The 288,358-nt window shown below is 41.1% G+C and overlaps 3 protein-coding genes across 7 annotated transcripts; all 3 read left to right on the top strand.

Moving 5' to 3' along the window:
• The first annotated feature begins 7,065 nt into the window (after nucleotides 1–7,065).
• On the top strand, nucleotides 7,066–50,591 carry ITGB6 (integrin subunit beta 6). Of its 3 annotated transcripts, XM_077829733.1 has the most exons (15): nucleotides 7,066–7,126; nucleotides 7,843–7,922; nucleotides 10,911–11,115; nucleotides 12,448–12,694; nucleotides 13,799–13,964; nucleotides 14,663–14,824; nucleotides 15,709–15,804; nucleotides 25,943–26,032; nucleotides 32,927–33,061; nucleotides 33,297–33,714; nucleotides 34,824–35,046; nucleotides 37,616–37,713; nucleotides 42,090–42,209; nucleotides 46,969–47,135; nucleotides 50,482–50,591. In XM_077829733.1, exons 1-15 carry the CDS (start codon nucleotides 7,066–7,068, stop codon nucleotides 50,581–50,583), a joined length of 2,370 nt encoding a protein of 789 aa, XP_077685859.1. In that variant the 3' UTR covers nucleotides 50,584–50,591. The 3 variants fall into 3 exon arrangements, with proteins under 3 accessions (XP_077685859.1, XP_077685860.1, XP_077685861.1); XM_077829734.1 differs by lacking the exons at nucleotides 7,843–7,922; nucleotides 10,911–11,115; XM_077829735.1 differs by lacking the exons at nucleotides 34,824–35,046; nucleotides 37,616–37,713.
• An 18,287-nt stretch (nucleotides 50,592–68,878) lies between these two features.
• Nucleotides 68,879–140,422, top strand: PLA2R1 (phospholipase A2 receptor 1). The gene is made up of 30 exons (XM_077829755.1): nucleotides 68,879–68,987; nucleotides 73,208–73,591; nucleotides 76,767–76,934; nucleotides 78,612–78,776; nucleotides 87,912–88,025; nucleotides 88,564–88,707; nucleotides 88,967–89,155; nucleotides 91,764–91,921; nucleotides 93,457–93,564; nucleotides 104,162–104,274; nucleotides 108,385–108,554; nucleotides 109,430–109,632; nucleotides 109,974–110,119; nucleotides 111,181–111,265; nucleotides 112,011–112,143; nucleotides 112,620–112,655; nucleotides 113,515–113,672; nucleotides 120,090–120,154; nucleotides 120,552–120,655; nucleotides 123,232–123,374; nucleotides 124,678–124,795; nucleotides 125,960–126,090; nucleotides 126,701–126,845; nucleotides 130,673–130,911; nucleotides 131,909–132,077; nucleotides 134,209–134,349; nucleotides 135,256–135,372; nucleotides 136,099–136,275; nucleotides 138,414–138,443; nucleotides 138,575–140,422. The coding sequence occupies exons 1-30, from the start codon at nucleotides 68,879–68,881 to the stop codon at nucleotides 138,790–138,792; spliced, it is 4,380 nt and encodes a 1,459-aa protein (XP_077685881.1). The 3' UTR covers nucleotides 138,793–140,422.
• A 22,151-nt stretch (nucleotides 140,423–162,573) lies between these two features.
• LY75 (lymphocyte antigen 75) lies at nucleotides 162,574–286,581 on the top strand. 3 transcript variants are annotated; one of them, XM_077830422.1, is made up of 39 exons: nucleotides 162,575–162,740; nucleotides 166,510–166,881; nucleotides 171,450–171,623; nucleotides 171,925–172,089; nucleotides 172,797–172,907; nucleotides 176,553–176,696; nucleotides 178,636–178,824; nucleotides 179,587–179,744; nucleotides 183,233–183,340; nucleotides 184,396–184,484; nucleotides 184,952–185,124; nucleotides 185,283–185,479; nucleotides 186,985–187,127; nucleotides 196,452–196,533; nucleotides 198,806–198,874; nucleotides 200,112–200,235; nucleotides 201,450–201,485; nucleotides 201,736–201,911; nucleotides 204,636–204,700; nucleotides 210,125–210,201; nucleotides 211,105–211,241; nucleotides 212,107–212,212; nucleotides 214,318–214,478; nucleotides 216,075–216,204; nucleotides 218,885–219,111; nucleotides 221,239–221,407; nucleotides 221,911–222,075; nucleotides 222,844–222,966; nucleotides 224,655–224,849; nucleotides 226,318–226,538; nucleotides 227,493–227,667; nucleotides 228,794–228,961; nucleotides 230,314–230,436; nucleotides 232,773–232,940; nucleotides 269,175–269,288; nucleotides 271,741–271,863; nucleotides 274,610–274,783; nucleotides 281,827–281,853; nucleotides 285,317–286,581. In XM_077830422.1, exons 1-39 carry the CDS (start codon nucleotides 162,653–162,655, stop codon nucleotides 285,514–285,516), a joined length of 5,646 nt encoding a protein of 1,881 aa, XP_077686548.1. In that variant the 5' UTR covers nucleotides 162,575–162,652; the 3' UTR covers nucleotides 285,517–286,581. The 3 variants fall into 3 exon arrangements, with proteins under 3 accessions (XP_077686546.1, XP_077686547.1, XP_077686548.1); XM_077830420.1 differs by lacking the exons at nucleotides 269,175–269,288; nucleotides 271,741–271,863; nucleotides 274,610–274,783; nucleotides 281,827–281,853; nucleotides 285,317–286,581 and adding exons at nucleotides 182,151–182,198; nucleotides 244,243–247,286 and having other exon boundaries at nucleotides 162,574–162,740; XM_077830421.1 differs by lacking the exons at nucleotides 269,175–269,288; nucleotides 271,741–271,863; nucleotides 274,610–274,783; nucleotides 281,827–281,853; nucleotides 285,317–286,581 and adding an exon at nucleotides 244,243–247,286 and having other exon boundaries at nucleotides 162,574–162,740.
• Nucleotides 286,582–288,358: the final 1,777 nt, after the last annotated feature.

Below are 288,358 nucleotides of genomic sequence, written 5' to 3'. Positions count from 1 at the left end.
TTGAGTTTGAAAAAACATATTAACATTAATAGCCTGAGAAATATTCAGCAAAGAAGCTGAATCAATATTATGTAAGGTTCTTAAATATATAGTTTGGTTGAACATCGCTAGAGGCAGAGCGGTAATATAGTACCTGCACTGCATATAAACTCCCAAATAATATATTTTAAAGTCCCACTATAGAGAGAACATTGTTTCTCGAGCACAGAACAGTAAAGTCCCCAGAAGATGGCAGCACTTTGTGTGAAGAGCTTTTGAAAACCCAAGTATGAGACTTTTCCCTGAAATAACAGATCTGAGTGAATCCATTCACAGGTCTAAAGGGTTTGAACATGTTGTTACTGTAAATGGAGCCAATGTAGACAAGATTCAAAATGACATATAGGAACCTTACCATTCTAGTGTGTTTTGTTTGTTGCTTGAACCCACTGTCTCAGTTCTGATAAGCCATTTGGCACTGACCAGAATATAGTTACCAATTTCAGTGACTCTCCCAATACTAGCCACATTCAAGCTGTATTTCAGCAAAGAATCAGCCTGCCATATATGTAGCTTCAGCAAGATGTTTATAGTTCTAGTAGGAATTATGATGACAGTCCTCGGGAGGAATCCTTGGTGCGGACTGGTGAAAGGGATTGCTCCCACTAGAGTCTTTAAATGTTACCTGTTTGTGGTAAGAAACTGACTGGTGGCAAAAGAGAATCACACAGGGTGCGCAAATCCATTTTCCCTTTTTCAGAGGTAGAATTGTCTGAACTTTATATGTTAACGGGTTCACATTGTGCTTGAGAGCTGAGGTAAGGAGAGGCAGAGAGGGGAAAATCCAATGACAAATGTGGATCTGACATAGCAGAGGGCTGGCAAAGTGAGAAGCCCCTTTTCCATGCTCACTTTTCCCTATCGTGGCACCTTTCTTGGCTGAGGATGAATGGACGTGACTTGCTGGGAGAGTTCCTGACAGCTTCTGGAGGTTTAAACAGAATAGGGCCTAGCCCCCCAGATGAACTAACCTGCACTCCCCACAAGCCCAACCTCCATTATACCCCAGATACACCTCTCCAGACACGGCCGCTGGTCCCTGTCCTCTCACCCCCCACTTAGTGCTGCGCTTCCTCATGTCTCTCAGTGCTGTCCTGACGGATTTCAGCTGGGAATCCCTCACCTGTCCATAGGGCAGGAGGGGAGCTTTCTCATCCCGGAAGGAGTTGGGGGTTGCTCTGGGGGTTGCTCTGGGGGTCAGAGAGGAGGGGATGGAGAACTAGCTGTGGAGCAAAGAACAAGGTGTTTCAGGCATGATCATGGCTGAGTGGAGAAGGAAGCCCCTCCATGTGTCCTCCATGCATTTGAGGGAGAAGGAAGCCCCTCAGCAATTGAAGTTGTGAGATATTGAAAGGTAGCCAGGCAGAGAGTTTTCCCCGTGGACCTGAAGAGGAGCAGAAATGGTACTAAGTTGTACCATACAGTAAAATGACCTCCCTAGAAGTGGAGAAAACTTTTACAATGTAACCAAAAAGGTAAAACCCAAACTCAGGCCGGAGTCATGCAGCTGTCTGGCTCTCTGGCAAGCTGGGCCACCTTTGAACAATGTCGGACGGAAGCCTCATCGCTTTGCAGTGTTTCCACCTGAGTCTGGGAGAAGTTTGGCAGATTTATTTTGCTTTGAGTTTGTCCACATCTGAAAATCAAACAAATCTCTAGAAGTGTTTACCCATGCAAAGCAAATGCAGAACATGCGTGCGCGCACACACCCCCTGAACTGAAGCCACCAAGTCCTGACTTCTGGCTGAGGTACATATAAATTACAAAACTACTCGTAGTGAACGGTTTACTTTTCTTTTCAGCATTTGTAAGCACTTTGGCTCTTTCTCTTTAGATCTGTTTTAGAGCTAGATTATGTCTCTACCTGAGTTCGGGGGAGCCTGGAGAATGAATCATAACTCACTGAGTCATAGTTCTTCAACCCCCTCCAGGCCTCCATTTCACTTTGCTCAGGGGTGGGTGGGGGAGGAAATGACTTCCCTCTGTGTAACCAGCTAGTTACAGTGACTAAGGAACAGAGGACTGGTGCCAAAGCTCCTCCCATTTTGTCTGTTTCTCCCACGGGGGAGCACTGAGCAAACAGCTCAATGTGCCTGCAGTCACAGTCTGAGCAGTGGGGCATTAGTGCTCCTTACTCTCTTGTATAACCAAGTAAGGGCTGAGGAGCTAGCCCTGAGTGTTTACAGCTGTTTCTTTGTATCTGGGACATTTTCTGTTGCAGTGGTATCATCCATCTCCACCTGTGCTAATGAACAAAGGGAGCAAGAGGCAGCAAGCAACATTAACTGACATTAAAGCATATGAGTTCAGACTAGTTTTATTTATTTTGTGAATTGCTCCATTCGGTGACATAATTAAATACCAAGAGGGTTCCATACACACAAAAATTTAAAAAAATTAAAAATCCCACCTGGCTGTGTATTATGAGTTTCTCTATTATATAAATTTGCCAGAGGCATTACTTCTTCCAGCAGGCATTGAGGTACTACTGCCAGCAGTACCTCCCCATACAGCCAGGAATAATGCTGTAGTGGACAGGCACGACACTGTCTCCTACATCAATACTGTTACTGTGGGTAGTTGTTTTATGTATTCCTGACCATTCCATGTTTACAACTATTCAAATCTCCATGGGGTGACTTGAATCAGCTGTAGTCCAGAAGGGCTAATGTAAGCTCTGAGGTTTTAGACCTTTTTTCAGGGAACCTTGTTTGGGTAGTTGATATGCAGCCTTTGAAGAATCTCTGTTATAGATGCTTTTTGGAACCAGGTGTTTCCAGTTGACAGGAATATCTTTCTGGTCAGTCACCCAATCCAGAGAAAATGAGTCTCCGTGTCTGCTGTCCTACAGAAAGCCTCTAGCTCCTTGGCTCAACAGCTATAAAGGTAACATGTTATTTAGAAGGAAAGTGTCTCTATTAAGTGACCAAGCACTGCTGACTACTGACTGAGCACCCTGCAATGGGTCCATTCTCAGGGACAGAGTTTGCAACTCCACCCACCCAGTCGCCGTACGCAGCAAGTAGGTTCTTGGGAATGAGTGAGAGTCAGGTAGGAAACCATTTAAGAGGTTTTTCTTGGGAATTACTTGTCTGACAGATCTGTTCTGGAGGCCAGACGGGGAAAGGATGAACTAGCCACGTGACCCAAATGTAAAGCCACCTCCTTCCAGCCCTGAGAGCACCGGGGGGGGGGAGGGAGGGGCTAAATGATTACCCTTCTGATTAGGCATTTTACACCCACATTGTAGAGGTGTAAATGACTAAGCTGCAGAGAATTGAGAATCTGGCCCACTGCATCCACTTTCCACTCCATTCTCCAACAACAGGGGAGTATTTTAGAAAATCTCTGCCTGTAGACGCCAAGCCCTTGAATTCCCCAACAATGACCATCCAAGGGAAATACTATAAATTTTCAGCTGTAATAACTCCCACACGCTGCATGGTTTTATGGGGGTGGGGGTAGTAAGCAGTCCCCAGAATCAGAAGTTCTGTAACATATGAAGTAGTGAGATCATGTGCATGGATTTTTCTTTTTGGTGGGTAGCTCTCCAATTCCCAGTTACTGAGATGAGTTTTTCTTTGCCTTCAGGCATTTGTGTGTCCCACTGACCTTTTTTCCTGGATAGATCAGTCTTCTGTGGAGCCAGCATTCCCTCTCTTCCAGAGCTTTCCTAGTTTGGAAAGAACCCATAGATGTTTTGTCTGGGACTGGGCTCCTAAAGTGTAACTGGCATATCTAATATATCAATTCCTAACTTACTAGCTACAAAGTTTGGCTTTTTTCAAAGGGAGAGTGTTTATTCAGATGAAGATGCATGAACTATTTGGCATTCTTTTGTATGCATACATTTTCTGGTTTAGACTCTTTACACAATCTTTATTTCTGGCCACCACACTTCCATTTGGATTTAGCTCAATGAGTGAAACAAGATCTTGCTTGTCAGGAAAGCGACACATTAGCTGTAGAGAGAAAATACTTTTTTTTTTTTTAAACATTCCTTTAGAATATATTTTAGTTTAGCTTCATATGTGCCTAAGATACCTCTTCCCTGGTTTTGTACTTTTTCTCAAAGCTTTTTCACTACCAGATTTCTGAGATTATTCAGCAGGCAGATAAAATATCTTTTTGTGCTATCTTTAATGTACTATAAACGGTAGGAATAAGAGAAAGACTGCACGTACACTCTGAGACCACTGAAATCTTATTCACAGGACAGAATCTTTTGAAAAGTCCCAGGTTCCATGATCACAAAAAGCTTAAATTTTTAGTGTTGCCAATCTTTTAAAACAATGAGCCAAATTCTACTGTGTTACATTGGTGTAACTGAGAGCAGAATTTGGCATAATAGGAATATGCAAGGGGCCCAGAGCTGAGAGAAATCAATATAACAGTGTTCTGAGTGCTGATGCTCCGAAGTGGCCATGAAAAAAGAAGATGGATGAAAGGATAAATAGGGAGAAAAGGACTTGGTGCTGGAAACAGCAAATCTAGTCTATGGGGAGAGATTGCAGGTACAGGTAGAAAAATTGGGTCATTATGATAAGTGAAAGATGTGCAGTGTTTGGGGAGGAGAAAAGGAAATAATGTTTTTCGGGAAGTGGAAAGCTCATCCTTAAAAAGATATGTATATATGTTTGAAGGATCCAACCTTAGAAGATACATTAAGGTCAAAGGCAGTGTGACTAGTGCATGTGGATTTTTATTTAGTTAGTTTGTAAATATGCTGGAATTTTTAGAAATGAAAAAAGTTGTCTGTTTTGTTTTAAACATCATCCATCCAAGGGACAAAAAAATAGCATATTTGTTCACATAAACTATTTGGTGAATACTTATGAACAGCAAATACATTAGCTGAAATTGGAATCAGTTTGTGAAGAGTAGAAAGGGCAAAATTTAGTTAAAATAAATCTGCAAGACTTGTGAGATCTAACCTCAGGGATAACTTTGGGTCCCTGTAAATCCTAGTGCAATGAACTGGCTCGGACATACTGAAACGATCAAAGAGGAATGACATATATATTTGTAAGTTTTATTTTGGTACACAGGTTATTATTAGCATTACTTATAATTTATACAGTAGAGTCTAATGTTTGACATGTTCTGTTACAAACACATTATGAAGAGAGAGTCCCAGTCCCAAACAATTTATATGCTAAAAAGGACAAATGGATAAAAGGTGGGGGGAAATAAAACAACATATAAACCAAGGGTTTTTGTTATTTTTAGATTTCCTTTCATAATATTAGTATGAACTTATATTTAACCTTTCCTCCAAGGAGTTAAATGTGTCTTAAAATCCACCTCACAACATCTTAAAGATTGTGACTTTCCCAAGGCTATACTGTGAGTCAGTGGCACAGTTGGGAATCTGAGCCCTGGTCTACACTAGGACTTTAGGTCGAATTTAGCAGCGTTAAATCGATGTAAACCTGCACCCGTCCACATGATGAAGCCCTTTTTTTTGACTTAAAGGGCTCTTAAAATCGATTTCCTTACTCCACCCCTGACAAGTGGATTAGCGCTTAAATCGGCCTTGCCGGGTCGAATTTGGGGTACTGTGGGAGCTATCCCAGAGTGCTTCATTGTGACTGCTCTGGACAGCACTCTCAACTCAGATGCACTGGCCAGGTAGACAGGAAAAGAACCGCGAAAAAAGAAAAAAGGCGCGAAACGATTGCTGCTGCTTTCACGGAGGGAGGGAGGGAACGGGGGCCTGACGATATGTACCCAGAACCACCCGCGACAATGTTTTAGCCCCATCAGGCATTGGGATCTCAACCCAGAATTCCAATGGGCAGCAGAGACTGCGGGAACTGTGGGATAGCTACCCACAGTGCAACACTCTGGAAGTCGACGCTTGCCTCAGTACTGTGGAAGCACTCCGCTGAGTTAATGCACTTAATGCACTTAGAGCATTTTCTGTGGGGACACACACACTCGAATATATAAAACCGATTTCTAAAAAACAGACTTCTATAAATTCGACCTAATTTCGTAGTGTAGACATACCCTAAGCCTGGTGCTCAAGCCACCATTCCCCTTCTCTAACCATGCTTTCTTTTCTTTCATCTTGTACTCACTATTATTGCTTCACTGTTATGAAGGCTGGGTGAGGTTTTTTTGGTTCCCCAAATGCTTTAAAATGCAATGAAAGCCTCTTTCTAGTCATTGTTACCTGAATGTATTAATAGCTGCAGAGGAAATTATCTTGAATTCCATCACAGAAGACACTCTCTATTGGGGTAGTAACATGCAGATAACCACACCTGTACAATAGTAACTGCATTTCACAATAATGTAGGTTTGATTTATTTCTTTTTCACTTTATAATGCTAATAAAATATATATAAACTCTACACAGTAAAACAAAAGACATTTTGTATTCCTAAAATGGTTTTCCATTATAATGTTATAATAAGTTATGGTGATTTGTTGTTGTTTTTTTCACAGCTGCTTTTAGAAGGTTCATTCCACAACATGAAACTTGAAAAAATGGGATTTATACATCTCTCCAGGTATATTCACCTCACTATTTGTATGGCTTGCCAGCATTTTGAACTCGGTCAGAAAACAGTCAAAGGAGTGGCAGTATTTTAGAGTTATTGTACACTTGATAAAGTTCTCCTGGACAGATTTCTCTAGGACCCAGAGAGACTGCGAGTGTTGACAAAAAAAAAAAATCAGCACCTGAATCAATTCCCCCACCTTCTTATGATTGTGTACCTGTTTTCCTTATAAGGAAAATAAGGAAGTAAGATAAAGAACAGTGTTAAGTTCCATAACCATGTTGAAGTTGCTTTTATGCACAGCTCGTCGTCTTTACCTATTCAGGTAGCTTTTGTTTTCTTTGTATTAATGTTCTGCCCTAGTAGTTTGGAAATTCTCTTCAAACCAGTGTAAGTATCATCTTAGAATATACACTTCAGGAATCTATGACTTTTACAACATTCCATATTAATCATTTTACCCTGAAGGTAATTATTCTTTTATACTTTTAATTCACACAGCCAGAACTGAAAACGAATGGGGATTGTATTGCTTTTCCTGTTCTTTCTATTTCTGCAAAGAAATAACAATGTACAAGGTAAGGCTTACAATTACTGAACTCTGCTTCTTTAAAAGCATATTTTGCATTGTCTTTTGTTTAACAACTTTCTATTAACTAGCTTCCCATGTTGTCTGTTCAGTCATTCCTTTCCACTTAATGAATGTTTTTGACAGAGTGTAGTATTACTACGTAGCCAATAAATGTAATTAGAGTACATCTGTTCATAATATAGAACTACCTGCGCCAAACACACAGGCTTTTGAGCCATTTTAATTATACACATCAGAGTTTGATCCATCATGAAATTTCACAGTGCATCTGTGACTCTGGAGGTGCCTATGGAACCTGGCATAATTTTAACTCCCAGAGTAAGTACATTGGAAAGCAGACTGAAACAACTGTAATGTGTACAATGTACACATATCTATTTCGCTAAAAATTCTAGTTATGGTTAAACAAATTTAACAATTATGAAATGCATTTCAGAAAACAAATAGTGTGCATATTTTTCATAGATGAGTGACCTTCAGGTCCCCACATTTTTTATTAATTGCCAGTAATAGTGTAATTATTGATCAAGTTAAATATAAACTAATATAAATATTTTAATGATGGAATGTTATCAATAATCTTAAGTATGTCCAAATGTGTCACTATTTTTTATCTCCAATATTTTTAACTAAGTGGGGCATTTTATAAAAAGAATAATTAAACCCATTATTAATCTCTTCTCTTCCTGGGTTTAAATATAGGAAATTGTTCTCCAGGGAGTGCAGTGACTTGTGAAGATTGTTTGTTTTCTGGACAACAGTGTGCTTGGTGTTCTCAAGAGGTAAAGTAAATTATCTTAAAAATTTCAAAGCCGTACAATCTGAGTGTTTGCAGTGGCTATGAGTGATGGAATTATTGAATTAACTGGGTCAACCGGTGCTTTTGTAATGCATGAAGAATTTAGAGAGAGAAAATTGCCTGTGTAATTTTCTCTGGGAATTAAAAGTGGTACATCTGGAAATTATGGTTTATTGTTCATCGTTCTCTGTTTCTTTAAAAAAAAATCCCCAGCTTTTAGCACCTTTGTTTCTACCTATCAGAGGAGCTGTACTCATCATTTTGGAAGTGACTATGGTGAGATTGTACAGCTCCTGTGATACAGGATAGAGCACCTAAGATATGGAGGTCTTATGACTGAAGTATGGGTCTGGGAAACAGATATGGATCTGGTTCCCAGATATGTCACTGACTTCCTGAGTGACCCCAGGCAAGTCACTTAACTTATCTGTGGTTCAGTTCTTAATGTGTAAAATGTGAATAGGAATACCTCCTGGCCCCACAGCAGGTGTTCTGAGCTTCACTTTGTTAGTGTTTGTGAAGCAGTTGGCTACTGCGATTAAAGGCTCAATAGAAATGGCTATAAATAAATAAAATAAGCAGGGTCCAAATGAGAGCCACATGCCCTTCTCCCTTTTAAAGCAGAAGGTGAACTGTTAGGTGCTCAGCACTTTTGAAAATCTGGCTGCTTGTTCAGGAGCCTAAATATGATTTTTAGAAGCCTAACTTTAGATTTTGGAAATCTTGGCTCTTATAAATACAGATAGACAAACACAGGGTTTTGTGAATCCTTTTCAGCCAACAGCTAGCCAGTCAAGTGCTAGTTAGTTTTTGAATTATTGATCAGCTAGGTATGTACTGCAAAATTTCTTAAAATAATGTCTTAGTCAACTGGATTGTGTTTGATATTTCTGTCGTGCTGAGCACCCTTAATAGCCATTGGCTTCAGTGGCAATTGAGGGTGCTAAGCACTTCAAAGGATCAGGTCCAAAGCATGTAATAAATATATAAACACAATACATAGATCAGATATGAGAGAGAAACAGAATGTGTGTTAAAATACTTTATTGTGGTGGTTTACTGTTCATACCTCTACAGCTCTCTTTTAAGGGACTCTTTAAATAATTTATAAACACTTCCCTTAGGGGGTTTTAGTTGAACAGTAAAAATACCATCTTGGATGAAACTGACATACCGTTCTTTTTTAATCCAGTTTTTACTAAAAGCAATTTAGCAATTTGCAAGATATAACACTAGGAAAGTCTCCGGTCCCCCCCAAAAAGTGTTTTTTCTATGCTTTTTTTAAAAAGAGTTCAAAACATTTCATAATATGAAATTTTCATAACATAATATGAAATTTTCCATGTTATTAGGTACATAATTAGGCCAATTGCCATTGTGTGTTTTCATAAAATACAAAAAGAAAACAACTAAGTTCTTGAGTCTGGAAGTACTATGTATAGATCATGTGCACTTATTGGAAATGTCAGTGGAATAAATATAATGTTTGCCCATGGATTTATTTGCTACACTCATGTGATGTGGGGCAGGCAAAGACTCTGTATATTTAAAATCTGTATATTTATTTTAGTGTCAGGCTACACTCAATAAAAGGAGCCATCATAGTCTATTGGATAAAAATACACATTCTGACTAGCCCTGAACCATGTGTTTACCTGATAATGAATTGTTTTGAGAAGCCAGAAAATTCAGTGTTAGCTACTGCAGCCGGTATGCTCTGTTTTCCAAGGGTTTCATAATAATAGGTGATTTTTATATACATTGGGTTTGATCCTGTAGTCAATGGGTGTTTTATCTGAGTAGACATCAGAAGTGGCCCAAGTACAGAAAGGCAGATTTTTCCCTCCTATGTTTCCACTGAAATCAGTGAGACACACATATATCCATGAACAGAATTTGACTCCCAGTTGGAAGTGAAAAGCAGAGTCTTAGCATTAACTGAATTTCTGGGCTTTTGTGGATTTAAAGTAACTTTGCTGTAACTTTAACAGAGTGTTTCTCAGTGACAAAATTCAGGGACATTTGCAGGTTAAGGGACAAAGTTTAAATTCCTTCTACAGGCACAAGAGAAGAATATGGACCAGTGGTATGGGCACAGGATTGAAAACCAGGAATTTCCAAATTCGAATCCCAGCTTTGACATGGGCTCCCTCTGTGGCCTTGGTCAAATCACTTAGACTCTCTGCCAAAGTTTTCACACAGCAATGATGATAATACCTTACAACAATGTTGTGAAAATTAATGTGAGTATATTGCTTTGAAGAGGAATATATAATCATAAAACTCCCATTCCAGTTGGTGGGAGTTTTGCTTGAGTAGGAATGCAGGGCCCGATCCAAAGACTATTGAAGTCAGTGGAAAGTCTCCTGTTGACTTCAGTGGGCTTTAGATCAGATCCTAAGTGCAGGAGAAGGCCAAACAGCACACAGGGCTGAATTAAAGGAAATAAATACAAGTGCCACGTGTATCTCTGGGCTAAATTCATGGTCATGAAAATATGGTGTTAGTTAAACATCAGGTGTAAGATGGTCAGAAAACAGGTGTAAGTTATAGAGTATTGATTTACCATTCATAAGTGTCCAAAATTAGTATTGACGGAGAAGGGTGCAGCAGGAAAAACAAGATAAGACTCAACATACACTTTAACTTATGTGTCACCATCCCCAAATCTCTTAGGGCCAAATAAATACCAGGCATAAGTGACACAATTCCCATACACCAATGATACAACTGGTCCCGCTAAGATACCAAACAAATGTATGCTCCGTTAATTTTGCTATGAAAAGCCTGATAGATGCAAATTTAGACTGTTATGCCACCTACACCCATTTCTTTGCCAGCTTACACCCTGTGTGTAACTTACACCACAATGTCTGTCACCTCTGCATTTGGCCCACCATGCATAAATAATTTATTTTCCATTGTTCAATAATAAATTTAGCTCTTCCCTTCCTTCTGCTGATTGTTTCAGAATTATACTGACTCATCTGGAATTCATGGAAGGTGTGATACTCCAGCAAATCTTTTGTCAAAAGGATGTCAGTCGAACTTTATTGAATTTCCAATTTCTAAAGTAGAAATTCACAAAAATAAGCCCCTTAGCATAGGAATCCAGAAGAATAACTCTGATGTCACACAGATTTCCCCTCAAAAGTTAACTTTTAGACTGCGACCAGGTAAGTTATTCAGTTCATAACTGTGATTCTTTCCTGTTGATGCTGTCTTTCCAGGTTTCTCAGACTAAATTGTTAATGATCTAAAAAACAGAATGTATTTACTGTATTTAAATAATTTGTATTAACAAATTCGAAATTAAGCATTATTTGTAATCAAATAAGACCTAGTGAATATTTATCATGTGTTAATCTGATGGATAGATCTAAAATGTACACTATTTAAATTCCCCCCAAAGTATTTTGCATTTATGTAAAAGGAGATTAATCTCCCTGCTCTGTTCTCTTCATGGCTCGGGGCAGCACAAAGGGAATGGAAATGTCACACATCTATCAGGCTGGGAATTCCCCCCGCGGGTGTAGAGCGGGACGAGCTAGTTCCTATACCGTTCCTCTTGTGCCCCTGATGCGGGAGGTGTATTGAGGGTGGAAATGAAGGGGCCGTGGCCATAGCCATAGCACAGTAGGCGAGCTATCCCATGGGATGTAGCCAGCTGGTATTGGTTAGAGGAGTCTGAAGGCCAGGGATGCTGGAGCAGTTTTTATAGTGGGTTTGCTTAGAGCCATTGAAGCAAACTGTAAACCTTGTCCACTTCAAGCCAGGGGGCACGGCAGCAGCACCCCCAGTTCCAGCACCTATTCCGGAGACTTCTCTAAACTGCACCCAGGCCATGGCAGAGATGAGGAGAGAATTGGGAAACTGCAACCATAGCCAGCTCCCCAGTGTCTCACCTCTTCATTGCTACCCTGAGAAAATCTCAGCTGCAGTAGAGAATCTGCCATATAGTGTTTTTATCGGAGGATATCAACATGATTTGCAAGATCCCCTGAGGTCTATGGCGTTACTGTGGATTTATACCAATATAACATAGATCAGAATTTGTCCTAGGGAAAATGAGGTGCAGAGAGATTTAAATAACACACAGTATGTTAGTACTAGAACCAGGAATAGAACCCAGGCGCACTTGTAATCCACTCTCCCAGTCCCATGCTCAGACCATTAACCCTTGCACTCGCTCCTACAAGTACTAACTTCTGTTTCATAATAGAACATTTTAAAGCTGCACTCTGACGTTTGTTTTTTCTAACACACTAGATCCACAGGAATCAAATAGTCCTAAACCTAAAGTTAGTACTTAACTTTTACCGTACCACTCAAGTAATACTTACTTAAGGTCTTTCAGATTTTCTATTTGGAATTTTTATTTACGCTTTTATACATTTCTATTAATTCCACCAATGGCACAGAATAAACAGACAGCATCATTGATATATTGCCCATAACATTGTCTACATGTGTTAATTTGTTCTCCATTTCCCCTATGGCTTTACTAGGAAATGAAGAAACAATAGAGATCAAAGTTCGCCAGACTGAAGATTATCCGGTTGATCTCTATTACCTCATGGACCTTTCTGCTTCCATGGATGATGATCTGAATACAATAAAGGAATTAGGCTCAACTCTTTCCAAAGAAATGTCAAAACTAACCAGCAACTTTAGACTGGGCTTTGGGTCTTTTGTTGAAAAACCAGTTTCACCATTCATCAAAACCACAGCTGAAGAAATAAACAACCCTTGCAGGTAGGCAAAGAAAGCACCTATGTATGTTTGTTATTTAATATAGGAACACAGATAAGATTGATCATTGGGGGCAAAATCCTGCTCACTGCCCTCACTGCAGCCTTTCCACCTTACTCACTTGCAGTTGAGTGAATAAAGCAAATGGGACTTGGCTCTTGGTTCATACTCTGGTCATTTTCTATACCCCATTGGGTTGTTGGGAAGAGGGGGTGTTTAGGGGGGAAGAGGTTTACCTTTTTGCTTGCTGTTTAGATTTTCCTGCTAATTACAAGTGTGTGTGACTGATTAGCACATTGATAACTTGATAACTCAAGTTATATGTCTCTTTAATTTGCTTGAAATATATATTCTTTATTAAAATCCTGGATTATTCATGTGACAGCTGTAAAGGCTCACAATACTTTTGGGTACTCAAAAATACCAAAAAACAACAGTTCAGTATATTTATTAATGTTCTTATTATTTATTTGCTTTAAAGAACCAGGAACAGTCCCTTCTGCCCTATGCTGCATGAGTCCTGCCCGGATCACAACTCTGGGGTGCTTGTGGAGAGTGGGGGCTGCATGCCTGATACTCTCCTCCTCTCAGAGCAAGTGGGGAGGAGCCCAGTGGGCCTATCTGGATGTGATGGTGGGAGTATACTGTGCTCTGTAAGGAGCTGGAGCAGATTAAAAGAGGAGCATAGGAGGAGTATGCCACTTCAGGGTATCACTGGGGCACAGTGCCTCCCAGGGCTACTCCTGGGGAAGTGCAGTTTACACACCATTCTTTAGCCACAGAGTATCTAAATGCACAGTTCCACTTTAAAATTAACTGAGTGCCATGTTATGTTTTAACCTTGAAGTTTTTTCACTTGGTCTGTCTAACTGAACTGTAAAGGTACTACTTTCAGCAATGATATTAATAAAACAAGGTACACAGAGGAGATGTGCACCTGAAAACTACGCTAGATAGAGTTACAAAGCAACTACAGTGTGTGCATCCTATCTCTGCATTGGCCGTAAGATATATCATCAAGATATATCATTTATATATCAGATATATATATATATCATTTATGCTATATATCATTTATATTATTAAGATATATCATTTATTTTATAGCAGTGTTCCACGTAATTGCTTACCCACCTTTGGATACAAACATGTTTTGCCATTAACAAATGATGCTGAAAGGTTCAATGAAATTGTGAAAGAACAGAAAATCTCAGCTAATATAGATACTCCAGAGGGAGGATTTGATGCAATTATGCAGGCAGCGGTTTGCAAGGTAATGAAACCTCTAGGTGTAATATTTATTAGTCCACATTTTAATATTAATAGATTTTTATGGTATTTTTAAAAAAATAAGCAGCTCTTGTTTTCTCAAAATGTAGACTCTGACCCTGATCTGACTCCACTAAAATCAATGGAAGGACCCCCACTGATTTCAGTGGGTATTTGGTCAGACTGTAAAGGTATATTCAAATGATCTCTTTTTTCATTAGAAAAGTGTATATAATCAAGTTAAATACGCACATTGAAAAATGACAGTTTTGTAGTTTCCATCAATAAAAGCACTGATCGTGTAATAATCGGGTGTATATGGGGAATGAAAAGCAATAAAATTGCCACATAATCATCATATTTTCTTCAATTTTTTCTCTTTAAATATTTTAATGATTAACAATATTAACAATATTTGACATAGATGACAAGCAGCTATACACACTCAGCACAACAATGGGAAGAGGAGATATGTTGGTCAGAGGCAATGGAGTGAACTCTGTTAAATAATTGTCATGGTATCTTTTGATGTCCCTTCTGACCTAAATATCTATGAATCTATGATGTCTGCTTAAAGCAGAGAGGACACTACTTTTTAAAGCTGTCTTTGAAAGACCCCTTCTTCTGCCTTCTACCCTATCATCCTGTATTGTTTCTTTCAATATAATCAGTCTATACTAAACCATTACATTTTAATTACAGGAAAAGATTGGGTGGAGAAATGACTCTCTACATCTGCTGGTGTTTGTGAGTGATGCTGATTCCCATTTTGGGATGGACAGTAAACTGGCAGGGATTGTTATTCCAAACGATGGACATTGTCACTTGGACCACAATAATGAATATTCCATGTCAACAGTTTTGGTAATGTGCTTCGTACAATTCTTTCATTGTGGAATTTTGAAGTACGGGAAAGATGAATTGGAATATTAATGATTGTGTTCAGTGGTATGCAGTAGGAGTTTGGAAATCCAGTCATTTGATGTCATCCATTTTAATTTTAATCACATATTTTCATAAAATCAAAACTAAGAACACAGCATATTGACATAAGTGATCTCAGAACATGTTATGATTAGAAAAAGTGATACCTCTTACTCCCAATAACTGTTACCATGGGTAACATGTGGAACAGGACCTATTGGCATCCTCTCCTGAGAGGAGGGCAAAAATATGCTTTCATCACATTGTCTTAAAGGAAGTGAATTAAGGAGTGGTTCAGGAATGTGTAGGACACTGCTGAGGTCAGAAAAACATTTCAAACTAAGATTCAAGTGCTCAAACTAATACTGTTATTTAATAGTTCTATTATGGGGATGTTTAGAGGCCCCTGTTAGGATGTGCGCTGTATTGTGCTAGTTGCCTTGCAAACACAAAGGTAAGTAGTGTCCTTGCCTCAATGAGTTAGTTTTCTCACCTTCTTAAAGTCTAAATTCAAGAATTAAGAGGTTTAAAGAGGATTCCAAAGGCCTGTGTTCCTGTGTGGACTAAAACCTCCTGACCCCAGGCACTGAAGCATGACATACAGGTAGATCACTCAGGGTAACGTGAGCACCAGAAGGAAAGGCTCTATGTACACATACACACTTACTCAGCACACATGTATAATTACATGTTTATATTACACTGAGCACAGTATGAATGTATGTTCATTAAAGATAACATGCAATGTTTTTCATCACTATTTTTTAACTCCTTGGTCCTTTTGTAAAACAGGGATTGATTTGGCTCTCTATATTTGTTTTCAGGAGTATCCAACAATTGGACAACTAACAGACAAGCTTGTGCAAAATAACGTTTTATTAATTTTTGCTGTAACAAAGGAACAAGTTTACTTATATGAGGTGAGGTAACTAAAATTTGTAACTCTCCAGTGTTTTGCTTTAATGTTCCTTTTAATAATGTTTATGTATGAGCTCTTTCATTTTCAGTTTAAACCGATTTTTACTGAAAATTTCCCGGGTTTTACAAAAAGTATTATTCAGTTTATTTCCAATTTTCACCCTATTTTTGTATCATTCAAATATGTAAAAAATAACTTGTTTTTTCAGGAAAATACAATACATTGCATGAGATATGTATTATGATAATACTTTAGTCTGTGTGTATATGCAAAGCCGCCTGTATTAGTCTAGAAGATACACACAAATAAATAGGCACGCATGCAAGCTCTGAATTGTGTGCGCATCTGAACACTGATGAATCTCATGCCACCATGTCCACATTTCAAGCTGTTAGCAGATAATGGTTTAAAGATTTAACTAAAATGGGAAGAAAATGAAAATCTGTATCAAAATACATTTCAGAACATGAGTTTTAAAAAAAAGTTTTCAAAAAAATAGGAGAAAAGGATGAAGTTGAGTGTATGCACTGCAAATGGTTTGGCCCAATTATTAAATGTAAATATTAATTGTCTAATAGTTCTAAGTCTACAACAGTAAACTTTTTATTCAAATGAAAAGTTTTATTTGGGGATTAGAGATATATTTTTTCTTAAACTCTGAGGTGGCATTGTGTTTTGAGTTCTGCAGCAAATCACACTGATGAACAGAATTCAAATCATTAATCTAAGAATACTTTTTTCCTCTGTCTTTCCGTCCACTAAAATAAACCCTGATATTTACCCAGAAAAATTAATAGATTTTTGCACTGATTTTTACCTGATATTTTTTTTGTTGTTGTTTGTTTGTTGTCTGATAAATTCCCAGGAAAAATTAAATATAATAAAAATTGAAAATGAAGGGCCCTATTTATACAGTACCACTTGAGAAGACTAGCATTGAGGATTCAACCCTGCAAGGTGCATATTTAATTAAAAATATAGCTAGAAAATTAGATACCTGATTTAAAACATCTAAAAACTCAGTTACTTTGAAAGCACCTCACTCATCATGTATTGATTTTATGGTTCTTTATGTAATTGTAAATTGGGTTTTATGTTGAATCACACTGTGAATAACTACTTTTTGAGTCATAGTAGATAAGGATGTTCAACCCTGAAGCTTATCTAAATTGCTCAGCATAATCACTAGCATTAGACAGTTATATCTTAAGATGCTGCGTACTAATACTTGAGGCTGTTTTTTTCTCCTGTGAGACAGGGACACCCCTTGAAACAAAATGTCCTCATGAACTTTTGTTCATCTCTCAGAAAATGTGTTCTCACCTGATCTGAGAGTTTGCTTCCTTCTCTTCAGTCTAAAACTTCTTTTCAGTGAGATAAGTTGGAAGGTAGCAGGAAATATAAAGTACAAAATGACAAAATAGAAGGGAGAATTTCTCCCCTCCCCCTCACATCTAACTGCCTGTATGCACTGAAGGGAGAAAAAACACGTAGCATTGTTTGAAGTGAAGAATACAAGTCTCAGTTACATGAAGACTCTTTTGTTTAAAAAGTCATTGCATGGCAAATGGGAGCAGAGAGTGGAGAGGAGATTAGTCATTTTATTGCAAATGGAACTGGGGCAAGGAGGGGAAAAGATACTTTGCACCACCGTTGTGCATCTGTTCAGGGTTTGGCCAGAGGTAGTTCCATCCCTCAGCAAAACTAAAGCAGCCATAACTTGTGTTTGGCATGCACATCCAGGTATCCCCAGTTTGTCCCCTAGACTGGATCTACTTGGGGATTCACCTATAGCTGGGGAATTTCCCAGTGACCAGAACCAGTGTATGGAATGATAGGACAGCCCTGGAGTGGGCCCACAACACTTCAAATTCCTATTTAAAATGATGAGTAAAAATAAGTAGAAGATGGGAGAGAAAAAAGCCTATCTGTTTCCCGTCTGCAGTAAAACCACAAAAAAGTAATCTGACAGTTCTGTGCTTGATAAGCCCTTTCCCCTCCATTATGAGTTGTTTGTGTCACTGTGGAGCATGGGTGGTGGGTAGAGCCCCACTTTGGGGAGGCTAGCCCCCGGCTCAACCCTTCTGCCCGCTCCCCCCCTCCGGAGTCCCGAGACCCCCTGCACTCCCCGCCCATGGCCAGAGGAGCCCCGGGCCAGCCAGAACCCTGAGCACCCCCCTCCAACCTGCCCAGAGAAGCCCTGATCCCCTGCACACTAACCCCATAGCCAGAGGAGCCCTGGGCCATGCAGAGCCCTGAGCCACGCCACGCCCCCCCCCCCCACACTGTCTGGAGGAGCCTTCAAACGCTCTTCTCTTCTTCTCTCTTCGGGAAGAGGAACCTGAGCTTTTGATATGCACCATGCAGGTTCCAGGGTGACTGAGGGGGTAGTATGTCTTACTCAGCTTCCGGGGTTCATCAATAATCTCTCTGGAGTCCAGAGGAAGCTGAGTAGCACATACCACCTCCTCAGCTACCCAGAACTTGCATGCGGCATAATAAAAAGCAAAAATTTCCCCCATCAAACCCACAACCAGGTTCCAGCAGCAGTGGCTACGCTAGGAGAGGCTGAGCCTCCCCTGGCCTATTATACCCGCTGCCCATGCTGTAGAGGGGACATGGTAAAAATCTTCTAAACTTTAAATGGCTAAGGAGCCTATGTTGCACTAAAAGTCAGTGGGATTCAGGCTCGTTAAACACTTTTGAAAATTGTACCCAGACCCTTATAACATTAGATCTGGAGGATCCATAGAGAAGACAGGCTGTAGTCTCACCTATCCCAGATTACACATGAAGACCTAACCACCCGTGCAGTCCCTGGTTTCAGCCTCCCTGGCAACATGTCTCTCTGATGAGCCATGCTATTGTTGGCCTTTTTCCCTGTGTCCTCTATCCAACTCTGACAGAACTGGGGTAGAAGTGAAGTCACAGCACAAGTGGGTTAAGGAGAGAGTTAGAAGTGTAGTGTCTTTGGGGATTTTTACAGGGAGCTCTTCCCGCACATAAGGGGCCTTTTCCTCTCTTCTGTTTCACTCTGAGCTGTGCAGTGGGTAGGCACAGAGCCCTCACTAAGAGAACTGTCAGTATCTATCTTATTTTATCATGTATATTTTTGCCCAGATGGGCTGTTGTGAAGAAATTTGTAGTGTCTAAAAATAAATCCTAGATCAGAATTCAGTGTTTGCAGTCTTATAATCTTGATGTATATTGTCATATTATGTTTTCTTTATAATCATAAGCATGGGAGAATCAGACTTCTAGGTCAATATTCTGAGTTTGATTGACACAGATGGAAAATGTGACAATACAGTCCCATTGTTTTAGATATGCCCTTTGATGTTTGTGAAGGCCAGCAGTAAAAGTCTGATATTTTTATTTTGTTTATTATTTTATATTTGCTTTGACTAACTGTCCATCTAACCCGCAGGTTAGTGAGGCTATGTGCAAGGAAAAATAACAGCAGATACTCAGTTAAGTGACAGAATGCCACATGCAAAAGATGAAAGTGGTAGATAGAATATGTTTAAAAGAATTGCTACATTCTATACAAGACAGAAAATGGTGTCACTTTATTTTTCTGACAAAGTAGAGAACAAAAAGTAATAGATGGATTAACAATGGCTCACATTTTTTGTTAGTTGTAAATCTTAGTATAGAGTTCCCAGAGAACAAAGCATGCCACTTGATAACTTTGATAATGGTATAAAACTGACACAGAGATACTGAAACAGAAAACCTTTGATAAGAATGGTGTTGGCCAGCGCAGACCATGACCACTGGAAAATTCCAAAGGAAACCTTCATGCACTCAGGGAGGGATGCATCTTTTTGGTGCAATAAGACGGTAGATTAAAGAGGAGATGGATAGCTCCAAATTTAGGTGTAGGACCTAATCCAAGGGCCAATTAAAATCAGTGGAAATATTGCATTGGCCATAGGATCAGGCCCCTAGCCAGCAAACCTTAGGTAATGATAGAATTTTAATACCTGCTCTGTGGATGCTAAAAGTATTTAGCTAGTTCTACCCTTTGATTATGTAGCTATTTGTTGCAGTGTGATTATACTTGAGTGACTTCTACTAGTTCCTTATCTGTTGCATTCAGAATGCACTATTTCCACTGAGCATGGTGATTGGACTTACCTTAAAAATGTGTATTTTGATTTTTTTTTTTTTGCTTTAATATCTTTTTCTGCAGCCAGAACCTGGGGCTTACTCCTCAAGTGCACCAGAGCAGTCCTTAGTGCACTAAAGCAATGGGAGCAAAATTTGCTTCCACTTTCCCCCTTAACCATGGGTGTAGTCAGAGGCCAATTCAGCAGGCAGCATACCTGAGCTAGCTTTAACCTAGCTATCCCACACAGGTGTCTGCATGGGCTAGCCATCCAGGGTCAGGGTTCCAGACAGGCTTGAGAAGTCTGCACTGAAATCCATGCTGCTGCAGACTCACTCCAATACCCAAGATAGCTAGATTAAAGCTAGCATAGGTGTGTCCACATGAGCTGCAGTCACACCCTGTGACTGCAGCATAGACACACCCCCTTACAGGTATCAAGGAGAAAGAATAGCAAAGTTTAGATAGCTGGGACGTGAGGACCTAAAGAGATGTCATAGAATCATAGAATATCAGGGTTGGAAGGGACCTCAGGAGGTCATCTAGTCTAACCCCCTGCTCAAAGCAGGACCAATCCCCAATTTTTTGCCACAGATCCCTAAATGGCCCCCTTAAGGATTGAACTCACAACCCTGGGTTTAGCAGGCCAATGCTCAAACCACTGAGCTATCCCTCCCCTCCGACTCAAAGATGACACCCAGGACAGACAGGATGGCAGTGTCACTCAGAGTGACCAAGAAAGGATGCAACCAAGAGGGATTGAGGCCAACCATTTAAAGCCCTGTTTTAGCCATGTTGAACTTGAGCTGATGGCTAGACACCCAGGAGGGTGATGTTAGAGAGGCAGGCCAAGATTTTAGTTTGGACAGAAGGAGACAGGTCTGGAGTGGCGAGAGAGAGAGAGAGATCTGTGAGTCCTTAGCATAGAGATGGTAGTTGAACTTGTGTTTGCAGATGGGATTACCCAGAAATGAGGTATAGAAGGAAAAGATAAGGGGACCAAGGACAGAGCCCTGTGAAATTCCCACAGAAACCTGGTGTATGTGCGGGGGGGAAAGAAGGAAGATCCTCCAAAGGATGTGAAGTAGGAGCAATTAGAAGGGTAGCAGGGGAATAAGAAGAGGACAGAGTGCCAGAAGACAAGGGAGGACAGGGACTTGCTTAAGGACTTGATCCTGGTCCACTGAAGTCCATTGGAATTTTATCATTGACTTCCCTGGGAGCAGGATCAAGCTGCAAGTGTGCATTTTGGCTCCAATTCAGGAAAACACTTAAGCATGTTCTTAACTTTAAGCAAGTGCTTACGCCCCACTGAAGTCAATGAGACTTTAAAATGCATAACCTCTTAGTCTTTCCACAGGTGGTGTATTATCTATTGTTGACAAAGGATGAACTGAAATCCAAGAGTCAAGAAACTAACCATGATCTTTTTCATGAGATCATTTTTTATATGAGTTGTGCAAGGGAAATGTTCCATTGTTGTATGGAAGGAGCGGGCACAGGGGGAGGAAACTAAAGAAGGAATCTGAACTATTTTGAGGAAAATGGATGATTTTGGTTCCAGAAACAAGAGTAGGCTAAGGAATGGAAGTCTATTGTGCTTATACAGTCAGAGCTAAGGATTTCTCATTGAACAAAGAGCTCATTATTTAATAAGATACAATAGCAGATGCAGCTGAACCCAAATCATCACTCAGTATATGTAGATGTACTCATCCATAACACCAACAATACCTGTGTGCACTGCTCTGGGCCACTTTATGTAATGACAAAACTTAACTCCACCTGTGAAAGATCAGTTTTCGGCACATCTGGAAATAGGATCAGCCAACCAGTGCTGCCAAGAAACAGGGCACTTCTGACTTCAGTTGGGAGCCTAGTTTCAGAATGTGAAGGACCCCTATGCTCAAAGGTTCATGTCTTTAGTCAAACATTTTGGTGGCACCTTTACAGACAGTAAAAAGAAAAGGAGGACTTGTGGCACCTTAGAGACTAACCAATTTATTTGAGCATAAGCTTTCATGAGCCACTGTAGCTCACGAAAGCTTATGCTCAAATAAATTGGTTAGTCTCTAAGGTGCCACAAGTACTTCTTTTCTTTTTGCGAATACAGACTAACACGGCTGCTACTCTGAAACCTTTACAGACAACGCCTTACTCAGGCAAAAAACGTCAGTTGAAACCACTATAATTAAGCCTAATGGAGCTTTCCCTAAATTACATTAGCTCTGCAGGATCAGGCCCAGAAACTTGCAACTGTATTTTATTGTACCAAAAAACATAATTGAACTTGACAGATGATAATTCAGTTTCTAAGGAGGGCAAACACTACACTAGAATTTATCCAGAAGCTCCTTAAATAGTTTGGATAGATAGCATTAGTCTAAAATAAATGTAGTAGTCAAATAATTAAATGTACCTTTATATTTCTAGCTATTTATAATCCCCCTTTAGTTTAGCATGGCATATGTCAGTCATTTATTCATTTAATATTCCAAATCCGCTTCAGATCCAATGTAGGCTCAGACCTACCTCCCACATAGGTGTGTATATTGTTATCTAAAACATGTATTTTATGTCACCAAATACAGGATGTATGTGCTTATAATATTGCATTCTTGCCATGAATATGGCCAGACATGTCAGTTCCCCTAATTTTAAAATAGCAGTTGTCATGTTGCATGGGAGAATCAAAACTAAAACAGCAAAGTATTACATGACCACAGATGCTTTTAAAGTAGCATTGAACTAGTGGATTTAAATTAAACATTTGCCAAGATTGCTCAAAAGGTAAAACCTGAGGGGCATGGGTGCATGAGGGAGAAGGAAGTTGTTGACAAATGAGGCATGTCAGTTTAAATAGTTTATAAAAAAAGAAAAGTTCAGGAAAACAAACAAAAAATCCTTCCTCTGGAATATATTCACATATGGCTGACCAAATAATATATCATTATTCTTAGCTGAAAGCTGTTTATAACAGAGTAAGAAATTTATTTCTTTTTAAAAGCTGTTGATTTGAAAATTATTTTTATGAGTATTGTGATGACAGTGAAAGTTTGACAGACTATGTGTATCACATTTAGGGTAGGGGAATCCAATGGTGTTTTAAGTTTTCATGTTTCAGAGTAGCAGCCGTGTTAGTCTGTATTCGCAGAAAGAAAAGGAGTACTAGTGGCACCTTAGAGACTAACCAATTTATTTGAGCATAAGCTTTTCGTGAGCTCACTTCATCGGATGCATTCAGTGGAAAATACAGTGAGGAGATTTATATACACACAGAACATGAAAAAATGGGTGTTATCATACACACTGTAAGGAGAGGTTTCAGAGTAGGAAATAGTTTTACTTTGTGTAATGACACATCCACTCCCAGTCTCTATTCAAGCCTAATATTAGAACAAAAAGACTTCAAAAACAGACTCCAACAAGAGACTGCTGAATTGGAATTAATTTGCAAACTGGATACAATTAACTTAGGCTTGAATAGAGACTGGGAGTGGATGTGTCATTACACAAAGTAAAACTATTTCCCCATGTTTATTTCCCCCACCCCCTCACTGCTCCTCAGACGTTCCTGTTAACTGCTGGAAATGGCCCAACTTGATTATCACTACAAAAGGTTTTCTCCCCTCCCACCCCCGCTCTTCTGCTGGTAATAGCTCATCTTAAGTGATCACTCTCCTTACAGTGTGTATGATAACACCCATTTTTTCATGTTGTGTGTGTATATAAATCTCCTCACAGTATTTTCCACTGAATGCATCTGATGAAGTGAGCTGTAGCTCACGAAAGCTTATGTTCAAATAAATTGGTTAGTCTCTAAGGTGCCACTAGTACTCCTTTTCTTTTTAAGTTTTCATGAAACTGCTAATTTTGTCTAAAGCTTTGGGTTTCTTCTAATCTTTTTGGAGGTTTGCAAAACAGTTTTTCCTTAAATGAAATAATTTATTTTCAAGGAAAATTATGTTAAAAATCATTCTAATTAAAGCTGAGGAAAAAACAACAAAACTGTCTTTCTAACTAAATGGAATCCTCTGCCATGCAAACAAAAATATTCTTGTGAAGCAATTCTTCTTCTGCTGCTAGACAAAGAGAATACAGTTTAAAAATGAGCTGTTCAAAACTGTCATTTCAACAAAGCCAAATGGCACTAGAAGTTCTCAAGGCTTAAGATCTGTTCAAAAAAATATCACCTGGGTCTTCTAAATTTGGCATAGTACTCTTCCACCCTAGGTCATGTCACAAGCTCTGCTCTCATTTACACTGGTGCAAATCATGTGTAACTCCACTGACCTCCATGGAGCAATTTCAAATTAACTCCACTGAGAATGAGTGAGAGCAGATATATCTGTAGATAAAATAAGTCAACTTTTTAGTAAATGCATGCTAAAAAGTTGGAAGGTCTATTTGTGTCACACTAGCACTAAAAAGACAACCTGCCGTAACTGGTTAACAGTATTAGCCATGCGATCCAAAGCAATCACTCCACACTCAAATGCTTAAATAAATTGGTTAGTCTCTAAGGTGCCACAAGTCCTCCTTTTCTTTTTGCGGATACAGACTAACACGGCTGCTACTCTGAAACACTACACTGGTAAATCAGCTCAGAAACTTTATATGGAAAAACATTAAAATATATGCTCAAAGATGGAAACTTTCCTTAAAATCAATCCATAGTCTGCACCTGTGCCTTCCATGGAACTCACACTGTCATCCATGGCATTTTTGTGCACAGAGGAACGGTAGACTGTGGCCCTAAGCCTAGTGTGCGCCTACTGTTTATTTTGCATGCCCCAGATAAAAGGCAGTGATATTTTAGATTCCAAACTCTCTAACTCTCATTTATAACCAGTCTGCATAATGCCCATGTTTACAAAATGCACAGTTCTATATTCTAAGAACAATCTTTCAAAGACAGAGTGCTATAATTCACAGGAGTCAGGCATGCCAAATCACCTGTTGTAACATCAAATGTGTTTAATCCTGCTGATTTACAATAGCACTTTAGTAATGTAATGAATGATAGGTATTTCATACATAATATTTAAAGTAATCATAATACTGGTGGAAGTGCAAAGTATAAAAGGGATGTAAGGGAATCAAATTGTCCATCTTCATTGATTTTTTGAATGTTTTTAATGTTTAAAAAATCAGCATTAGAACAGCAGCTTTCTTCTGCAGAGTTTATCATGTTACCAATTTTCTCTTTTAACTGCCCTTTTCATTATCTCCAAGTAGTCCCATTGACTTCAATAAGCATTGGTTCAAGCCCTAAATGCAATGTAGTAACCACCAGATGAGATTAATATTAGCTACTAGTTCTAAGAACTAGCTGTGAGTGTCATGCTACAATGACAGCACTGAGGTGAGACTGGACATTAAATGACGACAATTTTCTTAACACAAACCCAGCATGTAATCAGGGCACTAGGCAGATAATTCTTCCTGAATTATAACTAACCATTGATTAACATGTGGTATTTGTATTCCAGTCATATAACAGCAGCAAATAGTTCAGAGCCTATGTTCCAGGCTCGCCAATCTCATTCTTATTGAGGCCTTATGTCCCCTTCATCCCTGAGCCCTTGTGCACAGTACACTATATGCTAGTTAACATGTACCGGCCTCAGAAAAGTACAGTTTCTAAAACAAATGTATATCGGGCCGATGGGAACAACATTACAATAGTAGTAAGAGTAGCAGAATCAGGCTCTGATTATTTTTATTAAAAACAAATAGAACTGTTGAGAGGATATTTTCATTTTAATTGGAGAACACTATAGGGTGAAATTTTCAAAAACTCCTAAGTGACTTGTGCTCCTCCATTGATTTTCAACAGGACTTGTGCTCACTCTGAAGTCACTTAGGTGCTTTTGAAAATCCTACTTATAATTCTTTAGATTGGTAGTTATGGGTTTGGGGGGTGAGGGAGGTTGCCAGCAAGATGGACCATACCACCTATTACGAATTTATGCTTTCAAATTATTGTTAACAGCTCAAGCCTATATTTTGTACTTGCTCTTTACAGAATTATGCCAAACTTATTCCTGGAGCTACTGTTGGACAACTTCAGAAAGATTCTGGAAATATTCTCCAATTGATCATTGATGCATATAAGGTATGTTTATAACATACTTCTCCTTTTGCGTGTCTGCTATTCTCAGATATTAAATTGTGATTTGGTGAAAACAAATCCCGTTGTTTACAATAAGCACAGTTGTGCACAGATGCCCAGCATTACAGAAACTTTCCGTCGGTCCTGAAAAAAAGAACACACACGTTCAAATGTTTGAGCATATATATCACACTGTTTTGCAGTGATATTAGAAAACAATGCACTAAGAATGCTATTCTCTGCTTTAGCTATGTGATGGTGTCGCTGTGAGGTTGTTCTAATGTTTTTAAAGGAGGGAATATAGTCACGAAATAAAATTGAATGTGTTTAAGATTATGTGGGGAAATACAAATAGGGACATAAACCTGATGCTGCCTTTCTCATATTGAGAAAGAGGGGCGATCAGCGGGTTATCTCAACTACCTATACACAAATGCACGAAACCTGGGAAACAAGCAGGGAGAACTGGAAGTCCTGGCAAAGTCAAGGAATTATGATGTGACTGGAATAACAGAGACTTGGTGGGATAACTCACATGACTGGAGTACTGTCATGAATGGATATAAGCTGTTCAGGAAGGACAGGCAGGGCAGAAAAGGTGGGGGAGTTGCACTGTATGTAAGAGAGCAGTATGACTGCTCAGAGCTCAAGTATGAAACTGCAGAAAAACCTGAGAGTCTCTGGATTAAGTTTAGAAGTGTGAGCAACAAGGGTGATGTCGTGGTTGGAGTCTACTATAGACCACAGGACCAGGGGGATGAGGTAGACAAGGCTTTCTTCTGGCAACTCGCAGAAGTTACTAGATCGCACACCCTGGTTCTCATGGGAGACTTCAATCACCCTGATATCTGCTGGGAGAGCAATACAGCGGTGCACAGACAATCCAGGAAGTTTTTGGAAAACGTAGGGGACAATTTCCTGGTGCAAGTGCTGGAGGAACCAACTAGGTGCAGAGCTCTTCTTGACCTGCTGCTCACAAACCGGGAAGAATTAGTAGGGGAAGCAAAAGTGGATGGGAACCTGGGAGGTAGTGACCATGAGATGGTCAAGTTCAGGATCCTGACACAAGGAAGAAAGGAAAGCAGCAGAATACGGACCCTGGACTTCAGAAAAGCAGACTTTGACTCCCTCAGGGAGCTGATGGGCAAGATCCCCTGGGAGAATAACATGAGCGGAAAAGGAGTCCAGGAGAGCTGGCTGTATTTTAAAGAATCCTTATTGAGGGTACAGGGACAAACCATCCCGATCTGTAGAAAGAATAGTAAATATGGCAGGCGACCAGCTTGGCTTAACAGTGAATCCTTGCTCATCTTAAATACGAAAAAGAAGCTTACAAGAAGTGGAAGACTGGACAAATGACCAGGGATGAGTATAAAAATATTGCTCAGGCATGCAGGAGTGAAATCAGGAAGGCCAAATCACTCCTGGAGTTGCAGCTAGCAAGAGATGTTAAGAGTAACAGGAAGGGTTTCTTCAGGTATGTTAGCAACAAGAAGAAAGTCAAGGAAAGTGTGGGCCCCTTACTGAATGAGGGAGGCAACCTAGTGACAGAGGATGTGGAAAAAGCTAATGTACTCAATGCTTTTTTTGCCTCTGTCTTCACGAACAAGGTCAGCTCCCAGATTACTGCACTGGGCAGCACAGCATGAGGAGGAGGTGACCAGCCCTCTGTGGAGAAAGAAGTGGTTCGGGACTATTTAGAAAAGCTGGACGTGCACAAGTCCATGGGGCCGGATGCGTTGCATCCGAGAGTGCTAAAGGAATTGGCGGATGTGATTGCAGAGCCATTGGCCATTATCTTTGAAATCTCATGGCGATCAGGGGAGGTCCTAGATGACTGGAAAAAGGCTAATGTAGTGCCCATCTTTAAAAAAGGGAAGAAGGAGGATCCTGGGAACTACAGGCCAGTCAGCCTCACCTCAGGCCCTGGAAAAATCATGGAGCAGGTCCTCAAGGAATCCATTCTGAAGCACTTAGAGGAGAGGAAAGTAATCAGGAACAGTCAGCATGGATTCACCAAGGGCAAGTCATGCCTGACTAATCTAATTGCCTTCTATGACAAGGTAACTGGCTCTGTGGATGAAGGGAAAGCAGTGGACGTGTTGTTCCTTGACTTTAGCAAAGCTTCTGAAACGGTCTCCCACAGTATTCTTGCCAGCAAGTTAAAGTAGTATGGGCTGGATGAATGGACTATAAGGTGGATAGAAAGCTGGCTAGATTGTCGGTCTTAACGGGTAGTGATCAATGGCTCTAAGTCTAGTTGGCAGCTGGTATCAAGTGGAGTGCCCCAAGGGTCGGTCCTGGGGCCAGTTTTGTTCAATATCTTCATAAATGATCTGGAAGATGGTGTGGATTGCACCCTCAGCAAGTTTGCAGATGACACTAAACTGGGAGGAGAGGTAGATACACTGGAGGGTAGGGATAGTATACAGAGGGACCTAGACAAATTGGAGGATTGGGCCAACAGAAATCTGATGAAGTTCAACAAGGACAAGTGCAGAGTCCTGCACTTAGGACAGAAGAATCCAATGCACCGCTACAGACTAGGGACTGAATGGCTCAGCAGCAGTTCTGCAGAAAAGTATGTAGGGGTTACAGTGGACGAGAAGCTGGATGTGAGTCAACAGTGTGCTCTTGTTGCCAAGAAGGCCAATGGCATTTTGGGATGTATAACTAGGGGCATTGCCAGCAGATCGAGGGACATGATCGTTCCCCTCTATTCGACACTGGTGAGGCCTCATCTGGAGTACTGTGTCCAGTTTTGGGCCCCACACTACAAGAAGGATATGGAAAAACTGGAATCCCTCTGGGTACATTTATAGTAATATATTGAGGGTGTTAGTCCCTGTTCTGTTTTGTTTTTCTTTACTTCGCTTTTCTTTATTACAAGCATGTACTTTAACAATTACTACCTTTAAAAAAAACCCTCTTTGTAATTATCATTTCCTGTGCTTTTTTATTCTCGCATCCTTTATTTGTATCATATCTCTAATATGTTCTACAAAATTATTTTGATTTGCAGGACAAAGAAAAAAGTAGCACAAATTATGAAATCTTTTATAATTAATTGTAATAGCTTTTTATACTATGAGTTTCTAATAAACACCAACAGATTTTCTGTAATGTAAAAAAATAAATATGACAATGCATTTTAAAATCAATCAATCAAGGACTACTATTGTAACAGACCTGCAGTGAAATCCTGGCCCCATTGAGGTCAATGGTAAAACGTCCAGTGGAGCCAGGATTTCACCTCTGGAGTTTAATTTAGGACTAAGGGTAAATGCCTTCTGTTAGGATTAATTGAGGATGGAATTTTAGGACATAGATACTGTTACCCCACCTTTAATGGATGAAACGCCACTTTTACTTACTATCTGCAAGGGAAGTGAAGCTGGAAAATGGATCCTGGCCGCTCCCACATTGCTCAGCACTCCACAAAGAGTGGGTAGTTTGAAAAGTACAGGGTTCCTCTGATCAGGGCAGAGAGTGAGTGGAGTGCCAATGAGAGCCTCCTGTAGATACCTGTGGTGCCTTATATTAATCAAGGCCTCCTGGCTGAGAGACTTTCAGAATTTATTTGTGCCCATTTTATTAATGTTAAAGGTTAATTATTCCATTAGTTTGAAACTCTTTTAAGCACAAAAAGCAAGTTAACACAAACACTAAGAAAATCCTCCTCCCCACCTCCTTGAGGGTAATATTTATTTTGCAGAATATTTTTAATAAAAATGAAGTGATGCCTCACTGAATGAAACACCATTTCCTTATATTTGGTGGGAGCCTAGAAAAGCTGAAATTGTGGTGGGAATAAAGGTGGACTTGTTGCAAATCACATGATTGGGACTTAGAAATTCTAGGTTCTAGTTCCAGCTCTGCCACACTTCTGTGTCACCTTGCAGTCTCTCTCTCTGCCTCAGTTTCCCCATCTGTAAAATAGAAATAATAATAATTACCTACCTCAGAAGGGTGGTGTTAGGTCAATCTGTGAATGTTTCTAAAATGCTTTGTTCTTTATATGAAATGCACTATATAAACTCAAGTTATTAATATCACTCAGATATATTGGCCTCTAAAATCTTCAGTGGGAGTAAGCAAATTAGGAAACTATGAGCTGTCAAAATATTTGTTGTATAATGTTCTCATGTTCCCCGCCTCCTGCCGCTCCAGTGTGATTCATAGTCTCCAGTAAGCATGTCACTACTTGCTTTGACAAAGGTTAAATTCTGTATTAGCTTTGTGTCTTCAAAGCACTCATTCAAGTTGCATAATATCTGAAATCAAGCCTGTTGATCCCCAAGTTATTCCAGCATTCTTAAAAATACAAAGAATTCTGTTCTCTCCAGCACCCACGTCCCTTTTGGCTTACAGGGTAAGAAAGATTGAAGGAATAATATTTTAAACAGACCAGGGACCAGTTTTGATCGAGGGAGCTGCTGGCAAAGGCTCAAGTTTGTAACACTGCTGATGTCTGTTTCATTCAGGAATTCTTTTGAGTTAAAAGTGTTTCTGCAGGAACGTTTTAATGCTCTCTGTACTTGGGAGCCAGATTCTGATCCCAGTTATGCCCATGTAACCCACTAGATGTGAGTCTTCTCTTAAAGTCATGGAGGTGAATACAGGGTGGAGTTTGACCCCATATTTCCATTCATTTTCAGCTGAAGGTGATACATATTTTTAATTTAAAAAAACATTTCACAAATAGAAAATGGAGACATGGTGATAAAGATCCATCCCATCCATCTGACCAAAAGGATAATGGGCTAATGCACAGCAGCATTTAATTTGTACTTACAATTACAATTTCACTTTTAAATAGTTTTGCCGTGCTGCACCTCAGTTTCAGCCCTGGACCTCCAATCTAGCTGATGGAGTGAGGAGTTGAAAATAAGCCTATTGTGTGGTACATCTTATAAAGTCTGCATTGCCAACTCTCCTTATTTTAGCATCATTCTTATGGTAGCTGAGGCTTTTGTTAGAGCCCCGGCTGCTGGAATCTGTTACTGTCTGAGAATCTTTGATTGGGGCGGGGGGGGGTTGTTTGTTTTTAAGGAATTTTCTTGCCTTCATGGCTGCAGAGTAAAGCTTCACCATGTGACCCTAAACATCCCCACACCAGATGGCAAATCAAAAGAACACAAAATTTATTATTTTTAATCTCATGATTTTTAAGCAAATCTCATGATTTTCCGGGGCTGGACTCATAATTTTTGAATGCTTGGAGTTGGCAATAATATAACTTGCACTAAGGGTTACCGTAAGTCCCTGTCCCCTCCCTATATGTGCACACAAGACCTTGCTGGCAGCAGAAACTATATAGTTCCACTGCCTGGAGAGGGCAGAATTTGGGGATGCCACACACGGATTGCACAGAACCTGCCAGCTGAATTAGAGCCCTCTGAGGAGGTTCGTTTGTGCTTCCAAACAGAGAAGGCTGGGGAACAGCAGAGCGAGAGGATGTGCCAATCTTCCTGCTTCAGAGGGAGATGCAGGCAGCACAGAAGCTACTTCAGCCTTGGGCTGGAGTAGCAGCAAGGAGAGAGAGATTGCATCCAATGCAGTTCCCCAACTTGATCCTCACTGCACAGCCTTGTTGCTCAAGCTGTGTGCTGTAGAGTGGATTTGGAGCTAAAGGAATATATTAAACATCTTGCTTAACAAATGTGCTGCTATCCTTTATCTTATTAAAATAATACCTCAGTGAGGTTTTTCAGATGGAAAGATATAATTAAAATGAGGTAGATAAACAGACAATGTAGAGAATCCAAAGCTTATACAAATGAGACAGTTATGCAAATTTATACATATTCCACTTGAAGTTTCAGCTAATGCCCATTGCACCTAGTCCTGCAAACCTGTACTCAAGTGAGTGGTCCCATTCATTAGGATGACTCACCTGACAGTCTCCAGGGAATTTAAGAAAAAGTGGACATTTTCAAAAGCATCTAAGGAACTTAAGAACACAAATCCCATTGGAAGTCAGTGGGGCTTGTGCTCCTAAATCCCTTAAGCGCTTTTGAAAATTTCCCATCAAACGGATTATGTAATCTGAGGTTTAGTCTGATGCACGCTATTGATTGAATTAGAAATCCCATTAAAGTCCACAGGAGTCCATCTTGCCACCGTCTTCAGTGATCTTTGGATTAAGTCTCAGTATATTTTCAAAAGTGTAATACAAAAACATTTAAGAATGAAAACCAGAAAGCAGAGTTTGAGGGAGCGCAGGGAGCAGCATGAAGAGTCTCTCTTCCTAAAGCAACAGTAGCATAATTTCTGGCATTACTGAATCCATTTTGAAATCCAAGCAAAAGCTCATAAACTGAAAGAGTTTCCACCTGGGGAACAGACGAAAACAGGAAGAAGAAGAAACTTAGATTTACACAAGGGAGTGAGCCAGAGCCAAAGGATTAGGGCTGGCTTTGGTACTGGAAAGATAGGGCCAAATCCTGGAGTCTTTTCTCTGGCTATTCTCAGACAAAACTGGGTGTCATGCCTGAGCAAAGACTGCAAGGTTACATGCTAAATAAGGAAAGCTACAGTGTTAGCATAGTGATCATATAAATTCCTCAATAAGGCTAGGGCTAAATTAAAACCTACAGAAGGGAGCAAAGTACTTAGAAATGAAAGAAGACTTATTAGAGCATTAAGTACATTCCCCTACAAGTGCAGGATATGGTCATTCTGGTATCAGATATTCAGCTGATATGGCAGTCGACTTTGGCCTAAAGGCCAATACTTTGTTCATTTTCCATTTTTCTTGTAAGAAAGAAGTATGTAAATAAAGTATCAAAATCCGGAATTCTTTACTGCACAGATACGGTTGTGTTTTTCCAATATACGTCACAAAGACGTGGAGCATTAGCAACCATTGCATCCAACGTGTTCCTTTTCTTTCAGGAGCTGCGATCTGAAGTGGAGCTGGAGGTGTTAGGAGACACAGAAGGACTCAATCTCTCTTTCACGGCAATCTGTAACAATGGTACTATTTTTCCGCGCCAGAGGAAATGTTCCCATATAAAAGTGGGAGACACAGTAAGTAGATAACAGATTCTCAAATGACGTTCATTCCTGTAAAACTGAGAGAGATTTTTAGAACACCAAGGCAGAAATCTTGCTTCCTTTATTTAATAAATCTCTTCCAAACAAATTGAGAGTTATTAGGCAATACCTAATAAATTCTTGTTCTTGGCTGTGCATTATATTTCCAGAGTATTCTTTGCATTTAGTATGCTGCAGCCATGAATGGTTAATATATTTTCTTTTCCAGGTCTCTTTCAACATGACAGTAAGCCTACCTTCCTGTGAGAAAAGGCGGAGGCAGATTGTAATAAAGCCTGTCGGCCTGAGTGATGCCCTGGAAATTGATATTCAGCTAGAATGCAGCTGTAACTGTCAGAAAGAGGCTGAGATGAACAGTTCCAAATGCAGCAAAGGAAAGGGCTCTTTTGAGTGTGGAGTGTGTGCCTGCAACCCTGGCTACATGGGTCCTTATTGTGAATGTAATGAAAACTCCCTGAGCACAAATTCCTGTAAAAGGTCTCCAGAGCAGAGCTCCTGCAGCGGGAGAGGTGACTGTTACTGCGGGCAGTGTATTTGCCATTTCTCTGTGTACGGAAATATTTATGGGCCATACTGCGAATGTGACAATTTCTCTTGTGTGAGATTTAAAGGAGTGCAATGTGGAGGTATGTCCCCCTTAAACTATTTTTAAAATCTATAACCTTTTATGTAGATGTAACCCTCATTATAGGAGTATTTCCAGATGTGAGCTAATTTCATGGTTTTGACATTTGTTTTCATTCCACATCAGCATGAAATCAGGACCTTTCAAAAATTTCTGCAAAAAAATGAGAGAGAGAGAGAGAGATCCCTTCCCACCCCAGAATACCCCACAGCCCAGTGGTTATGGCACTCACCTGGCATATGGGAGTCCCAGCTCATGGGTCTTCCATATGCCAGGTGAGTGCCCTAATTGTGATGCTATAGCAGCAGTGTCTCAATCTTTCCTGTTGGAGCTCTTCCATTTTCTACAAATAAATAATTAAATATTAATTGGACCAGAGAGAATGAGGGACTGTACCCCAGTGGTTAGGACAAGTTCCTGTGTCTCCCACATCCCAGGTGAGTGCCTTAACCGCGAGGCTATTGTCAACTCCAGAGTGTGTGTGTCTCATTTTGTTATTTCCAGATCTGTCCCCAAAACTGTAACATTTCTCTTTTTGATAATTATCCAAGTATGCCCTCCTGTATTTAATCCCTTTCAGCCTGATTCAGATTTCTCACTGATTTTATACCAGTAATGCCAATGATATAAGTGGAATTGCTCTTGATTTACACCAGCGTCAGTGAAGTAAGAATCAGGCTCTTTATATTTCTTTTCTTCTTCTGGACTGAATTCTATCTGCTACTGTGTTGTAATCCAGAACAAGTCCATTAAAAACAATGGGAATAGAGTTAAACTGGCATCTCTCTGAAGTAGCACAGTAGTGAATCAGATAGGTTGGAGTTATCCCAGTGTCAATGAAAAGACAATTTGGAGGATCGAGTCTTATCTCCCACCCACATATATCAGGAGTGACTCCATTAAAGTGAATAGAGTTGCACTAGTTTAAGTGAGATGCGAATCAGGCCTTTTATGTTTAACTATACATTGAAAAGGGTGGGTTTTTTTTTAAATATGAGAGGTGCTGGTAGTAATGAAAATGTGCATTCTGAAATAGAATGCTTGTAATGATTTCTTCTGTCACTTTTAAATGAAAACACTAACCTGGCAGGATAACCTTTACTTTTCTAGGTAATGGTGATTGTGACTGTGGTGAATGTGTATGCCACAGGGGATGGACTGGTGAATATTGTAACTGCACAACTGACATTAACTCCTGTGTTTCTGAGGATGGAATACTGTGTAGTGGAAGAGGTGAATGCATTTGTGGAACATGTGTTTGCACAAATCCCGGGGCCTCGGGTAGCACATGTGAAAGATGCCCTACATGTGGTGATCCTTGTAGTTCCAAACGGTAAGGTACTGTTTTTACCATGTTTGTATTTTCTGCTTCATTCAGACGTGTACAGTATATTAATAGCTCTGGGATGCTATTCCCACCACATTTTTCTTGGGTGTTGGTCCTAGAACCTAAGAGCTTCTCTGCTTCTTCTGTGCAATCTAATCATAATGCAGAAACCAAACATTTCTCAGCATTGATCCGCTAGATCTCAAAATGAACTTTAGGAAAAATACTTCCCCTAGTTTCAGCTGGCACAGAGCACCATGTCACATTTCCACTTCTGCTACTTGGTTGTACAAAGAAGCCCCACGATGAATTCAGCTGAGCAATACTGACATCTGTTCATGGAACAGAACAACAACACCGCAGCATAACCAATATCACAGAAAGGAAAACAGACAGGGAAGGAACATATAATAAAGTTTGCAACATGACTGTTAATTTATTTATGTCTATGGATTCATTAGGCTAAGTTCTGCTCTCAGAAGCTACACCAGCTTTACACATATATAGCAACTCAAATACCAAATTCAGCTAAATGCTGCGTGGATTAAGCAGGTCCAGCTGCTACAGGTGTGTCTGGATGAGTTCAGTGGAGATAAAAGCAGTGGTGTAAGTTATGCATCAGGTATAAGCCGACCTGAGACTGATTGTAAGTGGCAAAGAGGCACTGATTTCGCCTTCATTGAGATATGCAAAAGATATTGCATGTGAGGGTATATCAGTAAAAGCATCTAAAAAGAGGGTAAGAAAAGCAGAGCCTCTAAACACACACATTCATATGCCTGCACTATCGCCAAATCTTCCAAGGATAAATTCAGCCTTGATTTAAGTAGGCATAACTGCCCAATTAGGCAAGGTGCTTGAATTGCTCCCCATAGAATACCGTAGTGGTGCGAAGTACATTTGCACGTTCATGGAGTGCTGAATCAGTGCAAGTTACATTAAAGTATCGCTACTCTGCTACTTACATTGGTTTATACCTGAGGCCTGCTTCTTCTCCAACAATGTCTTTACCCCTTTGGAATTCCATTGCCTTATTCTCAATATAGCATTGTAAATGAGAAAGGAACCAGTTCCATGATGTGTAACGTACACCACCATGGCTCTGTACAACTAGTGGATCAGGTCCCAAAAGGGTAATACAGTTTGCTCAAGACTCGCATGCATGGGCTAGGTGCATAATATTTTGAGTAAACATAGCCCTTGAGTATAAGTATGTTATGCAGTAAATATATCAATCTGTTTATACTCTAATTCAGCAGACTAATAGGAGATATATAGTTATCTGATGGGCATTTAGTTAGTATATTAAAAATATATTCCACATCATCCATTTGTCAGAACTTTTTCATCTTTCCTCTTTCTCTGTCACTGCCATGACAGCTGAAACATATGGCTGGAAAAGCCAAGAGAGAGAAGATGTGGAAGACATGGCTAAGTTAAGAGACCAGGTCAGAGGGGACTGAGACATGGTTAGGCAGCTGAGAAAGTAAGGGCAGTAGTTTGAGAAACATGGCAAATATGACCAAAACACCAGCAACACTGAATGTATCTACATTTGATAGCGACTATCCCCTTACCCACTCATGTAGTCTATTCACTGCTTCACTTGTGCGTGATAAGGTCACCCCATCCCATGAAAAGAATCACAGAACTCTCAGCATTATTCTCATGGAGGTATGTAATTCAATGCAACAATTGTGATGGCCAGTTTCTTTTTAGATAGTTAGTCCTACAGAGTTGTTCTTCTCAGAGTCTCAGCCTCTGAATCCAGTCAATGCTTTAAACCTAGAATTGTTCCAATATACTTTGCAACAACAATTTTCTTATGTGAACTTCATTTATGTATTTTCTTTATTCCGCTAGTAGACTCTAGACCCACTCCAGGTCCCATTGAATCACTGGGAGACTTTCTATTGACTTCAGCAGGAGTTGGATCAGACCCCGAGTTTGTTTTTAAATATTCCAGTCATTGTACAAGTAAATAAAATAAATAAGATATTTTGAAGTTACTTTTGCCAATAACTTGCATCAGCTTAATTAGTATCTATGTTAGTAGCTCCTGAGACAAGTGAATCATATTTGAGAGACATCTGTTAAGATACCTAAACATGTTTTTAGTCACTTGGTAAATATAACACGTTACTTAAGAGATTTTTAAACATAGGGAGATTTATATTAGGTTCCCAGCCTCCTCACATATTAGTCCATTTGGTAGACATTCTTCTGACAAGTATTTAGTGAAGGCTTAATTCAGAACCTTTATCTTTAAAAATGAATGCTATGTATGAGTAACCCCATTTCTTTAGCAGACATACATGAATAATGTTGCCTGGGGTTCTGTCTGGTAACTAACAAGAGCTTAGCAAGAAAAAGGGCAAAAGAGTACTTAACTACAGTACCTTTATTCAGGGGTTTTCTTGAGGCAATACATATCACATTTCTGAGAACTACTGTATCTCTAGCACAAGACCTTTTGTTGGCTTCTTTTTAAAAAGTAGACAGCATATGTATTCCTCTTTATATTTGTGCTTTGCAACAGACGGCGATTGATGAGCTTTTGAATTATTTTTCACAGGAGCTGCATAGAGTGTCATTTGGCTTCTGATGTCCAGTCACAGGCAGAATGCAGTGAAAAATGTAGATTAGTTGATGCAACTGTCAACAGTGCAGAAGGTTTGTACATCTTTTATTTAACTGCCTTTTGTTGTCTGCCTTGTTAATTGTAGCTTCATTTTTCATTAGTTTTACATAAAGGTATAGACAGTATCTGAAAATTACTGCAGTACATACATAGTTTTTTTCCATGGGATTGGCTCCAAAAATTATACTGGTTATTTGATCCTATCACTATCTATCAACATATACAGTACTGCACTGAAAAGATCCTTATTAATAGCAGTCAGAACTATCTATTTATCCCTTCAGATTAATTAACTCACCACTATACACCTAGTTTCCTAACAAACTTTTGAAAACTATAATCCACCTATGGCTGAATTTTAGTCTTATGTGCCCTAATACAAACTCCCAATGAAAGTAGTATCCTGACAAAAGCATCTAGGTGTAAAATTATACCCAACCCATAAGTTTCATTGTGATTTCGGCCCTCAGATGCATATGCAGTGATCCCATTGAAGTCCATGAGAACTTCCAGGACAGAAATTGACCTTGAATAAAATATTACCCTCATAGACAAAGAAATAAAACTTTAAACAAGACCGCTAAGCAATATCATTGCTTTTTCTAAACATAAATACACACAAATACACATACATGGTTTTGTCTGTTTCTTCAGATTGCCTGCTTTGTGCCCTTGGCAGTGCTCTATGCAGAGTCCGTTTCACTTCCTACTGTTTAAGCACTAGCGTCACGTTTATAAGTGCTGTGCGGGAAGCTCACTGGAGTGTTCTTGTCCCTACACTCCAACAGGGCGTCAATATAACACAACAATTGGTGGAGGTGCTGAAGTTTCTGAGTTTATATAGGTGCTACTTTATGCTACTGTTTTTCATGGATGAAGAGAAATTGTCAAATTAATGTTAAGTATTAAAAATTGTAAATATCTAAAAATGCTGAGGTAGTCGCAAAAATCTGTATGTCCCACAGGAGCCAGAGAAGGAAACTGAGGAAAGGTCAAGAAGGCATGTGTCCCTCCATGTAGCTAGGTATGGAGCTACAAGTCAGGGAGCAGGGTTAGGAGGAACATACTCACCCAGTTTATGGAGTCAGGCAGAGAAGAGGATCAGGGAAATGAGCTGCAGATTGGGGAGAGGGCCCGGCACTTGCTATGAGCTGCATCCCTAAGGCACATGCACAGCCAGGGTTCAGTGTGTTCTCATACTTCTCCCCTAACTGTGCTCCGCACACACATCCTATCAGGTCTATACATGTTCCCTTATTCTTTGTATGAGTCACAATAAAGCAATTTTAAAAGCCCAGGACAGTATGATTAGAAAAGAACTCAAAGGAGTATAAGCGGCAGATCTATTTGCAATTTTGTCCCACTTTGGCATAAATTAAGAACATTTAAGAGGAGGCACCCCTTTAAAGGTGTCAGCTTCCCATCTCAGTGCAACGTAAACCTAAGGCACTAATCCTATAGTCCTGCTGCCTAGGGTGAACCTTGCATGCTACCTGACCCAGTACAATGCTGAAACACTTCAGAAGGAATTAAACTGGTGCAGCTGGAACAGTTTTCGTAGCGGGGATGCTGAAAGCCATTGAACAAAACTGTAAAACCTGTGTATGATGGAAACTACTTCAAGCCAGCGAGTGCTGCCACACCCCTAGCGTCCCTAGTTCCAGCACCCCTGAACTGATGTGTACATTTTTTATCCTTATTCTTCAGATAAATTTGTTTTTAAAATCAGCTCCTTACTGTTATTTTATTTAAATTCTTGTTTCTTTTTTGAGATGGGGAGTAGTAGGGATACCTTTTTAAAAAGACAAACAAGAAATTTTCCAGATGACCTGATAAATGCTGCATTCTAAAACTCTTTTTGCATCCACTAGCATGTCCAGGAACCCACTGAGGTTTAACTGAGTTTTGTGTGTTCTCAGGGCCAGTTCTCCACTGTGTTATTGCAGTTTTATACTGGTGTAACTCCATTGATTTCAAACTCTGCTGAAATCAATGGTGGTATGCTGGTATAAAACTGGAGTAATGTAGTGGATCATGGCCACAGATACCATAATTAGTGCAAATTACAAATGTCTACTAAACATATTTTTGTGTTGTCTTGTTGTTAAAAGCTCAGTGTGCACTACAGTGGGCTGTATTGTGATACAGGAGGGCCAGGGAGCAGTGGGAGAGTGCTAGATATATAAACTTAAGGCTAATTAAGGTGTGGTTCTCTGTAGACTAGGGAAGGTGGCTGCAGGTTAATTGGAGCACCTGCAGTCAATTTTATTAGGCCCTGTTAGGAACCTAATAAAACCCCCTGCATCAGGCAGACAGAGGAGGAGGAAGGAGAAAGGACTGGAGCTTGGAGGTATGTTCAGAGATTTGGAAGACCTGAGAATTGGAGTAAGGGAGACCCTGCCCAGCAGGACAGAGAGACTCCCTCCCTCCCACATCTAAGGACGGAGGGTAACCCCCACCTAAGGGGGATGAGGGTAAGAAACCAACAGGGGTTGAGAGAGGCTGGGACTCAGAGCGAGGAGCAAACCCGGACCCCTCCCCCCGCTTCCCTCCTCTATCACCTTCCTGGGCTAGTAGCGGGGCCCTTGGCACCCAAGAGCAGGGGCAAAGGGTGGCATCTTAACTCCCCACCAAGAAAAGCGCAGGACCCACCAAACTAAAATCAGCCATCTTGCTACAGTACGAATTTTTTAAAAACCTAGATAATACCTAGTGTTAATGATCTCATATACTAAAACAGTGGGACACCTTGGAGGAGGAATGAATATATTCAGTGTAAGTAAAATTTAAGAAATTAAAGCAGTGTTGTCAAAACTCTGGAGTCAAGCCCTGAAAAATCCTGAGCTTAGTTTGAGTTATGGCATTTTTAAAAAGTAATAAATTTGGGGTTCCTTTTATTTGCCTTCTGGTTCTTGAGCCTTTTTGAATGCACTTGGGTCACATTTTTCAAGCTTTTCTTTACTGTACTGAGAACTAGAAACTTACTTTTTTTTTTTAAATGAAAAGTGAGATTCTCTTGTAATCACTTGACTATGTGGCCATGTTGCATCCCTATGTCTGATATAAATAAAGGCCAAATTATATGAAAGTATGTGATACGTAGTAAATGAAAGTTGACATTTTGTATGTACAATAGCTTCCTTTAAAATTCCATTATTGTAAGCCAAATTCATTCTTTCTTTGTTTCCTTTTTTGTGATTTGGATGTTTGAGAGGTTTAGGTTGATCTATTTGGCACTCCTTACTCAGCCAAACTCCCAGGGGTTTTGTCTGAAGGAGTGGTGAATAGAGCCTTAAACACCAATAACATTTCATTTTTAAAAATCCATTTGACAAACTTCTAGTTTTCTCACATCTATCTAAAAATAACAAAGACCGACAGGCTTCTTTTAAAAATTCATTAAAAGTAAAAGCTAATTTTTAGAGCTGAGTTATAGTGTACATGTCGTGAAACTGTAGTTTATAACAGAAGCAACAACAGATGTTCAGCTATAGAGGAGTTAGCAGGCGTTGCTAAAAATGAAGGGTATTTTCTAAATATAAAGATATTATATAATGTTAGAATTGGAATTGTGGCACTTCTGGAATTGGATATACAGTCTCAGATTCCAATCATTTTACTTCTTATTTGCTGTCTGCCACAACTATTCATTCCCACCCCTCACCTCTTGAATGAACTCACCATGAAAGGTTCCCTACTTCAGAAAGGTTTGAAAAAAACCTGGATTAAGTTTTCCCACACAAATACATTAAGTGAAGGGGCAAGTAAAGCTGGGCAGATTGTCATAATGGATTACTTTTGTATCTGCCTTCCTCTGAATCACATTACAATGATCCCACAACTACAGTTTTCTGTTATTAATTTATATTTTATTATTGTCACGATACATGCCACAGTATTCTTTAGGAATTGCATTGTGGAAGGAATAAATGGTAGTCCTTTTAAAGGTATCAGTATCTGTTTGAAATGTGACTATCTACTTCTGAAACGTAATCTAGACATACTACCAGTAGCTCTAAGCCAAAGAGAACATATTGTTTACTTTGTACTAGAATCAGGGCTATTCTATTCCCTAGACAAATGGTGGAAAGTGTCTTGGAAGTATTTGCAATTCACTGAAATTCACACTGCAGCAGATTGATAGGTGCACTTGATGGTCAGTGCAGATTGACAACACCTGGACCTACTCTTCTGAAACATACGTGGAAAATCTAAAACCAAAACAAAAAGCCATTTAGAGTGGAAGAAAAAGTTGTTAAATATAGCGGACATTCTTAGGATATTTCTGCAGTTCTCTTCCTGTCTTTACTATATGGTGAAAAGGCCATGACACATATTAATCCATAGTCTCTCTTTTTATTACATGTTAAATTGCACTTGACCTACTGGGTGGCTTTTTTTTCCACAGATTTCTCAAAGGATAAATCTATTCCCTGCTCGTTACAAGGGGAAAATGAATGTGTTACTACATTTCTAATGGCTACAGATGAACAGGGAAGGACAATCATTCATAGCATAAAGCAGAAAGGTGAGTTGTTAATATCACGTTTTTAATATATACACATTGTGAATTAAAAGTACAGCTGGGAGAATCAAGCCATACATATTGGAAGATTAGCAAACTGAGATGTTACGTACAGTACTGTGTTTTCTTGTGTTAATAGTATTTCTCTACCTAACCAAAAAAAAGCACCTTCTAAAATATTTCTTTCATATGATGTTGAAATGAGACATGACTGTTCTTGCAATACTAGCAGTATGGACTAGTGGACTGAGCACAAGGCTAGGAGCGAGACATTGCTGATCTAAATCCAGCTCTGACTCCCTCTGTGGCCTTGAGGCAAGTCACTCTATCTCTGTTTCAATTTTCTTATCTGTAGAGTTTGGATAACATTTAATTCTCTACAACACAGAAGTGATGTGAGGATAAGTTAGTTAGTTTTTTCAAAAGTACTATGGGAGTACTAAACATTATGAAAACGATGATGATACCAAATACCATCACATTACATGACAAATTACCTGTAAAATCTTATTCATAGAGATACAAAAAATTTTTTAATAGATTAACAAGTATCCATAATAGCTACACTAGACATGATGAAGCAAATATTTTATATGATGTGCAAATATTTTTAAAATCATGCCTAGCCCACATAATTACATTTAACACAGCACTATTACCAAGTTTTGAATGATTTTCACAAAGTTACCCTAGATATTGAACAGTTATTTTTAATAAGGTATGTCCTTTCATTTAAAAATATTTCTTTATCTATTGTTATTTGTCTTGTCTTGTCTTTCATTTAAAGATCCTAATTATGTGGGACATGAGAGAACACACTCTTCTTCTCAATTACTAGACAGGCTATTTCCAGGCAGACAAATACATTTTTGGACACACCTAGGGTTGCCAACTTTCTAATGGCACAAAACCAAACACCTCTTCCCTCTGTCGCTCCCTCTCCCCCACCCTCTCTCACTTTCAAAGGGCTGGGTCAGGGGGTTGAGGTGTTGGTGCGGTGTGAGGGCTCTAGCTGGGGGTATGGGCTCTGGGGTGGGGCCAGGAATGATGGGTTTGGGGTGAAGGAGAGGGCTCTGGGCTGGGGTAGGGGGTTCGGATGTGGGGGGTCTGGGTTCTGGGCTAGGGGTGGGGCCAGACATTAGGGGTTCAAGTTATGGGAGAGAGGTCCCAGTTGGGACAGGGAGTTGGGATGTTGGGAGGGTGCAGGGTGAGGGCTCCAGGAGGGAGTTTGGGCTTGGGACAGGACTCTGGGCAGGGGGTTGGAGTAGGGTCCCAGTGGTGCTTACTGCGGCTCCCAGGAAGTGACCGCCAAGTCCCTGGGTGCTTGGGTCGCCAGGGAGGCTCTGTGCGCAGCCCTCGTGCCCACAGGTGACGCCCCTGCAGCTCCCATTGGTTGTGGTTCCCAGTCAATGGGAGCTGTGGAGCTGGCAGTTGGCGCATGGGCAGCACGTGGAGCCTCCCTGGTCACCCATGCACCAGGGAACACAAAGACATAGTGGCTGCTTCTGGGAGCTGCGCAGACCTAGAGCAGGCAGGGAGCCTGCTTTAGCCCCAGGCCCCCGCTGTGCCGCCAACTGGATTTTTAACAGCCAGAGCTAACTGGAGCTGCCAGGGTCCCTTTTCAACTGGGCAGTCCAGTCGAAAACCAGATGCCTGCCAACCCTAGACACACCCAGTGTCTCACTTCTAAAAGTTAGTTACATCATTAAGGAAAGCACTGCACATGCTTGCTTTCCTTCTGGCAGTATAACCTGAGGTTTGGAAAAGTTCTCCAGCCATTCATCTTCTTTATTAATTCTGCGTGCAGTGTTTCTGCAGTATCTGTCTCAGGAATTAAAGTGATTGCACTGGAAATAATCAGCTACTTCTGTAAGAATATTATTGTTTAATAATAGTAGTGCCATTATATACAGTAGCTTTATACCAAAGAATGTTGCAACAAAGCTTTACAAAAAAGATGGAAGGTATACACGTGTAAACTGCACTCGCCAGATTCAAGATCATAAAATATTTTCATAGCTGTAGGATAGTCTCTTTATTAAATATATTTACTGTGTTTATTTAAAAAGGATTGATAGAAATAGCTTAACACAGGCACACTGCATGCAAATGCTTTGGAGCATTCCCCACAGAATTCTGACAATAAACCTAAATTCTAATCTGTTCCACTTCTGAGCCTGTCTCATGCAGAGGAACAATTATGCTGTGGTTTTGTGATGTATGCAAATGTGAAATAAGATGAGAACACCATGAACACTCCAAAGCTCATTTTCACTTGTGGATCTGAAGTTCAGTCTGTACGAACAGCTAATGCCTTCCTTCAGTGTTCAAACTAGACCTCTCAAAATGAGTTGCGTAATGACATCAATCAAAATAGTCATGCAAAATAAAATGTGTGTAAATTATGCCAAACTGAAATGAATTCTAAATGTCATCAGACCATGGTTCAGAAGAAAATTTCATAAAATAGTAATTTACTTTTATGAGTAATACTGGTTAATATTAAAATGATCCTTTAATTGAGAGCTGACAAAAAGAACATGCCCTCTTGGCTTTACAAGCCTATTATTATGTTGAGTTCTAGAAAAAAAATCTATCCCAGAATAATACTGATTTTCTATTCTAAAATGCCCATGTTTGATCTAGGATTGCTAGCTAGCATTTATAGAACAACAACAAAATGAAGCCATTTAAAAAGTGGTATTGAACTTCTAGCATGGTAACAACTTACATTCACCATGGAAATGAAAGTGAAACATTTCCAAAAATGAGGTGTCTAGAATACTTCTGTCTGGTTCAAAGATGTTAGTTCCTGTTTTTAAACACAGGCACCCTAACAACTTTACAAATCCCACACCTGAACCCTTGTAATTAGCACCCAGATGTGTATAATGAACATATATGCACTGAAGTACCAAACTGAGCAATCAAATGTGTTATTCTGAGTCCTACTTAGGTGCTTTTGTTTGAAAATTGGGCATCTGATTTTATGCAGTATCTCCTTATCCAATACTTCAGCTTACCTTCACTCCATCTTTACTCATGAGGTTTGGTCACTGAATGAAAAGGACATGACCATTTCAGATAGGGCTGACAATGACATCTGTTCAGAACTCAGTGGATTCACGTGGGCAAAACCATGTCTGTATTTTTATAAGTATATTCAAATCAATGGAGCCCAAGACAAAGCAACTTCAGTTTAGTTTCTAGGGGTCTGATCTGCCCAACTGAAGTCAATGAGAGTTTTGTCATGGACTCTAGTGGGAGCTAGGTTAGCAATACTGTTTACATTATGGCAGTGGACATAAGAAAACAGCAGAAGTCTTTCTATATCTCATTTAGACCTGTGTGAAAAATGGAAATTCTGTTTTGCAGAGAATTTTGATTCAAAATTTGGGTTCACTCTGAATCAGAACAAAACCTGAACATTTCAAAATGCTCCATGAAGGAAAATTCCAGAAAAATAATCATTTTGGATCAGTCGGAACATTTTGTTTGGACAAAATCAAGATGTTTCACTGATATTATGATTTTTAAAAAAATGTTACATTATATATTGTAATATAAAGGAATCATACAGGGTTTTAAAAATTCCAAAGTTGTTTCAATATAAAAAATTGAAATATTTCATCCTGAAAATGTTGAAATGAGACATTTCAACATTGTCTGAACTTTTCCCCTTGTTTTTTCTCCTAAATGAACTTCCTGCAAAATTGACATGATTTCCCAGTGTTTCGATTTTCGACAGAACTGCATTCTTTGATGGAAAATGGTTCTGTTGTAACTTTATCCGAGCAACTCTAATCTTATTTATTTGAGTCAAATCCCAGTCCCACATCTGAGGCATCTGAAGGGGAATATTGGATTTTCTTGCTTTTCTTTATTTTTGAGATGCCATTTCCCCCAAGCTTCTCCATTTCACCAATGCTGTTTCCCTGTGTTAGTAAAAAGAAAAGGAGGACTTGTGGCACCTTAGAGACTAACAAATTTATTAGAGCATAAGTTTTAGTAGTCATCCACTAAAAAGCCGACAATCTAATCAGCATCTTTCCCTCTGCAATATGCCTGAGTGCCGTAAATCCAAGAAGTGAGACTATTGTGAGACTTCATGCTACCACTAAGCCAACCACTTTTCTCATTTATTTTGGAAAAATCACTTTTTTTTTTTTTTTTGGTGTTCCAAATTTACTCCAGAGAATCTGTATCTAGTTAATTTTGTATTAGAGCTATGGGAAACCTCCGTAGTGAATACTTTTTACCCTTGCAGTATAATCCTTCTGGGCCAGTTTCTCAAACCTTTTCCTAAACCTGGTTTGAATTTCATGGAAATCGGAGCTAAATGGTGGCTTCAGGTAATAGCTCACCTTAAGTGATCACTCTGGTTACAGTGTGTATGGTAACACCCATTGTTTCATGTTCTCTATGTATATAAATCTCCCCACTGTATTTTCCACTGAATGCATCCGATGAAGTGAACTGTAGCTCACGAAAGCTTATGCTCAAATAAATTGGTTAGTCTCTAAGGTGCCACAAGTACTCCTTTTCTTTTTGCGAATACAGACTAACACAGCTGCTACTCTGAAATATTTCAGCTGAGTTTCACTTTGAATTCTTGGGTTTGTATTCAGGGACTGCAAACGTACATGAACTTGAAAGAAAAGGCACATGCAACACCCAGCAAGGAAAACAAGCAGGTTCCTCTCAGCTGTTTTTAATTAGCTATACTTGTAAATAACACTCATACCTTGCTTTGTTTCCACAGATTGCCCACAGCCTCCAAACATTCCAATGATAATGCTGGGTGTTTCTCTTGCTATCCTTCTGATGGGCACTGTTCTACTTTGTATATGGAAATTGCTAGTTTCTTTTCAAGACCGAAAAGAGGTTGCCAAGTTTGAAGCAGAAAGATCAAAGGCCAAATGGCAAACGGTATGTACTTGCATTAATTTTATATAAGTCTCTGTGATTTGGCTCAATGGTTCTCAAATAATAAAGGAATTGGACAGATTTCCCAAACCATGCTCTTGTGTCGGTAGATTTTTCACTATATAGCATGCTATAAATTAAAATTGTAATGGGTTTTTAGGAATGAATGAAAAATAGATGGATTTTAATATTCTTCATTTTATTTCTTCCACGCACAAATATGATGCACTGAGATGTCAGTTTTTTAACTGACAAGGGCATCTAATGAATCATTTTATATACATCTGTCAGTGAATAGCTTGATTAATATTAGAGGCACAGTCTTGTTCCCGTAAATATCACATGTTCCTTTTCCCCTGTTCCTTCTGCCTGGAACTTTTGCTTTTTTGCAATAGTATTATGATGAATTAAATAGTGATTCATTGACTAAGGCAAAGAAACACTGAGCAGAGTAGCATCATGATTGACACACTTCAGCAGGACCAGTCACTACATTATTCTCCAGCATCTGAGAAAGAAAAATAGGTACAATTTAACTCCAAGAATTTTTCCATAATGCCTTTGGTTAGCCAACGCTGGTAAGATGTAGGTGAAGAAATAGGAGGGAAAATAAAGGTGCTTTTGAAGGGAAAATCAGTGAGGCCAGACAAAGGGCACTGGAAACCAGCATTAACATACCTAGTGTTAGCCCTGAAAATCCCTGGGGTTTCCCTAATTAACCATGTGGTACAGTCTGAAGTGTCTGACTACAATAGAGCTGAATAGAATTCTGACAGCATATGTCTTCCACTGCCACCTCTCTTGCTGAAAGTGGGAGAGAAGGTATTTCCAAGGCCTGTTAGCTTCCCATAGTGACACTGGTAGGAGATGGGGAAGCCACTGCTATGCCCCAAAAAGACTGACAACAGATAAATGAAAGATCACAGGCCTGTGGTGGGAGGAGACCTTCTGGGGAAGTGGGAGGCCACTTAAGCATTCTGAGGTTTACATGCATCTCAGGATCCTGAACCTCGGCTAAAAGTTTGTGTAAAAGATAAAGAAGCCTCGTTTTCATCCAAAGCTTGGAACCACAGAGGTTTTCTGCATTGTTTCAGGTTTTGTTCTGAAAGGAGTGCATAGCTTTGGAGTTGACATATTGTTATATTAAAAATCCCAGGGGAGCTGTTCTATATATTGAGCATTCTCTGATCTCCCCCTGTAGCCAGAGCCACACTCTGAACAGCTCTTACTCCCCCTTAGTTCTCTGCATGGCCAAATAATGGTAATGTCAATGTTGCTATACAACAAACACTTTAACTGCCTCATTAGTACTACTTGCATATAAAAGCAGCATTTTGCGAGAACATTTTTATTCAAAGAGAAAACTGTTACGTGACATTTCACTGTGTTGGTAGCAGTAAAACTGGGTTAACCAGCAGACCTGAAAAGACATGCAATATCAACTGCAGATTAGTGAGTTGCTACAACTTTGTTTAAACATGATTAAAAGAAGCAATGAACACATTTATGTAAATATACATTACATATACTAATTGGCACAAATTTATGTTTTTATAGAAAAAAAACAGGCTTGACAAATGAGTAATATCTTTAAAATTAATGGAGCAGTTTAATGGTGAATCATTCCCCCCCATCCCCAAAGTGACTACAGAACATTTTATCTAGGATTGGCACATAACTGAAATTAAGGTGCAAACTTTGTGGTTAAAAAAAATCTAAAACAGAAAATAACACATTGCGCATTTACATGGGTTGGTAATTAATTAAAGCTGGAACTGATATGCATTACCTAATACTTATCTAGCACCTTTCATTTTCAAAGCACTTCTCCATCATCATCTAACTAATCCTCAGGTAGGAAAGTAGTATTAGCACCATTTTGCACACAGACAACTGAGGTAGTTAAGGCACTTGCTAGAGACCACAGAGGGAATCCGTACGAGAGCCAGGACACCTCGCCTCCAGTAGCTGCATCTGACCATAACATTGACAAGCTGCTGAGAAAGCTGCAACCAGCCAGTTTCTGTGGGTCTAGGGTGAGCATTGGGGATTCACCTGAAGATTGTTAGAATGAGGGAAAAGTGGAAGAAGAATGGAGAGAATTTGCCTAAAAATCCCCTAAAAATAATTCAGGAAATTGTACTGCAAAATATAATTCGACCATCTGTGTAATTAGACACACTCTGCTTGAAGGATTCGGCGATGTGATGGGGAACTTTGAGGAGAGACATTTCAGTGTCAATGTTGAAAGCAGAAATGCCATCTGGAGGCAACTTTTAAGTGCCTACGTAAGGAAGGTGGTTCAGTGAGGGACTGGCCTCAAGGGGAGAAGGAGTGCTCAAGCTCATTGTGGGTGGTAAATGACTGTGTGTTAAGAACTTGGACAGCTTTGTAATCCTCAAGGCAAGGAGATCTGTAGTTTCAGATAGCACAAAACCGCTGATACCACTGGAAGGGATCTTATTCCACAGGTGCAGGCCAGCAAAGCACACTTGCCTGAAGGGGGATTGATGCATGACTTCTCCTATATATAAAGTTTTTAATTCTGTAATAAGTGTACACAGTGTTCTTACTATCATTTTAAAACGCATCTATTGCTGTTTTTTACTTGGCCCATAGTTCTGAGTGCTAGAAATAATAAATCTATTATTTGATTATTCATAGTTATATGTGATTAAAACTGGGAAGTTTTAGACTGATCTGCCACTCTGTTACATCTACTATCAAGGGACCAGGGAAACAACCCTTTCATCTGAGTAGCCTGCAGAGATCAAGTAGGGGAATGGTGGCAGCATAAACAATTTAAATGACCCTTTACAGAAAACACTTTTTATAGTCTTTTCCTTCTAGAATGATCCAGTCATGATGCTCTGCATGAAAATAATCTAAGACACATGGTTAACTACATCTTTGACAACATACTGTTTCACTAGATTTGTTTTTTTAACCTGGGAGGCAGGTTTGTTTGTTGTTACATTTTTCCTAGTTCTGGATTGATTTTTTATGCTCTGTGTAGCCTGATCATAATTATGCCATATTACGATCTTCAGAGGATCCGCACATGACAAGTTTACTTGCTATATTCTGTAATGCAGCAATAAGCACATTACTTGCACATATAAGGAATGAAAGATATTACTGAGTTTGTGTGTGGTTTGCATCACCAGACTGAATCAGGTCAGGAATCATTTACATGATGATGACCCACACTGCTGTAAAGCTAAAGAGGTAGCATTAAAGTTAATGGATTGCACCTACATACATATGCAAATGAGTCAATGGTCAAATGGCAGATTTAAGAAAAATTATATTTAACTTACTAGCTTTTTTCTTTTGTTGTTGTTTTTAGGGAACAAATCCCCTGTACAGAGGCTCAACAACTACATTTAAAAATGTAACTTACAAGCACCAAGAAAAGCAAAAAGTGGACATTACTGCAGATTTCTATTAGCACTTCAGACACTGGAAAATTAGTTTTAATGACAAGAAATATAAAAGCACTATTTTGTTTTTATTTCTTTATAACTGATTACATGGATGTTTGTTAGCACATCTTAGTGATATAATTCAGCTAGAGCAAATATATTTTGTGTGTATTGAAGGTATTGTAGATAACTGCTGTATGACTAAAAATTAAGAGGAACATTACAAAGAAACACATTTAACATTCAGACCCACAAATTAGTCTTAAAGAAAAAAGCACTGACGATTTCTGTGGAATTTGCTCCACAAATAGAATAAAAATTCATCATCAGTAAGCACATTTTGGTAAGTCTAACTTGTATTTGCTATTTATGGTGAATTTTACTTCACGTTGTTCACACTACAATGCCCAACACATGGTGCATACCCAAACACAATCAGTCTACGCTGTTGGCTTACATAAAATAAAAAATTTAATGCCAGCAGGGCTAGGGGGTCCTGATGCCAAACTATGGGCCTGGATCAGGACCACCTAGTGATTTCATCAGAAACAACTGAATTTATAGCCTAGCTTACATGGATCCAAAACTCACACAAATATCTCCTCAACCTCTTTGCCTTTCCCTCTTTCTTTGCCTGTCTCCTTCCCTGCCCCTGAATCTTCTCCCTTTGATGTTCTAACTTTTTCTTTAAGGACCCATCCTAAGGCACTGCCAAAAGTGAATCCTGTTTAAACACAGCCAGATCTCTTCCTCCTCTTTCCTCTGAGTTCTACTGGAGAGGTTCTAGTACAAAATAGAAATGCATGTCATCGTTCAGAAAACTCAATAGAGCAGCTTTAAACCTGAAGATGACCCTGAGGGTTTTGAAAAATTTACCTCCTGTGCAGAGATCCCACACAAGGCCTATACACCACTTAATCCTAATTAGACTTGCAAGATATGCCTAGGAGCTGCACAGGCTATTGTGCAAGCCCTTTGAATAGAAGAGAATTTCATACATAAGGCATGGATGTAATTATCAGACCTATAGTTTTGTGGATATCACACAAACAAATGATGAGATTTTTCCATAGCAGCAGCATATTTTAACCTGCCAGTCCATTTATTCTAGTACAAGAGAATATATTTGACCCTTTTTCGCAGTTTTTCAAAATAAGCAGTTATTAATTACTAATTCCCCTTGCTATTCATGGCAGTGACTTTAATAAGGACCTTAAAAACTGAGTTTTTAACTAGAGTTGCTAACTACTTGCCATAGACCCTTTGTCAAAAATGCATGCATAGTACTGAAAAAACAGCTAATGTGATAACATGCAAATAACAGTATCAAGATTTTTTTTAGAGAGAAAAAATACTGTATTGACCTATTTCAGAGTAACAGCCGTGTTAGTCTGTATTCGCAAAAAGAAAAGGAGTACTTGTGGCCCTTAGAGACTAACCAATTTATTTGAGCATAAGCTTTTGTAGCTCACGAAAGCTTATGCTCAAATAAATTGGTTAGTCTCTAAGGTGCCACAAGTACTCCTTTTCTTTTTGTATTGACCTAGATATTAGTTTCTTCTTAAATGTTTTAACCTTCTGGTTCATGATAAAGAGATTCAGAGTGCAGACTATTTTTATAACAGATACATATGCCATCTGAAAATATTTTTTAAGAAACAACATGTTAACCTATTGACAGACTAACAAAAACTATATTTTTCTCTGCATTAAACCAAAATTTTGATCTAAAAATCCTTGAAGGTGGCCATTTTGAAATAAATCATTATTCCAACAGCCTGTTTAACTTCAAGCTTTTATGTCCATACATTGCAAATACAGGATGTGCTGTGAATTGATTTATTATGTAGATCTGACTCAGACCTGTTTTTCTGGGTCTGATCCAAAATCTACTGAAGTCAATTGGTAAGGCTGGATGAGCCCTTAATGTCTGGAGATACATCAAAACAGATGTCCATTGTTCTGCGGTCATCACCTCTCTCTATTTGAATTGCAGAATATCTTTTAAGCAGCTTGAAATCAGTTCAAGTTGTTCTACCTCAGTAACCAGACTTCAGATTAAATTCCAGCACATCAGAATGATGTATATATTGCTCTGAAACTTACAGCACAAGTATTTGATTTTATTTGTTAAAATCTCAGCTCTTTCCCCAAAATAGTGAAAATAGAACCTTGGGTATTAGTTAATGGAACATTTTTTTGTTCAGATAGAAGCTGATTAACACTATTCATTAGTGATTGGGACCTATGATATATATTTGTGTTCAAAGAAACTTTAAAACATCTTTAGAAATAAAGTGAGACAATATAACAGCATGTGAAATAATTGCAGTGTGAAAGGCTTACTGTAAATCTAATCACTAGAACTGGAATAAGTTAATTAGGCATCTGTACTTTTCACTATTCTTTCACAACTCATAGTGGAAGCTATGCATATGCAGAGGGGCCAGATCTGCAGTCCTTCCATTCCCTTAACTCATACTGAAGTCAGTGAAAGTTACAAATAGCATGAAATCCTGCTTCCTTAACCACATGAATAGTCTCACTGAGCAAAATCATGGTTCCACTGAAGTCAGTGGGAGTTTCAATGGGGTCAGGCTTTTACCCACTGACTTCAGTAGGATTATTGCACAAGTAAGGATAGTGGAATTTGGACCATGGAAAGAATGTAAAGGTAAAATAGCTATTACTTCTGTGTTTGGTTTTAAAGTAAAAGTATCAAATGGGAATCATTTTTAAGAGATTAAAAAGCATCTTCCATTTGGTATCTCAGTCTAAAGTAACCAAATGCCTATTGTTTTATTAAACACCTTTTAAGTTGTATTTCCGAATGGCTGACTCAATGGATCAGTAATAGCAAGCAGAGCCTTTCATCGTTAGGTCACCAGTTTATATATAGAACAGCTCTGTAGTGTTTGAATGTTGTTTCTCTCTGAACACTGTTCAGTATTTCCTAATGCAAAGAATTCATTCATCCCCTGGCAGGGAGCCCTGTCAAGCCTGAAGCACATTGGCAACTCAGTGTGGTGAAGTGGACTGCTTGTGCTGTACCAGTTCTGGGCATAGAGGTCTTCGGGGCTCTCAGTTGGGCACTTTTTGCCAGAATGAAAATCAATCAACTACTTTTTATAGTAAGAATTCATCAGAACAGAGAAAATAGCCAGACTTATGGCTTATTTACTGTTATAATTAATCATGTTTATTACAGTAGTCTACAGATCAATCAAGAAGAGGCCCTATTGTGTAAGTCACTATACGAGAGTCCCTGCCTTGAAGAGCTTATATAGGAGACCTCTCAAATACAGATCACGCTGAAAGCTATTTTTAATTACAATATGTGCTGCAAGCTTCCCAGAGGTCATACAGCATATTATAAGATGTTGATCAGAGACCAGTGGCATTTTCTCCAACTCCAAGAGTGGGGTTTATCCTTTTAGTTGGATGACAGATACTTTTAACAAACTTTTACAACCCTCTTTTTCCTTTTTCAAACTCTGAGTGTCCGTGTGGTGTGGGAGTGGGGGGCGGAGAGGATGGAAAAGTCCTTTTTTTTTGCTGTTGTCATGGATGATGTTTTGACCTAAGGCTGGACCTGGGCAAAACATTGTTAATAGATGTACTTCTGTTCACTGAAGAGTTAAACTAAGTAAATAAAAGAATGTTGAGAACATTTTTTTTTGTATTTGTGTATCTGACATACATTAAAAATGTAATTTAAGTCATTTGTCTTGCATGGATAATTGTCATTTTGATTTACAAAAATGTATATATGTACTCGCAAAAAGAAAAGGAGTACTTGTGGCACCTTAGAGACTAACCAATTTATTTGAGCATAAGCTTTCGTGAGCTAAAAGAAAAGGAGTACTTGTGGCACCTTAGAGACTAACCAATTTATCTGAGCATAAGCTTTCGTGAGCTACAGCTGCTGGAAATGGCCTAACCTGAAGATTACTTTAGATAAGCTATTACCAGCAGGACAGTGGGGTGGGAGGAGGTATTGTTTCATATTCTCTGTGTATATATAAAGTCTGCTGCAGTTTCCACGGTATGCATCTGATGAAGTGAGCTGTAGCTCACGAAAGCTCATGCTCAAATAAATTGGTTAGTCTCTAAGGTGCCACAAGTACTCCTTTTCTTTTTGCGAATACAGACTAACACGGCTGTTACTCTGAAACCAGAAAATAGGTAATGAATCCAGGAGTCGAATGTCAGGGCAGTACTCTTTGTGTATTGTGTATAGTAATACAGAGGGCCAAATCCTGCCTCTTCCTCTCTGGCTATGGAGTGCCCTGACCCACCTAAGTCAGACCAGTTCTCTCAGAGGAGAAAAGGAGGGCAGGATTTGGGGATACAGAGGGTCCACACTTCCTACAGGCTATGAAGCTGTATTCTGATATATCTCACTGACTCCCAGCATGCAGGATAAATCAGGAGAGGGCTAATGGATCCACAAGTATATAGATCCAGTCAGCCATTTTCCCCTATAGAAGGGAGGATGGTAAGGGAGCCCAATGGCAGTCTGGGCTGCTGTAGTCTTGAGGTTGTAGTAGCAGTTGTGGTGGACTCTGTGGCTTCAAGTGAGAGGATTCCTGCCCTCCAACACCCTGAGGAAATACCCAGTGTACAGCCAGGCTACTCTGACTGTAAGCTAGTTCCAGGAATTGGGCTATGAGTTTTACCTGCTAAAAATCCGTGATATTCATCATATGTTTCTGGAGGCAAATCTCACACTGACACCAGTGAGAACTGAGGTAGGACTAGGGACCAAGCATCAAGGAGCTGAAATATCTGCAAGTATCCTTAGACTGGGAAAAGATTTGCAGAAACAACACTATCCACCTCTCCCTGAAGTCCCTCACAGACTTACAGCTCCATGGTTTCAGAGGGATTGGTGGGACAGGGTGGGTGGATGAAGCTGGGAGGAGTAGCTGTTCTACAAAGCATCCTCCTCAAAACTCATAGAGATTTATCTCATAAAATAATGCCAATCCTTATCTTACATAGAAACCCCCTCTGTGATGAGAAACCTGCTGTTGGAGTGTTTGGAGTCAGCCACACAATGTGATCCAAAAAGTGCAGTGCGAGGTGAATTTTTTTCCTTAATGCTGCACAGCTCTGCATATTTGCCCTGAGTTTTGAGTACAAAGCCACACTTCCCGTATGCCTATCAAGCCTTTTGAACCCGAACTCCCCAGCTTGTTTTACAGTAAGTGGAAGGCGAACATTGTCCGAGTGGAATGATCACACAGAAGCTACGTGAATAAAACCTGAAGGAACCAATTTGTTCCTCCATTCCTCTGCAGGGTATGCGTAACTCCCACTGAATTTTCCTTCCCTAAGGAGGGAATTATTTAATCTTGAGTAAGGACTGCAAAATTGTATCTTTTTTTTGTTTATTTGTTGGTTCAAGTGTATTTACAGTAAATTATTTTTTCTCTAAATCTTTTATGTGTCAGCCTGTCCTTATCTGTTGCTTCATGTCATTTGATTAGTCCTAGCAACTCCCTCATGTTTCCATAATTTGTTCTGCTGAAATTCATTGTTTTTATTTAACATCTTTGTTTGCGCTGTTGTGCCCTATAGTTTATGATGTTGCTTTCTTTATGAGGTGTAATATGACTAGACGGTCTCCTGTTTGTGATCTATTTACTTTTCAAGAGGCTCTTAAGTAAATGAATAAGCTTTATATTCAACCTGTTTTTCCAAAATATGATGTGATTATGTATGAGAGGGTTATATAGAGTGATTCCTAAAGTGCACAACATGCTTATAGCTAAGGGTCTTCCATTAATCATTATAATAACTATTTTACTTCTCTTTGAAGCTACAGGGCAAAGTTCATATTTTCTATTTTATCTGTCGGGTACTTCTCCTTTTTCTGTTCTAATGAAAATTCATATATATTGTTGTCTTATTTGTTAATATCCTGCTGTGAGGAAGAGAGCATTGCTCTATATCCTTGATAGAACTATATTGCCAGTTTATCATATTTCCCAGGTGCAAAATGAGAAAATGTGCTCTTATATTTCACAGTGGGATATGACAGTTGAAATTGATTTGATTCTTTAGTATGTATCTATGGTGCATAATTTATAGCAGATTCTACCTACACCAACTCTCTATAAATCTTTATTTTCTTGATTCCCAGAATGGTCCATACTTTGAAACTTTTCTTCTCTCTTTTCATTGTGGTTCATATTGGCAAAGATTGAGAGATATCAAGAAAAGGACAAATGACACATGTCTAGCATGATAAAAAAGCATGAACTTGCCAAAGATTCTAGGAAGTTGAGAACTTTTTATTTTAAAGTTTGCCCCAATCTGAACTTTTATCAATAAGAATTCAGGAGGGCAGATATGAACCAGGAATTGATTTTCTCTGCAACCTTTAATTTTTTGGAGAATTATTTAGACAACAGATTAATTCAAGTTTATATTTCTAATAAAACTGGGCAATTTAAAAACTATTGTAAGAAATGTCATTTTCAGATAGAAAAGGTGTGTGGCTTGATATTTTTTCTACAAGCTACTTGTCTGAAAAGTAATTTTTCTCAGCAATAGTTTTCTTAATTACAGCTTCCAAATTTGGACAAAGTAAGGAGTTAAATAAACCTGAGGGCTAAATGCAGAGAGAACTGGCATATACAGGGCCGGGTGTAGGCACCAGCTAAGCAAGCTGGTGCCTGGGATGGTGCTGCTGAAGGGCCGGCACTCCTGCTGTTCTCCTCTGACTCGGATCTTGCCGCCGGTGGCAATTCAGCGGCAGCTCCCTCCAATGTTCCTGTTTCCTCCGGTGGCATATTTGGCAGGTTGGTTTTTTGTTTGTTTGTTTGCTGCTTGGGGCGGCAAAAAACGTAGAGCTGGCCCTGGGCATATATTAATTGAAATGTTAAAGATAGTTGGGCTTTGCATATTTCTGGGGAAGAGACTGTACCACCAATTTTAAATCTCAAAGCTAATAGCTCATCTTAAGGAAAATGGTGCCTTCATGCTGATCTCCTTTAGATCAAAGTTACATGTGTAGATCCGATCTTGCTCCTACTAAAACTCTCACTGACTTCAAGACTGGGCCCAAATGACGTCAGTGTCAGGGTCAAAACTTCTATATAATGAACCCCAAAAGATTCTATTTCAGCTGTAGGAGGCCCGCCCAACCATTGCCAGGTCAAGTGAACATAGTATAACCATTAAATTCTCAGGAAAAAATAAAAGAAAGGAGTCTGAAAAGATAGAGAGGCAGTCAAAGAACAGTTGGAATTAAGTGGGAGAAAGTCTTTTAATAAAAATAGCAGTATTTAAGGACTTTCACGCTATACTTATTTTCTCTATTTTCTGTACCATTTAGCAACATTGTTTTCTTCTCTAACTTCTATACAGACTACTCTATAGGCCCTTTTCTTTCTGTTGTTTGTTAAACTGTCCCTCACAGTTCTGTCCATCCTCTTAGCTAGCATACTGGTGCTATCTCAGTTCAGGTACTCAGCCACCTATTACATAGACTCATAGACCATATAGGTTCATAGGTTTTAAGGCCAGAAGTGACTATTATGATGGTTTTATTTCCTATGTTATACAGCAGGGTCAGACTAGATGATCTAATGATCCCTTCTGTCCTTAAAATCTTTGAATCCATGCAATTGTAATCCAGGCCTGCTGAGTGTGGTGCTCAGTCCCCCTCTAGTGGCACCTAGACCACCTAGAGATTGAGGAGTCTGCTACAGCCTTGGCTAACAGCAGGGCCAGCTCCAGCTTTTTTGCTGCCCCAAGTGGCGAAGAAAAAAGAAAAACCCAAATGAGCTGCCGCCAAAGAGGAAGAGAGGGAATGAAGGACTCGCTGCCGAATTGCCGCTGAAGACCCGGACGTGCTGCCCCAATAACGCAGGGAGTGCCACCCCTTTCTATTGCCCGCCCCAGGCACCTGCTTCCTTCACTGGTGCCTGGAGCTGGCCCTGGCTAAGAGACTCACACATTTAGCTTCAGAGGTCCCAGGTTTGATCCTGCCAGCCACAAAAACGGGTCTGTTGGCATTACATATTGTCTGTGCAAAGGTGCTTGAGCACCCACTCTGGGCTGTACAGAGGGTTTCTGCACCAAGGCCACACAGGCCAGCACAGAAGGCCATAACTGGAGAAGTGCCACAGATCCAGTGGCCCCAATATCTATCACAATTGACCTGCAGGGACTGTGATTACTATTCCAAGCCAGCTGGAATAGCAGCCTCAAGGAGACTGCACAGCAGCTCCATTCGCTACTTGTGGGTTTTGGGGTTGGATTCCACTTCCTGACCTCTCCAACTCCAGTTATATTGATCTTGATTATAGGGGCTTTGTACAGGTGGAGTGTTTTTTTTCCCCAGAATAAATTTTTCACTATGAATAATTTGCCCACCTCTACAAGAAGCAGTTGGAAGACTGACATGGAGGGCTTGTTTACATGGGAACACTCAGGAAAGTTTAAGACAAATCAATGGAAGCTGTGAAGTAAATGCACATCAATTAAACAGCATTAAACCCCCTCTGTGAATGCTTTAATTCAGAAGTAAAATGGCCTTAGTTCACTGTAGCTTAAACCTCCTTAAAGGCCACTTCTTAAGCTGAGTATCCATGCAGGGATTTAATGCACTTTAATTTATGCACTTTAAATTCACACCATGAGTTGATTCAGATGAAGTCTCCTGAGGCCTGGTCTACACTACAAACACTTCTTAGCATACCTATACAAATATAGCTACGCTAGCAAAGCCCCCTAGTGGAGACACTGCTTGTATTGAGGCCAAAGGAATTCTTCTGCCAGCATAGTTAAACCACATCCCTGTATTATATAAATTATGCTGGCAGAAGGACACTTTTGTCAGTATAATTGTGTCAACACTAAGGGATTTGGCCATCCTAGCTATGTTGGTTAGGGGCGAAATTTTTTCACACTCCTATCTGAAATAGTTATGCTAGCAAAACTTTGTAATATAGGCCAGACCCACATGTAGACAAGCCCTAAGAAGGAAAAAAGATGGAAGCAGCAAATACACAAAGGTGCCTGTATAAAGTACTTGAGGGGAGCTTGTCTAGTCTCCTCTCCATCCCAAGGACCAAAGATTTGCAATTCTACATGTCTGGATTTATGGATCTAATGGCTTTGGTGCCAATAAATAATTCTCATTGATATCAAAGATTTTGGCTAAATTTAGTGTACTATGTTTGGAGCATCTGGCCTATTATTTACAATAAATGTGTTTCATTTTACGTTTACGTTTGATGACATTCTTGGCCTGATGCTAGTTGCTCACAATTCCTTGCAGTCAAATGATGCTACTCTCAGGAACACAAAAATGGTACTCACATGCTACTCTCTGGAACACAAAAATGGTATCCAATGTGGTTCTGTGCTGCCAACAATTACCTGAGACCAGAGACTGTGTTATGAGCAATGACAAAAAGAATTTGAGTTATCCAAACATGAAGACTGATCCTTCTCTTATTGAAGTCAGTGGAAGTTTTTCCACTGATTTCTGGAAACAGGATTGGACCCATACTTTTTATAAATTCATGTAATTACATCAAATATGGGACAGTAATCTTCTCCCTTTGGAAAATATATATTGGATTTACACCAAAAGAAAATATCAAAGAGAACACAGAATATATTTGTATTTAATTCTACTGAATGCAAAATAAGACACGTAATGCAAAATGATTCCATCTGGAAGATCCTTGAGCTAAAACTTCTGTTTGAATCCCCATCTGTCTGAGTTCTACCCGTCTTTTATGTTCCTTCTGTCTTTCCTCAGCTTGAAAAGTGAAACCTAAATGATCAAAAACTATTAAGTTAAATTTTTAAAAATATATATTTTTTCAAAAGATCTCATGATTTTGCAGGCCTGTTTGTTCTTGGCACTATTGTTAGATTATGTGACAGTGGGGCCCTCCCCGGGGGAGCTAGTGCATAGCTGCCAAGTTCTGTCCAGCAACATGTATAATGTTTAATGCAAATTATTTACAAATCAGCTCATTGAATAATTTGCATGTGACTGACCTTTATGGTCAGCAGGGAGAACAGCAAAATAGAGGCTGCTTAGTTGCCATCTCAGTTGCAGTTCAGCTAAACGTGACTTTTCTATTCTCCACTGGGCCATGGGAATATGGATAGCTGCTAGTGTGAGAGAGTGGGGGCCCTAGCAAGAGGGTGGCCAGTGTGTGTTTGTAGGGTCTCAAGTGAAGGTGGTGGGCTACTTTGTGAAGAGAGAGAAGCTTGTACACATATAGGGCACTGGCTAGGGTTGCCAGGTGTCCGGTTTTCAAATGGAATGCCCAGTCGAAAAGGGACCCTGTCGGCTCTGGTTAGCAATGCTGACTGGGCCATTAAAAGTCCAGTTGGCAGTGCTGTGGGTCTAAGGCAGGCTAGTCCCTACCTGTCCTGTCTCAGTGCTGCGCCCCAGAAGTGGCCAGCAGCAGCAGGTCTGGCTCCTAGGTGGGACGGCCACAGGGAGCACCGGCTCAGCACTCCCATTGACCAGGAACCACGACCAATGGGACCTGGGGGGCGGTGCCTGCAGGCGAGAGCAGTGTGCAGGGCCTCCTGTCCCCCCTGCGCCTAGGAGTCAGACCTGGTGCTGACTGCTTCCAGGGTGCAGCACAGTGTCAGGACAGGCAGGAAGCCTGCCTTAGCCCCCCTGACCAGAAGCTGCCCGAGGTAAGCTCGTGCCCTAACCCTGAGCTCCAACCCCCTGCCCCAGTCCTGAGCCCCCCACAAACCCAGTGCCCCCTCCTACACCCCAAACTCCTCATCTCTGGCCCTACCCCAGAGCCTGCAGCCGGAGGCCACACCCTCCCTGCACCCCAACTCCCTGTACCAGCCTGGAGCCCCCTCCCATACCCTGAACTCTTCCTTTCTGGCCCAACCCTGGAGCCAACATCCCCAGTTAGAGCCCTCACCCCCTCCCGCACCCCAACCCCATTCTCCAGCCCAATGAAAGTGAGTGAGAGTGGGGGAGAGTGAGCCATCGAGGGAGGGGAATGTAGTGAACGGGTAGTGGGGCCTTGGGGAAGGGGCAGGGCTAGGGTGTTTGGTTTTATGCAGTTAGAAAGTTGGCAACCCGAGCACTGGCGAGAGAATGGCTAGTATTTGTGGATGGGCTCTAGTGAGGGGTAAGGGGAGTTGGTGTGCGACGCAGTACCAGGAGTGTATACAGAATAGTATATGAGAATAATGGGAACAACTTCTGTGGGTGTGATGGGGCAGAGAGGCCTCACACTGGCAACAAGAGGATTAAGGAGGCTGACGGGCTCTCCATTGGCAATGAAAAGGTTAGGGAAAGCCTATGGACCCAGATGGCCCTGTCTCGCTACACCCACAGCCATTGGCGGATGTGGAGAGAACAGCTAAAAGGAGGAGAGCTAGCCCGGTTTGGGCCTGACCAAGAAGGAGTCCAGAGCTCTGCCTTCGTGGATGGGAGAGAAGCCTGGTTGCAGCCCTGAAATGGAGCTCGCTTGCCAGCTGGATCAGCTCTCATAGCAGAGACAACCAGACCCCTGAGGGGGACTTGGCAGGAGCACAGACAGTTTGAGAGACCAGCCAAGAATGGAAGGGTGAGGCCTCACAGAAGATTTGTGGATAGCCCTGTTTTTGTTTGGTTCCAGATTACCTTTGAGCCTCAGTGCCCTGAAAGGAGTAGGACCAAAGGGTACTCTGGCCTGTGGGCCAAAACACCACTACACTGGACCTCTGAGAGACAGACATACTAGTGGAGAGCTGCAGCGGGGTGAGTTGTGTCCTGAAGGACCACTGGGAGTTGTCGTGTTTCTCAGCAAAAAGCTGTCTAAAAGAAAAAGCCACTGGTCAGTCAGTAAAAAGGAATGTTACAACATTGTCTACGCTCTGAAAAAGCTACGTCCATAGGTTTGGGGACGGTGTTTCCACCTGCAAACTGACCATGCTGCACTACAGTGGCTTCATACCGCCATGGGAAATAACAAAAAAACTTCTTTGGTAAAGTTTAGCTCTCCAAAATTTTGATTTCAACATACAACACATTTCAGGAGCTTCTAACAAAGTGGCTAATGCACTCTCCCGTAAAAGTTTCCCAAAATCAACTGGTTAAAATCGTCCTTAAAATGTGAAAAATATTGTTAGTCGTTATACACTTGGTAGTATATTTAGAGGGGCATGTGCCTTATTAACTCTGTTTTCTCCTAAAGCTCCAGGAAGAAATCACAGCCCGTGTTTCACCCTATCTGTGATTTGGGGGGCGTGTCATAAATATAAAAAGAAGGGTAACCACCTTTCTGTATACAGTGCTGTAAAATCCCTCCTGGCCAAAGAAAAATCCTTTCACATGTAAAGGGTTAAGAAGCTAAGGTAACCTCGCTGGCACTTGACCTAAAATGACCAATGAGGAGACAAGATACTTTCAAATCTGGAGGAGGGGAACAAAGGGTTTTGTCTGTCTGTGTGATATCTTTGCTGGGAACAGATCAAGGATGCAAGCCTTCCAACTCCTGTAAAGTTAGTAAGTAATCTAGCTAGAAAATGCATTAGACTTTCTTTTGTTTAATGGCTTCTAAAATTCGCTGTGCTGGAGGGAATGTGTATTCCTGTTTTTGTGTCTTTTTGTAACTTAAGGTTTTGCCTAGAGAAATTCTCTATGTTTTAAATCTAATTACCCTGTATTTACCATCCTGATTTTACAGAGGTAATTCTTCTACCTTTTCTTTAAATAAAATTCTTCTCTAAAAACCTGATTGATTTTTCATTGTTCTTAAGATCCAAGGGTTTGGGTCTGTATTCACCTGTACCAATTGATGAGGATATTATTATCAAGCCTTCCCCAGGAAAGGGGGTGTAGGGCTAGGGGGGGATATTTTGGGGGAAGATGTCTCCAAGTGGGCTCTTTCGCTGTTCTTTGTTTAAATCGCTTGGTGGTGGCAGCATACTGTTCAAGGACAAGGCAAAGTTTGTACCTTGGGGAAGTTTTTAACCTAAGCTGGTAAAAATAAGCTTAGGGGGTCTTTCATGCAGTCCCCACATCTGTACCCTAGAGTTCAGAGTGGGGAAGGAACCTTGACATGGTAGCAGAGGTGGGATCATTTTGAACCAGAGATCATTTTGAACCAGAAGCATAGTAGGATTTTAAAAGGACTTTTTTTTTCCCCTTGGGGCTGTTTGGAAGCCTGTTTTAAGCTAAAAGCATTTAGAGTTTTTCTGTCTCTCTGCCTGGGGGATAGAGCAGCTCCATAACAAAAGGATTTTTCTGTAGGTTAAGAAAAGCCATCAGAGACAAAAGGTATCAGGTTACAGCAGAGCAAAATTTTGCAAGCCAGTTTTTTTTTTTTTCTTTCTAACTCTCGGATATAGCTAGATTAAACACAGAGAGGCTAGGATAACAGAATGCAATGTCCAACAGAAACTGGAATTAGCCAAATTGGAAGCTGAGGAAAGACAGAAGGAACATAAAAGACAGGTAGAACTCAGATAGATGGAGACTGATGCACAAGCGGCCAAAAAAAAAAGCCAGGGTGGAAGCAGAAGAAGCTGGCCCCAAGAGAGCTATGGAGGCAAAAGAAAAAAAATGAAGGCAAAGGAAAAAGAAATGGCGGAGAGGGAAAAAGAGAGGAAGCATGCACTGGAGATAGAGAAGGCAAAGTCTCAGCAGAATATACCGAATAACCGTAACAATCCTTCCCCAACAATCCACAAATGGGAGCGACTATGTCCACAGTATGATAAATCCAGTGATATTACTGAATATTTTCTCACCTTTGAGAAATTGTGCACACTCCATAAAATTCCTGATGCTCACAAGATGACCACATTGGTCGCAAAATTGACTGGAAGAGCTCTGGACCTATTCAATAAGATGCCTACTGAGGAGGCTTCTGACTATAATAAATTCAAGGATTTGGTTTTAAAACAATTTCAAGTTACACCTGAAACTTACAGAGTAAAATTTAGAGCCCTTAAGAGAGGACCTGGACTAAGTAATGTGGCTTATGTAAACCAGATGACAGATCTGTTTGATAAATGGCTCAAAGGACAGGATGTAACTAGCTTTGGAGGAATGCAGGATTTGATGATACAGGAGAAATTCCTGAATATGTCCAAGGATGATATAAAACAGTGTTTATGGGATAAGAAAATGGACTCAGCATGAAGTCTTGCTTCTTATGCTGATCAATACAAGCAGTCCCAGACCGCCAGAGAGGCGGGGCAAACCGGAACAAAACGGGTGGAGGGAGGAGAGAGGAACAACCCTGGTCGCAGTTGGAGCGGATACCAGAAGGGACACCCTCAGACCACACCCTACTACCGGGGTCAACCCAAGGCCCCAACTACACCCCAAGGAACACTCCAGACACCTTATCATCCCACCACACCGTTCTCCAGCAACCCACCTCGCCCCAGTGACCAGTCAGCTGGGCAATGTTTTAAATGTAATGAGCCGGGGCATGTAAAGGCCAACTGCCCCAAGAACCCCAACAGATTACAGTTCATTGCACTGGGGTCCCACCAAAGGTCCTCAGGCCCAGATGCCTCCCAGATACCCTCAGAGCGGAGGGAAACTGTGAGTGTGGGTGGGAAGAAGGTCACAGCGTGGAGGGACACCGGAGCACAAGTGTCGGCTATCCACGCTTCCTTAGTGGACCCCATTTTAATCGACCCAGAGGTCCAAGTGACAATTCAACCCTTCAAGTCAAATTCTTTTGACTTGCCTACAGCCAAGTTGCCAGTCCAGTACAAGGGATGGTCAGGAACGTGGACTTTTGCAGTCTATGTTGATTATCCCATCCCAATGTTGTTGGGGGAAGACTTGGCCAGTCATGTGAAGCTAGCCAAGAGGGTGGGAATGGTCACCCGCAGCCAGGCTAAGCAAGCTGTCACACCTAGCTCTGTTCCGGAGACTTCTACCAGGACCCGGTCAGAGGTGATGGAACTGGACCCCATGCCAATGTCTGCAACAGCAGTAGTGGATCCAGTCCCAGAGACCCAGACAGAGCCAGTCCCAGAACCGGAACTGGCGGAACAACCAGCACCAGAACCATTGCCAGCACTGAATCCAATGCTTGCAACCCCAACACCAGAGGACCCCACCGAACCTTCACTGGCAGTAGCAGATACCCTACACAAGAGGCTCAGCCGGAGCCTGGATCCCAACATAGTACACCAGTGGAAAGCAGTTCACAGTCCACATCTGTACCCTAGAGTTCAAAGTGGGGAGGGAAACTTAACACATGTTTAGAAAAGAGGGGTGTGGGACAGAGGGAAATAAATGAGCCCAAAACAGTGAAGAAAATCTCTTGGAGGAAGATGTATAGTTAAATTGGCAAAACTCTCCTAATATCGGCCTAAAAGAGACTGAAGCAGCATCTAGTTATGGAGGAAAATGTGAATGATGGGGGAGGGGGGAGGGAGCAGGAAGTAAAGCCACTTAGGATTAGTAAATTGCTAATTTTATTTTATGAAACATTTGTTTTAATATTTGAAATCTATGATTTTATGGTACCAACATTACATTAAAATAAACAGAGAAAGGAGCTGGCCTTTAAACAGTCAGGTGATACTCTCCCCACTCAGAACTTCATGGTTTGCTGGTTTTTATTTTTGAATGTACAGCACCCTGGTTTTTATTTTTGAATGTACAGCTATGTGAGCAGTGCAATCCCTCGATGTGACCCAGAAGGTCCATAGGAAAAGCGAGGCATTGCTCGGCAGATTTCAGGCAACAAGGTCATCAAATGTTAACTGGACCCTCTGCTCATTATGGGCCGGATTTTCAAAAGAACTCAGGGCCAGATTTTCAAATGCTTAGCACCCAGAATTGGGACTAGATTTTTCCAAAAGAGCTCGGCTCCCATTTAGGGATCTCAATAATGGCTAGATTCTCAGAAATTACTCATCACCCAACATACTGAGATCTTGTTGATCCCAGCTGCAGGATCTGAGCCTGTCTGAAAATTGCAGCCTTTGTGAACAAGGCATTACTGTTCTTAGAGCAGTGCAACTTTCAAAGCCAAGCCATCCAGAGAATGTGATTTTCCCCAGCTAGTTCTGTATTCAGCCCCTTTCTTCTGACTACTGCTGCTGTGTTTTTTATGCAAAATATGATGCAGTGCCTCATCTGCCAGCCATTTGTTTGCCTTTCTGTGCAGGGAGAATGACAGCCATTTACCTACTCCTAGTAGCCTTAGACCTTTGCCTGCCCTGACCTCCTGGTTCCCCATTCTCCCCAATAGACTTTCACTCAACTCCCTCAAACCCAATAACTCTGTTTCCCTCCCTTGTATCCTTTTTTTTGGGGCGTGGGAGCAGGGGAGATGATAAAAGGGGGGAGAAGGGGAGAAAGAAACAAGATGATAAGTCACCACAACAATAGCTGGAAATCAAGCAGGGGTTTCAGCTATGCTCTGAACACAAACATGGTCTTTTGTTATCTCTTCTCCTGAGTAGCAGAGCTAGGGAGGGAAGAGCCTACCCAGATTAAAACTGTACCTTCATATTAATTCTACCCATCTGTGTTCTGTCCCAGTACTTTCCCCAGGAATTGAAATGGGGGAGGGGGCTGTTCGAATTTTCAGGGACGGGGGGGTTGGAAAACGACTCAATTGGTAACTAGGGTGGCCAACTTTCTAAGTCTGAAAACTGGCCCCACGCCTTCCCTCCCAGGCCTCATTGCTCACTGCTCTCCTGCCTCAACTCCAGCGTGAGCAGCCCCAAGGGACGTGCAAACCCCAGCTTCAGCAGGCTGCCTGGGAGTGCAGAAGAGCACTGCAGCTGCAGGGGAGCAGCGAGGCCACCCTGCTTGCGAACTAGGATGCAGCCCTCTTGCCTCCCTGTGCGCTGCTGCCCAGCAATCCCAATCCCCACCCGCACGGGTCCTCCCCGCCCTGGAGCTGCCTGAGAGTGCGGGCTGGGGAAACACTGGCTGGTGGAGCAGTCCACATTCCTTCTGTTCCAGGGAACATTCCATGCCTGCTCGGAGCACCTTACCCCCTTGCCATAGCCCCCCTCCTCCCCACACTCTGTCCTCCACTGCAGCCCTGCAAACCATGCTCCTCAAAGGGGCAGCCCAAGCTGGTTCATGCCTGGTGCTGTGGGAGCTGCCACTTCAGGGTCAGGTGACAGGCTGCCACTCTCTCCTGTGCTGCCTGCAGTTACTGGACTTTTAGAATCCGGTCAGTACATCTGACCGGACGCTGCCACCAGGAATTGCTGTATTGCCTGTTTCCACTCAGTGTCTTCCTATAATTTTTCCTGCTCTTTTTCAGGATACTTGCAATTGGGTACAGGGCAGAGTAAACCCATGTCTTCTAATTTGGCATGTCTGAGTTGTGTCACTTGAGCCATTCGCCAGCCAGGGAGCCCATGTCAGACTTTGCTCTGTAGTCAGTTTGAGCCCACTGCTGGCTAACCCCCAGTCACAGATGCAGTCTTGTGTAGTGCTCTGCACACCATTTCATGCTAATATCTATCTAGTCTGAATTTGCTTTCTAGCACTAAAAACATTGTCCTGACCTCTTAATTAGAAATGTATTAATACCATTAGATTAGAAGTGTACTAGTACCAGCTATTAACTTTATACCAGCTAACAGTTCAATTTAGACTTTTATCCTCCCCCTTCTGTTTAGCATGTCCCTCTTTCTTTAAACAGAGACCTCTTTCCCTATCAGCTCCCCAGAGAGAGGCCCCCAGAACGTCACCCAAGTCCCAACAAGTTTGCTCTGAATCTGGAGTGGGGGTGGAGGAATGAAGATAAAGCTGCCTTGGGGAAAACTGCATCGCACTTCTCCTTCCTCAGACCAGCGGGAAGGGTGGGGTGAGCAGGGGAGCTGCCTGTACTTCACTGGGGATTTTTGGGGGCCAGGAGAGAAGCGTGCGGGCACTTCACTTCCTCTCCCTCGGGCTGCATGTGGCAGTGACGTGGAGGTTCGGAAGGTCCCTGACATTTCCTCCCTCGGGCTGCAGGGCAGAGTGGGTGAGATTGGGGGAAGTTGCATCTCACTTTCCAAGCCAGGGCTGGAGGGAGTCGGCGCTGCATGTCCTTCCTGTAGGCAGAAACAAATTCACAGGGTGGGGTTGCTGCATTTCCCTTCTTCAGGCAGGGGCTGGTGGGACATGTCCCTCCCCCTTGTTCAGAAAGCAGTTGCTGTTACTGGAGGTGGGGGGTTGCATGTCCCGCCCCCCTCATCAATCCAGGAGATGGAGGAGGAGTGGTTGTGCTGATCTGGGGAACAGCTGCATATTCAGGATCGCCCTCTCCCTGAAAAGTGTGATATTCTTCCATCGACTGAGTCCACGGGAAAGTGTTTGCCAGGAGCTGTTACTCTGCAGAAATGCTGTGTGTGCAGACCCAACTTCTGATTTGTTCCATGCTGCTAGTTTGCTACAGTTTGGCTGAAGACGATGCAGCTTTGAGTCAGGACCAAGTGCCCTACTTTTTGAGTAAGTGAAGCAATGAGCCATGTTGAGAGCAACTAGTGCGAAGGGCAGCTGCTTTGACCAGCCCTGGGCTTAATGTTGTTGCTTTTTCCTTTTCCTTCTCCTGTCCTGCAGTTTTCCTTTTCCTTTTTGTTTTCCTCCTGTTCTGTCCTGCAGTTGTAGACTGCACTCAGCCTGTTTGGGGGATGTGTTCACACTGACAGCATGTTTACATGTGTAGCTCTTTGGCAGCAGCATGGGATTCTGGCTTTCATTTGGGAAGCGAACATAATCACCAGGTTACACTGGGAAATACTTTCCATTTTTCAAAACAGACCCCTCGCCTCTTCTAGTGAGTCCTCTCTGCTTCTTCCTTCCTGTTCTGGAGAAAAGTTTCACCGCTGTGCCAGCTTCCCCCATGTCCTCTATACTGTCTTGGGGGAGAATAGTGGTGCTGTCCCAATTCCTCTGAGGGAAGCCCACTCTCCTCAGGGCTCTGTACTGAACTTTAGGGAGGGGAATGAAGATGTTCCTTTCCACACCCCAGCAATTATAAGTTTGGGGAGAAGCATAAGGATTCTTCCATGCTAGGTGCTCCCACCTGCCAGAAGGCAGAGGGATGAAGGTCTGCTCTTCTTTCCTCTGCTTTTGCGGAGGGGAATGCACATCTGTTCACCCTTCTGATAGCTTCCCCTGCTTCTCTTCTCTGCCTTTGGACATGTCTTTGCTGCAAAGTGTTTGGGTGTTCACACCAGGGTGAACCTACCTGAGACGCAAGCAGCTACACTACAGAACCTGACTGGTGTGCGGCACTAGGACTTTGGGTGGCAAATCCCATGGTACTCTGTGCTGCGGTAAACTGAGCTGCTGCATGATTCTTTCCCAGTGAATTGTGGGAGAACTCATCTGGCTTTCTGGGCACATGGGGGAATTGTGGGAGGGAGTAGAGAACTAAGTGATCTAGCCTGTGTCCTCACTGCAGAGTAAGAGTGTTACCAGCCTGAGTGAAAGTCTCACATTCTGGCTTTAGCCTACACGTCTAGGATAGGCCAGCAGTGTGAAAGTACCATCACACTGAGATAAAAGTCTTTTGTGTGTGGACAGGATTGGGGTTAGGGACAACTCCCAAGTAAGAGCCCTGGTTAATTCTGCAGTGAAGATGGACCTTGGTGAGAAAACAAAGATCCCTTCTCCCACCTCAATGGCTGCCTTTTATCCTGGGACAACAGACTGTAGGCTTCCCATCAGGTTTTCACCATTGCTCTCCTTCCCAGTGTCTTTTCAGAGGACAGTGAAGTTCTCCTGATTCCAAGCAACTCCCTACGACTCTCGCATCTGCTGCTTCTGAGGGGAGTAAAACTCTCTCATTACCAGCATGAGAAGTTTCCCACTGCCTTTTGTGGGAAGTGAAGGCGCCCTGTAGCAGCGTTGAACATAGTAAACAGGAACTGAGAGTGCTGATCAGTTGTTGGCCTTTTACCCCGGCAATCTGACTTTTTTTTTTTTTTTTGTATAGAATGATGACCTATGCATATTGCTTTATCCACAGTATGTGTTTCCTGTACTAGGCTTGCCCATCTCCCTGCATTGGATGGAGAAAAGTCAGCAATTCTACAGCGTTTGACATTTACGTTTGAAGGGCATATCAAGTGGGGTCCCACAGGGATCGGTTCTGGGTCCAGTTCTGTTCAATATCTTCATCAGTAATTTAGATAATGGCATAGAGAGTACACTTATAAAGTTTGCAGATGATACTAAGCTGGGAGGGGTTGCAAGTTCTTTGGAGGATAGGATTAAAATTCAAAATGATCTGGACAAACTGGAGAAATGGTCTGAAGTAAATAGGATGAAATTCAATAAGGACAAATGCAAAGTACTTACTTCACTTAGGACAGAACATTCAGTTGCACACTTACAAAATGGGAAATGACTGCCTAGGAAGGAGTACTGCAGAAAGGGATCTGGGGGTCATAGTGGATCACAAACTAAATGAGTTAAGAGTGTAACTGTTGCACAACAGGCAAACATCATTCTGGGACGTATTAGCAAGAGTGTTGTAAGCAAGATATAAGTAATTATTGTGTAATCCACACACCTGCTGGGTGTGATGTTCTGTCCCATCTAGTGGCACCAAGACCACTTAGAGAGAGAGAGAGAAAATGAGTCTGTGCTACAGCCTTAGCTTACAGCCAGTTGGCCTTTAGCTCATGTGGTAGAGGCTCATGCACTAAGCTCCAGAGGTCCCCGGTTCAATTCTGCATACCAACGACCTGGGTTTGTCGGCATTACACTTGTACTTTACTCTGCACTGATGAAGACTCAACTGGAGTCTTATGTCCAGTTCTGGGTGCCACATTTCAGGAAAAGATGTGGATAAATTGGAGAAAGTCCAGAGAAGAGCAACAAAAATGATTAAAAGTCTAGAAAACATGACCTCTGAGGGAAGACTGAAAAAATTGGGTTTGTTTAGTCTAGAAAAGAGAAGACCTAGAGGGTAGAGGCACTGGCGGTGGGCGTGGCGGGCAAGGGACTATGGCTCTCCCACTTTTAGAAAGTGGATGCGCCTGGCCCATCCACTTTTCTCATGGTCCCGAGGCCCTGCACCTGCTGGAAGCAGAGCCCAAGGCAGCTGTGAGGAGCCACGGACCCTCTAACTGTCCAGGGGGCAGGGGGGCCCCAGAGCAGCTCCGGCCTGTGTCCCCACTCCCTGGCCCCCCACCCAGGGCAGATGGAGGTTTCACAGCTCCCCACAACTGCCCAGGCGGCTCTACCATGGCTGAGCTGTGGCTCTGAGGCCCCGCCCAGCCGGAGCCAGGTTGGGGTAAGAGCCGTGTGGGCATCTGTGAGGAGCTGTAGACCCTCCACCTGCTCTGGGTAGGTGGTCTGGGGGGCAAGGACATGGCTGGGGATGCTCTTGGTGGGGGCCTGTCAAGTGGAGGGGCCCAGGCTTTCTGACCCAGCTCCAGCTTCCAGCTTGGCCAGGGGCAGGGCCTTGGGGGGAAGAGGAGGGGTGGGGGCCCCTGTCCCCCCTACTTTTGGGAAGGCTCTGCCACCCTTGGAGAGGGGACATAACCTTTTATGTACTTGAAAACTGTTACAAGGATGAGGGAGAAAAATTGTTCTCCTTAACCTCTGAGGATAGGATAAGAAACAATGGGCTTAAATTGAAACAAGGGCAGTTTAGGTCGGACGTTAGGAAAAACTTCCTGTCACGGTGATTAAGCACTGAAATAAATTGTCCTAGGGAGGTTATGGAATCTCCATCACTGGAGATTTTTAAGAGTAGGTTAGACAAAACACTTCTCAGGAATGGTCTAGAGAATACTTAGTCCTGCCATGAGACCTCTCAAGATTCCTTCCAGTCCTATGCTTTGACTCTTCTCGTTGAGGCTTGCAAACTTGCAGAACCTCTAACTGTTCTTTGTTGTCCATCTTCACTGAAGGGAAGACAAGAAATAATGGGCTTGAGCTACAACGAAGAATATTTAAGTTAGATTTTAGGAAAATCTTTCCAGAGCTTAACTATGGTTATAGTTAGAATAGGCTTCCAAGGGAGGTTGTGGAATCCCCATCATTAGAGGTTTTTAAGAACAGGTTGTACAAACACCTATCAGGGATGGTCTAGGTTTACTTGGTCCTGCATCAGCTCAGGGGGGATGGACTAGATGACCTCTCGGGGGGCCTTCTACCTCTACATTTCCATGATTCTATGAATACTCTATGGCCAAGATTTTGTGACTAATGATTTTGGGTGCCTCATTATTTGGGTGGCCAGCTTGAGCTGTATTGAACAGTCCTGATTTTTAGAAAGCGCTGAGCATGTCTCAACTGAGCATAAAAACTTCTGATCGCTCTTGAAAGTCTCGGCCTATGTAGTTAACATTTTATATAACATAAAATAGGTGTCACAATGCTGGATACTTAAAAACAAAAACGAGAGAGAGTGAGTTCAGAAGTACTAGCCTTAAATAAAAGGGTGGGGGGTTTTGCATTGGGCTATGAAGGATGGCTGAGAGCTTAATGCATTTTTTTTTTCATGCCACCAGCAACTTGGAACAATTTTCTTGTCTTTGGAGTACCAGTTGTTTTTAATATTTTACATGTAATTTGAAAAATAATTTCAAAGTTCTTTGTAAAAGCTAAGCATGTTTTAATTCAAATGGTCAAAACTAAGGCCCTGGTCCTGTGTAACGTATAATGCTTTTTTGCAGATTATCTTGAACTGAAACCTCTTTTTTCCCCAGACAAAGGGATGTTTATTATCCAAAGTGAACATCTCAACCTGTGCATTAAAGCAGATACAGTTAGACTTGTTCTTGAAGACTGCAATCAACTTTCCAAATATATGTTGTGGAAATGGTTATCGAAACGTCATCTTTTCAACATAGGCAGAAGCACTTGTCTAGGACTGAACATCAGTAACGAAGAGCAACCATTAAGCCTATTAGAATGTGATTCTGCTCAGCATTCATTATGGTGGAACTGTAATGGAAAGCTATTGGTTGGTGCATCACAATACAAACTAGCAGCTGAAAATGGCAAACACATTGTGGCAAAAAGAATCACTAATCACGAGTGGAAGCAATACATGTCCTATGATGAAGATCTTTGTGAACGTCCATTTCAAGGTAAAAATAAAACAGTCTCCATTCACATTGCCATTAGAATTTTGTAGTTTCCCTGAAGCAAGGTGAGACATTATCATTTCTGATCTGTATCATGTATCATCATCATTCCTGACCTGTATCATGCTGAGTCTTTAAATTAGTGGTGGGGGGGTGTTTTTTTATATATACAGTATTATAAAGCACCACAAGTTGGATCAGGATCCCAGTATTACAAGCCCTATGATTTTAAAAATCCTCAGGCAAACTACAAATAATCGTGAGATTTGATTTTTAAAAAAGCATAAAGTACTTTGAATCTGGTGCTGACTTTCAAATTCTTCACAGATCCCATCATTCCCTCCCTCCCCTTCCATTTCAGTGCATGCATTTATGTTTCAAGAGGGAAAAGTCAACCTCAAACACAAAACGTGTGTGTACAAATGTCAGGAGGGAATTTCTCTATCTTCCTCCTGACATGGACTCCATATATCCCTCTCTCCTTCTCTGACCCCCTGTTCACCTTTCCTAAGCGCTCAGCACTCCCTTCCCCAGTTTCTTTCCTTTCCCTGTGTAAATTGCAGTCTGCCCTCTTCTTGGTAATTCCAGTCGCACCCCGTTGCTCCCTGGCAGGCTCCAGAAGCTCCCTCTTCCTAACCCAGGCAAGCCCAAGCAAGCTGCCACATGTTCCCTCTCCCCCAACCCCTGAAGGCTCCAGCAGCCTTCATCACCTGTGCAGATTCCAGTGCCCTCCTCCAACCAGCCCTATTCCTATTCCTCCTACCTTTCAGGCGCCATCAGCTGTCCTCCCATCTCGATCCTCCAGGGGAAGTGGCAATCCCTGTTCTCTCCTGAGCCTGCAGCTTCTCTCTTCTATAGCACAGCTACCAAAGAGGGAATTGCAGGCAGCACAGGAACATTCCTGAGTATGTGGAAGCACTAGCAGCTGTGTGCAGTTTCCAGGTGCCTCTTTGTTCTGAGTAGGGCAGAGACCCAGAATAGGCACAGGATAGTAGGGCCACCATTGTACCATTGCCCCACCAAGCCCAGCAGTAGTGACCTCACCTCCCCAGTGCAATGAGAGCAAGTTAGTGAAGGTATAGGCTCGTGTCTGTAAGATACAAAATTGACTAGAGGTCACAATTCAGTGTAGCAATATGAGTACTGGCAACCTCGAGATCTGGATTTTGAACACCTGAAACACTGGGGTATGGAGATTGGTATTTTGGTTTTCCTATTAGAAAGAGAGGGACCCAGAGCAAATTTCAGGATCCAGGCTCAGATTTCAAACATTTAAAGTTTAGGGGTATTTTGATCTGGTGTTGGCTAACTGGTGGGTGTGGCATATAAACTAAAGAGTATAGGTTTCCATATTTGCAGACCATACAAGCATGCAAATATGTTAACATTCATAAAAAGAATACAAAGATACAGAGATAAAATTGTTTCACTGTCACATTTCCAGCATGAGTTGAACATTTGACGCCTCACTCAGTCTCTCCATGACGACCCTTTTCAAGTGACGGCCAGCAACTGCACTTCTCTCCTGCAATTTATCCCACTGTTAGGCTGATTCTCCAGATTACAGCACCCCATTTTGCAAAACCATGTTTGCTCAGCAGGTCCAACTAGGTTTGGCCCCTGAGATAGACTTCCTGTCGGGAGCTGTAAGCAGCATAAAAATGCAGTGAGTTAGAACAGCTTCATTAAAACAAAATAGTATTTATGCATCTATAGAAACATAGCAATCAGAGTGAAAAGGTGTAAAACAACAAAAAGGCCTAAACAAACATTATCTTACTTAATCTCAGCATTTCTCTCAAGATTTAGGTAGGCCTGGCTCATCCCTGTGCTCCAACATCTGGGAGAGGAGGATCGGTGTCTTCTCAGCAATCGCTGCCCCCTTCCGTCTCCCTCTGAGGTTCAGGGCTGAGGCTTTAATCCATCCAAAATCCCTTTACTTCATTTTTCCCCACTTGGATTCCCCCACCCTCTTGGGGTTGCTAAGCCAGCCTGCTGATCAGAGTATGATAGGGATAAATCTTCAAAGGTATTGACACCTATATCGTTTAAATACCGGTGATTGGCTACTTCCAGCCATTGATTTTGGGTTCCTGCTGATGTGCAAAAAATCACTCAGGACTGATAGCATGATAGTAATCAAATAGAATGAGGTATGTGTAATATTCATAAAAATAATACAGCTATCTCCCATGTTTATCACACTGCCCGTTAACGTTGTTGGGCTTTGAACGAGATTCATAGTGAATAAATTACTCTCCCACCCTTTTTGAGGCAGACTGCCATCAGCTCTGGGAAACTAACACTGTGTATGCTGTGCCTGAGGTGTAGACAGAGTACTTTGATCTCCAGGCTATCAGTCCAGCACCTTTCACAAATATTAGTTTCATGCAAAAGAAAAAAAAGGGGTGCTTTAAAAATTCCCCTTTACTGAAGGTCAATACTGTGAAGTTAATAAATTATTTAGTGAGGTAAAGCTTCTTTGCAGCTTTCAGATGTACTTAATTTTTTCAATATTTTGTTAATGAAAATGTAGTAGGAAAAATATCTAGATTGTTTTGTAAAGGCATTAACCAAAGATATCGTGAATTCAAATCGCATTGGTTACTCTTCCCCAAAGTCAGATTGTTACCATTCACACTGTAAAATATTTTTTCCTTTGCTAAAATACACTTATTAAAATTCTAGTGTCAAGGAACTATAGAAGAGAGGAATAAACAGGGAAAATTCAAGAACATAGAAATCCATAAAATTCTTGGGGGTTAAATTGTTTGGCATTGAATATATACAAATAAGGCTATGATGTTCAAAGCCCCCCTGCGCTTGAAAATGTATCTAAAAGGATTTGTGCATGCAGATCAGGCAATTGCATGGACATTTTTATATACAATTAGTCACAAATGCAGATTTTGTATGTATAATTACTTTTTGCATATACATTTTTATAGTAGTAAATCAGGGCCACAGTTCTGAAAAATTGCCTGAAAGTCTTAGGTTGAATGGAATTGTTTAAAAAATAAACTTCTGCTGATGTAGGGTATGCAGCTGTAGTCTTAATAACAGCATTGCTGTGATATCAAGTTTAAAAAAAAAAGTAGAAAAGAAACTAATATTTGACTGATACAGATTTTCCAGTTCCCTAACCTGATTTTATTCCTTTTTATTTTATTTATTGTAGAAACATATACCCTGCTGGGAAATTCTCTTGGTTTCCCTTGTATTTTTCCATTTAAATATAAGAACAAATGGTACTACGAATGTACCAGAGAGAGCAGGGAATTTTACTGGTGTGCCACAACAAGTCAGTATGAACGAGATGAAAAATGGGGGTTTTGCGCAAATGCTGGTAGGTACTGCTTTTCTTCTGTTTTGTAATAAAAGTTTGTCTGATGTCATACACTAGTTCAAGGAGAGCAAGCTGTTTTATGAATTGCAAGATCATTGCCATTCTATTAGTATGGATGTTTCTTCAAAGAATTATAGCCATTACTATAATTCTTTATGCTTATCTCGGAGACCCAAATCCAGATCCCTAGACCAAAATATGAATACAAGGGATGTCCACTAACCTCCACTGACTATACCGTTGCCTTTCTACCAGCCCACCCATCCAGACTATCTATGGAGACTTTCTCCACAGCATGCAGGTGGATGATGATTCATTCTGTACAGGGCCTTGACTGTTTTTGACTACAGCACACCTTTTAAACTGCTTTTGGTCACGCACTGCCTTTAACAGGCTCAGTATTTGGCATTTGGTTCTGCCCCCTTCCGGGGGAGCTGCAGTTCACTGTCTAGCCACTTCCTTCCGTGGCAAGCGCAGTCTACTGTTTAGCCACTTCCCCAGTGGCGAGGAGCAGGACGGGAGGGACCCTGTAGATAGCAGCCACTTACTGCATCCCCTCTGTCTTCCCTGTGGCCCAAGCACCCTCTTTGTTCTAGCCTCAGGACCTCAGCCTGCGGCACTGCTACATCCAGGGTGCTTGCTGCCCTCAGCCTGCAAGGCAGCCAGTCTACCCCAGTCTACCTCCCTCCTCAAGCTCCAGGGAGTGACTCCTTCTGCTCTGCCCTGCAGCCCTTCTTATATGAGCCTGCTGGGCCATGATTGGCTGTTCCCCTCAGACCCATTCTAATTAGTTGGCTCTGGCACAGCCTCCCTAGGGCTGCTTTTAACCCGCTTTCTGATAGTGTGGGGCAACTGCCCCATCACAGATATCAAAAGACACATCATGACACCAAAGACCACCCACTGCCAAATTTCAAATCCCCACTCCAAAGCCAAGGTGACATCAGCTTTTTGAGGGAAAAGGTCTCCAGAATTTCTTAACATTGGTAGGTCAACATATTTTCCCCTACTTATGTTCCCGGAAACAGCTGAGCTATTTTGGCCAGATTTCCCCCCCAAAATATTCTGCCTGAGACAGACAAACAAGGTGGAAAATTGAAGCCCAAATGGTTAGAGTTCAGCAAAGTAATAATCAAGTGAAAACAGGGTTTTATAATGGGGAAATGTCAGGAAATCTTAATAAGCAGTACTACCAGCCTTGCCTTCATTAATTGTTCATAATGTGTTTCATCCCTTAACAGAGAGTCCTCTTGGGTACTGGGTAAGGGGAGATGTAACTACCTTTCCCCTCTCGCTGTGGGGATGGGGGTTCGCCCAGTTCCTACAAAATTCACTGTGAGTTAGTTTCACCATTACGCTTCTAGGAGCTGGTGCAAATTGTTATAGCTCTGACTGCAGTGAAGCTATGACAATTTACACCAGGTGAGGACCTTCCCCCTAGTACTCACTAACATTGTGAAAAGCTGAACAGTTAATTTACATTGGTGGAAAGTCTCCTTTAAAATTCACATAACATCCTATTTCCTTGTGTGATTTTAACACTGGAACATTGAAAATTAGTTCAAACTCATGCTTCAATAGCATTTTCACTTTTGTGTTCAACATTAACTAGATTTTTATAGCATTCTCTGTAATTGTTTTGTTGCATCGTGTTGTTTTTAACTGATTTTCACACAGAGCCTGGTAGTGATATTTTCTGGGAGAAGAACCCTGACACCCAAATTTGGTATCAGTTCAATCTTTTTTCTATTCTTTCTTGGAATGAGGCACGTGTTGCCTGTCAGACGCAAGGAGGAGATTTGCTGAGTATCACAGACATGGCAGAACAGAAGTATATAAGCGGTGAGTAGATGTGTAGTTATGTTAAAACTTACTTAAATATATATTTTGCTTGTTCAGCTGGGCAGTTCTATTGATTTCAGAAGGGCCAGGATTTCATCCCTTGTATCAAATACTGCTCTTTATTAGAAATGGGCCCCAACCAAAAGTCGGACCCAAACATCCCAGACTACGGAGAAGTTCCGACCCAAGTCTAGATCAAAACTTTACAGCTTTGGGATATTTCAGTCAGGTTGCCTGAGGAGCCGGCTGTATAGAGTGGCTAGTCATTGCTAAGACCTAGACCTGTGGAGCCCGAACCAGTGAATTCATGCAGAAGGGTTTCCATAGATTTGTAAAGAGGTGCTGCAACATAGCCACCAATATCTAGCATATACACCTCTTTTTCTTACCCACTTCTGTTTTCAGGGCCTTTCCACACCATTTGTTCCAGTGAAATTCTTTTAAAAATCTGAGTGCAAGTAAGCTATGGGCTTAACAAAGTCCAAGGTTTACGTATGTGTTACTCCAGGATATAGTTATTGTATTTAATCCTTTCCCCTCCCAAATGGTTTACCATAAGGCTTATTATTTCATTCTTGAAACTGAAGCCTTTTTGGAAGCATGCTGAGGTGTATCTGGCCTTTGCAGCTCCATACAGGTAGCCCTGTAGTCCCAACCCAGGAAGCAGTGAAGTGACAGGAAAGGAACAGCAGAGGTGGGTCCTCCAGGCCTGCTTAGAGAAACCTCATGGAAGCAGCCAATCAGAGCCCAGTAGCCTTAACTAAAAGAAGCTGCAGGACCTTAGGAGGTCAGTTTCTGGCTGAGACCAGAGGACTGAAAAAGGGTGGTCCTCTCTTGACTGGAGGTAGAGAAGAACCTGAGGGAATTGGGCCTGAGATAAGGTTGAAGACAAAAGGGGCCCAGTAGGATGAGACCCAGGAAAATAGCAGCGACAGATTGGAGTAAGTAGTACGTGACTTCTGTTCATAGTTGGAACCCAGAGTAGTGGGTGAGTCCAGGTACCCCTAATAGCCACAGTTTAAGTATGTAAACCCCAAGTAGAGGACTGGCCTTGTTTTGGACCCTAAACAAAGCGCTGAATTTATAGCACCGAAAGCCAGGGCTGAAGACCCTAGCGAGGGCAAATAGACTGTTTGTTATTGGACTCTTTAGTACCCCAGAAAGGGCTTCATTTGGACTTTGTGACCTGGCTGGAGGGCCAAGCCCCTGAAGACCTGCCGAAGTCAGCTGGCAGCCTTCAGGGGGTGCCAGACGTGAGAAAAGGACTGCATTACCACACATAGATACTCGGAGGTGATCAGACAGTGAATGCCCTGATTACAAATTTGTGCCAGAAGTGGGATTCAAATCCCTATCCCATCAAGGTAGGATGAAGAGATAGGGTTAAGCATTTAACTGCATCGAGTATGAGATGTCTGATATCCAAGATCTGAAGACATGAGGGAGATTCCCACACTTGCACCATTCTGTTTAGATGACAAATTTGAGGAACTGTCCCACATTGAGGTGTCAGTAGAGGAGGTTTTGAAACAAATTAATAAATTAAAGTGTAATAAGTCACGAGAACCAGATGGAGTTCCCCCAAGAGTTCTGAAAGAACTCAAATATGAAATTGCAGAACTGCAAAGTGTGGTATCTAACCTATCACTTAAAATCAGCTTCTGTACCAGATGACGGGAGGATAGCTAATGTGACACAAATTTTTTTTTTTAAAGGTTCCAGAGGCGATCCTGGCAATTTCAGGCCAGTAAGCCTAACTTCAGTACCAGGCAAATAGGTTGGTTGAAACTATATTAAAGAACAGAATTATCAGACACATAAATGAACATGATTTGTTGGAAAGAGTCAGCATGGCTTTTGTAAAGGGAAATCATGCCTCATCAATCTATTGGAATGCTTTGGTGGGGCGGGCAACAACTATGTGCACAAGGGTGATCCAGAAGAGATAGTGTGCTTGGAGTTTCAGGAAACCTTTTATAAGGTCCTACACCAAAGGCTCTTAAGCAAAGTAAGCAGTCATGAGATAAGAGGGAAGATCCTCTCATGGATCAGTAACTGGGTAAAAGATAGGAAACAAGGGCAAGAATAAATGGTCAATTTTCACAGAGGAGAGAGGTAAATAGTGGGATCCCCCAAGGATCTGTACTGGGACCTGTGCAGTTCAACATATTCATAAATGACCTAGAAAAGGGGATAAATAGACGAAGTGGCACAATTTGCGGACAGTACAAGGTTACTCAGGATACGTAAGTCCAAAGCTGACTGTGAAGAGTTATAAAGAGATCTCGTAAAACTGGGTGAGAGGCAACGCATTGGCAGATGAAGTTCAATTTTGATAAATGCAAAGTAATGCACACTGGAAAACATAATGCCAGTTGTACATACAAATGATGGGGTCTAAATTATGTCACCGCTCAAGAAAGATTTTGGCGTGATCATGAATAGTTCTCTGAAAACATCTGCTCAATGTGCAGTGGCAGACAAAAAGCTAACTATGTTATGCGCCATTAGGAAAGGGATAGATAATAAGACCGAAAATACCATAATGCTACTTTTGTAATCCATTGTATGCCCGCATAGCGAATACTGCGTACAGTTCGGGTTGCTCCATCGCAAACAAGATATATTGGAATTGGAAAAAGTACAAAGAAGGGCATGGAACAGCCTCCATATGAGGAGAGATTAAAAAGACTGGGACTGTTCAGCTTAGAAAAGGGACAACTAAGGTGGGATGTGGTAGAGGTCTATAAAATCACGACTGGTGGGGAGAAGGTAAATAGAGGAGTGTTATTTACATCTTCACATAACACAAGAACCATGGGTCACCCAATGAAATTAATAGGCAACAGGTTTAAAACAGACATAAGAAAGTACTTCTTCACACAATGCATGGTCAGCCTGTGGAACTCATTGCCAGGGGATGTTGTGAATGCCAGAAGCATAACTGGTTTAAAAAAAAAATTAGATAAGTTCATGGAGGATAGATCCATCAATGGCTGTTAGCCAACATGGTCAAAGATACAACCCCATGCTCTGAAGTATCCCTAGCCTTGGTTTTCCAGAAGCTGGGAATGGGCGACAGGGGATGGATCACTTGATGATTACCTGATCTCTTCATTCCCTCTGAAGCACTTGGCATTGGCCACTGTCTGAAGACAGGGTACTGGGCTAAATGGACCTTTGTCTGACCCAGTATGGCCGTTCTTATATTCTTAACAGGGTCTTCCTCAGCAGAAAGCATATGGTTGCATTCAAGAAGCCCAACAATTATGGGTGCGTAGACAGATGTTTAAAATACTCCAAGTGTTGGACAGGACACCTGAAAAAGGTGACCAGAGCCCAACACAGCCTCACGGGGAGAGACCAATCATGGTGGCGGCCAATACACAAGGCCAGGGAACCCCTATTTTAGAAGGAAAACAGAGCTCTGAGATTGGGACAGAGCTTGAATTGAAGACAGTCAAAGCCATAGCACAAATTGTAATGATCAGTTTAGGACAGCAATTATAGAGTCTAGGCTGAGAGGAGGTGGTATGATGTCCAAATCAGATCTTCCCTCGCTGCTTTAGAGGCGAAGGTAGTGCTGCTAAAACAGCTATGGGATTCAGAGTCCAAGAAATGCCAGGCCGATGGCCACCAGACAGCTAAGGGGAACAGGGAACTAGTTGACAGAAGCCATCAACCAACCAAGACACTGTGATCGGACAATATAGTACCATGCAAAAGCATTTGAAGCAGCTGCTGCAGCTGGAATACAAGAGAGCAAACAAACTTCAGGAGTGACTGAGAGTTCCAGCCCCCCTCCCCCCCGCTTCTCGCCCCCGACGGCCCTTCTGGGACTCCTGCCCCATCCAACCCGCTGTGTTTCCTGTCCCCTGACTTCCCCCCACCGCCCCATCCAACCCCCCCTCTCCTTCCTGACTGCCCCCATTCAACCACCCCGTTCCCTGCCCTCTGTCCGCCCCAACCCCTGTCCACACCCCCGCCCCTGACCACCACCCTGAACTCCCCTGCGCTCTATCCAACCCCGCTCCCTGCCTCCTTATTGCACTGCCTGGAGCACTGGTGGCTGGCGATGCTACAGCTGCGCTTCCCAGAGCACCAGGTCAGGCAGCCGTGCTGCCCAGCTGGAGCCAGCCATGCCACCACGCAGCACAGAGTACCGGGTCAGGCCACGGCTCTGTAGCTGCATTGCCAGCAGGAGCTCGCAGCCCCACCTCCAAGAGCACTGTGCCAGCAGCACAGTGAGCTGAGGCTGTGGGGGGAGGGGGAACAGCAGGAGAGGGGCTGGGGGCTAGCCTCCTGAGCCAGAAGCTCAGGGGCTGGGCAGGAGGGTCCTGCAGCCTGGATGTGGCCCGCGGGCCGTAGTTTGCCCACCTCTGTCCTACCGGTCCAAAAGGTCAAGGTCTTGTAGGAACTCAAAGAGATGCACTCCTCAAGGGACCAGATCTTAGCCCAAGCAGTGCAGTGGGAACAGGACCCATCTCATAATTGAACAAGAGACTGGGGAACAGCAGTGTTTGCTGCAGAAGTTGCTGACTTAGCTCCATAATTTGCTTTAGGTCTGGTTGGGGTTGAAGTCTAACAGGGTTAAAGATAAAGAGTGGGAAAGCCTGGAGGCTATCGTAGCCCATCCTTTGAAAAGAGTTGGAATCGTGCAGAGTGCAAACACTACAACAGGAAGATGGATTGAGCCAGGAGGGACATGAGCCAGTTGTAATTAAGAGCCTAATATAGGCCATTAGTCCATTATAGGCCTAATGATATGAGATCACAATAAAGCTGCAAGCCAAAGCCACAACTGGATCCCTGCTAAAAAGAAGAACTATAGCTAGAGGAAACAAGAAGATAAAAGTGATCCTGAAATACTGAATTTCATTCATAAAATAGCATTGGTACAGAAAGAACAAAAGTAGGTGTTGCTAAGCCAGATACTACAAGCAGTGGGCAAAACAGTGCAATCCCTGGATTTTGGGTCCCTCTGAAAGGGACCTAAATGTGGTGAGCGACAGCCTTATCTCTGAAGGTTGTAAATGCAGGTGCACCCAGGGAGAGTCCTCTCCAGCTCAGGAGGCCACAGCAGAAAAGTTTCTTTTTCATAAAATCCCAATTCTGTTAACCACTCTAGAGATGAAAAAAGGCTTCAATTAGCTGAACACTCGGCACATCATAAATTACAGCATGCCATGGACTGTTGAGGACTACGTGCAGTGTATGGGATACCTATAATGGGGGAACTCCAGGCTTTCGTCACTTCATATTTCTCTGAGGAAGACAAGGGTATTGCCAAGAACCTGTCTGACTTCCTTGTAATAGCTAAACAAAAAGTGTCCCCGGCTCGAGAACATTGTTAAAGGGTAACTTTGGTCAAATTCACCTTTTGATGTATGTTGGCTCTGGAGCAGGGGAATTCCCAGGGAGCATAAATTGCAAAAGCTTTCTGGGTAGAGAGGTCTGGGAGACAAGACCTTGAGGAAGCAGAGCAAAGCCTGGAAAGGAGGGGATTTTACCCTCAGACAGAACCACCACCCCAACTCCTTTCTATGGGGGGAGGTATGTGACTGGGTGTATCTGGCCTCTGCAGCTCACTAAGGGAGACCTCACAGTCCTACTACGTGCCACCTCAGGAAATAACAGGAAAGGAACAGCAAAGGTGGGTCTTCCAGGCCTGCCTAGAGAACTCTCACAGAAGCAGCTAATTAGAGCCCAGCAGGCTTAGAAAAAAGACACTGCAGAGCCTTGACACGTCAGTTCCTAGTTGGGACCAATGGAATGAAGAAGAGAGAGAGAACCAGAGGATGCTGGCCCTGAAATAGGGCTGGAGATAAAAGGGGCCTGATACTTGGAAAAGACCCAGGAAAATAACAGCAACAGACTGGCGTAAATAGTACATGGCTGCTGTTTATAGGCTTCTTGGGTTGGAACCCGGAGTAGTGGGTGAGCCTAAGTTCCCCTAAGAGCCACGGGTAAAGTGGTGTAAATTCCAAGAAAGGGATAGACCTTGTTTTGGAGCCAGAACAAAGGGCCGAATTTAATGGGCTCATAGCTGGGGCTCAAGACCCTAGTGAGAGCAAATAAACTATTGTACGCTTTGGTACTGCAGAAGGGCTTCATTTGGATTTAGTGACTTGGCCGGAAGGACAAGCTGCTGAAGACCTGCCAAGATTGACTGGCAGACTGCAGGGGGTACCTGCGGTAAGAAAAGGACTGCAGTTTCACAGCCAGTACTCAAGAGATGAGTGCCCCCATTACAGGAAGTTACAGGTGTGTTCATTTTCCCTGGTGAATTACACAAATACAGTGAGAGAGACTTTTAATTTTAGGCTATAACTACCTTCTTCCCTGTGTCAAAATCTTTCTTCTGCAGTACCTGTACTAACTGGATTGGGCTGACGAGAAGGTTTAGCAGGTTTTAAGTAAATATCGGGTATGGGGGAATGACACTCTCTTCATAAACAGAAAACACTTTCTTAGTCTTTGATATATTTGTTTTCCTGCTTGTAGAAAGGGTCTCTTAAATGAGACTTTGTTTTTGAGCTTCCTTTAGAGCCTGATCCTAAAACCCTTGAAGTCAATGGGTTTTCTAGTTTGACTAAGGAATATAAGTATAGGTAAAGGGTTGCAGAATTGGGCTTCTAGTTTGTGCTCTAAAGACTGCTCTGAATCCTGATACTTCCCCTCTCTACAAATATCAGTTTTTTCCTGTTGTTGTTGCTGAGACTTGGCCTGACATGAGTGATTAACACATGGAAGGAGGCCCCATTTCTTGAAGATAGACTTTGGAGGTAAACAGATCATTAGACTAAAAAGACAGAATGTCTGGACCAGCCAAGATAAGAGGGAGGACACCCAGGGAACCATTTTTGACAAACAAAATAATGATGAACAAGATAAGGTAGGAATGTAAAGAGGTGGTAAAGAGAAGGTCAGGTTGGACAATGCATGGACAGCTCAAAGTAACCAAGCCAATCCAAAAATGTGTGATGCAATGTATACTAAATGCAATGAGATACGTATAGAAAGGGAGAGAGTTTCTGTGTCATTTTGGAGCTATTCTGTACCCTTCATCCATTCCCACTGCGTTTGGGCCTGATCAACTCAGCGTAGCATTGCTGTATGCCAAATGAAGATACCTGAGTGACAAAGTCTGGTGTCAAACTGAGTTCTTGGGAAGCCGAGTGGAAAGAGGTCTTGGAGGGAATCCCAACAATTATCGCTTTCAATAATAGGATGTGGCTAAGAGGAAACTCTCTGAAATTCCTATTACAATAGAATTTGAAATGTCAAAGTACAGGTGAAGGCATTGAATATTTTTATATGTACGAACGGCCATACTGGGTCAGACCAAACGTCCATCTAGCCCAGTATCCGACAATGGGCAATGACAGGTGCCCCAGAGGGAATGAACAGAACAGGTAATCATCAAGTGATGCATTCCCAGTTGCTCATTCCCAGCTTCTGGCAAACAGAGGCTAGGGACACCATCCCTGCCCATCCTGGCTAATAGCCATTGATGGACCTATCCTCCATTAATTTATCTAGTTCTTTTTTGAACCCTGTTATAGTCTTGGTCTTCACAACATCCTCTAGCAAAGAGTTCCACAGATTGACTGCGTGTTGTGTGAAGAAATACTTCCTTTTGTTTGCTTTAAACCTGCTGCCTACTAATTTCATTTGGTGACTCCTAGTTCTCCTCTTGTGTTATGAGGAGTAAATAACACTTCCTTTCTCCACACCAGTCATGATTTTATAGACCTCAATCATACCCCCCCTTAGTCGTCTCTTTTCCAAGCTGAAAAGTCCCCATCTTATTAATCTCTCCTCATACGGAAGCCATTCCATACCCCTAATAATTTTTGTTGCCCTTTTCTGAACCTTTTCCAATTCTAGTATATCTTTTTTGGGATGGGGTGACCACATCTGCATACAGTATTCAAGATGTGGACGTTCCGTGGATTTTTATAGAGGCAATATGATATTTTCTGTCTTATTATCTATCCCTTTCCTAATGATGCCCAACATTCTGTTTGCTTTTTTGACTGCCCCTGCACATTGAGTGGATGTTTTCAGAGAACTATCCACAGTGACTGCAAGATCTTTCTTGAGTGGTAACAGCTAATTTAGACCCCATCATTTTATATGTATAGTTGGAGTATGTTTTCCAATGTGCATCACTTTGCATTTATCAACAGTGAATTTCATCTGCCATTTTATTGCCCAGTCACCTAGTTTTGAGAGATCCTTTTGTATCTCTTCGCAGTCTGCCTGGAACTTAACTATCTTGAGTAGTTTTGTATCATCTGCAAATTTTGTCACCTCGCTATTTAACATTTTTCCAGATCATATATGAATATGCTGAATAGGACTGGTCCCGGTACAGACCTCTGAGGGACGCTACTCTTTACTTCTCTCCATTCTGAAAATTGACCATTTATTCCTACCCTTTGTTTCCTATCTTTTAACCAGTTTCCAATCCATGAGAGGACCTTCCCTTTTATCCCATGAAAGCTTACTTTGCTTAAGAGCCTTTGGTGAGGGACCTTGTCAAAGGCCTTATGAAAATCTATATCCACTGGATCCCACTTGTCCACGTGCTTGTTGACCCCCCTTAAAGAATTCTAGTAGATTATTGAGGCGTGATTTCCCTTTACAAAAACCATGTTGACTCTTCCCCAACAAATTATGTTCATCTAAGTGTCTGACAATTTTGTTCTTTACTATAATTGACCTTAAAATCATTTTTCATTCATAATGAGCAAGAAAAGCTGAAACATGATGGAAGGTGAAGAGATCATGTTGTTGCAGACATATGGATGTTTTGAGTTCTAAGGGCAGCAGCACTGAATGATACTGGAGAGATTTGCATGCTTTGCAGTTCTTGAACTTCTGTATATTTTATGAGTAAGAAAGTATGTTATCCCTACACTGTGACTGGCTGAGTTAGTTGTCTTTCAGTATAATACTGATTAGTAATGGAATAGAACATTTTCAAGAGCAAAGATTAAATGCCAGTGGCATTCCTAAGCCTTCTGGAGACTTGTTTTAAGCTTTGCTTTGCTATCATCATGAGAGATCAGAACAGTATATCTGCATCTGAAATGTTCAACATGGTTTGGTTTATTTTTTATATTTCAGAAAAGTTAAGCACTAAAGGAATTCTGCTATGGACAGGGCTAAATAGACTGGATGAATATGCTGGCTGGCAGTGGTCCGATGGAGCACCATTGGCATTCTTGAACTGGAGATCAAGTACTTGATGTTCCTCTTGCTCTGTATTATTGCAGTGTAATTGTATGCTCTCTCTACCTGAAATTTATAAGAGTACTGGCCCTTTTTGTGTTTTCGTTTGAAGGGGTATCCAAAACTCCAGGGACATAGATCAGGGTTTAGTTAATTGGACTTTTTAAAGGGTATTTTAAAGATCGATTCTATTGGGCATTTTAACTGATTAGTCTCACGATAAGCCCTATGACATCCCTTGTCCCATATTTCAAGGCTATTCATTTCCACAGAAAATGGACACTGGAACTTTTCAGGTATTTCATGGGATAGCACTCAGTGAGCAAACATGTACCAGCAAATATAGATTGTGATGTTCAACCATCCAATTCCTGTGAATTCAATCAGTTCCTTTGCATTATCCAGTGCTGAGCAATAAAACTTGTTTTACTTTACGAAGGCTTGTGGTTGTGTATCAATAAGATAACACCTGTAGAAGATTATAAGCCTGTTTTTCAATTCAAAAGTAAATTGTGGTTAATTTTACGTTTTTTAAAATTGGTTGTAGATCTCACCGATCGCGCACTTGGAGAAAATCACTGTGTGGTATTTAATTTAAAGGCGCAGTGTGACTGGCAAAGTTATAAATGTGAATCTGGATTGCCTTATGTATGCAAAAAATATGGAAATAGTACAGCATATGAAACATTTGGTAAGTCTCTCAATGGTAATATTTCATTTGGTGGGTTTATTGTAAAAAAACAAACAAAACTATCGTCTATATTGTGCATTTGTATTTTGATACATGATACTGCATGTTCGTATGTGGATATGTTCTGTGTTTACCTTGGATGGCTTTATATTTCTACTTTTGTAAATAAAAAAAAATAGCTATGACTGTATTATGAAAACAATAGAGCATAGCCTGAAATTAATTTTGTGTAATATATTCTTATCTTTTATTGTTTAAGATATATGGAAGTACCATCCTACCCGCTGTAACACTGGCTGGTATCCCTACAACCGCAACTGCTACAAACTTCATAAAGAGGAAAAGAACTGGAATGAGGCTTTACTCTCTTGCCAGACTGATAATAGCAACCTCATTAGTATAACTTCCTTGGCAGATGTGGAGTTACTTATTAACCTTCTTGAAGATGGTAAGTGCTAGAGAGTTAGTTTAAACTGTGTTACTTTTAATAGCTGAGTTCTTTTTGATTAAGTTCTTTTAATGATGGGTTTCCACATGACTCAGGTATGATATTACTCGTCTTGTACAGACATTCGATAGAATAAGAACTTACAATGCCTTCTCTCTCTAAGATGGAGTGGGCAAACTTTTTTGCTCGAGGGCCACTTCTGGGTATGGAATTGTGTGGGGGGCCATGAATGCTCACACAATTTGCGGGCGGGGGAGGCGCTCTGGGGTGGGCCCAGAAATGAGGCGTTCAGGGTGTGGGAGGGTGCTCCAGGCTGGGACTGAGGGATTTGGAGAGTGGGAGGGGGGATCAGGGCTGGGGCAGGGGGTTAGAGTGTAGGAGGGGGTCGGGGTGCAGGCTCTGGGCGGTGCTTACCTCAAGCAGTACCCAGAAGCAGCAGCATGTTCCCACTCCAGCTCCTACAGGGAGGCACAGCCAGGTGCCTCTGCGCGCTGCCCTGTCCGCAGGCACAGCCCCTGCAGCTCCCATTGGCCGTGGTTCCCGGCCAATGGGAGCTGTGGTGGTAGCGCTTGGGTGGGAGCAGTGTATGGAGCTCCCTGGCTGTCCCTACGTGTAGGAGCCGGAGAGGGGACCTGCCGCTGCTTCCGGAAGCCGCACAGAGTGTGGCAAGCCCTTGACCCTGCTTCCTGGGAGGAGCTATGGGGCCAGATTAAAACATCTGGAGGGCCGGATACGGCCCCTGGGCCGTAGTTTGCCCACCCTTGCTCTAGGATCCTCACAAGAATTAGATGTCTATCTCATCTGCTACCCCAATGAGCACAGTTGTAATTAAATAAACAAAATGGAAGTGTATGAAGTCAGTGAAGGGCCATATTCTCCCCTTCATGCAAAAGAAGAGCACTAGCCCATGCACTTCATCGCCCTTTTGTAAGGCTCCAGAAAACACTGATACTAGTTCAACCTCTTAGAGGGAACAGAGTCTAATGGTCAAGTGTCTATTACCATAGATCTTGGCATATTCTAGCTTCTGAGCAAGTCCTGAGTAAGCCCTTTGCAGTCTGATTCTTGTGGTTTTCATTTTACTATTGGCTGGGCCCCTGCAAACTGCTCCCAAGCATCTATATAGTAAAATTCCAGGATTGTCACTCTGAAGCCTCGAATGTCTGAGTCAGTCTGAAATGATGCAAACAGCTACAAGCATGGCTGAGTGTTTACATTGTGTTTACAGTATCGCCAGGTTCAATCATCACTGGAATTCATGGTCTGTTCCTGTCCAGTTCTTAAGTTCTCAGGAATTTTTGCATTTTTTTTTACACTTTACAAATTACACCTGTACAACAGCATGGGGTTTTACTTAATTCAGTAATAATCCCTGTGTAAAAGCTATGGAGCAAGAACTACTACTGCTCAAAGCAGCAATGCTTATGATACTTTTTTCTTTGCAACTTCAGTTGCCCTGAGTAGGGAATCTACAGTAGCTTTTCCAAGATGTCATGCTGCCCCAGCCATGTAGAGCAGAGCTCCCATTAGTTCCCAGACACAGAGGCTGGGTGGAAAAGGATTAGGGCTGTCGATTAATCGTGATTAACTCAAAAAAATTAATCACAATTAAAAAAATTAGTTGCAATTAATTGCACTGTTATATTTATATTTATATATATAAATATTTTGGATGTTTTTCTACATTTTCAAATATGTTAATTTCAGTTGCAACACATAATACAAGGTGTGCAGTGCTCACTTTACAAATACTTTCACTGTAAAAATGAATAACCAAAGAAATAGTATTTTTCAATTCACCTCATACAAGTACTGTAGTGCAAACTCTTTATCATGAAAGTGCAACTTACAAATGTAGGTTGTTGTTGTTGTTTTTTGTGACATAACTGGACTCAAAAACAAAACCATGTACAATTTTAGAGCCTGCAAGTCTACTCAGTCCTACTTCTTGTTCAGCCAATCGCTAAGAAAAACAAGTTTGTTTACATTTGTAAGTTCAACTTTCATGATAGAGATTGCACTACAGTGCTTGTATTAGGTGAATTGAAAAATACTATTTCTTTTTTACAGTGCAAATATTTGTAATAAAAAATAAATATAGAGTGAGCACTGTACACTTTGTATTCTGTGTAGTAATTGAAATTGATATATTTGAAAATGTGGAAAACATCCCAAAAATATTTAAATAAATGGTATTCTATTATTGTTTAACAGCGTGATTAATTGTGCAATTGTGATTGATTTTTTTAATCACATGATTAATTATTTTAATTGCTGATAGCCCTAAAAAGGATACTACTCCATGGCCAACTTTCTCTTCTATATTATGTTTCTCCCCTTGCATGCATATGCTCCTAATTTTCTTTTCCCCCATGGGCATTTACAGAACATTACATCATATACATTGGTTTACTTTTGAAGCCATTTTTTATAAAGTGAAGCAGAAACATATTTCTGTGTAAATTTTCAGAAAGTTCGTGTAATTTATTTTTCGAAAAAAAGGTGAAACTGACTTTAAAAAAATGCAGAATTTCAAAGGTGCTGTTAATCCTGTGGAAATAATTGGCATTTACTTCTGCTTCATCAAAATTTGAAATCTCTTTTACAGAAAATGTAACCGAAACATGGATTGGCTTGAACAGTAATAAAACCCCAGTTATTTTTCAGTGGTCTGATGGCTCCTCAGTAACCTTCACTAACTGGCACAAACAAGAGCCTAATATCTTTCAGAGAACAAGTCAACTTTGTGTTTCAGCGCAAGGATCTGTAAGTTTTCTTTCCTCCTTTCCTTTAAAAATAAAGTTATAGTAATCAATTTTGGTCATGATCAGTGTCTGGGCTTTTTAATGTGCATATATTTTTCCATCCCCGCCCACATTACAACATTGCCTGTTGATGCTTAATGACGCTTGAGTCTTGAAAAGTGTGATATAGCCTTAAAAATCATTCTTAGGACTCTGCTGATACACAAACAAAACAAAGAATGAATCATAACCATTGGGCCTCATCCTCAATAAGAAATGGAATAAAAGCAATGCTTGCCATGTTGAAGAAGACAAAAATCAGTGGGTAGTTTTGTTTCAGTGAAGAGAAAATAATTTAAAATCCATATAAAGTGCATCTTAATTTATTATGTTTAGGTTATTAACTTGAAAGCTCCAAATGAATTTTTTTGATAGTGTGCCGGTTTCATGTTGCTCTCAGTTCTCAGCATTTATAGCAGTTTATGGAACATCTTGTAAAAATATACATCAAGGAGCAGCATATAGTGTCCAATCCTACTCCAAGTCATTGGAAGTTTTGCCATTGTTTTTAGTGGCAGCAGGATTGTTCTCCAAATCTGCCAGAGATTTTGAGACTGGGAGCAATATGCATACCTTTTTTTTTTTAAACTTTTAAAAAATAAAATAAATTACAGTTCCTGCTAGCCAAACAAGGATGTCTAAAAACATTTGCCAATATTTTATCTGGCCAAAGGGGAATTCAGTAATGCTCAAACCCACTAATAAACTCTTTCCTTAATGCCATGTGACACCATTTTCAGGTTTTATAGTAATGTATGTTTTTGCCAAAGAATACACTATTCTGCACAATTATCAGAAATTTTATCTAGTGCCTAATAATGGGCCCAGTCTGGCAAACCCTTCCTCATGTGATTAATCCTTACTCATGGGAGTAGCCCAGTCCCACAGAAACCAAGGATTACTCTTAATATCTGAGAACTGGAAGATCAGGCCTAATGTCTTGGTGCTGAAGATAATATTTAATTAAATTATAATTTTGATACACATGGGCATTTTTCACCCATTTTGCACAGGTGTAAATGACTATAGAAAGTGCAATGTAGCAGAGACTGAGGCACAAGATTTAATTTTTAAAGCATTCATTTTGTGCATGTCAAATAGTTTAAAAATGCCTAGGGGCCTGATCCCACAAATCTTACTTGCTTGAGTAAAGACTATGTGCACAAAAAAGGATTAATAGAGTCAGGCCCAGTGGTAGCTAAGAAACATCTAAGACATGATTCTGAGAGGGCTAGCAACAGCAGCTCCCATGGGCTTCAGTCAATTAAAGGGCATTTCATTTTAATATTCAGAGAGACAAATCCTTCTTGCCTTACTCACACAAATAGTATCATTGAAGGTTTTTGCAGAAGTCAATGGGAAGATTAAACACAGGAATCAAGTGAGGAGAATTTGACTGTTTATTCTCTCATTCAAAAGGGCCTGTTAAGTAGAAAAAGAAACTACTTAATCGTGTGTGTGTTTGATTTGGTTTTTTATTTAGTTTTTTTTTATTAGGCAGGACACTGGCAAGTTAAAAATTGTGAGGATAGATATTTTTACATTTGTAAAATAGCAGGACGGTTTGAAAATGACACGTCCAAGGAGGAATCAGACTGTTCAGAGGTGAGTTTGCTTGGTGCTTATTTTACTTTGTAAAATGTAATAGGAAACCTTTACATATTTGTATATAACTAACATGTTTGCTTTTTCACATCAAAAAATATACTTGAGTTTTCCCAGGAAAAATCTCATTCCTACTGTTGGCTTTAAAAATGTATAAACCAAAGATTAATGTAAGATTTGCAAGTGCTCCTTTTATGGATCACTGCCTTGTCTGAAGTTATGACCCAAGTTCCTGTTTCTTTCTGGATCAAAAGTTAAAATACTCTTGCAGACCATCTGTGCAAATAATGACTGTTACACGATGCCCCACCTCCCACATGGTTTTCATCGTTTTAAGTGGAATGTCAGGGTGAAAAACAATCAATTTCTTTGATATGGAGAATGAACTTTTACACTCAAACTTTTACACTTGCCTTTCACTTTCATAAAACAAATGGAAAGGCATGAAGCTATCTAAAAGGGAGAAAATAATAGGAATTCAAGCTTTTTAAACCATGTGGTCCAGTGGTAAAAGTTTTTTGTTTTTGCTACCAGTTTGTTCAACAGACACAATATAAAGAAACATTCTGGGATTGATGGGTTTTGGTGTCCTTGAAAAGTGCTCAAACTTTATAGAGAAGTTTTTTATAAAAGCTTTTTCAATAAAAATATTTGTCCTTTCTTTAGTTGTAAAGGAATATTGCTGCACAATGTAATGGTTCTCCCCCCCCCCTTTTTTTTGCATTCCCTTTCGATATTTGATTAACAAATCTATGTGCAGAGGTCAAGAAACATGACAGATTCAATTAAATTGGAGAAGGGACCAAGCTAAAAAGTTAGGACCTAGATCCAATTTTCCCCCAGATTCAGGTCTGCTAAGAACTTAGATGTCTGTTCAGACCATTATGGAGATAGAGACTTTGTGATGTTTGGATCTGCAGCTGGAGCCAAATAGAAAATTCCCCATAGTTAGGGTGCTTGTGTAAGGACGTTTCACTTGGGCCAATCTCTATTTTGAGGTATATCAAGTAAAAATATACTATATTATTCTCAGGTGTTTTGTCATTCTAAGGTGTGTTGTGAGTACTGTTAAAAATGAAGTTTAAAAATCTGATCACAGAACAGATTCAGAGTTCATTGAATCTTGTTTCCTTCTTGTGTTTAAAAGTAGAAAATGGTATTATGATGCTACCGTTACTAGCAGTTAATTATTTAAAGTCACTGAACTGACAGAATTGTTACAGATATCTTTTTCTTTCAAACACCCTACTCCTTCACCTCAGCTCTTGGGCACAGGCTGTTGTTAAGATTCTTGCAGTTTAGTAAGAATATGTCATTCTTTATATTTTATAAAGCTGCAAGCACAGGAAAGACATCATCAAATTCAAGTGTGGGCAACTTTTCTCTCCCATGCTAGTCAATAATTTTTGAGTTAAATTCTGTAGTACTTACTCAGGTAAAACTCCTACTGAAGATAAATGAAGTCGGGGAAAGAGAGCGAGAGAGAGAGCAAATTTCATGTGTATGCTTTAAAAAGTTAGTAAAGCATTCAAATACCTAGGGATGGGGCCAATACAAATATTTACGTTAGATTAAAGTAGACAGAAGTGAATGGGAGTTTGCTTGGGAAAAGAATGCGGAATTTGGCCTTGTGACTGCATTCATCATCTTTAGGTAATAATGGTTCTCATTATTAATTAGAAGTAGTATGACCTTTGATTATCATTCAGTAGTGCACTGCTGAATGAAGAACTTGGATTAACATTCAAGTATCAAGAGTTTTTTGTAGTACAGTAACTCCTCACTTGCATCCGATGAAGTGAGCTATAGCTCACGAAAGCTTATGCTCAAATAAATTTGTTAGTCTCTAAGGTGCCGCAAGTACTCCTTTCCTCACTTAAAGTCGTCCTGGTTAATGTTGTTATGTTGCTGATCAGTTAGAGAACATGCTCATTTAAAGTTGTGCAATGCTCCCTTATAACATCGTTTGGCAGCTGCCTGCTTTGTCCACTGCTTGCAGGAAGAGCAGCCCATTGGAGCTAGTAGGTGGGGGCTTGGAACGAGGGTAGATCAGCAGCCCCCCAGCAGCTCCCCACTCCCTTAAGTTCCCTGTGTGGCAGTCGCCCAGCAGGCTATCAATTGCCAGGCAGTTCAGCTGTGTCTCTTCTTCCATCCACCCCCACCCCTCTGCCATGTGCTGCTGCTGCCCTCTGCCTTGGAGCTGCTCCCTGGAGCAGGGGCAGGGAGGAAGAGGAGGGCTAATGTCAGGGTGTCCTCCTCTCCCCTGCTCCTGCACTCCACTTACCCCATTTCCATAGAGCAGGGGGAGACACAACAGGGCTCAGGACGGAGGGAGCTTCCTGGCGGAAGCTTCTGTCTCAACTTGCTGATCTACTTAAAAAGGCAGTGTACTTAGCGTGGGGTCAGCGCACTTAATGGGGCAATGCGCACCTCTCTCTCTCTCACGGTGTGTGTCTCTGTCTCTGCCATGCTGTCTCCCCTCCCTCCATTCGTGCTGCCTTGTAGAGTGTGAGGCTACATTAACAACAATGGGTTAACCCTTGAAGTTCATCATTTAGCAGTAAGGCATTCCCTGGGAAATAACCCACCCTCTGACTTTATCACCTCAATCAAGCTTCACAATTATCATTGCTGTGTACAGCATTAAATTGTTTGTTTAAAACTTATACTGTGCGTGTGTGGTCTTTTGTCTGGTGGGAAAAATTTCCCTGGAACCTAACCCCCCCCATTTACATTAATTCTTATGGGGAAATTGGATTCACTTAACATCGTTTCACTTAAAGTCGCATTTTTCAGGAACATGACTACAACGTTAAGAGAGGAGTTACTGTATTTAGGTCTTTCCAGCTACCTGCAGGTTCTACAAATTTATCATTTATTTGACCCATTAATCACTACACTCTTTTTCATTCCATCTGAATATTTCACACAAACATATTCTATTTAAAAAAAAATTTCCTTGCTATGACGGGGCTGTTGATTACAAGTGGTACGGGCAAGTGGTTAGGCCCCTGGGTCGCAACTGTCCCCTATCTCCAGCATTACCTGCCAGTGGTCACTCCAGCATGGTGGCAGTCTCTCTTCGAGTAGATACTGTCACACTGTCTGGAGTCACTCATGACTGTGAGTGCCTACCTCAAGGCAGGCTGTCAGAAAACAGGGCAGACACCCCAAACTGGTGGTGTGTTCTATAATTAGATTTCACCAAGCCAGTAACAAATGTGAACTCCTGGATCACTATACCAGTCTTACCATGGAGTCACAGACAGTCCCCTTAGATTCTTCAGCCTGTCTTATCACCGAGACAAACTGGACTTTGTGATAAAAGTTCACTTAAATCTAAAATCACACCACATCAGGTTTCTCCCAAGAGACCAGTCACTTACCCCACAATAATTGGTACTCCAGATCTTACACCAAAGACAATGCTGGCAGCCAATTCTATAGTAAATTAACTAAAGGTTTATTAGCTAGGAAAAACAATGAGTTGTTGAAAGCAGGTAAAATATATGTACAAGAGAATCATAGTCTATAATTCCAAATGGTAGCAGAGATATAGTAAGCTGCCATTTTCCTAAAGATCTCTCAGGGCTACCAGGAATAACTCTGGGGATCTCTGTCTTCTCATTTAGTTATTCTGTCCTGTTATAATCCAAACAGTCCAGAGATAAAGGGTCTTTCTTTTAATCCAAATTTATAGTATCTTCACACAGAAAACAAGCTGACAATGTCGCTACCCAGATGGACTTTTCCTTTGATGATGAGTGAGGAATTCACATAGCCTCCTAATTTCCAACCATCACATAACTGCCACTTGCTTTGAAATTAACATTTTCTGTTAAAGTCCTTAAGTCCTTCATTAGTATTTCACAAGATTTCTTTGGATTCTTTAGTTACAGGGGTACACACAAAGTAAATGTTTGCTATTACATTATAATAGGAACAAAGAAGTGAAAACAATACATAACATTCCACTAGTTTTCATGACATTTAAACATCTCAGTACACACTTACACATTACTTTGATCTGTACTAATACACAAGTGAATTGGCCTGGGGTCCTAATCTGACCTGGTCATCCAGCATCACAGATTCTAACTCAGCCCTCTAGCCAGGTCACCCAAGAAATCATCCCTTTCTGGGATAGAGTCCAACGAAGTATAGAAGTCCAAAGTCCCCCTGCCCCGCAAAAAGGAGTTTCCAGCCCAACTGAGGGCCCCCAAAGGCCTCACATCCTTACTTCAGTGCTTACAATGTCTTTAATCCCCTTATCTCAAGGAGAGAGGGGTTTATACCACCCTCACAGCAAACCTGAGAGCCTGGGCTTCCCTACCAGTCCATCTCCTATTCTATCCTATCTCTTATCCCTCCTCCTCGCCCTTCTGAGCTGTCCAGCTCTATTTTAAACTCCTGCTCCAGCTGGAGCAGGTTCTGCTGGTGCAATAGGGTGGGACCATGTAGGCCAAGAACTGCTCCTTCTATCCCAGTGTTGGGTTTATGTACCTCATTACACTTACATTTTTCTTCAGAAAGATATTCTTTATTTTGTTCCCTCTCTCCGTTGCCCCTCATGGGGTGAACAGAGCCAGTTTAATTAGACTAAGCCATGAATGAGAGACGCTGAGTACTCTCAATTTAGTGTGATTTGAAGGCATTCAACCATTACAAAAGGCAGTGAAGTACCTCCCAGGATCAGAACTCACCTGTCTGACTCATAGGTCATAAATAGTGGAATGTATTGTGTGAGTTACCTCTTATTTGCTCTCTGTTGTTTTTCATCCTGTAAAACATGCTCAAGCCTGGTATAGTTCCTTGATTTCTGTGGGTCTGTTAATTTTTAACTTGATAGAAGCAGTTGTGTGCATTTGATCAAAAGTAATCCGTAAGTTAAACTTTTATTTTGGACACTCTGTCTTGCTAATTAGTTTTTTCTTTCCATCTACTCTATGTGCATTGATTAAATGGATGTTGCATCCCCAAACTGTAGTTGTTTTCTTTATTAGCATAGCTGCCATCGTGTCATAGAAAATTCTGCCTGTTACTAGTAAGAAAGTTAACTTTATTCTTGGTTTCGTTCTGTGGGCTCTTCTGGGTTTACTTATTCTTCCTTTTCCCTGTCATTGTTGATGTACATTAACTAACTATAGGTAAATTCTGGTGGCTTGTCTCACATCTTATTTTTAATTCATTATACCTCTTATTTTTATCTCCAGGATTCTTAGCCCAGGTATGTTTGTTTGTCTTTATGAAGCTTTCTAGTCTTATCTGTTTTACTGAGGTTTTTATCTTCTGTTGATTTTATTACTTGTTTCTCAGACTGATCAGCATTTAAAATCTCTTGTGCTTCTGATCAGCTGATGATACTGATTTTTGCAGTGCATTTTTAGCCAATAATTGCAGAAATCACTATTTTTCCTTTTCTCTCAACTCACCGTGAGCTATCTGGCTCTTTTGAAACTTTTATTTATTTACTAATTTAACTATTAGTTTAACTAACCTATTATTTGTTAACAGGGAGCAAATGTCTTGTAACAAAGGTCAGCTTCTCTATGGCAATCTGTCCAAAAACAATGATTTTAAGAACTTTCCTTAAACCAGCTTCTGGTAGGAGTTCTGGAGCTTTCAGTTACTTGATGATAGAGAGAGAAGTGAGAGACAAGTTGCGTGAGGTAACATATTTTATTGGACTAACTTCTGTTGGTGAGAGACACAAGCTTTTGAAAAGTTGGTCCAATAAAAGATATTATTTAACCCACCTTGTCTCTCTAATGTCCTGGGACTAACACAGCTACGGCAACACTGCATACATCTATATCCATGAGCAGTTATGGTCCTCAGTAATTTAATTGACATGTTCAAAGCTACCATAGCATGGCACTAAAACAGGCATTTCTCTTACTTACTACTTGGCATTTGTGGTAAAAAGGGCCCATCTCCCAATACTAATACTATTAATGTTACCATGCCTGCAGAAAATAACATAGGAAAGAAGGAGGTTCATTTTAGGGCTGGAATGCCAAGTATAATTGATGAACAAAAGTGAAAGAGACACAAGGTGCGTGAGATAATATCTTTTATTGGACCAATTTCTGTTGGTGAGCTAGACAAGCTTTCAAGCTTACATAGAGCTCTTCAGGTCTAGGGAAATGTATTCAGAGCATCACAGCTAAATACAAGGTGGAACACATTGTTGAGTATACGTAATTAATGCATATTTCAGGGGACCGTTCAAAGTGAAGTGACCTGTTAACACCCCAGAAGCCAGTGCAGGGGATTGTTAGTGGGTTATAGGTTGTTGTAATAAGCCATGATTTTTAGTGTCTAGCAAAGTTATGAATTTAAGCTCCAAGGATTGTTTATCAACTTCTCACAAAACATTCACTCTATATCTGCACTTCAGTCCTCATTCTCTAAGGAAATCTGCAAAACACCATAAAAATGTGCCTCATATGGAAGCAATTCCATACCCCTAATCATTTTTGTTTCCCTTCTCTGTACTTTTTCCAATTCTAATCAATCTTTTTTGAGATGAAGAAACTAGAACTGCATGCAGTATTCAAGTTGTGGTGTAAAATGGATATATGCAGTGTCATTCTGATATTTTTCTGTCTTTTTATCTATCCCTTTCCTAATGGTTCCTAACAATTTGTTAGCTTTTTTGACTGCTGTTGGACACTGAGTGGATGTTTTCAGAAAACTGTCCACCATCACTCCAAGATCTCTTTCTTAAGTGGTAACAGCTAATTTAGACCCCATCATTTTGTATGTGTAACTGGGATTATGTTTCCCAATGTTCACTACTTTGCACTTGTCAACACTGAATTTCTACTGCCATTTGGTTGCTTAGTCACCCAGTTTTGTGAGATCCCGTTGTAACTCTTTACAATTAGGTTTGGACTTAGCAATCTTGAGTAATATTGTACTGTCTGCAAATTTTGCCACCTCACTATTTATCCCCTTTTCCAGATCATTTATGAATATGTTGAACTGCACAGGTCCCAGTGCAGATCCTTGGGGGACCCTGCTATTTACCTCTCTCCGTTTGTGAAAGCTGACCCTTTATTCTTACTCTTATTCTCTATCTTTTACCCAGTTACTAATCCATGACAGGACCTTCCCTCTTATCCCATGACTACTTACTTTGTTTTAGAGCCTTTAGTGTGAGACCTTGTCAAAAGCTTTCTGAAAGTCCAGCTACACTATGTCAACTGGATCATCCTTGTCCATGTGCTTGTTGAGACCCGCAAAGCATTTTAATAGATTGGTGGGGCATGACTTTCCTTTACAAAAGCTCTGTCATCTCTTCCCCAATGTGAACATCTTGGCTGAAAAAAATTAGATCTGTGTAATAGCTATAATGTGCTTCATTTATTTTATCCTGCGCTATTGGCGTTTTTACTATATTTGAAAACAGAGGAGGAAAATAATAAGAAGTAAATAACAAGAGGATGATTTGCCGTATCAAAGGTCAGCATTGAGGCCACTTTTAGTATTAAGTAAACATTCCATTTTCAGTTGAAAACAAAAAGCATGCAGCTGTAACACATAATACTGTGACGGTACAATCTGGACTGATGAATAGCTGTGTTCCCTCAATTCTCCAACCTGGGGTGCTTTTTATACTGTTTCTCTGTGACAGCTACCACTCCTGGTCTGCTCTCTCACAGCCTCCAGCATGTAAGTTACTCCTAGTTATATTGTCTGAGTGGTATAGCCAGCCACCCTTGAATTACACTGCAGTGCAACACCAGGAAATTCCCAGTCTGAGACTTTCTCCAAGAAATACATGTCTAGTACTGCCCATCCCCTTCTGGACAATACAAACTCATACAAAGTTCGTCATTTTATTAATAGAAAATGGGATGCACAAATCCTGTTATCTCAAATGGAGTTTCCCAAACACTTCAGTCCAAACACAATGGTTTAAAACAATAAAACAAATTTATTAACTACAGAAAGATTTTAAGTGACTACACGTAATGAATAAAAGTCACAATTGATTACAAGAAAAAAAAAGTAAAACACAACTAATGCCCTATTTAATAAACGAAGTCAATTCAAAGCAAAGGTCACTCTCACCGCATGGTTCAGCAGTCTAACTGGCTGAATTTCTTTCAGTCAGGATCCCTCCCCCAGTCCAATGCTGCTTCCTTTGTTCTTCAAGTGGTGTTGATTCCAGGGGTAGAGAGAAAAGGAGAGATAATTTAGGGTGTCTGCTCTCCCTTCTTATAGTTCTTTCCCTTCATTGAGAATCATCTCCAGCTGAGGTTCAGGAGACAGAAAGGGTGTGCGGACAGGAACCCCCAGTTGTTTCTTTGTCTAGATGTAATTTTTTGCCCACATCCTCTTTCCTGCCAAAGAATGGCCACTTAACCAGCTGATGGTCTATTTGATTTTGACGACACCTGGCTGAGGCACTGGCTAGCCTTTTGTTTCTGGAAAACTGGTTTGTGACTGCTCTCCAGACTTGGAACATGTCTTAGTAATATCATATCGTAGAATATTATAACTTTACATACCATGTTGCCACACACATCTTACCAGCAGAGTAATGATCAGCAAATTATTAGTTTTCAAATGATACCTCACAAGGCATACTTTGTACAAAAAAGGGGTGAACATATGGGTACAGACTGTCACAAATACCACCTCAGTTGAATTAAAATGCAATGTTTCTTACACTTTTGATATTCTACATCAGTAATGAGTTATCACAACTATAAACTAACAAGCATAATTAAACACTTCATCCCAAAATGACATATCTAAATGTCCTGGCGTGTACCCCCGAGACTCAGTAAGTAAACTGATTACCCTGTATTCAATATGTTGCCTGATCTATTCATTATGTATTAATTCCCAGTGAGCATTCTGTGGTTTGGCAAGGTTCTGCTTCATGATCAGATCCAGAAATATTAAGGCTATTACAAGGAATCCCGCGTGTCTGAAGGAGACAGTTACATTTCGGAAAGGTGTTCTGTCTTTTTAATATTTTTAATAGCACAGTTAGCAAAATCACAAACACTCCAACCCAGCAAAGCAGACAGATAATATAAGATGGTCAAAACATCCCACATATGAGCATCCATATGCTCTCACCACTCCTTGCAGAAAAAGCCTAAGTGTTAGTTGTCATCCTCACCATCCCCACACTCATGATCATCCTGCATCTCCAAAGGTATGCAGGCCAGGATCAGAAGTGGATTATGGTTTTGTGGGGCCCTGGGCCAGAGCAAGTAGGGGCCCCCCAACCCCTTCCACCTGCAGTGTCTCACCCCACCCCCCACCCCCAAGTGCTCCTGCTGGGGAGCAGGGTCAGGCGCAGGGAATTTCCCTGCCTGCCCAGCGCTTCTGCTGGGGTGGGAGTAGAATTAGAGTGCAGGAGCTTGACCTGCTCCCCAGTAGGAGCACTGGGAGGGCAGGTGGACTGTGGTAAGCCACCCACGCCCCGACCCCACTCCCAGGCAGGAGTGCTGGGCAGGCAGAGTGGGTCGGTGTGCAGGGACGCCCATTTTTCCAGGACCCCTGGGCACGAGCCCTGTTGGCCCAGTGGCTAATCCGCCGCTGGCCAAGATACAGCTTTTATAACGTGTTATGCTGATGTCCACTTTGCCTAATGCATATTCAGTAGGGGTTTCAGCCCCTTTTCCTTATCTGTATTTCCTCACCCTAGGGTGAGGAATGTAGGGGTGCCCCTTCTCCCTTTTAGGTTACTGGGCCGTTTACCTCAAGCTCATTTATACATCAATTAGTTATCATGGCATTCTTGTTGTTGGATATCTGCTGATGTTCCTAATTTAAATGATCTGAAGCTGGCATAATCTGGCATCTTGTGGTTAGCTGTCTGCAGTTCAGTTTTACTTATTTATTACAGCATTCTGTCTTGTGATATCTTATGGTCTAAGGTTACTCCTGGTTAGCTGTTTATGATAAAGATTTTTGGGACTTAGACCTTGATTAGTTTAGCTAATATATTATTTTATAGGCCTTGAGACTTGTAGGTTCATTGTGTTACTGCCTTAATTTATACCTATGCCTTACCTAGCCAATACTTATACCTACAGGCTACAAATCACAGATCATGAAATAAACTTTTCATATAATATTTTTCATGTTTAATGGCTTTAAACTCAGTTTTAGATTCTGTAAAATGGCGATACATCTACTTACCTACCTCTCTGAGATACAAAATTCTTTAAAAAAAAAAAAAGAATACTGGAATTTAACTTAATATTAGCTTCTTGTTTTTACAAAGCAAAGTCCGTGACACCAGCCATATTTCAATATGTATTCAGTAATCCTTTTCTTTCTTGTATTGTGTTTGTATTCATTTTAAAGTAGATCAAAAACAACTCCAGTTTATGAACAGAATAGTTCATCACATGATAACAGAATCAGAGGGCTACTGAAAGCCCGGCTCATCAGACTGTCAGTCAGGTGTGGTCATAAGGACCCCACCAGAGCAAAAAGGAAAGGGGCACATATGATACCATAATTAGTGATGATTACATAGAAAGTACAAAGAGGGATCACTTGCTTAACAACCAAGCCAATTGTGCATATATATTATATATAAATAACCCTTATTTTTTTTAAGGGATGGGAGAGACATGGTGGATTTTGTTACAAAATCGACAATACCCCTCGAAGTTTTGAACATGCTTCCAGTGGCTATTACTGTCCTCCTTCACTTGTAACAGTAACAAACAGGTAGTTAATCCTATTAGACAGTGCAAAGATATTCATAACAAATGTTTTTCTAACTATAAAAAAGCATAGAGAAAATGTTACTATTTATAAATAATACTACAGAGATTAATGAATGACTAAAATTAAATGTTCATTTTGTCATTGTTTCCTTCCTGAGTTGGGATTAAATTTGATAGAGTGCAATTACTGACCTAATTGGTATGTACAGAAATGTACACTTATTCAAGCATGCAACAGTTCAGATACTTTAATGCCTTGTATACAGATTTATAGAGTATTCAGCATAGTAAACTTTAATTGTGTACTTGGTCACAGTGCTAATAAATCAAAATATATCCAGACTTTATTATCTAAACTTTATGAAAGGTTATTTTAATGTAAAACAGTTATCATTTTGTGAAGTTATTTCTGTTAGCTTTGCATTTACTGTGATCTTTTAGCAATAGAAAAAAGAAAGATAGACAGGAAAAATATTGAAATTCTCCACCTCCTCTTTTTTCTTCTCTGTATTTATATCCTAACTCCAGCAGCAAGTTTTCCTAGTTGCAGATGTCCAAATGCCTGGGTTTGTTATGAGTTAGTTAGCTCTACTTTATATACTGTTAGGATCCAATATTGCCACTATTCCATACATTGAACTCCTACTAAAGTCTCTGACAAATAAATGTACCAAAATGAGTTCTGTTATGCATATTCTTATCTATGTTACATTTATTATAATGACTCTTTAGGAAAAAATCCTTGGTTTCTATTAGAAATTACCAGAAAATGGACACTGTGGTTTTTTTCTACAGAAAATTTCAAGTTTTTGTTGAAAAAATCAAAATCCAAAATACTTCCATTCTGAAATGCCACCATAATGCTCCACGCTGTGGGGATTGGAGGGGTTGGTTTAATACTTCAGGTCCCTCGAGTTCCCATACTTCTCTATAGGCTGGACTCCTTGATCAAACTCCTATGAGGCACCAGGGCAGCATTTTAAACTGAAAGCATTTTGGGTTTTAGAATTCATTTTTTGACAAAAAATAAAAGAGAAAAATTTCCATTGAAGCGATTTATTGATGGAAAAGGGCATTTTCATTTAAACTAGTTTTTTATTTTTATTTTTTTCAAAAATAAAATCATAAAATATTCCCAGAAATCAATCAGCTCCCCTTTCTATGTAGCCAGTGGGGAGAGCTGGAAAAAAAAATTCTATCAATCAATGATAAAGTATATTATTGTGGTTACCCTACTGGTCTATGATACATAGATGTAAATGTTGTAGGAGGGGTTCCTAGCTTGTCAAGATTTATTATTTTACTACAAATACATTGTTTTTGATTCCATCCAGAATTAGTTGTGTGGAACAGTTGGAAAAAAATGCCAATGCTAACAAGGCTTGTGGGCACCTTTGCTCCAAGGAAACATTTAGGGTGTCTGAGACAAATGGCCTGAGGAGAAACCCTTTTACATGTTCTAACCCTGTATCCAATTATTTTCTATTACTGTAGGAGCAATAAAAATTATTAGTTACATAGGAGTTTATTAGCTGCCAAAAGATACAATTGAGTAACCGATCTCTAAACTTGACCCATGGAATTGATTCATACAGAACCATAACTAGGCATTTTAGCACCCAGGGACAGAAACGTATTTGTGTCTCCTACCATTTTTATCATAATTTTTCTGCCCAGAGGTGATGTGGGGAGGGCACACTGGGTCACATCCCCCGCACCCCTCATTTTTTTGGTTGCACCCCCACCCCCAGACAGGCTGGGTGGCCCATTGAGGTGAGTCAGGCTGGAGGTGGAGCTCCTTTCCTGAGCCCCTTTACACATCACCTCCATTTCCACCCCATTTTTCCACCCCTGCGGCTTTGGACCCTGGGTGGTTCCCCACTCGCCCCACCCTGGTTTAATATAATTATTGGAAATGTAGGTCACCACTCACTGCTGTTGTGTCTCCTTTTTTGCTCCATTTGTGAGATTGCTACAACTCTATGGTAGTAAATTACACAGGGACAGATACCTGGTTTAGTGGAAACTGAGGTTACTTTGCAGGATACAACTGTAAAGCCTTGATCCTGAGTACTCTGGCCCGACTCCAGCAAAGCACTGAACTACATGCTTGACTTTAGTAAAACAACTCTTGCTTAAAATTAAGCACATTTTTCAGTTCTTTGCTGGATTGGGGCTGGAGTCCTCAGCACCAGGCTGGATCAAGCTCTAAATAAGTAATGTTCAAATATGCATAAAATATAAGGAAATATTTAATTTTTTAACCTTTTTACTTGATCATTATTTACACATATGAACTTTCTGTACAAATATTAACAAAGCTTACTCATATCCTGCATTTGTTACCCCATGAAGAGATCTCTTCGTGTTTGGTGAACCTCTTCTCAACTGTCCATTTATCTTTTCAATATTGAAAAATGTTAACTAGACATGATAAAACCTACTTGATCCTGGATGTGGAGGAATAGGGACCTGTCTGCACATATGGTGGGAATGTCCTACCATAATAATATTTTGTAGAAAAATAGTAAGTAGAACTTTCAAGATAACTAAAGTTAGCCTACCCACAGAATCCATAGCTGTTCTATTAGGTTACAGTCTAAAGGAGGTGATTGAATGGGGGTGGGAGGCAAGACACATTTATAACACAGTTACTACTAGCAGCCAGATGTGTGCTTGCTCACTTTTGGAAAATAATAGATTCCCCCAACATTAGTGGCATGGAGAAATAAAGTATGAGAAATCCAGTCAGTTGAAAAAATGACAGACAACATTATCAGGTTCAAGAGAAGAATTCAGTGGGATGGATTTAAAAATCCAGGAGTTAGGTTGATAGAGATTCTTCTTGCTAGGAAAGTGATTTGCTATATTGTTCCCAATACTCTATGAATATCTTAGTAGAATAGTAATGCATGTTGTGACTACAAAGGAAAGATCCTGCAGTTGCTGAACATCTACAATTCTCATTAGCATCAGTGGGAAGTGAGGATACACAGCACCTCACTGGAGGCACAGGTGTAATAACTGTTCATCACTATCACATTATCATTGTTTCAGACACTAGTTTCCAGTTGCCAGATTGCACTAGCTGAGAAAGTAGTAGTTAACATGGCATTTTATTTATTGTTTAGGTTCTTGGTCCTGATGTGACAACTACAAATATTTTTCTTCAGAATTAATGATACTTAGAAGATCCTAAATGATCATCATCTCTGGCAATAAAGAGCATATTACTAAGAAGGAGGATTGTGGGGATGGAAGAAAAGCAAAAAGTCATAAATAAAAAAAAATAAATGAACAGTAGCTACATAGGCCCAAATCCTACTAAGACATGCACATGTTTAACTTTACACTCTAGGACCATTGCCATGGAAGTCAATAGTTCTACTCACAGTGCCTAAAGTTAAGAGTGTGTAAGTCTCTGCAGGATTGGGTCCTTAATGCATTGTATATAATTTAATAGGAAGCTGATTAAATGTGTTGATAGGTTAAGGCATTTATTTGTATAATGCTGTACCAATAAATGATACTTAGGTAGTAAAAGTAGGATTAAATATACCATTTATTAATTTAAAAGAGCTTACTCACCCACAGAACATCTTCATCTGCAAATGTCAGAGCTATTGGTGTAGTGCCACTAGTTACTCTGTGGAGTCTCCAAATGAAATCCTGAAAAAACACTGTTGTGACAAGTCTTTTCTCTCCCCCCACCCCCCCAATATTCTCTCTGTAACTCCCTTTGAACTTCTGCACCACTTCTCCCTCATCATGCATATGAAGAGTCTCATTGTTGAGCTCTGCATTATTTGTAAATAATGCCTTCTGGGTGTTATGTTTTCTTTCCATATATTATACCATAAGCATTGAGGTTATTGCTTTATATGCAAATTAGATAGCTTAAATGATTGTTTTGTATTGCATTTGGACAAATGCGATAATAGCTAAATTCTGCCTGTATTGCACCTATATGACTGGAATTTATTAGGAAGTGTAGATGTCTTTGGATATTTCTCTCTTTTGCATTATTCAAAATATTTCATGAGAATTATTCACTGAAATATGAATTAGGGTATCTTATTCTGACAAGATTTTTATCTTGACCTTTTTAAAGATTTGAACAAGCTTTTATCAACAGTATGATTCGTAGCATGGTGGAAACTGATAACACCTATTTTTGGATAGCCCTACAAGACCTTAACAATACAGGAGAATACTTCTGGCTAACTACAGAGGGGAAGAATCAGCCTGTGAGCTATACAAACTGGAACAAGCATCAGCCAAGTGAGTAATATATTGTAGTGATAAATGGCAACTTCTTATTAAATTCTAATATCTCCCACTATATTCTTGAGCCAGGATTACTTTTGCCCCCCTTTTTACATAGCCATCATCACTTCCTCCCGTCACTCTGCCCAAGATATGTATAGCATTAGGCTCACTTTGGACCAGACTGTAACTTTACAGTCTGCCCTGACGAAGGGATGGCACATAACAGCACCTTCCCATGAGCAACGTACTCCCCACTGTGCACCCAGCCAGGTAATCTGTCCAGCTAGGAAGGTTGGGGATGAAGTTTCAATGAAGTCGCACAAATGAGGGACATTCTTGTGAGTTGCCAGCTTGTGCAGATCAAGGAGTGACTGGTTCACATTCTTTTCCAGGTGCAAGGCACACTCCATTGCTGTCAACCCATTCTCCCAATCAAACCTTGCAAAGTCGGCCCCCTCCCTGCCCATTTGCTCACAGCCAGCTGTATCAGGCAAATAACCTCTACTCCCCACTCCTCTGTGTGACTGAGTAAAGGCTATAACAGTGCAGCTCTTTATTTCCAGTTTCAACCAATCCATGGAGTCTCAGGGTCATGGCACAATCATACGCACTCCAGAATGAGTTCTCAGTGCTATCATATTGTTGATCAAAAAGTAAAATCTACAGTTGTGTGATCATTTAATGGACTGTCCAATAATAGATTTTACCTCATCCACCTTGTCTCACTAAACATTGAGTTTATTAGGAAAAATGGTTTAAATCTATTTCATTTGATACCTTCGGGCACCTCTTAAAAAGATGCCCATTACTAATTCATAAAACTATGTCCTGGTTGGGCACAGAATGTTTCGTTCTGATGCTGAATACTCTTGTTTTCCTTGCCTTAGGCCATTCTGGAGGGTGTGTTGTTGTTCGCAGAGGGCAGCCTCTTGGTTACTGGGAGGTGAAAAACTGTAGAAGCTTCAAAGCTATGTCACTGTGTAAGCAAAAAATTGAATCATATGAAGAAAATGAGCCTAATTTTGAAGAACCTTTGGATGTATGTTATCCTGGATGGGAATCGGAATCTAATCTGCTCAGCTGCTACAAGGTAAAAAAGGGTTACCTAAATCTCTTGATTTGTGTCAGGTTTTTACCTATTGTTCCTGACAACATTGTTTAAAAGAAAATTCTTCATTTAAACATAAAATTCTAAATTTTCTAAAAGAATACAAGACTCCTTGTTGCACTTGATCTTTTCTTCATTGAACTGGGACTGCAAATTTACCAGTACCATTTTATACAGCATTTCAAAGTTAATGCAAGCCAAGGTAGAGTAAGTGGCAGAAACAGATAAGGGCAAATTGCATTTCCTAAAAAAAAAAAAATTATATTAGCAACCCAAAATCAATTTTGTTCTTAAATTTGTGGTGGTACTTATTTTATATGCAGGTATTTCACAATGAGAAAGTCCTGATGAAAAGAACATGGGATGAAGCAGAAGCATTATGCCAAGATCTTGGAGCACATCTTGCCAGCTTTACCCATGTGTATGAAGAGGATTTTTTGAACACATTTTTAAACAAAATGTTTGATCGGTAAACATGTATTTATAAAATTTAATATCACCAAAGATTTTTTTTAAACAAAGAGAACTCTGTGCCTCTACATCCTCATCAACAGTAGCCAATAACTGCCTTAAATCTCCCTCACTGACTGAGGTGAAGTTGAAAATGAATTTGTTCTTCCGAAAGAAGCACAATAGCAAAATTCTAATGTGATTCCTCTTAAAGACCGGCTTTATCTGTGCCAGGGCTGGAACAAGTCTCACAATAGTCCACTGTTTTTCATCATGCTCAGACCCTCCATGATAGGGTGGTCTGTTAATCCTAATTATTTTTAAAGGGTCTGTTGCTACTCCCATTGACGTCCATGGGAGTTTTGCCATTGATTTGAATGGGAGTAAGAGCAGGCCCTAAATTTGGAATCTTTCGATAACAGAATACATCGAAAAAGTATAAGATGTGGTCAGCTGGCATTTTATTGAGCAATGCGTACCCAAAAGATTTTACTCAGTGTTGTCCTAATAATGTTAATGCATGTGATTGTGTCTTTCTGTTGTTGCTAGCTCCCAGCTACTGAAACAGCCTATTAAACCAACTGAATTACTCCTCTATAGTACGTCGCTAGGGGTTGTGCATTTTGATGGTGAAAGTCCTGCTTTCAGTCTCACAGTATGCAGCCACAATTTGTTATATTTTTATGTCAAGACATGCTCCGTGTGACCCAGGTCCTTATCAATACTAAGTAATCGTTTACTCTGTGAATAATCATTAAACTCCTTGTAACCACATTAACTTCTCACTAGTGGGACTAGGGGCTTCACCATCTGACCCAATATTTTTTACATTGCCATCTTTAAATAGGTAACTTAGTCTTTTTAATCAGAGAGACAGAAATTATTTTATTTGATGCCAGCAACTCTGCAGAACATTGCTAAGAACCCAGAAAAATACATCGCAATTTGATATTTCTAAATTACCAGAATTTGCTATGGATATGCAGGCTATTTATACATTTTGAAGAGGTTTTTATGAAGCTAGACAAGACAAACATATCAGCGGTGTTCTTCAGCTGTTTTCTTTTTTGTCTGTCACAGGGCTGAAGAAAGGCAATTCTGGATTGGATTTAATAAAAGAAACCCCTTGTCTGGAGGAACATGGGAGTGGTCTGATGGAACTCCTGTAAATATTCACATGCTATATATTCTAAGGACCTATGAAATTACATCTGAGCATGAGACCACAGTTTAAAAACAAACCTTCCAAATAGCCAAACAGTGTGACCAGACAAAACAGTCACTTCCTTCACACTCATCCACTTCGCTAACTGTAATCTGCTTTTGAATTAACAGATTTAATCACCTTTCTTGTGCCACATTTTAAATGGTGGCAAGTTTTGACTTTGTCACACACAGTGTGGGAATATTATTTGAAACGCTACATGGCATTCAGAAGTACTAAAGCATTTCAAGGGCATGAAGAGACTCCCAGTAAAACATCTAATCATTAGAATTGTATCCAGAAGCATATTACAGCAAAAGCACACTCTATACTAATGATGAAAATAAGCGCAGAATATAAATTTAAAATGCAAATCATGCAACACTTTGAACACAGAGGAAAAATGACATTAGATGTGGGGCAGCCCCTGTCAAGAATGGCAAAAAGTTACTGTTTAATGCTACTCAGTTAGCTATATGAAAAAGGGTTTGTAAATGAGTAAGGAGTACTGAATAGGGCCCAGGAAGAGAATAGCTATGGACCCCATTTTAAGAGTTCTTCACCATACTTCAGGTACCCCAGGTTTATTAGTTTTCTAATGGTGCAACGTATGCATTTCAAAACACATTTAATTTTGTATTAAAACTTTTAAACGTCTTATCTGGGAATCTCAGTAAGGGCTTAGGAAAGCATTGGTCTCTTGCAGGTTGTATCTGCATTTTTACAGAATATATATGTTGAAGATGATTCAAGAAATTGTGCTGCGTACAAAGTAAATAGAACAATCCTGCCATTGCATTGCAATGGGAAGCGTGAATGGATATGCAAAATACCAAAAGGTAAGAGTTGTTAAGCGATGTTTTAATTTACGTATGCTACTTATAATTTGTCATTATGTTATAGTGAAGAGACAGGGGAAATGTTTATGGGCCATAGAGTTCTCTTGTTCCATGCCAGAACTCTGTGTTGATGTCAATGGGAGTTCTGCTGCATAGAATGAAAGCAGTACTGTAGTACCCTTAGATTGATATTGGTGTTTCATTTGCGGAATGGCCTTCAATGTGCACATTTAGAAATGACCTATACTGATGAGCAGTATGTGGTGATGAATGTTCGGCTGAAAATCTAGAACAAATGCCTTACCTTGTTGCTGAAAAGTGTCATGTTAGTTTTTAAACTAAGTGCCCAATATTTATTTTATCCCCTCTTGAATTTTCTACCTGACCAACAAAAGAACTAATATAATTTTTTTTGTTAAATTCTGCTGTATGATTGGTGTTTGAAATATTGTTTCTTAATTATTATTTCTTTACAGGTGTTAAGCCAAAGAGACCACAGTGGTACATAAATGGTATGAAAAAGCACGTTTTAGTTTTCACATCTTGAAAAGCTATTATTTGGAATTGTATATTTAAGCTATGAGTAAAAATAGTTAATAGAAGTTAAACTTCCATTAAGTAGCATTGTAAGAATTATTGATCTCATTGCTTCTATAAGGCCCAATTTTGCCACTCTTAGGGCTGATCTTCACTTGGGGAGATCGACTCTGTTGCAATTGATGCAGCAGGGATTGATTTAGCGGGTCTTCACTAGACCTGCTAAATCGACAGCAGAGCACTCTCCGGTCAACCCCAGTACATCAGCTCTCCAAGAAGAGTAAGGGAAGTCGACCAGTGAGCGTCTCCCATCGACCTAGCACAGTGAGGACACTGGGGTAAGTTGACCTAAGCTACGTCGACTCCAGCTATGTTATTCACATAGCTGGACTAGCATAACTTAGGTTGACTTACCCCCATAGTGAAGACAAGCCCTTAGTCATATTGGGAGTACTCAACTAAGATACTACTCAACTAAAGATATCAGAATCTAGCCAAGAGCAGATGGTGTAGGAATATAGTATCCCATGAGACTCATTAAAATCAATGTGCCAAATTCTGCCTTTGCTTATATGCCATGCCGCCCTACTAATGGCATTGGAGTTGCACAGGGTATGATTCAGGACAGAATTTGGCTTAGTATCCCTGTCAGTTTGTAATATATGATAGTTCAAAGTTAATGAGAGGTTTTTTTTATACTGGAATCTTTGTCCTGTGATATATATAGTATATTCAGACATACGTTTTGTTAGTTGCAAAGAATTTTCTATGTAAGAATCCAAAGGAAGTCTTAAACCTTTTATAGCACATTTGAATCTTTTGCTTCAATTTTAGAACCACCATGGTCTTATTATCAAGGAGCAGAATACCTCTTTCATATTAGTGCCTCAGAGTGGACCATCTTTGAGTTCATCTGCGGTTGGCTTCGTGGTGAAATAGTCACAATACTATCCTCTAATGAACAAGAATTTATTCACAGTAGAATAAAACAGGTAACAAGACAAACCTTTGCAAAATTAAATTTCAGTACCAATAACATCCTTTGGAATTTCTGGTTTTCAGTTGCCTTTTATAAAAATTTGAAAGTCATATTATGCTAGAAACAATTCTGCTTATAGTATTACTATTATCTTTACCTTGTGTTTTATCATTATAAAGGACGATCCTGTTGTGTGTGAGTAACTTGGGGGTGCTGGGGGCACAGTGGTAATTGCAGTGGTCTGAGCCAATCAAGAGACAGTTCAGCTTGCTGCATAAGTGTCAAGAAAAACAAAAAACAGCTCCTTACTCCAAAGTTGTGGAAGTGCTTGGGAAGTGGTGAGTTCATGTAAAGGAGCTTCCCATGCTGCATGCACTGCACCTATTCTATCATAAGCTTCTCCTTCTTTGTTCCACTCATTCCTCTGTGTCTGTGCAGGCCTCAGGAGTTGTTGCAGCTTCATTGAATCCAAATTTGCCATCATGATTCCTAGCTCACTCACGGGGGGGGCTATGGATGCAGTTGCATAAGGCCAGATTTGGTCTTATACAGTTGCACAACAATCCTCTCTTGTCATATAGTAAATTGTAGCTGACCTTTGGATAATGATACTGGAGTACATACTGAGGGCTTATCTACATGGTGGGGCAATGCACTCTATGGGGGAGTGACTTCTAAAGTGCATTAGTGTATTTCACATTAATTGATAGAGACTGCTGGTGCTCAGTAAACGTTCTCTGGTATGTTTTAATGTAGTAGTGTTTCAAACAGCACTACTTTATAGTGCACCAGCAGAATTTACGTGGACCAATTAATGTGCAACATTCATGTGGGATGGATATATCTTTCTGCAGCTCAGCATCTCTCTCAGTTCTGGTATGTATGGGCTATTGTCCTCCTGTCTGCAGTTTTGAGGGGCATTTCAATCCTGTAATACAGCCCCTGCTGGTTACATCCCTTACTCTGGATTGCACTCATATCTTCTGTTTCAGAAGTTCAGTGGTGGTTCGCTTTGCTCCCAAGCATTTCTTTTCCAGCTTTAATTTTAATTGTTTTTTGGGAAGTAATGAGCAACCTTTACTCTCCCTTCCTCCTGTTCCCCTGGTTCTCATAGAGAGCAATGTTGTGGTCTCAGTCACAGCTGGATCCAGCACTGCAGTGCTGCCCTACCAGACTTCTCTGCTCCCCTTCAGGCATGTCAGAGCTGCCCAGAACTCACCAGGCTAAATCAGAGTGGTATTTCCATATGTGAGGCAGCATTTATAGGCCCTCCAGAGGGTGAATTATGACCTGCCTGTTCACAGCCAGCCAGTCCTCGCTCTGCCAGGGCACAGGGCCTTAGAGTTGGATTGGCATGTCAGGTTCCCCTGCCCTGAGGAGCTGCGACTCCAGTGCAGAAAAGCCCAATGTGCAGACGCAGAATATGTCAGGGAGAGAATCCAAGGACAAAGGGATGCCAGTCAGCCAGCTCTGTGGGTAAGTCCCAGCACAGACCTGGGCCATAAGGAAAAAACCCTCCAGGGGCACCATGTCATTCCCACCTTCTCACCCCCTACCATCCTAGAGAATGAAGTGGGTCCTAAGCTCCGTGAGGAAAGAGGCAGTCTCCTACACAGCTCCCCTTCTTCCCAACAGCAAATCCAAGGACTCTAGCAAAGAGATCCCATCTCTCAGGCACGGTGCCACATTTGGGTACACGCTGCAAGACAGTCACTCCAAACAAATCCTGTCCTGATCCAAATTCACAGGTGCTCTCCTGTTTGTGGAAAAATTGGATAGGAGCGTGACAGACGGTGCTTCCAAACCAAAACCATCACTCTCCTCCCCACACAGTCACTATCCTGTCTGCTAGAGGAGTTGGCAACTTTAACAGGAACCTCATTGTGTGTTCCATTTTGACAAGGTGCTGGTAAGGACCCCAGAATCTTTCTTGCCAAAGGTGAACTCATCTTCTCATGTCTCACAGGAGATCATCCATAATTCTGTCCAAAGCCACAGCCTCCTACAGAAAAGCTGTGGGGTGATGTGGATGGTTCATAAAGCACTAAGGATCTATATCAAATGAAATGAATCAACAAGAAGACTGGAATTCTTGTTCAAGTCCTTTCATCCAAAGTGCCAAGGGCTCACTGAAATGTTCCCTGGACAGATGGATCAGGTTATGCATTATAGAGGCACAGAAGACATCAGGTTCATCTGTTGCTGGTGGAGGCAAGCACCTTTCATGAGGTTTATGACGACGTAATGAGCAGAAAGAATCTATGTTTTCATTGCAGAGATCTACAGGGCAGCAACATGGTTCTCTGTTAACACCTCTATTGGATACTACCAGGTGGACTTTCTATCCTCTTCAGAGGCCTCCTTTGGCCAGAAGGTGCTACATGCCACTTTGGCAATTAATTTGGGGGAGGAGTGTGTGCTTTCCATATCTCATTTGACTTTATTATTCCTCCCTACTTCTGTTCACTGCTTGTTATTTCTCATACATTTCATGGGAAACACTGGGCTGCAGAATGGGCAATTTCATACTCGATATTCCTTTCTGATAGCAGCGTCTTCTTCAAGTCTACCCTCCCTGGATGGCTTCTTCGCCAAGGAGCGAAATTTAATTTTTATATCTACAATTTGTAGTCCTGTTAGCCTCCTATACATGGTTTACTGGTTGGCATTGGAGCTATTGTTGTTAATCATATTCTATGAGGCTTTTATACAGCTTGGAATGAATCATGTGGTGGCAAGCTGGAGAAGGAGACCTGACCAGCTGGGGCTGTTCTAGCAGTGTTGAACTGCTCCCAGAAACTGCAGCCAGCAGGGCAATAGCTCGAATGTATAAGAATTGTGGGAGATGCTGCTAGCAGACAGGAAATGATCAGGTAAGAAATTTCCCATACCTGAATGCTTTGAAGTCCTCTTCTTAAATATACATCTCTAAAGAGGTAATTGAAGGGCTGTAGTTACTCCTCAGCAGTGCTGAGCAGGAATCAGTAATGCACAAGCTTCCCACTCACTAAGCAAATCCAGAGCTGCCTGCTTTAGACCTTATACAACAGATCAACTTTTCCTCTGAATAGGCCAGTCCAGGGTGTCACTCTCAACTTCCATTCTTTAGAATGCTGCATATGATGTCTTCTGGATTAGAGCCCTTTGTTACTAAGGTCATTTGTATGAAAACAGGATTTTTGCATTTAAATTATCATAATTCTCATTTGTATATGAAATCAGAATCTCCATAGCAATCATTGTGATGTAATAAGCAGATTATTATGATTTTAAATGGAGGAAATAGCTGCAGAAACAGATGAATTCCCAAGAAACAAAGAGCCTGTTTTCATTTAAATGTCCTTAGTAATAAAGAATGAAGGAAGAAAAATAAAAAAACCCACATAATTTAATAGCTATGATTCTGGTGCCTTAATCAGAGCAATACTACACTCTGCAGCACTAATTTAAAAGATCACCTACTACTTCTGAGCCAAAAAGATATCAATCTGTAATTGTTTACTGTCTACTTTTACTTTCAGTGTGTAAAGTCCTCTCTGCTTTTACCTTAAAAAGTCAAATAAATACCTAAGCAGATTGTTTCTTAATACAATATAATTTTTTAAGCTTTCAATGACTTATGAGTCTGTTTTCATCTGTAGTAGACGGTGAGAATTTTCATGCAAAATATATTGAAAATGGATTTAAACAGGGATAGGTTATAGTGAAAGAACATCTTATCCTTGTATACGTTGTACAGCAGATGCTTCAATCACCAGGTCTATTGCTTCATATTATAGTTTATGCTCTGTTGAGATTATAACTTGCTTTTACTTAAAATATATATTTTGTTCATGAAGTATATATAACACTTACAAAATATTTTTCTGACTTAAAATCATTTTTAAAATGGTAAATCAAAATGATTATATAAAGATGCATTTATTTAACCATTTTTAAAAATAACATTTTTTCATTTTAAAACAAATAGTGGATATTTATTAATGGTTTGTCAAAAGAATAAGACAAGTTTTAAAGTCACGTTGCGTGTAATACTGACTTTGCCAGTATATCCTTCAAGGATCTAGAAAAAAGAGGATTTGCAATTTTGTGTTTACAAAAAAAAGGCAGATTCTGCTCTCAACTGTAATTAAATTATTCATGTAAATTTAACGTATATAATCTAGAGTAACTCAACTTAATTCACTGGTTTTATGTCAGATTATGAGCATGATCCCATGTGGTATTGAGTGCCCTCAGTTCATATTTACTTCAGTTAGAAGTCAAGATTGCTCAGCATCTCACAGGCGGCACTCAGCAACTTGGAGGATTGGGTACTATTTGCCAATCAGGCCGTGTCTGCACTGGGAAACATGAAACTGTTAAAACCAGCTGGAGCTGCAGTGTGGACAAGACTCCAGGCAGCAGAACTATTCCTGTAACAGGTTTAGTTAAACCTCAGTTATAAAAACAGTTCTGGCCATCAGAGTCTTGTCTACACTGAGCTCCAGCTAGTTTTAAAGCCTCGTATAGCCAAGTGTTCTTGAGCTATAGTAGCTTCTACATGAAACATTGGACTTAATCCTGTTCTCTTCAAAGTCATTCGGAAGTTTTACCATTGACTTCAGTGGTAGTTGCTCCTGCTATCATTAAAGTTGTAAAACGTTTGAATGGAATGAATGTGGTCCTTTCACTGATCACAATTAGGCATGAGAAACTTTTTTTGAAGGTATTTCAAGATGTGGCAAGGAGAATTGAAACTCCATGCCTCAGCACATCCCTGAAGCTACACAGCCTGGGCTGAATGTTAGTTAAAATTTTTCCATATTTAGCAAATCACAAGACTGATCACATGCCTTAATCTCCTTCTCTCATCAGGAGTTTCTGTATTTTTTTTAAATGGGCCAAATTCTGCTCTCATTTCTGATGATAGCAATCCTAGTAAAATCAATAACTGAGAGCAGAATTTGGCCAAAATGTATTATGGCCAACTGCTCTACTACTGACTGTATGGACTGAAAATCTTTATCGGAAAACTAATTACTTCTCATTGACACCAACTGCTTTTTCAATATTGTGCACATTTAAAACCAATTGTTTCCTTTGTTAGCTGTCTCACAGAGAGGCCAAGGATTAAATGTCTATAAATAAGGCTGCTTGTCTGTCATGGAGGTCACTGATTCCGTGACTTTCCGTGACCTCCGCTCTGTGTCTTTTGCACCTGCCAGTGCAGCTGGCTCGGGCTGTCCGAACACTCAGGCAGTCCCTGGACCGCGAGCAGCAGCAGTTTGAGTGTGGGAGGGGGCTCAGGATTGGGTCAGGGAGTTGGGGTACGGGGTGGCATTTACCTGGTGGGGGAAGCTCCCTGGAAGCAGCTGGCATGATCCTGCAGCTCCTAACCTAGATGGAGGGGACAGGGGGCTCTGCGCGCTGCCCCTGCTTGCAGGCATCGCCCCCCATAGCTCCCATTGGCTGCGGGTCCTGGCCATTGGGAGCTGCGGAGCCGGAGCTCATGGTGGGGACAGCGCGCAGAGCCCCCCTGGCCTTCCCTCTCCCAAGGAGCTGCAGGGACATGCGGAGCCAGGTAGGGAGCCTGCCAGCCCACCAACCCCCCTCCCCAGCCCCAGCAGGGGTCCTGGGCCACACACACCCGTGTACCCGCAGCGCCCCCAGAACGCCCCCAAACCAAGTTTTAGTTAGGAATATATAGTACAAGTCATGGACAGGTCACGGGCTGTGAATTTTTGTTTATTGCCTGTGACCTGTCCATGACTTTTACTAAAAATACCTGTGACTAAAATGTAGCCTTATCTATAAACACTCAACAATCATTTCACCCCAGAAGTGGTCCCCACCCACAGTTCAGGGGAGAGACATGTTGGTAGGGCAGTGAGTAGAAGCTTACATTGTTGCTGTCTGTATTGTATCTGTTCTCTGGATTAAAAGGAACACCTCACTCGCTCTGAAATCTGTAACGTAGAGCTGTAATAAGAAAGCCGTTAAAAATGTGCCGTAACCAATTTACAAACTGTAATGACTGTTTACCATTATTTTAATTCTAAAAGAATTCTAAAAGACAATGTTTGCATTTTATAAGTTAAATAAATTACCGGATTTTTTTTTAAATATCTTAAATGAACAAAACAAGTTCAGGTTCAGACCTGTGTAGCAATTTTCAGGCCACAGCAAAGTTTTACAGATAAGCTATAAATCCTAAAATTGGCAACGTATCCTCTGTAAATTGCAAACTCAGGGCCAAATCTTGCTGTCTTTGCATGAATAGTATCACTGAAGTCAATGGGCCTACTCACATAAATTAAGGCAAGCAGAATTTGGACTTGATGTTGCTCCCGTTGACCTTGGTGAGAGCAGGACTGGGTCTTAGGTGTTTGTTTATGCTTTACTAGGAGAACTATATGTAATTAAACACCGGTAAAAAAAATTCTTACAGCTATCAAAAAGTGACATACGCTGGTGGATTGGATTGCACTCTGAAGTATCTAGTGATGGATTTCGGTAAGAATGCACTTAAGTGTGTGCTTGGAATTTTTGTTTTGTTTTGTCTTTTATTTTATTTTTATTTTTAATGGAAAGATCTTGTTTACAAGTTGCCCTTCAGTTTGTCAAAACAAAACTGTGTTTTATGACTGCATAGGGTGTCAAGGATCCACTTAGGTTATCGGGAGTAGGCTGTAATTCAGAATTTATTACCGTTTTTTCTCATTTTAACAGTATTTCTACTGAAAGGGCTATAATGGATATAACACAACAATGTGAATAGGGTTTTTCTGTGAGCTAATTAAGGGGCATTTTCTATCCCCTATCTATTTGGTGGCATTTATTAATGTAGTGGCAATTTGAGGGGTGGGAAAAAAGAAGAGAACGTCACTAAATGTTTAATGTTTCTATGCAGGTGGAGAGATGGGTCACCATTAGTATATGAGAACTGGAATGAAGGAAGAGAAAGATCTGCGCGCACACAAGGTGAAAGATGTGGCTTCATTTCATCACAGACAGGTCAATATTACATTTCCCTTTGTTGCATTAATACGAAACTAATCATTTTACGGGCCTGAAGGGGTTATTGCACATTTTATTACTAAATTAGATTGAGGTTTATATATCTCTAGAACGTGCAAAATAACCCACAATCTAATTTTTTTTTTTCCCAGTAAGTGGACGCTAGACAATGACACTCTTATTTGGAACAAAGTAATAGCAAAAAAATCTGAAAATATTCTCAGAGACTGACTCAAAGCATCAAAAACAAATATTAAAAGTTCCAAATTTTTAATATCAAAATTATAAATAATCCACTCATACAATGAATCTTCAGTGCATATTAGAAATTTTTCTTTCACAGCAGTAAAGCTAATGCACTGCCAGTTTTCAGCCAGTTGTTCATCCCAAATGAGCTGGATTGATTTAGTAATGGTTTTTAATACTTTTGTAAACTGTATTTATGCCAACCCAAAACTTTACTAACTCAGTGCTCTAGCTTGGTTTTGGTTCTTTAGCCAATTTGCTTAAGGATTGTTGGTACAATGTTTTGTTATTCCCTTGTCAAGCTCCTTACATCATTAGCTGGATCTATATTTTTGCTACTGTAATCAAAATTATAGTGTTGCCAACTCACAATTTGGTCATGAAATTTTTTATATTGGGTGTTTTTCTTAAAGTCCCAGCTCCTGATGTCATTTGGTAACTTAAGAGTCTCAGCTTTTGGGTTTTTTTGTTAAATTAAATTAGCTTTCTAGCCCCTGTGGCAGTGGAGAAAAGCTAAAAAATGTAACTAGGTGCACCCTAGGCTCAAAAAGCAGAAGTCAAATTTTAAAAAGAACCTAAAATGTATTATTTTTAATGACCTCATGATTTTTTGGGACCTTACTTATAATTTTTGAATGCTTGGGGTTGGCAATACTGTAAGATCCAGGTGTCAACCAAAAGGATGTTTGCTGTTTGTCAGAATAGATTCAGTGTTGAGAGCAGCCTGAGTGGCGAAGTAGTGTAGTTTTGTTACTTTGTAAGAAGCAGTGTTTTGAAGTGACAATGACGGCAACCAAAGGTGAAATATGTAGGCAAGTGGTGTTACTATTTATCAGAGGGGCACATGGATTGCATCAACTATGGTAGTATCCACTGCTGCATCATGGAGTAACCAAGGCACTGCTGTGTTTTGAGAGAGAGCATGGCTGTCCTCAGGGCCAAAAGTGAAGATGTTTAGTAGAGCTTACAAGAAAGAGAACAGATGAAATCAGACAAAATGGGACTCTTAGGGTGAGTTTGAAATGAGACCCTGTGATTATTTACTCTTTTGTATTTTCTAGTATGGGTCATCACAGTCTACCAACACAATCAGGAAGATTTTAGAGCATAGTAGCAGAATTGAGCTGGTGCTCCACTCCTGCTACTCCCCAAGGAGCTGCTGATGCTGAGCACCTCTGAGCATCAGCCCCTCTATGTTGTATAATTTTCAGCAATAAATTGCCACTAGAGGGTTGCACACTTCATTGCTCATGTAATTCAAGTTGTGTGTTATCCAGCTTAAGTGTAAATGTAGGTGAGGGTGAAGGGGCCTGGCCAGAGAGTCATCAAGGAGCTTGTGGAGTGGGGAGGGGCATAGCAGGGGGGTGAAAGGGGCAATTTGCTTGCCTGGAGGTGGGGGCCGGCTGGCCAGATTGGCAGGGGGACGAAGGGCAAGAGGCCCAGCTTGGGGAACTGGCCAAGGTGGGGGCAAGGGCCCCAGAATGGTGTACAGCTCAACCTACATAAGCAAGGAAATGTGTAGCCCTCAAGTAAGCTTATGTCTGTGATATTTGTAGGCGGCAGCAGAGGGCGAAAGAGAGCTTCCTCTACCTCCAGCACCAAATGGGAAGTCTGTGGGTTGAATTTTAGTGAAAATCAAACTTTTCTGGTTTTCCAATTTTGAAATTTGGGAATTGAACAGATGCAGTTTTCAAAAGTTGTTGTGTCATACAGATTTGAGCTGGTTAAAAAATTTCCATTGACAGTTTTGTTGAAATTGAAATGGTTAGCGGAAACATGTATATTCTGACAAAATTTTTCAACAGAAATAGGTCTAAATGTTTCACTTCAATAGTGCTGAAATATTTTTGTTTTGATTCCTTTTGTTTAGATGTTCATATTATATTAAAATATTTAAATAGTATATTTAATATTTATTGTAATATAATATAAAAACTAAATTAATTTAAATGATAGAAACAAAACACTTCAGCTCTATCGAAATAAAATATTTCAATGGTCCAAATCAGTTATTTTCTGAATTTTCATTTCACGGCAAATCTCAAAATTTCAGCTTTTTGTTCCAATTCAGAATGAAAACAAAATTGAAAAGGTCAGTATTTCCAGCGGAATGTAAATTCCAGTTCTTGGCCACCTCTAATATAGAAAGACATACAGAGAAATACCACTGAGTTGAATGTAGGGCCTTGTGTCATTTGGTCAATAACTTTATAGCAATATTAACAAGAACATCTGAGAAACAGTAATTTTTAGTCATCAAATCGATGTACAGAGCAGCTTTTCTAACATGAATGTATTAACATAATTTCTATAATTATTTTTCACAGGACTCTGGGGTGATGAAAACTGTACCATTTCTCTTCCCTCTATTTGTAAGCGTAAAACAGTATGGACAATAGAGAGAAAAATTCTAAAAGACCAGAACCATCAAGGAATATGTCCCAAAGGATGGCTATACTTTGGATTCAAGGTTAAAAAAAATTATTTTTGTTTCTTCAAAACCCATACAAATTTATGATAGTGAGTGGACTATTTAAGGATATTACAGATTATTGAAGATATTGTTTTCCCTTTTGACAACAGGCTTTTTAGGCATATAAATATAGGCCCCAATTCTGCAAATGCTTATGCTGACCAGTACTTCTATACACAAGTGGTCCCATTTAAGTTTTAGAATGTTTTGACTTTGTTGAGTAAAATGTGTGTGAAGTTACTCGTGTTTTTGTGTCACGTATGTTCAGTGTTCCATACCCCGTGGCCCAATTAAGACACGTGCACTAAGAAGGCTTTTATTGTCTAGGAATGTGATTTCAATATGACAAGAAGATTGTGCTAAATGGAGCCTTGCATTTTTTCCTTCAGAAATTGTCACATTCCAATACATGTTGTTACAATAATGTTCAGAAAAGATTGTAAACCTACGTGTATTCACACACTAGAGTTGCAGTGGTAAAATTTTCTTTTGTTTTATATTAAACCTGTGGATTCTGTAACCCAGGGACAGACAGGTAGCCAGACTCATCCCTGATTAAACTCCATTGGCTTCAGGGGTAATTTTGGCCCAAGGAACATTTCACCTTTAAACTGTTTTGAATCCATCCCTGATCAGTTGTGACTGAAAATTAATACCAAGAATGTAGAAGAGATGTGTTTATGTAAATAAATGTTTACTTTTCAGTGGCCTGTTTGAATTGATTTGATGGCTTCCGCCCAATTCCTGGCGGGCAGATGTCCACATCACAATATTCATGACGCAGCTGATCTTGATTTTTCACTCTTGTGGACAGTCTTGGCAGAGAGGCCCTAGGCATGGCTACACTGGAAACTTCAAAGCACTGTTCCGGAACGCTCCTGTGGCAGTGCTTTGAAGTGCGAGGGTGGTCGCGCACCAGCGCTCCTGGTAATCCACCTCCACGAAGGGATTAGTGCTCGGAGCCTGTCTACACTAGCGCTTTAAAGCGCTCAGACTTGCTGCGCTCAGGGGGGTGATTTTTCACCCCCCGAGCCAGCAAGTTAGAGTGCTATAAAATGTAAGTGTAGACAACCCCTTAGAAACTGAAAGAGCATGGGCACTGCCTGCTCTGTCTCCCTTTGAAATGATTGTCATTCTTGCTTAGGGTTCAAACACAATGGCAGGCCATTGCCCTTGTTGTACCTATTCTGTGGGTAATCAGAAGACTATAGTCTTCAGGGCTGTCAATACAGTACCTTTAACAATCACCAAACACATTTTAAAATGTAAAAAATAAAACATTTTTTTCTTTTGGGAATAGTGTTTTTTGATACAAATTCCAAAGGATCCAGACCATCTGACGAACTGGTACTCTGCCCAGACTTTCTGCAGTGAACAGGATGGGTCACTTGCTTCTATTGAAAATGAAGTAGAACAAGGTAATACTGTATTGCATTATAATAACAATGACATTTTATTTGTTTTATTAAGAAGTAAAGCATAATCTTAATTACAGGACTGGGAATTAAGAACACTCACATTCCAAACCTGGCTGTGCTACTAACTCTCTCAAAAAGAAAAGGAGGACTTGTGGCACCTTAGAGACTAAACAATTTATTTGAGCATGAGCTTTCGTGAGCTACAGCTCTCACGAAAGCTCATGCTCAAATAAATTGGTTAGTCTCTAAGGTGCCACAAGTCCTCCTTTTCTTTTTGCAAAGACAGACTAACACGGCTGTTACTCTGATAACTCTCTCAAGTGACTTTGAACAATCTCTTTAAAATCTCCTTTCCTCAGTTTCTCAAACTATGAAACGGGGATAATATTTCCTTGTGTTCCTCAAAAGTGTATTTTGAGGATTAGTTATCGTTTGCACAACACTTTGTGCATACATACAAAGGTGATACATGAATTAGAAATGCCAGAGGTAGAGGGGTACATTTTTAAAGATTGCTTTATAAAATTCCTATATTAGAAATACATTATAATATTGTAAAATCTACCTAATTAAAAATAACAGTGGTAATGATGAAAAACTAGTATCCTCGTTACATGAATACAGTGCATTGGGTCTTATCTACACTATATTAGATTGGCTTTTTATACACTGACCAGTCCAAACCGGAGTCTAAGAAACACCGGTATGCTTGGCACTTTTTATATTCCCTGTTCAAAAAAGTCCCAAGTTAAAATTTGTCATGTGTGTAAAATTTTTTTTAGTTGAACTAAAAATCTAGCCTTCATGCTTTACGTTACACAGTCTAATTTTTAACTACAGTGGAGAAATGCATTTTCAGTGAAACAGTCACATCAAAAAACTAAAATTGTTCCAACTGCTATGGGAACCTCTTCAACCTTAATTAGGTAATGGTCTAGATCCTGACCCCACTGAAGTCAATCAGTACCAGTAAATTTAAAATTACATGGAAATGAAATGCTGCTAATGCTCTTTCCTTCTAATAAGGACAATACCTATGAAATGGCATTGGCTGATAATTAAGTTTTTGCTTTGTTTTAATGTGCTAATTGTGGCTATAAAGAGAGAGTTGCCCAAATGGCTTACAATAACTTATGTGTTAAAATTCATTCTTTCTTTTTGCAGCTTTTATAACAATGAATCTATTTGGACAGAAGACTAGTGTTTGGATAGGTCTTCAGAGTGATGATTATGGAAAATGGGTGAATGAACATCCGAAGGTATATTCCAATTGGTTTCCAGTTGAAGTAGTTCATGTAAGTTTTATGAAATGCGTTTCGTGGGAAGGTATTGTTTTGTACATAATAATCAGTGATTTTTTTTAAAAGGATAGGGCCTAATAGGGCCTCAACATGGGCTTACTTTTGCACGTCCTAATAATGGAGGGAACAGTTTCATGGGTCCAATTAAATGTGGTCAAAAATGATCCTCTGTAGACATCTAGCCGTTTGATTTACACCTTCAGTTGGGTAGACACACATATCCCATCATTTACTCCTACAGCTCTTTACAAGCACAAAATTTGGGGCATAACAAGTGGTAATCAGTTTTTAAAATCTGCTCCAGAGAGACTGGGGAATCAAAATTATCATGAAGTGTACTGTGCAGTGTATTGCTTTATGCATAGAGAAATATTTAGTTAGTTCTGATTTCACATTCTTTCAACTGAATTATGCAAAATTTTCATTATGATGTTTCAATTTTTAATTATGATGATGTACATTAGAATGTTCATGTTTAGTGACTGTCAGCTGGTTAATCTTCTGCATGCTTTCTCTTGTGATGATTTTTATTTTAATCAGTTAAGACTTATTTATTAGTTTTTAGGCAGTGTTCATTCATTATCATGATACATGTTTATTACAGGGTCAGAGGTATAACAGTGCTAATATCCAAGAACAAGTTCCGTTGTGTACCTTGGTATCAAATAACCCTAATTTTCATTTTACGGGAAAATGGTACTTAGAAAGCTGTCAGAAAAATTATGGTTTTATCTGCCAAAAGACTCAAGGTAAGGATTTGTTTCTGTTTTACTCTCACTCTCAGCCCTCTCCATTGTTAACTAACTTGCTCACGTTCTTCTCTCTCATCTGTGGTATGTTGTATACATTCTTTATAAACCGTGGAATGTAAATTACCTCTTACACGGCTTCATGTCAACAGCCTAAAACTACAAATTATCTGTAATATTTTGGATAAATCAACATTGCTACATGATCAATACCAAGAGTATTATCTTTATTTTTTTCTTCTGGCTATATATTACATATCTTAGATCATGGAGGGGAGCAGGTATTTGGGGTGATGCATAACTTGGAGTAATCATATAAAATTTAGACTAACCATCAGAAAAAACTACTGACAATGAGATTCAGTATGCGACCTGTAAAACTGGATTATAGAAAACTTCAGGAAAAAGTACTGTAGAGAACAGTCCACAAAGAGAGGAAGATAGACTAGAAGACCTAATATAGTTGGGCTTTTTCCATAGATTACAAGGCCAGCAGGGACCATTGTAGTCTTCTAGTCTGACCTTCTGTATAATGCAGGCAAAATAATTCCTAGAGTGTATCTTTTAGAAAAACATCCCATCTTGATTTAAAAATTGGCAGTGGTGGAGAATCCACCACAACCCGTGGGAAATTGTTCCCGTGGTTAATTATTTGCTGTTAAGGTTCTGCATCTTATTTCCAGTCTGAAGTTGTCTAGCTTCGACTTCCAGCTATTAGATCATGTTGTACCTTTCTCTGCTAGACTGAAGACCAGACTACTAAATATTTGTTCCCCATGTAGGTATTTATAGATTCTAATCAAGTTGCCCCTTAACTGTCTCTTTGTTAAGCTAAATAGATTGAGTTCCTTGAGTAAATCACTATCTATAAGGCATGTTGTCTAAGCCTTTAATCATTCTTGTGGCTCTTTAAATCCACTCCAATTTAGCAACATTCTTCTTGAATTGAGGAACTGGATGCAGTTTTCCAGCAGCAGTCACATCAGTGCCAAATCCAGAGGTAAAATTACCTCTCTGCTCCTACTTGGGATTCTCATTTATGCATCCAAGGATCGCATTAGCCCTTTTGGCCACAGTGTTGTACTGAGAGCTCATGTTCAGGTGATTATCGTCCCTGAACCCCAAATCTTTTTCGGAGTTACAGCTTTCCAGAAGAGATTCCCCCATTGTGTAAGTTATGCCCTATATACTTTGTTCCTAGATGTATATGTTTACATTTAGCCATATTAAAATACACATTGTTTGCTTGCACCCAGCTTACCAAGAGATCCAGATCACTCTGTATCAGTGACCTGCCCTCTTCATTATTCAATACTTCCTCAATTTTTGTGTCATCTGCAAATTTTATCAGTGATGATTTTTGTTTTCTTCCAGATCATTAATAAAAATGTTAAATACCATAGGGCCTAGAACGATCCCTTTGGGACCCCATTAGAAACACTCCCGTTTGATTCCCCATTTACAATTACTTTTTGAGACCTATCATTTAGCCAGCTTTTAATCCATTTAATATGTCCCATGTTAATTTTATTATAGAGACAAGGTGGCTGAGATAATATCTTTTATTGAACCAACTTCTCTTGGTGAAAGAGACAAACTTTAAGGCTACACATAGCTTTTCTTCTTGGGATGGGTCATTTAGTTCTTTGTTCAGAGCTTCGATTGTAGAAAAGTTACTCCAGAGGGAAGAAGAAGGAATGAAGACAAAATGGAGATGATGCCACTGCCCTTTATATTCTTTTGCCATGAGGCTTGTACTTCCTTTTTCCCAAACACAAGGTGCCCAGCACATGGTATGGAAAAGCCTTAGAATCCTGTCCATCAGGATACCAAACGCCTTGCTGACTCATAAGGTATATTCACTGGTTCCTTTCAATGGGTTCATTGTACAGTTAATGACCCTTGATGGGCCATCAAACAGGCTAGGCACTGATAATGCTAATCTGCCTGGGGATGTCACACAGAAACACAGCATATTAATGACAGGTTTCAGAGTAGCAGCCATGTTAGTCTGTATCCGCAAAAAGAAAAGGAGTACTTGTGGCACCTTAGAGACTAACAGATTTATTTGAGCATAAGCCTTCGTGAGCCACAGCCCACTTCATTGGATGCATGCAGCGGAAAACACAGCGGGGAGATTTTATATCCAATGAAGTGGGCTGTGGCTCACTAAGGCTTATGTTCAAACAAATTTGTTAGTCTCTAAGGTGCCACAAGTACTCCTTTTCTTTCTGTTTTGCTTGTAAGTCTTCCTGTATACCTGTATGCTGGCAAGTGGGTAATGAAGTCTTACAGTGACATGTGATCATGTCACCTGAACTGGAATCCATCTTTAACCTGGTGCTTTTCCATTGAGAAGGAGGGGTGGGAACCCAGAGGGAAAAAGGATTCCCGCCTTATGCAAAAGATATATAAGTGGGTGGAACAGAACAAAGGGGGCAGCCATCATGAGAAATCCTCTAGCTATCACCTGAGCTGGAACAAGGACTGTACCAGGGGAAAGGATTGTGCCCTTACTAGGACAGCATCCAGTGTGTGAAAGAAACTTATTGAAACATCTCTGAGGGTGAGATTTTATCTGTATTCAGTTTTATTACTGTACTAGACTTAGACTTGCATGTTTTATTTTATTTTGCTTGGTAATTCACTTTGTTCTGCCTGTTACTACTTGGAACCACTTAAATCCTACTTTCTATATTTAATAAAATCACTTTTTACTTATTAATTAACCCAGAGTATGTATTAATACCGGAGGGGCGGGGGGGCAAAGAGCTGTGCATCTCTCTCTATCAGTGTTATAGAGGGTGAACAATTTATGAGTTTACCCTGTAGAAGCTTTATACCGGGTAAAACGGATTTATTTGGGGTTTGGACCCCATTGGGAGTTGAGTATCTGAGTGTTAAAGACAGGAACACTTCTTAAGCTGCGTTCAGTTAAGTCTGCAGCTTTGGGGCACGTGGTTCAGACCCTGGGTCTGTGCTGGAGCAGACTGGCATGTCTGGCTTAACAAGACAGGGTGCTGGAGTCCTAAGCTGGCAGGGAAAGCAGGGGCAGAAGTAGTCTTGGCACATCAGTTGGCAGCCCCAGGGGGGTTCTGTGATCCAACCCGTCACAACGTGATGCTCTTTACAGCTAATTTCTGAAGGCATCCCTTAGTCTTTGTACTATTTAGATTAATCTTTGACTCTGAGATTGTTCATGCACAATTTTCTCTCCTTGAAAAGACCTCACAGTTGGATATGTACATTACTCACTCTGCAAAATATGTATTTTTTACAATTCAAAACCAGGCTTTTATTAGCATGATAAGCAGATAAGTAAACCTTTGGATTACTGCAGCTCCTCAGTCCAGTGGGAGATCAAGGAGATCCCATTAAACAGGTGTGTAATGAGACCCTCTAAGGTTACACTCAAAACATCACTGTAAAACAGCATCACTGAGCTGGTGCATACTTTATGGGTACTTACCCTGGGATTGAGGCCCACTGGCATTAGTTCCCATTTGAATTCTTGTTGAAATTCAAAGTTTGAGAGCTGATAGAAAGCCTTCCTCTCTGTGTACTGAATCCATTCATTTTCCACACAAATTCAATCTTTGGCCTTGCTGTGATTTCAAACAAGAGTCGTGTGTGTGTTTGTTTGTTGTGTTGACATGGTCTCAGGGATGCTTCTAGAAGAACTAACAGATTTGGGATTTTTACATTTGTTTTCAAGGATAGTCATTCGGCTTTGAGAACTGTTAATTTATTAAATATTATCTGTTAAAGGAAAATGTTTGATACTAAAAATACTGGATATTTTGTCTTTTTCTTTCTGTTTGTCGCAGATACGTCCAGACATGCCATAGATGCATCTGAGATGTATCCAGTACCAGATACTTTAGAATATGGAAACAGAACATATAAACTAATACATGGGAATATGACCTGGTTTGCTGCTTTAAAAACCTGCATGGCAAATGGAACTGAATTGGTCAGCGTTACGGACCATTATCACCAAGCCTTCCTCACGGTCATTGTAAACAGACTAGGATATGCCCACTGGATTGGACTATCTACCTCAGATGTACGTAATGGAGTCTGTGCATATGAATATGATACTGTAGATTAGTTTGTACAGTAACAAGGTAACAAGCTGTAAAAAAAAGAAAAAAAAAAGGAAATGTGTATTCACTTGAAATTGGTGCATTTGTAAATAGAGATGAGCTTGCAGCAAAAACCTCAAGCTGAATACCCCTGTACTTGGGAGAAGTTCGGATCCTGAAGCAAAACTCAACTATGTGGCTTGGGCTTATCTCTAGTTGTAACACAACATACAAGTAAATTGTAATCCGTGTGGTGTCAGCACTGCAGGATGTGATGGTGGTGTGATGCTAGAGTCCCAGCACTGAAAAGGAGCTTAAAGGCAGAGAGAAGAACACTCACAGGCGAAAAGCCTTTTCTAAGCTGACCACTGAAGTGGCTTTGGCTTCATTCTTGGTATACTTATGCTCCAGATAACTACTTTATTCATGGTCAGCTGCCACAGTGGTTCAGTTAGTACAGTAAAAGCTTTTTTATCCAGCATGTTGGGGGAATGGGGGGTACTGGTAAGTGAAAAATTCCGGTTAACCAAGAGGGAGAGAGTTGGGTTGCAGGGCTGGGAGTTGGGGCACAGGATCTGGGAGGGAGTTTGGATATGGGAGGGTGCTTGGGGCAGGGGGTTGGGGAGTGGGAGAGGTTTCAGGGTCCTAGATCTGGGGGGTGCTCACCTCAGGTGGCTCCCCACAAGCGGCAACCTGTCCCTGTTGTTTCTAGGTGGAGGCGCAGGTAGGCAGCTCTGTGCGCTGCCCCCGCCCTGAGTGCTGGCTCCGCAGCTCCCATTGGCCAGGAACTGTAGTAGAAAGGATCTTGCAGAATTACATAGTAATGGTCCTTGGGAATGTGTCTGCATCATTTAGTTAGGGCCCTGCCTTGGAGGAGGAAAAGCCAGATTTGCCAGCCCATGGAAAGGATATCAAAGAAGAAGCCACTTATGTGACAGTAACACATAAAGAGAAATAATCCTGAATTTATTTTGGCAGAATGGGCTTAACTTTGAGTGGTCAGATGGTACCAAGTCTTTGTTTACCTTTTGGGGAGACGAGGAGTCACAGTCACTGGGCAGCTGTGTTTATATTGATATTAATGGGCAGTGGAAAAGTGCTACCTGTGAAAGACTTCTACAAGGAGCAGTTTGCCATGTGCCAACTGGTAAGTCATGGTTTAGTTTTATATTAAATCTCAAGAAATTTAGTTTTACACATTGTCTATGGAAGAATGTGAACAGAAGTATGTTGGTTCACAGTTGACTACTGATTATTATAAAATATATAAGTATTTAGGGCTAGATTCACAAAAGGACGTAAACTGCTTTAGGAGTACTTGTGGCACCTTAGGGACTAACCAATTTATTTGAGCATAAGCTTTCGTGAGCTACAGCTCACTTCATCGGAGTGCCACAAGGTGCCATAAGTACTCCTTTTCTTTTTGCAAATACAGACTAACACAGCTGTTACCCTGAAAACTGCTTTAGGTGACTAAATCCCAGAATCAGGCCCTACTGGGATTCACAAACTCCTGCTCAGGTGCCACCAAACTCACTGGGTGCTTAAATTACTGCAGTAAAAGTTCCCTAGGTACCTACTCTTCTGTCTCTATGCATGTGCATGACACCCCATGTCAGATGTCCCAGATGCCTAAGCCCCAGAGTCATGCACTAACTGGAGGAAGATAGGAGTTCCTCTGCATAACTTACCTGAAGGCCTGATCTAGTCAACATGCTCAGAGCTTATCTATCGGATTAAGCCGCCATAGGCCAGCTCACACAAAATGAGCAGCACTGGTGTAGACCACTGGGATGTGGGAGACCCCTGAGGAGGAGAAGGGATGTGAACAGCAATCTCCTGTCTTTTGGGAGCTTGTTCTGAGCATTAAGCTATTGAATATTCTGATGCGATGTTCCCAGTCTCTCCTGTTGAAGCTGTTCCATTGTGGTTCAAGGGGACTGGGTCATGGGCCTCCTACCTCCCAAGTGAGTGCTCTAACTACCAGGCCACAGAGTCATTCTCATACTCACGATCTCTCTGGCCCCATGACTGAGAATCCAAAGCAGTTGGAGGCACCTCCCTGCAGCCCACACTTAGACCCCTAACTCCATTAGAGGGGCAGGCCTTAGCACACCTTGGCATCCATTGGCTTGCTGAGATGAGTAGCCACCTAGTATGTTGGCTTTTGTGAATCCCATTCTTAGGTGCCAGTTTTCTCCCCATTCATTGTATAGGGGCTTAACTCAGGCTTTGTGAATCCCAGTGGTCTTTAGGTGCCTAAAAGTTGGTGTGAAACTAAATTAAAAAAACAAACCTGGACTTTGGGTTCAGGCCAATGGGAGAGAGGAAAACACCTTCTTGTAACTGGAAAAAACAAATGAGAAATGTTAGATTTCTTGGATTAAGACTAGATTTAGCATGAAGTATAATACACTTTAATAAAATTCACTGAGCATGGATGATTTGGTGGTCATCAGTTAGAAATGAGTAGACTCTTGTCTAGATTTCCTGGCTCACAGTTTAAAATCCTTCCATGGATGTCTTAGCCCTGAGGTAGAGAGAGTTCCAGGCAATTTAATGTGTGAGGGGGGTTTTGAATAAGACCAAATACCAAGATCCTGTTTTCATTCTCTTGAATCATAAATGATATTGCACTGCCTAGAAAACAAGGAGGACATATTTAACAACACTGGTGATATACTTAAAATGGTGCCTCAAAAGTGGTTATACAAAAGTAACTAACAGTTTTTAATTGAATTAAAAGTACTGTCTCTGCTGAGTCCTTTGCAGTGCTAAGCAGTGTCCTTTAAATATTCCTTCAACACAGGACCACATTACCCTATCCAAACGCTGCCATTGAACTCCTATTGGCTTCAATGGGAGTAGCATGAGATCTATTGTCCATTTTAAAAAATATATATTGAGCTACTTTCTCACCAGATGGCATCTAGGGTGAGGAAAGGCAGCAGGATCAGTCAGAATGATTGTATTTATTATGTGGCTGTATTCCGTAATTTATCTTATTTGGGTTTAGGAATAGCTTACTTCAATTTAGCTTTATGCAAAAAAAGAGAAAAAAATAGATCTAAACTGTGGATGAGTCAAGTGTCCATTTTTCATTATAATTTTTACAATAAAGAAAGATTTTTCCATGCCATAATACAGTAAAAAATTACCAGTTTACATATATGCTTCTCAAGTGTAAAATTATTGCTAGTATTATTCTAAAATGATTTGTGGGATGTTTCTTAATATTGTGTTACTCCATTAAACCTACAATGTTATTTCTGTCACAGAAAAGAAATTAATTGAATACAGAGGCTTATGCTCAGAAAAAAATGTCACCTGGATAAAATTTAGAAGCAATTGCTACAGGTTTTCCACAGTTTACGAGAGTACAAGTTTTGATACAGCATATGAATTTTGCAAAAAGCAAGGTAATCTGCTATTAGTTATCTTTACAGCAGTAAAATGTCGTGTATTCTTCTGAACATTTTAAATAACTTATTTAAATAGTGGCCTGTTTTATATGGGAGTAAAGATGATGATATTGTAGCTAACTAAAACAACTAACAAATGTTCTACAATACAGCATGATAAAAGTTTTTGTTGCATTTGTATAAAATTCAATTATTTTTCTCTTTAGATTACTGTAAAGATCCTGTGATTAGTTTCATAACAGTCTGACAGTTTCAAATTTATACCTGCATTGTAAATTTAGAAGTTATGTAGTGTAACCATAACTTAAAATCTCTAACATAACTATGCATAATGTTGAACTTTTGAAGCACAATATTAAGTTTTGACACCATGCAACAGGTGTTGTTTCTTCTGTAGCAAAAGCCCATGTGTGGGAAATGTAACTTCCATGTGGCGTGTGAGAATGAAACAAAAATATTTTGTTTAAAGAGAGAGGCTGGAATTTTCAAAGGTGCCTAAGAGAGTTAGGTGCCCACGCCTACTGAATTGCTTTGGGTATTGGAAAACTAACTTCCTAAGGCTCCACTGAAAAATAAGAACGGCCATACTAGGTCAGACCAATGGTCCATCTAGTCCAGTATCCTGTCTTACAACAATGGCCAGTGCCAGATGCTTCACAGCAAATGAACAGAACAGGGCAATTATTGAGTGATCCATCCCCTGTCATCCAGTCCCAGCTTCTGGCAGTCAGAGGTGTAGGGACATCCTGAGCATGGGGTTACATTAGTTATCTTGAGAAGAGTGAATTGCGATTACAGCTGGAGGAGTAGATTTCCCACTGTGTAAGGCTAGGTGAATAGAGTTTAATTATGTTCTGAACATGATCAAAATGAAGAAACTTGGTATATATGTTTCATCTGCAGGATCTAATCTTTTAACTATTAAAGATGAAGATGAAAATGCTTTTGTTCTGGAAGAATTGCACCCTTTTGGTTCTTTTGTCCAAAGGATTTGGTTGAACATTCAGTTTGTTGCGAACAGTAAGTAATGGAATACATTAATATGATGGTACAGTTCTTTGTTTAGCGTTGACAACCACTTACCAGAACACTCAACTTGTTTATCTCAGATGTCTTTGTCAGTTTAGGGTGCACCTGAAATACAAAGTTCTATCTCTGTAGCTGTTAAAGCTATGACCATTCAGTTGGAACATTCTGGCTTGTGTCCCACTATAATGGCTGCCTCACAGGAAAGATAATACCCTTATTCCTTTCCGGGGCAGGATGGCTGGTTACTGCAGAACAGATTCCCTCCTCCTCCACATCACCAGCCACTCTACTCCACAGCACAGAGAGACATCCTGTTTCATTGCCCACACCTTAACGGCTCATAATGGATGGCACTGTTTTTGTTGTGAGAAACAGGTTTCTCAATGCTGGGCCCATATGCAGTCTGCTCCTGGCAGGTAGGCTACCTCTCTGAGGCTCTGATTTAGGAAAACACAGAAGAATGTGCTAAATTCCATCGATATTCAGGAGATATGCAAGTGGTTTCCTGAATAGGAATGCTTTCCTGAATTGGAGATGGAGGGAACAAAAGAAGCTCCTGCAGTGCATATCAGAGAAGATAATTTTGCCCATATTTTTGGGGAGCTGGCTCTCCAGAATCCCCCTATCCAGTTGTCCTCTCCTCATTCTTTCCTGTTCAGCATGTATTTAAACACACATTACACAGACCTCATAGTGTTTAAATATTTTTGCCCTTAGATGACACAGTAGCATGGCTTGATGGTTCTCCCTTAAATTATTCAAACTGGGGCATCAGGGAGCCTGACTTGGATCATCTCAAAGGGAATTTTTGTGTTGCTTTGAGGACTACAGATGGAGTATGGCAATTATCTCCATGCAGAGAGAAAAAGGGATTTGTATGTAAAATGGATACAGGTACGTGTTTATGTGAAAGAAAATAACCATCTCTTTATAACATTGTTTTATATTCCCCTGGTTTCCCCTTTTCTTTACTTTAGGCTTCCTCTGAAATGGTGTTCAGTTAATGGCCTTTAATGCCATTGCACCTTCAGTTTCCCATATGTCTGCAATCCTCTTCACAACTGGACTTTGCATTCATGAAGCCTGTAGCCACAGGCCTCGCTTGATTTTGGTAGTCTATAAATATAAAGGATATTTCATTTTTTATAGATAATTTTTGTCCCTTTTTATTCATGGACATAGCTTTGAAGAAGTGAACTAACTTCAAAGGTTGCAATTTTATCACTGATTTTTTTCCCTAAAGATCATTCTTTATTTCTGGTTCTCCCTAATGCCATTCAAAATTGGCCTGTAGGACCCATAAAATCCTTAGTTGTGGTCACCTTATTTTGGTGGGGATGCAGACCAGTTTGTAGTTGCAGGGAACAATGGGCACTGCTACTAATGGTGCTAGAGCTGCTGTAGCTGCTTTTCAGACTACTGAGTCTGCTCCTCTGCTGAGCAGCCTGTGTGGCCGCCAGCCACAAGAGCAGCTTGCTAAATAGTGTGAAAGACAGCCTAGGATAGTGGACTGAACAGAAGCAAGCTCCCTTACTCTAATCCTAGTTCTGACTCCCACTGTGGCCATGGTCAAGTAACTTAACCTGTCTGTCTTTGTCTTCCCCCTATAAAATGGAGATATTTAATAATTACTTCACTTACTTACTTTATGCCACTTCTTTAGTAGATTGTACAGTGCTCCTATATAAGTGCTAAAGTTCACCAGAGTATGCACAAAAGCCTCCAGTACCCCCCAAACTCTTAACTTATTCGAGAAATTGTTTTTTGAAACACTTTAGAGTGTTGGAAACTGCACAGACAATAGTTTCCATTTGTACAATAAGAGATTCTCCCTCTCCTTTTTTTATATGAAATGAAATGAAATACAGGGCATCCTAAAGAATTATCTCACTGATCCTCCCCAAAGTACCAAGTCTGGCCTGACACGTTGTGCTACTCTATAGTCACAGGGGACAGGAATCATTACATGAAAAAATGGTTTTGCCGGCCCACCCAAGAGCACTAAAATCAGCATTAGCCCTGCTAGTTAGTCTTAAACCAGGCCTGTGTAATGGTGCTCCCCTACTTGTCCAGGGTGAGAATTTCTTTCTTTCTTTTTTGTGTGTGTGTGTAAATATCACTACCTTTTTCACAGTCACCAAGGCTGATGTGATGGGAATGTTAAAGTTTTGTGATAATTTTGCAAGGTTTTCTTGTGCCCCCTCCCCCCCAATAAAAATAAAAGTGTCCCAACATTAAATTGTACCAAATATATTTTGGGGAAAGTAGTAGAATCTTCTAAGTTTTCTCTTCATGAAACAGCTGACTCATAAAGCAGGTGGCAAATAGAAAAATTAGACCTTTGATTTCTACGCTGCTACAGTTCTTATATAGATCAAATGGATGACTGAAAGTTGTGTCCAAGTATTTATGCATAGACTTTTCTATGGCACTCAGTAGTATAGTATGTGCTTCACAAATATTGATCAATTTAACCTCACAATTCCCCTAGAGGTATGTAAATGTTATTTCCCCCCTATAGAGAAGGACTTGGCCACAGTCACCCAGGAAATTTGTGGGAGAACCAGAAATAGAATTCAGATCTTTTTATTCCTAGGCTCATTCCTTAACCAAAAGACCATCTTTCCACTGTATGAATAGAAAAGACTTAAAAGTATTAGAGCCTGACACCCTCACCCAGTAGCGGCCCAATCCTGCTTCCATTGAAACCCATAGCAAAAATCCAGTTACTTCTGCAGAAGCAGATCAAACCATAACTGAGCATTCCTGAACTTTAACTCCTTCATATTTAGACTGTGCTTATCTCACATGCACTTTGGTAAGTGAAGGAATTTAAAATGATGCATCAGGCCATATTTATCCCAGTGGGCTGTAACTCCCGTTGACATCAATAAAGTTAAATCAGGGATGGCCCATTATTGTTATAAAGTATGTCCCCTCCCCCACAAGTAGCAACTTTACAATAAAGCATATACATTAACTTTTATAAGTTGTCTGAATAATTTTCATGCTAACTTTGGATTCTGTTTCAGATATCTTTGCAACAGTGCAAACTGTAAAAGGTAAATTCTACTATGTGATACATTTATATTTTTATCAGAAATACTGAAGCTAAAACATTTTCTGCATCTATTTTTATGACATGACTTTCTTTCATTGTTATAGAACTTTTCTTCTGCTTCTTTCATTTTAGCATCACACCGTGGGATCATGGCTCTAGCTGTAATGCTGACATTGGTGATGGTGGCTGCTATTTCTACATTTCTGTGGTGCCTGTACAAACAGAACAGCAGTCTCTTCAGTAGAGTACGATGGTTCAGAAATCCATATTATTCACAAACGAACTCTGAAGATCCAGCTGTGGAAGAAAGCATCCTCATTTCTGATTTTGAGAGAAACAGTGAAAATTAATGGTGCAAGAAGGACCAGAATAGTTGCATTTAATACAGATAACACAAAGAAACTCTACAGAATAGTTCATTTTATGAACTAGTTACTACCTAGGACCAGATCACACCTCAGTTTTTTGCAATGGACAAAATGAAGAGTGGAAAAACCATTCAAAGGAGCAAATATCTGTCAAAAAGAAGGGGAGTGAAGCCTAAGTAGCAGCTGTTTGTCCCTTCCCTCTGCTCCTGTGGCAGCTTCTCTGTGTGAATTCTCTGCAATAAGGCCTCTGCAGATTTTTAGGGAGCACAAATGGGCAGAGAGGGGTTAGAACCAGGAAACATATGGAATTCACAGCATCAGCCCATCAGCATTAACTCGGGTAGGTTTGCACTCCATTCCTGGAAACCCCTGTGGAAAATGGGTTTGCTGATTAAGAACAGGTTTCCTTTGAAGCTTTGCTATGGGATAGAGAGTGATACTCCTTGAACAAGCCATGATGATGCAAAAACCACAATGCTTGCCTCTTCTGTTCTTACAGATTCAAGTACACAGGGCTCAATCCTGCTTCCATTGACTTCAGTGGTACAGATCAGGCCCTGGGATGGAAACCTGTTCTAATTTGATTTTGATTCAATACAGTGTTGTTAAATGATCAGCCCAAGGAGAATCATGGTGAGTCTTTCCCTTGTGAGAGAACCTAGAATTCTCCAGTTGCCTGAAGATCCTCAGGATAGGCTCAGAGATCTCAGGACCTGCAAAACCTATCATACTACATGGGACAATTAAACAGAAACCCTATGGCCTGAAGGCAGCAGAGATTTTTCACTTAGCTTTGTTCCTTCTGTGTATTTTGTTGTTGTTTGTTGCATTTTATTTTACACGGGAGGCAAAATCTGGCCATAATTAACATTACATTTTTGCCCTGATTTCAGGAAACTTAAAACATAATCAAATTACTACAAGAATCTTTTGCTCAATACCCAGTTTTGTACAAAGAGAATTACACTAGTATCATTTTTCAGACATCGGAATACCCCATGTAGATTTCCAGCATGTGGAGAAATAGAGCCATTCTTGGTTGTTTTGCTTGCCTGTTTTGTTTAGGGGTTTTTTGGTTGGTTGGGGAGGGGTTAGTTTTTTATTTGGTTTGTTTGTTTGTTTTGCAAATATAACAATATGGGGAAAAAATTGGGTGTGTCAGAATTGACCAGTTCAGTCCACCATTCCTACCTTATTGTTAAATTTAAAGACTTAAAACTTGCCATGGTGTACAGGCTTTGACTTCTTCACATTGTTAATATAATAACAAGAGTTACTCCAAGTTATCTGTTAAAGATTAAACTTTGAGATGACACACTTGTTTCGGGGTAGGGGGGGCGGGTTTCTGCAACAAACTAAGCACCTTGCTTTGATCGTATTTTTTTTTTAGTCAGTGTCTGTATAAAGAAACTGATTATAATCAGTTTCACTCAAGCTATGGTAAGAACTTCCTTTACTTTTCTCTTACATAAGGAATTACTGTTACACCACCTAATTCTCATAATTATAGTTCACACTAACCCAGGACTATAAGTGTTGATTGTGTTTTCTGTTCATCCTTGTTCTGAACTTCTGTTTCCATTCCTCTAACTGGCTTTTTCTGGATCACAGGCGTTTTGTATTATTCCTAATCCGAAAATTTGGTGAACACATTTTCATTCTGATTCATACCAATATTGACCATATTGGCAATTTGTTTCACTATTATTTCAGTTGGAAAATTAAAATAGTGTACAAAAAAAATAATGCTCTTCTGTAGTTTTTTCCTCCTTAAATTAAAATTGCGTTTGAACCAAATTCACCACTGACAGAAGCAGGCACAAAACACTGACTGCAATTAAATCACACCTATTTCACCAGCCACGAACTCATTCCTTGTCCTTGTGTGGATTCACCAGCGCTGGTGCAGGAAGGTATACATTGCACTTTGCTCTGCCAGCCCATCCCCTTGGAGGGAAAGAGGGTAGGCAGTTTTCTTCTACCGTGCTGTTTTTAGACTTTCGTGACTGAAGGCAGACTTAATTCCTTTGGGGCCTCCAATGCACAGCATCCGTGCATCTGTAACCACCCTGGCCACATCGCTTTCTTGAGATGCGCTGTCAATGGGACCTCAGCCAGAGGGGAAGCTGTGGTCGCTTTTCACTCCTGCGCTACTTCCATCTTCCCCCAGCCTTACGCTGTTGGATTTTCCACCTTCAGCAACAAGACTCTCAACCTTGTGCTCAAAAAACACAGGTCTCTTCCTGAGCCACAGTGAAACCTCCATTAGCAGTTAGTAGTATTGGGGATAGTATAACTAACTTTATAGGCCAGCCCCATGAAACTTGCGGCCTGATTCTGACCTCCTTTACATCACTATAAATCAGGAGTAATCTCATTGTAAAACAGTGAGATCGGAATATAACCATGATTACAAACACATAGGCGGGTCTTACTCTAGCCAGTAGATGGCAGTGGTATACATAAGAGCAGCCAACTCATTTAAAGTTAACTGGTCTTAGAAGTTAAACAGATAGGGTATTGCCTATAAGGAATTGTACAGGGTCATCTCCTACTCCTTTTGAAGTTAATGCAAGTATTTGCCACTGATTTTAGTGGGTGCAGAATTGAACCCTTAGGATGATGTTTGTTCATATATCAATTTAATTTATAATTCGAATCAGCGGCAGGATGACAATTTCATTTTGTGACAACTTCCAAAGTTTCAGAATTTGTTTTTGTTCCAAACTGGAATGAAAACAAAATAATTTGAAAATGTTGAGAAGCAAAATTGTATCAGAATGTCCATTTTGGATTGAAAAGATCCGATTTTAGATTCCCCTCTCTCTGGTATCAACCGGAACATCCACCTTCGACTTCAAAATCTTTGCTGTCTGACTTTTACTTGTTGACTCTCGGCACAATATCTTCTTTATCAAGGCTTTATGTTTGAAATGAAAAATGTTTGTTTTAGTTCTCAGTGTCACTAGTGAAGGCAGATTTTATCCTTCCTCATGGCTTATTCATAAGGAGCTGAGCCTTGGGGACATGCTGAACACCCTCAGTTTCCACTGACTTTAAGCAGACATTGACTTCAGTCTAGATTCAGATCCTAAATACTTAATTAAAATGAGGGAGAGGGTTAAAAGACACTATAGAGTATTACCTCGCTTTAAATTAGAAACTCGCTTTTGATATTCTTGGATTTTTTTCCTATGTCTTAACTCTTCTGTAACTTCCTGATGCTTCTGTAATGGAGTGATCAATAGTAATGGTTAAGGAAAAGTAAGCATTCCATCAGACTGGATCGCTTACAGGTGATCATGTCTTATTTCTGTAATATCCATTCTAACATATATACGTATCCAAGAAGGCCCAAGTAGTGAGAAACAAAAATCCCTCCTTTACTACTACTTTGTATTTGGGTTACTAATGCATGTTATTTTTTATTAGGCAGCTGCTAATTTTGACAAGCTCTTTAAATAAAAAAAAAAAAAAAGGCAACCTCTCAACCTATTGAATAGGTCTCCAATATAATTTTAACAAATAAAATAAACTGGCTTCTAAACAGTTCTAACTGGAACAAAAATTAAATGGTAAATACGACAAGTCTTCAAATTTATGAAGGTTAGACTGTGCCCTGCTCCTGGATGGTTGCACAGAGGCATAAGGTCTCTCTTCACCCCCCTCACCTCCTACTCCTGATCCAATCATGTAGAAACATCCTGGATCTTCTTTCTGCAGAAAAAGTAGGGTAGCTGCATGCCTAATACTCTCCCAACCTTTCTTAGTGGGTAAAGAGAGTCAGAGATTAAATGGAGCCCTGGCTTTTCCTTTTGTGTGTGACATTGCTACCAACATGGCACCTATATTGTATCCACATGTAGCAGCCATTTTTGAATTGAGGTTACACTGGAGTGCCTAAGCCTGTAAAAATATTAGGCCTGATTCTTCTTCTATTTGCACCAGTGTAAGTCCTTTAACTTCAGTGACATATAGCATTTTAAAGGAGAGGAGAATTGGGCCTATCAAAGCTGTAATTAACAAACTAATGTCTGTAAGGCAGGCCGGTGCACAAATAGTAGTGTCCAGCCATTCAGGCAATGGCATTTTAAGCTCCTCCACAATGATTAGGACAACTGATGGAGTGTGACAGCTGTACCTAAAATGAACTATATTGTATCAACACACAGCAGTCATCTCTGAACTGATTCAAAAAAATCACTCATGTAATTGGTTTCCTTTTTATACAGATTTTCTTCAGGAGCAGCTGAGAAAATCCCCTCCAGTACCCCAAAAAACCACATGTGGTGGGGATCTTGAAATGACTATTAAAAATTACCCTTTCAAAACTCCTGAGCATGTTTCTTCAAATCCCAGCTCTGAGGCAGCAACCTGGAAAGGCTCCAGTGGAAGTGGGCCCAGTAGAGTGCCTCTCATTCTGCCATCTGGCAGTTACCAGCAACATAGTCAAAGAAAGGCACAGCCCTTTTCCCTGGCCCAACATTCCTTCTCCCTCCCCCCATCACTCATGGGGCAAGCTGAGAGATTCCCTTACCCCTTACAGGCAGAAAGTAGGAGATCTGCACCTGGAGAACCCCCTCTGGCTGCAGATCTGTAGGGAGCAAGCCAGCACAAAGATAATGATTTGTAAACTGAAGGAAAGGTGGAGTCCACTAGTCAGCAGCTTCAGGCATAAAGGCTTCATTGACATTTGTTTCAGCATTGTGTCAAAAAGCTTGATGCTTTAAGGCTTGATCAGACGCTTATGCAGAAACCCTAACTTCAGTTGATGCCCATTCCTAGGTACCACAATGCCAAGAAAAAGCAAAAACCAAGGGGAGTTAAGATCACTATCTAACGCAGTGTTATAAAGACAACAGGGATCAATTATTCTTATTAGTCAAGAAGACCAGAACAAGAAGTAATTGATTGAAAAAGCAGCAGGGAAATCTTTATAACCATAGGAAAAGTCAGACAGCAGGACAAGCTACCAAAATAAATTGTAGAATCACCCTCAGTAGAAATATGCAGTTACATTGGATACCCATGGTATCAGGATGATCAAATCACTCCAGCAACATTGCAGGGAAACGGACTAGAAACCCCACTGGATGTCCCTTGCAGTTGAGCCTGTGTAAGAAATCACAACATATTTTCTCTGTTGATGAAGCACTATTCCCATCCTGCTCTCTCCCCACCACCCGTCATTCCGCACAAGTATTTTATAAACACAAACCTGGCATTCCATGACCTTAATTCCTCCAAAATGGTATTCAGGAAACCTCGCCAATGCACCATGAAAGGGGCCAAAATGAAAGCCAGGAAGGAAGTATATAGACAACAAAACCTTCACAATCCCCACCACAGCTGCCAAAAAACAGGCAAACGAACAATAAGCAGAACATTCACAAGATATAGGAGAAATGTAAATTGCTAAGGAAGACTAGGAATCAACACAGAAGCCTCATGGAAGGTGAGATGGTGAGTCAAGAAGAGAGAACGTCTGTTCTTCATTGTATTTTTTACAGAGAAGCCATAAACAAACTTGCAATTGGACACTTGATAGTCATTTCATCATTTTAGTATCTTGAAAATATCAGTATTGTACATGATCTAATAAATCCATGGAAAGGAGTGGATAGGCCCTACCACAAAGCACCAGACTCCTCTGAAGCACTAAAGAAAAATATGCTCTTTCTTTAAAGAGATGTTATTTGTTGATTTGGCTATCACCACAAGAAAAATAATTCTGGCTCAGATGCCTTCCCAATGTCTCTAGCCAAGATATCCAGATAAACCAACTCATAGACCATGCCTGAGCTCACTATCCAGTGTGAGCCTAAGCAGATTCTCTGAGCTCCTGGGAAAATGGTGACCAGTTCCCGTGCCAATCTCCTATGCGTAGTGGTTGCCCCCACTTTGTAGGCCCCTTCCTGAAGTGCAGTCTACAGGGATCCACATTCTCTCCACACCTGAGAGAGAGAAATTCTCCTGGGTCCTATAACCTGGGGCTCACCAGGCTCACTATGGAGGCTAATAGCACTTCATTAAGGGTGCTGAGATGAGGTCCAAGAGGGCTTTGTTTGGGGCTAGGCATCTATACCACCCAGATAAAGCAACATTCAACTTGGGACAATCACAGAACTAAAAGTGCTAGCTGCTAGGTACCAGGCTACAAGCCAGAGAGTTCTGCTTTTTCATCCCTGCTCTGGCAATGATTTCCTCTGTGGCCTTAAGAAAACTCACTTAACCCTGCTATCTCAATTACCCAAACTGTAAAATGGGAGTAGAACTGCAACCAGAGGGCTAAAACTACTTCACAGGCGTCTTAACATTTAACCACTTTAGGAGAGGCCGGGCATTGCAACGATTAATTAATCAGCATACGTTTCTAAGCATGTTGATGCTATAAAGTATTAGATACAATTAGTGCTGTTTAAAGCAAAGGTCTTATTGTTTCACATAAAACTACCACATGTGGAACCAAAAAAAGCTTACATGGAAAATAACAAAACTTGTTGCGCACAGACCAAAACTTCGCAAGAGATTCCTGCAGCATACTGTGATTTCTTTAATGTTTTTATTTCTGGTGGGTCTTGATTGAATTCAGGAGGAGGATGGCATTTAGACTCCAAAAACAGCTGGAGGATCAAGTTTGTTAATTGTTTGTTAACCCTCCATGGAATAGTTTGAATTTGAAGTGTGTATAAAAAACATCCCAGGAAAGCATCAAAAGTAATTCAGATCTCTTTTGAAAAGTAACACTTAAGTGTCTTACATATTTACTAGGAACAAAAGAGAAAAATGCAGTGTATGTTACTATATGAGGTACTAGTAAGTTCCCAAACTGAATATGGAGAAAAATTCAGTCTTAGTCTCATTTTCTCCATGAATTTTTTTCCACACTGTTTAGCAACCTTAAGGCTGAAATAAGGGCTAATCTTAATGAAGGGTTCTATGGGAAGAGTTGACGTGATATATTTATTCTGATATAAAATATAGAGAGAAGAATGCCTCTTCACAGATTGTAGGCACTCTGACAATAATGAAGGGTTTTGTTTTTTTTTTAAAGGGCATAAATGGGATTTGGGCACCTATCTGCTCTTTGTGCCTTTGAAAATTTCCATCTAGATTTACAATCACAACTATTTGGCTGTATAAAATAACATACTGGTCAGTGGACAGTAGACACCACAGCAGCATCTTCCCATCCCACTCCACTTAAAAGTCCTAATTCTTCCTCTGCATCCGCATCAAATAGAGGGCGTTGTGTAGTACACAGATATTTATTCCCTATTGCTGGTATATTGGGGGGCAGGTGAGGGAAAGGAGGTATTTCAGGGTGGGCATCGAACCAGAGTCTGGCTCATTCACATCAGCGTTTGGCTCACTAGAATTAAAATACGGCATGGTTAGGAAAAAAAAGAGTATAAATGCATTAAATAATACCTAGTTTAAAAACAGAAAGGCAAAGAAATTAAATTTAGGAATGAATAAATGATTTTTTAACCATTTGCTTAACATGCTAGAGTTATTTTGCTATTTGATACAGCAGTTGCAAAACAGACACATCTGCTGTTATCAAGCCAAGTGCCAGCACTGATTTAACTGAATGTATTATTGTTTTAAACAAACGGATCTCCTGAGATACTGACTTGATTTTTTGTACCCCCATTATTTAGTACCTAGTTATTTGAAACTGAATTGGTTGGCCATGAAATTAGTACTGGTGGTGTGCATATTTTTTGTTTTTGTTTTAATATGTTAAGTGACATTACAAGTTCTGCTAATATTGCTAAACTACCATAATGTAGGAAATTTACTTTCAGGTTATTTTAACTTCTTCCCACCCTTGTCCTTCTCTCTTTCTTTAGTCCGTAGTAGTCTGCTAGTGCTTATGTGTCGAAAATCCTGAGAGCTACTGGAGATGATGCACTCAAGTTATTACCATCTGAGCCATCTCAAGAATGCTGAAATTGTCTTGCATCCCTCCCTGGGCTGATGAGTTAAAATGCAACGGATAAGGTAGAGTGAATATTCCTAATATTGTTGATGGCGATTGATGAAGTTTAAATGAGCCCCAGACTGCACAAGAATGTGAATCTCCAAATATGATCATACATTTCTGGAGTAGTGGGGAAGTCTCAACACTGGGGGAAGGGCTATGCATAAACAAAGGACCCAGCTCCTCTTTCAAGCAGGTGAAGGTGCCACAAAATGTGGCAGCTGTTTTGGATTGTGGGCCCAAGTCATCCCAGTTGTTTTAGACCTTCACTTGTAAAAAATAGGCTGGATATCCAATAATTGTTGGTATTTACTATTGTACCTTTGATAAAGCAAATATCTTAATAGCAAAAGATGCCAGATTGGCCCACCAGACAGTCCACAAAGCCAATAATCAGCCAATCATTTGTGGTTCAGAGGGTGATGAGGAAAAGAAAAACGTAGACAGTGATGTGATTTAATGCTGTGCTATTTGGGGACAGGTGCAGTATTAGTGTATTGAGCCCAAGACTGGCATTAATGAGGTGCCACACCTGGGTTCCACTCCCAACTTTGGTTTGACTCGTGTGATCTTAGCTAACTCATTCACTTTCTCTGTGTCTTAGTCGGCCCATCTGTAAAATCAGGATAAGGATACTTACTCACCAGTGTGAAGCATTCTGGGATCAATGACTGAAAAGTGCTAGGTGAGTCAAAATAATTATTTATCTACTAATTGAGGGGGAAAATCCCTCCTGACCCCTTCAGCAACAGTTTGACGTAACCTGTTTTATACCTCATCATTATACTGTTTCTCAGGATATGGGAGAAGACCATTACCTGGACAATTTGAATGCAGAACCACATTTTCTAAGTTTTATTTTAAAACCAAATTTGAAGTAGAGTTAATTCTAAAACCAATCTATGCTAACACCAGTGTAATGAACGACTACCAATTTCAGCATAAAAAAGATGCACAAAACAACTGTTCTTTTCATTGATGATGTGGGTAAAAAAAGTGGTGCAGTATTACCAACCAAAAAACCTGTTAATGCTGGAATATGTGTTAGTAACAGTCTTCTGAAACTGTGGCATAATGTATAAAAAGAAACTAGAGTAAGACAACATCTCTTCTATTTAAATCAATGTCAGACATTAAATACGTGTTTCCTACATGCTTCTTTTTTGTGTCCAATGTTTGGATTTAGGCATGTTTTGTCAGATGACTGAGTCTCTGCTCGCGCTTTGGCTTTTGAAGCCAAGCAAGACTCTTGGCTTCATTCTAGCTTGTTCCCACTTTACAATGTTCTGTCATGCCTTGTCTTACAGTGTACCTGACCATAAAAGTGTGTAGGTGTAAAGGTTAAAGATAAGTGTTTGGTTTACAGTTATGATTGGAGTTAGGGTTTCACTTACAGCTGGGGTTACTGGTAAGGCTTGTGTTTGTTTTAAGGTTAAGATTAAAAGTATTGTCAGTGTTTGTGCCTGAGTTAAGGTGAGTTAGGGTTAGTATGTGGTAAAGATAATTCTGACACATTTTTAGCACTTTCTATTTTAAGAACTGTATAAATGTTAGGAACCAAGTATTCCATGTGCACAAGCCGGATAGCACTGTAAAATGCACGTGAACATAAAGTGTGGAATTTATAGAGTGAAATGTTGCCATTGCAGAGCAAATGTGTCATGGTTGATGCTTTTGAATTGTGCACATCAGTTACAGATTTTATGTACACAGATTACAATTACTGGGCTTTGTAGACAGGGCTAGCATATGTGTAGTCTTTTTTGAGCCCTGATCCCTAGGTGTATTCCACATGTGGTATGTATGTGCACCATGTGCCTGTGATCGATTTCTAGCAACTACTGTTTATTGGTCTGCACCTGCGCAGTTGCCGTCTTTGTGTTCCAAACCTAGGGTATAACTTGGGTAGTGTGGACCAGCGCCTCTCCAGTTCCTTCTCGTGGACATGTGCCTGAGTCAGAATCATATGTGTCCACAGATACCTCCGTGTTTCTTCTTTGGAACCTGTTAAGATATTATGCAGAGTTTTTGGTATTGTTAGAGTTTTGGGAGAAACTAATCTCAGAGTCCTGGGGTTTAAGAACTATATCTCCTGCCTCTGCTCCTTTTCCTTGAGTGACGAACACCAGCATTGTCTGGGAGAAGCTCATGTCTCCGCTAAGTGCAGCTTCTGCTGCTCCTTTCCTCCATAAAGCTTCAAGGGACTAAAGGTCGATCTAACTGGGAAGCACTTTATGGAGAAGTCCATAAGACCTCAGTCAGATTCTGGTCAGGGAGACGCTCATGTATATCCGCTTCAAGCGACAAGCAGTGCCCTTTGAGCAGGAGCTCAGGAGCAGAAGCTAGAGCTGCTAAGCCCAAAGAGTCATCAACTTGGGCTTCTCATGAGAGTAGGGGACACTCTCACAAGCACAAGAAGAGAGACCCTGCCAGGTCTGCCTCTTAAAAAAAAGAGCATCCGTCCCTGACTCTGTCCAAGACAGATGTGTCCTCATACACGGGTCCTAAGGGCTTAGACCTGTATAAAACCTCCAAACACGAGGGAAAGCACAAAGGAGAAAGGATCTGCTGGTACTGACAATGGCTCTGGTTCATAAGCTTACTGATCAGCACCCACCAACACCATCAAAGAGTATGTCTACACTGCAAGAAAACACCTATGGCTGGCTTGTGTCAGCTGACACGGGCTCACAGGGCTCAGGCTGCAGAGCTATAAAATTGCAGTGCAGACATTCAGGATCAGGCTGGAGCCCAGGATCTGGGATTCCACAAGAGGAAAGGGTCCCAGAGCCCGGGCTCCAGCCCAAGCCCGAACATCTACATGGCCGTTTTCTAGATCTGCAGCCCAAGCCCTGTGAGACTGAGTCAACTGACACAGGCCAGCAATGGGTGTTTTATTGCAATGTATACATACCTTAGCAGTTCCCAGTTAGACTGTCAGTACCAACCCATCCCCAACTCACTGTCCACCATGACCATGGATGCACTGGATCCATCAGTCCCAACTACCAGAACACCCAGTACTATGGGGCAAACCAAAACTTACATGTCTCTGGAGGACAACATCCTTCCCTACCCTCAATCTCTTCTTCTTTCAGGTCCAACCAGGGCTGTCCTTAGGTATATGCAACATACACGGCTGCGTAGGGCACCCGAAAATTTGGGGCACCATTCCCCTCGCTGTTCGTGGCTGGAATCCTCTCTTCTCTGACCCCTCTCCGGTGTTGGGCCGGCGGGCTTCTCCCTGTCCTCAACCCCGCCCCCTCCCTCACTCGCTCCTCAGCTGGCTAGTAGAGGGCTCCAGCTGCCAGCCACTGCCACCTAGAATGGAGTCCTTCCCTGGACCCTGCCTGCCTGTGCCACTTACTATCTGGCGGGGGCCAGGCCGGGGTCAGGACAGGAGAACCAAAACTTGCATGTGAGTCAGAGGTGGGGGGAGGTGGGGAGAGTAGCCGGGTCAAGGGGAGAAGGGGACTTAGTGACAGTGCGCTCACTGTCTCTCACACTTCCCTAACACACACACACACACAGTCTCAAATACACACTGTCACACAGTCCCCCAACATACACACACACAGGTTCTCTCTCATACACACACACACACACACACTTGCATTATTGTTGTTCTTACTGCTTGGTACTTCCTGTCAAAATCCTCATGGTGAGCCAGAAGTGGCTTGGGGCTGCAGGAGGGCCGTGGGCTCTGGCAAGATGCAGCCCCCATGTGACAGCACGAAGCCTGCCTTGAGCCACTGCCGCAGCATCTGCATCTGCTGCGTGTCAGCAATGGGGAGGCGTTCTGTGAGCCTCCAGGTAGGGGTGGTGACTCTGCCCCCTCAACACACTGGGGTCATTGGCACTGGCTGGGGACCACCTTCAGTGGAGCATAGGGGCACCAGTTTAATAATACTGCCTAGGGCCCCATAAATCCTAAGGACGGCTCTGGGTCCAACCCTCATGAGAGACATTCTGACACCAGAGGAGGAATCAACCTTGAGGAGACAGGGATGCTCCTCTCGCCTGTGTGTAGGCAGGAGTTTCACCCACCAGTACTGACCACTCTACAGGTTGAATGAGAGCCGGTTTTCTTTTCTGATGAGTCAAACTCCAGATGAACCATCATTCCTAAGTAAGGGACAAGTTAAGACAGAGACTCAAGGAGATCTGGGATCTGTCCTTCACCCAGATACAACTATTCAATGAACCTATGGTACCCTATGCCAAGAGGTCCCCCAACCAGTCAACTATTCATATTGGCCCTGTTGGGGTCCATGGAATCTCTATGCTCGACACCTCTGATCCTCTCATGAGTACCACTGACCCTCTCCTACATTACATCAGCCTGCTCTGTTGGAGCATGAGGGAGAGAAAATCAAATTGGATCCACAGATACTACAGATGTTTCATCATCCTCTCCAGGTGAGGCAATTGTTCAATCTTCCCCATCTCCGCCTGAGGACCCCAGGCAATATCAAGTGCTCCTGCAGAGAGTAGCAAATGATCTCCAGATTCCATTTGAGGAGATGCAAGATACTCATCATCAAGGGTGTGGTGAAAGGGATTATTGTTTCAGGTTAATCTACCAAGAGAGAGAAGCAATAACCTTGCAGGGAATTGTTACTCTGGTGTTTATGTGGTCTCCATCTGGTGAGTAAACAGACCAGAGCCAGGCCTGTATGCAACATAGGTGAAGTTCATGTAGGCACTGGTTACTCCTGCTGGATCAGACATGGCAGAGATGTAGAGTTGGAAGTCGTCAGCATTACAGAATGCACTGCAGCCCTTGTCTCCTCACTAACCCTCCTAGTGGCTTCCTATTCATACTGAACAAGAAAGCTGACAATATCAACCCCTGGCCACTAGAGAGATCCTTTGAGGCAGTGGAACAGTATTCTCATAAAGATAAGAACGGAATCTTCTTGAGCAGCTCCAGCCACACATACTAGTGTTCACAAACAACTCAACAATGTCTTGTGCTCAGTGGTATCAAAGGCTGCTGACAGGTCTGAAGGAGTCAGCATGGGCACTATTATCTTCATCCAGTGCTAGGAGGAGGTCAGCAACTAACTCAGAAAGTGCAGTTTTAATCCCATCCAAGCCTACAACGAGACTGACTGGATATCTGAAGCATCAAGAAACAGCTACCATTACCTTGTCACAGCCATCTCACTGGGAAGTTAGGCAGATTTGTCAACCTCAAAAGTTGGTTTCTTGACCATGGGTCTCACAATAGCTTCTTTAAGGGAGGTGAGAATGCTGCCCCTCTCCGATAGGGAAACACTAGCAATCTCAACCAGCAGTGGACCCTGTACTTCCCTACTGGCCTTCACCATCTAGGAAAGCCGGCCCCCATGTACAAGTTGTGGAATGAAGAAAAGGAGTACTTGTGGCACCTTAGAGACTAACCAATTTATTTGACCCTGCATCCAATGAAGTGAGCTGTAGCTCACGAAAGCTTATGCTCATATAAATTGGTTAGTCTCTAAGGTGCCACAAGTACTCCTTTTCTTTTTGCAAATACAGACTAACATGGCTGCTACTCTGAAAGTTCTGGAATGAATCTGCCTCAGCACCTCTATGACCTCAGCAACTAATATTGACTGTAACACAGAAAAAGACATAGTATTTGTCCTACATGGTTTTTTTTCTGCAGCGGCAGATAGCTCAGTCTGAATCTCAGCAATTTTATCTGCAAAGTAATATGACAACTCTTCACAATGAGAACAACTAAAATCAGCAATTAACTAGAAATTGCAAGGATTCACCACTGGCTGTCAACCACGCTGAACAGTTCACTGTGCAAGTTTTTGCAGACATTCTGGTGGAAGTGAAGAAACCTTCCTAGCTTCCCACATAGCATATGATTTTACAAACTCTATATGCTGCCGTCAATCAGAGACAACAAGAGACTTCCTCCACCAATATGCCAACTTTCTACCTTGTCACTTCATCTGTTGCAGTGCAAGAATGCAGAGAAATACTTGCCAGGAAGTTCCCCAGCTTCAAAGGGGAGAAAGAAAAAGATGTTCAAGATCAAAAATTTCTATGCATGGAGCTACTGAGCTGGTCTACAAGGCTACTACCTTCTCTACATTTAAACCCCTAGTGAAGACCCTCTTATATAAAGCCTACAAGAAACTAGCTAACTAAGACATTTTATACCATTAAAAAAAGCTTCACTGCACAGTAGCCCTCAATGAGATACCGCATTATGAGCCTGATCCATATAAGCAGAAAATGCACACTGATGTCAAAGGAGCTCGATCAGGATCTATCTTACTGATATTACCTCTTTCCTTTCCTCTCTTCCCCAAACTTGTTCCTAGTGTTTCATTACCCCTCTCATTGCATCTTGTCTAGTATTAGTTTTAACATTCTGCAAAACAGTGACCATTCATCTTATTCTCCCCTCACTTATGCCAGTGAGTTATCAGCACCAGGGAAGTCAATAGAGTTACTTTGGTGTTAGTGTGATCAGAATCAGGCCTTGTTTCTTTTTATCTATTTTGGGAAATGTCCAGAAAACATTTGGGCACTCAGAGAAACAAATAAGAATGTATAGTTGCCAAAACATTGTAATGTCAGATCTAATTAAGAAAATCAGGAGTCTGAGTCAGACACTATGTAAAACAAAAACCCTGAAGTTTGTCCTAAGGAATTCTGTGAAAATTGTAAAAGAAATATCAGAAATCCATAAAAATCCAGTTCAAAAAAATCCAAAGTAGGTCTCTTACCTCTCAGTTACTTTGCTGAAGTTACGCAACACAATGATTTCATAATGCCTTCAAAGACTGTGCTGTTGCTACTACAACGGAAAGTCTAAAACAGCAGTAACAAACCTATTTTCCTTTGATTTCTCTTTTTTATTTAAAAAAAACCCTGAATACTCTTTAACAAAAAAAAATTCTTACGCATACAATGTTTGGTTACAAAATAAGCCAACAAATTGAATAAGAAACCAGAAGGGATAGAACCACTGCCAAAGAAGATCATATTCAGAGACTAAAGATCTTTGATGTCATCTCTTTTAACTTCTAACCAGCTGCTGGCTGTGTGTCACTTACCCCTGAATGTCACCAAAACTGGTTGTATGGTCACCAACAGGGGTGGGTCAGCCAAACCCATGCATCACTCCAAAGACATTCATTTGGCATTCAGTCATAGTTAATACGAAAGTTGCTATTGTCACATTCTTTGTACTCTTATTTATCATACTAATTTCTGCAATAATAAAAAACAGTATTGACCCCAAACTAGACATGTGCAAACTTCATCATGTTTTGGAAAGTTTTGTGTGAAAATGTTTGCAGTGTTACTCAGACCAAACTTCTCTATATGTGAAATAACAATTAAATGACTTTTAGGATTTCAGGCAAGTGATAAAATATGAATCTCTGCATGTTTTCATTGCAAATACATTTTCACTCAGCAGTGATTCTTTTTTATTAACAAAAAAAATCAGAAAAAGGACAATTTTCATGTTTTCAACAAAAGTTGAAAATGCTATTTTCAAGGAATGCATTTAATTTTGCATGAATATTTCAAATGCACCCAAATTTATTATCATTTTGCAGAATTTACATGTCCCAACAATGCCGAAAAATACACACAGCCAAACAGCCATAAAAAGAAAGTAATTTGTATGAAATTTAATAATCCAGCCATACTTTTAAAGAATCCCCCCAAGTTGTGCTTCAGAACTCTACTTTCATTTTGCATTTTTAGTGAGAATGGTGTTAGCAGATGCTTCATAAAATACAGTCATGGCTGATTTCTGACAGATAGAAGATCTGGACCAGTCCCTAACATTTTACAGGCAGTAGACTGAACCTCTCTTTGCTCATAACTTCAGCAAAAGACAAACTAACCTAAGGGCTTCGATGCTCCGCCTTCAGAGGTAGACATTACATGGAAACCAACTATTATCCAATTATAACTAATAAGTCTATATTTATTGTCAGATTGCTTGATTTTGACCAGTTCTTCTGGTCCAGAGGAGATGCTCACTGTTATTTTATTTTTGTTTTTCAGTTCTTGTTACTTTCATCAAAAATTTTACTATCTGAGTCTTTATTGCAAACTCATAGCTTATTGCAGTGTAAGCACTTTTGACCTATAATACCCTTTCTTCTCACACCTGTGGCATGCAGATTACACCCATCTATATTCATATTCCAGTTATGAAAATTATCCTAGCAAGTTTTAATTATAGTTTGTCCATTAGATCAAAATCTCTACAATTTAGAAGTGTTCCTGGTTCTTCTTGTTTGTTTCTCAATACTCCTTGTATGCATGTAGACACATTAGTATGTTCACACTCTTAGTCTTGTTTCAGAATAACTCCACTGTCAGTCTTTTTTCGCTGGAGGCACATGCCAGATCATGTGAGTTAACCAAAAACTCTCCTCCTCCAAAAAAAAAAAAAGAGGACTTGTAGCACCTTAGAAACTAACCAATTTATTTGAACATAAGCTTTCGTGAGCTACACCTCAGTTCATCGGATGCATTCAGTGGAAAATACAGTGGGGAGATTTGTAGTTCAAAGCTCACCTAACAAGCCCTGTCAGTTTTGAATCCAGAAGGTTGGCACTCCCATGTCCTTAATTGCATACAGTCATGTCTCATGGCAGATGTAATTCCAGAGCATCAGAAATCCAAAATCCTCTCTCCGTCACTGTTGAATGAGCTGGAAGCTTCCATTATTAGTGTTCCTTCTCCACTTGCGCTTGTCATCAGCATGATTGCTAAAGAAGATCACCTGCATGGATCTCTTGCTCAGATGCTTTTCCAGACCTCTGAGGTCATTCTCTAGTACCTAAACACTTCTTTCACAGGTGTCCCCATATGAATTATGATCAGTAGGAGTTGCCCAACATTTTACAGAAATCTGGAACCCTTACTGTGATATCCTTGTAATGGCCCTCAGGAGCCAGCCTAACAGCATCTTTTCTTTGTTTGGGCTACAGGTTCCAGGTTTGATTCTCATTTCGACTAAGGCCCTTTTAGATTGCTCTGGCAGTTTAAAGGTGCCATAAAGGTGCGTATTTTCACCCACTTTAAGGCCAGAGTTGTATAAAATGGCTGTAGTGTAAATGAATAACAGGCCCATTATGTTCCTCATTACAGAGTCACTAAACAAGATAATTTGCCCCTCTGTCCAGTGGCTCCATTTCAGTGCTTGTGCCTACCCTACCATTCACTGTTTAGGGTGCTGACCTCATCTGGGCTCTTCTCAGTTGGATCCTCTTCTGTCAGAAGCAAATATCAATTTTAAATACATACTTCTCTTCTCTTCTTCTAGAGTTTTTAGTCTTCCTTGTGGTTGCATTCCTCCATTTGCTTTTCAATTTCCACCTCTGTCTTGCCCAGTTCACCTTCCCTGTCTCTCCTACTTTTATTTAAATTTTGTGTTTATATTCCATGGAAACAGTACAAGATACTCTACTTTTTTTTGTATATTATCAGCTACAATAGCTTTCTCCATATCTCTCCTGGTGATCATTCCTTCTATCCAAGTTGGCATCCTGGCTTTTTCTTGGTGGCTTAATTACTGTCCTTGTCCACACAATCTTTTCCTTCAGAATAGAAATGAGCTTGCACTTCATAAATAGTCATTATTCATTTAAAAATTTGTTTTTGAAACTTTTACAATATACAAACATTAAAGGACATAAAACCTGGGTATACAAATTAATATACATTGTGCTTTTGTATGTTATAATAACAAGCGTGTCTTTTAACAACTTTCATCCTCAAAATGCTTGTTCCCATGGTTATACACTGAGCAACAAAGCAGTTTACCTGACCAACTAAAACAGGTGTGAGTTCTTTAACTATTTTTTTTCCTGACTTTATAATTATTTGTCCCCAGTCTGGGTGGGGGAGGGGACAGAATGTGTTTTAACTGGCAACTGAACATCTGCAGGATGCACATCTACTGCGCTTATCTCAAGATTTCAATATATTAAGTGTAAAAAAAAGTCATTGCTGAAACATAATAAACTGTACAAACATTCATCTTCAAACACCCCTAAAATGTTCTTTCACCTTGAGACATGAAGGAGAGGGGCCTATGATACCAATGATTTGGTCCCTAGAGTGATGTCTTGTAAACAGCTATATGAAAAGAGACCACAAGCTGGAAGTGCATTTTAGGGGAGCCAAACATGATTCTTTGTACAGTTTAGATTTCAGTAGATTTTAACTTTTTTTCTTAACTTAATATACATCATTGTTGGTATCAGTGCTGTAAATATGCCCCACATAGCATTTATTACAAGCTTAAGACTATGTTCCCCCTCCTCACCCAGACTGGAGACAGACCGTTATAAAGTTGGAGGAAAACAATTAAAGAACTCACACTGATGGGTACAGGTGTCTGTGCTAGTGATTCTTGTTATGATACTGTATGAAGAGAGAGACATCACATAATGTCTCAATATATTTTTAATTTTAGTTTTAATCTCCTACTTTTATATCAGAATTTCCAGTGAGAACTGTGCTCTCCCTCACTCTGGGTTAACTGTTTATTTACAGCTCTAGTGTTCCAGAAAATTTAGATCTTGTTTTAATAGAGCAGTCTTAATTTTAAGGCAACTTACAGAGAACTCTTTCCCCCCCTGCTTGAATCATGTTTTAAAAAAATCATCTCTGGAAACACCTGCTTCCTGACTCAGGGCTCATTGCTGAGCTCCAGGAAGAACATAATTTTTGCTCCCTTATACAGTCTTGTTTGTATCCCTCCTTTCTGACAGTTAGCTCCCAACATCACACCTGACAGCATTATATTCAGCTTACCTACATTCTAAGATGGGCGTCCAGACTTTAAAGTGACTGGGTATATTAGAAATGTGTAAAATTGTAAGTGGGGTTGATTTAGATTACTAATCAATGATATGTCAGATAGCTCAGCTCAATTGTTGTTTATTAGTCAAAAATAGAGAAGCAAATACATACCAGACCCTGGGAAACGGCTCCGCAGCTCAAATCTGTTCCAAAGACATGAGCTCATTTTGATCTGTATTTATATCCTATCTTCTTACATCAAATAGAAAATACCCTAATTATCACACCCCTTTCTTCTGTTTCTTCTCTAGTTTGTACCTCCTGTTTTTCAGGGTACAGAGAGACACCTATCCCAAATATTTTAGGGCCAGTGCCAATTATCCTGGCATCTTATCTAACCCAAATATTCCTGATATTTGTGCCCAGCACACTAATTATGAGTTGGCAAACCTTAACAAAACACACATTTCATTTCTGACAGTTCCTACATGTACAAGAAATTGGGGTTATACAATATTTTCTGGCTAATACAATTCTACTGTAAAGCTTAGCATACCTAACAAGGTATACTAGGACTTTGGTTCATAGTTATATAGTTTAGCATAAACCTTCTAAAATATATGGTATTGGCTAACGAAATAGATTCGATGTTGCACCTTCCACCGTGATGGAAATCTGACTTACTCCCCTTAACTGGTTTTGTCTTCTAAATTTTATTATAATCCCCCAATAATTTTTTTCTGCAAATTTTGAGTGAGGGAATTCCTTTCCTGGCTGGGGCCCTGCCTATAGAGATATTCCTGGATCACCAAATGCACAGTATATCTCTTCATAAACAGATTATATTTTATTTCACACGCCTTTTTGCTTTGGAAGACTTCGCGGGTTTTTTTCCCCTTCAGGCCAACAAGTCTTTTTTTTTTTAGTATCTGTGACTCACTTATCCCATATGCTCATTTTCTTAGCTGCAGTTGTTTCAAATCAGAAAGGCCATAGACACCTGAATTTTATAATCTGACAGTTAACTCCCCTACCAGTTCCTTCACAGAGTGACCTTTCTCCTCCTCATCATCTGTGGGAAGAAGGCATCTGTTTATTCCTGTGGATTGTGTCTACCACACTTCGTGTTCTTTCTTTCTTTATGCTTGGATATGGCTCTTTGGCAACTAGCTTTCCATTACAATCCAAAGGAATACCACTCATCTCCCCAGCCCCCACATTGTCGAACCTTTTAGAGCCAACTTTTGATGATCTTGCTCATGTGAGTAATGGCTCTGAAGTAATTTGTTTTGGATGGAGCAGCAGCAAAATGCTATCACTCAACTGGAGTTAAATGATTTTTTTAAACTCTCATATGTTAATAGGTTTCAGAGTAGCAGCCGTGTTAGTCTGTATTCGCAAAAAGAAAAGAAGTACTTGTGGCACCTTACAGACTAACCAATTTATTTGAGCATAAGCTTTCATGAGCTACAGCTCACTTCATCGGATGCATTAACTCCCATATGTTAATAATGTACATAGATTATATAGCACAAATCCAGCCCTCCTCAACAGACACAGAGGGCCTTGATGAAACAAATGCAGCTCTGTTGCAGAAAGGATGAGGGTAGAATTTGGGATCTTCACATGGGGATTCCACACCTCTGCATGTGCACAGAGGTCTTCTCTGTGTACATTCCGTGTACACTGGCTGTTCGCCTCTGTAGGGGGAGGGCACCAGCAGCAGAGACTATTACAGCCCTCAGGACGTAACAGTGCCACAGAGCAGTTTCATTGTCATGCTGCAGCCTCAGGAGAGAGTGCCCCAATTGAGAAATCCAGGCACAGCCTAATTCTTAGGGCTGTGTGTTGGGTCAAGAATTTTCCCCACAGATTAAAAAAATAAAATGAAATGAAAAGGCTTTCCGTGTGTTTGATATTATCATGTGGCTTATTATTAGATTGTGAAGCAAAGCCATGTTGATTTCAAAGGCTGTAATTTCCCTTATTAAACTGAAGTAATTCAGCCAAGAAACACCAGCGAGATACAAAGGCAGCTCAGGCTGGACTCAGAAAGCCTTAAAACTGTACTGCTCAGGCCTGATCCAGCTTCTACTGAAGTCAATGACCAAACTCTCCCCCTTGAGCTTCTTTCTTCCATCATTTCTCCTTATCCACCTTCTCCTCCTTAGTCCTCACTCCCCACCTCACTACATTCTCACCCTTGGCTTCTTCCCTCTCCCAGGGTCCTCTTTCTCCCTGAAGGTTTTTGTTTTTCTTTTCTGAGAATAGACGTGATATAATTTGCATGGCTCAGTACCATAGGACATATATATCCCCATGTTTTTCTCTTTCCCTTTTTAACGTTATTGTCTTAAGCGTGCCACTCTGTAGTGCCTCTTTGTTTAGACCCAAATTTGCCCCTATCCCGCAAGGATCTTGTATTTCTCTTTAATTATTACCATGGCCCAGATACTCAGCCAGTGTAAATTAGAATAGTTCCAGTGACATCAATGGGGCTAAACAGTGGAAAACCTGGCCCATCATTGTTATGTATTATTTGTTAATCACCTGGAGAGTCTGGGCTCTGTACCAGACCCAGTATTAGATGAATCCTTGCTCCAAACATTTACATTATAAACCTAGGCTGTCACCAAAGCTCTAGATCGGAACATCAGCAAGAAATTCCAGAGCTAGCTCTGGTTCAGGCTCTGAACTTTGTATTATAAAATCATCTCTAAGTATGGCCTCCATCCGTCCCCCAATAATGCTGAATCAAATACTATTTCCCCTCTGATTGCTCTTCCCCAGGAGGTGGTAAGTGGGGCAGGCAGCCAATCAATCAGAGCTGCTATAGAAAAGTGTGCATGCTCTCTCTCTCAGCAACCCCAAGCCATTCTCACAGGACCCCAGAAGCTCTCTCCTTCCCCCTACAGACTCCAAGGCAATACTGTAGGGTTGTCAACCCTAGTTCATCCTCTCTGCCCTTTCCCAGGCCCAGAAGGCAGCAGGAGGAGCAGAGGCCAACAGGGACTGGGAAAGGGTAGAGAGGGTGAAGTAGGCTTGACAATCCTACAGTATTGCCTTGGAGTGAGTCTCCAGGAATTAAAGATTATTAATCTTTAATTGAGGATTGTCATGTGATGAAACCTCAAGGAATATGTCCAACCAAAATTGGCAACCCAGCTCAGTCTAAGGTCAGCTGAAGATGCACTCCCAGCCCAGAAAGGGGGGAGGAGGGGGATGCACCTTGCCCCTAGGTGAAGAACCCCAGAAGAATTCAGAGGTAAGGTTGGAGGTGGGGGAGGGCACTGAACTTACGGGGGTTGAGGGGAGGTGACACGGGGGCCTGTAGCTGAACTGATGGGTTGAGAGGAGGTAACTGATGGGGGACTGGAGCTGAACTGATGGGGACTAAGGGGAGGGGACTGATGCAGGGGGCTGCAGCTGAACTGATGGAGACTGATGGGGGGTAGAAATAAATTCTGTGCTGTTTAAAGCTTCTCACACTGTTCCTTTTATGTATGTCTCAGTGAAGTCCTGGTTCCCCTTTGCACCCCACCGAGGGGCCTGAATGCACTGAGGGGTGTGATTTTAAGTGTAACCCTTCTGCCCATCAGAGTTGGTAGCAACAAGGGCCGGGTTCAATATCTAGGGGATCCATTCCAATAACACAATGCAAACCGGCTCGAGTCCCCACCCAGTGACCTGGGACAAATATATACCACCCCCGCTGGCCGCCTCCAAGAGGCAATGCTTCCCCTCTCGCAGGCACATAGTCTGAGTGTAGCAAAAAGAGTTTTAATAACAGAGAGAAACAATGTGGGGAAACACCACCAACAGGATTCATAACACAACCCATGAGCAAAAAACCCACCCCAAGCAAATTGGGTCATGCCCTTTCCCTTTGGTTCTTGAGTCCAGCAACCCCAAATCACCCAAAGTCCAATGACCCAAAAGTCTCTGTTCCTGGTCAGGGCAGCCCCAGAGTTCAAAAGTTGATCTGCAGAGCTTTACCTCCCAACCTGGGTGGAAATGGGGGGTGGGGGGTGGGGGGTAGAGAGGTAAGGGGCACCTTACATGATCTGAAGCTGACCGCTGCACAGCTCCATAGGCCTTCGCTCCACCAGCCGCCCCACAAACTGCTTCGCTCGGCTCCGTGGCACACAAGCAGCTCCCGCCGTCTCACGAACTGCTCCACCAGCCGGTCCACAAGGCACTCCAGCTGTCCTGCAAACTGCTCCACAATATATCTTTAGGCTCCCCCACTATTTAACACAATGCTCAGTGATTTCAGCTCTTAGTCAGTTCAGCTCTTTGGTGAATTCAGCTTGTAGTAGGGGAGCCTCAGTGCTGGTGCATCATTAGCCCAAAGTGAGCTCAGCAGCCTGTAACTAGACTTCTAATGAAATCAAAATTAGCTCTGATATTCCACAGTGGAGACAGGAAGAAGTGCAATTAGCATGTAAGACCCTCACCAAGGGACCCATGCCACCAAGTATTAATACTTGTCCTCAGCCTCTCTCCATTCACAGAGTTTTGGAACCCATGACCCTTGCCTAACGAGTGCTCCTTAGTTGATGGTGCGTCCCTCCATCATAACAAAAGCTCAAGTACAGTTCCAAGCACAGTTCCCATAATCAGGGTAATAACAATTTATTCTTCCTGCCCCAATAACAGAGACACTGGGGATCCCACAGCAGCCAAAGTGACCATTTGGGCAGCTGTGGCCTCATTCTAGGCGGGGTGGGTGTACCTATGCAAATGAGATCGGCCCCTGAAGTCGTTTTCCACAACTTGCCACACCTCACCACCAGATGTCAGGGTGAAGCTCATCCTGACACTGCTTACATAAGTAAGGTCCCTGCTAAAACTAGTAGGGTAAACTCCTTTGACATGCTTTCGCCCGGCAACAACTTACCCGCCCAGCCTGGAGTCGAGGGGAACGCTCTGATTGGCCCCAGCCTCCTCCAATGGGTTGCCGCGAGAGCCGGTGGGACTGGGGAGTGTCACTGAGCCGGGAAGCGCTCGGGGATCTCTCCGGGGGTCGCGCCGGCTGCTTGGGCTGCTCCGGACTCGCCCTGTGGGAGGATGAGGCGGGCGCCCTGGCGCTCACTGGCCACCTGCGGCTGGGTGGCTCTGCTCGCAGCCTGCTGCTTTGCGCGTGGGGCATCCGCAGGTAACGCAGCGCTGGACTTTCACCTTTACCTGCTTCCAGTGCTCCCCCGGCCCGGCTCCCTGGCGCAGCGGGGCCACAGCCCCGGGGACCCTGAGCCGAGCCCAGGCAGCTGGAGAAGACTCGGGAGCTGGAGGAGGGAAGAGTCCCTGAGCTGCCCCATCTGCGCTTTGGTGGCGCATTTAGTTGCAACTTCAGGACACTTGAGGGAGCGGGGAGCAAACGCCTGTAACTGGGTGGGAGGAGCGGGCGCCTGTGGCGAGGGGCAGGGTCCCCTAGTGGGAAGGGATGTGCGCCCCGTGGAGAGGTGAAGGGGTCCGCACTCAGGGGCGGGAGCGTCGCATGGACAGGCGAGAGGGTCCCACTGTAGGAGTGACCATGAAGGCTGCTGGTCGGGGCAGGGCTCCGCCTAAACGCGAATTCACTTTTACTTTCATTCCCTTCTTCGCATTTGCGGCGAGTCTTCTCTGCCTCCTCCATGTAGTCGTCCCCTTCGCGTTTCCAGAAATAACACAACCCCATACGGCCCATGTCCTGGCCTCAGTAGATGGAACCGAAACACTCAGGGAAACTCAGCCCTGAGAGATGAGAGTTCGGGTCCTCGGTATAAGGAAGTGGTGCAGCCGGGGAATTTCAGCTCACGCGTTTGTGTTTGTTCACTGATAGGCGAGGCAAAGCGACCTCTCCGGCTAAGGCCAAGGAAATGGAAGAAGTTTAGTTTCGCTATAATGTGACAAGGGCAAACCAATGTATTAAAAGCAGGAGAGGCAAGCAGGGTAGATAGCAAAATCCAAAGAATGGCGGCCTGCTTAATTCCTAGTCTGTTGCACTCTGGAGGAGCCCCTGCTGCTAGAAAAGTGCTTGAGCTGATGTGTTTAGGTTTGGGGTACTAGTGAGTTCTTCCAGTGTGTAGCCCCACTCTCAGGTGCTAGACAAATTCTTCTGCCAGTCACGATGGATCCTAGGCAGACCAGCTGCTGATTTGTTCATCCAAATGTGGATCTTTTAGAATATTAAACGTTAGCGGGGGCAGATTAGCTCTCCAGGGGCTCTAATATTTAAAATAGTCTAAGGCTGAGCTCTCAGGATCCGATTGCGAGTTTTATTCATACACAGGTTGGTTGAACAAATGACAGTTGTTACAATCTGATGAATGTTGTCATCTGATGTTCATAAAAAGGCATTTGAATTCATTTGTAACTCTACTGAAAAAAGGTCCACATCACCAAAGACATCCCAGGTATTCCTGTTGGCAGACTCAGAAGAGAAGCCAGAGATTGAATAGAGAAGGTCCCTGTAGACAGAGAGCTGAGGCATGTTGGTTGAAGTAGTGTGGGAAGCTTTTCTAAATTCACTTACAAAAGAATTTTTTTTTCAAAATCCGCTATCCCTATCTGTACCCTGTACTGTCCAAATGACTTGGAAAGATCACATTGCTTTCCAGCCTGGGAAGGCTTGCCATAGCTGCAGGACAAAGGATGCTGCTTTTCACATGCCCAAGAGACAACCAAAATGCACAGTGTATCTTTTTCTCTTTCCTTATCTCATCAGGTACAGTACTACTAAGGTGCTTATCAGAACAGTATCTGAGTGCTGATTACATCTCAGTTGTAATTCTCAATCTCTGCAGATGTTCCAAAATAGTCAGATCATGAGAAGAGAAGGATTACAACTCAAGTGGATTCTTAAGCTATGATTCCTTGGTGTTTCTCTGTTCTTCCAGTAGAAGCACAATCTTGAATCTTATCTGTTAAGAATCATAGCTATGTAGGGCTGGAAAGGACCCTAAGCAGATATGGCCGGGCCAAACCTGAGTGGACCTGTGACAGAAGGGGCAAGATCACAATGTCTGGAGTAGGAAACCGAGCCCACCCAGCCCTGTGGAACAGAAACCACAGGAGTTGATGCTGTGGGGTGTATGGAGGGCAGACTTGCTGTGCAACCCCCCTCCCCTGAGCCTCTCACACCCCCAGGAGTAGGACCCATCCCACTTTACCACTGGAAATGGGGGAGGTACATACTCCTCTGCCAGCATAGTTGCGACTACACTGGGGGTTTTGCTGCCAGAGCTGTATCAGCTGGGGTGTGTGATTTTTTTCACACTCCTAACTGACATAGCATATGTGAATATTACTTTATAGTGTACGCTTTGCCTACAGGGACAGTTTTACCATAATACTTATATAGTTAAACTAGTATAACCCTGTGAACACTCTTATTTTGGTATAAGATTTTTTTTTTCCGGTTTAGCCTCAAATCCTTTCCAACTGACGTAAGATATATTGAAAAAAGGCCAGTAAGTATCCATATGGGAAGTTATACTGGTGTAACTATATCCTTTTAAATCCACGCCTTAGGTTATACCAGAAAAAACTTTCCCATATAGACAAAATCTAAGTCACTCTTGAAGGGCTGTAGGCCCCTAATGCTTCTGAAAATGTTACCTTAGTCCTCCGACTGGTAAGTGTTGGGTAAATATTTCAAGCCCTGGTTAATTGTATGGTTTTATGATTGTATGCACATTTCTGAAATGGGATAATTGTCCATTATTATATTATCGTTATTATTAATTAATATAACAGTAGCAACCAAGGACCCCAATCTGGATGGGGGTTCCATTGAGCTGGACACCATACAAACACACATTCAGAGATAGTTCCTGCTGATTAGCAGATAGAGATGATGATGATGATGATTATTTATTACTGCTTGAGTATCAACTACAGCATTCTAGTTGATTTACACACAGGCATGAAAACAAAGTCGCAGACCCAGATAGTTTGCAAATTAATCCAACATCTGATCCAATGTGCACTGAAGTCAATAGAAAGACTCCCATTGACCTCACGGGGCTTAGGATCGGGCCTTACATTGTAAACTCATTTTATGAACATTTAGAAAGAATCTTTTTTTTTTATTAACAGAAATGTTTCACTAAGGAAGATGAAATTGAATGTGCTACTAAGTTGTGCCAGTGATAAGTAAGACTGCGATTTTGTCATGGAGGTTGCAGTAGTCACAGAATCTGTGACTTCCAAAGACTTCTGTGACTTCAGCCCACAGCAGCTGGGAGCTGCTGGGTACCCTTACTGCTGCAGCTTCCAGCTGCTGTGGGGGATCCCCGCAACCCCCATATGCCCTGGGCAACAAGGGATACCCACAGCTCCCCACTGCCACAGTGGCAGGGGGACCCCACAGCCATCCGCTGTCGGAGGTGGCAGGGGGATCCCCGAATCCCCTGGCCGCTGCAGATGGCGGGGGTGTCTGGCAGCTCCCAGCCACTCTCAGCCTCTGTCTGCTGCAGCAGCAGGGGGACCCCAGCAGCTCCCCGTCACAGGCGGCAGGTGGATCCCCACAAAACCCGGCCGCCATGGGTGGCAGCTTATCCCTGCAGCTTCCCACTGCTGCGGCGGCAGGGGGGCTCCCGGCAGCTCCCAGCCTGTGTGGAGGGGAACTCCAAGCCCCCATGCATGGTTGGGGCCCCAGAGCTCCTATCCAGCCCTGCAGCTGCCCAGAGGTTTCCCATTTTGTCATGGATATTTTTAGTAAAAGTCAGGGACAGTTCACGGGTTTCCGTGAATTTTTCTGTATTGCCCTTGACCTCTCCCTGACTTTTACTAAAAATATCCATGACAAAATCTTAGCCTTAGTGATAAGCAATCGTATATATACTGCAATTGCTAGTTCTTTCTGGTAGAGCATATCAGAACGTGTCTTAGTTTTAAAAACAAAATTTCCCATGTAAATGACACATATGTGTATTTATATACAGGTAATGGTGCATTTACCATTCGCCATGAAAAAACCAGCAAGTGCCTACAAGTTAAAAACTCACAGATTTTGGCAGCAGACTGCAAGGAGACAAATGAAACTTTGTGGAAATGGGTCTCCCAAAATCGCCTTTTCCACTTGGGATCCCAACAGTGCCTTGGATTAAATATAGCCAGACCAGCATCTCCTTTGAAAATGGTTAATTGTGATTCACAGCTCATGCTATGGTGGCGATGTGTTGATGCTTCCATATTTGGTGCATCCCAGTACAAACTGACTTTAAAAGACAATGTTGTGACTGCAAATATATATTCGTCAGACACCTGGAGAAGAAGTAACTCTTCCTATGATATTTGTGAATACCCTTACCGTGGTAAGTCTGTGGTTTTGATTTTGTTCTGGAAGAAGTAGGAGATATGGTGATGATTTTCACTAACAATATGTGGGAATATGCCAACTTCTAAGCATTTGAAAGACTGATAAAGGAAGGAAATTTTTGCCACAGAGAGATAATGATGTTCAGGTATTGCAAATTTGTAATGTGGCATTATTGATTGATTGATTAATTACAGAGAAGTGGTGTTAAGTAAAAGGCTAGTTTTGTACATGTACACCTACCATTCTTTTGATAGCATCTCTTTCATATATGAAACACCAGCCACCTTCTAGCAGGACTGTAGTTTATAGGCCTTTTCCTGTCCCTGTTTAAGTCAGTGGAAGTTTTGCCATTAACTTAATTCAGACCAGGATTTCAGGTTTTTTTCTTTCCCTACTACCCTAAATCTGTTCTTGACACTGATTAGTAGGAGTGGTGATCTGAAAACTGTGTAACTGGTTATCTGCAATATTTTTGCATTTAAATGAACAATATTTTAACCATGATAATTGGTGTTCACTGGCTACTGTGTGAAAGTTCACAAGTAAAAAGTTTTTCATGGAGAAAGTGTAGATTGAGCTACTTTTCCCCGTAACAGCATTATTTTAACTTTTTAGAAAAAAGTCAGACTCTTAATAACAAACCACTAACTGCTTAGTTTGAAAAAAAATAGGCCTGGATTGTATCTTTGCCACAAGCCCTGTATAAAAGGCAGGAAATAGCTGTCTCTGGGGTAGTGCAAAGAAGGAACAGAGAGACAGTTTTTGTCTTTAATAGTTTATTCTCTGCTATCTAGGTAAAGGGGAATAGTCTGCACACTGTGCAAAACCAAAACCAGTAATAGTTCAATACCAGACAGCTGCTGAGCTGATTGGAAGATGATCTCATGCAACATGCTCCAAAACTCTCTATTATTAACTATTATTATATTTATTTTATTCATTATTAAAATGCTTTGCTTTGATGATACACACAAATAAAGACAGCCTCTGCTTTTCTTTCCAGGATCATCTTCACTCTCCTCCTTCAGGTTTCAGAGTAACAGCCGTGTTAGTCTGTATTCGCAAAAAGAAAAGGAGTACTTGTGGCACCTTAGAGACTAACCAATTTATTTGAGCATGAGCTTTCGTGAGCTCCTCCTTCAGACTCTCTCTGTCTCTTGGTGCCATGCATCTTACCAAAATTACTGCTACTGCCATAGCTAGAGTAATTTATTATAGGGCGTCTGATTTTCAGTTTTATCCAATAAATACCAGTAAAACATCCCTGAAAAAGAAATTGGTGTTTGTCCAATAAACACTAGAAAACACATAAATTGTTATTTGTATCTAAGGGCTTGTGTACATGGAGCAGTAAGATGAACTATGAGGGTGTGATTTCTAAAGTGCACTACTGTGTTGTGCATTAATTAGTCCATATTGATCCTGCTGGTGCACACTAAAGGTTCCCTAGTGCACTTTAACGTAGTGCTATTTGAAACAGTACTATGTTATATAGCACCAAGGAACATTACAAAGAGATTGCCCACCCCTGCTGTAATGAGTAAACTTTTTGGGCTGAGGGCCGCATCGGGTTTCTGAAATTGTATGGAGGGCCGGTTAGGGGAGGCTGTGCCTTCCCAAACAGCCAAGCATGGCCCGTCCCCCGTCCCCTATCCAACCCCCCCCCCCCACGCCCCCCCTGCTTCTCGCCCCCTGACAGCCTCCTGGGGACCACTGCCCCCCTGGGACCCCTACCCCTGTTCCCCACCCTCTAATTGCCCTGACCCCTATCCATGCCCCTGACCACCCCCCGAACTCCCCTGCCCTCTATCCAACTCCTCCCCCCTGCTCCCTGCCCCCTTACTGCGCTGCCTGGAGCACCGGTGGCTGGCGGTGCGGCTGCACCAGGACAGGCAGCCACGCCGCACAGCCCAGAGCACCGGGTCAGGCCGGGCTCTGCAGCCCTGCTACCCAGAGCATTGTGCTGCGCAGCGGCATGGCTGCGGGGGAGGAGGGACAGCCTCCCAGGCCAGGAGCTCAGGGGCCGGGCAGGACGGTCCCGTGGGCCAGATGTGGCCTACGGGCCATAGTTTGCCCACCTCTGCATTACAGTATATAATATACATTATTCATACAGCATATATAAAAAGAAAACCCTGAAAATGCCTTCTACATCGAACTCAACAATTACTAAAAATAACCCCCCCCAAATGAAATTAATATATGCTGAAAAACAGAAACCCTATGTATTATTACTTTATTATTATTATTATTATTATTTATTATTTTATTTTATTTATTTGCATTGCAGTAGTGTCTCAAGTCAGGGATTGGGACTGCATTGTGAAAGGTGCTGTACAGACATATGATGAAAGGGATGGTACTGCCCCCAAAAGCCTATACAAGCTTTGAATATGACAAGAGACAACAGATGGATATAACAGACACATGAAGGAGTGCACAGAAACAATGACACTATTATGGTTAGCATAAGAAGCAGTGGTTAAAGCACACCAGCTGCTTTTCTATTGTCAAGTGTTCTGTAGGCATCATGGCAGAAGTGAATTTTTAGGAAGGGTTTAAAGGAGGACAATGTGTCAGCTTCATGGATTTTTACAGGGAGTTCCAGTCATGCTTACTGACCCTGCAACTCACCTGTGTTTGCCACAATAGGAAGAGGATCAGCTTCCTATACTTATTTGGAAGTTGTAGGGAACCTGTGCCCACAGTGACAGCTCCCAGCACTGTTTTTACAACTATCGTCACCATAGTATCTGAGCACCTCACAATCATCAATGGATTTTATCCTCACAATACCCCTCTTAGGTAGGGAAGTAGTATTATCCCCATTTTACAGATGGGGAATGAGGCACTGAGAGACAGAGGTATTTAAGTGCCTAAGGATGCAGATAAACACTGAGGCCCAGATTTTCAAAGATATTTAGGTGTGTGACTCACTTAGGTGCCTTAAATACCTTTGAAGATCTGATTTACAAAAATACCGAAGGAAATTGGGCACCTGTCTGCATCTTTAGATATCAAAATACTTATGTAAACTTGGTCCCAAGTAACTTACCCAAGGTCACACAGGAAGTCTGTGGCTAAGCCAGGAACTGAACAATGGTCTCCGGAGTTTCAGTCCACTGCTCTATCTAGTAGACCATTCTTCCTCCCCTCCAAGAGATTCCCCTATCAGAGATCTACTGGGGGAATCCCTTCTTCCTCTCCCTGATCCTTGATTTTTGTTTAGGTTAAGAGGACTCTCAGGGGAGTCCTGAGGGTCATATGACTCCTTGCCCTCTAACAGAGGGAGCTGTCACTCAGGCCATGTGTACACTTCAGACTTTTGCTAGCATAGCTGTACTGGTCAGGCATGTCATGTGGTGTGATCCCTGACTGACATAGCTGTGCTGGCAAAAAGCTCTAGTGCAGATGTAGTTATACTAGCAAAAGCACAGTTTTGCTGTGTCCTTGCTGGGAGAGCTTTGCTGGTATATTATACCAGAATAGCTATAGCAGCAAATTGTTCCTAGTGTAGACCTAGCCTTGGGGAAAAGTTGCTGCAGGCCACAATGTTCCTTTAGCATTTCTTCCCTAGTTGACTAACAATCTGTCATACAGAGAATAACCTGCCCCTGCATGAGGCGAAGCGGGTGCTTTGAATGTGTTCAGTGTATCCCTCTAGTGCTATAGCCATGATGACTCAGATTACCGCATTGACATGGCAGTCAAACTTGGTGCACTCTGTGTCTCTGACCCTAAGAGCTGTCTTGTATTTATTTCTTCTGAGAAGAGAGTAGTTTGTGCAGTGCCTCTGTTGTCCAGCAGGCATGGAGTCAAATCTGAGCTACGTAAAGTATTCTGTAAGAGACCTTTATGGGTGATATTATACATTTTACAATTTGCATTAGACTAGGCAGAAAGTAATAGCAGTTAACGGTAATATACAGCATTTTCGTGTTTGTTTAAAGGGACAACATCAACTTGAAATCGAATCCAGGGGTCCCATACTAGGGTGTGGCTCACTTGTGTCCTCAGAGCTCTTGGTGGTGCTTTGTGGCTAGCTGGCCCCGACTCCTTGTGGGAAGGATTCACAGGAACAAAGGGGGAAACTAACTAAGGTGATGATCCTTCAAATGCTTATACGCATGCTTAATGTTACATGTGTAAAGAGTCTTATTGAACTCAATGGGATTACTGAAATGCATGAAGTTCAACACAAGTGGGTTCACAGGATTGGGGTCTAATTGACCATACAGGAAGTATAGTGAAACTGGCTAATACACAAAGTAATGCCTGGGGAGTGGAGAGAAACAGAAAAAAAAATTATTTAATCTCTTCTGGTTATAGTATTATTATGTGTTATTTGTAACAATAAGAGTACAATATTCCTAGATAGCAGTGTGATTTGGTAATTTTTAAGTTAATGTTCTCCATGTAAGTAGTAGCTTTTATTTGCTACTCTTTTCTTCCTCAACAAACTTGTGAGAGGGGAGTTTTAGATTATTCATTCATTATAATGCTTTCAGGTGTGTTCAGATTTCTCTTTCAAATTCTAAATCTGCTGTTTGGTTGCTTTTACAGAGATCTATACGAGGGATGGTAACTCCTATGGAAGGCCCTGTGAGTTCCCCTTCCTAGTTAATAAGACATGGTATCATGACTGCATTCGGGATGTAACACACACAGATGGTGAATGGTGTGCCACAACCTCCAATTACATTCAGGATGCCAAATGGGGAATCTGCTTAAAACCAGGCACGTAGGTTTTCAAAATAGATGTCCTAACAGAGTTCTTCCAATTTCATGTACAGCTCCATTTTATGGTATAATATCTGCAGACTAAACTCTTTTAAAATTAGGTCTCGCTGATATTGGAACATTGATACAACAATCAATACAAATATACTCTGTAATATGAGTGATTTTAATATACAACTAAAACACTTCCTTGCATTTTCCTCTGTATTACAATAATGTTCACTAAAATGTTTGAAAAAACCCAAATGCAGTTATTGTTTTTCCATAGTCACCAGTATCATGTGTTTGCATTATACAGAGAATGGTTGTCGTGATACCTGGGAACACGATCCAGGATCTGAAAGTTGCTACCAGTTAAACACACAGTCTCCTCTTTCTTGGAAAGAAGCCTATATTTCATGTCAAACACAAGGGGGAGATTTACTGAGCATCACAAATACAACTGAATTAAGTTATATACAAGGTAGGTATAACTATCTGTAATAAATGGATGAGACGAGTATGTTGGCAGCAGAATATCAGGGAACCCTGACAAGTAGAATAACTTCAAGGTAGCATTAAAATTCTCTGGCATGTAAGATCTCTTGGTGCTGTAACTTGTATAATAGGAATGAATTACTAATCTAACCTGAGATTTTCTCATATAGTTCATCTGATTGTATTATAGTGTTTGAGAATGTAAACAGAAGTAAACGGCCTGTGTCCACACACAAAATGCAGAATGGGTCAACCTGACAGTTCAGTGTCAGTGCAGTGCATGGGATCTGCTTGCATCTGGAAATCAGATTAGTTATATCCATTCTAACAGTGCACTCATCCCTTGAGGAAGAGGGTGTTTTGTGTCATTGTCATGTAATCACCTGTGCAGCCATACAGGGCTTTATTCAGGCTTGGACTGGAGGAGGTGTCACTGTGTCTTTGAGTATGGAAGAATAAAACAATCAGTTTCTGGAGGACACAGGAGGAAGAAAACGGAATTCTGTAACAAATTAAGGGCCAAGTTCTGCCCAGGGACCTTAACTTCTTCTTACTTCAGTAGAAGTTGCACATCCATATTCAATGCAAAATATTTCTCTACTGGACATGTTTTCAGTTAGCTCCTTAGTTTAAAAATAACTATTTAATGGATGAACATAGTTTTAATTAACCATTTTTAATTATTAATTCCAGCTAAAGATGGCATTGCAGAGGTGTTTTGGATTGGCTTAAACCAACTGGACATTTCTGGAGGCTGGCAGTGGTCAGACCACACACCCTTGAACTTTCTTAACTGGAATCCAGGTAACCATCTTTTCAATTGAATGAACATATATTCATAATACACACTGGAACTTTACTTTTCATCTTCTTTTATTGCACTTTACCAAAGAGAACATTATTGTTCCATTGCAGTAAAAAGTTGAAAAACATCCTTAAACATTTTTCTTAAAAGGTGAATCCTACTATTCACACAAGTTTTAAATTATGGAAGATTAGGGTTAATAAACCTCTAGGAAAAAAGACAGCTTTTAAAAACACCTTCAGTTTGAGATTGTCTGTCTGCATATTTGGTGCAGCTCCAGGGTTCTTTGATGATTTCTTTTTCCCACTGGCAGAATGGATGAGATTTTATGCACAAATTGTGGAATTCAAAGATATGATTATCATAACCACTGTAATTCACCACATTATAGTGCTATATGAAGGCATACATTTAACAGCATATAAACTAACACATATATGCCAGGGACCTGGGATAAATTGCTATAGAAGCCTGACTTGTGCAGTTAAACTTTTAACTTTAAGGTTACATTAACTTGTGGTTTTGTAGGAGGTGAGGTACAAAGACAAATTTTGGAAAACTTATTTTAATTCCTCAGAGTTCCAGTGAAATCAGAGTTTTGCTCAATTAGGTATCTTGGAATTTGAAGCCTTGCATTTGAAATCTGGTTTCATTTGTTGTTGGTAATTTATGAGAATCTTTGTTGTATAACTGATTATACATACTTGTTTGTTGTATATACGGATTATACATTAATACTAAGGCTCATGTTTGTTCCTGCCCCTCCACAAAGTAAGTCTGTGTAGTCTTTTTGGAACTGAACTCTCTCTTTTTCCAGCTTATTGAATAGCCTCTTGTTCCATCAAATGGTAGTCATTTGAGGAAGCAAGTGAGTAGAGAGATAAGATGTGGCTTTTGTGAGAGTTTATTATTTTTGGATAAGTTTGCTAAGTAGAGCTTTTTATAAGATTTGCCACATAAAGCATTTCTTTTATCATCTCTTCAAAGTCTAAGGACCCAGCTTTGCCACTTTTACATGAGTCACACCTTATGTGTGATTTCAATGGGACGATTTGCAAAGCAGGGTGCTATTCATCATAAGTAAGGCTGTCAATTAATCGCAGTTAACTCACGTGATTAACTCAAAAAAATTAGTCGCTATAAAAAAATTAATCGCGATTAATCACACTTACAACAATAGAATACCAACTGAAATTTATTAAATATTTTTGGATGTTTTTCTACATTTTCAATATTGATTTCAGTTACAACACAGAATACAAAGTGCACAGTGTTCACTTTATATTATTATTTTTGATTACAAATATATGCACTGTAAAAATGATAAACAAAAGAAATAGTGTTTTTTCAATTCACCTCATACAAGTATTGAAGTGCAATCTCTTTATCGTGAAAGTGTAACTTACAAATGGAGATTTTTTTTGGTTACATAACTGCACTCAAAAACAAAACACTGTAAAACTTTAGAGCCTGCAAGTCCACTCAGTCCTACTTCTTATTCTGCCAATCGCTAAGACAAACAAGTTTGTTTACATTGACGGGCGATACTGCTGCCTGCTTCTTACTTACAATGTCACTTGAAAGTGAGAACAGGCGTTCGTATGGCACTTTTGTAGCCAGCGTTGCAAGGTATTTACATGCCAGATATGCTAAACATTCATATGCCCCTTCATGCTTCGGCCACCATTCCAGGGACATGCTCCCATGCTGATGATGATCATTAAAAAAAAAATGCGTCAGTTAAATTTGTGACTGTACTCCTTGGGGGGAGAATTGTATGTCTCCTGCTCTGTATTACCCACGTTCTGCATATATTTCATGTTATAGCAGTCTCGGATGATGACCCAGCACATGTTCATTTTAAGAACACTTTCACAGTAGACTTGACAAAATGCAAAGAAGGTACCAATGTGAGATTTCTAAAATAGCTACAGCACTCAACCCAAGGTTTAAGAATCTGAAGTGCTGTCCAAAATCTGAGAGAGACGAGTTGTGGAGTATGCTTTTAGAAGTCTTAAAAGAGCAACACTCAGATGCAGAAACTACAGAACCCAAACCACCAAAAAAGAAACTCAACCTTCTTTTTGTGGCATCTGACTCAGGTGATGAAAATGAACATGCATCAGTCCGCCCTGCTTTGGCTTATTATCAGGCAGAACCTATCACCATCATGGAAGCATGTCCTCTGGAATGGTGGTTGAAGAATGAAGGGACATATGAACCTTTAGCGCATTTGGCATGTAAATATCTTGCAATGCCGGCTAAAACAGTGCCATGTGAGCGCCTGTTCTAACTTTCAGGTGACATTGTAAACAAGAAGCAGGTAGCATTATTTTCTGCAAACTGTAACCAGCCTTGTTTGTCTGAGTGATTGGCTGACCAAGAAGTAGGACTTATAGGCTCTAAAGTTTTACATTGTTTTATTTTTGAATGCAGGTTTTTTTGTACATAATTCTACATTTGTAAGTTGAACTTTCGTGAGATTGCACTACAGTACTTGTATGAGGTGAATTGAAAAATACAATTTGTTTTTTACAGTGCAAATATTTGTAATAAAAAATAAATATAAAATGAGCACTGTACACTTTGTATTCTGTGTTGTCATTGAAATTAATATATTTGAAAATGTAGTAAACATCCAAAAATATTTAAAATAAATGCTGTTCTATTGTTTACCAGCGCGATTAATCATGATTAATTTTTTTAATTGTGCAATTAATCGCGATTAATTTTCTTAATCACTTGAAAGCCCTAATCATAAGTAAGGGTGGCAGAATCTGCCCCCAGTTGTCTGACAATCCAAACCATGTAGCTCAAAAATTAAAACTTCTAAGTGGTAGATGGGAAAGCCCAATAAATTACAACCTGATCCACTTCCTGTTGAAATCCATGGCAAAACTCCCAATAATTTCCAAGTGTGCAGGATTGTGTCCTTAATGAAAAAAACAAATTATTCTTTTGGCACCAGTTTCCAAACAACAGAGAGAAGTGACTAGGAGGGACCACGTATTGAAATACTTGTTGTCTCACTCATTATAAAGACAGAAAAACTTGATGATAAAACATAAAGCAGTGCCTATTACCAAATGATTTCTGTGGCAAATGTAGTCACTATTCTTTCGTTTTGCTTTTACCGTGCTTCCTGTATTAATACAGGCTTTCTGTTTTGGTAAACATTATATTGGTAGTTTCCAGCTGAAACTCCCATGATTTTAAGAGCAGGTATTTGTAACTGAGCTACTTCTAAATATACACAAGGAAATTTAAGAGTTGACTTTTACTTACAATTATTTCATTAATTCATTTCCTTTTATCTGTTGGTTTATGTCATAGCTTAAATTTTCCTTGTGTTAATTGTAGTTTAGATAGAATATTCTGCTAGGTCTTGTGGTTAAAGTACAGGACTAGGAATGAGCATTCCTTGAGTCTATTCCTGGTTCTTTCAGAAGGCTTCCTATGTGACCTATTGTAAAACAAGTTCCTCAGGCCAAAGATTGTAAAGTGCATTATGATCCTCAGATGAAAGATACTACAGAAGTACAAAGTATTATTATTGCATCAGAAAGTGTGAGACAAAAGAAGCAATAATCACTTTCACTTTATATAAATCTGAACTCTTACATATAGTTCTTTCTCTACCAAAGACATGCAAAATGTGTTGCCTTTGGATGGGTCAAGCTGCGTGGCGATGAATGCTGCCTCAGGTCAATGGCAAAGTTACCACTGTGGGACTGCACTTCCATATGTCTGCAAGAAGCCACTTAACAATACAAAATCAGAATTACCAGGTAATCCATCCCTGTGCGTCTGTTTCTGGTCAGTACATAGTGATAATGAGGGTAATGTCCACTGCTGCTATAGTCACCTGCCAGTGTTAAAGTAATGGTCCTCTCCTCACTCTGACTACATCAACCTCCCTCCCCAAAATCCCTTTGCACTGAGTTCCTGTCTTTTTCTACATCAAACTCAAACTTTTTGCCTTCCGTTTCAAGACAGTGCAGGATCTTCCCTCACCCTGATCTCCCACTTCCTTCTAGCATTCCCTGAGCTTTTCCCAGTTGCCTACTCCATACTGCTTTCTTTATCATATTTTCCTATTCTCAACTTGTGGCTTCTTTCATACTTTACCCAATGTTTGGAAGTTCCTATCCTCTAGGCATCCTTACTCATTCAAATTCTTCTGAAAACCCATTTCCCTTACAAAGATTGCCTATATTGACAAGGCGTGTGTTTTAGGTGGATTGAGCATAGGAAACCTGATTCAAAGCCCATTCAACTCAATGGGAGTCTTTTCATTGACTTCATTGGCTTTATATCAAGCCCAGAATTGGAAGCCAGGAACTCCTGAGTTGATGTCTGACCCACTGTATAATCTTTACCTCTCTTATACTGGCTGCAGAGGGGTGTGCTGAGAGGTAGCTAATGTTTGTACAGTGCTTTGATGATGTAAACTAGAGAAAAACTAAGTGTTGTTATGACACTGACCTCATTACCAGTGGTGTCCTCACACCTCCCATACCTGAACTGTGTCTCCTTGTTTGGTTTTGTCTGAGTTAGTGTGTAAGGTCTTTGAGGCAGGGTCTATGTCTTCTCTTCTGTTTTATAAAATACTTTGTGAAGTGCTGTAAACATTCAGTAAGCTTCTAGGAAAGGTCTGACAGGCAGTATGAAATAGTAAGTTTACCTACTGTAACATTCTACCATACAACTTGTAATTACTTCAAATATATTTATGTTTTGTGCTGTATTTTAAATCAGTAAGGCTGAACCTCATTGGAGGTTGAGACTATTTACTGGAAACCTACTTGGGAGAAAAAGATAGTAGGTTCTTCAGTGCTGAGATTGGGAATTTTTGTGTTTTCCCAGCATTAATCTTGAATGAGGCCATTCAGTGATACCACAATACATCTAAATAATGTTATATACTTGACATGCATGCCTTCTAAATCAAGCTGCTGAAGCTAAAGGAGTAATATACTGGTCACTAACAATGAAGTAGCTTTGTTTTTTAGCTGCTTGGCAGTGTGTTCTAATGCAGTTTCAAGGGAAGATGTGGCAGTCGTCGTTGTTTTTCTGACACGTACCTTTTGCTTACATCACATTTAGGGTAATGGATAACTTTTACTTTCCACTGCAATTAGCTGCGTTTTCTTTGCCCCTTCCCTACCAGCCATAAATATTACTAATCACTGTTATGGTTTCTCCCCCTTAAACCAGTTGGCTAGATGCAAGCCCCACATGTTTCTCTTTGACCCTTGGCTTAGGTTCCAATGTAGTAAGAGCCATGTTACTTGTTTTTATTAACGTTACCTCTCTCCATTTTACTTTAAGTCAATGATATTTGTAATAAGTGTGTGACATACAGGAATGCTGGTAGAGACTGGAGCATCTTCTGTGCGCTTCCTGTTAGAGCAATTTCTGTACTTTGGGAAGAGAACTTGAACAGTATCACAGAAGTAGAACTCTCCTTCCATTTGACATAGTTGGGGTAGCTACTCTTTAAAATGGTCCCCTCTTCTCAGTGAATTGGAGGGTACAATCTGGGACATTGAGATCAGAGCTAGAGAAAGAGGAAATATTAACAGTTACCTGCTGAGTGAACACATTATAATAGCTCTGATTTGGAAGCTTCAAGATTCTGCAAGAAAACATTTAACAAACTTTCAGTTCATACAATAATCTGTGTAAACTCACATGGCACCTAATCCACATTCTCTTCATTCTCAGATGTTTGGAGGTACTTGGAGACTCAATGTGATTCAGGCTGGCTTCCATACAGTGGTTTTTGCTATATGCAGATGAATAACCAAGCTTCCTGGAATATGGCAAGTCAGTCGTGCAGAGAAAACAAAAGTGACCTCATCAGCATACATTCTTTAGCAGATGTAGAGCTGGTTGTTACAAAGCTTCATAATGGTAAGTTTGGATAGTTAACAATATTAACAAAATAAACAATAGCTCCATGAGGCCAGAAATTAATGAATCAGCAGTTTAGATAGAGAGATACAAGGCCAGATCCTCCGCATGTCTACATAGGTGTACCACCATTGACTTCAGTAGTGTTATTACATTGATTTCAGTGGAGTAAACTGATTCACGTTAGCTGAGGAACTGATCCAAGAAGATCAACCTCTCTTGAGGAAACTTTTTTTTTTCTCCAAAGTTTTTTCGCGTTGTTTACTCTGTTTTATATTGGTAGGGTTCTGTTTATTTTTATTTTACTTTGTGTTTTGTTGTATTATGTTTTGAACAGAATGGTGATAGTTCTTCATTCAAATATATACAGTTATTTGAGTTTTTACTTGGCTATTGGTCACTGAACTTGTCTGCGTATTCTCCATTGCTGCTGTCTAAAACTGAGGATTCTTTCTCTTTTTGAGTTAATGGTAATTTTGCTTGTATGTGTAAGCATCACCAAAAAAGCAGTTATATATATTTATACATAATAATAAAAAACAGGATGGTAAAAAGTGCTTTGTGCCAGTCTCAGATCCCTGATCTCATTGTGAGAATGGGTATTTGAGAATAATGTAGTGTATTCTGAGACATGGCAGGTTTTGGGAGGCTCCTATAATATTTTGCATGCTGTTAAATCTTTAATTTGTTGGTTTCATTTTCATTTGCAGTTATCTTACTTGCTAAACTAAAGTTATATTCTCATCCCCATTTTAACTTTAGAAACTAAAGAGGAAATATGGATGGGTTTCATGAATGAGGATACTCCAGCTTTGTTTAAGTGGTCAGATGGGTCCAAAGTGGTTTTCACTTACTGGAATCAGAATGAACCAACAATTCCTTTTAACAGCACTCCTAACTGTGTGTCCTATTCAGGAAAGGTAAGAACCCAATACTCTTTCAGTCATAGTAGATGCAGTGTTATGTGGTGTATGTGTGAAGGCTGAAAGCAAAAACCCCCAAATACAACTGAATCATCTTTGATATATACAGAAATATATCTGGGAATAATGAAATATATATATAATGCTATGTCACAGGGATAATGAAAGCAAATCTCTTTGTTTCAGAAATAACTATTTGACACTATTTTAAAAAAAGAAATTGCTTGAAATTATTTATCCAAAGTTTGCATACTGTGTAAATCCGCACAGACACACCCCCAGAACCTTGACCAGGGATAGTCTATCTGCTACCCAAGATCCATAAACCTGGAAATCCTGGATGCCCCATCATCTCAGGCATTGGCACCCTGACAGCAGGATTGTCTGGCTATGTAGACTCCCTCCTCAGGCCCTACGCTACCAGCACTCCCAGCTATCTTGGAGACACCACTGACTTCCTGAGGAAACTACAATCCATCAGTGATCTTCCTGAAAACACCATCCTGGCCACTGTGGATGTAGAAGCCCTTTACGCCAACATTCCACACAAAGATGGACCACAAGCCGTCAGAAACAGTATTCCTGATAATGTCACGGCAAACCTGAACTTTGTGACTTTGTCCTCACCCATAACTATTTCACATTTGGGGGACAATGTATACCTTCAAATCAGCAGCCCTGCTATGGGTACCCACATGGTCCCACAGTATGCCCACATTTTTATGGTGGACTTAGAACAACGCTTCCTCAGCTCTCGTCCTCTAGCGCCCCTACTCTACTTGCGCTACATTGATGACATCTTCATCATCTGGACCCATGGAAAAGAAGCCCTTGAGGAATTCCACCATGATTTCAACAATTTCCATCCCACCATCAACCTCAGCCTGGACCAGTCCACACAAGAGATCCACTTCCTGGACACTACGGTGCTAATAAGCGATGGCCACATAAACACCACCCTATACCAGAAACCTACTGACAACTATACTTACCTACATGCCTCCAGTTTTCATCCAGACCATATCACGTGATCCATTGTCTATAGCCAAGCTCTACGATACAACCGCATTTGCTCCAACCCCTCAGACAGAGACAAACACCTACAAGATCTCTATCAAGCGTTCTTACAACTACAATACCCACCTGCTGAAGTGAAGAAACAGATTGACAGAGCCAGAAGAGTACCCAGAAGTTACCTACGACAGGACAAGCCCAACAAAGAAAATAACAGAACACCACTAGCCATTACCTTCAGCCCCCAACTAAAACCTCTCCAATGCATCATCAAGGATCTACAACCTATCCTGAAGGATGATCCATCACTCTCACAGATCTAGGGAGACAGGCCAGTCCTTGCTTACAGACAGCCCCCAAACCTGACGCAAATACTCATCAACAACCACACAATAAAACCACTAACCCAGGAACCTATCCTTGCAACAAAGCCCGTTGCCGACTGTGTCCACATATCTATTCAGGGCCTAATCACATCAGCCACAGTATCAGAGACTCGTTCACTGCATATCTACCAATGTGATATATGCCATCATGTGCCAGCAATGCCCCTCTGCCATGTACATTGGCCAAATGGGACAGTCTCTATGTAAAAGAATAAATGGACACAAATCAGACATCAAGAATTATAACATTCAAAAACCAGTCGGAGAACACTTCAATCTCTTTGGTCACTTGATTACAGACCTAAAGTGGCAATTCTTCAACAAAAAAACTTCAAAGACAGACTCCAATGAGTGACTGCTGAATTGGAATTAATTTGCAAACTGGACACAATTAATTTAGGCTTGAATAGAGACTGGGAGTGGATGTGTCATTACACAAAGTAAAACTATTTCCCCATGTTTATTTCCCCCCCCCCTCACTGTTCCTCACACATTCTTGTCAACTGCTGGAAATGGCCCACCTTGATTATCACTACAAAAGGTTATTTCCCTCCCCCTCCCGCTCTCCTGCTGGTAATAGCTCACCTTACCTGATCACTCTCGTTACAGTGTGTATGGTAACACCCATCGTTTCATGTTCTCTGTGTAAATAAAAGCTCCCCACTGTATTTTCCACTGCATGCATCTGATGAAGTAAGCTGTAGCTCACGAAAGCTTATGCTCAAATAAATTGGTTAGTCTCTAAAGTGCCACAAGTACTCCTTTTCTTTTTGCGGATACAGACTAACACAGCTGCTACTCTGAAACCTGAGTTCCCTGTGTGTGTCATGAGCTTCAAGGGAATGAAAAAAATTGTTTGCGGTTCTCAAATTCTGCCACTAGCAACTGCTGCTTTGGCTGCTGTTGAGGGGCAGCTAGTTGTTTCTCCTGCTGCTCCGTGGTGTTCTTTCCAATCCTGCTCTGCCTTCTGAGTTACCACTTACCAGCTCCTTGTTATGTCTAGGTGACAGAGAGCCAAGAGGGATGCAAGCAGGCAGGCAGAGCTATAGAGGTGAGGAGCCAGCCTGAATCAAACCCCAGAGGCTTGAGGCACTATGAGCAATTTAGGCCCTCCCTTCTGAGAAGGGGTAATGAGACACCTGGAGTGCAGAGTGAAGGAGAGAGACCATGGCTCTTGGAGGGTAGTAAAGGGGAGTGGAGGGGAGAGAGATCTTGATAACACCACAAAGATTCCAGAGTGGGGAGCTGGCCATAGCCATTCCCCAGGAGTAGACTTACTAGCTATTCCGCAAATACTCAGAAAATGTAACAGGCCTTCCCCAAGGAGACATATGAGGGGGAGCAGTGGAATGTTTTGGGGAGAGAGAGGTAGTATGGAGGAGGGCTTCAGGGCTTGGCTGGAGGTGTCATTGATTTTGATAGCATCCGGATTTCCGCGTACATATCCGAACCAGTTGTTTGAGCAAACTCTGAACTTCGGGGTTTCTCCATCAAGGTTTTTATATGTATTTTTAAAATGATGACAGTGGGATTTTACTTGCTCTTGTATGTTTGGGCAGTATTGCATGATGAAACATCATTGTCTGTTGATGTAACAACACAGTACACGTAGAAAGTGCAATTTAGGGCAGTTTGGGTTTGTATTTGGCGGGAACAATCTGGTGAACCTGGGGGAGCTATTAAGTACTGCTGCAACCAGCAGAGTTGCTGTCTTCGAGAGGGTCATAGCAGGCCCTGATCAGTTAAGAAGAAAATGAGGTATCCATGTAATACTTTGGTAAACGACAGCTGAGAAGAGCAAGAGACAGCACTGGCAGGAGATAGCAGAACACCCTGCAGACAGCGGTCCCTTAAACAGGCATAATTAATCAGGCTTTTTATAGGGCCCGTATCCAGGAGAATTGTTAATCCTTAAAGAGCAAGAGCCAGGAAAGGCTGATTCAGCCTTGAGGAGTCCCCACAACGTAAATTGGCTTATGTCTACATCACAGCAATGGTTTTAAACTAAAATATAGCTGGAAATAAGTTCAAATTTGAAAATGTTGAGGGGTTTTTAAATCCCCTTTTTTTCCTTCTATGTAATAGTTGGGTCGGTGGAGAGTCAAATCTTGTGAAGAGAAACTGAAATATGTGTGTATGAAAAAAGGAGAAGTTTTGAATGAAACATCTGATAAACAGTGTTTCCCGAAAGAGGTAATCATTCATAATGTCAATTATTTTAAAAATTTGTGATTCTTTTACCTTACTTCAGTGTGAAATTCTGCCTACATAAATTACTTTTATTTCCTCTATTTTTGGAGTTCTAATTTTAAAAGAATTTATCAAACATTGGATTATCCTAGTTTTATAAAGATACGTCCAAGCAGTTTACACCCAAAAGTTGACTTAATTTAAAATTCTCTTCACTTGGTAGGGACTGTCTTTTAAATGTCATACCCCTCTGTTTACTGAGAAGTATATTGGGATTCTGGCAGGCAGTTTATTTCCAACGTATAAGATGTAATATTATATTTCTTTATTTTAAAAAATAGATTTTGCAAACCCTAATTTTAATAGATGTGTTTTCATTAATTCCCTTTGGGTTTGTTTGTTTGTTTAATTCAATTAAAACCATTTTCACCACGAGACTTTAAAATGGTGTGCCTCTGAGCTCCTTCCAGATCTCAGAACAAGTGAATACATTCTTGATGCATCATGCAACACCTCCTCCCCTTTTTCCCTACCTACGTTCCTGAACAAGCTATTCCCCTCTAAATCACTATTCCAGTCCTGTTCCTAAATTGATATTATTAATTGCATCTTTAAAATAAACATTTTTAAAATCCTGAGCTCATTAAAGTCAGTGGCAAAACTGCCGTTTACTTCAGTGGGGCCAGAATTTCACTCTAGTATCGACTTTTAACAAGCAACAGTCACAGTGCTTTTCCTGCACAGTTTTGCACACATAGTGATATATTTTCTTTTGCCTTGTTTCCCCACACAATATAGGTCTCGGGCTTGATCCTGTGGCCCTTACCCAAAGTGAGGATATTTGGTAGAGCCCATGGTGTGTCACTCCTTTACATGTTCTTTCTTCCCTGGCTGAGAGGGTGAAAATTCTGTAATACCTGATCTTGAGTCTTATACATAGCATGTCTGTGCCTGGACACCAAATAATGCTGTAATGCTTTCTTCTAGGGAAGTAGGTTGGACTATACTATCAGAACTTGTCTATAAAAATATAAATGTTTCATTCTCTAAACTTTTAGGGATGGAAGAGACATGGAGACTTCTGTTACAAGATTCATAACAATAAAGTATCCTTTGGAGCTCAGTGCAATCTTACAATAATGAACAGGTACAGCCCTGTATCTTTTATGATTATTATTCATTTATTTATTAATTTGTACTACAGTAGATGCTAGAGGCTCCAATCAAGTACTGTGGTGGTAAGCACAGTATAGACAAGTAATAAGAAAACAATTCCTATCCTAAAGAGCTCATAAGCTAGGTTTATATGGCACAGCAACAGTTGGTGGTGGGAGGACAAGGTAACATTAAAACAAGAATGATATTCATGGTAGGCAATAGTCTCAGCTTACCACCTGCCTACCCATTATCAGGTGTTAGTGTTTTGTAGGCAATTCAAATTTGCATATTTAGAAATTAAATGATCTTAATGTACAGAATGCATCAACCACCTCTTATAACCATTTGGACTTACCCATCTGCATAGAGAAGAGAATATCCCTTCATTTTCAAATTGATTTGATAGTTACAAATGTCCTTGTAATATCTTTTTGAAATAAATTGTGACTATTACAGGTTTGAGCAAGAATTTATAAACAGTTTGATTGGAAAATACAGTAAAGGCAAAGAAAAATATTTCTGGATAGGCTTGCAAGATATCAACCGTTCAGGAAAGTATACCTGGGGTGATGCAGATGGGAGAAAAAATGAAGCTGTGATGTATGCAAACTGGAATTCCTTACAGCCAGGTAAAATCTTTAACAGTTAAGAAAACTAAAATAAATAATTGTGATAAGTTGCATTTATAGTCTCACAAGAATGGCACGACAGTAATTCAGAAACCGGTGGACTTTCTGAAAACCAGCAAGGAGATTTTAAATGTTGTCTTTGTTTATTAAAATCTTAGCATTTCCTGGAGGATGTGTAGCAATGTCAAGTGGGAAATCTCTTGGAAAATGGGAGGCCAAGGACTGTAAAACCTTTACAGCCTTATCTATCTGCAAGAACTATACTGGGCCTCCCAGGCAGCCAGAAGTACTTCCTAAGCCAACTGACCCTTGTCCTCCTGGGTGGCAAAATGGATCAGGCCTTGCCTGCTATAAGGTAATACATTTTTCCTATTAAGTGCCTTATTTATTATGGAACTCTCTTTCAGCTGTCTGTATTTACGTGTTAATGGCCAGTTTGTGGCTTTAAGCTGTAGTGCGGGGAGTTTCAGAGAGGCCACACTGCACCAGGAGCCCAAGGAAGAATTCTTGCTGACTCGGGCAGAATTCCTCCAAGGCTCTTAGGCAGTGCACACTGGAGCAGCAACTCTACCATCCTTTGAAAGGTGCAGCATGCGCTCCCCTCCATGCCAGGCCAGCACGGCTGTCCAGTGCAAGGAAGTTGTGGCATAGCTCTGCCATTGCCTTGTCTCCTTTCAGGAGGCTAGTGCTGTTGGTGGCACTAACAAGGAATGTCTTTCCTCCAGCCTGACTGTGCATGGCTGTTGTACAGAGGCACAAAGAAGGCACTTGGCACCTTGCAGCTTCTCCCCTCTCACATCACCTTGTGTACCGTCAGAGGCCATAAATGGGGAGATTTGACTTTTAATTCTGGCTACGGGAATATGTAGCTCTCATCCACCAAAGAGTATAGCCAAATGTTGAAGTTGTATTTGCTATTTTAAGATAGCTTTCTGAGTCAATTAGCTGTTGGCTGGAATGGCTTCATTGATCTTGAATTTAGAAGCACACTTCTTTTTCCATTTAAAAATCCTAATGGAATTGCTTAGAATCAAATCCCGTTAAAATGAATGGCTTATTTGATTTATACCTCCTAATTTCTGCATTCAGTGTTTGGGATGCCGTACAAACTTTAGAGATCACACATTTTGTTGCTCAGGTAGGCTGAGCTTTGGGTATCCAACTTCTTAAGTGTGAATGGAGTCCCTGCTGGGAGGTTGGATAGAGCTGGGAGGAGGGGTTGGTGAGAGTGAGGAGTAGGGGAGTAGGGGAGGGTCCCAGCTGGCCAGAGTGGGGCTGAGTGCCTAAGTGGGAGTAGGCTGGCCATAGTGGTGGGGGTAAGGGATGAAGTTGGGAATATAGGTTGGCTTACATAAAAAAGGAAATGTGCAATGCTCTGGTGAGTGCTGCCTGTGAAATGCGTCGGCAGCAGTAGAGGGTGTCTGAGAGCTTCCTCTGCCTGTAGCACAAAATGGACATTTTGTTGGCCTGATTTTAGTGAAAATCAGGCTTTTCAGATTTTCACCAAAATCCGTACAGTTTTGTCTTTTCATATGTAGAACATTCCTTGGCATTTTGGAATTTACCAGATGCAGTTTTCAAAAATTATTGTGGTACATACAGACAAGAGGAGAAATACCATCGAGCTGAGTGTAGACTAACAAAAATTGAACTAAAAAATCCAGAGAATCCAGCCATTCCTGCAAATAAAACTGGGGAAAAAGAATGATTTAAAAAAAAAGTTTAAAATCAACCTTGCCACCTTCTTCCCCTTGAAAGAAATAATTTGTTCCTACAAATAATGCCCACATTTGAGTAGATTAGCAGAGACTAAACAGGGCTGTCACTGAGTCATGCTGTCACTTTGGTGTTTTTGTGAAGTTCTTTCATAGTGAAAGAGTGCTGAGAACCAGGACATGGGAAGAGGCAGAAAGATTCTGTGAAGCACTAGGAGGTCATCTTCCTAGTTTCACTGATATTGCAGAAATGAAGGAACTCCATTCTATACTAAGAGACATGATCAGGTAACAATCTAGAAATGCCATGATGATATGGTGATTTCAGTTACACACTGCTGAGACTGGAGTCTAACCCCGTGTTTAAGTCTGAGAAACGCTGCATCTTTTGTTTATTTGTCATTTGAATAACTGTGATGGATGTTGAAGGTTTTACCTTTGTAAATGAGAATCCTGAAGTTTCTGATTTAGTAGGTGAAATCTGATTTTGTTTTAGGCTATGTTTCAACCCAGATTATTCATCAAGAGAAAATCTTCAACCAGTCAAAGTCCCCTCAAAAATGAAATTGAAAGCTCTAACAATTGGCCAAATTTAGCCTTAAAAGAAACACTTGATTCCAGATTACTTTAGTTTTATGACAGTTGTAAACCTTTTTTCCAAATAAGTCATTCCAGTGAAGAACTAATTACTTTTTAGGACTGTCCTGGATCACTTACACCATTCATCCTAGACATGTCCCTAAAGTGGATATCACTAGATAGTCAAGAAGGAGACAGTGCAGCTTTTTGAAAAGCTCTTAATGAAGTAGAAAATTGTATTTTTCCTGTCTGTGTTTGTTGTATAATAGCAATACTTAATTGTTCTGTAGCATATTTAATTGCCTCTTCTTTGCATGATAGTTCATCAGTCTCGGCACCCATTTACTTCTTATTGCAAAGCAGTAGAGATTCTGTTAGTTAAATTAACCTTGTAAGATTCTGCTTTGCCACTAGAATGGAATGGGTGACTTTTTTAAAAAATGAGGCAGTAATATGTTTTCATTGTCATCATTTTCATTGTGGTATTGGTGACAAGATTTTGGGTGAAATCCTGGTCCCATTGAAGTCAAGGCAAAACACCCATTGACTTCAGTAGGATCAGTATTTCACCCTTTGTGTCTGTTATGTCCCCAGTACATGGGGTAGTACTGTAATAAATATAGATCCAAAACTTCATTGAACTCAAGTCCAGGGGCTTGCCCATTAGAAACATCTCAGAGACTGCTTAGGCAATTATTAACTACTCTAAGAAGAGCCCATGACCATCAATCTGCTGAACATAATACCGTTTCTCTGGAGAGTATAAAGGGAACACACGTTGGCCAAAGTTTTCTGGGTGCTACAGGAATAATGAGGCAAAGCAGAGATGTTTGCTTTCCATCTTCTCTTTTCAAAGACTTTAAATCTACATTGTTATAGTAAAATGATTGCTTCTTTCTGCTGAATTTTGGCATAGTGACAGTTGCTGTCTGTTCTTGATTGCAGTATTCCAGTTGACTTGAAGAAAAAACTTACTCTAGGAATGGCTGGTTATTAAATATTTTAAAGTGAGCTTTATTTTTGTGCACAAGATGCTCTCTGCCTAAATAAAAGTTCTGTTTTTAATTAATTTAATCAATGAATAATGTGCTATCTAGCAATCTGTTTGGCACAGAGTCCATTTGGCATAACTGGGATACACTGTATAGACATTAGATGAGTGCATTGAGTTCTCTGATATCAAGAAATTAAATGTTACATAAATTGTGAGTCTTGGATTTTTGTCAAAGAAGCTGTCTCTGAAAAGCCTTATTATGCGTGGGTATGATGTCAGATCTATGTGTAATAAGGTTTTTGATTGACAGTTTAGCCTTGCAGAACCCTTGCCAGCTTGAATTTGTTGTTGCAGCCAGCCTCACTTAACTTTACATTTTTATCCACAAACAAAAGCAAGAGCATTTAATAGCTCCCAATGTACAGTCTCTTGTAATACATTTTAAAAATTGAAAGTCAGTGGCTGAAGATTGGCATAACTGAATATCCAATTTGTTTTGTTTGGAAATCCACAAATTATGAAAAGGACCCAGCCATTGTTTACACTAATACAAGACAACAACAAACCCACATACTCTATACATAGATTGAACAGCCCAGATAAAGGCACTTGTAACTTCTTTATTAAAGTGACTTACTAATGTCCCTCATATAAAATATACTATGCAACTTTGTTGAATGTAGATGTAGTAAATCTATTCTAATTTTACTTTGTCATGTTGCAAATATAAGTTTTGTTTCTCTATACCCAATTCACTATGAAATATGTTTAAGGAATCATTATATTTTGTTTCCCCACTGAGCTTGCCAGTACCTATCCAATATTAATTACAACTAATGGCCATGTTTATTTTGTTAGGAGTCAGGAGATGAAGATTTACAATTTCTAAAGATTCTGGAAATGTTATAATGCTAGATACTGCATATGTCATATGTAAGGAATCTCAAATGTAGCTCGACAGAGTAAGGGCTGGATCCATTTCCCTCCTCTTCTCCTCTTCCTCCTCGTATTCTTGTCGCAAACTAGATGTTTTTCCAGAACCGTGCACAAGCAATGGCTCTTTCCGTCACTGCAGCGAGGTCCTCCTTTATACAGATCTCCCCAAAGAGTTGGCAAATGAGCAGGCGCTCCATGGTCTGCACCTCATCTCACCGCATATATTTGTGTAATTAGATTAGCCCCATTTGAGCATATTAGTCTTTGATCCGCCAGTCTGTATGCTCAGGTGGTTCAGGCATCGCCACGTTGACCAGTCTATATCGGCTTCTCCAGGAAGGTCTTCGTGGGGTTCCAGATCTATTTCAATGCATCTGTCTGCATGTAGTCTTTCATTCCGTAGTCCCAGTCATGCCTTGACAGCTGTCGTATCCAATGGTACAATACTGCTTAAAGTGCTCTTTCGTGATTTAAGGTATTTGATTACTCCTGTCTTGGATGTCATTTAGGGTCTTTTACTTGACCACAGTGGAATTTAAATTGGCCCTAATACAGTAAGCACAGTATAACTGACTGTGTAATCAAACAAAGCAGCAATAACAGAATGCACACAACAATAGCCCAAAACATGGAGAGAATGTTGGTGAGAGTGCAGGAGTGAATCACTCATGTCTTGAGATCATTAACTTCCACTAAAGAGATGTTACATGGTTAATATTGCCTCCAGAGCCTGGCACATTAAAATTATTATTCTTTAAATACATTTACACAGTACTATTAGTTTACACTGTGCTTTGCATTTTTTAATTATGTAGAGCTAGTGATTTCAGAGATCGGGGAGATATGTAGCCTCTCTTAAAACAAGATAAGATATTTGGGGAAATGAGAATAGAAAACAAACAGCAAGTTGTTTCAACGACAAAACCCTAGATGATTGTCAGGGTGCAGTACTGCACAGTTTATGGAATGTCTTCCCTGGATTTATTTAGTCACATTCTCTGCCCAAAACTGTTAATACAGTAGACTAATTTTAGCTCACGGAAGAAGCAGCACCTCTGAATCTTCCGTCACCATTCCCTCCCATGACTCATTGTTAGGTGTTTGTTTTCAAATGTGAGCAAAAGATAGTTTTCTTCTCCATTTGGTAACAGAGAGAGAGAGTAGCTAACTTAGTCCAATTTGCTGTTTTCTTAGATTTTTACCTTGGAGGCAAAGAAGACGCAGAAGTGTTCTGATTATGTCAAGTGTCTGTTAGTTGAAAGTAAAGTACAGCATGCCACCCTTTTCCTGCCTGAATGAAATAAGGACTAAAGTTTCTTTGCTGTACCAGGAATGTGGTAGCTAGTTTGAAGTATGGGTGTAGCAGATCCAGTTGAGCAAATTTCAAAGGAATGAAAGTATTGTGTGTGTGTGTGTTTTTTCAGTTTTATTGTTAGCAATGAAGTGGAGTTCTGGAGGTGTTATAGGGAGTGGCAGTTTGGGTTTTGTTACGTCTCTTAATTTAAAAATGCTGTGCCAATTGGAAAGGAACCAATTTACTGCTCCCAGTTTGCCTTCACTTGTACTATGTACACAAATCTGCTTCATCATTTGATTTGAATCTGGAAAGTTCTATTCATATGTACATGGGTTTGCAAGAAACAACTGACCTAGTTCAAGAGATATTGACTAGATCAACTATAAGGACCCTGTTCCTATGTTCTAAAACAGATTTTTTAAATGGATCTTAAAAAAATTTTCACGTTACATGGTGATGCCAGCCAGTGTCAGCAGGGTGTACATTTTTCAAAACAATTCTTAAGATTAGTGGTAAAACTGGGCAATATTTCTGGCAAATAATGAATTTGCTGAAAAATGCACTTTTGGATGAATAAAAAATGAGGATTCATTATTTTAAAAAAATCAAAACAGCTCATTTTGACATTTTTGTAAACAGACTAGGTTGACATTTCAATTAAGAACTAATTTTGTTTAGACCATGTTGACTTGTTTGACCTAAACAATTTTTTGTCAGTTTTTTTTTGTCTCAGTGAGAAAAAACAAAAAAATCCATTTTGGCCACCAAACCAAAAAATCAGTTATTCACTCAGCTCTAGCAGTTTTTATCAAACTTCCCACATTCCAGGATTTTATATTTGAAAAAATTATTCCTGAATCAGTTCATCAAGGAATACAAGATTACTTCTATGGGCCAATATTGATTGGTTTCAGTTTCAATATTTTATTTTCCATAGCAATCAAAATATCTAGCAAAATAAATGACTTTACCAGAGCAATACAATTGTATTAAACATCCACCTCCCAAGTGTTGTGTGGTACTTTCAGCTATGGTAGGGTGTGAGAGGAAGACCAGCTACCTGTGGTATTCTTCCACTATAATTCTACTTCTGTACTTTGTGTCAAAGAAGGGCTCCACAGAGCTCAGGGCATGGTCGGGGAAGATTCAAACATCCACTAACACAGCATGTGCACTTTTCAGGCAACATAAGTTAAAGTACAAAAATCATCATAACTTGCTGCTGGCCTGAGGACATTAACTCCCCTGAGACAGCTTTTCCACACTTTGGGAAGAGCACTATTGGGTGGTGGCAGCAAGGTATAGACAAAAGCCATGCTTATGTTGTTTCAGGAGGCTTTGGAAGGAGGAGCAGGGATAGGCTGAGATCTGAGGAATGGGTCTCTGTTGTTCCCATAGATTTCAGAATGTCTTGTAAGAAAGGGTAGCCTTGGCCCCTAGCTGATCAGCATTATCACCAGCCCTGCTTGAGCACGCACCCATGCAGTGGAATGATGGAGGCTAAGGACTAGATTCTGCCTTCCCCTTTGGCACCGTTCCACCCAGGAAGAGGAGAGATACATCCAAATGAGGTGTTCCCAGACTTCTACCCAAATATGAGCCTCTAGACCTCAAAACACACCCACAGTTTCCAGGTAGTACCATTAGTCCCCATCTAAACCGAGGAAGTCACCATGTTCTGAAATAACTTTTAAGAACTGATCATAAACTTTTTCAGGTAACAGAGTTGTGGCTCTGGCCCAAAAGGGCCATAGCCATTTTTGTTAGTTTTTCCCTCTCTTTTAATTTCTAGCTTATGTTGTAGGTTAAATTAACAGGTGACATCACTCATGCTTTGAATCCTGTGTCTGAGCTGACATATGGCTAAGATTAAGGGACAAAAAATCCCTTTTCAAGCATTTTGAACTTTTATTTCCTGAGTTACAATTTTTTTCCTTTCAGAACAATCTTTGAAAAGTGTAAAATGCCTACCTCTGTTGCAGTATTGTCAGTGATCCATATAGTATTTACATCAAGTAGTAAAAAAGACCATACCACACTTCGTAGCGTTTACCAAGTTCTAATTCTGTGTGAGTACTCCTCATCTGAATGGAAAGCCTTCAGCACGGAAACAGCAGATGATGGAAATTTACAATCCTTAAAACTCAATCAAATTTGAGTCCATGGTAAAGCATAGATTGAATCCATTTTAGGTTCCATCTGTGGTACAACACTATGTGATGATCTAACTGTAACCACCCCAAAACCTAGACTACTCAAGAATTTAAACTAGAACATATTTAGGTGCAATCTACAATACAACTTTTAACCATAGGTTTCAGAGTAACAGCTGTGTTAGTCTGTATTCGCAAAAAGAAAAGGAGTACTTGTGGCACCTTAGAGACTAACCAATTTATTTGAGCATGAGCTTTCGTGAGCTACAGCTCACTTCATCAGATGCATACCGTGGAAACTGCAGCAGACTTTATATACACACAGAGAATATGAAACAATACCTCCTCCCACCCCTCTGTCCTGCTGGTAATAGCTTATCTAAAGTGATCATCAAGTTGGGCCATTTCTGGCACAAATCCAGGTTTTCTCACCCTCCACCCCCCCACACAAATTCACTCTCCTGCTGGTGATAGCCCATCCAAAGTGACAACTCTCTACACAATGTGCATGATGATCAAGTTGGGCCATTTCCTGCACAAATCCAGGTTCTCTCACCACCCTCCCAAAAACCACACACACAAACTCACTATCCTGCTGGTAATAGCTCATCCAAAGTGACCACTCTCCCTGCAATGTGCATGATAATCAAGGTGGGCCATTTCCAGCACAAATCCAGGTTTTCTCACCCTCCCCACCCCCATACACACACAAACTCACTCTCCTGCTGGTAGCTCATCCAAACTGACAGTTGTAACTGGAGCAGGGAACAACAGTGTTATAACAAGGTTCCCTGATGCTATCATAGTTGCAGTGCAGATGGAGTCTTAATTAACCGCTGTATTCCAGTGTTACTTTGGCATGGGATGCCTTCTAAATTTACTTCATAGTGAAGTGCTAGTGCACTCAACTTAGAGTACTAAAAGGCTTTACTTGAGCCTGAGTGCTATCAAAAATAGTGGATCAATTGCTGAATAAGTCTCATGATCATGTTTGAACTCTCACAAAGAAGCCAAACTATGAATTAATATTATAAGTGCCACATCAGCTGAAAAGTCTTTATTACATAATCAATAAAAGTCTTTATTACAAATTGGGAAATAAAGTGGGGAAACTCTTGACCTGACATCTGTTTAAGAAATAGGTGGTAGCATCAAAGCTGAAAGATTTTGAAAATTGCTCTGTTCCCTCAAGTAATTATTGCAAATCCTTCTGAAATAAGTGTTTTAGGGTCATTAGTCGGTATGTGTGTCTGTGGTGATTCCTTATGCCACTCTCAGCTTTGGGTTGTGTCTCAGAGAGAAAGAGTTAAGCGGTGCTTGATTAACTGTGCAGGGACGGACAATTGTAGAAGAACAAAATCCTGAAAGCAGAATGTCAGAAGCAATTCAGCTGTTAGATAAATGTAAATACCTGTTTCTGAGTGGTTTGCTGGGGACTGACACAGGGCATTCTAAGTTCTTTAGAGTCTATGCTTGTACAAATTTCATTCCGATCACTATAGAAGAGCAGAAAATATTGAACATGGTAAGTTTATATTCCACTGGTATATGAAGAAGGTTAATTGCAAAATGTTTGCCATGAAAGGATTATTTTTTAAGTAAAACATCTATCCTACTAATCAAAATCCCAGTAAACAAAATGAGTAATACCTCTTTTGGATCTGAAGTCAATAGGAGTCTTCCCACTGACTTCAGAGAATTTTGGATCAGCCCTATCTATGTGGAATTGCTGGCTCTCCTTCTCCAGGGCATTAAGTGCCATTTCTTCTAGGGCAAAGCAGACTTAAACCCAGAAGATCTGGTCACTGGAATAAGAGCCAAGATTTGGCCCTAAATGATGATCTAGAATGTAGAATTTTAAAATCTCTCGTTCTGTACAATACCTGCATCTATAGGCCAGAATCTGTGATGGTTTAACACCCAAAGTGCCCTCACTGACTTCAGTAGGCTACATGGATTGTAAGTCAACACAGGATTTGGTGTATGTCTATAAATTAAATAAAAATATGACCAAGAATTTCCGTAAAAAGAATTGGAGGACAAATAGAAATGGATGGTCTTGGAAATTAGTATCTTTACTATATTCGAATTAGTTATTCCTGTTACAGGTTGTCCCACTTCTTTTCTAGACAGTCACCAGTCTATTTTTAAATGGACTCAAATTCTAGCCTAGGTCCCACATGTTTCTGAGCTGAGTCACTGCTTCTAGCTCTGGGTCTCTAGAGCACACTCTCAGACTCATACCTCTTGTCTGAACCCTTCCTTGGGACATGGGACTCAGCAATCCAGCCATCCCAGAAGCTGGAGTCAGTGCCTCAGATCTCCCAACCCCAGCTATTTACTTCTGCTCCCTGAGAGTTCCACCTCGGCTGTGGGCACTCTGGCTTCTACATTAACCCCTTCAAGGCCAGTAAGGCAAGGAACACAGGCGTAGCAAAATAATTTCTTAGTCGCAATCACTTTCCTCTTAAAAAGCACTCAAGAGATACAGATCTTTGCAAATAGATTTTTAAAAAGTCCTGAGATGCTCCCTTGCCTAGTTTGAGCTCATCCCTTCTGTAAGTCCATGGTCTAGTCAACATTTCAGGCTAGGCAGAGTCCCTCCTGCCTCCTCTCTCTCTCCAATCCAGTCTTTTCGCATGTGGCGATGGACAGATCCTTTCCCAGAAAAGCACTCCTTAAATACAGTCTCGCTTCCTTTTTGCCATGTGCTGTACTGTGATGTTTTTCCCTTTTTCCCCCTCCAGGGTCTGTGTAAATCATCCATTTTTTTCATGGGAATGGACTGGTAGTTTAGAGACAATCAGAGTCGGTGGCCCTAGGTTGTTGTCTTGTTGAAGGATGTTCTCTGAGAAGTCATCAAGATATCAAGTGCTGTTCCCTAGGCAGCGTAACTGACGAGAACACTTCATAACCTTGCTTTGGCAAGGCTGGACATGCATTCAGCACATAGAACAAAATGGATGTCCTAAACCAAAATGGAGCTTACAATACAAATGGAGTTCACAGTCTGACCCAGATATTTCCCATTCTGTCACAGTGCCCTTAAAGTCCTAATCAATAGTAAAGAGGCCTACGGTATTACTGCAGTTTTGAGTATATGCATTGAAATCCCCTTTTATAGTGACAACCTTTCTCTTGAAATGGAGCTGAGAATTTTAAGTTTTAATTACCTCACTCCTAAAAAATGAAAAACAAAAATAAAAAAGACAGCCCTGCATTTGTAAGTTCATTGAAGTTGGTGGGGAGTAAACATGTGCCTAAGTGCTTTGCTGAATCAGAACTTAAGAGAAGAGAGAAAACACAAATCCCTTTCTCTTAGCTTGTTTCATCTATGCTACTTTTGCTTTAAATATTAGAGCTGGAAATCCTCTATCCCAGGTAACGGGACTCCAAATTAATATTGGTTTCCTTAATTGATACGTACTGTCAGAGGCCGGTTAAACTGGGATACAATACTAGTAATTCATACTGGACTTCCTAGACAAAGTGAACGGTTTGCAGAATTAGACGCGATACTTATATTTTTGTACTTGTCTCAAAAGTTTGGTATTTAAAGGAAGGCTTTTAAAATGACTCATTAGTCTTTTTATTTAATGTGCTAGAATGAACATACACTCGCTTTGAGGTTTCTCTTTTATGTATATTTACAGTAATGACCGATGGGTCTGGGTGGGACTCAATAAGAGGAATCCAGATTCTCTAGGAACCTGGCAGTGGAGTGATAATAATCCGGTAAGTTACATTCATCTTTATCCAGAAAATATTACCATATTAAGATTTGTTTGAATTTAGGTTGGGTTGAAAATATAATCAGGTGACTGATATTTTAGATTAATTTTATTCTATGGCACATGAAGAATATAGAAAAACGCTTATGTAAAACTTTGCATTTAGGAGACTTTGTCAATTAAAAATAATCTCAAAAATAATAATCGGCCTTTATACTGTATTTCTGTCAAAATATTTAAATGTAATAAGGATCCAAATGCTGCTGGGCAGAACAAGGTATCTTTATTTCCCAACATGTACTTCAGTTTCTCAACCTCATATCCTTGGTTTGTCCAGACTTCTCCAGAAAACGTCTGTCTCACTTTCAAGTTGGTTTATGTGTATAAAGTAGGGCTTTATTTAATAAAAATTAATTGTGATTGTGCGATTAAAAAAATTAATCGCGATTAAGCTCACTGTTAATAATAGAATACCGTTTATTTAAATATTTTTGGATGTTTTCTACATTTTCAAATATATTGATTTCAATTACAACACAGAATACAAAGTGTACAGTGCTCATTTTGTATTTATTTTTATTACAAATATTTGCACTGTAAAAAACAAAAGAAATAGTATTTTTCAATTAACCTAATACAAGTACTGTAGTGCAATCTCTTTATCATGAAAGTTGAATGTACAAATGTAGAATTATATAAAAAAAACTGCATTAAAAATAAAACAATATCAAACTTTAGAACCTACAAGTCTACTCAGTCCTATTTCTTGTTCAGCCAATTGCTCAGACAAACAAGATTGTTTACATTTGCAGAAGATAATGCTTATTCAAAATTTCACCAGAAAATGAGAACAGGTGTTGTCATAGCAATGTTGTAGCTGGCATCGCAAGGTATTTACATGCCAGATGCTCTAAAGATTCATATATTCCTTCATGCTTCAACCACCATTCCAGAGGACATGCGTTCATGCTGGTGATGGGTTCTGCTTGATAACAATCCAAAGCAGTGCAGACCAATGCATGTTCATTTTCATCATCTGAGTCAGATGCCACTAGCAGAAGGTTGATTTTCTTTTTTGGTTGTTCAGGTTTTGTGGTTTTCACATCAGAGTGTTGCTCTTTTAAGACTTCTGAAAGCATGCTCCACATCTCGTCCCTCTCATATTTTAGACAGCACTTCAGATTCTTAAACCTTGGGTTGAGTCCTGTAGCTATCTTTAGAAATCTCACATTGGTACCTTCTTTGCGTTTTTGTCAAATCTGCAGTGAAAGTGTTCTTAAAATGAACTACAGGCTGAGTCATCATCCGAGACTACTATAACACAAAATATATGGCAGAATGCAGGTAAACTAGAGCCGGAGACCTACATTTCTCCACCAAGGAGTTCAGTCACAAATTTAATTAACGTATTATTTTTTTTAACTAGCTTCATCAACATGGAAGCATATCCCTGGAATGGTGGCCGAAGCATGAAGGGGCATATGAACGTTTAGCATATCTGGCACATAAATACCTTGCAATGCTTGCTACAAAAGTGCCATGCGAATGCCTGTTCTCACTTTCTGGTGACATTGTAAATAAGAAGTGGGCAGCATTATCTCCCATAAATGTAAACAAACTTTTTTGTCTTAGTGACTGGTTGAACGAGACATAGGACTGAGTGGACTTGTAGGCTCTAAAGTTTTGCATTGTTTTGGTTTTGAGTGCAGTTATGTAACAAAAAAATCTACATTTGTAAGTTACACTTTCACAATAAAGAGATTGCATGACAGTACTTGTATGAGATGAATTGGAAAATACTGTTTCTTATGTTTATCATTTTTACAGTGAAAATATTTGTAATCAAAAATAATAATATAAAGTGAGCAGTGTACACTTTGTATTCTGTGTTGTATTTGAAATCAATATATTTGAAAATGTAGAAAAAATCCAAAAATATTTAATAATTTTCAATTGGTATTCTATTATTTAACAATGCGATTAAAACTGTGATTAATTGTGATTAATTTTTTTAATTGTGATTAATTTTTTTGAGTTAATCGCGTCAATTAACTGCGATTAATCGACAGCCCTAGTATAAAGTTAAGTACTGTATGTACACAAATCTTTGCAGAATCAGAGCCATAGATTGAAAGCTGTTTGGGGCAGGTACCGCCTTTTATTCTGTTAGGACAGTGCCCAGCACAAAGGGACCGAATCATGACTGGGGCCCCTAGGCACCACTTCGATACAAATAATAATAAATCACAGTTCTACCATCCCTCCGCTTTCTGTAGGAAACTACTGTTATGTCACATGATTTCCAAAGAGATGTCTATGACATTAGAGACTGTGCTGCTTTAAAGGTATGTTGCAAGATTTTAATAATAATAATAATAATAATAAAAATATATTTATGTGACACTTTTATTTACAGTATATTTACTTTATACCTTTAAGTTTTTTGTACATTAAACGTGGTCTGCTGCTGTAAATTTATAACTGTATACATCAGAAAGATGCTACTTTTCTTTTTGTTAATTCAAAAACCTGCTAATTTTCACAAAAAACAGCAGTTTTACCTCCACTGCTGAGTAAATATTTACTAACAACATATAGTGAGGGCTTCCTTCACCAACACTTCTTTACTTTTATTAAAATACTACTGTCATAATATGTAGCATACAGAGCAACTTGGCAAAATACTGTAATTATGGGCCTACCAGTCAATAATCCAGACTGGTGTGGTTCTATTATATTCATAAATGCCTCATTACTATGTAACTCTAACCTTATGGTATGACTGCTAAAACAGTACTTCTCAACCTTTTCCATACAATTACCTGGTTTCCTGTTTTGGGATCATGGTGGGACATGCCCTCCCATTTAGCCAGAACCCCTTCTCATTTAGTATTCATTGAAGGGGATGGTGGTCACTACCCTCTTGTCCTTATTTGCAACCTCCAGGAGCCATGGCCCTTCACCCGAGAACCTCTCATCTAAAATATTAGGCTAATACATTTTTGGATGATAAGAAAGACTATCCCTAAACAAGTGTGAAGTGGGCATTGTGGCTTTTGTAACTGTTGTTTTCAGAATTACAAGAATCTGATCCTGTGCTGTCAGACTAAAGGAAACAACATTATCTTTATTGTAGAAACCAGGAGATGACATGGAGCTTTTTTATCTTGATTATACTAAGAAGAATCATGTTTCTGGGCCAATTCAGATTATTGTCCCTTCGGGGCAGATGTGAGAATCCTTTAAGGAGCAGTGAATATTACTCTATGATAAACACAGATAAAATCTGTGGATTGCAAAAAAAACCCAACATAGTATTGTAGTGAGCTGCAAGAAGAGATTTCTGTGAATGGATAAATTTTAAACTGATTGCTTCATAATTTCTAGTTGTTCAGAGATTATTTTTGAAGCTGTACCTATATTTTATCATTTTTAAAAATTCAGTTAAAATTACAAAGGATCGGCAACAGGGTAGATGACTGTCATCAAGGATATCTAAGGTATCTTATAAACAGTTTTATTGCTCCAGAAGTTTGTATCTAGTATACCAACACAGTTTCCGAACCCCCTACTTTTATGCAGACCACTCGAATACCACGGAGGTATTTTTGGAGACTTCATTTCCATGACGACAGACAATTGGATTTTTACTTAAAACCTTTTCAGTGTGATGCTAGACTTGAATGGGTTTGCCAGATAACAAAAGGTAAGCTGCATTTACATCCGTTTATTCATCTAAACTGTCACCTATTTTTTGTTTAAAATGTCTTCAATTACTTCTTTCACTTTGTCATCATTAACAGTAAACCCAGGATCTCTGACTTTAAAACAAACATCTCAGAAGGCATTACAATAATCTTGAGACCTGGAGTCCTTAGAATGTGAGAGCGAGACTTGAACTTTGTGTATTTTAAATATATAGGAAGAAAGAGGCTGTCACACTGGGACTGCTGTTTATTATCAACTTGAAAGGGTGCTTGATATAGGAAGTGTAAGGTTGAAGTATGAGTAACAGCTGGGATTATATTCTCTAAAATTGTGTGATCACAATTTTTGGTTGTTGGGTGTCTTTTTTTTCGTACTTGGTGAAAAGAAGGATATGAGCGCAATAAATTTGGCAACCAGTACTTTACCACATCCTCTACCCAACTGGCCATAACAGTACACAAGGCAAGGGGCTGAAATCCCTTGCATGTCTCATAGGCTTCTGTTCATAGAAATGTAAACATACAAAACACTCACAAATAAACTATTACTGGGGGAAGGACCTTGTGTCACTTCTCTATGGTCCAACTTTGCTTCTATCCCTTAAGTTCCCTTGGAGTGAGAAACGTGCCATGGGGAATGTAAATACCTTAGTGTGGTGAGGAGATATAGATCATGGAGTTCCAGCATTTATGTGCTTTATTTAAAATGTATAAGTAGTATTTATAAACAAAAGAAAATCCCATGGATAGCTAATTCCTCCAGACTTGAATTTGGCCTCTAATCTCCTTGTAAAATTTATGACTTGGGTCTCCAGAGTAGCAAAATACACAGAAAAGGGATTCTCTGGTGAGGGTGGAGAAAGGATGGCATGTGGGTTCTGCACAGATCCACTTGTTTCTGTGAGGAGTTAGAAGTTTTAGCATCTAGTAGGCTTGGCTTCTTGTAATTATTTTAGTTGGTCAGAAAAATAGCTTTTGGAGACACAAAACTTTCCTTGACTTGTTGGAAATTTTCAGTGAAAATGCCAAATCTTACTGCCTATGTGTGGGGAGAATTAGCATTATTATTAGGGTGAGCTTTGGTGCTTACACATTTCTAATAAAGAGAAAAAAATAACTTTAAGTCTGATGCATGCAAAGCTCTCATTGACGTCAGTGAAGTATGTGTATCAGGAATGCAAGATCAGTGATTGTTTCTTTCTCTCCTGAACAGGTAGTACCCCAAAGACACCAGAGTGGTATATACCAGGTAAACAGATTTAGTTTTTGCATACATTGCAGTTACTTTTGTCTAGTGTTTCTCAGTATATATCCTTTCTGATGTTAGTGAAAATCATGCTGACACACAGCCAACGCACTCAGCTCTCATTGATTTCAGTGGGAGATGTAAATACAGCTCCTCTCAGCATCAGGCCCAGATTGTCCAGCCCTTTCCTTTTCTGAGTGTAATTATTTTTCAGGATTAATGCCATGTGTATATGTGTGGCTTTCTTCCCCAGATGTAGATGGAATTCATGGACCGCCACTTGTTATTGATGGAGCTGAATTTTGGTTTGTGCCAGATAAAAACCTGAGCTACCAAGAAGCTGCTCTCTACTGTGCAAACAATGATAGTGACTTAGCATTTGTGGACTCTTATACAAAACTAAGGGCACTCCTAACCAAAATAGAAAAGGTAATGAAATACATTGTACCTCAGAAATTGTCTTTGTTGCAAGTGTTTCCAATATAAGAATGTTAATGTTTTTTCTCTTAATTTTTCACTGACATATAACCTATAATAGTTTTTAAAATGCCTGCAAAAGGAAAAGTTTACTTGAAAGAGGAAATAATCAGTTTTGTTTTAATCTCCTTTAAAACTGCATTTAAACATTTAAATTTAAAACAGCCTGTTAAAATAATCTTAATAACAGAACACAAGCTCCAAAACAGCAAGGAGATGTTATGAAAAGATTACCATAAATATTCCATTGTTCATGGTTCAGCCAGAGGTGTAACACTGTATAGTCATTTTGTATATGTGTGTTCCAACACGGGGACATCACATCATTATCTGAATGAGAGGAGTATATGAAAAACCAGCAATAGACAGATGTGATCAGTCTCTGTAGGGCAGAGAGTATAGTTTATGTAATCAGGAAATTAGCTGTTCTGTGGGAATCATTTTTAAAAAAAGACTTCAGGGTGACATACCTCAGTTACTGCCTTTTTTCAGTGTCATTGAGACATCACATCACTCTTTATTTATTGGAAGTTAACAGGGTCCCCTCATGGAGTTTCCTTAGAATTGTTCCATTAGGATTAAGATGGGATTTGCCCCCAGGAAGAAAAACTCGTGAGTCCTACCCTCCAATTTTGTAGATCCTTCATGGTCCACATGGTTTTGGAGGATCTTCTGGAGACACAGGGTCATCCACAAGAAGGTTCTATGACTTCACCAACTTTGGGTACCTTGCAGCTGTGCTCTGGTTCTCTGGCAGCAGAGGCGATGTGTGAGAGCAGGGGCACATGGGGTCATGTCCCCCCCCCATCCCCCCATTTCTGCCTTCCATTTAGCACAGAGCGTTTTGAACTCTGGGCACACCCCACAATTTGAAAACTGTCCTCCTGCCAGGAACTGGCAGATCAGAAGCTGGTGGAAGTCGCCCAGCCCACTTGGGCGCCTGTCTCTCCGCACTGGCCACCTCCGTCAGGCCACCTCCGCCACCTTTGCACAGCTGGGTGCTCCCCAGGCAGGGCAGGCAGCACAGCCTGGGCTGCACCCGAAGGAGCCTGGTGTCAGCTGGCAGTGCACCCTGGAGCTGTCCCCTGTCTGCAGAGCCCGGCTACCATGAGATGCTCCCTGAGGTGCTTGCTCACCATTACCCTAGTGCTCCTGGCTCTGCTGCTGCTCCTCAGCCCAGAGGTGACACATGGGGTGATCATGTGCCCCCCACCTTCAAGAGTTATGTGCCCCACACACCTTTAAATTGTGCCCTCCCCTCACCATCAAGAGTTATGCGTGGTCTCTGCCTGGCAGTGTGACTCCACTGGAGTTGTTAGGGATACTGCCTGGAACCCCTTTTAAAGATGTTTACCATAGCAGAGGGGGCTCTGTTTCTCTGTGCAGTGGTGGGAGAAGAGGCACATCAATTCAGCCCGCCTCATTCCACCCCCCCCCCCCCAACCTACAGAAAGGCTTCCTCACAGCCTGGGTGAAAGAGAGAGTAGTTCTCTTTACCTTCTATGTGTGGAAGGATAGCTCTATGCACAGAGGTGTCCTATCACTGCATGTATCCTAAGGGTATGATCTGGCCCCTAAGAAAGTTTTCATTATAGTATTGTACTTTCATTTCAATTAAAACCATTTTATTCTTTATTTTAAATTTTCTTCAGTGCTCTTTGCAATGCAAATATTACTTCATTGTGCTGGCACAGAGGTTCCCTTACTTGTCAAGGGGATTTTGATGGTCCAAAGAGCACTTTCTATTGGTCCAAAGAGAGCTAGCTCTCACCCTTGTTTCCAGGTGAGAGAAACTGTGTAGATGGGAGGAAAAGATTAAGGGCCGGATCCTCAGGCTCAGTGCACTGCTTTTTTCCCCTCCTTTTCTCTGGGTGTTCTCTGGGTGTCTTAAAACCACCCTTTATTCCTCCCCCTCATCCTGCACTGAATGCTACTTGGCTGGGCCAGAAGATCCATCCCAAAATGAAGTACGTAAGGCAGTAAGATTATCTTTGTCAAAAAGGTCAAGAAACTTATCGCACTAAAGACAGCTGCAAATACATAAAATCTGTCCTTATATTACTTTTCTATCTAAGTAATTGCTGTAGTTGCCACAAAGATATTATATGATCTTGAATGGGAGAATAGATGGTACATGCTTTTATGAAGGATAGGATGCACAAGATGTGAAAATGTCATTAATATCCCTATTAAGATGTGACCTACTATGAAAAAAATTGGAGAACCCCTGTGTATTAGCACATGAGAACCCAATGTTGAAACTGACTAACCTGATTTTATGATCCCAACTGAGTGAAATGTAAACATTCAAAATATAATAAGCAGTGGGAAAATATATTTGAATGTAGTATTGGTTTTAATAATAAAGAACTATTAGAAATAGATTTGAGATATTAAAATATCTGACCTGATAATGCCCCCTTTATGAACTAGAATTTGAGAATTCCCAGGGCATAGTCTATAGCCAAGACCAAGAAGTTAGTCACTTGAATTTTTGAATCATTTACAAGAATATTACTTGTAAGTTCCAGTCCTGCTTCTGTTAAACCATTTACATCAAAAGGAATTTTGCCATGAGGGTGGATGAAGGCCACTGGTCTATCTTGGGATATTACATTATACATGGTGGTAAAATCTAGTTGTTTATATTTTTTGTTTGTTTTTTTATTTTTGCAGTTGTCAGGTGCAGAACAGAAGTGGTGGCTGAAATCCATGGATCATGGAACGAACCATCATTCACCGTATGTACTCTATTTGCAGGCAACATTATTATAAACTTTTGTTGACATTTCTTGTATGGGGAAAAATTTAGTGAAATAAGTGATTTTTTTAAATGACTATTGAATGATCCCAAGTTGTTAACAAAGCTCACTTCTGACAGGTCATCTACGAAAAGCATAAATAATTCTTTGAAAGACCTTGTTAACAAAACCACATTATCTGATAATTGTGACTCTTTTTTCCTTTCTCTTGTCTTCCCCCTTTTTTTATCTACACGTGGCCTGCACTTTTCCTTGCCAGGTCAAATTTAAAGTCTGGAGCACCGACGGAGTTTTTATTTCTTTTGGTAAAGAATTTAGGATACTGGGGATCTTGAGTATAATAAATAATCAACAGAATATATGTGTAGACTTAATACTTGAACTAAGGACTTAGCAGCTAATTCAAGCAGGAATATTGTCAGAGTGCTGTTCCCGCTACAAAGGTTAGCAACATCTCTAACACCTAAATCAGTAATAATAACACTTAGCTCTTATATGAGGCTTCATATATGAGGATCCAAGAAGTCCCTAACAGCAGAACAGACGGAGAATAACTGCACAATGGAGGTGAAACTATTGTGTAATGTTACAACTACTGCGAAGGTGGATGAAGGCTGCAGCAAACAGAGGATCTCCAATCGTCACGGTGCCCATGCCATTGGTTTCAAGTTCTCTTTCTGTCAAGGATAGTGTGGTGACTGTTGTGCACCAGTGTCCCCACTTTAAAAGAAGTCCCGCACAGGCATCTTCCAGTTTCTGGGAAAAAATAACATTTGCACAAGTCAAAAGTCTGGTGGCGATCGGCAAGTGGTGACGGGAACAGGACAGTGAAATCAGGAAATTCCTGGTTACAGACTGACACACAGGCGGTGGGTGTGTGATACAGTTTTCTTGCTTGCTTGAGGATTGAGGCGGGTCAAATATCTTGGCAGCTGCATTCACGACTGAGCAATCCTTTTTAGGATCCACTCTGCTCACCCCACTTGGGTAGGGGGTTAGAAAAGGTACCCTAAAAATAGTCTTGCCTCTGTTTTTCCTTGCTGGATAGCTGCATCCATCAGGATCACCACCCCAGCGGTCAAAAATGTAAGAAACTCTTCAACTTGGGGATTTGGAACGTACATACCCTGATGGACAACTCAAACAGCAACCGACCAGAGCAAAGTAGAACCATTATTGCTCATTAATTGAGTCAGTTTGACATCGATATTGCTGCTTTGTCCAAAACTAGAAGAGCTGATGAAGGACAGGTGAGGGAGGAGAAAGGAGGATACACCTATTTCTGGAAAGGGAAATCTATAGATGAACCCTAATTGCCTGGAGTGGGCTTTGCTATAAAGAATAAGCTCGTAAGGTGCCTCTCTGAGGTACCTGTTGGCATCAAACTGTTGGCATCAATGAGTGGTTTATGACACTCCGATTGAGGCTTGCAAAAAATCAACAGGCAACTATTTTGAGTGCCTATGCACCAACACTAGATGCTGATGAGAATGTAAAGGAAGGTTTTTATTCTCAGTTGGAAACCATTTTATCAGAGACCCCTACAGAAGACAAGATCATACTTCTGGGGGATTTCAATGCATGTGTGGGACGAGACGCAGACCTGTGGAAGGGAACAATCAGGAAAGAAGGAGTTGGCAAAAACAATTCAAATGGAATTCTGCTCCTGACCAAGTGTGCTAAACATGAACTTATTATTATGAACACACTCTTCCGACAAAAGGAAAAGTTCAAAACATCTTGGAGACATCCACAGTGAAAGCATTGGCATGTCCGTGACTACGTTATAGTTCGTGCCCGAGATCATAGTGACGTACTTCTCACAAGAGCAATGACAAGTGCTGATGACTGTTGGACTGATCATCACCTTATTCTATCCACAATGTGGAGGCTGCAAAAGAAACAGGTCAGGCGCAAGTTGAAGATTCAAGATTTGAAGGACCCTATTAGCGTGACCAAGTAGTCTTAGCAGAAAAGCTCCCATCAGCGTTTCCAGAAGAAATTTAGGAACACCGGAGCCATTTGAAAGCAGTAATCATCAATGCCTTCAAGGAAACCATAGGCTACCAAACCAGAAAACATCAGGACTGGTTTGATGAGAATGATGCTGAAATTGAGCAACTCATTAATGAGAAGAGAATGGCTTTTCATGCTTGGCAGAATGACATAAATTGTAATATAAAGAGAGAAGCCCATGCCAAGGCGAAGGCGGAAGTCCAACGTAAAACCAGAGAACTCAAGAACAAATGGTGGACTGAGAAAACGCAAGAACTCCAACATCTCGCGGATATCCACAATAATGTGATTTCTTTAGTGCCACCAAGGCTGTTTATGGGCCAATTTGCCATTGGTATGAATCCTCTTCTCTCTAAGGATGGAACCACACTTCTGAAGGACAATGAAGCCATCAATTCTCGCTGGAAAGAACATTGTGAAGATCTTCTTATCCGTTATTCTATAGTTGCAGATGAAGTCCTTGAGCAAATCCCTCAATGACCATTTAAAGATGAGCTCGGAGACCCTCCTAATTTGTATGAGGTATACAATGCCACCAAGCAGATAAAGAACAACAAGGCAGCAGGTCTAGATGGGATCCCCGCTGAAATCTTTAAAGGCGGTGGACCAGAGCTAATTCGGCAGCTTTACCTGCTTATCCTTAAAATCTGGATAAAGGAGGAGATACCCAGTGAAATGAGGGATGCCCTGATTGTCACCCACTTCAAGAAAGGGGATAAAGCGATTGTGGAAATTATCGTGGTATCTCCCTCCTAGCCGTTGCATGCAAAGTTCTGGCGCAGATCCTTGCAACTTGCCTTCTGCCCGTGTCAGAAGAAATTTTACAGGAGTCACAGAGTGGTTTCCGACCATGCCATGGAACTGTGGATATGATCTTCACAGCACGGCAGCTGCAAGAAAAGTGTCGGGAGCAAAACCAACCACTGTACATGGCTTTTATTGATTTAACTAAAGCCTTTGTTTCAGTGAATCGCCATGCCCTCTGGACTGTACTCTCTAAGGTTGGATGTCCTGATAAATACATCAGTGTCCTAAAATTGCTTCATGATAACATGAAAGCAACTGTTCTGAGCAGCACTGGTCCCAAGAGTGAACCTTTCAAAGTACAAACAGGAGTAAAACAAGGCTGTATCATCTCTCCAACCATGTTTGTGGTTTTTATCACCGTCATTCTTTACCTAGTTGCTGGGAAGTTTACAGCTGGCATTGAAATCACTTACAGAATGGATGGAAAGCTGTTCAGGCTAAGCAAGCTGAAAGCCAAGAGTAAAGATCTACGCAACATCTATTGTGGAACTTCAGTATGCTGATGACAACGCAATCTTTGCCCACTCTGAGAAAGATCTTCAAACTTTCTTGAATGTGTTTGTCAGTGCTTATGCATGTCTTGGTCTCACTCTTAATATCAAGAAGACTAAAGTGCTCTATCAGCCCTCTCCAAATGAGGTATTACGTGCCCCATCTGTCAAAATCAATGGAGTGGCACTGGAGAATGTCGATCATTTCCTCTATCTTGGTATTTTCCACTGAATGCATCTGATGAAGTGAGCTGTAGCTCATGAAGGCTTATGCTCAAATAAATTGGTTAGTCTCTAAGGTGCCACAAGTCCTCCTTTTCTTTCTACCTTGTAAGTAATATTTCATCCAAGGCAGATATTGATGCAGAAATTCAACATCGCCGGAGCTGAGCCAGTGTAGCTTTTCCTTGTTTAGGGCACACGGTTTTTGAAGATCACGACATTCAAACAGACACCAAGCTCCTTGTTTATCAAGCCGTTATTCTCCCAACACTATTGTATGGGTCCAAAACTTGGACAACCTATAGAGGCTTCACATCTTCAAAGTGCTTTGCAGACATTGTCCCCAAAGACTTCTGCACAGGCATAAGTCTTTGAATGGCCATGGACTTAATATGTTAGTGGTATCATTAGAAGCCCTGAATGCTTGAACCCTGGTTCTAACAGTTAACACTTTCCGGTTCCTATTTCAGATGTTTTTATTTGTGATTTTTAAGCCTGCCCATGTAGCCCATTAATGACTTGAGTGCTGAAACAGGATTGGAGGTTTTTACATTATTTTACTCTTCCATTTAAGAAAACAACAAAACCAAAAACATTCATCTTGTAAGTTAAAAACCAGGAACAAAATATTTACATATAGAGCATATGAAATTGGATAAGTCATACTTTGTCCTCGTCTCTGCTTTCTGCCATGGCCAGCCACAGGAAGATAACCCTAGGTTAGGGGATCCTTTGATGTTGTAAAACCAGGATAAGGCTCCTACACCACCACTCCTCCCTGTGGCTGGCTTGAGAGTTCCCCGGGCTTCTTTGTGCCTTTGGGATCACTGGTCCTTGGTGCCATTGGCAGGCAGTGTAATTTAGAGCAGCCTTCAGGCTGCTTCTAGTTTATGGCATAGCCTGGCACAGGGTTGATCCAGGATCAGGGAAATGCAGAGCTGTCTTACAGCAACCTTTTTACAATTCTCCTGAGTTGCATTGTGTGCTCATCAGCTGCAGCTAAAGAACAGGGCCTTCCTGTCCAAGAAAATCTTAGGATGTATAAGTAGCAAAATGCTACATTTAAAAAAGAATACTTTTAGAACAGAAGAATGTAGAATCTATAGTTTGTTATCCTCGCGGTGCATGATAATGTAGGAGGGGTTGCAGTAGGGACAGACAGTTAGACAGGTTTCAGAGTAACAGCTGTGTTAGTCTGTATTCGCAAAAAGAAAAGGAGGACTTGTGGCACCTTAGAGACTAACCAATTTATTTGAGCATAAGCTTTCATGAGCTACTGCTCACTTCATCGGATGCATACTGTGGAAAATACAGAAGATGTTTTTATACACACAAACCATGAAAAAATGGGTGTTTATCACTACAAAAGGTTTTCTCTCCCCCCACCCCACTCTCCTGCTGGTAATAGCTTATCTAAAGTGATCACTCTCCTTACAATGTGTATGATAATCAAGGTGGGCCATTTCCAGCACAAATCCAGGTTTTCTCCCCCCCCCCCCCCAACAAACCCACTGTCCTGTTGGCAACAGCTTATCTAAAGAAACAGTTAGTTCCTCAGTGTACAGCCTGAGTAGGCAGGCAAAGCTCCTGTTGTTTACCTTCTCTGCAGGGTTGATTTGGTCAGTAGATCCATGACTACACTAATCACTACAGATCTGCTGACCCTACCGCCCACTTTCCCCTACACTAGCCCTCTCCCTAAACCTCCTGCACATTAGGGCACAGGCAACCCCTTTATAAGTGTAAGCCCTTGCCATTTTCTCTCTTCCAAGCAGCAGAGGCATGCTAGTTCTGCTGCCATGCCCAGGATTTTCCCCTAAAAGAGCATCTTTTTGTCAGGGATTGACTCTGAAATGTTTGTATCTAGTTTACAGTTTTTTCCACGTTTCCCTGATCGATTCTGGAGGGATTGTTGGTATATTTCTTCGAGGGGCTGGTATAGAGGTAAGGTTGTTCCTTTATTATAAAAAATATTAGCTCTGTCCAGAATGCAATATTGAATACAAGATCCAGAAGCAAATTACTTTTTCATCATGATCTAGATTGTTTTGGGGCATTTCATTTCTTCCAAGTGGCTGAGTCTGGGGGCAGCATGTCTTGAGGACATGAGGCAGGCCTGAGACAAATGGGGGTAACAAAATTGCCATGCCATGCACTTCTGATGTGAATCTGACTAATGGTTGGACAGAAACAGGTGAATAAAATAACTGATGTGCTGATTAAACTGTATTTGAAATTTTAATTTTTTTATTCTCAGCTTCACCCTATACCTGGAACAGCTTATGAACCCTTGTCAACCAATAGTCGTCCCTCTCCATCTTTCTATCCACCCTAATGCTCATTTCTTCCACAAATCCTTTATATGCTGGTCTCCTTACCAATGTTAGCCTGTTTTGGTCTCTGTTAGATGGTAAATTCTCCTCAACAGGGACCTTGTCCACTTATTTTTGAAGTTATGGTATTATGGGCTTGACCCAATGCCCATTGAAGTCAAGCATTACATCAAGCCCTGTGGGACAGATTCTGATATCCACACTTACAGTGAATATGACTTTATTCCACACTTCTCCACTGAAGTCAGTGATACCACTTGTAGAGTAAGGTGATACTTAAAGTGAGTAAGGTTATCAAATCTGGTCCTTTATTATCAATACGATATTTTCTCATACAATCATTTAATTTTTTATGCTTTGTTCTACTGTCATTTTAAAATACTTTACTTTGCATAATTTGCAGCTGTATGTTATAGTTACATAGGACTGTCTCTTCCCACAAGTGTAGGTAGTACCTAGCACATCATAGTCACTACCATAATGCAGATAATGACTTTATTTATATTTCCTACAGACTATTCAATAAACTGCAATCTGAAACTGCCCTTCATATGTGAAAAATCTAATGCATCCTTACTGGAGAAACATGAGCCAGAATATCACCCCCCTAAAGGTGGATGCCCTAAAGAATGGATTCTGTTTCAGAACAAGGTAAAAGGGGAATATAGGACAATCATCATTAGCTGCATTATGTCAACCTAACTTTGTAGCATAGACTAAGCCTCACTTTCAGTCCAGAGTGTTTAAACCAGATCCCTCCTTTGCAGAGGACTCGGTAGCCCTCAGCCCCAACCCCTCTTCTTCTTTCAGGTGTCCCACAGCTCTCCTTCTCAATGTTTGCATCTCTATCAAGTTCCTTCTCCTGGGCTCATGGGTACAAAAGCCCTTGTTCTTGGGATCTGCATTAATTCAGGATAGCTGATGCCTTAAAACCAGGTTCTTTCCCAGCTGCCTCCCCCACTTTGTAGTTCAGCTCTTTTTCTCCCTGGGCTGAGAGAGATTAGCAGATGGCAATCCTTGCCCTCTTGTGAAAGGGGAGGCAGCTATATGCTGTTCTCCTTCTCCAGGCTCCTCCCACTTAGCTGGGAGAGAGGGGAGCCTTGTCCCACCCTGCACTACAAGGCTTCTGGGCCTTTAAAGAAACAGTAGCCTTGGTTTCCCCCAAGCATTAACTACGTCTCTGGGACCATCTTCCTCTCTCTCAACACCTGCCTCTGCCCTTCTGTAGGCCTTCATCTGCTCCAAAAGTCCTAGGAATCTTAAAGGAAAACAGGGTTGACTGACCCTACTATCCTTAAAGGGACAGTCACCCTGTTATAGGCACCTTGCTGAATCAGAGCCTGAATGCATTTATCTATAATTGCATTTCTAATACTTTCTCACAGAAAGCAAGATAAGTGAGGTGTGAGGGTTTTAGGGTCATTGGTTTATGAATTACAACTAAGATACAATAAATCTTAAAGAGAAACTGAACTCCTGCTACATTGCATAAGCTTTTACCATTTTTATTTTGCAGTGTTTTCTAAAGCTAGAACACAGATTTTTAAAATTTAAAGATGCCAATGAAATATGTGAAACTTTTGGAGGCACTCTTCCATCAATCTCAAGCCAAGCTGAACAAGGTATGATGATAAATTCAAGGCTCTTTATACTATGTAGCACTTTAGACCAAAATAATATGTCAAGCACCTTCCCCAGTCTATGCAGCAGAACTGCACAGAATCGTGCAGCAGACTAGGAATTATGTGGCAGTGTTATCTGATTGTAAAATCATTCAGTTACTTTGAGTCTTACTGAAATAATTCCAAAAATTCACAATAAAATAAATACCTATAACTAATGCCTTTAATTATTTGCCGTGTGTCAGAGGAATTCTGTCTGCCACAGAATGGGAAATGCACACACAATGGGCAAACCATGGAAAAAGGAAAAGAACCAGTTCAAAGACCAGTTTCTTTTCCTACCCTTGCATATGAAAGGAATTGGAAATTGTAAAGACTACCAGAGATTTATGACGAGTGGAGGGGCTGTGTCTGAAGCAGTTCCCAAACTTTACTTCATATGTTAAAACCTCATTGAGATGAATGCAGTGAAGAGAAGACATTTGCTGCAAATGGCTCTCTACAGATGTGTCTGACTACCTATCTGTTGAGAGAGACATCTGTTAATACATTTGTATTTGTGTAGTGGGCGGGTAGTTGCCTACAGATATGTCTGAAGAAGTAGCTCACAACAGATCTCCGTATTATATGTAGCATTATTTTTATAGGTAAGTGACCTCCGGCCAACTCAATTCAGTGCAGTGGAATACAGAAAGTAGACCAGGCAGATCACTTCAGTAGTTAACAGTGCGCAGTGGAAGAGCAGTTTTCTGCTCTGTCTCAGCATTGGGTATTGGGATGGACCCACACTGGAACTCAAGTGACTGAGACTGGAGCAATTCAGAACTCTTTTAGCCCTAGAAAAGCCTATTCTGCTTCAAACATTTCTTAACATGATTGTGTAAATGGAAGTTCATTTCAATTGATTAATATTTAGCATAATAAATTAGTCCTGATGACAGATTTCTGCCAGGCAAGTTAGTGCAATGGCAAAGCTGTGGTGGAGAAAGACAGCTCTGCCACAATTTAGGTAACCACCTCTTCCTGCCAGCCTTCCCTCCCTCCCTCATGTACTGTGGCCCTTTCTGTAGCTGGCTATCAGATAGTGACAAATCCTGAGAGGTTTTAACCTTTAATGGGTTTGTCTAGTTTAGGAAAAGAGTTTGGGACTAACCTGGAGCTAGCTAACATATAGCAGGTAGCTAACTCCAAGCTAGTCTCAATCTCTTTCCTAACATATAGCAGGTAGATAGTTCTAAATGTCTTAACTAACATTCAGTGCTTAATTTGTAATGAAAGAGGTGCTGGGGCTCAAGCAATTAGGTGCTGGGGCTCAAGCAATTATTTTACATTCATAACTGACATGGCAAGCCCAGAGGTGTCGGGGCTCTGAACTGCCAAACCTAGAGGTGCTGTGGCTCAGCCCTGGCAAGCCCTGCCACACATTAAGGACCGGTAACCTCACCCAATAGTGGGCGTTGCCATAGAGAACAAAGAGTGGCTGGTTTGGGATTCCTGAGTAGAGCCTTTCTCAGTTGGAACTGATCCTCTCCCTCTATCCTGACTTTCTCTGTTTCTTGGTTGAGTAAGTCAGACACATATTCAGTAAGTGGTTCTGTTTTAGAGGCATGCCCAGTCAGAGAGCGAGGTGTGTGGGAAGCAAGTGAGACTGTCCATGCCCTCAAAGAGGGCATGGAGCCCACTTTTGATGCTTTTGTGGGGAGTCAATAGAAGGTCTTACAGAACAGTAGGGAGGCACCGTCTGAAATTTGGGTAGAGACGCAAGGAGATAGGGTTGATGTCAGGGAGGGAGAGGAGGAGAGAGACAGAAACAAGTTAAACTCATCTCCTGGCCCTCAGTTAGACCTTAGCCTGTTAGAATGCTAATCCTTTCAAATGATTTTTTTAAATAATGTCCTTGTTGGATATGGAAAGGATGGAATGATAAAATTGCAAAACACTTAATACTCTATTAAAATGGCTTATTGCACTTTCAAGGACTACGGTGGGAAATGAAGTAATGTAGATGGGGGTTGTACTATCTTATTTTATGCAAGCTGCTTTTCAAATGTTTACTGTGGTTTTCTAAATCATAGTATGTAAATATTTATTTTTCTGCCCAACAGATTTTTTAACATCCTTGCTTCCTGGTTTGGAAGAAAACATTTGGATTGGTTTGAAGTTTTTTTTCAGCACAAGGGAAAACAAATGGGTAGATGGCAGTAGACTGCTGTACGGTAACTTTCACCCATTGCTGAGAGGAACGCTAAGAAAGATTCCACTTGATGTAAGTTATTTATTTGAATATACAAATCCGGGTGATCTTTTGTCCTATAAAAAGTATAGAATGTTGGTGTTTTGGTAACTGTATCAAAATAACAAAAGAGAAAAAAAAATGTAAAGGACCCAAACCAAGAAATTGTATTCTTAATTGGCAGACATCGTGACCAGTAATGACTGAGCTCTTCATATCTTTATTTGGATGAGATGTTTTGAACACTAATTAATTATTAAGATGCAAAGGGATGTAAAAATTGAAATCTCTTTAGTCTCTGCATATCCAATATGTAGCTGAAGTGCCACGTTCCATAAAAATGTAGGCAGCAGAGGGATGTTACTATATAGTTTTTGGTTCAGTTATGTGCAGAATACATCCATAAACCATTATACATCATTGTTTTTGTCATAAATATAAAGGGAAGGGTAAACCCCTTTAAAATCCCTCCTGGCCAGAGGAAAACTCCTCTCACCTGTAAAGGGTTAAGAAGCTAAAGGTAACCTCGCTGACACCTGACTAAAATGACCAATGAGGAGACAAGATACTTTCAAAAGCTGGGAGGAGGGAGGGAAACAAAGGGTCTCTGTCTGTCTATATGCTGCTTTTGTCCGGGATAGACCAGGAATGGAGTCTTAGAACTTTTAGTAAGTAATCTAGCTAGGTATGTGTTAGATTATGATTTCTTTAAATGGCTGAGAAAAGAATTGTGCTGAATAGAATAACTATTTCTGTCTGTGTATCTTTTTTGTAACTTAAGGTTTTGCCTAGAGGGATTCTCTGTGTTTTGACTCTAATTACCCTGTAAGGTATCTACCATCCTGATTTTACAGAGGGGATTTCTTTACTTCTATTTACTCCTATTTCTATTAAAAGTCTTCTTGTAAGAAAACTGAATGCTTTTTCATTGTTCTCAGATCCAAGGGTTTGGGTCTGTGGTCACCTATGCAAATTGGTGAGGTTTTTTATCCAACATTTCCCAGGAAAGGGGAGGGTGCAAGTGTTGGGAGGATTGTTCATTGTTCTTAAGATCCAAGGGTCTGGGCCTGTAGTCACCTAGGCAAATTGGTGAGGCTTTTTACCAAACCTTGTCCAGGAAGTGGGGTGCAAGGTTTTGGGAAGTATTGGGGGGAAAGACGTTTCCAAACAGCTCTTCCCCAGTAACCAGTATTTCTTTGGTGGTGGTAGCGGCCAATCCAAGGACAAAGGGTGGAATATTTTGTACCTTGGGGAAGTTTTGACCTAAGCTGGTAAAGATAAGCTTAGGAGGTTTTCATGCAGGTCCCCACATCTGTACCTTAGCGTTCAGAGTTGGGGAGGAACCTTGACAGTTTTCCTGGCTGCGCTGTTCATGGAGCAGCATAAGAAACATAATGGAATGCCATTGATTAACAAGAATTTTTAAAGAGTATAGTGGGTCCAGGTAATTTTTTTCACAAACAAACAATCCAGCAACTAGGTAACATTGCAAAATAAACTAGCTGTGTGTTGTTCTACTGCTCTGCACATACTAAGAGAAATATATTCTCCTAACTTGACCTTCATTTGCGCTCTTCACACAAGAATGCGTGTATCATACATGAACTTGATGAGTTTTCTGGTTTTCAGATGTTTGATGAGGAGATAAACAACCAGTGTGGCGTAATGCTCAACAACCCCAAATCTTCATATGTTGGAACATGGAATTTCTTGCCTTGTGCTGAGAAGCATTTTTTGGGTATCTGCCAGAAGCCAGCAGGTAAGGCTGACTGTGCATCTAATGTCCACCTGCCAAGAAGCCCCTTCATGCATGGATATCACCCCTCCTGAGGCACAATCTCCCTCTATACAGCACCTCAAGAAGGGTGTTCCATGGTGGCAGGATCCTTCTGGGGACTGAGCAGGTCCATACTGGATAGCGGTATCCAGTGGTGGGGCCATGAGGACAAATCTCATCCCTCTTACCAGCCCTGAAAAATTTCCCATACCTACATTTTCCACGACACCATCCACAGCATGAAACCCGCTTTAAGAGGTTTTTGGGGAAAGCCCTGGGCAGTGGAGGCCTTGATAGTGAAGTTCCTGTGGAGTCATGCTTCCAGAGAGTGAAGGGGGGGCCCCAGGGCCATGCCAGTAGTTGGCATGGAGTACAGCGCCTCCAAGTGAAAGGCCCTGACCTTTGTATACTTCGGGGATCTACAGGGCTTGGTGATGAACTTCGTTTCATTCAGTGAGGAATGGAGCAATTGACTCCTCTCCCCCAGAACAACGTGGGCGAAATTCTGTGAGGAGAACCATGCAGAGTTTTAATCCCACTTAACCATCTCCTGTGAGTTTTAACACTGAAGGGATGATATGAGGCCTCATCTATACTTGGAATTAGCCTTGATTTCAGCCATTTGTTTAGCTACCTTAGAGCAAACGCCAGGTGTAGACAACGAGAGCTACAATTTGTACTGGTGCAACTTACCCTGGCTTCAAGCAGAGGTCAGCTCCACTGATACAATGTGTGGCTTTCCTGTTTATACTCGGGACTGGGGAGGAATCACTGCTCCAGTGCAGCTATATTGGTGACTGCCCACTGACTACTCAAATCAGGGCAATTACCCAATCTGAACAAAGCCTTAGTTACTGCGTAACTGCCAAGGGCTTAATATGTGGTACACCCATTTTTGGGGTATGTTCTGCTATGTATAAATTATCCTTTTAAATAATTATTTATTAATTCAAAGGAGGGAAGGATAGTGATTCAGTATGAAAAATGTGAAGGGGATTTTTTAAAATTAATTATTAAAAAAAGAAAATTAAGATGAACTGCAAAGGCGCTGAACATTAAAAATGCTTGTAAGACTCCAATAAAAGAGTGCAGCTGCTATTGATAAATATATTTCCCTCCAGAAAAGGAAACATGACATTCAGTGAAAGTTCAGTCATTGCTGCAATATGGTCCCCATTATCCTTGGATTGCTAGCCTCTAAACCCCCTGGCATGCAGGGAAGGAGCGCTCAGTCTGCTCTTGCAGAAACTGCAATTGTGCCTGGCCACAGCTGAGGATGCTGCAGCAGGGGAGATGTTTTCCACTCTGCCGTGGCATCCTTGGCCAAGTACAGTCTGGCCCTATGGTTTTCATGTCACTTGTGTCACAGAAGCAAGGGAGTCAGCAGCTCAGATGCCTTGGCATCTCAGGCACTTAATGATTATCTCAAAATGTTGTGATAATTACGCTTGTAAACATCAGCAATATTCTTTTTTCATCTTTGGGAAATGTACATTTTCCCCCTAACTCTTTACCATTAACCTTTAAGTGTGTGAGGTCTCTGTTGGTCTCACAGTTCTCTTTTGAAGCTCTTTTACATAGAAGCACTTGGCAGTAGTCATGAACTAGTTCAAACATTCTGTTTCTTTCATGTCACCTCTCTAATCCACTGACAGCTGCAAACTGTGCATAAACATAAAATTAATCTTATGGCTCTGCCTTTTGGGAATTGGTCTGTCAGCCTATTCATCAGTCACTTGTTTGCTCTTATTTATACAGACTAATTTTTTCCCTTGACAAGGCTTTGTATTCCTGAGACACCTCTATGTTAGATGCCAATGCACATTTTACAAAATTGTAGGGCCAAATTTAGCTCTGGTATCAGCCCATAAACTTCTTGGAATTATTAGATCCACATGCTCTAATTCCCCATCCATGTGAAGTTTGCATTTTTTATTATTTGCATGCATCACTTAGTTGGATGCAATTAATGCAGCTCATTGTGATAATATTGGATAATTAGAACCCAAACGGTAAATTTCACCAGTTCCAGCACAATACATAAACCAGGTGGCTTTGTGCAAGACACTGAGCACATGCTATGGAGGCAAACTCTATTACCTCTCTGCCTGCTCGTGCAATGTACTGGCTGGAAGAGCTGCCTGTACCAGTATTTACATAAGAATGAATCCGATGGCTCTTTACTTGACTCATCCCTCTCTCCGTCAGACTGTTCAGAGATGCATGGCCCCTGTTGATTGTCACAACATCTGTGCGCAGTTCTGTAGAAGAATACCAGTTTCACATTAATTTCACCCAGAGAGTATAGGTGTTTTTTCCCTAATAACTTGAACTCTTCTGAGTTAAATTGAATGAATATGGAAAGCCACAAAGCCGAGTAGTTCTGTTACTGCCTTTCTACCAAGCTTTTATACAGGGACTTACACATTTACATTTAAAAAGAGCTTTACATTTTTCAACAGATACGCTCTCTGTCCATTCTGATGTAGTAAAATGGTAGTCTACAACAGTCTATGAATTTTTTTTTTAATTTTATTTTTGATGGTTATTCCCAAAAGAAATTTGAATGGGTTTTGCTGCTGCTGTTACAAAAGAAACTGAGAACTAAAATGTTTTGCAGTGTTTATCCCACTTAATGCTTCTATTTCTTGATTATTTACAGGGGCTGCTGACAACCAGACACAGCAAGTCCTTAATGAAACACTGACCTATCAAAATGTCCATTACACAGTAATTCTGGAGAATTTGTCCTGGTATGATGCACTGCGGGAGTGCAAACAGAAAAACATGCAGCTCGTTAGCATCACAGATCAGTACCAACAGGCTTTTCTTACTGTGCAGGCTGCCATTCACAATTACCCACTGTGGATTGGACTCTTCAGCAAAGATGTAAGTTTTATCTCTTCCCCATCCCTCGTAAGAACCATTTTTTAGGGTAGGGTGGAATGGTAAAGGAATGACTGGGGAAACAATGAAACTGAAAATTACTGGGTTATTTTTAAATAGATGTTTCCAGGGGCATCTATTTTCAGTTGCAGAGAACCATCTTGAGGCTAGATGTCTAGTGGGAGGTTAACCAGTCCTGGTGCTCAGGGTTATATACTAGATTTTCAGTTCTCTGAGGTGCACATTCAAGTGTGGAACTCCGATTGATGGACCGATTGAGAGGACACTATGTTCCTCAGGTTTTAAGATGGAAAAAATGTTTTATATTAGCAGCAAACTATATCATTGCATCATCTTTGCCACTCTGTTGTCAGTGGTTCTATAACTGCCACTGTCATTTGAAATTCTGGGGTGGGGTCAAGGAAGGCCAACCAAAATGTTTTTAAAAAGAGAAAACCTGAAAGATAGCAAATGAAATCCAAAAGCAACTGCTAAAAACTGTTTGAAATATATTGGTAACATCTTATCTTAGAACTTGGAATGGATTTTTTCAGGTGGGGTTTGCTTCTTAATAACGGAGAAAAGTCGTGAAAGGGTATTTTAAAAAAAATTATGCTTTTTTACCTTAAAAATGTCAATAGTGTTTCTCTTGTGTTTGTTGGAGGACTTCTTGGAAATTCCCAGTGTGGATTGGGAGCTTTCTCATCCGTTAATTAAAGAGTTTGGGGCATGGGTGTGTGAGTGGGTGTTGAATCTTTAACAAACATCTTTTCTTCCAACCATTTATGGATGTTTGAGTTAAATAGGTATTACCAAAAATAAGCAAAAAACAAAGTTTTAAATAGCCTAAATAAAAAATGTTCTCACGGTCAGGTTTCACTTGCTTGGTATCTATGACATCATAATTCTCCTACTTCTGCAGCTGTCCAAAGAGTTTTCCAGGAATAACAGGAAAGAAAAACCTGGTATTTTTTAATGTATAAAATGTACAGGGAATTTTTGAAGAAAACAAACTTTTCATGTTTTATCTGTACTTCACAAGAAGTGAAAAAGAAGACAACCTCTCTCCCCCCCTTTGTAGGTGACCTTTAAGTGTGGATCAAATGCCTCATCCTGTTATATATGGCACTAAAGCTCTGAAACATATAGAAGGGTACTGGCTACACCCAGCAGCTCATGCCTGCAGACAATGAGACAGTACCAGGAGAGCTTGCAATTGTAGTACTGAACACACCAGGAAGATATATTCAGCTAAAAAAAACCAAAAAGAAGAAAAAAAAAAGATTATCACAGCTGGTATCAGTCCCTAATATGAGTGGTCTTAAATACAGAAGAAAACTTTTAAATATAACTTTCCTAAAGCATAGATCCTCTTACTTTTCTTGTGTTTTAATATGATTAATTATTATTATATTTTATTATTATTTATTGTCATCTTCATGGCAGGAATATGTCTAATTATAAATTCTAAAAAGTACTTAATATTAAACATTAATATGTTACATTTGCTCTAACATGGGGAAACAACAAGACTGACTCTTAGAAATCGCTTCCAATTTCCATGCTCAAATAATTGTGCCCATAGTTAATTGCAGGTTCAAATTATACCATTTATCTACCTGGCTTTGCCTACAAATCAAGCATAATAGTTAGACATCTAAGTACTGCACTGTTGTTGTGGCCGTGTTGGTCCCAGGATATTAGAGAGATGAGGTGGGTGCGGTAATATTTTTTTAGTGGACCAACTTCTGTTGGTGAGAGAGACAAACTTTCAAGCTACACAGAGTAGTTATTCAGGTAACCTCTGTGTAAGGTTGAAAGCTCGTCTCTCTCACCAACAAAAGTTGGTCCAATAAAAGATATTACCTCACCCAACTTGTCTCTCTAACATATAAGTATTGTCATTTGCCATTCACAATAGTCGATGTAGTTTTTTTCCGCAGCAAAACTGAATGTGACAGACTTCATTTATTATTTTAACAAGAGACCAAATCCCAAGAGCTGCTGAGCACCTGCAATTCTTGCTAAACACAGGACTTCACCCAGTAGAAATATAGTATCATGTCATTTGATGCACCTAGACACTTTTTTAAGTGTGTAAGCTCTCATCTTTTATTGGTATGATGCTAGGATGGAAAACATTATGGCTGGGCAGATGGAAAGCGCATTGATTTTAGTCGCTGGTCTGAAGAAGACGAAGAAACAAGTGATGAATGTGTGTTTTTGGATATTGATGGATTCTGGAAAACTTCTGAATGTTCCTCTGAAAATCCAGGTGCTATTTGCTACTTGCCAACAAGTATGTATTCTGAGAAAATACATTCTCATTATTTAAAAAAAAAACAGCTTTCATAAGTAATATACATAGTAAAACTCAGTAACAAAGATGGTTTATAATTATTTTAAAATAAAAATGTTCCATTTATATACACTAAACTTAGACTACTTCCTAGAACAGGCTTGTTTAGTTGTTTGTGTACCAAAAAACCCCCTAGTGCCTTGGAAATGGGCCATCTAACACCTGAGCAAGTTACCCAAGCACTGTGTAATTATTTAGTAACATTCAGGATTGCTGTGTTGACCCAGATTGTGCCCTCCAGATCCGCCCACTGAGGACACCCTCTGCACATGGATCTCCCTCACCTCCATGTGGAAGGAGGACTTAGCCATCTCCCCAGCACCATCTGCACCCCCTCTGGACCCTGTGGAGGCCTCTTCATACAGTCTGGACTCCATGCTGGAGTCCATGCTGTCTTATATTAAAATTGTGCATGACCTAAGAGAGTTTTCTTTTTCTTTCAGATGAGACTGAGAAAGAACAAGTTGTTGAACATATTAAATGTCCACGTAAGTTTAAAAATACACCATGGATATCATTTCAAAATAGTTGTTACATTTTCATGATAACAAAAGATAGATGGCAAGAAATGAAATCACAAGAAGCCCACCATTTATGCAAGAAAATAAGTAAGTACTTCTTTTAATTACTGGATTTTAAATTGGCAGTCTCTTTTAAGCTGCTTGTACAGAAACTGAAAAACTAGGGAGGTGAAGCCTATGAGGAGTTTGAAAGATAGCAAATATTGTTGTCTATTTTTTAAAATCGGAGGGGCCAATTTTTAATGCATAAAGAGTATCCTACACAGCAAAGAAAAGCCCGTGGCTGGCCCATGCCAGCTGACTCGGGCTCACAGAGCTCGAGCTGTGGGGCTGTTTCATTGCTGTGTAGGATACTCTTTATGCATTAAAAATTGGCTGGAGCCTGAGCTCTGGGACCCTCCCTCCCCACAAAGTCCTAGGGATTGGCCCCAGCCCAAGCCCAAGCCCAAAAGTCTACACAGCAGTGAAACAGCCTCACAGCCTGAGCCCCACAAGCCTGAGTCATCTGGCATGGGCCAGCAATGGATTTTTCTTTACTGTATAGAAATATCCAAAAAAGGTACTTGTTTTTAAGTGTATGAAGTGCTCCTGAAAAGCATAGCTGACAGTGCTAGAAGCTGAAATCCTCCACTTATCTACAAAATACTCACAGAACAGGTAGTGTTGACATTGCCTTTTGAAAAACAGTAATTTTTCCTAATTTTTTTTTGGCTGATGTGTTGTCTGTCCTTTTAGAGTGTGTGTGTGTGTGTGTGTGTTAATTATTAAACATTGGCGATCAAAACTTAATTTGTTTTGTAAATGATAGATAAACTTGTAATAAACTAATTATTATTTTAAAAATTGTTTCAACAGATCTAGATGCATTTGTCTTGAATATTAGAGATGAGGAAGAAAATAACTTTGTTGTTGAGCAGCTACGTTCTTTCAGTGGCCTAGCTAGATGGGTATGGCTGGGCATAATTTATGATGACAGCGGTAAGATTTTTTTCTTAATAAAATTTGCTAACCTCCTATCATTAAACTGATACATTTCTTACATACTTGGATAGAGCAATCCAAGACACCATAAAAATAAATATATACTAATGCTTACAACTGCCTTATATTTTCATTTATGTTTTTAGAGGAAAATAACTGGACATCTTTTATCTGTTCTAGTGATATTTAGATCCTACACAGTCTGCTTAATCCAGGTTATTGATTTTACCAAAAGGCAGGATTTAAAAAGAGCACAATGATATGTGGTAACATTTTTAGCAATATACATAGGCCTGATTTACAGAGGTTCTGAGCACCCACAACTCCCACTGAAGTGAGTGACAGTTTGGGTGCTCACTATCTTGGAATTTCAAGCCCAGACTGAGTAGCAAACTACTAAAGCTCCTATAGCTGCATCTTGTGACAACTCTGCATTCTCTATTATGTGCAGTAAGTTTTCTGAGTAGCAGCCGTGTTAGTCCGTATCTGCAAAAAGAAAAGGAGGACTTGTGGCACCTTAGAGACTAACAAATTTATTTGAGCATAAGCTTTTGTGAGCTACAGCTCACTTCATCAGATGCATAGGTCGTCCTTTTCTTTTAGTAAGTTTTCTGCAATTATTCTGTTAGAATAATAGTGCTTTTCATCTTCAAAGCATTTTACAAAGATGAATGAATAAATCTCAGTGATGTAGATCAGTAATTTTTTCATGATCCCCAATAATCCATGTACTCTGCTTCATTCTAGATGTAGATTCTGAGGCAGGGTGTCTGAATTCTGTTGCAATCTGTAGTCCTTGGAGAGGTGGAGCAGGAGGTAGTTTTGGATTGTGGGACAAGTGCTGTAATTGGACTCTTCTATTTAAACAATAAACTGTAGAGTAGTTAGCAGAATTGGAACTTAAGGGGTTCCATGCAGGTGCAAAGATCTGATTTTAGTGTTGGAGCCTTAAATTTTCATCTTTAGGTTTCAAATACTGAACTCGTGATGAATGGGGTAGTTCACACTTCTCAGAGCTATTATTTCAGACTGTCTGCAGACTCAGAAATACAACACTGCATCAATTACACTCAGTTCTTATTTTAAAAGTAATCTTCATGGGCAGGAAACATCATTTTTAAAAAAAAGAGAGAAGAAATCTTAGATTCCAGAGCACCTTATTGCAGAGGGATGGATTTTCTAGCAAATTGCATGGCTAAGGAATTGCAGAACACACAGGGTCATGGCAATCTCCATTTTACAAAATGTGAAAACAAGGCAGAGACATGAGTCACATTAAGCTACAGCGGAAGTATGCATCATAGCCAGGATAAAATTCAGGAGTTCCTGATTCCTAGTTATAGCTATTATCCACCAGACCACTCTTCTTCAGAAAATAGTACTGGGTTACTTGCAAGGCACCTGTTGTTTATTTGGTTTGGTTTTTGTAATCTGAATTTTCACAGTTCTAATTTGGGTAATCTCCAAAGAACATTTTCTCTTGACACTTAGAATTTTGGTCAGGGCTTAGAGGAAACTCTAGCAACTTCAAAAAACAGGTAATAACAGGCCTTCTGATCTAAAGTGAGTGTTTTATTATTCTGGTCAGGAGCACACCATCTTCAGTTGTAGATTAATTTCACATTTCTTAAAAAATCTGTTTTTGCTCAAGGCAAAATATAGAAATGTTTTTATATTTTCCACAGATAATTCCCTAAAATGGTATGATGAAACTTTTGTGTCTTACAATAACTGGAGACAGGGAAGACCTAATGTAAAGAAGAATCAGTTTTTTGCTGGAGTGAACTTTGATGGGTTTTGGGATATTTACAACCGTACGCAAAGTTGGCAAGCTCTTGAATTTAATCAACACAGTATTCTTGCCTGTAAAATTGAAATGGGTAAGTAATATCCAGAAACAATTACACCCAAAGTTTTGGGGGCTGGCGAGGTAAAGTTAATGTTAAGGCCTAGTCCTGCAAGTCTTCCATGAACAGGACTCCCAATGAAGACCCTGCATTTGCTCCCATTGAATTCATTGGCAAAACTCTCATGGATTTCAATTTGCAGGATGAAGCTCTCTATCAGTATTCTAGTACTCTGCTCAGGATGGATGTTGGCTGTGTGCCTCCATCTTTTTCTCCTATCATTCAATATAAAAAAAGATAATATGTATCCCATAAGTAATTTGTACTGAACACTTCAGTGCTTGAATTGAGTTGTTATAGACCACGGGTCAGCAACCTATGGCATGCGTGCCAAAGTTGGCACGCAAGCCGATTTTTAATGGCACGCTGTGGCCTGCTGGGTCCCGGCCACCGGCCCTGCTCAGCCCTGACTCCAGCCCCCCCCCCACACCCCATGCCCTGACTCCTGCACCCCCCTCACATACCCCCAGCCCTCTGCCCTGACTCCTGCACCCTCCTCACACACTCCCAGCCCCCTGCCCTGACTCTGCACCCCCCACATTCGCACCCCCACCCTGTGCACCAAACGGGAGTTCCTGCACAGACACCCCACATTCCCACCTGCATCCCTCGCACCAAATGGGAGCAGCCCAGGTAAACACTCCACACCCAAACCTCCTGCCCCAACCCTGCGTCCCCTCCCTCATTCTATTTCCTGGCCAGACCCTACACCCCTACCCCCAGCCTGCTCCTTCACCCCCAGCCCTGTGCTCAGTGTACTTCCACCCTCAGCTCAGTGCAGAGAGAGAGGAAGAGAATGGGCTAGAACCAGGGAGAAGGTAGGTACCCACTCGATGTAGGCAGGGCCGGGATCCCAGACCGGCAGCGGGCTGAGCGGGTCCAGCAGCCGGGACCCTGGCTGGCAGGAGCCGGCGGATGGAACCCCAGACCGGCAGCGGGTTGAGTGGCAGCGGGCTAAGCCGCTCAGCCCACTGCCGGTCTGGGGTCCTGGCCGCAGGCCCCGCTCCGCCTGCTGCCATTCTAGGGTTCTGGCTGCCAGCCCCTTGCCAGCTGGGGTCCCAGCCGCAGGCCCCGCTCAGCCTGCTGCCGGCCTAGCTGAACGGAACTCCAGGCTGGCAGTGGGCTGAGCAGGCCGGCAGTGTAAGATCAGCATTTTAATTTAATTTTAAATGAAGCTTCTTAAACATTTTGAAAACTTTACATACAACAATAGTTTAGTTATGTAGTATATAGACTTATAGAGAGAGACCTTCTAAAAATGTTAAAATGTATTACTGGCACGTGAAACCTTAAATTAAAGTGATTAAATGAAGACTCGGCACACCACTTCTGAAAGGTTGCTGACCCCTCTTATAGACTGATAGATTTTAATATCTGCCACATATTTCTGATAACATGAATGAAGCGTATAGAATTAACTGTGATCTTAATCTTGAAATAGGGCCCAGAGAGAACAAGCCTCCATTGCCTGAGTATATATTACATGGAAATAGCACATACAGGATCCTTCAGAAAAAAATAACCTGGTATGAAGCATTAAGAGAATGCAAACAGAATGGAAGTGATTTAGTCAGCATACACAGTGAATCCCATCAGGTGTTTTTGGACAATATTGTAAAGCGTGATGGATATCCACTGTGGATTGGGCTATCAAGCCTTGATGTAAGTTTCTACTGTCATGACCATTGTTTCTTTTTCTGCAGTAATTTTCTGCAGTTGATTTCCAAAATCTTTGTGATCTTTCCAAGCTCTTTTAGAGGCTTGAATTTCATGCTAGAAGATTATTTGCTTTCTTTTTCCCCTACCACTAAGAATATATGTTAACTTTTCCTACACTTAGATATTAGGGGATTAGAAATGTATTTTAGAATGAGTGTCTGATTTCATACTTACATGATGGGCTAAATTCACCCCAATAGCACAGGGAAGTGCACCGTGCAGCCTCTCTGCTCCACCTTGCCCACTGTGCCACCATCCTTCCTCAGGATTTTCAAAGGGGAGAGTAACTTTAAGCTCCCCTTGGGGCCCACCAGCAAATAGTGCTCAGGGGAAACATCAATTCAGGGCATATGTCCACCACCCTACCCATCTTTTGAGCTGCACTAATCCCTTCACCGGCCATGGTAGACTTTCCACTGCCATGGTTTCCACCAGCCTACACTTCCAAGTGAATCTAGCATAGTAGCTTTCATCACAAACTGATAAACAAACTTTACATAGTGCTCCCACCCCTGTGGTTTAACAGCTCACAACATGACTAAGCAATAGATTTGTTAGGACAGGAATTGTCAGCTCTTGAATAATGCCTTATGTAATTGAAACCATAGGGGGAAAATTAGGGAGGCATAATGTTACCAGGTTGGGATTTGGCCTGGCCATAACCCTGTACTTAGAGTACCACAGACTCCTCAGTGATCACAGGTGGCCAGGGCCTCAGTTTTAAGTATTACCTGGAAGACACAACATGCTAACCATGTAGGGCATTGGTTCAGTACTGACTTGGAGGAAATGGGTCTTCGACTCTTTAGTGCATCACTCTCTGTACGTTATCTGTGTTTATATTTGATTAATTAAGGCCTGAATGCAGTGGTATAAAAATTATTATTCTTCAATCAGGGAAGTGAATCTAATTTAGAATGGTCTGATGGAAGTGAATTTGACTACCGTCCCTGGGAACTGGAAAACTCTAAATCTACTGGGAACTGCATTTTTCTGGATACTAAAGGATTTTGGAAACGTGCAAGGTGCACAAATGTTATTGAGGGTGCCATTTGCTATACTTCTTCAGACAGTAAGCCTGATTTCCTTTTTTCCTGTAATTTAACACATACTCTATTTTACATGCTGTATTATGAACAGAAAATGAAGAGTGAAAGAAATGTGATTTAGACTAAACGAAACATTTTGTTCTTTAAGACTGATTGTTTAGAAGGAGTAGCAAACTACCGGTTAGTATATCTTGTAAGCTTTGTGGCACCATACTTTGGTATTTGATAACAGTGGTGGCCAGCTACCTAAACAGGCATTAAAAATAGATACTGCTTGTTAAACAGCCTAATGTGAGAGGGTTTCTTTATGCCAAAAATGTTTTCACTGCAGAGTTTTGTTGGCTCAGCTTCCATGAAATACTGACTCTGTCAAAGTCATGTGTTGTCACTGGATTTCTGTTTTAAGATTTTGATAACTGCTCAGGACATTTCTTTCCCATGCCCATCAATGGAGTGAAACTTTGAACTGAGCTGAGCAGGGTGTACGTTGACTAACACATTACTGAAAGGCTTTTGGAGGGCAGTGTTGAATAGTAATTAAAACAGGAGACTTGCAGTCAATACTCCTGAGTTTTATTCTCAACTATGCCAAGATTTGCTTTGGGGCTTGGGCAAATCACAACCTTTCTGTGCCTTAGTTTCTCCACTAGTAAAATGGGAAATATTTACCCTCCCTTTATAAAGCAATAAAGCACTTTGAGATCCTTGTGTGAAAGGTGCTATGAAAATTACGATATTAACTTATGAATCTTATTTTGAGTAGTGGGAACATGAGACTGTCACCATCTGTCTCTGTTACATACTCCCTCATCTTAGACAATTATCTTGGCAAAATCTGATAAATAAAACTGGTGACCTCAGATTACCTTAGTTTCTTCAAATTAGAGGGATCACTTTCAACATGACCCAATGTTTCATGGAAGAAATTAATATAAATATAAATTAATATAATTTTTATAAATTGTTAGACTGATAATCTCTTTGTGACCTATGGTATAAATGTCAGCTCCTGAATCAGAGGTCCACAGTGATTGAGCCCGATTCCAGCATGTGTGTGTATTTTTGTATATAGGATCCCTACCCCAGAGTTATTTGACTCTGCAGAGCCTCTTTTAATTTGCATAATACAAAGTCTTTATATTTTTACAGAGAGACGACTACAGCCACAGCAAACCAAAGGCTCCTCCAGGTGTCCACAGGGTACTAGAACATCGCAGTGGTTGCAGTATAAAGATCATTGCTATGCATTTGACATGGCATTATACAATTTTTCAGTATATACTTCAGAAGAGGCTAAAAGAGTCTGTCAGAAGCTGGGTATGTTTGGTTTTATTTATAATGTGTTATATCTTGTAAATAGCTCATCATTAAGGGAGAATTAGAAAAAACACACTGGCAAAACTTCTGCTTTATGTTTCTTTGATTTAGGAATATGTCTAATGGCTGGTTTTATCTAATGATTTTTGGAGCATTTGATTAATATTTTTGGTAAAGATGTGCAGTGTTCTGATTACTTATCTGGAACATGAATGTACATAAATAAAGTGATACCTCATATGTAACCATTGATAAAGGATTCAGAAAGTCAAAGCTGATTTCCAGTGGAAAACCTTTTTATTTTACACAAACCACTTTATACAAATTAAAGGCTGTAGCTTTGTTACAGAGTTATTCTTATTATAGCCCTGGGCATAGGATGAATGCAGAGAAATCCCACCGAGGATTTGAAAGTAGACACTTCACAGTTTAAACTTGATGCACACAGAAGCTGAAAAGCCAGTTTTTGTGCTAAAGAAGAGCTTTTTTTCTTTAGTAAATACTGGGGATTGTTTTGTGACAGATAATATAAACAGCATGGAATTCCTCATGTACAGAATCCTTTGCTCCCTTCAAAATTGTAGCACGTTTGAACTGTCATAATTTTAGCCGTATATTTTTTTTTTTACTATTTAAGCTTAATTAAACTGTGTAAGATAAACTGAAATAAAGAAGCAGGTATTCCCATTACCAGGTGTGACACCCAATTCAGGGCCACTTGGACCCAGCGTGGGTTAGACCAAGAGTAGTCCTTCTTTAACTTATGCTGTTGGCAGAAAGTCTTTTATGCCAGCAGAGGATCAGGTGCACAGAAGCACGCCTTCCCTTCCCCCCGCCACCTCCCCCAGTGCACGCCCTCCTTCCCATTACACCTTAAGTGCAGTGACATTGTATATAAATATATTATTTGTTATTTAGATACAGAAAATTGGCCTGATCCTACAAGGTGCTGAGCCTCTATTTAGGTTAATAAGAATCAAGGGGATTTACAGAAGATGCTTAGCACCTGGCAGGATCAGTGCTTCTGTTTCCATAAAGTATCATTTAATATCTTTCCAGACTTGCAGGAGAATTTTCTTTATTTTATTTTGCATCACCTGCCCAGATGACAAAACAAGAAGTTAACTTTGATCTGAGGCTACTCATGACATTGCATTGTTCTCCTAATCTGTGTTTTTCCTCTGCAGATTACATATCAAAACTTTAGGAGTCCAAATTAGCAAACGTTCTTTCTCATTTCTGTGCCTTAAATGATCCCTTTTGAATTTTCAGAAAATCCATTTAATTTAAAAAGACTATGAGGGAAACCTCTAAAATTTCTTTCTGTACTGACCACTAAACTCTTCCCTTAGATCCTTCTGCAACACTATTGACTATAAAGGATGCTGAAGAGAATATATATGTCAGTAAGCACATAAGGCAAAATGACTTCATCACGAGAAGAGTGTGGCTTGGATTGTCTCAGAACTTCAGGGGTAAGAAGTAACTACCAACTATGTGTGTGTGTATATATATATCTTATATGGTAAATAAAAATGAATTAAAATAATATAAAAATACTTAGAATTTGAAAAGTTAACTGCCTCTGCTATGCAATTTGTTAGCATTAATTTATATACAGTAACTCCTCACTTAAAGTCGTCCCAGTTAACGTTGTTTCGTTGCTGATCAGTTAATGAACATGCTCCTTTAAAGTTGTGCAGTGCTCCCTTATAAGCTTGTTTGGCAACTGCCTGCTTTGTCCACTGCTTGCAGGAAGAGCAGCCTGTTGCAGCTAGCTGGTGGAGGCTTGGAACATGGGTGGACCAGCAGCCCCCCCGCCCCCCCATCAGCTTCCCGCTCTCCTAAGTTCCCTGTGCGGCAGTCGCCCAGCAAGCTATCAGTTGCCGGCAGTGCATCTGTCCCTTCCCCCACTGCCATGTGCTGCTCTTGCCCGCTGCCTTGGAGCTGCTCCCAGGAGCCTCCTGCTTGCTGTGCAATGGGGGAGGAAGAGAGTGGCTAATGTCAGGGTGCTCCCCTCCCCCCGCTCCTGCCCCCCGCTTACCCCTTCTCCATATAGAGCAGGGTGGGGACACAACAGGGCTCAGGACAGAGAGAGCTTGTTGGCAGCAGCTGCTGTCTCAACTTCCTGATATACTTAAAAAGGCAATGTACTTAGAGTAGTGTCAGAGTATTTAAATGAGCAATGCACATCTCTCTCTCCCACACACAGGGTGTGTGTCTCTGTCTGCCATGCTGTCTCCCCTCCCTCCATTTGTGCTGCCTTGTAGAGTGTGAGGCTACATTAACAACAATGTGTTAACCCTTGAGGACTCAGCTGAATGCTAGTTCATCATTCAGCAGTAAGGCATTACCTGGGAAATATCCCACCCTCTAACTTCACCACCTCAACCAAGCTTCACAATCATCATTGCTGTGTACAGTATTAAATTGTTTGTTTAAAACTTATACTGTGTGTGGGGGTGTGTGTAGGGGTGTGTATAATATAGTTTTTTGTCTCGTGAAAAAAATTTCCCTGGAACCTAACCCCCCATGTTTACATTAATTCTTATGGGGAAACTGGATTCGCTTAACATCGTTTCGCTTAAAGTCGCATTTTTCAGGAATGTAACTACAACGTTAAGCGAGGAGTTACTGTAGTATAGTAACTTCTACCTCTTCTCAGTTTATGTTAATTCCTAATGTTTCTTGTTTTGTGATTTAGAATTATTTTCACATATATTCAGTGGGTTAAATTCAAACTTTGCTGCTAGATTAAGACAGATGGGTTAGAAAAGGTATATGTGGAGAGGCTGTTTTTGTTGGCTTTTGAAAATTATTCTAAAATATTTATTTTATGAGTTTCACAGAAACACTTTTATTTTTGTGGTTTTGGAATGAAAATTAGATAATCAACAAAGGGACATTGTACAAGAGCTTGGGGTTTGGATGAGAACTAGCTGGCTGTGATTTAATCCAGACAAGACTGAGATAATGGTGGGCTGATGGAAGCAGGCAGAAGAGTAGGTGGAACTTATAGGGGCATGCAACTGCCATTTGTAAAACAGTGTGAAAATTGGAGATGGTGTTAGATTCTGGGCCAGTCCTAGATGCCCAGGTAGCAGCTTTGACAGAGTATTTTCCATCTGCGTCTGGCAAGACAAATATAAACCTTTCTCTCCAATGTGAACCTTGTCAGAATTATCCATGATTTTATCACCTCAAGACTAGATTGCTATAATGCACCCTACATGGGGACTATTTAGAAGCTTAATCTATTGCTGGAATGCTGCAGTGCTCTTATTAAGTGGAGTCGCACACTGGGAGCACATTAGACCAGGACGCCATGATCTACACTGGCTTCCAATAAGTTTCTCGGTGGACTTTCAGCCCTAAATGATTTGGGACCTGGTTATCTGAGTATCACCTCTCCCTGTGCCACATTTAGGATGAGCAAAGGCACTTGCGCTGGAACTCCTTCAATATACATGAGACTGAGGTGCTGACGGCATTTTCTCTGCAGGTTGCTCAGTAATTGAACTTACTTCACTCCCAAACCTTGGTCTGCCAGATCCCAGATTTGTTAACCTGGGCATGCTGCAAAGCCTGTCTCTCTCAGGAAGGGTGCGCTGAGATGGGTATATTTATATTTATGGGCAGTTTGTTGTCATTTGTTATTTATGTAATCGGCACCCAGCTCACTGGATGGGCACCTACAGTTGATGTTTAGAAATGTGATGAAATTAATAAATTTCATTTTTCACATTATGCTGCAATATTGCAAATTTTGATGGTGATTTATGAAAGCAGTATTTGTGATCTTTCCCTACAGCTAAGTCCTTGAACTGGCTTGATGGTTCAGCAGTTAAATATGCCAATTGGGCAAACGGAACTTCAAAAGTCAATGGGAAATGCAGTGTTATCCTATCCACAAATGGAACATGGTCTGAAGTTGACTGCAGTCATAGTAAAGGCAGAGTTGTTTGTAAAGCTCCGCTAGGTATGTCTTTCTTGTGTTTAATATACAATTCACTTTTTTTTTAAATTGTTGTACTGAAGGATTTTTATGTCAGGAAAGGTCCGTGTACACTCAGATGAAATTCACTCCAGAAGTCCTGTGGCTTAAGTGGGACTTAAATGATGTATAAATGGCCTTTGGTGTGTTCTCTGCCTAGGATAATGTGTCCAGTGTAGTTGTAGAAGAGTTACAGAGCTGATACTATCTTTTCTTTCATAGTTGTGAAGAATCTGGACTAATTTACATTTCAGTGTTGGCTTTAATTCAGAGGTTTTTTTTATAAGACCAGTCTATGGTGCAAGGTTCATTTATCCTGTTTATTTTTAGGCTGCTTTTGTTTTTGTGAACAATGCAGCTAATTTCTGCTTTAATCTTTGTATGTTCAATACTTGGTTGCCACATTTCTATGCATGGGATATGTCATGTTGATGGGCACACTAGAAATGCATAGATAGATATTAGTAAATAGTTAGCGGTCTTCATCATAAGAATGGCCATACTGAGTCAGATCAGTGGTTCATCTAGCCCAGTATCTCGTCTTCCGACAGTTGCCAATGCCAAATGCTTTCAAAGGGAATGAACAGAACAGGGCAACTGTCAAGTGATCCATTCTATCATCCACTCCCAACTTCTGGCATTCAGAGACTAGGGACAGCCAGAGCATGGGGCTGCATCCCTGACCATCTTGACTAGTAGTCAATGATGGACCTATTCTTCATGAACTTATCTAATTCTTTTTTGAACCTAGTTATAGTTTTGGCCTTCACAACATCCCCAGGCAATGAGTTCCACAGGTTGACTGTGCATTATGTGAAGAAGTACTTCCTTTTGTTTGTTTTTAAACCCGCTGCCTATTAATTTCATTGGGTGACCCCTGGTTCTTGTGTTATTTGAAGGAATAATACTTCCTTATTCACTTTCTATACACCATTCATGATTTTATAGACCTCTATCATATCACCCCTTTGTCAGCTATTCTCCAAGATGAACAATCCCCGTCTTTTTATTCTCTCCTCATATGGAAGCTGTTCCACACCCTTAATAACTTCTGTTGCCCTTCTCTATATCTTTTCCAGTTCTAATATATCTTTTTTGAGATGGGGTGACCAGAACTACACACAGTATTCAAGGTGTGGGCATACCATGGATTTATATAGTGGCATTATGATATTCACTATTTTATTATCTATCCCGTTCCTAACATTCTGTTAGCGTTTTTGACTGCTGCAGCACTATCCACAATGACTCCATTCTCTTTCTTGAATGATAACCATCAATTTAGATCTCATCATTTTGTATGCATAATTGGGATTATGTTTTCCATTGTGCATTACTTTGCATTTATCAACATTTTGTCTGCCATTTTGTTGCCCAGTCACCCAGTTTTGTGAGATTCTTTTGTAACTCCTCGCAGTCTGCTTTGGCCTTAAGTATCCTGAGTAACTTTGTATCATCTAAAAATTTTGCTCACTATTTACCCCTTTTTCCAGATCATTTATGAATATGTTGAACAGCACTGGTCCCAGTCCAGATCCCTTGGGGATCCTGCTGTTTACCTCTCTCTATTCTGAAAATTGACCATTTATTCCTACACTTTGTTTTCTGTCTTTTAACCAGTTACTGATCCATGAAAGGACCTTCCCTCTTATCCCATGACTGCTTACTTTGCTTTAGAGCCTTTGGTGAGGGACCTTGTCAAAGGCTTTCTGAAAGTCCAAGTACACTGTATCCTCTTGATCACCCTTGTCCACATGTTTGTTGACCCCCTCAGAGAATCTAATAGATTGGTGTGGCATGATTTCCCGTTAAAAAAGACATGCTGCTTCCTTCACAGCAAATCATGTTCATCTAGGTGTCTGATAATTCTGTTATTTACTGTAAGTTTCAACTAGTTCTTCTTCGAGTGCTTGCTCATATCAATTCCAATTTAGGTGTGCACGCACTGCGTGCACAGCCATCGGAGAATTTTTACCCTAGCAACACCCGATGGGTCGGCTGTGGAGCCCCCTGGAGTGGCGTCTTCATGGCACTCGATTATATACCCCAGCTGATCCAGCACCCCCTCAGTTCCTTCTTACCGCCCATGACGTTGGAACTGTGGAGTTCGGCTTCGCTGGCCTCCACTCTTCCTAGCACTTGCAGTTTCTAGTTTATAATAGTTCATAGTTGATAGTTTATAGTAGTTCATAGTTATAGTTGTAGTTAGTTAGTATTAGTGGGTTGGGGGGTTTCCCCTCCTTCCCGATTTTCTATTGGGCTCATGCACAAAGCTCTGGGATTCAAGCCTGCGGTTCCATGCCAACAGGCAATCCCCACGACTCTTGCCTAAAGTGTCTGGGGGAGTCTCATCAAACAGACAAGTGCAGGATCTGCAAGAGTTTTTGTCCCGGGACCAAGAAGGAGCGGGACTTTTGTCTCAAATAGCTCCTTATGGAGGCGGCTTTTAGCCCTCAACCTCCTGCGGCGCGCCAAGATCCGGCACCAAGCGCCTTGGTGTGCAGTGCACTGGCGGCAGCAGTAGAAGCAGCACCGCAGTTGGACTCAGACCAAGACCCTGGCACCGGATGCTTCCTGGCACCGCAGCCGACATCATTGGCCCAGCACCGCTCCCACTCTCCTGCCCAGAAGCGGCACCGGAAGCCGGAAAAGGCTGGCCCACCTCCACAGAGACCAGCCCCCTTGGAACCGCCTCTGGAGGCGTGTCCCGCAGGCGAGCACCTAGGGGCACAGTCTATGGCCTCGGCACTGTTGATTCCGGCCCCGGGAGGAGAGCCGTTGAGTCCGGTGCCCCTGGACTTCCCAGTACACAGCGTGGTCGAGGTCCAGTTGCCGTCCACTCCGGATACCTTTGCAGCTGCGAGGGAACTTATTGCCATGATGGTATCGGCATCCCCTCAGACTCATGGCAAGGCACCGGAACCTCCACGTGCAGCACTGTACCGAGGAAAGCTGGCCCTGATCTACCCGTCGGCACCGTCAGTCGAGCCACGGAACGGGTCTCGTTCTCGGCACTATTCCTGCTCTTGACGCCGCTTGCACTCCTGACGCCGTTCGCAGTCTTGGCATCGCTCGCAGTCGCAGCACTTGCGATGCTGGTCATACTCACGGTACCGCTCCGACTCCCGGCACTGGTCACGGTCATGGTGCTGCTCTGCGCGGCAGTCACCGTCGAGGAGCAGATCCGGGATCCAACTCCACTCTCAACACTGCTCATTGTCTAGACCAGAAGTGAGCAAACTACAGCCTGCGGGCCACATCTGGCCTGCGGGACCCTCCTGCCCAGCCCCTGAGTCCTTGTCCCGGGCTTGCCCCCGGCTCCTCCCCCGCTTTTCCCCCTCCCCCGCAGCCTCAGCTCACTGAACCACCGGTACAATGCTCCGGGCGGTGCAGTGAGACTGCGAGCTCCTCAGAGCCGCGGCCTGACCTGGTGCTCTGTGCTGCGCAGTAAGGGGCAGGGAGCAGGGCAGGTTGGATAGAGGGCAGGGGAGTTCAGGGGGGTGGTCATGGGGTGGATAGGGGTCAGGGCAGTCAGAGGGCAGGGAACAGGGAGGTTGAATGGGGGCAGGGGTCCTGGGGGGGCAATCAGGAAGGAGGGGGGCATTGGATGGGGCAGTGGGGGGCAGTCGGGGTAGGGGTTCTGGGGAAGTCAGGAGACAGGGAGAAGGGGGATTGAATGGGTGGAGGGGCCCCAGGGGGGCAGTAAGGAAGGAAAGGGGGCATTGGATGGGGCAGCAGGGGGGCAGTCAGGGGCAGGGATACAGGGGCGCTCAGGGGACAGAGAGAAGGGGTGGTTGGATGGGGCAGAGGTCCCGGGGGGGGCCGTCAGGGAACAGGAAGGGTTGGATGGGGCAGGAGTCCCGGGGGGCGGGGGCAGATAGAGGGTAGGGGACGGGCGACGTCCCCCTCCTCTAACCGGCCCACCATACAATTTTTGAAACCCGATGCAGCCCCCAGGCCAAAATGTTTGCCTGCCCGTGGTCTGGACCCAGGTCCAGATCCAGATCCAGGCACTGTTCCAGGTCCCGGTACCGCTCCCCAGCGTCACGGCATCATTCACCATCACTCCGTTAGTGTGACCCAGTGCAGATCTGGTCGGCACCACTGTGGCCTCCCTGTTCCGTTTCCCATTCTTCGGGTTCGGAAGCTGGGTCGCCTTTCTCGGACCGCCACCACGTGGACCATAGCCACCTTGAGTCGGGGGCTGGGCATTGGCAGGCGCAGGAGCAGGGTCCCGCTCAGGGGCCCACCCAATGACCATTCTGAACATCCTGGGCATACCACCAGGCCCAGGGTGCTCCGTCTGGGGCTTCTCGCTCAGCCCCATCCGAGCCACAAGTGCCAGAGGCTGCCACCACTCGCCCCGCCCCGGAAGGCATGGAGACCGTAGTGGCTCCTCTTCCCGCTACAGGACCTCTTCGAACACTGGTTCCTGCTCCAGGCCCTGAGGTCGCTGGCACGGGACAGCTGGGCTCAGTTACGCAAGAGGCCTTAGATGACCCTCTCCCCCCTGTGGTGTCCTCCTCCTCCTCACCCGACGAGGCAGTGGCAGGCAGTATAGTCTTGGGCCCCCCTCCCATAGACCTCTGTGCCCACCAGGACCTCCTGCGCAGGGTGGTCCACAATATGAACTTGCAAGTGGAAGAGGTGGTAGAGGTGGAGGACCCAGTGGTGGATATTCCGTCAGTGGAAGCTCCGTCAAGGGTAGCTGTTCCCTTTATTCAGACTATCCAGTCCACCACGAGAACAATCTGGCAAACCCCTGCATCCATCCCACTGACTGCTAAGGGAGTGGAACGCAAATACTTTGTCCTCTCAAAGGGATACGATTATTTGTTTACCCACCCGCAGCCTTGTTCGCTAGTGGTAGCATTGGTGAACGAGAACGAACGGCATGGCTAGCAGGCCCCAGCTCCCAAATCAAAGGACACCAAGCTCCTTGATCTGTTTGGGCGCAAAGTTTATTCCTTGGGGGGGGTCTTCAGCTCAGGGTCGCTAATCAGCAGGTGCTCCTGAGCTGCTACTCCATGCTGAAATTTAAGGAGTTAGTACCTCCTGAGTCCAGAGACGAGTTTGGGGCCCTGGTTGATGAGGGCAAAACAGTGGCACGGACCTCGTTGCAGGCCTCGCTGGACACTGCGGATTCTGCTGCATGTACTTTGTCCTTGGGGATAGCGATGAGGCATATCTCCTGGCTGCAAGCCTCCAACTTGCCACTGGAGCTTTAGCAAACACTGCAGGACCTCCTCTTTGATGGAGAAGGCCTGTTCTTGGACAAGACCAATTCCAGGCTACAAAGCCTTAAAAACTCAAGGGCGATAATGAAGTCCCTGGGCATGCACACACCAGCTACCCAGCAGAAACCCTTCAAACCCCAGCAGTCACAACAGAGCTCCTATCCTCAACCGAGACAGGATTTTTATAGGAGACAGGGGCATAATTGGCAGGACGAAGCCCTCCAATCCCCAGTCTGGGCAAGGCCAGGGTCCATCCAAGCCTTCGTCGGGCTCAAAACAGGCCTTTTGAAGGGATGCTCAAGGACAATGTACCAGACCTCATTCAGGATCCTACCACACCCTTCTTGAATTGTTTATCCCACTTCCACTATGCCTGGTCCCACATAACTGTGGACCGCTGGGTCCTCCGCACGGTGGAAGTGGGATGCTCTCTCCAGTTTTCTTCCTCCCCACCCTCCCGTCCTCCTTCCCCATCATGGACTCGTTTCATGAGAAACTCCTTATTCAGGAGGTTCAGACGCTCCTCGCCATGGGGGCGATCGAGGAGGTTCCAAGGTAGCTAAGGGACAGGGGGTTTTACTCCCGATATTTCCTAATCCCCAAGGCAAAAGGCGGGCTTCGGCCCATTCTGGACCTGCACGGACTCAACAAGTTCATGGTAAAGTTGAAGTTCCGCATGGTCTCCTTGGGCACCATTATACCTTTCCTGGATCCTGGAGACTGGTACGCTGTCCTAGACATGAAGGACGCGTATTTTCACATAGCGATTCATCCGGTGCACAGACACTTCCTCCGCTTTGTGGTCAACCGTGAACACTATCAGTTCACGGCCCTTCCCTTTTCCACGGTCTCTCCACGGCCCCCCGAGTGTTCACCAAATGTATGGCAGTTGTGGCAGGTGCAGGTATACCCTTACATGGACAAGTGGCTTATCCGGGCGCGCACCAGAGAACAGGTGCAGTTCCACCTCCACTTGGTCATGGACACATTTAGTTGGTTAGGCCTCCTTCTCACCTTGCAAAGTTGACACTAGAACCGACCCAGAGAATAGCATTCATTGGGGTGGTTCTGGACTCCGTGCAGGCACGAGCCCTCCTGCAGGATGCTCGTTTCCAGGCTATAGTGGCCCTCATCCGAAGCCTTCAGAGCTTCCCAACCTCATCAGCAAGAAGTTGCTTGAGTCTTCTCAGCCACATGGCTTCCTGCACATACGTGAGGAGGCATGCCAGACTTTGACTCTGCCCGTTACAAGCCTGGCTGGCATCAGTCTATCGCCCAGGTCGAGACAGCCTGAACTTGGTGGTCACCATCCTGGAGTGGATCCTGACTTCCCTCCGATGGTAGATAGATCCCCGGGTGGTATTCGAAGGAGTCCCTTTTCACAGCCCGCAGCCCTCCTTGTCCCTCATCATGGAAGCGTCATCCCTGGGTTGGGGTGCCCACCTTGGGAACATTCAGACGCAGGGCCTATGGCCCCCGTCCATGCTCTCTCTTCATATCAACATATGGGAGCTGATGGCGGTACGCCTTGCCTGTCAAGCCTTCCGGGAGCGGCTGCAGAGTCGTTGTGTGGCGGTCCTCACAGACAACACCACGGCCATGTTCTACATCAACAAACGGGGGGGGGGAAGAGGCCCGCTCCTCCCCGCTCTGTCAGGAGGCCGTTCGACTGTGGGAATTCTGTATAGACCACTCCATCACCTGGTGGCTTCCTTTCTACCCAGGGTCCAGAACATGCTGGCGGAATACCTGAGCAGATCCTTCCGCTCACATGAGTGGTCCCTTCAACCAGATGTCATCTATCCCATCTTCCGAAAGTGGGGGTTTCCCCAGGTTGACCTCTTCGCCTCCCGCAGCAATCGGAAATGTCCAGCTTTCTGCTCCCTCTAGGGCCGCTCCCCGGGCGCTCTCAGAGATGCTTTCCTGCTCCCCTGGATGAGTCGTCTATTTTACCCGTTTCCCCTGGTGCACAGGATTTTTGCTCAAAGTACGCAGGGACAGGGTGCGAGTGATTCTGGTAGCTCCGGTGTGGCCCAGACAGCACTGGTACACCATGCTCCTGGAACTCTCTGTGGGCGCTCCAGTCCCTCTGCCTCTTCTTCCAGACCTGATTACTCAGGATCACGGTCGCCTCTGCCATCCCGACCTACGATCTTTCCACCTTACGGCATGGATGCTGCATGGCTGAACCCTGCAGAACTTCGCTGTTCAGAATCTGTGCAACAAGTACTGATGGGCAGCAGGAAGCCCTCCACTAGGGCCACATATACGGCGAAGTAGAAGCAGTTCTCATGCTGGTGCACTCAGCCCAACACACCCCCTCTCCAGGCGTCCGTGCCTCTCATTTTGGAATACCTGCTGGGCCTAAAACAGCAGGGCCTGGTGGCATCCTCTGTCAGAGTTCACCATGCAGCGATATCAGCTTTTCACCCGGCTGTGAATGGCTGCTGTGTCTTCGCCAATCCCATGGTTGGCAGGTTCCTTAAGGGCCTTGACCATCTCTACCCACAAGTTCGACACCTAGTCCCGACATGGGACCTTAACCTGGTTCTCTCCAGACTCATGGGGCCCCTGTTGGAGTCACTGGCCACCTGCTCCCTCCTCTACCTCTCCTAGAAAACAGCTTTCCTTGTTGCTATCACGTCGGCGCAGCAAGTCTCTGAGCTCAGACCCCTTACCTCCGAACCACCCTACTATATCTTTCATAAAGATAAAGTGCAGCTTTGGCCTCATCCGGCCTTTCTTCCGAAGGTTGTATCAGCCTTCCATATCAGCCAGGACATATTTCTTCTGGTTTTGCATCCAAAACCACATGCCAGTTGCCAGGAACAGCGGCTGCACTCCCTCAATGTCCGTAGGGCCCTCGCCTTCTACGCTGAGCGTACGAGACCATTCAGGAAGACGACCCAGCTCTTTGTCACGGTGGTGGACTGGATGAAAGGCCTCCTGGTTTCATCTCAGCGGATCTCCTTGTGGATCACGTTGTGTATCCGAACTTGCTATGATCTTGTCAGTGTATCGACCTCGCCCCTCACTGCTTACTCCACAAGGGCCCAGGCCTCATCGGCGGCTTTTCTGGCCAGGTGCCGATCCAGGAGATCTGCAGAGCCGCAAGTTGGTCCTCGGTACACACTTTCGCTTCACACTATGCCATCGTCCAGCACGCCAGAGATGACACGGCGTTTGGTAGAATGGTCCTACAATCCACGTTGATTCACTCCAACACCACTGCCTAGGTAAGGCTTGGGAGTCACCTAAATTGGAATCAATATGAGCAAGCACTTGAAGAAGAAAAACCAGTTACTCACCTTTGTAACTGTTGTTCTTTGAGATGTGTGGCTCATATCCATTCCAAATCCACCCCCCTTCCCCTCTGTTGGAGTAGCCGGCAAGAAGGAACTGAGGGGGCGCTGGGTCAGCTGGGGTATATATTGAGCACCATGAAGGCGCCACTCCAGGGGGCTCCACCGCTGACCCACCGGGTGTTGCAAAGGTAAAAATTCTCTGACGACCGTGCACGCAGCGCGCACACACCTAAATTGGAATGGATATGAGCAACACATCTCGAAGAACAACAGTTACAAAGGTGAGTAACCGTTCATTTTTTTTCTGGTACTGAAGTTAGGTTTACTGACCTGTAATTGCCAGGATTGCCTTTGGAGCCTTTTTTTAAAATTGGTGTCACATTAGCCATCCTCCAGTCATCTGGTAAAGAAGCTGAGTTAAGTGATAGGTTACATACCACACTTAATAGTTCTGTAATTTCATATTTGAGTTCCTTCAGAATTCTTGGGTGAATACCATCTGGTCCTGGTGACTTATTACTGTTTAATTTACCAATCAGTTCTCAGATCTCCTCTGTTGACACCTCAGTCTGGGACAGTTGCTCAGATTTGTCACCAAAAAGAATGGCTCGGGTGTGGGAATCTCCCTCACATCCTCTGCACTGAAGCGTGATGCAAAGAATTCATTTAGCTTCTTCACAATGGCCTTATCTTCCTTGAATGCTCCTTTGAATCTTGATCATCCAATGGCCCCACTGATTGCTTGGCAAGCTTCCTGCTTCTGATGTATGTAAAAAAAAAATTGCTGTTAGTTTTTGAGTCTTTTCCTAGTTGCAAAATTCCAAAATTTGCTAGTTCCAGAATTCTTCTGCTGGCATGTACCAAGTGTATACCATCAGTCTACATTCCCTAATATCTAGTCTGCTGTAGGACAGAAGTGTGTTTTCCAAAGTTTATTAATAGCTACAACAGAAATAAATATGGGGGGCTACAGAATACCAGTGTTTGTCTTCTTTCCTGCCCCACCAGTGGACCTCACATGGGGAGGCTGGAATTCATGGTTTTAGTACTGTGGCTGGTCCTGTGGGCAGCAGCTGCATGTATGTGGCATGCCACAGAAAAGTTGAGGGTGCCATGACCTGATCACTGAGAGATCAGTTTGGAGCACTAGCATGTTAATGGCTTCATTTGTGTATGCAGTGTTACCATGATTGCTGCGTAGATTTCAGCAAAATCTAGAATGCATGTCCATGTCATAGAATAATCTCTATAAGTTTCCTTCATAGCAGCAAGTTTCCCCCTTGCTAGCTATTTCTGTATAGGATGTGGCACTATGCTTTTTCCATTGAGGAGCAAGAATTACTTTAGCTATGAGTAAGAAGTCCCATGTTCAAGTTTATCCATTCTTGCACGCAGAAGCTACACTAGACTACGGTCTTGTTTACTCTTAAAGGTTTGCTGGTATAACTTTACCTGCCTGATGGCTGGGGAAAGGATCCAGTTCCCATACTGCTACTTCACATTTCACTCCTTCCAGGATAGAAATCAGTTACTTGGGTCAGAAAGGGTCCTTGGAAGCAGTGGGATCTTTCAGATTTTGCCTATACCTCCATGGAAGTTGAGAGGGAGGAACAATGGGAAGCTAATATCTTCTCTGACCCTGCCTCAGAAATGGGTTTCCTCCTGCTTCTAGGAAGCTCAGGGACTTCGGAATTAAGTATGCACTGAGGTACAAAGTACATTTAAACAGTGACGAAAACCAACGTTAAAGACTATAGGTTTTTATGCTTCAGTGGAAATGTTTTCAGTAGTTAGACCTTTAAAGTGTGTCTCCACTTCAAAATTTGCTACTTCTGTTTTTCAAAAAATGTTCATGTCAGAGGACCCAAAGTACACTCAGTTATATTGAGTGCAATTCCACATTGATTGAAATGTAAATAATTTCTCAATAGATTAAGAAATGTCAGCAAAGTGATTCAAAATTAGCTACTAGATTAAATGGCACAAAACTTTGTTAATACAGAGTTAATATTGTCCAGCAATATCTTGCGCCCTTCCAGAATGTCAAGTTCAGACTTCAGAAAACCAGGAAACACAGAGCTAATGTACACCCCCATGTAACCTTAACTCTGGCCTCTTTGAGCAGTGCCCCCAAAACACTCCTACTACACATGCTCGCTCTGTCTTTTCACTGTAAAGGAAAGGAGCTATCTGCACTTGCCCTGCACTCAGACACTTAACATACTCTCCTGATAGACTACCACACTTGTGAAATTCAACAATCACTTCCCAAGTATATGCAAAAAAGCATTGCCAGAATAGTCACCTTTAATTTAAGAAAAGCTGCTTGTTTTTTGTTTTTTCTGGGGTGCTGTATCCCAGGACACTGTGGCAAATGGCCCCAAATTTAGATCACTGACCCTATTCTGAATCTCCAGGAGGCAAATCAAATTTCAAGGCAATCCAAGTAACCAGATGAATTGTAGCACAATTAGAACAGTCCAGCTTTAAACAGAAAGGGCTTCTTAACCTTAATTATAGTGGAGCTTGTGCTCAGCTATAATATTTGGCACTTATAGGAAACTAGCTTTTGAATTGATGGTGTGGAAAATATTAGTGTGTGTCTGTAAGACTTAAAATAGAGTTCCTGAACTTCAATAAAATGACTTTATAATAGATTTATACATACTAGTATAAAACTTTGCTGTATAACAAATATTTTTCAGTCAAAAACACTGATTAACTATGTTCATTTCTCTTTTACAGGCACTAATCATACTGGAGTGGCTATAGCATTTGCTCTGTTAATTATCCTAGTCTTGGTTGCCGGTTTAATTTGGTATCTCTACAAAAAGAAACGGCTTCAGTGGGGTGGCTTCTTTGCAGTACGCTATGAACGAGGGATGAATGAAGATGAGACTGATAGTATGTTTACCAAAGATGGTTACTGACCAACTGTTCTTACTAATGGTTTTATTACAAATTCCACTGTGTGAAACTATGAGGAATGGGCTACTTGACACTTTATTAGTTCCTTCTGAAAAATGAGTAAGATGATTATTAACTCGTGGCTAAATTATGCCCTCTAATACATGTGTGCAATTTTAAGGCAGTGGGAGTTAACTGAATTTGGCCTTACCTGTAAATCTTGCACAAGGTAGAAGTTCCCTGAGCCTCTATAGCTCTGTGATTCCATATTAACTCTGGGTACTGCCTCTAAAATCTTTACCTACATTATCTTTTCTTTTTACCAAAACAAAAAAAAGAAAGAAAGAAAGAAAGAAAGAAAGAAAAAGGTGTTTTTGGGGGGTTACGGGCGAGGAATAGACATTTAAACTGCAAACCAAACAAACTTTAAATTAAATATCTACCTTTTTCAGACAATTATTGATTTAAACCATTGGTGTCAAAAGACATACATTTTGAAGTACCGTACGTTCCCTGTTTCTAGCATTGGGTCACCCTGCAACAACTAGCACAAAATATGATGATAAATACCAGATAAATGATATTTGGAATAACCACTTTTGTAATAAGTCGTTAAGTATCAACTGTGATATAATACAGAAAGGCTTGTAACCACTGACAATTTCTGTTCCTACTGAGGTAGAATCTTAACATTTGGTATGCTCATTATGGTCCATTGAGTGCAAGAGAGAAAAAAAATTATATATCTGAACATTGATTTTTTTTTTCTCAGAGGCCACCAAAAGGCCATCATCACTCTTCCCTGTCATATTGAACGATTGTTCAGGTGTCCTTCAGAGCTAGAATCATGACGTAGAGTATGCTCTTTCACTATGGGATTCTATCAATAAGGAAATATCCCTATTAAAGAACCAGGTAACACTTAAGTCTGAGCCTATTGCAGGCTCATACATGAATAGCCATGACCTCCGAATATGCTGCTGGTGTCCACACAACTGGGATTAAGGGCTAAATACAAACATGAGCAAAATTCAAACCTTATGTAAATACTCTGTTATCTTCTAAAAACAGTTCAATGAATGGTGTACTTTTCACTGTAAGGAGACTCTCTTTTAAGCAAGAATTTTCAGTCTTCTTTTCATAGGCTCTGATTTGTGGGTGATGCAAGTACCCCATAGGAGGCATGTTGAAAATCAATTTGTGGGAATGGGGAGGGAGTCGTAAAGGAAGACTAGCCTTAAACTAGTAGTTAGGGAATAACCTTTAAATCTGCCAAAATCCATCCTATGTTTTTAAAGTTGGTATAGAATTAGATCTGAATGATGATGTCCTGCACTAACACATGGGAAAGACTCACAGTTCATTTCCTAGTCTGTTGCACTCTGTTGTGTTCAACTCCAGTTCAACTCCAGTTGTGTGCATACATGCTACAAATTCTTGATCTATTTACATATTAGTTAAATTTGATTTTTATGTGCTGTGTCAGTTGCCTTTCCTATATACTCAAAAAAGGCTACTAGAGTGAAGGGTTTTTTAAAATATATAGTTCTTGATTAAACCATTACAGTAAGTCACTGTGTGAAAGTGGAATAATAATTGTAAGAAAAATGTTTCTTAATGCACATTGTCCGTTTAAGATCAGACCTGTTTACCGTTTTGAAGGAGTGAATGCTATTTAAGTAAAAAAAGAAAAAACAAATAAAACGAATACTGTATACAAAAGACCAAATTAATCCCTGGTGTAATTCCATTGACATCAGTGTTATTACATCAGTAGTACATTTGGCCAAATAAGCTGAGAATACTACTGATTTTTTTAAGATACACTGTTAAGGGTGGCCAGCCAGAGAGCCTATTTATGAGCTTATTTTTGTTGCTGATGCAACACTTTCCTTTGTGCTTGTTTGCACTGTTCTGATATGCAATCTTTTAAAATAATATTTAGAAGTACAGTATCTCTCTAGCAAGATTCTTGTAGATGGTTTTAGTACCCGTATACAAGAATAGGTACCAGACAAGCACGCTCAAGAAAATAGTTCTGTATTAGTTCTCTAATTGGCCATAACTAAGAAAAGAGAGTAAGAAAGAAATTGGCCTTATAGCAATTTATGCAAAAACTTTTGAAATTGGCTGCAATACCTTGGAGTAAATTTTAGGTAAAACGTGTGGCTATTTAACCTTGTTGCTGTGCTTCACATATTGCTTTTACAACAGTCTGGTTCTTGTGATCCTCTATTTTATTATAGTTATGAAACATTTATATTACAGTAGCACCAAGCAGAGTGGGGTCTTACTATGGTAAGTGTTGTACAAACACATGAGGACACAGTTCTTGTCTCTACTTGTGTATTTAATGACAAAAATTTCCAACTAATGTGATAAAATAAAATATTATCAATAAAGCGATAGGCAGCATGGCCATGATCCAGCAAAGTACTTAAACGTGCGTAATTTCAAGTTAACATAAATGCTTAAATGTTTTGCTGGATGGGGTCTAAATTAGTGGATTTAGAGAAGTTTGTACTGTATTAATTAAAGTTGTATATGGTTCGGTGTCCTTTTCTAACAAAAGTACAGATCAGGGTATATTTGTACAAATATAAATTAGATACGTGTGTGTTCAGCCTTGCTAGTTTTATGACTGTTTGCACTTATGGGCTTGCCTGGATGTGAATTTACAGACAGAAAGTGTATTTTTAATGTTATTACCAAGATAACTAACTTATGATTTCAAGACACACATGAATATACAACAAAAGGATACAGTGTTTTTATAAAGTGTTTCATTTGTGTATTGTTGTGAATTATGTAAATAATTTTGTAAAGCACACTTCCAATGTTTTTTGCAATATACCAATAAATGGAATCTTGGGTAGCTTTTATTTCATTGAGCACAACTGTCTTAGCATAAATGAACAGCCCATTTTCTGGACTGAAGTGTACAGTGAGGATAATATACAAACATGCTCTTCTTCACTCTTGAAAGAATAAAATTTATAAAGTCAGCCTAATTTTTTTGCTTGTGTGGGAAAAATTAACAGAGCTGAATGTTTGTAGAGCACCTAGCACAATGGTGTTTCTACCAAAGAGTAATAACTAATATGATAAGGAGGTTGAGTAGAAACTTTGTGACTGATAAAAATTGGTGCTGTTGAATTCTTTTATAATGAGAAAAACATGTTACTGTGGAATACAAGAAGACTCGTAATGACTACCAGGCTTCTGCTGCACAGAGCTGGCAATACTTAAAGAGAAATCTGGCCAATTTAAGCATTTAATACGTGCTAAGGTCTGATTCACTGGTGTCCATTTAATGAACCTCTGAAGTTGCGTAACAGCCCACAAGGGAATTCCCCTGAAAATAGGGGAAGTACCCATCAGGTGTAGTCATCTTATCTTCCAGCCTCAAGATACTTTGTCTGATGTATAATGAGACACATCAGTTATAAAATTTACATACCATCTTGTCTTTTTAAGATTTACTATGAATTCTCTCCTACCTAAAGGGACCTCTTAAATCTTTTTGGGCCAAATTCTGCTGTTCATACTGATATAAATCTCCCATTGACTCCAGTAAGAGCTTTTACTCAAGAAAGGACTGCAGAATTTGATTTTTTGTTAGCAAAGGAGACAAAAGGTCCTACAATGGTGGAGCCTGATTAAATGCAGGGCAGACCTTCTTCATTGGTGCTCAAGAATTAAGATAGGGGTTATTTTATCTTAATGTAATAGTATTTGTGGGTGAAGTTTACTGGGTATATTATAAATGTTAACTTATTCTAAAATGCTAAAGGACAAGAAGAAGCATGAGAAAATGGGCTTTTTAAAAAACTATGTACTTCAACTCAAACTGGGCGTTGTCATGGGCCTCAAAATATATGCATCTTTATTCTTCTTAGTGTCAATTGTAGTTTAAATTCCTTGGGGATGGGCTACATCTTCTGTGTTTGCACAGTATCATGTGTAATAAAAGGTGTGACAGAGGAGTGTGTGTAAAAGATTGATCTTTGTTATCCAGCCTCAGTCACATGACATGGGTCAAGGCTACCAAAGTTTCTGTGTCTGTCAAATGGCAGAGGTCAGTAGCCTACTGACTCCAGTGGCTACTGTTGTTTCCCTCCCCATGCCTGCGTTGCCTGTTTCTCTCCTGTTGGAAATAAAATGCAAACAATATAACCCAAACGTAACCCCCACCACGGAATAGAGACAATTGATAAATACAGACAGCTAGGCCAGGCTTTTCCATTGCAGTTCACAGGCATGTTACCAGCACAATCGAATACTGTTGAGATTTCAACCTTATTTCAATTCAGTTTTCAACTTTTGTACTCAGAGTCTATTCCATGGTAGGTTTCAGAGTAACAGCCGTGTTAGTCTGTATTCGCAGAAAGAAAAGGAGTACTTGTGGCACCTTAGAGACTAACGAATTTATTTGAGCATGAGCTCATGCTCAAATAAATTCGTTAGTCTCTAAGGTGCCACAAGTACTCCTTTTCTTATTCCATGGTAGTTTCCACGCGAAGAGGAGCGTGCAGAAGTGCCGAGGTCAGGCGTTTAGAGGAGCCATCTAAAAGCGAGGGGGGAGATGGAGGACAGAGCACGTCTTACACTAGTGAGGTGAGGGGAGATTTCTCCTGTTAGTGAACTTACAGCGTCCGCTGCGCTGTGCCTGGTGGCTAATACGAACCGTTCGGAAGGCAGGGCTCGCTCGCCCCCCCAGCTGAAGGCGGAGGGAAGCAGAGCTGGCTCTGGACAGCACAGGCACCTGGGGCTGGGCGTGACGGCTGGCCCCGGTCATGCCCAGCAGATGCAGCGTGAGCCCCGCGCTGGAGCCAGCCCTGTTGGGAGCGGCGCGTTAGCCCAGCCCAGCCTCGCCTGTAGGGGCTGGCAGGCTTCGGGGGCCGCACGCCCGGCCCCGGCCCCGGCCCCGGCCTGCCCCCGCAGTGGGTGGTGTCCGGCCGGCGCGCTGTTCCCCCCTGCAGGCGCAGCCCAGGCGGGAGGGGTCGGAGCCGCAGCCTTCCGAGAGCCGGCGCGAACTAGAGTGGGCCGGGGCTATGGAGCCCCGTTTCCCCGCGCTGCTCTGCCTGCTGGGTCTCCTCGCCACCGCCTCCGGAGCAGCCGGTAAGGTGCGCCCCTCCCGCGCCTGTCAGCCCCCACCCTCCGCTCGGGGTGCGGGGCCCCTGCCTCCCAGCAGCTGTCCCTCTCCGGCCGGGCGGGCGGGGCGTGACACCCGCTGCGGGAGGAAGCGCAGCCTACGCTGCTGGGTTTGCGGCCCGCGGAGTGGATGGGGCCCCCAGCTCGAGGGAAGGTTCCCCCCCCGTTCATTGTAAGTCCATAGAGAGGAGGAGTTCACCCTGCCAGTTGCATATTTCCCATTGCGGGGGCGCTGTGTTGGGCATTGCAGGCCCCTGGGGGTTGCTGCTGTCTGACGCTCTTGGCCTGCCATGAAAATAGATATTGTCTGGGCTAGAAAAATAGGCTATGTTTTTAAACGTGTGAGCGAAAACATGTTAACTAGCCCGACTTGAAACAGGACTTTGCACCCACTGCAGCAGACATGGCCGGTTGTGTTAAAAAACCTGATAGCCGGCAGTGGTCAGCCTTTAAGGGAGTCTAGTGTTAGCCACAACCAGCAAACATTTTGAAACACAGCCTATTTCCAAATCTAGACAGGGCCACAGTCCCGTTATGTTTTTAGTCTTGCTCCTCATATAAAATCAGATGAGAGGCAAATTCATTTCCTGTTACTCAGGAGGGAAGAGAAGGCTTTGTGTTGTGTGCTGTGAAGTTTCATTTTCTGGAAAGTCCATTTGGCTAATGTACAGCTATTGAGAAACAGTGCGAAGCAAGGAACCCTTCTGACATGGGGCATTAAAAAAAACCATAATATAGTCTGGAGTGAGTGCCTTCTCATGCTTTTTTATCAAAACTAACGACCCAGTCCTGCAAAAATGTAGGCATATGTTCAACTCTAAGCATGTGAATAGACCCATTAATTTTATTTCAATTGGACAGTTTGAGTGAGTAAAGTTAAGTACGTGCATAAGTATTTGAAGGATTGGGACTTAATTGTGAAATGAAAAGTAGCAAAGGAAAGAACCAGTTAAACTAGGAAAAATGACACATGCGATGTGCTCCTATCAGTTAAATGTCTAATACCTGGGAACAATATTTTCCCCTTACCCAGGGTAGGCTTTTAAATAGAACTTTTCTATTTCTAGTTATATAATAGGACTATGATCCTACATAATTGTGATAAGGAAAGTGTGTGCACATTATCAACATATATATCAGCATTATGGCATAGAAAAAAATCATGTTAGTCTTGCAATTTATGAAAGAATTGCATTGCTACACAGTCATAAGTTATATGATTAAGTGGTTTTGATTTTTCAAAGTACTTCAAAAGAAATGAAGAGGGTTTTCTCCTTTTGAATTTTTCAACATTTCTGCATTTTTCCTAGATAATGCTATTTACTTACTTTTCCACTTAACATGACTAATAAACTGATCAGTGTTATTTGTTAATGCACCAACATAATGCTGCTGTGTTTAGGTTACAAATTGTGTAGGGAAATGTTTAAATTTAAACAAAAAATATGTTTTCATTTTTTTTAAAAAAAGTTTTAATTGTTATGGTAAAGGTGTCTAATGACTTGCATGCTTGCTTATACATCGTGACCCCATTCAGGATGAAACTCTCCACAGAAAGAGCAAAAGATACTGTGCAGTAACTGCACACAGAGACTAGCTCTTCTTTGTCTGTCAGTTGAGGTACTGAAATTTCTGTGTGTCGCAGAGTAGCTACGCATAGTAGGAAGATAGGTGCACAAGCTCACAACAGCCTTGGACTAGGGTTTTCCCAGATGTAAAACTCAGGTGACAGTGGCTATTTCTCCACTGCATAGCTAACCTGGGTGACTGAGCACCTGGATCAGAGCATTCAGGTTAGCATAGCCTTGGGTATCAGCCTCCCCACTGCAAACCCCTACCCTAGTTATTGTGTCTTCACTGTTTCTGCGCTCACCCGTGTGTGTCTGGGGGCATGGTTCTTTGAGTTGAAATGCTCTAGGATTCTTTTCCGGTCAGTTAGGGAAGAACTTGTCTGTCCTTCAGGGGAAACTGTGGGAAGGCATTGTAGGGCTATCAGCGCTTGAATGATTTTTCCCCTCTGGATCCTCATCGCAAGGTGGATTCTAGCATGAGTTAAAGCAGAGCCCAGAATCTAATTCACGCTGCCAGCCTGGTAAGCTAGCCTAGGTTTAAAGCACCTCCAAATCCAGACCAGTGGCTTTTTTTTTTTTTTTTTTTTTTTTGGTGGATGATAGGTGCGTTAACCGGGGCCTTACCTGGTTTTTAGCCTAAACTGTGCCTTGTAGACATACCCTGTTTGTTAAGGAAAGAGACAGGCAGAAGAGCTGCTTCTGGGAACAGGGTAGAGGTGACTTACTTGGGGCCCGGGTAATGGGGAGTTGCCTCTGTGCAGTTTCTTACAATCCCTGTGTGTGGAATCAAGACTTGTGTACATTTAGTAAATAAATAAATTACAGTAAGAAAATACCTGACTGCTTAACTGATTTCTGCTTCAGATGGGAAACTGAACTGCAAAGCCTCAAAAATCTGCTACCCTTGCCAAAGGAGCAACATTATTTCTTTGTATTTACAGTAATGCCTAGAGGCTCTTAGGCGATGTCTACGCTAGCACTTCTGTTGGTAAAACTTTTCTCAGTCAGGGGTATGAAAAAACTACACCTCTGACCGACATAAGTTTCCCTGACAGAAGCGCTGGTGTGGACAGCGCTGTCGGTGGGAAATGCTCTCCTGATGACATAGCTACTGCTGCTCTTTGGGGGTGGTTTAATTATGCGGATGGGAAAGCTCTCTCCCATTGGCATAGAGTGGCCTGGCTACCCAGGAGACCTTACAGCGATGCAGCTGCAGCGGTACAGCCGTGCTTCTCTATGGTCTGTAGTGTAGACATAGCCAAAGTGAGATCAGGGCCCCATTGCGTTAGTCACTGCTCAAACACATAGGGCTAGTCTACACTAGAAGTGTTACAGCTGCACTGCTGTAGTGCTTCTCGTGAAGATGCTCTGTGCTGAGAAGAGAGCTCTCCCATTGGCATAATAAAACCACCTCCATGAGAGGCAGTAACTATGATGTCAGGAGAATCTCTCCCACTGACATAGTGCTGTCCACACCAGCACATAGGTTGGTGTAACTTATGTCATCACCCAGGAGAGTGGCTTATTCACACCCCTGAGTGACGTAAATTATAGTGATATAAGTGGTAGTGTGTACAAGCCCATCGTAAGAGAGCATCTGCCCAAAGAGCTTGCAGTCTAAATAGACAAAATAATTAAAGGGGGTGGGGAAAGAATTAAAGCGTGGAGAGGTGAAGTGACTTGTCCAAAGTCATAAAGCAGGTCAGTAGCAGAACTAGGAAGATAACACAAGCTTCCTGAGTCCCAGCCCACTGCCTTATCCACTACCCCAATCTGGCTCTTGGACAAAACCCTAGAGTTTGGGCCAGGATCCAAGTAGCAGTTGCACACTATAGATTTGTCTACAGACTCTACACAAACAATTAAACTGCAGCTAGCTCTGGTGTGAATCTGATCCTCACTAGCTTACCGCACAGTCTGTTTATGTGCAAAGTTCATTAATGAACTATTGACGCGTCTGCAGGGTCCATACAGACAGTTAGACTGCAGCAGATTAGTGTATGGTAGATTCACACTCCAGCTGGCCGCAGTCTAATTGTTTGTGTAAACAAACCTGTATTGTGCAAGAGCTTCTTGGATAGCTACTTGTCTACTTTGTGCTGCCCTTGATACATGGAATGGGGGTACACTTCATGCATGCTGGCCTTCTCGCTGTGGGAAAGATTGTCCCCATCTGTAGAAAATCCCATGAGAGGAGAGTTGTGGGAGGATGATAATTCCAGGCAGTTCCCCTTGCTGACTTTTCTCCCACATTGTTCTGTGGGGTGGGATGGAAATTCTCTCTCTTACCCTTCCACCACAAAAGGGAAAGGGATTTGGTCTCTGGAAGTACAGGACCATCTGGATGTAGTTTATGTGCCTTCCCACTCCTTTCTGGCCTGAGATTGCTCTTTTTGATACATGCATCCTCCCGTCCAGACACATCCATGCCCTCTCAGTCAGCGTAGTACCATTAGCCTACAACAGTGGTTCTCATCCAGGAGTACATGTGCCCCTGGGCATACGCAGAGGTCTACCGGGGGTACATCAACTCATCTAGATGTTTGCTTAGTTTACAACAGGCTACATAAAAAGAACAAGCAAAGTCAGTACAAATTAAAATTTCCTACAGACAATGACTTGTTTATACTGTTCTGTATACTATACACTGAAATGTAAGTACAATATTTATATTCCAATAGATTTATTTTATAATTATATAGTAAAAATAAGGAAGTAAGCAATTTTTCAGTAATAGTGTGCTGTGACACTTTTGTATTTTTATGTCTGATTTTGTAAGCAAGTAGTTTTTAAGTGAGGTGAAACTTGGGAGGGTAGGCAAGACCAGTCAGACTCCTGAAATGGGTACAGTAGTCTGGAAAGGTTGAGAGCCACTGGCCTACTACAAGCATGTTACAAATGATTGGTTTTGAAGTGTAGGTAGGGCCTGAGTGTTGAAGAATGTATGGTATATTTCACAATTTACAGCAAATTTGTGTTGTAACTGTCATTCATTTACTGATTTTTTTTGCCTTGACAGTATTTTAGTTTCTCTTTTCTGTTGTCGAAAATAACTACATGTAATTGCGTATGCAAAATATAGGGCTTAAGAATTTGTGGTGGTTCTATTTCTTTCTTTTTTAATCAAATGTACCATCTGTTCATTGCCCTGGACATATGCTACACATTTTTAAAAAATTGAAAGGGTGAAATAAATTCTGTGGCTTGTGAGTGATTCCATGGCTTTATGGCTGAACATAAACAAAAGACAAGTATCAAGATTTTAAAAATGGATTGTGATTTAGGTGAGTTTAAGTGGCTGCATTGTTGCCATTTCTGCAGTGCTGCTTTATTTTTAATAGTATTATATGAAGTACTTAGATTTTTATGGTTAGAAAAGACTATTCTGTTCTTAATAAGTGTGTGAAACTCTTACTAACTAAACCCAATGGAGGGTGATTAAGTTATTTAATATGGCTTTAAAGGGGTATAGCTATAAGCAATGGGATGGAATTAAACAAGGAGAAATGTGAGCTAAATATTAGGGGGTGGAATTTCAATAATGAGCTCTAGAAGGATGGGGAAGCCTCCCATGAGAAATGGGGCAGTTCATTTAAAACTGAACTTGACAAAGCATTAGGAAAATATACATTTCTACCAATGGAAGAATTGACTTTCAAATGCTGCAGAACTTGTAAAATGTGATTAATCCACTTTTATTCTTTATTATAAAAATAATTTAATCAACAGAAGTGGCCACCAACCACATGAAGGTCCTAACTGGAAACTAACATTTTTTTTTACTGATTTATAATACATTTATTTTGTATTGATTGAGGTTTTACTGTGGTTACATGGTACTACAGTCTGTATCTGAAGCACCCCTGGGTATGTACTTGTGATACAGAGAAGCATCTAAAGTATTTATAATCTAAACAGCACTGGTTATTGGCGTTATCTACTTTTTAGCACCAGTAGAATAATTATTTTTTTCTAAGGCTCCTTCCTGTTAAAAATAGAGTGTTAATGATAAGAAATGAAACAAACAATTACTGCAAAGTGTTGGGGTCTTCTTTTATAATTGAAATCCCTTTGTATTCACATTTCTTGTGAAAATAGAGGTCTGCTCTCCCATGTTTGCTTGTTGGGGAATGCACATAGATACTCATAACCCATCAAATATTTTCAAAAGTCAGGTGTATATGAGAATCCTCAAGTACTTTTCAGATATTAGTGAGGTTAACCTCACAATCCTTCTTTAATGGATTATGAAATTGAGGCATAAAGGAAACATATATATTAGAAAAATTGGTACCTGTATTTTTGCAATAGCCAGGAATGGTGCAGGTGTACCTGGGCTAAACTGTTTGATTAGCTAGGTTTTGGATGTTTTTATCACCTTGCATGAAAACTTGTGTGCTGGAGTCACATCCACACTAGTGGTTGATCCCCATTGCTAGCTGTTACTGTAAAACAAATTGCCAATATTCTAAGTGCGAATGGAATTGCAGAGGAAGTCTGTGGCAGAACTGAGTAAAACCCAGATCCCTGTACACCTATGCCTTAACCACCAGACCATGCTTCCTCCCTGTACAATATATAGTTCATATATACTTTTTTTTAAAATGTGAGTAAAAATCATCTCAGTTATACATTACTGCCCCATAGCCTGTAAGAAAAGATAGAGTGAGGTATAGATGGGTATAATAAGGTGTTTTTATTTAAAACAAAAGTATATGAAAGGTTTCTAATATTAGAAACCAATATTTTCCTCTTCCTTCTGTATGTCACTTGTCATCTTAGATTTTTAATCTGATCAGGGATGGGAAGCATATTGTTAATGTGCTTGTACATGTCCTAGCACAAGGTGGCCCTGATCCTGACTGAGGCCTCTGGGCATTACTGTAATACACATAATTCCTACTAGAATTAATTCAAATTGTATTAATTGTATTAACTGTGTAAATGCCACATATGCATGGATCATGTATTTCAAAGCAAACAGATGCACCTTAAAACTCTTGGCCATTAGCAAGCCTATGAAAGACTTGCCCAACTGGAAATGTAATTTTGATTTGTCTTATAAACACACCTGAGCTTGGCCTAAACTAGAGAATGATTGTAGGTCTAATTGACACAGTATTTAAAATGAAAAGGAGTACTTGTGACACCTTAGAGACTAACCAATTTATTTGAGCATGAGCTTTCGTGAGCTACAGCTCACTTGATGAAGTGAGCTGTAGCTCACGAAAGCTCATGCTCAAATAAATTGGTTAGTCTCTAAGGTGCCACAAGTACTCCTTTTCTTTTTGCGAATACAGACTAACACGGCTGTTACTCTGAAACCAGTACTTAAAATGTTGATGGCAGCTGGCAGCCCCTATACATTAGGACTCTCAATTTTGCTACCACCAGTAAAATTTAACTGATTTTAGTATTAGTAGGAAGTTTTGCAAAATGTCCCAAGACAAGTTTGGAGAGAAAAATGTACTCACTTCCCCATCTAGAGTTTCTGTGGTTTAGCGGAAGAACAAGCAGTTCTGTGAGGAATTCACTCCAGAGCTGAGAATCTTTTTGAGATATTGTGATTGATCAGATGCCTCTTTTCGAGATATTGTGTATTGATCAGTGCAAAGCACAGGAATTGTTTCTGTTCCTGGCTGTGTAAAAGTAAAAGAAACTGCTGAGATGGTTTGCTTTTTTAAGGGTATGTCTACACTACCAAATTAGGTCGATTTTATAGAAGTTGATTTTTACAAATTGATTTTGTACAGTCAATTGTGTATGTCCCCACGAAGCGCATTAAGTCGGCTGAGTGTGTCCTCACTACCGTGGCTAGCATCAACTCACGGAGTGGTGCACTGTGGGAAGCTATCCCACAGTTCCCGCAGTTTCTGCTGGAATTCAGGGTTCAGCTCCCAATGCCTGAGGGGGCAAAAACATTGTCACGGGTGGTTTTGGGTACATGTTGTCAGTTTCCCCTCCCTTCCTCTGTGAAAGCAACTGCAGACAATCATTTCATGCCTTTTTTCCTGGGTTACCCGTGCAGACGCCATAGCATGGCAAGCATGGAGCCCGCTCAGCTCACCACTGCTGTTGCAAGCATTGTAAACACCTCACGCATTATACTGCAGTATGTGCAGAACCTGGCTAAGAGATGGCAGCACGAGGACGATTGTGAGGAGGACATGGACACAGACGTTCCTGAAAGCACGGGATGTGGCAGTTGGGACATCATAGCGGCAGAGGGGCTGGTTGATACAGTGGAACACCGATTCTGGGCCCAGCAAACAAGCATATACTGGTGGGACCCATAGTCTTGCAGGTATGGGATGATTCCCAGTGGCTGAGAAACTTTTGCATGCATAAGGCCACTTTCCTGGAACTCTGTGAGTTGCTTTCCCCCGCCTTGAAGCGCAGGAATACCGAGATGAGAGCTGCCCTGACAGCTGAGAAGCGAGTGGCGATAGCCCTGTAGAAGCTTGCAATGCCTGACTGCTACTGGTCAGTCAGGAATCAATTTGGAGTGGGAAATCTACTGTGGGGACTGCAGTGATTCAAGTAGCCAGTGCAATTACTGATGTTCTGCTATCAAGGGTAGTGACTCTGGGAAATGTGCAGGTCATAGGGGATGGCTTTGCTGCAATGGGTTTCTCTAACTGTGGTGGGGCGATAGACGGAACACACATATCCCCACCTTGGCACCGGACCACCTTGCCAACCAGTACTTAAATCGCAAGGGGTACTTCTCAATGGTGCTGCAAGCACTGGTGGATCACAAGGGACATTTCACCGAGATCAACATGGGATGGCCAGGAAAGGTACATGACGCTCACATCTTTAGGAACTCTGGGCTGTTGAGCAGCTGCAGGAAGGGACTTACTTCCCAGACCAGAAAATTACTGTTGGGGATGTTGAAATGCCTATAGTTATCCTTGGAGACCCAGCCTATCCCTTGCTCCCATGGCTCATGAAGCGATACACGGGCAGCCTGGACAGTAGTAAGGAGCAGTTCAACTATAGGCTGAGCAAGTGCAGAATGGTGGTAGGATGTGCCTTTGGACGTTTAAAAGCTCGCTGGCACTGTTTGCTGACTAGGTTAGACCTCAGCACAACCAATATTCCCATTGTTATTTCTGCTTGCTGTGTGCTCCATAATATCTGAGGGAGTAAGGGGGAGACGTTTATGGCAGGGAGGGAGGTTGAGGCAAATTTCCTGGCTGCCAAATTTGAACAGCCAGACACTAGGGCAATTAGAAGAGCAGATGTAGGCGTGCTGCTCATCAGAGAGGCTTTGAAAACCAGTTTCATGACTGGCCATGCTACGGTGTGACAGTTGTGTGTGTTTCTCCTTGATGCAAACCCACCCCCTTTGTTGATTTTAATTCCCTGTAAGCCAACCACCCTCCCCCCTTCGATTACAGATGGAAAAGGAAATAAAGTCACTATTGTTTTGAAACCATGCATTCTTTCTTTATTAAATAAAAGAAAAGGGAGATAACTGATAAGGTAGGTAGGATGGGGTGGGGAAAGAAGGAAGGACGGACAAGGGCACGTTGCTTATTGTAGCCACACTACAAATCAAAGCTGTTTGAATGCCAGCCTTCTGTTGCTTGGGCCATCCTCTGGAGTGGAGAGGCTGGGTGCCCAGAGCCCTCCCCCCAGTGTTCTGGGGTGTCTGGGTGAGGAGGATATGGAACTTGGGGAGGAGGACATGCAACAGTTGTACAGTGGATGCAGCGGCGGTCTGTGCTCTTGGCTTTCCTACAGCTCCACCAGATGTCTGAGCATGTCCGTTTGCTCCCCCATTAGCCTCAGCATTGCATCCTGCCTCTTCTCATCGCGCTCACTTAATGCTTTCGTGGACTCTGCCTCTGAATGCCTCCATGCATTCAGCTGTGCCCTATCAGTGCAAGAGGACTGCATGAGCTCGGAAAATATGTCATCGCGAGTGCATTTTTTCGCCTTCTAATCTGCGATAACCTCAGGGACAGAGATGATAGGGGGAGCATCGAAACATTTGCACCTGCAGGGGGATAAAAAGGGAGAGTAAAATTTAAGATGATACATTTCTGAGAACAAAAGGGAGACTTTCAGTGAATCAAGCAATTCACAGCAGACAACACATGTGCTTTAGGTACAAGGTCACATTTTGCCTTTTATATTGAGCGCCTGCTGGTATGGTGACACATCACAAACGGCTGGGCAACAGAATTCGGTTTCCAGGCGGCCATGGTAAGCCAAAGGGTACACGGGTTTGGCTTCTAATGCCTTCATAACATGTGGGAATGTTTTCAAACTGCAACATCCTCCTTTCCCATAGCAAGCAATGCTGGCTATTTGGGATGATGCCTTCACCCCTCCCCCCACCTCGTGGCTATGGGATGATCCCTTTTAGCCAAGCACAAACAGCCCAGCATGAACAGGATCCTTTTACTGTTCCTTTACAAAAATTCCCCTATTTCAACCAGGTGACCATGAATGATATCACTCTCCTGAGACTAACACAGAGAGGTAAAGACCAAATGTTGCTTGAATGCGACCAGAACCCAGGATCATTCGCTGCCATGCGTTGTGCTGCAATGATTCCAGACTACTTGCTACTGGCTTGGCGTGGTAGTGTCCTACTGTGGAGGACGAAATAAGGCAACCCTCCCCAGAAACCTTCTGCAAAGGCTTTCAGAGAACCTCCAGGAGAGCTTCATGGAGATGTCCCTGGAGGATTCCCACTGCATCCCCAGACACATTAACAGACTTTTCCAGTAGCTGTACTGGCTGCGAATGCATCCCAAGTCTTCAAGGCAAATCAAACATTAAACACTATTGCTTTTAAACCCTGTACTGTAGTTACAAATGTGCACTCACAAGAGGCGCCTTCTCCGCCTTCAGGATCGGGGATTCCGCCTTGGGAGGGTATTGGCTTCAGGGTGATGAAAAGGTCCTGGCTGCCGGGGAGAATGGATTCACCGCTTGCCTGCTATGCCTTCTCTTCCTCATCCACAAAATCCTCCTCCATGTTGCATGAGACTCCCCCCTTGCAGGTGTCCACGGACAGTGGTGGGGTAGTACTAGGGTCCCCCTCGAGAATGGCATGCAGCTGATCATAGAAGCGGCATGTATAGGGCTCTGACCCAGAGCGACCGTTTGCCTCCTTTGTCTTTTGGTAGGCTTGCCTGAGCTCCTTGACTTTCACGCAGCCCTGCTGTGTGTCCCTGTTGTAGCCTCTGTGTGATTTTGGCATATATATTAGCATTTCTTCTTTTTGATCGGAGTTCTGCCTGCACAGATTCTTCTCCCCATACAGCAATCAGGTCTAGTGTCTCCCATTCGCTTCATGCTGGAGCTCATTTGCGATTCTGGGGGGACTGCATGGTCACCTTTGCTGATCAGCTCACCACACTGACCAAACAAGAAATGAAATTCAAAAGTTCCCAGGGCTTTTCGTGTGTAACTGGCTAGTGCATCGGAGTTCACAGTGCTATCCAGAGCGGTCACAATGGAGCACTCTGGGATAGCTCCCAGAGGCCAATACCCTCAAATTGCATGTGCACTACCCCAAATTCGACCTAGCAAGGTCGGTTTTAGCGCTATTCCCCTCACCAGGGAGGAGTACAGAAGTTGATTTTAAGAGCCCTTTAGGTCGACGGAACAGGGTTGCTTGTGAAGACATATTCATTGTAAAATCGACCTAATGCGGCTAAATTCGACCTAACCCTATAGTGTAGACTAGGGCTTAGAGGAGTAGGAGAGAGCTTGCAGCCCAAGGGGATAAGGGGCCGGGTATTAAGATGGCTTTAAACCATCTTTGACCCTGTCCAATCCTGAGCTGCACCTGTCTCCACAATGCCTGTGCTGGATGGATCCTCTCCTGGATAGAACCTGGGCTTCCCTTCGCTGGTGTAAGGCTCTCACCCAGTGTATGCATTGAAAAGTATAGTGAATTTAGTTGTAGCAAAGTTTCCTTTAGGGTGTTCTGACAAATTCCATTCTAAATTCACTTGTTTGCTGACAACAACTAAGCAGTGGGTGTAAATCAGGGCAAACTGTGTTCAGTGTCATATAAGCTAACTATGGCCATGTGTACATTACCATTTTTGTTGGTATAACTTATGTCACTCTGGAGTGTGAAAACGCTCCCCCCCCACCCCCCCAAGCAACATGAGTTTCACCAACAGAAGCACAAGTACAGACAGCGCTGTGTCTGCTGCTCGTGGAGGTGGTTTTATTATGTCGACGGGAGAGCTCTCTCCCATCGACATAGAGCAGCTACACGAGCGATCTTAGAGCAGCACAGCTATATTGGCAGTGCCGCTGCAATCTCGTGAGTGTAGATATGGCCTTATGACTGCATGCTGGTCACAACAGGGTCTAATTTCTTTAGCAGACACCACAGTGAATGTGATTTGCCTTTGTCTATGCTGGCCAGCATTGTATCAGTAACGTGATTCTTCAGAATTGTGTTCAAACACAATCAGATCTTATAATGTGGAAAAGTCCTTCTCCCATATCTGCTCTGACTTTGGTAAAAGGCGAGAGGAGAGGAAGTGAGAATAATAATTGAAGTATTTCAGCAAGTCTGTATACACACTGGCACTAAAAACTTCAGACTAAACCAGTATTTAGTCCTGAAGAATCTGTCTGTGGCTCGGCTCGTAGCCCACTTGTAAATCATTTGTAGCACTTTAGAATGTGAATGAGAATATGTGTTACAAGCACACTAGAACTTTAAATGAGACTCTAGTGGTGAGAATGCCTCAGAATATTTTTAGAATTGGCACAAACTTGTGGTCCTTAAGTAAAATTTGCATAGAAGTTAATCAGCATTTTATCTGAGTACGGACTGCAGAGGACTGGGCCCTTTCTTTAGAAGTAGGTTTCTTAAGAAGGTCTGTGCGTTGAATCCTGAGATTCTTTAATTGTGATTTTTCAAAAGCATCAGAGCAATTTAGAAGCCCAACTCCAGGATTATCTATTCCTGCTGTCCTCAAACTGTGGATCGCGACCCTGTTTTAATGGGGTCACCAGGACTGGCATTGGACTTGCTGGGGCCTGGGACCAAAGCCCAAGCCCCACCGCTCAGGACAGAAACCAAAGCCCAAGGCCCATCACCCCAGGCTAAAGCCTGAGCCCCTCCACCTAGGGCTGAAGCCCTTGGGCTTCAGCTTTGGGCCCTCTGCCCATGGCAATGGGGCTCAGGCTTTGCCCCCACCCCCTTCCCAGGGCAGCGGGGCTCAGGCAGGCTCAGGCTTCGGTCCCCCCTCCTAGAGTCATGTAGCAATTTTTGTTATCAGAAGGGGGTTGCAGTCTTATGGTCCCATAATGGTAATCACCAGCATAATTTAATAGTATGCACAAAAAAAAAGTTAGTGCAGGACAAACAATCTCAAACAGAAGACAACAGTGAGTTGTAAATACTTAAATTGTTTTTACAATGAGAAATGGTTGTAAGAGATTAGAGAAAACAGGCTGACCATGTCTTCCCGTTTCTTTCCTTTGCTATCTCTTTCCTTCCGAGAACCTCCCCGTTCCAAAGGGTCTCTGGGTGTGTCTACTCTGCATTTGGACGTGTGATTGCAGCACAGGCAGATGTACTCAAACTAGCTTTAATCTAGCTAATGGGAATACCAATAGCCGTGAAGTTGAGGCAGTACAGGCTAGCCACCCAGGTAAATAGCCCAGATCTTGGGCAGGCTTATACAGCTTGCACTGAAGCAGCTTCATTGCTGTTGGTACTTGTGCCAGCTAGTTCAAATGTCTACATCTGCATCAATCATACCTCTGATTGCCGTGCAGACATACCCAATTACTGAGTCTTTCACCAGCACTTCCCCTGCAATACATCTCTGAAGTTTGAGTGGCTTTTTTATGTTTTTTCATTCAGTTGGCTAAGGGTTCCCCACTTCCTCTCCTGTGGCTCAGCAAATGTGCCAATTTAATTTTGCATTATGCAGCTAAAGTGATGTGCTTAATGCTGCTAGTTTAGGCCCCATGTTCCCCTGCTTTGGCAGTCAAGAATCTTTTCTGCCGTTATAGTTAAAAGCTAACTTGGGATGGGTGTGATTTTTTTCAAAAGCACCTGAGTGAAAATCAATTAGGCTGGAGCTCCTAAGATGTTTAAGTGCTTTCAAAACTCTCACACTGTGTGTGGCATGTTCACTTGCTCTCTGCTCAGGGATATATTGAGAAGCCATTAAATTAAAGAGTGGATACATGAAAAATGTTTAAACCTTCTATTTAAAAGATGCAGAAGGAAATATATCTAAAATGACTTCAAGTTATAAATGTGCTGAGTTATGAGGCTCCTGCTAAACAAACAATGAAGTAATGCTGTTTTTTTTAAACTGTAGCATTTTTAGAAACCTTTTGCTTAATTCAAAGTTAGATGAAAGTTTAAAAAGATAACAGTAAATGAAAAGAAAGAAACAAAGATTCTCCCCCACCCCACATAAAGTGTTGTATGTACCTGTTCAACCCAGGTGGAATGTGATCCAGCTATTCGTTGGTTCTTTTGAAGCAAATGAAGTTGATGACATGGAAGTGGTTAAAGGTAGTATGTAAGTGGGAGGTGTACAGCAAAGTGGCGGGTAGCTAGAGAAGGTTCAGTCCCAAAATTTATCTCAGCCTAGTCATTTTGTGAGCCACCCCACTGCCTGCATGCATGCCCAGCTCAACAAGTGAAGCCCTGGAATCTGGTGGTGCTAAGGCCAGGAAGTGGGCAGGACATTGTGGGGTGAGGGCCCTGCTTGCATACTGGATTCCTGGCAAATGGAACTAGATTTCTCAGTCCCAGCCGGTGATGCTGGCTTCCGGTTCATGAGTGGTGCTTCCCGGAAAGGTTGAAGTTCGCAGAGTGACAGTTGGTGGAGGCTCCAACAGGCAGGGAGACTCAGAAGCCACATCTGGTGCAGAATATGGGGGAAGAGGAGCTATGGTAGACCAGTCTGAGTGGAGATCTGGGGAATTCCCAAGAGGAGGAGATATGGCTTCCACAGATCGGAGAGTAGAATCCCCACACTGGGGGTTGGGATGAGGTTCACTGGGACAGGGTGAGAGCCCTGAGGGAAGGAGGGATCTTGTGGGGATGGTGGGGAGAGGAGTCCTGGGGGAAAGAAGAATCTTGAGCAGATGGGGGTGGGGGAGTCCTGGAGAAGGGAGAAATCCTGCAGCCCCGTACCTGGTAGGGCCAGGAAGGGAATCGGGGGGAGGGGGGGCGGGGGGTTGGAGCGTGAGGGCCCCACCTGAATGTATGTACATCAAGTGGCACTGGAGCGGACTTCTCCGTATCTGCATGTAGCAGCCCAGGAAGAGCCAACGGGCCAGAGTTGGGAGCCAGGCTGAGCCCCAGGGGACAGGAGCTGCCATTATGTGGTGAGTGCAGGGTAGTCTCACCCTTCCACTCCCAAAAAAATATTTTCAGCAGCCACCTATAGTATAGAATGGTGTTGCAAGAATACTGGAAGGTCTAGAAGGAAACATCAAATCTAAAATAACCACTTCTAAAAAGGTTTGTTCTCACTCCTTTCATGTATGATGGCACTGGCTGAACACTCAGGCCAAAGTTCAAATAATTTCTTCCTTCGTTGGCTCACGCCATAGAGAAATCCATTTGTTTTGTGGCATTATTCAGTCCTTCTGAGGATGAAGACTGTTTACTTTAATCTATTTGTAAGGCCCTCATCATTAGTATATGAGCACCTCCCAAGTATTTAAAAATATAAATAATGTGTAATATCCCTTTCCAGCCTACAGGAGAAATAACTTGCTTTTAGTTTATATTTGTGTGTGTGTGAGAGGTAGTGGGTGTGGGGAGTGTAACTTACTGAAGATAAACTACATTGAGGAGAGATCAGTTTTGCATTTAGGGCCGGTTCCAGAGCCTATTTAAAATTGGGCCCCTTTAACATGTCTTAAATTAGGCACCCAAAAATGGAGGTTCTCAAAATCATTTGTCACTCCAGAAAATTTTGCCTACATTCTTCTGATGCTTTCTTACATTCTCTATGCTGCTTAAAAGCCACTGGATTTTGACAGTTTTAATTGGAAGCTATGTAGAAAAGTACTGTTTCTACTAGGGTTTTCTGTCATCAGTTTATAATTACTATAATTACTATTACAAAAAATTAGGTGTTTCCAATATAATTTAAATATTTTGCATTTATCAGGTAAAAATGCAGTATCTGATCATGCTTACACAGCATGTTTCAGTGCTGGAAGGTGTGGAGTTAATTCCTTCTGATGTATGAATGTATTAGTTTTTGGTTATTTAAATGGTATGTGCTATTAATGTCTTGTAGCTTTTGTGTTTTATCAGAGTAGCCTGGAACTTCAGGATAAATAAAATGTAATAACCAAATAATAAGTAAGAGATCTGCATTTGTATTTTTTTTAATGATTTATTTAGGAAGTTTTAACAAGCTTACAGATCCTTGCCATGTAAATATCAGAGACAAAATAATAATAATTACAACAGTGAGCTTTTGTTTAGAGATTATACAGGAATATAGTAATCTCATCTCTCTCTTTAACAGGGTGTTACCATATTACACGTGAGTTTCATTACGCTACCCATGTCATCACTAGTGATCTTTATTAAATTGAATGAACTCTCTTGGATCTGCATTTGTAGGACTGGGTGATGCAGTGTGCTAAAATGATAGCCCCTTTTTATATTTCGAGGATATATTTTTATATTTCACCTTCCTGTGCAGCATAGGACATGAGTCACTTGGAGATTTAAATTATTGTAAATGGTGGCTTCTCTGAAACTTGAAGTCTTTAAATCATGATTTGAGAACTTCAGTAACTCAGCCAGAGAGGTTAGGGGTCTATTACAGGAGTAGGTGGGTGAAGTTCTGTAACCTGCAGTGTTCAGGAGATAATCATAATGGTCCTTTCTGACCTTAAAGTCTATGAGACTGAATGCAAATAGAAAGACTCCCATGGACTTCAGTGGTGTTTTAGATCAGGTTCTTCATTTGAAAAGTGGTGAGATCTGTGGTCATTCATATGACATAAGAATAGAAGAATGGCCATACTGGGTTAGACCAAAGGTCTGTCTAGCCCAGTAGTCTGTCTCTTGCAGTGGCCCGTGCCAGATGCTTCACAGGGAATGAACAGAACAGGGCAATTTTGAGTGATCCATCTCCTGTCATCCACTCCCACCTTCTTGCAGTTTGAGGATTAGGGATACCCAGAGCATGGGGTTGCGTCCTGACCATCTTGGCTAATAGGTATTGATGGACCTGTCTTCCAGAAACTTATCTAGTTCCTTTTCAGCTACACTTTTGCCCTTTACAATATCCCACGGCAATATCCACAGGCTGACTTTGCATTATGTGAAGTACTTCCTTATATTTGTTTTAAACCAGTTGCTTATTAATTTCATTGGGTGACCCCTAGTTCTTGTGTTATATGAAGGGGGTAAATAGCACTTTCCTGTTCACTGTCTCCATATCATTCATGATTTTATGGACCTCTATAATATCCCCCCTTTGTCGTCTCTTTTCTAATCTGAACAGTCCCAGTCTTTTTAATCTCTTCTTGTATGGAGCAGCTCCATACACCTAATGGTTTTCGTTGCCTTTCTCTGTACTGTTTCAAATTCTAATCTTTCTTAAAAAAGGGTGACCAGAACTGCACACAGCATTCTACGTGTGGGCATATCATGGATATATAGTTCCACTATGATATTTCCTGTTTTATTATTTATTCCTTTCTTAATGATTCCTAACACTGTTGGCTTTTTTGACGGCCACTGCATAGTGAGCAGATGTTGAGATGATTTTTTCCAATGTGCATTATTTTGCACTTATCAGTATTGAATTTAATCTACCAAAATGTCCCTGATTAACCCAGTTATGTGAGATCGCTTTGTAACTCTTCTCAGTCAACTTTGGACTTAAATATCGTGTGTAATTTTGTATTGTCTGAAAACTTTACCACCTCACTGTTCACCCCCTTTCCCAGATAATTTATGAGTATGTTGAACAGCACAGGTCCCAATACAAGTCCTTTGGGGACCCCTGCTATTTACTAATTTATCAATTGTGAAAACTGACCGTTTACTTTGTTTCCTAGCTTTTAACCAGTTACTGATTAAACAGGGACCTTGTCTCTTACCCCATAACTGCTTAGTTTGCTTAAGAGCCGTTGGTGAGGGACCTTGTCAAAGACTTTCTGAAAGTCCAAGTGTGCTATATCCACTGGATCACCCTTGTCCACATGCTTGTGAACTCCGTCAAAGAATTCTAATAGATTGGTGAGGGATCACTTCTCTTTACAAAAGTTATGCGACTCTTCCCCAACATATTGTGTTTATCTATGTGTCTGATAATTTTGTTCGTTACTGTAGTTTCAACCAGTTTGCCATGTGTGGAAATAAGGTCCATGTTCTAGGTCCAGCTCCTTTGAAAATCTACCTTCTGCTTTCACAAGCCTCACCGTTTTGGTCAGCAGTTTCATTGGAATGTTCCTGTCATGGGAGGTCATTATCATGGAGGGATAAGTGATCTCTTAGGTAACTAAGGCCAATCCAATAGAGGACTTTGAATATGAGGATGAATCCTTGAATTGAATTCCCTATTCAATGCAGAGAGCAGAGTGCTCAGGTAATGTGTTCCTGGTGGTCTGTGTTGCTAGGTAGACTGACCCCCAAAATAGGTAATAAAGAGAAATGCTGGTTTTGATTCTCTAGAGTCACACATCTTTTTGTAACTTCTAAAAGGACATGATTAAGTTAGGTGGGTTTGGGAACACTAGTGAGTGGAAGCACAGACCAGAGGAAGACACTGCTTTCATAATGAAAATATATTGTTTTGGTTAGTTGTCAAGTCTGTCTTTTCTTTTCTCCTTCCTGCACATTGAGCCTTCAGGTAGCAGTTATATAGTGTGTCCCCAACTATATATTTTCTTACTGAATTTATTTCTCTTTTCATGCTCTCTTATGGAAAATAACTGGTAAGCTGAAATGCCATAAGAGAGGTAGAAGGCAAGAGTAGGTAGTAAAAGAGCATGTAGTCCAAAAACAAAAGCGTTGACCAAAAAACAAGTCATTACAACTTTGTGCTGTATAGACAGAGGAATCACTGAGCTGGGAGGTGACAGTCGTTCTCTGTTTGGTACTGATGAAATCACTCCCACGTTACTCTGAGTTTTAGGTACCTCAGTACCTGAAAGAAGGTGATAAAGTGGAGGAAATTCAGGAAAAAGCAATAAAAATAGCTAAGAGGATGAAGGAATTGACTTATGATGAAAGTAAATGAATACATATAACTTGTTCAGGTGAGTAAAGGGCAAATATGATGCTACCAGCCATTATTCAAAGGATGTAAACACGAGTGAGCAAGATGACAACATTTACTTATACTTATGTTATATACTTATACTTATGTTTAGAGTGGTCCAAAGTTATCTAGTTCAGAGTAATGGGATAAATAAATATCATGGTGACGGGCTCTTTATAAATGCCTAGAAAAAAGCAAAGGACAAATTAAACTGAATATAAGGGCAGTCTCCTAACTGGTAGTGTTTATTTGAATTACTGTAACATCTGGGAGCCCTAATCACGGACCAGGACCCCGTTGTGCTGATGTACAAACAGAACAAAAAGGCAGCCCTTAGCAGTGATATCAGTGAGATATGTCCAGAATATCCCAAGGGAATGGTGGAAGGCCTTCCTTCTACTGGAGACCTTAACAATTAAATTGGCCAAATTAATGGAGAATAAACTCTAAAAAACAGAATACTGGCTAGAGGAGGGGGTTTGGTGATCTAATGAATCTTTTGTGTCTCTGATTTCTCTGCTATATCACACATCCTCATGTCCTGTATTTGTTCTTCGTCTGACCTGGTAAATTACATTCTTAAGTATATTGTATTTATTTTTACTCCAGATGTTTTTTAATATTTAATTGTTTTCATGCTCCAGCAGAGATGCATACAGTCCAGAAAGATAAACTGCATTATTTTTCTTTTCATCTACATTGCCATTTGAAACAATTTCTTCATATCAACCACCATACTACTATTTAGTGTTTAGAATAATGATGTTTGCTCTTCTCTGTGTAGAATGCCCTTCCTCTGCTTGGATTCCATTTGGAAGTAGCTGCTATATTTTTCTTCAAGGCACATTAGATGAATTGGACAGTATTGATGATGCCAGAAATCTCTGTAAAGATAATGGTACTGTAATCCGTCTCTTTTATTTCTGATGCATTATTAAGAGATATGTACTCTGGTTGCATTTAATGAATAACTGTATTATTTTAGGACATTATTGTTATTAAACACGCTAAAATAATAAAGGTAATTAAACATCATTTTGAGAACACAAGTGGACCAGGAAAGAAATTTCCCCCTTGTGTGGCAAAGGCATTGCACATTTGGCTAAATGCATTTTTTGTCTTTCTTTGAAGCACCAAGTACTAGTTACTGGTCTGGTCTGATCCAATACAGCCAATCCTGTGTTTCTGGTGAATAGTACTGTCATCTAGATGGATAGCTGTCAAGCCTCGTGATTTAAGCTGACTTCACAGATTTTTTTTACTGTCACCCATGACTTTCTCAGTAGTCAAACTATGGTAGTAGAGCAACTGCTTTTTTAATACTTCACCTCGATGGATGAGCTTCCAAATGTTCTTCAAGTTTTACTGGTGTTTATCTGAGAACGGGGACTGCAGTGGCAGTCAGATGCTCTGGAAACGCTTCCATATCCTTGTTAGAACAAGAGATTACCACAATTTTTGCTGTGTTAAGCATATATGATATCTCACCAGGTAACCCTGGACCCGAGTCCTTGCCTCAGTGTTCTCTGTAAAGTCTGGAAGTGGCTGTCATTCTCTCATTTTTCATTACTGCTTTCCCCCCATAGTAAAAAATCATAGATGTAGACTTAAAATTTCAGTCTAGATTCTTCTTTTAGCCCTCCATGGCAGAGGAGGTGCAAGGAGTCTTCCCTAGAACCCCATCCCAGCCCCCATTCACAGCTAGGCAAATTCATGGTACTGCTCTTGGAACAGGAAGACCAGCAGAGTCTGATGAAGACACAGGTGTTGTTCGATTCCCTGGTGGGAAGGGAAAGAGAAACCGTTACCCTGCCAGCTAAGCCAAGCTCTTGCTTTACTCTGTAACACAGTGTAGCAGTAGGCTTTCCTCTGCGGCATTCCCAGAAGCATTGTGCCTGCCTCATATATTGTTGCCAGAGCAGTGCATGTCCACATCCTCTCCTTGCCACAGGGCGAGGACTTAAAGCCACAGACCAATAATAGTTCCTTCCTCTGGAATACCATCATTTTCTTTCAATGGCAGTGAAAGTAAAAAAATATAAACTGAACTGACATCTCCACCGTTGTAACCTGGAATATATAGTTAAAGAGACTGTCCATAATAGCTTGCATATTACATCACTTATTCCGTAGGGACACAGTTTACTGTTTGTTTGTTTTAAATGGAAGATTACTTTGGTTTTTTTTGCCATTTTTGGTTCAGTCCTATACTTGCTAATGGGAATGGGAAAATTCCCAGTGGTTTCAAATGGAACATGATTAAGGTTACAATTTTGTCATGGATATTTTTAGTAAAACTCATGGATAGGTCACAGGCAATAACCAAAAATTCACAGAAGCCGTGACTTGTCCCTAACTCTTACTAAAAGCATCCCTGACAAAATGGGGAGGGAAGAAGGTCCATCACCCTGCCCCACTGAATGCAGCAGCAGGGAGCTGCGCCCCCCACTCCTGCCCAGTGCCTGGAAGGCACCCCTGTCCATGGGGCTAGGAGCTGGGGGGCCCGCACTGCTGCAGCTGAGAGATCTGGGGGGTTTCCTGCTGCCGCAGCAGCTGGACTTCTGTAGGGCACCAATGTCACGGAAAGTCACGGAATCCGTAACCTCCGTGACGTACTGGTAGCCTTAAATATGATCAGCTATTCAACATTTTTTTAACATTCAACTTACTATTCTAAATTTTATTCTATATTGTCTTATTTTACAGTGGAAAAATGGTTATGAAAAATCAGCTGAGCACTGACAAGGAATTTCTGAAGCAGAATGCTGTTTCAACTTTTAGCTATTTCAGAGTAGTGCTTATGTATTAAACTAAAAGGTTTGGGCTTACTTATGTGTATGTGAAGATCTTTCCCATAGCTGAGTAATATTTTAAAGAGATCTGTATTGCAAACAGCATGTAAATGATATGATGATACTGTAAGTTACAAAAGAGCTTAAATTTTGTGTTTCTTTTAAATGATCCACTAGTAGTCAGTATAGTCAAATTGACTACAAAATCTGAGACACATCAAGGGAAAAAAAGACTACAAATCAACTCTTTGATCTAATTAAATTATCTAAATTGTTTAGATTTTTTTCAGATTACATACTTAAATGTCTAAGTACATGTGTGTTTGCTAACATCTTAAATGGCATTTATATGACACTATGTGAATGTATTGTATATCCTGTCAGTCTGTCATTGCACTGCTGGTATGTGGGTAATGTATGTACACAATTGATTGGTTACTGGGTGGATCAGTATGTTCAGATGCTTTTCATATAGTATTTATAGTTGTTTCACTTCTGTTGCATGAAACGTGCTTTCAAAATTAGATTTATAGGGGCATTTTTTTTTTTCAAATACAGCTTCTGGAGCAGACATTATTAGTATAAAAAATAAAGAGGAGAATACATTTATACAGGAAACATTAAAAAATCACTGGCAAGTCCCTGATTATATTTCATTGGGCATGTTCTTTGACACAGATGGTAAGTGAGAACTACCTTGTTGATATCTTAATACTTTGTCTCTCTTAACTGTAGAAAATGCAGGTCTTTGTGGTGGAATTATTAAATTACACAGCAGCCTCAGTTCTTTTCTTATTGAAAAGGTGTCCACATCCAAAAAAACAATTGCCATGCTCATCAGAACCATTGTTGGCATTGTCAGGGATTGAATGAGAATAGACTCATAGCTCATCTCTCAGCCCTAGATGGTCCCTCCAAGTCTGGGTTGAGACATGTCAGCAGAGGACTACATGGAAGCTTGTATTGCTGCTGTCTGTGCTATACCTACGTGGAGGATAAATACAGGATTATCTCCAGGTCTCTCAATCTGACAACTTTGACAAGCCCAATATTCATTTTCACAGATGATGATTATAAGCATCTTTATGTGGTGTTTGCGTAGTTATAGAAACACTCTTGCTTGCTTTTCTCCATTCACATCAATAGCTCAAAAAACTGTTACTAAAATTTGTCCCTTTGTATATACGTACTAACTTCAGAAACACTATGTAAATCTGGAGTAACAACACTGAAATTAATGGATTATTTTGACTTTACGTATCTGAGAACAGAATTTAGCCCAGAGAAGAGAACATGATTTTGCTAGAGATCTTGAATCATAGAACTGTAGGACTGGAAGGGACCTCAAGAGATCATCTAGTGCAGACCCCTGCACTCACGGCAGGACTAAGCATTATCTAAACCATCCCTGACAGGTGTTTGTCTAACCTACTCTTAAAAATCTCCAATGATGGAGATTCCACAACCTCCCTAGGCAATTTATTCCAGTGCTTAACCACCCAACCATTAGGGATTTTTTCCTAATGTCCAACCTAAACCGACCTTGCTGCAATTTAACCCCACTGCTTCTTGTCCTATCCTCAGAGGTTAAGGAGAACAATTTTTCTCCCTTCCTCCTTGTAACAACCTTTTATGTACTTGAAAACTGTTATCATGTCCCCTCTCAGTCTTCTCTTCTCCAGACTAAACAAACCCAATATTTTCAATCTTCCCTCATACGTCATGTTTTCTAGACCTTTAATCATTTTTGTTGATTTTGTTCATCTTTCCTGAAATGTGGTGTCCAAAACTGGACACCATACTTCAGTTGAGGCCTAATCAGCATGGAAAAATCTTGACTTTTATTAAGCATGGGGAATGTTATTGCATGCTACACTTCTTTCATTGCCCTAGAACAACAGAAAAAGATAAGGTTAATTCTTTTTAAGTTTCCTACTACTTTGTGTAATATGCTTTCCTATTACATAAATTGTGTTCTGTTCTAGCCTGTATATGTGGCCATCTCCTTATGATGTGCCTCTTTCTGGATGTGGCTTTGAACTGCTTGCTGAGGGATGACTAATATTTATTAAATTACAGATTATCATCATTTGAATCCCTCTCTCTCGGGTCCCAAGCACTGTACCTTAAGAGCCCAAAGTTACTTTCATTAAGGGAGCAGAGTAGGGATGTAAAACTTGCCTCTGTGTCTTTAATAAAATCCTGATTTATTTTTCTTCTGCATATCTAAGAAAATCAGTTTTATGTCAGAATCTGAGGCTCATTATTACATGCTAGTTTAAAGCGAAGTTCAGAAGTAACAATGTTGCTGGATTTATTATTCCCGTTATACAGGTGGGAAATTGAATAAGAGAGAGAGAATGTGACTTGTCCAATGTCACACATTAAGTCTGGCAGGCACTGTAACCCAGATGCCTGAGCCAAGGTTTGGCACCTTAACTGTGAGACCAACCTTCCTCCTCTGGACTCCCTAATACCAGGATTCTCACTGTGTCCCTGCAGGGAAAATACTCATTTTTTTCAAGATTCTTTTTATCTCCTCCTCTGCTGCGCTTATTTTCTTTGGTGGAAGCTTCCATGAAGATACTACAAACCTCAAAACTCTCTCTTGGCTGGGACACAGGTGTGTGACTTCTGTTCACAATAAATTCTACAGGGTTCATGGTGTGGATTATCAAGTCCATTTCCTACATCAAGGAGAGTTTGACATTATTAGTTTATCTAGATTAATGATCATTCTGATGTCCCTAGTCCTAAAGGATCATTCTGCTGGTTTTAGGAGTTTTGCGAGTTACCAGCAGGCTGAGGACAGGCTAAAGACTGAGCTTGTGATCTGGAGAATAGTGTATATTAAAGAGCTCCTGGTCCTGACATAAAATCCTTCCCGTGCTCACAAAGGGGAAGACCAGAAAAGCATCAAAGCTAATATGTAAGCAGCAGTGTAAGCAATTTGTGTAGGAATTATAAGCCTGCTTTGGTATGCAAAAGGATGGAAGCCCAGCCACATGGCTAACATGACTGAATATGCATCATGAACACAAAAGGAATGGTCTCTAGGAAAAAGAGATGTTTGATCCCAAATTGGCAACCGCATATGATACGTCCAAGAGCAGTGAGTATATCCTTTATGAGAAAGGAGCAGTAAGCAGTGCCCTGAAGCATGGGGATCTGGCCCAAATGTCAGCCTGATGTATGGTGGCAGAATTTCTCTTCTCCAAGAAGCTCTTGAGAGCATATGTTGGACACGAACTGCATCTCTCACTGCACTGGATTTGAAGCATGTTGCCAGGATGCAGCCTGTACAAAGTACCAAGAAATAGCTTCAAAATGTTTAGTTTTCTTTTAAATTCAATTATTTTGTTTGATTTGTCAGTGTGAAAAACTGTTTTTCCATGAATGACATAATGTATAATTCCTTCAATCACAGATAATGCTTTTAAATGGTTTGACAAGTCGGAAATGAAATTTACCAATTGGATTGAAGAGGAGAGCAATGAGGAGCTCCTGAACACATGTGCTTCTATGTACACTAAGTCTGGGGGATGGAAAAAAATCAGTTGTGAAGATCTTCCTCTGACAGGGACCCTTTGTAAAACAGCCTGTAAGTACAATGTGGGTCTACATCACATGACCTCTCTCCTTCTTTCTCTGTACAGACAGACAGACACACACATATATTAAACTTTAGATTATAGCAGGTTACAATCAAACGTTAACATACTACACTGTACATTACTTGTTCAGGATCAGGTTAATATTCAAAGAACCTGGCATTTTGGCTTGCTAGCTTGGAAGCCCTCCTCCTCTGAGTACACTAGAAAAGATTACCAAATTTCTAAATACCTGTCCTCTTTTTGGCACTTCTCTTTTGTACATACTTGGTGTGAAGGGGTCATATTTTTCCAGTAGTGCTCAATAAAGAGTCTAGCTGCTAACAATAGAAAATAAATAATTTGCCCTTTGTTTAAAATGCAGATCCTTTACAGAAGCATTCAGTAAGCACTTCAGGATCTCCAGGATCTCCTGGGGATCTCCAGGAAGTTGGAATTTTGACATCAGATGAATCTCTTTAATTTCCTCCCAAACTCATATAATTGCTAGACACAACCACTATATGTGCAAGTATGTTCCACTTTCCCAAAACAGCCTCACTCATGAAAACCCCTCTAATAGCATCTCCCAAGTAGATGGATCTTAACTGGAGTCAAATGCCATCTATACAATAATTTATACAAATTTTCTTTATGAGCTACCCAAGTTAAAGATGCATATCACCTTTCCCATGTATACATCCAGATTGATTTCTTTGTCCAAATCCTTCTTCTATCTTTTCATCTGGATTGTTTTCTTATCAACATCTTTTTCCATCAAAATTGTATATATCTTAGAAATTAAACCTTTTGTTCCAGCTTCCTCCTGGGTCAGCTCCTCAACTCTTGTTGAGGAGCTCTAGTTAGAGCTGCCTTGTATCCAGATTTAAGAATACAATGTTTGACTTGTAAATACTGAAAATATGGGATCTTTATATTATTTTCATTATTACATACTGTTGATATGATTTCAAATCAGGATTTAGGAATAGATGTCTGAATTCAGTAATCTCAGCTCTTCTACACAGTTAAGAGACACTTCAATATTTCTTTGGAATAAATTCCTGATTGATAATGGAAATAGCTGAGAGAGCTTTGGCAACAAGAATTTAGAAAATTTGTCCAAAACCACTAAGGTGGTCTGGATGAATGGGTGACTTTTTATTTTTGGTGATCTAAATTTCTTTCTAACTCAGCAACTACTATGAATAGCTGTATTTGGGCTCCATTATTGTTAGTTTTATGCACTGTTGGGATGTTTATTGTTAATCTAGTTTATCACATCTTTTAACTGTGATGTATAACAATAACATGCCAAATTAGGGAAGCTAGTCCATCCCACTTTTTGAAATCACCCTGAGTCTTTTAGGTTTCCTTGTGAATTTTAATAGAATATCCTGCCATGTTTCTAATGTCATGTCAGGGATACCAACAGGGATGCACTGAAACAAAAATAACAACTTTGAAAGGACATTCATTTTTATTGAGGCTACCCTGAGTAGCCAAGAAATGTTGTGTTTGTTCCATTCCTCCAACTGTTTTATTATATTATTCCACACTGGAGGGTAATTTCCCTTAAAGAGATTTTTATGTTTCTCCACAATATTTACACCTACACATTTTAAAGATTCCTTTACCCATTTAAATTTATGTAGCTCACCACAGTTTGTTTTGAGCTTTTGGGAATATTAATTCCTAAAATTTCAGATTTATTGTTATTTTGAAGCCTGACACCTGCCTAAGGTCCAGAGTCAATTGTTATATAACTTTTAATAAGGCTTCTGACTCCTGCAAATATAACAAGACATTGTCCACATGCAAAGCTATTTTCTGTTCTAATCCAGAAGACATTTTGATGCCCTTTACCCAGGGGCTACTTCTTACCTTTATTGCAGGGGTCTCAAACTCAGTTTACCTTAGGGCCAGTGCCAGTCCTCAAATCCTCCCAGTGGGCCAATAATCCCAGTGGGTCACTGAAGATGGTGTTCAGAAAAGAAAACATTTATATTGTATGTTTTATTTCAAATTTCTTAGAAATAATAAAACTGTCATACCTTCAGGATTGCAGCAAATCCTGTTGAAACCTTCAGGATTGCAGCAAGGTGTGCATCAGATAGTTGTGTTTGGTATTTTGACTTGTTTATATTCATTGTGGAAAAAAGTGATGCTGCCTCCATGGCTGACTCTGCCCAGCAACTAGTGATGGTGTGTCTGTCCCTTTCCCCTAGCTAATGGGAGCTGCAGGGTGCGGTACCTGCAGCAGACATTGCTGGCATCATGGCTGTATGCGTCTCTCCTCCGTGAGCTACAGTGGGGAGGTTCTTGGACCACAGGTGGCCTACGGTCCGGGACTTTGAGACCCCTGCTTTATTGCAAATGGCTTCATTGCCAAAGCAAACAACAGGGGGAATAACAGGCAACCCTAGCTATACCCCTTAACAAATTAAAAGGAGGCGATTGATGACCATTAACCAAAGCAGATGCTTGAGGATGAGTGTATACTGCCAACATGCCCCTATAACACTGATTTCCAAAATCTCTCTGAGGCGCTCATGTTCCAGACAGTCGAAGGCTTTCTCAACGTCCAAAGAAAGTAGCACACGGGAAGTATTGCTAGAATTAACATTATAGTTCAATTCAGAGTTCTGATATCAGATATTCCTTTGAACAACATAGAATCATAGACTTTAAGGTCAGAAGGGACCATTATGATCATCTAGGCTGACCTCCTGCACAACGCAGGCCACGGAATCTCACCCACCAACTCCTGTAACAAACCCCTAAGTTATGTCTGAGTTACTGAAGTCCTCAAATCGTGGTTTAAAGACATAAAGGTGCAGAGAATCCTCCAGCAAGTGACCCGTGACCCATGCCCCACGCTGCAGAGGAAGGCGAAAAACCCCAGGGCCTCTGCCAATCTGCCCTGGGGGAAAATTCCTTCCTGACCCCAAATACGATGATCAGCTAAACCCTGAGCATGTGGGCGAGACTCAACAGCCAGACACCCAGGAAAGAATTCTCTGTAGTAATTTGGATCCCACCCCATCTAACATCCCATCACACGCCATTGGGCATATCTACCATTAGTAGTCGAAGATCAATTAATTGCCAAAATTAGGCTATCCCAACGTATCATCTCCTCCATAAACTTATCAAGCTTTGTCTTGAAGCCAGATATGTCTTTTGCCCCCACTGGTTCCCTTGAAAGGCTGTTCCAGAACTTCACTCCTCTGATGGTTAGAAACCTTCGTCTAATTTCAAGTCTAAACTTCCTGACGGCCAGTTTATATCCATTTGTTCTTGTGTCCACACTGTACTGAGCTTAAATAATTCTTCTCCCTCCGTGGTATTTATCCCTCTGATATATTTATAGATAGTAATCATATCTCCTCTCAGCCTTCTTTTAGTTAGGCTAAACAAGCCAAGCTCTTGGAGTCTCCCTTCATAGGACAGGTTTTCCATTCCTCGGATCATCCTAGTTCCCTTCTCTGTACCTGTTCCAGTTTGAATTCATCCTTCTTCAACCTGGGAGACCAGAACTGCACGCAGTATTCCAGATGAGGTCTCACCAGTGCCTTATATAACGGTACTAACACCTTATCTCTACTGGAAATACCTCGTCTGATATATCCCAAAACCACATTAGCTTTTTTCACAGCCATATCACATTGGTGGCTCATAGACATCCTATGATCAACCAATACTCGGAGGTCCTTCTCCTCCTCTGTTACTTCCAGGTAATGTGTCCCCAGTTTATAACAGAAATTCTTGTTATTAATCCCTAAATGCATGACCTTGCACTTTTCACTATTAAATTTCATCCTATTACTATTATTCCAGTTTACAAGGTCATCGAGATCTTCTTGTGTGATATCCCGGTCCTTCTCTGTACTGGCAAATCCCGACTGGTCCAGGGGAACATATTTGGGCAAGATGACACTCAGGGTACGACTGCACAGCAATTAAACACCCATGGCTGGCCTGGGTCGGCTGTCTTGGGCTCTCAGGGCTTGGGCTGCGGGGCTATAAAATTGCTGTGTAGATGTTCGGGCTTGGGTGGAGCCCAAGCTCTGGGACTCCCCTCCCGCCCCCACCAAGAAAAAAGAAAAAACATCTACATAGCAGTCTTGGCTTCAGGGCTAAAGCTCCATGAGCCCAAATCAGCTCACCCGGGCCAGCTGCAGACATACCCATTATCTGTTTGCTAACACCTTTGCATAAATTTTAGCATCAACATTAATTAAATAAATAGGTGTTATGATGCACAATTGTTAAGATCTTTTTCGTCTTTAGGAATTGCCGCAATTGTTGTCTTTCCACAAATCAGGAATCTCATTCCCCTGCAATATATAATACTTTATTTACCGATTTTAATATGTCATGGAAAGTAGCATCCAGTGTGACCAGTAGATTTCTCCCTTCAGTCTCCTCTGGAATACTCTTAATCCTTGCTATGTTCCTGTGTTCTGTATTTTCCATGTCCTCCATTTTTAATTCTGTTTTTTTTTCTTTTCTTTTTTCCCCTCAATTATTTGAATTCTTTCATTTAGATTAGTAATGCTGTCCAACTGCTTGATTAATCCTGTTTCCACATCTGATATTTTCCCATTCATATGATTAACTTCATTTTTTATTTATTATAAGCCTAGAACTCTTTCCTCATCACCATATTCATCTTTTTTTGTTTTTAACAGCAGGTCCTTCAGGACAGATAGTGACTGGTCTTTCTCCACCTGCCTTCATAATTTGCTGGAGGGGAAGTTACTCTCTTTAGTAGCCACGTCTTTGTTTTGAGGGAACAGATATTTATATTGGAAGATCTCTTTCCTTTCACAGACATCTAGATCTTCTTGTCTTTCCTTCTTGCTAGTTGCCTCTTTCTAAAGATGGCTCTTGCTGCACTTCTCTTTTATTTGTCTGATCTTTCCAGAATGGCCTCTGCCACACTTCCTCTCCCAGACACAATAGTACAAGTTATTTTTTTTAATTTTGCTACACTCACCCCTGTCTCTTTACAGGGTAATGAGGGTCCACTTAAGTATCTCTGGGCTTGCAGAGTCATTTTTAATATGTTCTGAAAGCTGATGGCACTGGATTCAGTTGCTCAATTTTTCTCCCACAGAGGCTGCTCTGTGGGACTGGGATCTGCCAGCTCTTTTCACCCCCCTTTTTTTTCCCTCTCCTGTTTTTCAAAGCTTGCTCTACTGATGGTTATTCAAATTTAAGGCATGGATCTGTGGGTTCAGGTTGGCTTGGTTCTTTTTATCTTTTTAAATCACTTTCATTTATTCCTCCACTGCCATTTATTGCAGAGAACTGGATTACGCCACCATCTTGTTTGCTGCCTTAGCCACACCCCCATAACTGTATTTTTTATAATTTTGTTTCACTATGTGTTTGGTCTTTAACAATTAATAGACTAGATTTCACAGTATGTGTAAAAATAGGCTTTAATGGTGCTATAATTTAAACAGTTCTTCCAGAAACCTTATTCCTCTCTCTCCTTTGGGCTGGTTCTGGGTTGTTTTCCAGTACTCTACTTTGGCCAAGGCCTGATCTACAATAAAAAATTAGTTCGGTTTAATTACATTGGTTATGGGGTGTAGAAAAATCCATACCCCAGAGAGGCGTAATTAAGCCAGCCTACATCCCTGTATAGACAGTGCTAGGTGGACAGAAGAATTCTTCCATTCTCCCAGCTACCGCCCTTTGGGGAGGTGCATTACCTATGCCGACAGGAGAATCTCTCCCATCAGCGTAGATAGTGTCTACACTGAAGTGCTACAGCGGCACAGCTGCATCAGTGCAGCTGTAGCATTTTAAGTGTAGACAAGCCACAAGTCTTGTGGACTATAAAAGCTATTGTTTTTCTGATTTACTGATAATTATCTGAATTATTGACCCCTTGACTAGCTTGCAGAGAGAATTCATCTAAAGTTCTAGAGGAGTTAACCACATGACTGTGCATATAATTTCAGTCTAAGGGAAGCTACAGAGAAGGAGTGTTCATGCTTATGTTAGAGATCTCTCTGTAGCCTTGCCCTACCACTACTGTCCAGTTGTGTGTTGGTGGGTGATCCTTTTTTGTATAGTAGTTCAGTTTTCTAGAAGACAACACAATATATCTAAAAACATGAGTTTGCTGTGTCACTGTCTCAAAATCCTTATTGAAGAACCATATATTAACAGGAATTACAATAGCCCCTAGTTTACTACAATGATAATACATTGTGCTGCGGTTAGTTTTAGAAATGTAAGTTATATGGATGTGGAGCCATGTAGATGCATTGGTATGTTGTGGGAAAAGAAAGTTCAGTGTTGACATTTGGCAGCTGTGTTTGATGAGCATGTCGCAACCTGGTTATAAAAACAAAGTTGTACTTACAGGGTCCTAGTCCTCTTCTCTTACCAGTGCAAATTAGGAGTAACTGTTGAAAGCAAGGCACTTACCCTGACGAATGAGAGAAGAATAAGGCTCATGGTGTAGATGGGAGCCAAAGTGACTTGACTGAGGACATAGAGGTGCCAGTCACAGAAGCCAGGTTTCAGAGTAGCAGCCGTGTTAGTCTGTATTCGCAGAAGAAAAGGAGGACTTGTGGCACCTTAGAGACTAACAAATTTATTTGAGCATAAGCTTTCGTGAGCTACAGCTCACTTCATCGGATACATCCATCCTGTAGCTCACGAAAGCTTATGCTCAAATAAATTTGTTAGTCTCTAAGGTGCCACAAGTTCTCCTTTTCTTTTAGTCACAGAAGTGAGATTCGAGTCTGGCTCCTAGTTTCACACTTAAATGACACCTCCTGTCAACCACACTTATGTTACCTTATTCTTCTTTTTCTGTTGACTTCATAGACACCTGCATGAGTGGTGGGGCCATCTTTTTTTAATAATACAGCGAGGTAAACTTTTTTCTGTGAGAATGTATTCTCTCAATTGCTTACACATCAAAAACTGTGATTACAAATTAACATTCTTTGAAAACCGTAGTTTATTTCATACAAACATGAAACAAGCTAAACACATAATTTTAAATCTTTTTTTTCCCTTGTAGTTGCATATGAAAAGAAGTACTTACCAGGTGAGTGTTTACATACCTTTGCGTGAAGTTTACAAACATTTTATGGATATTATTCACTGCCCCACTCACTTGCTTCCCAACTCCCACCTCCAAAAAAAGAGACACTGTATTTCTCCTGGTTATAGAAATACACATCTTGATTTATTACCTTATCTTGAGTGATGTGCATACATATTATGTCAGCTGGTATTTTGTTGTTATAATATTAGACTAAGCTTTCACAAGGAAGGGAAAGAGCTTTATTACTTATATTAGAACTTCAAAAGGCAAGAGGTTAGTAAAATTCCCACTGCTCGTAGAGAGGTAGGTCAGGGTTGCAGAGATTATGACATTTTCCAGCTCACTTTGGACGGTTAGTCATGTTTATCTCTTGGATGTAAAATAGATAAAGAAATAAACTGATATATGGTTACCATACATCTGGGTTTTCCCGGACACCACCTCTTTTTTTAAAAATTCTTTTTCAAATAAGAGGCAGTGTCTGGGATTTTTGCGGGCAGACATTGCAGCTCAGAAAGAGCTGTGTCCATGCCCTCATTGGTCCTTTCCCTGCAGCCGCAGCTGTTGGATCCTATCCAGCCAGGCCCCAGCTCCCATCCCCGGGGAGGGGGAGAGTCCCAAAGGCAGGTGCTGACTGACAGCTGATTCTGTATCCTGGGCCTGCATTAGCAGGCTGAGAGGGAGCGACACTGCCCCCTACCGTGAGAGTGAGGCTGCAGGTACCCCCTCCAGCTTCCCTCAGGTATCCTTCCCAGTACACACACCCCTCCAGCATCCTTCCGAATACTCATCCAGCTCTCCCTCCTCCCCCCACCTCTGACAGTGTCCTCTTTTTTGGGAACCTGAAATATGGTAACCCTAAACTGATAGGAATTCCCTTTTTCTTTATCAAACCTGCAACTGTTATGACTAACCCCTAAAGGGTTTGTTCAAAGTAACAAGTGGAGCTTTATCCATCTCCCTTCCTAGACAGAACTCTCACTGGCCTCTGCCTAGTTTCTACCTACCTCCTCCATTTGCTAAATCATCCAAGAATTCAAAATGTACTAAAATTACTCAGCTTAAAACATAAAGATGGTCTTCAGACCAGAGGAAATCTCTAGGGTTGTTGGCTGTACATATACACTGATAATTAAAGTGCTTTTCAGGCCCCACCTGCACTTCAAAATGGATTGTGTGTGGAAACGGCTTTTAAACTCTGTCAAAAAATGACTTCAGCAACATAGTTGTGTCACCACTATGAATAGGCCCCAACAGGTTAACAACATTTCAAAAAGAAACACTTCAAAATTATTCTTCATCCATGTGTGGCGCAAATAGGTGTGAGATGAAACCATTTTTGTAACAGGAAGCATTTTGAGAAACCCAACATGGCATCTTGTGTACTTACACAAGCCTTAAATTAAGGGTCAGGAACAGATGTCCCTTGCTGGGGATAGCCCTACTATGTGTAAGAGTAACTAGTATGTAACTTAACTAGTCATAAAGATACATATTCAGAACCAGTTTATAAATATCTGTCACTTTGCTTGATCAGTTCCATAACTTCAATTATTTTACCATTTTAGCAGAGTAAGATTTTCAGTAGTGCAATACAAGAGAGGACATCCCTATCTGAGCTCATAGTAACCTCTTCAAGTCAGGAATCAACATTACTTTTATCACATAATCCCCAGGACACTGAGTTCATTTTGTTCAAAAGACATTTTCAGTTTTCTTTATAGTCATGTTAATGAAATATTTGCTAATCGGATCAATATTGAGTTAAGAGGCCTGTAAAACAATTAAAGAAAATGGAGAAAGTGACTGTCTTGGAAGATAAATTGCCTGATGTCTATATAAGTTTCCTTGTCTGCCAAATGTTAACCCATTTTTACCTGGTGGCAGTTAATGCCCCATTTTAACAAAATAGCATAAGGTTCATATTAGTTAATCAAAACTAGAAATGTAATGTTTTTAATAGAAATTCACATTTTTTTAAATAAACTACTTTTTCTCCCTTTTAAATCTGAATAGCTTATCACTTTGTACAGAATAGAAATTCTCTGATATCAGTGGAGGTTCTGAACTAAATGGTTAACATAAGCTTGAATGGACTATTTCTGAAGCATCTGGATTGATTCAGGATATTCTCCTCCGAAACCAATAGAACCTTCCTGTTGAATGAGTAGTTTTGCTCAAAAATGTCTGGGTCACTGCTCATTTCAATTGAACAAAACCATGGCTGCAATCAGATACAAACAACTTTCTGAACTAGTTTAAATTTTTAAATATTCAAAGGCACTCGTTTTTCCTGAGCCCAGATGAGCCACTTCCTCAGCCGCAAGTTCTAATAATCAGGCTTTGTGTAGCTATTTCTGTGGGGAATGGAATTCACATGGCTGGGTTTAGACATTAGTTCCTTTGTTGCTGGACGTGACCACTGCCTTTTCGTGTGGGACTTTTGATCTGAGCCATATCCTCTCCTTACACCTTTGTACATCTGGAGTGGCTGACTGCTGACCTGGGTGGAGTTACTCTTGATTTACACTGAGGTGAGGGCTTAATATGGATCTGTGTAATCATGCGTCTAAATTCCCCTTGTCAGCTGGTCTATTCAGAGCTAGTACGGCTATTCCTTCCGTGGTAGACTCTTAGAACCACTAAAACCCTGAGTAGGCAATAAGGGGAATGAAAAGAAAGAATGATAACCTTTAGACATGCAACAGCTGCATATTTTCTTGTATTTTTCACAGTATTTGTGACACTTGGGGTAAGTTCTATTCTTATTCCTTGACTACTGCAGATTCTTTGTTTATCAAGAAAGGCATAGGATCAGTGGGTGCTAGTTTAATTTTTTTTTTAACCCCACATTGTACACGAGGAGCAGGTTTTCCTACAGTGAGCACTAGCAGGAGCACATTCTGAATTGGATTCCCTGACACCTGTAAATGTACCATTTCCACATGTAATTTTCCACTGAGAGATGAGAAAAAATGGTAACTTGGTCTTCCATTATGTTTGCTCCACTCTTGGGATTAATCCCTTGGAAAAAAGCACAGCTATAAAATACTTCTGCCAAAATAAAGTTAATTCATATTTTAGTGATGTGTAAAGTGCGATGCCTAGAGGAGTTCATCCCTTTGTAACGTCAGAATATTTATTTGATTAAAGAATTCTGGAAAATGAAGGGGAGAAACTGGGATTTGAAAAGAAGTCCCAACCATTGGAATTTTTCTAAACAATTAAATGACAAAAAAAGTCAACTATGAAGACAGACTAGATTACAGGAAAGGAAGAGCTAATGGTTTAGCATGTTTGCCAAATAATCCCAAGGTTTCCATTTGCTGCCACTGAACAAACAATATGAATGCAATTAATTATAAAATAAACTGGATAACTGTGCACTTAATGTTTATATCTCCTTTAGTATAGATACCTGGTGTATGGATGGCCATTTAAAGACTGTCTTCTTTTGTTTCAGATAAAACTGCTTTGACTACCACCTTGGTCATAATTTTTACCATAGTTGTGACAGTTTCTGCAGCATTATTTTGGTTCCTGTACAAAAGAAATATTTCTTCTGCTTCTGGAGCTTTATGTATAACACACAATTCAACAGCTGAAACGCCATACAGTGATGAAACTGTTCTAATAGATGAAGAAAATGAGTATACTGCTTAAAATTTAAAATTATACAATTTTATTTAAATGCCAGAAAGTGACACCTTACCCATATTTAGGCTTCAGTCCTGTAACCACTTAAGCACATGCATAACTTTACTCATGTAATAATGTGCTACTTGTTAGGACACAGATAGAGAAGACAGACTTAAAAATAGTCTAAAGTATTTCCCATTGGGCTGTCAGAGTTCATATTCAAAATTCTCTCCAAATGTATTTTAGTACACCTGGAAATACTTTAATGTATGAGTTGGTCTGTCTCAGTAAAGTGTCATTCTGAAAAGAGCAAGCATTTAATTATGCCACAAATGTTAAGATTTCAAAAATTCTGCAAGATTTCCATAATGGGTTTTAAATTAATTTGTTTCATCTGTGTTCACGACTGGTTTTCATTTCTGTGACTATTATAGCAAATAAAAGTTTGAGACTATCTACTTTTAAATGAATAGTATAGAAAGAAAATTTGAATTTGTGTTTGCACTGGAAACTTAATTCAAAGAACTTCCAGTCAATGCACAGAAATGAGCCACGTGATCTGTGTTGTCAAAACAGTCTGAACTTCAACCCATTCAGACTCATGAAACTGGGATTAAAAAAAAAAAGTGCTATTGCCCAAAATGAGTAATTTCAGACAAAACTGAGCAAATTATCTGCAAACAATTTAAGAGGAAGGTGAAATTCCTCAAATTAATTGCCCAGTTCAAGCTAGGCTTAGAGTCCAAATGTTCAAAAACTCTCTCATTTTGTAGTTGCAGCTAATTGTAGCTGCAGGGTTAAGAGGTCAAGTCTTGGCCCCAGTTGTGCAATATGATGCAGATGGGCAGACCCTTAAAGTTGCATGGAAGTAATTTGGCCTCTGCACAGGAACAGGGATCTGCCTCCACAGATCAGGGTTTAGCATCTATCATCATAGCCTTGCTTATTTGATTGCAAAATTAGCCTTCTATACCCTGCAATATGTAGTCATCCTATTTTTTTAAGGGGGAAACTATTGAGCAAACTGTTTGCCAAGAGTTCATCTGGCTAACTTGCAACTGTTTTAATATATAAAACTAAATTGAAAGATTGCTGTGTGCATGTGTACTCTGTTGCCACAAATTTCCTTTTCTATGCTTTAAAATGTTGCATTTTACCCAGTGAGACTGCAAAAAGACCAAAACTTTGAGTGAAGATTCTCAAGGGAGGTCCACATCTCTGTGAAGCAAAGGAATTGGTATCCGAGAAGGTAGATTTGATACACACCAAGCAAGTCAGTTAAATGATGATAGCATGATAAGGAACAGCATATTTATATGTATATTGTATGCTTCCTTCAGAACTTAATGGAATGAAATCTTCATTTCTTGAGCAAGTATCAGAAGGGTAGCCATGCTAGTCTGTATCCACAAAAACAAAGAGGAATCCAGTGGCACCTTAAAGACTAACAGATTTATTTGAGCATAAACTTTTGTGGGTGAAGCTTGAAGTGGGTTTTTTTACCCACACAAGCTTATGCTCAAATAAATGTGTTAGTATTTAAGGTGCCACCGGACACCTCTTTGTATTTCTGGAGCAGAAACTGTATTGGAATGGCAAAGAAATGGAGGCTGACTTTATTCTCTATACATATAAAATAATGAGAACAATAGGAAATGTAGTAGTCTTCCTTTTTTGCAGTCCCTCACCTCCTTAGGTGCTCTGAGCTCAGCTTCTATAGCCAATCTCATCTCTCTTCATTAAATCTTATTACAGAATCTAAATGGTTCAAACATTAGAAAGCTTCATGCCTATTGCTCCAGCCAGTGCCCCCATCCCTGTTTTCCCCCACACCAACAATGCTGTTTTGTTGATTCTTTTAAACATTCTGATGCGTGGCACTACTGTGTATGTTGTCTAAGGGCTGAATAGAATGTTTGTTGAGGTATTCAGCAGTATTCATTCCTGTAGAGGGACCAGGGAAAATTCTCAAGGTGCCATTCAAATTTGCCCGAGTCTAGCTTTTAAAAGGACAGATTTAGATTTAGTTGGGGATTGGTCCTGCTTTGAGCAGGGCGTTGGACTAGATGACCTCCTGAGGTCCCTTCCAATCCTGATATTCTATAACAGCACCTAACCCTAGTGTTAAAGATACTAATCATGAACAAGGAGTGCACCAAGTAATTGAATGGAAGCTCTTCTCTGAATTTACAGCAGTATAAGCTACTCTTGCACTCTGGTGCAGAGTTGAGACACCCTAGATCTAAGTTTACAGTCATAGCCAAAATGTTGTAGCAAAGCTATAGTACTTTCTGGTTTACATACAGAAGTTGTGGATCAAGTGACCACTCCTTGGCAGCATTCTCAGCTACACAGACAGCAGCACTCCAGGTCTGTTGATTGTCAAGTCACTAAACAAGAGAAACGTCATTCTCAGACCCCATAGACAAACAGATTAGGGGGATTGTATTAAAGGTTCAGATTCCTGTGAAGTATAGATGGGTGCTGTCCACGTTTTCAAAAAAACAGTAATGGAGACAGTAACACTATTAACTTGGGTTAGGAACTTGTTAAAGCCTATAGATGCGTGGTGTTGAATTTGAGCTGCTAACTTGAATTAAAAGCTCAGTTGTCATGTCTATACTGCTATCTAAACCCAAGTTAGCAATCTGGTCAGCTTTTTATTTTTAGACATACATACATACCCACAGGTATGACAGCAGTAATTGTGCTCACTTATGCAAACTTAAGTAGTAAACCTCACTAGAGGCAAATAGTCAGTTCAGAGTGCACTGCAAAATGTAAATATGTGTAAACATCAGTGGTAACGGAAGCTAGCTTTTTTTAATTCAGTTAAGGCCCCAAGTAAAGTGAGGTGAAATGGGTA

Source organism: Eretmochelys imbricata, chromosome 11, assembly GCF_965152235.1.
Source record: "Eretmochelys imbricata isolate rEreImb1 chromosome 11, rEreImb1.hap1, whole genome shotgun sequence".
Taxonomy (NCBI): Eukaryota; Metazoa; Chordata; order Testudines; family Cheloniidae; genus Eretmochelys; species Eretmochelys imbricata.
This window is presented reverse-complemented; position numbering and strand designations above follow the sequence as displayed.

Bases quoted from the DNA above. Each gene is read 5' to 3' on its own strand.
- ITGB6 (XM_077829733.1), top strand. From the start codon at position 7,066: ATGGGGATTGTATTGCTTTTCCTGTTCTTTCTATTTCTGCAAAGAAAT. The intron at 7,923-10,910 runs GTAAAGTAAATT...TGATTGTTTCAG, and splicing joins GTGCTTGGTGTTCTCAAGAG to AATTATACTGACTCATCTGG. The intron at 47,136-50,481 runs GTATGTACTTGC...TGTTGTTTTTAG, and splicing joins CAAAGGCCAAATGGCAAACG to GGAACAAATCCCCTGTACAG.
- LY75 (XM_077830422.1), top strand. From the start codon at position 162,653: ATGAGGCGGGCGCCCTGGCGCTCACTGGCCACCTGCGGCTGGGTGGCT. The intron at 227,668-228,793 runs GTAAGCCTGATT...ATATTTTTACAG, and splicing joins TTGCTATACTTCTTCAGACA to AGAGACGACTACAGCCACAG. The intron at 274,784-281,826 runs GTAAGTACAATG...TTTCCCTTGTAG, and splicing joins GACCCTTTGTAAAACAGCCT to TTGCATATGAAAAGAAGTAC.
- PLA2R1 (XM_077829755.1), top strand. From the start codon at position 68,879: ATGCTGTGTGTGCAGACCCAACTTCTGATTTGTTCCATGCTGCTAGTT. The intron at 120,155-120,551 runs GTAAGAATGCAC...GTTTCTATGCAG, and splicing joins GTATCTAGTGATGGATTTCG to GTGGAGAGATGGGTCACCAT. The intron at 123,375-124,677 runs GTTAAAAAAAAT...TTTTGGGAATAG, and splicing joins GGCTATACTTTGGATTCAAG to TGTTTTTTGATACAAATTCC.